Below are 273,982 nucleotides of genomic sequence, written 5' to 3'. Positions count from 1 at the left end.
TTTGTGCTTTTTCCCGACCCCAGCTGGAGCGGGAGAAGGAGACTCGCCCTCCCCGCCGCCGGCGATGCTGGCTGCCAGCAGCCGCTTTGTTCTCTGGAAATCCCCTGACTTCCCCCTGCTCCCGGCCATCCCGGTGCCGAGGGCGGTGGGGGCTTCTCCTGCTCTCCATCCCCACAGACCACGGCCAGCCATGGCCAGCCGGGATGTCCCTGCTTGGGGCCACCAGCCCCTGTGCCAGCCCGGCGGCGTGGCGACGGTGACGTTGCAGGCGGGTTGTGGGTGCGCGGCGAAAAGCCAAGCCGCCATCTGCCCTTGCCGAGGACTTTGCCCCGGTGCAGCAGCCCTGCTGCTTCCCAGCCCCATCCAGCTCAGGCTTTTCTGCCGTCCCTCCCTCCCGGCAGGGCTCCCGAGGGGACTCTCGGGGCTGATGGCCAGCGTGTCCTCGCAGGAGCGGGTGGTAAAGCCTGGCCTGGCCGCGGTGCTCGCTGCCTGCAGCCTCTCACGCCAAAACCCTCCCGAGGCGCGTGGGGCAAAGCTCTCCGGCCAGAGGCTGCTTTGCTCCAGGGAGGCTCTCGGCGATGGGTGCTGAGCCCGGGTGCTCCCCGCCTGGCACCGCGGTGGCGGGTGACGTGTGCGGTTTGTCACAGGGGTGAGGTGGCAGAGGGGATGGGTGCTCGGACCCGCACCCTCCCTCCTGGGGCTGCTTCCCAGCAGCAGCCAGCACAGGCGAGGGCAGGAGGCAAAATTAACCTTTGGCGTTGCCCCCCACCCCCAGCCCCATCCCAGAAGCAGTGGCACTGGAAGGGGACCGCTGGGCTGTGCCGGCACCGAGCCGGGCGCAGGAGGAGGCTGTGCCTGCGCTGGAGCCGGGATGCCTTAGCACGGGGGGGGCGAGGGGGGGGCTGCGCTGCCTCCTGGCCCCCAGCCCTGATGGACGCGGTGCCGGAAACGCTTGCTCAGCTGGATGGCGGGGCCGGGATTAGGACGGGGATGAGGTTATGGAGGAGAAGCGGCTGCCGGTCCCTGCTGTGCTGGGAGCAGCGGGAGCCGGGCAGCTGGCAGCACCGCGGGGACGGGCCAGAGGGAAACCTCAGCCTGCGGCTCCGCACCGAGGGCTGGTTTTCAAGTGCCCACAAGCCGCCTTCTTCCCAAAGGCTGATCTTGCCGCAAATCCGGCAGGCGCTGGGATTTCCAGGGCTGCTGGTTGGCTCTGACGAGCCCGTGGCGGTGCCTGGCCGGGCACGGGGAGGGGGTGGGGGGTTTCTTGCACCTCTCCATCCCGCCTTTGCCTCTCTCTCCTCTTCCCCTGCAACCTTTTCAACTTTCGCTGCCCTCTCCCAGGGCTGGCACGTAACTCTTCCAAGTCCAGGGCAATTTGGAAATGCTGAGCAGCGTTTTCCCACCGGGTTGCGGCCCGGGCTTTTGGCGGGGGCCGGAGCTGGCAGAGGATGCCCTATGGCCAGCTCAGCCCTGCCGAGGGCGTGGGGAGCGTGCAGGGATAGCTTTTATTTTTTCCTGCTTGAGTCATCCAACGGGGGCTGAAGTAGCTGCAGCGATGGAGCAGCCCAGGGCCTCGCTCGGCAGAGAGCCGGAGCTGGGGACGGCCCCGCACGGAGACGCTGGAGCAGCTGAGCTGCTGGCGCTCGTTCCCCTGGCTCTAGCGACTCCGCCAGACCCGCTCGTGCTGCGCCTGCAGAATTTAATTTAATTTATTTTTTATTTCATTTTTATTTTTTTTCCCCCTATTGCATCTCAAGCACGCGCTGCGCCAGCCCCGCGGGGCAGAGACGAGTCCCCTGCACCCCCACCCTGAGCGGGACGGCCCCCGGGGGGGCGCAGGGTCCAGTTTATTAGTGCATTATAATGGGTTTGCTCCTGCCCCTTGCGAGACAGGACTGGGCAGTTTGCTCATCCCAGGGTGGATTTTCTCTGCCAGCCCCGGCGCGGGGGCCATGGGGGTCAGGGTGACCCCGCATCCCTTCCCGTGGGTGCTGAGCGCTGCAGTTAACCGGGAGAGAAGGGTTTTCACGGGCTGTGGTCGGAGGAGAGGGAATGTGGCTCAGGAGGAGGGGGAGAGGTGAAGAAAGGGCTAGAAAAACAGAGGAAGGAAGCCAATGCGCAGGGCGTGTTTGGCCAGTGGCCACGCAAGCCCCTTGCTCGGGAGCTGCCTGGATGCTCGCCCCAAGAACACGGGTAAAACCTCCAGACGAAGGGTTTTCATTATCGCTTGGGAGGGGGGTTGCAGGCAGCTTTGGCCGCTTGCCTCTCCTTCCTCCTCCTCCTCCTCCTCCTCCTCCTGCTGCCGCGGTCCCGGGGTGGCAGAGCCCAGCAGCCGCCGTGGCAGCCCCTCCATCCCAACCGAGCCCCCCAAGGGTCAGGGCGATGGGGGCGGCGAGGCGCCAGCCGGAGCTGAAAAATTTGGGTTGGGACGTGGGAGGACAAGGCGGTTGGATGCCGCGGCCAGGGCAGGGCCGGTGGGGCCGGGGTGGTGGGGGCTCCCTGTAGCCCCCCCTGCCCGGCCATTCTGCCCTGGATTTAGGGCTTGGCAGGCTCGGGTGCCTGGGCGTCGAGCCTGCGCCCCCCCCCCCTCCTCCCGCCGCCGCCATATAACAGCCAGCAGCCCCGATGCCCTGGGGAGGGCCGCGGCGCGGGAATGGTTCCCATTAGCTGACATCTGCCGCACGCCGGGGGGTTTTGGGGGCTGCATCCAGCCAGACGAGCTGGGCTCACTGTCTGCTGTTGGAGAGGACCCCACTGTGCGCCCCACAGCAGCCCTCAGAAGGCTTTTCCATCCCTTCTAGTGCATCCCACCCCACATCCGACAAGGAGAGGGTAAGAAGGGGTCCCTATGCAGCCGGACGGGAATCCTGTCCGGCAGAGCACGGCTAGCATCACCCACTGATGCTTTGCCCCACGGCAAGCGGTGCTGGGGGCTCGCAGCTCCCCACACCCACTCCCTTCGGCACCCTGGGTACACCAAGCCCCGGCGTGGGCTGGTGCCGGGAAATCGCTCCCTCCTGTCACCATTTCACCTGCTTCTTCCCAGCTGGGGCGGCGTTAACTCTCTCACACCCTCAGCTGCAGCCGGAGCGACTATAAAGCATCCCACCCTCCTGCCTGCTGTGGCTCTGGCATGGCTGGTAGCACCCTGCTTGTGTCCTGGGGTGATGTGGGGGGTGGCACCCACCTTTCTGTGGGGGTCCTTGGGTTTTGCCACGCTTTGTGGTTTGCAAAAGCTGGAAATCTGTGACCTTCATGGGTTGTGGAAGGGCAGGGGGGGAGCCAGGAGGGTTTTCCTCCTGCTCTCAACAAACTTCAGCTTTGGGGAAGAAAAGCAGCATTGAGGGAAAGTCATTCTTCAGTTATTGCTTTTATTCCCTTCTTTTGCTCCTTACCTTTATGAAAAAGCAAGAGGAGGTTCAGAGGGCTTTTTCTTTGATGTTTACCCCGAGGAAAAGCACCGGCTCTTCTCCCCCGCGGTTCTCCTGGGAGGTCGGGGGGAGCCCCCTGCCCCCGAGCTGCTCTTGGGAGCTCTGAAGCGTGTCCGCTCAGTGGGCCGCGGAGGATGCCGCGTTCCTGCCCACCCCCGGGATACTAATGACTGTGAAATAGCCCAGCTGGTGCAGGGAGAAGGGCGCCAGCTCTGTGCTGGCGAAGCCGTGGTTGAACTCGGGTGCAAGGCTCCCTGAGCCCTGGAAACCCCCCGGTGCTACTGAACTGGGGTGATGGGGGGGTGACACCCCCATATTGGGAGGGATGGTGCTTCCAGCGCAGCCACGGGCAGACTCTGTGGCTCCTACCTGCAGCATTGGGCACATCCAGGAGCCGCCTTTCCTGCTCCTGCCACACCATCCCCTGGGGCTGCTGTCCCCAAAAGGGGCCACAGCTTCAGTCGGTGGCTCCCCTGCCTCCATGGCCACCGTGCCACTGGGTGAGCATCGGCTTTGGAGGGCTGGCACGCACCCACGGGCCGTTGGGGGACCTTGACCCCGGCTGCTTCGCTGCGGAGGGCGGCGGGGATTGAGGAGCGGGTGAGTCGCTGCCGCGGGGACATGGGGACAGCCAGCACTGGTGGGTTTGCCAGCGGTGTGGGCTGTGGTGGGCAGGTTTCTCCGTGCACGCGTGTCTCACCCTGTGGCTGGTAGCCAGCAGTGTGGCCAGAGGAGAGCAGCAGTGGCATCATTCAGCTCCTCCGTGCCCAGGGTGCTCTAAAGGGATGGATTTAGGTGTCTGGAAGGGGTGATGCCGCTGCGTTGGCACGTCCTCTGCCCATGCTGGGGGGTTGTGGTTGCCGTCCCTGGCTCTCCTCACCACCCTCCTGGCAGGGACCAGCCGAGGAGAAGCGGGAGCATCCCTGAGCCGGGCGCTGGTGCCGACCCAGCTCGCCCCAGGCTCAGCGACTGGCATAGCTGTAACGTCAGGGCACTGGGGTTTTGGGAGGAGCAGCTGAATGATGCAATGGCCGGGAGAGGTGGCGTCCCGAGGTGGTCCCGGGGTGCCGGCGGAGCGGGGACGCAGCGTGATGGAGGCCAGCTGGCTTTCTGTGCTCCGCTTCCTTCTTTGGAAGGTTTCTTTGAAATGTCAGCGCTGCCTTCCCTCCCTCCCGAGGCATTATCATAACAGTCCGGCTGTGTTTGCGTTCGCTTTCCAAAGTGCCGTGCCCAGCAAACCCCAAATCCTGCTCCCAGGGCTCCCCACTCTTAACCTGATGGGGTGCAAAAGGCTCCCCGGATTTTTGGGGGTGCTGCAGCCCCGGTGCTGGATGCCCTGTCCCCCCTCCTGCAGCTGCTGGGTTGTTCGGTGGTCGCTGCTTGTCCCCATCCCACTCCCCGGGATTCTCTCCTGGTGTGACCTGGGGAAGGGATGACGGTGCCGGGGACGGGGCGGGGGGGGGTGGGGGGGAGCGGGGACGGTTTGGGGACAAAAGCAGGGGGAAGGGATGCAGCCAGTGAATCCAGGGCAGCGGCAGAGCTCATCTCGGCGCGGCTGCCTCCCTCTCCGCGACACCCCCCCGCTTCCCGGCCAGCAGCCCCCCCCTACTTGCACGGCTGCCTCGCCGGGGTGGGGGGCCCGGCAGCCCCCCCATCCTTCCCCTCTCGCCCTTCGCCTGCCGCTCCCCGACACCGCACCTGGGCTGGGGGAGGCGGCGTGTGCGGCGCTGCCCTTCGCCTCTCCTCTGCGCGGGGACGCGAGCGGGAGCTGTTTGTCCCCGTCGTCGCCTGGCTGCCGCACACCGGGGCTCGCCAACCCCGGCTGCACCGGAGCCCACGGGGAGCTCCGCCACCACCGCCACCGGCGACGCCAATGCCACCGGCGCAGGGTTCGGGGGACTGGGACATCTGGAAGAGGACAGCGAGACCCTTCTCCTGCCACCGGCATCCCCCTGCCCGCGTGCCCCACTGTCCCCATGGCACGTGCCACCGCCTTGTAGCGTGGCGGCACGGGGCTGGCCGTGCCCACCGCTGCCATGGTGGGAGCCGGGAGCCGGCGTTGAGCTGGGAGGGCCCCCGGCATCATGCTGAAGTTTCGGGCGGACCGGAGGGTGAGGTAGGACGCCGGCGGGGGGCCGTGGGCAGGCAGTGGCGGGGGACCCTTAGCCCGGGCAGTGGCTGCTGCATTGCAGTGCCTGGGAGGCGATGTGAACTCGGGAGTTTCTGGAGCGGGGTCAGCCGAGGGAGCCGCTGCTGGGGGTGGTTAAGGAGGTTTTGTGGCTGTTCTCGGGGTCTTGCCACATTTGGGGATGGGGACAGAATTTTTTTTCTTGGGGGGGAGGCACCGGGGTGGGTGTCAGGAGGAGCCATGGGGGTTGCAAAGCAGAGTGGGTGTGGGGGCTTGGTGGTGGGGTTGGCGGGGAGAGTCCAGCCTGCGGGAAGAGAAACCTGCTGCGGTGCTGGGGGGGACGGGGATGTCCGCAGCTGGGGTTCGGGCACGCTGGTGGGTCAGGGCAGCCCCCGCTTTCCAGGGCTTGGGTGGTCAGGGTGCTGCTCGCTCGGAGTTTGCACCCTCCTTGTATGTCAGCATCACGGGGGGGGGCCTGGGCACCTGCTGGGGACCCCCTCCAAAGTCACCTGCTGGGGGCAAAGGGTCCGGGCGCAGCTCCAGCCCCGGGTGACAGAATCCCCCTTTGCTGCTGTCAGAGTGTGGGCCGGGCAGGCTGTTCCCTGCGGATAACTCCTATCGGTCGTGGCCCAGAAAAGCCCGGTGCTGGGGGGTTTTGGGGAGCGAGTGCTCCCCACTCCTTGTTACGGGGTGCGCACCCATTGCCCAGGTTTTTAAGGTGACCCTACGCGAGGGGGGGGCGCTGGCGGAGGATGGCAGATCTGTGGCAGGGTGCAGGGTGGGACCTGCAAGGGGGAGCAGCTCTCAGCGAGGGTTTTTTGGGCAGAAAGCAGTTAATATCTTCAGAGCCTGGCTGGAGCCCAGGTTGGGGGTGAAGCGTGCGTGGATGGGATGGTCTTGGCAGCGGCGTTTTCTTGCTCAAACTTCCCCTGTTCTGCTGACACGCAGAAGTTCGGCAGCGTGCCGGGCTGGTGGCACCGTTTGGCTTCGCCTGTGGTTGGGGGCACCCGTGTCCGGCGGCTTTGGGAAGGAGGGGTGTCATGGGGGATGATGTCCAATGCAAACTTCCCAGGATGGAGCCTTGTGGTTGCACCTCGTCCTTTCCTCCTGAGGCAGCGCCAGCGGCGATGGCCCCCGGGAAGCAGCGTGCGAGCAGGTTCCCCAGCCGGAGCAGCGAGGTGCCGGGGTGCCCGGCAATACCAGCTCTGCGGGATGGGGCAGGGACATGGCAAATGCTGCCAGCCCTGCCTCGCTCCTCCCGGCGCTGCCAGGGAGCCCTGCACCGCCCGTGGCGGCCGCCTTTGCCAAAACATCACCAGGGCTGGGGCCAATCTGGGTCTGATCCAGCTGCAACGGCTTGTGCTGGTGGGTCCTGGGCTGGCGGCCGGGGTCTGCGTGGGGCACAGCCCCACGTCGCCAGGTGGCCCTGCTCTTAGCCTGACTCGAGGTGCTTTGAGAAATGGCTCTGAAAGCAGCGAGCCGAAGGGGAGGAGATGACGCTGGGGATGTCGCTGCAGCCACAGCCCAGGATGGGCCATTGCTGCTGCAGGGACTTCTTCTGAGTGGGGCTTGTGGTAACGTCTGGGATGTGTCCAGCAGAAGTGACGAGGGCTCGGCCACCAGACACCTCGTTTCTGCTCCCAGCAAGGCAAACGCTTTCTGGGAAACACCGATGAAATGCGCTGAGCAGATCTGCAGCGCGGGGTTAGTGGGGGGGTGTGTGTGGGGGACGATGCTCGGGGCAGGGCACAGGGAGCCAGCGCTGGTGCAGGTGTGGGACAACGGAACACCGGGCTGGGGGCAGCAAATGTGGTAAAGGCAAAGGGTTTCTGGGGGGGTGACGGGGACAGATGCTAACCACCGCCCTGCTGCTGTCTCTCGCAGCCACAATGAAAGGCGGAACACATTCCTGCACCCAGTGACGGGACAGGTCCCCGAGGACAACTCAAGACTTGACTTGCAAAAGTAGGTTGGCTCCCGACTCCTCTGGTTTTGGGGCCCGGGAGTGGGTTGTGATGGGGGACCAATGTGAGCTGGAGTGTGGGGGGCCGGTGCCCGGGGTGGGGATGCCCGGGGACAGCATCTGCGGGGTGGAAAACGCAGCTCTGCTGACTCAGCTCTCCTCCTGTGCCGCAGACCAACCTTGGACATGTCAAGCAAAACGGGTGGCAAGCGACCGGCGACCATCACCAGCGAGCCCTCCAACCACGCCATGGTGTCGGAGGTGCCCCTGGAGCGCCCTGGAGGCCGGGTGGGTGCCCGGAGCCAGGCGGCACGGCAGGCGGCAGCGGAGACGGGATGCCGGGGACCCCCCCGGGGACTGAGCGGCTCCTCTCCCCCTCTGCAGGCTTCGCGCTCCTCCCGCAAGGGCATCGCCTTCGGGAAGCGCTCCAATTCCATGAAGAGGAACCCCAACGCCGCCGTCACCAAAAGCGGCTGGCTCTACAAGCAGGTATCCGAGTCCCTGCCATGCCGGGTGCCCCCCCTGGGACTGTGCCATCCCCTTCCCGGCCGCCTGCGGCAGCCCCCCCCTCCCCGGGTGGGTGCTGCTCTCACGGCCCCTCTCTCGCAGGCCAGCTCGGGGGTGAAGCAGTGGAACAAGCGCTGGTTCGTGCTGGTGGATCGCTGCCTCTTCTACTACAAAGGTACGGCAGCCAGTACCTGCGCTGGGTGCCCCCCCCACGGCTCGTGGCCCCCCAGCAGGACCCAGTGGCCACCAGCTGGCCACCTGCAAGCAAACCCCGGGCCGTTAGCAGGCTCGGAGCAGGTTTTGCCAGCGTGGGTAAAAGGGCCCAGAGGTGACAGCCCAGCAGGGAGGGGCGGCCATGCACAGCATCCCTTTGTGTGGGCGTTTGCCATGCCGGGGACTCCAGGACTAATGCAGGCGCCTTCCCTCCCCGGCGGCTCGCTGGGCTCAGCCCTGGCAGCCCAGCCGGGGCGGGCATGAATAATTGAGCAGGCTGTTGTTTGAGCCGCGCAGAGCTGCCGGGGAGCAACAGGCTGGCAGCGGTTTCCCACAGGTGGGAAATGCAGGAGCGATGGGACCGTGTCCCCACGGCACCTCGGGGGTCTTTGCTGGGGGGCAGCCGGGGCTCCCGGCCCCTCCCTGCGTGTAACCCCTGCATTTGCCCACCAGACGAGAAGGAGGAGAGCATCCTGGGCAGCATCCCCCTCCTCAGCTTCCGCGTGGCGGCCGTGCAGCCCTCCGACAACATCAGCAGGAAGCACACGTTCAAGGTCAGTGCGTGGCCGGGACGGGGCAGCGCTGGGGCAGCGGTGATGCTCGCAGGGTCCCCGCTGCTCCCTCTTCTTGCTTTCTTGGTGACGGGGCGTGGAGCAAGCTGGGGAGAGGGGGGACCGCAGTCACCCCCCGGGGATACGCTGCGCTATGCAGATGCGCTGGGGAAACTGAGGCACGCACGGGGCAAAGCAGCATCTCCAATGTCATCTCCCCCCCCACCACACTTGAGCTGCTCCTGGGCTCTGCCCCGTGGGGTGCCCTGCTGCCGCCTAACCTGGGGAGGTGCTGGGTGTGGGGCAAGCAGCAGTGCTGCCCTCAATGGTGATGCTCTTGTCCCTCTCCCTGCCCCACTTTCCCCTGCGCATCGCTGCTCCCAGCCATCCTCTCCCTGCCGGCTGCTGCAGCCCTCCTCGGAGCCAGACGTAGAGGGGTGTCCCCAGCTCTAATTTATTTTTTTTAGCCTGCTTTGACTGGCGTGCAAAAGAAAGGGAAATATAATTGCAAGGGGGTAGCCCGTAATGAGTCGCTGCTCGTCAGCCTGCGCTGCCGTGGGCGTTGGAGGAGGCAGAGAGGATGCTGCAGACCTCGGCTCTCCCTCGCTCCGAGCAGGGGCTGAGCTTTCCCGGCACCGCGCGGCACTTGTCGGCATCACCGTGTACTTTTGGCATCGCCGTGCACTTTCACCGGCACAACTGCCCGCGCTGCCCGCGGCCGTGGGTCATGTCAGCACTCGCTTGGTGCTGGGCCGGCGCGCAGGCTGGCTTCCACTCCTGCGCCCTTGTGCAAAACCCCGGCGTGCACCTTCCTGCCCGTGAGCGCGGCAGGAGCCGGCACCTGGGTCCCTGCAGGGCTCTGCGGAGGAGTTTTCCCGATCTAAGGGATGGATTTTTGTAGCTGCCACCCTTAAATCTGCGTTTAAGCTGCAGCTGAGCCCGGTTTTGGGGCAAGTGGCAGCGTGGGCTCTCCCGCATGCCTGTGATGATGCTGGCAGCCAGCGAGGTGTCTTTTGGCCTGTGGCTTCCGCGGGTCAGAGCAGAGAAGTGACCCGGGGGGTGTCGAAAAGTCTCTTGGCTTTTGGGGTGGGGATGGAGACTTGCAAAGGCGCTGCCCACGAACTGAGCTCTGCAGGCGCCTGCCTGCGGTTCCTTCCGCACGCCAGGGTTTTGGGGGAATGGTTGTGTTCAGAGAAGGGTAGAAAGGGTCCCGACGGCCGGGGGAGGTCTGTGCTGCAGCACCCGCGCTCCTGCCACGCTGCGGCTTGACCCTTGTCTGTGTTTCCTCCTCTCTCCGCGGGCGAGGATCCCCGGACAGGAGGTCTCTCTTCGCGCCCGTCCACCGCGCCAGCACCCAGCCACCACCTAGGTAGTACCTTCTTGTGTTTCTGATGCATGCAGAAGGGCGAGGGACCCGCAGGCTTGCCGGCATGCTCCGCTCACCCCGCTCACACTAACTCGGGGGACGAATCGGTTTGGTTCGGTTTTTTGCTCTGGCTGCAGAGCTTTCAGAGGCAGGAGTGCGTGGGGGCTGCAGGAGGTGACCCCGTGGCGGGGCACGGTGGCTGCATGCTCTGGGGAGGGGGAGGATGGAAACCCAAGGGAGGGTTTTAATCAGACCCCTAATATATTTTACTTTTTTTTTAATTTTATTTTTTTAAGAGATCGAGCCCTGAAAGTCACTCGGGGGGGAAAACCTCCTGCTTTCTCCCTTTTCTTCCTCCTCGCTGCCTCCCGTCCCTTCCCACAGAGGGGGAAGGTGGAAGCTTCGAAAAGGCCCTAAATAGCCGGACCAGGTGGAGAGTGGGCACTGACATCTGGGACCAAAAGTGAACCTTTTTCCCCCAAAAATGTTTTCTGGGCCAAAAAGCCACCTTCCTCCTAACCCTGCATGAATGATAATGCTCCATCTGATGCTGCTGCTCTCGCTGGGAAGCGGACCCTTCACCAGCCCCATGTGCCCCACGGGGACCCGCTCGATGCTGGGGTGCAGCATCCTCCGTGCAGGGGTGCGGAGCCCTGGGGAGGGTGGTCCCGAGCATCCCACAGGGGGTCCCGTGCAAGGGGACGAAGGCTGGCGCTGGCTCTGCCTGCAGAGCCTTCCATCCCGAGGAATCACGCATGGCAGGGCGGGAAGGACCGCGCCTGTCTTCTCCTGCGGCGGCAGGACCTCGTGCCGGGGTGGAAATGGAGCTCTCACCCTCCTGTCTGTCTCTCTCCCCACTTCTCTGCCTCCCTGCAGGTGACGGTGTGCTGGGTGGAGGAGATGCCGGCGAGTAACGAGCAGTCCCTGTCTCCCCAGGCGGAGCACGCCGGCATCCGGACGTACTTCTTCAGCGCCGAGAACACGGAGGAGCAGGAGTCCTGGATCCAAGCCATGGGCGAAGCCGCCCGGGTGCAGATCCCCCCGACCCAGAGGTCAGCACCCACCGTCTCCCTGTGCCACCCCTCTCCCCTCCTCTCTTGGAGATGGAGCAGAGGGACCGTGCATCGCGACCGGCGACCTCTTGGGAGCATGAGGGTCCCTCTGGAGAGCGGAGCCGGGGCAGCATTGGCCCCCCAAGGCTGAGGGAGGGACAGAACATTACCGGCCACCCCAGCGGCATTGCAAAGGGAGGGTAATGTGCTCTCGTGTTTCGGCACCCTGCAGGCACGAGAAGCCAGACTCTGAAAACATCCCCCCCAGCAAACACCACCACCACCGCAACACCGCCCACCGCGAGCACCCCAAAGCTGACCCCGACGCCAAGACCCGGGGGGAAGGCGACGGCCGTGGCTCGGAGAAGATCGAGAGGAAGCCGGAGAGGACGGAGAGCAAGAAAGAGCCCTTGGCCAAAGTCAACGGCATCGCTGGGCAGGAGATGCCCTCGGAGCCCGGCAGTCCTTACCCTGAGGCACCCCGGGTACCGGCGAGTGCGGAGCGGCCGCCCCAGCCCAACGGCTGGGCATACTCGTCACCCAGCCGGCCCGGCAGCACCGCGTACCCCCCGCCCGACGGGGAGAGCGTGGTCCACCGCCGGGGCTTTGCCCCCCGCACCAACCCCGAGAAGATCGCCCAGCGCAAGAGCTCCATGACGCAGCTGCAGCAGTGGGTGAACTCGCGCCGGGGGGCCGTGCCCCCCGAGGAGCTGCGGAGGTGAGGGCTGATGGGGGGCAGAGATGGGGGTCTTGCTCCTTTTCTCCAGGGCTGCCCTTCAGGTGATGCCCTGAGAATGATTTTCCCCTCCCCAACTGCTTTATCCCCTCCTGGGGTCAGAAAATCTCCTTTCTGGGCTGTCCCCACGTGCCAGCTCCGAGCTGGGCGTGGGTCAGGGTGGGTTTTGGAAGGGAGGCCCCCGTGGGGTCCCTGGGAGGAGGGATGCCAGGCAGTCCAGCTTTGTGGATGCTGGCGTTGGAGCTGCCCGCTCGAAGGCTGTCCTCACTCACCAGGACCCCTGGCTGCGGAGTGATGGGCCGGGCTCTCACATCTCTCTTCCCCCCTCCAGCCCCACCAGGTTTTACCCCGTGTCTCGCCGGGTGCCCGACTACTATTCCCCCTACTCGCCCCAGTACCCCGAGGACTACCAGTACTACCCGCCGGGGGTGCGCCCCGACAGCATCTGCTCCATGCCCGCCTACGAGCGGGTGAGCCCGCCCTGGGCGCTGGAGGACAAGCGTCATTCCTTCCGCAATGGGGGCACCTACCAGCTCCGCGACTGGAAGGAACACCCCGGGTTCGGCCGGCAAGACGTCCCGCTCTGGCTACCCGCTCCCGGGAGGCAGCCGACTTACTTGGATGAGGTGGATGCGGCCTCGGGCTCCCTGCGACGGATGTCGCTGCAGCCCCGCTCCCGCTCCGTGCCCCGCTCGCCCAGCCAGGGCTCCTACAGCCGGGCGCGGGTGTACTCCCCGGTCCGCTCGCCCAGCGCCCGCTTCGAGCGGCTGCCGCCCCGGGGAGAGGAGATTTACGCCGACCCCACCACCTTCATGATGAGGCGATCCATCAGTTCTCCCAAGGTAAATGTCCCTCGGTGCTCGGGGGGGGCACAGGGTTGGAGGGGGACCCTCGCTGGGGACGGCAGGGCAGGAATGCTGCAGCACAGCCTGTCCCCTCTGCCACCGAGTCCATCCCTTGCAGCAGCTGATGGCTTTAGGTCCCCTCTTGTCATCCTGCAAAGCTGCCCAGGTTGTGCTTGTTCCTTTCTGGCTGCTCCTTCGCTACTGTGAGCCCAGAGGGATGGGGATGGAGATGGGGATGGTGTGCTCGGGGCCACCACGGGTGATGCGCTCCCGAGCAGGGACCGCTGATGTCCCTGTCTCGCTGCTGTGCACCCCAGAGCAGGGCCTGACCCTGCTGCGGGGCTGGTGGCTGCCCTTGCACGCGCTTTCTGGCCTCTCGCCCACCTCTCATGTGTCTCCGGTTTTGGGGTGCGGGGTCTCCTCTCTTTTCAGTACGACTATCTGGGAGACAGACGGCCCGTCCCTGCGGGAATGTATCCGTACCACTACCCGGCATCCCCCACCGTCCATGACAAAATGGTACGTATGCTGCTGGCGCTGGGGGGGTGAGCCCCCAGCGGACCAGGGTGCTCAGAGCCCGCCGGGGAGGTGGGCCAGCTCAGGGGCTCCTTGCTCAGACAGCCGAGGAGGAACCGCTCCGCTCCTGTGGGTCAGAGCTGGGCTGCTCTGGGGCAGGTTGGGGCCACAGGTCCCTTTACTGGTGTCTCCGGTCCCTCCCGGCTATGCCCAAAGGAAAACGTGATGGAAAGGCCCCCAGTTCCTGCCCTGCAGCCCCCAGGTCATGGGGGCAGTGGGACACCCTTGGACCCCTGTACGCCCTGCGATGGTGGCCCGGGCTCGTCACACCCAGGGTGGTCCCTGGCTGAGGCTGGCACGCATCCTGCACCTCTCCCCTTCTTGCTTCCTCACTTCTGGCTACAGCTGCTGCTTTTTCCCTGCATTGCGTTTCCCCTCGGAGCGCTGGGGGGTTGGAGCTGGCGGAGTGAGACCGGGGTCCCGGTATCCCGGAGGTCCCCCCGCCGAGCACGGTCCCGAAGCCACGGGGCAGGACCGGCCGTTGGAGGAGGGAGAAGCACAAGTTACCATAAGCTACCCATGCTGCCATCCATCCTCGCGAGCTGGAGAGGCAGGGAAAGGGCCGTGCCTCTTCCGAGGCACCGTTAGCCGGGAGGGAGAGCCGGGAGCTCCCGCAGGACACATCCACGGCAGCTCTCCCGGCTCTGTGCCAGGGCGGTGCCTCGCTTCCCTGGCCGAGAGGTCTCCGCATTTCCGTAGCCTTCACCTAACCGCTTTGCTTCTTCTTTTATATGTTTTGTGTGTTCGTTTCTTGCCGCATGCCTGCTGGCTCCTGGTAGGATGAACTTTTAGACCTTCAGTTGCAAAGAAACCTAGAGTATTTGGACCAGCAGGTAGGCAGAGCTGGCTGCAAGCCTCACCCTGCTTACGTCCCTGCGTGCCCTGTCCCCAGTGGCGTCCCCTTCCCTCCCAGCGCAGCATCTCTTCCCCTAACATCCATCCGCACCCTTCTTGGCATTAAAGCAGCACGAGTTGTCTTTGGTTTGCTTCTTCCATCCTTCCCGTCTGTAGGGTCGCTCATTGCTTGGCAGAAAAATTCCCCCAACAGTGCCTTCTGTGTGGTGTGCTGGAGCTGGTGGGGGGGTTTTGGGGGGAGCCGGGGCAGCTTCCCACGTGCCCAGGGCCTTGGGGAGCCGATCCAGGGGTGCAGGGGAGGCAGCCGGCTCTGGAACCCTCCCCAGGTCGTGCTGGCTCGGCATGGTGCGGGACACCGATGCGCGGTGCCAGCGTGGCCGTGCTGGATGGCACGTCCCCACACCCAGCAGTGCCACCAGCGGCGGTGCAAGCCGGGCTGCTGCGGGGGTCCTGGGGCTGGTGCCCCCATGCTGGGGGTGGCCAGGCAAGCCGTGGGGAGCCGGACGGGTGTGAGGTGGTTTCGGTGACGTGCTGGCCCTGTTCCTCCTCGAAGGCGAGAGGTTTGATGCAGGGCTGGGACCGATACCAAAGCAGCAGTAGGTTTTTGCATGGCAGGGGGTGTTCGGAGGAAAGCTGTGAACTGGCTTCATCCCAGGAGCCGGGGTGGGGGCGATCCGGCTGGGAGAGACCCCCCCCAGGACTGGTGGGGTGGAAACCGCAGGCACTGGCTGATGTCAGAGCCAGGGACAGGAGCTGGCGGCCAGTGCTGCAGCCCAGGCGCTTGCCCGCCAAAGCCAGGCTTGCACTAAGGGAGCTGCTCCAGAGACAATCTCATTAGTCTGCAAATCTCCATTGGTGCAGTAATCGCCAAGATCTGTGTCTGCCTTGGAGCAGAGCCAGGGACAGGCAGGAGCACTCGCTGCAATAAAAGCTCTCTGGATTATTTCACAGCCATGGGCAGCGATGCTCGCTCTCCGAGGCTCTTTAAAACACTCCCTAAAAAGGCTTTGCATCTCCTCCTCCTCTCCTGCTGACCTCTGGAGAGACTAATTCGGAGTGACGCCGTCAAGTGTCTCTTTTCAAACGGCTCGCTGCTTTATTTTCTCTCTCCTTGCTTCTCCGGTCGTGGGGACGGCTCCCTCGGCTGGAGCCCACTTTCCTGACCCGCCCCGAGTCGGGGTTTGGTCCCTGGTTCGTGATTAAACTGGTGTCACCCCTTGGACCCTGAGGGTCCTGGTTGTGGGGTGTGAGGGGTTTCCCTTGCTCGTCTGCCCGGGCCTGTGGGCTCCTGCGGTGTTTCTGCTGGCAAAGGCAGCGGTGAAGCTCCGGTGCCGCTGATGTGAGCGGCTCCACCACACGTTGCGGGCTGTGTGCCCCGGCAGCAGTGCCCTGAGAGCAGCAAAACCCCCGCCAGGCTGCAGGGCTGAGACCGCGACCCGGGGCCGGGGTCTGCCTTGCCGGGGTGGGCTTGTGTCCAGGTGGGCTTGGCACAGCCCGGGACAGAGCTGCCAGCTCCGGGCTCTGGGGAGGTACAGCCGTGCCAAGCGCCGTCACATCCTTGTCCTGCCCGGCAGCGTGGCTGCGATGTGCCATCTCCATGGGAGCACCCTGTTCCCACCCGGCTCCGCTGCTCGAGGCTGCCACGCTGGAGAGGGGGACGCTGCTGTCCCCAGCCCTTTGGTCACCTTCCCCTGTGCCCAGAGCTCGTCTGCGCCTTCAGCAGGTCCATCCCAGCCCCGGCTCCTCCGCGAGGGCCAGGGCACCGAGCCGTTTGTCAGCACGAGGAGTCTGTCTGTCTGCTGGGACCGTGCTGTGCCTTGCAGCCGTGGGCGTCTCTGTGCAAGCTTGTTGTCTGTATGTGCAGTTTGCTGCCACCCAGCTCCGAGCTGGCTCCGTTTTATCTGTGTTTTCCCCTCAACAAAGTTTTCAGGGCATGCAAGCAGCCCAGGATGCTCTTCAGTGCACAAAGCAGAGCAGCAGCAGCCCCGGGCAGCCGTCCCCAGGTGGCTCAAGCCTCTGGGACATCTCTTGGAGGTGGCATCTTGCAGCCCGATGCCCCGCAGGCTCGTGGACCGAGCCGCCCCGCTGCTCCGACGGCACCCAAGCACGTCTCCGCTGACCTCTCAACTTTCCTTCCCTGTCTGCCGCAGATGAGCGAGAGCGAAACCCTGATCAGTATGGTGAACAGGATGGTGGAGACCTCCTCCCCTAGGGCTCAGCTCTACATGCAAGTAAGCCCCTGGCCGCCGGGCCACGCATGGCTCGTGCATGGCAGCCACGCCAGCCACCCCGTGCTCCATCCCCGAGGTCACCTCCTGCCATTTCCACTCACGCCGACTCCAGCATCCATGCGGCTCCGGCACATCACGCTCTCGGGGGACCTGCTAGTCCATCACAGGCTTTGCTAATCCATCCATGAGCCATTAAAACTCGGCAAATCCTTGTGCTGAGAGCATAAGGTGGGGACACAGCCGTCCTGAACTCTCATCCTCCTCTGGGCTGGACTCGGGTGCTCTGCTCACCCTCTGCTTGCTGTCGTGTGTTGATGAGGCAAGGAAAAGGTGTGGGATGATTTAAAGACAGGAATCCAGCCCAAGGCTCTTAAACCAAAGCAATAACTCCCATAACGGGGAGAGGAAACAGCTTTTGATCACCTGAGGATCTGTCTCGTTCTGTTTCCCGGCCTGGAGAGGGCTGCAGAAGCATCGGGATGTCCCTGCTGATGTTGGGCTGCAGCTCCAAGCGTGGGCAGGTCCCATCGCCTGGGAATGTGTCTCTGGGTCACTGTGACCCGCAGCCCATCGCGCTGCCAGCCCCTGGCATGGAGGTCCTGGGGCCTCACTGTTCTGCCCAGGGCATCACCTGGCTGCGTGAGCAAGTGGAGACTGGGCGATCGCTGGGGTTTTCCGATGAAGGGAAGGTGCCTGTTCCCATCTGCTGTGCGCTGGGAGCCGGGACATGCTGGAGGGCAAAGCTGGAGCTGCCGAGATGCTCTCGCTGGCCGGGCTCCCTTCCCGGAGGCAGCAGCATCCCCATCTGCCGGCTCTGCCTCCAGCCGCGTTGGGCATTTCCCAGGTTTGGGTCTATTTGCATTGTCCGATGGTTTTAAATGGCTCTAAAGTAGCGTCTTGCTTTCTAGCAATAATGATCCCCTTCTTCCTATCTTACGCCTTTCATCTCGAGATCTTGGAGGCATTTAATTGGTGAGGTCCCATTAGTAATTTAGATTTCCAGGAAAGGAAAATGACTCACAGAGAAGCCGGATGGTAAACAGGCCCTGATGCTGCTGCTGATTTATAGGTGTTTCCACTCTGCTAAGTGGGATTACAGCTTAATCTTTCTGCCTTTGTTTCCCTGCCTGTGAAATGGTGGCAGTTATACACCAGGCAGTTAATGATTCACGAGGCAGCTCTTTAACTCAGCTCTTGGCGTCCTGCGGAGAGGTTGTCTCCGGATAATTCCCGTGGCTTTCCCAGCTGATGGGGAATGGGGAGGGAGGTTGTGCCTTCATCCCAGCCACCGGGCAGGGCTGGGGCGAGAGCTCCAAGCGCCAACATCCCGCAATGCTTCCCGATGGATGCTGGTGCCTGCCTGGCCGTGCCAGCTGCTGGGAGCCCCCGCCACCTCCGGAGACTCGGCTGTCGCTTCTTTCCCCACTCACAGGGATGGGGAAGAGGGGCTGGGAGCTGCCTCACCTTCCCCAGGGGCTCCCGGAGCCGTGCTCACCCCACGCTCTGCTTGCAGGTGACACCCTTCCCGGAGGCCTACAGGGAGACGCTGCATGCCTACAAGATAAGCGAGCAAGACACCGATGTAAGAGCAAACGTCCATCCTGCGTGTCCCCCCCTCTGGCTCATGCTGTTGTCCCCGTCCCCTGCAGCAGGTCTGCTGTCCCCATAGAGAGAGGCTCCCGCGCAGCCGGGGTGGGACCTGGTGATGCCCCAAGTGTGGTATCTGCTGCCCGGGGACTAAATCCTTGGCTGAGTTTAGCTGCTTGGTCTTCCCCCGTGTCCAGATTTGGCTCATGTCACCCTGGCTGGGGCTGAGGTCCCTGCAATGGGAGCAGCAGGCTGGAAACCCTCCCCAGGACCACGCAGTTGTCCCATCAAAACAACCCCTGGGCCATGTCCTGCCTGTATCCCATCTCTCCCGGCTGAACACGGAGCCATTCATATGGGTGGTCTCATCTTCTTCCTTTTTCTTTCCCTCCCGGGGACAGAAGCTGCTGGGGAAGCTCTGCGAGCAGAACAAGGTGCTGCGGGAGCAGGAGAGGCTGGTGCAGCAGCTCCGAGCAGAGAAGGTACGTGGTGGGCAGCTCAGGTGGCCGTCTGGGGACAAACCTGGCTGCACAGCAATGGCCGTGCCCAGGCAGCACCTTTGTGGTGAGGAAGCGACGTGTCCTGCTCTCTTGGGGACAGCACAGCGGGGATGTTTCTGAGCTGGAGGACATGCCCTGGCCATGCTGTTGTCCTGGGAATCCCCAGTGTTAATGGCCTGTTAAGGAGAGGGACTGTAGCTCCTGCACCAGCTGGGCTCTCATGGCCGAATCTCCCTCCCAGGAGAGCCTGGAGAGTGCCCTGATGGGGACGCACCAGGAGCTGGAGATGTTCGGGAGCCAGCCCGCATACCCGGAGAAGCTGCTGCACAAGAAGGAATCGCTCCAGAACCAGCTCATCAACATCCGCGTGGAGCTGTCGCAGGCCAGCACGGTAACGGGCTGCCCCTCCGCCGCGGGACTGTCTCCCCCACCCGCCGAGACCTCTTTTCTCCCTTCCTGTAAAAAAAAAAAAACAGGGAAAGGGAAATTCCCTCGGCTGGCTGGGGAGCCAAACAAGCCAAAGTCCATCACTGGGGACAAGGCAGATTAACCCTCATGGTGCTGAGCTGGCACATGTTCCCGGAGCCGTCTCGGCTCCTCCTTCTGCCTCCGGCTTTCCCGCCTGATCTGCCATCGGCACTGGGAGCTCCCATGGGCACAGCAGAGCTTGTACCCCACTGCTGCCACCCCTGCCCCAGCCTGGGGGAGCTGTGTTGGGTGCAGCATCCCCATGCTTTCCTGGGTGCCCCCACGCTGTGCTGTGCTGGAGGAACCTGGCAAAGACCCCCTGACCCCCCCACCTTTCCCCCCTCCCCAGGCCTTGGCGAATAGCACCGCCGAGTACGAGAGCCTGGAGAGCGAGGTGTCCGCCCTGCACGACGACCTCTGGGAGCAGCTGAACCTGGACATCCAGGTGAGCGGGACCCCGCCGGCCCCAGGGTCCCTCCGCCATCCTCGGGGTCCCCCCACCAGCCTCATGGAGGTGGAAGCCCCCTGATTCCTTCAGCCCCAAGGAGACGGTTTGCAAGTGGCTGCTCCATTCTCAGCCCTCGGTGTCCTGCTTTGGCCACGGGCAAGGGCAGAGGGGCTGAGGGACCCTGTGCGCCATCGAGGGGCTGCAGCCCAGTGCTTCCCGTGCTGCTGGGCCTCCGTCAGCTCCCCCCGGCCCACGGGGGGCGCCTGGGGGAGCAGAATGATGGCTCCTGGCAGGAGACGAGTCGTGGGCGTGATGGCTCAGACCCCCCTGGGCTGTGTGTGCCTCAGCTGAACGCCCACGGGTCCCACGGCTCGGCGTGGGGCTGGGGCGCAGCGGGGCTGGCAGCGGTGGGAGCCGCTCTGACCGCTGCCTTCTCCCCCCTCCTCCAGAACGAAGTGGTCAACCGGCAGATCCAGAAGGAGATCTGGCGGATCCAGGACGTGATGGAGGGGCTGAGGAAGAACAACCCGTCCCGCGGCACGGACACTGCCAAGCACAGAGGTGGGCAAGGTCCATCCCTGCCCTCGCCCAGCACAAACCCCAGCGTGCCACGGCCTGGGGCATCCCCGGTGCCTTGTGCTGCCACGAGGCAGACGGCAGCACCCACTCGGGGACGTGGACGCCCCGGTGCACCCACTTATTTCTGCTTTTCTCCGCAGTGGCCATCGGCCCCTCGGGGACGTACAGCTCCAACAGCCCCGCCAGCCCCCTGAGCTCGGCCAGTCTCACCAGCCCCCTCAGCCCCTTCTCCCTCATCTCCGGCTCCCAGGGCTCTCCCACCAAGCCAGCACCCGGCGAGGTGAGTGAACCAGGGCGTCCCCAGGGAGCCCTTTGCCACCATCGGGTCCCCAGCCCAGCTCGCGGGCTGGCCCAAGCCCTCGCTCTCGGGGGCCGGGCGGGCACCAGACACAGAGGATGGCTGGGTTTCCTTATGGCTCTGCCTGGGGGCACCATTTTGGCCACGTGCATGGGCTGCGGTGTCCCCTGGTGACATCTGGGTCTGTGGTCCTTGCAGCTGGGCTTTGCAGCCTTTGGGCTCCTGCATCAAGCAGCCCTGAAGGCTGAGAGTTGCTCAGCTCCAGCCTTCGGCTTCGGGACCAGCTCCTGCTGCCAGCACAGTCCCCTCTCGGGGTTCTCACCTTCATCCACGTCAAGTTTAGGGTGGAATCTGGGGACTCCCCAACCCCTCCTGGCAGCACAGAGGCGATGCCAAGGTCTCCTGGGGGCTGCCAGCCCCAAGCTGGGGCACCCCTCGCTCAGGCAGCCCCCGAGCCCTGCCTGCCCCGCTGGGGGCATGCAGCAGCAAGGGTGACACACCAGAGGTGGCAAGCACTGTCCTCCTCTGCGTGGGGACACGGAGACCGCGGGGCCATGGCAGCGCCGTCCGGCTGCTCTCCCTCCTCCTTTCCTTGGCTCGACGCTTCCGCTGTGTGTTGTCTCGATCTTTTTTCTAACTCTCTCTTCCTTCCTGGCTCTCAGTGTCTCTGCTCTCACGCCTCACGCTCCTCTCCACCCCAGGAACCGGGCCCGCCTCGACCTCCCCTCCCCAAGTCCTACGTACCCCTGGAGTCTCCTCCGACTGTTCCTCCGCTCCCCGGCGAGAGCCGCCTCTGGCCGTACCCCACCTCCCCTTCCTGGCAGCAAGGCGGCGAGGCGAAGAGGGGACAGGTACCGAAACCTCTCCAGAGCAGCCCCGCAGCAGCGGCCCCGTCCTCTTCCTCCCCGAAACGTCGGCTGGAAGGGGCTGGGTTGAGACGGGCCATGGGGCTGCCCACCCTCTGCGCTGGCAAGGTGGGGACAGGGACCGCGCGGAGGTGGCACTTGGCGAAGGGACAGCAGCATGTGGCTGGTACCTGCCCTCTCCAAGGGGAGCAATGTCCCCCCAGCAGCCTCGCCGTGGCCCTCCTGTCCCCGCCAGGTCCCCTGCGCCCACACGCAGCACCCGCTGCACTCGCTCAGGATAGGGACAGGCTCCTGGCCAGCCCCCAAAGATCCCACAGGCCCCGGTACCAGCCCCTCTGCTTTCCTCTGCCCTCGCCTCTCTCGCTGTCCTTCTGCAGCGCCGCTCCCCGCCGTGCAGCACCGGCAAGCTCTGCCCACGGGGGTGACCTCCCCCCTCCAGCTCCTGCCCCGAACCCCAATTTGGGAATTCCTGGTAATGCCTCAGCTGCGCTCCCACCAGGGAAAGGGGCCAGCTTTGGGCACCAGGAGACAGAAGCGTCCTTGCGGCCGGGGGGGGCAGGATGCGTGCAGGCCGGGGCTGGCACCGCAAAGCCGTGGCCGTGCTGAGTTGGGGAAGGGTGACGGACCCCACTGCGAGCGCAGGTGGCATCTCCAGCAGCCGTGCGGCTGCAGGGTGGCACGGTCATGGCTGCAGGCCGATCCACGGGGTGTAAGGAGGGGTCGGGATGTGTCATCTCCGTGCGGAGCACAGGGTGGTCAAGAACAGCATGGTGGGCTCCTTGGCTTGTTGCTGTACCCCTCTGTTGTACCAGCACCATTGCACAGGTGCCGGGGCCCTGGGCAGGGTGTGCCCCGGGGAGGTAGGGGGGAAGGACCCCAAAAATGGCCTTCTGCTCGCTTTCCACTGCTGCACAGGGTCTGCCCTGACTTCTGCCCCCGTGGGACCCCATCCTCTCCTGCGGGCATGGGATCTCCCTGGAGCTCAGCACAGGGCCAGGGTGTCCCCATCCCGGGGCTCCTGGGTGCCACCCCCGAGCCGTGGCAGGACTGTCACCCCTGCAGGAAGCTTTTCCCACGCAGGAGCCTGTGCTATGGGGACAGTGATCCGTGCCCAGACTGAATGGGATGGGGCATAGCAGGGGCAAGAGCTGCAGAGCCCTGCGAACCCCTCTCCCCACACGTTTGGGGTGTACTGGTACCGCCTGGTCCGTGTCTGTGTGTCCATCCGCTCCCGGGAGTGCGTCTGCAGGCCGCGTGTCACCCCATGGCTCCGGAGAGCAGTGGGTCTACCCCCAGGCAGAGCACGGTCCCCAGGCAGGACGGGGTCTCACCGGGGTCCTGCTTTCCCCTACAGCCCAAGACGAGCTTCGAGCAGAGCAAGAAAGAGGTGCAGCGAGCAGCCCCCCCTGGACCCACGGCCGAGGGGCTCCTGCAGAGCCGGCAGGAGCAGGACGCGGAGAAGCAGGCGGCTCTCAACAAGGGTACGGCACCGGGGACAGCAGGTCCCACTCCAGTGGGCTCCTCCATGCCTGCCAGGAGCACCCAGCATCTTGCTGGGACCCTGCTCTTGGTCCCCGGGGGATTCAGCCTGGCGTTCCCGTTTGCTCCGCAGTGGGCATCGTCCCCCCCAGGACCAAGTCTCCAGCGGAGGAGGAGGCGGTGCCAGCTGCCGGCGTGCCAAGGAGGAGCGTGGGTGGCATGGCCAACGGGCTCAGCTCCCGGGTAGGGCTCACATCAAGGGGCTGGGGGCCAGGATGGTGGGGCTGGGGGCTGGGTTAGCAAAGTGGGGGCTGTATCACAGCCTGCGGGGCTGGGGCAGCGCACAGGGGAGCCCGTCCCTGCGTGGCTCCGCATCTCGGCATCCAACTCCTCGGGATCCCCCCCCGGGTTATTTTGGTGCCTTCCCCCCACCCCAGGAGCGGGCTGAGCAGCCCCATTCCAGAGTGTTGGGGCGCTGGGAGGATGGGGCCGGACCGTGCATGATCGTGGGGTTGGGCTCTCCCCAGGAGAGACCAAAGAGTGCTGTGTTCGCCAATGAAACGAAGGTGAAGATGAGCGTGGAGGAGCAGATCGACCGCATGAAGCGCCACCAGAGCGGCTCCATGAAGGAGAAGCGGCGCAGCCTGCAGCTCCCCAGCAGCCATCAGCCCGAGACCCCCGGCACAAAGGCACCCGCCTCCTACAAGGTGGTGAGTCCCCGCACTGGCCATGGGGCTGGGGCAAACCGGCCTGTGTTTTGCAGAGTGCCCGAGGTCCCTGATGGAGCAGAGGGGACACTGGGGGCTGGGGAAGGGGGTGGGTGCTGGGGAAGGGGACTGTGCCATCCTGGCGGGGCTCAGCGGGGCTGGGGTCCCTCGCAGGTGCGCCGGCACCGCAGCATCCACGAGGTTGATATCTCCGACCTGGAGGCAGCGCTGCGTTCCGACGACCCCGGCAAGGTCTACGAGACACCCCAGGAGGAGATCGCCCGGCTGCGCAAGATGGAGCTGGAGCCGCAGCACTACGACGTGGACATCAACAAGGAGGTGAGGACGGGCCGGCATGGGGGCTTGGGCACCGGGCATCCCTCCCTCCATGCCCTGCACCAGGGGGTCCATCCATCCTCCTGCATCGGTCAGGATCCTGGAGCCACTGGCCATACCCGGCCAGAGGTTGCCCTTGCCCAGGCAGGTGCTGGTGGCGAGTGGGGCAGGTGGGTGCTGGAGTGCGGATGGGTCCCCGGTGGCCAGCACACGGCTCAGCCCTTCCCACTGCCCCCAGCTCTCCACGCCGGATAAAGTCCTCATCCCTGAGCGGTACGTCGAACTGGAGCCCGACACGCCGCTCAGCCCCGAGGAGATGAAGGAGAAGCAGAAGAAAGTGGAAAGGATCAAGACCCTCATTGCCAAATCCAGGTGAGGCTGCTGTGCCTGTGCCCACGCCGGCCATCCCGGGGTGCGCCCCACCGCCCCCCGCACCCCTTCCCCATCCATCCCCGTGGGGTCTGTCCCCTCGAGGCCAGGCGTGGGTGCTGATGCCGGGTGCTCTGCCCAGCCTGCAGAACGTCATCCCCCTGGGCGAGGGGGAGGTGGACGCCCCCCAGGACCCCGAGACCCAGCTGCAGGAGCAGGAGAAGAGGATAGAGATCTCGTGTGCTCTGGCTGCTGAAGCCTCCCGCCGGGGCCGCATGCTCTCGGGTAAGGCACGGGGGGACACGGAGGGTCGGAGCCTGCCAGCCCCATGGGAGAGCGGACCACGAGTAGTGTTACGTGCCGAAGGAGAAGGAGGGGTGAGGCAGGATTTATGGGCTGGACAGGCAGCAAGGGGTAAATACAGGCAGGAGAGCGGGTTGCATCGGTCCTGGGGCAGGGCATCCCTGCGCAGTGGGACAACCAGCCTGGTGATGCTGGCGGATGCCGGGACCGTGCCCACGGTGCCTGGGGCTGCGGCAGCTCTGAGTGTCGTGGGATGGAGCAGCCGCTTCAGCCAGGCACAGGTTCCGCCACCTCATCAGAAGCATTGGAGATGCTGCAGGATGGGAATGCCCGGCCATGCAGCGCGCGGTGGCACACCCTGCCCGAGCCACCATGGTGACACACCATGCCTTGTCCATGAGGAGCCCTGCGGGGAGCTCACGTGTGCGTGCCGCGGCCGGGCGCCGCTGTGGCTGTTTGTCCTGACCGCGCTTGCTTCCCCCCTTTCCTTCCTCTCCCTTTCCTCCCCTCCGCTAACCTCTCGCTGGGTCCTTCCTTCCCCTCGCCGCTGCCGGCAGCTTGTGTTCTTCATGCCCTTCTCCCATTTCTTGTTTCCAGCTCAATGCGCTACCCCAAGCCCTCCCACCTCCCCAGCCTCCCCGACTCCACCGACCAACCCCCTCTCGTCTGAAACATCCCGGGCCGCCGACAACAGCCATTTTATGCGTGTCTGAGCCATGAAGTAAGCACTTCTTCTCTCGTACTTCATCCCATCTTCTCTCCATCCCAGGGGGCCGGGCAGGGGGGGCGCCTCTTCTGCGCCCATCCATCGCTGCTTGCTCCAGCTAACATCTCCCGAGCCACGTCAGCCCCGTCTCCTCCATGGACCAAGCGCAAGTGTCCTCCAAGGCGAAGGCAGGGACCCCAGCGTGGGCAGGGGGACACCTGCAGGGACCAAAAAAGGGGGGGTCTCAAGGCCAGGCTCTGGGGGATACCTGCCTTGGCACATCTGCGTTGGTGGCTGCAAAGTGGGGGGACATGGCATCCCCCTGCTCGGTTGGAGGTTCCCCTCAGAGAGCTGGGGGCACAGAGCCGAATCTGCGCTAGGTTTTCCTCCAAGCAGGGCAGGAGGGGTCTGTGGGGTGGGCACAGGGGCTGCCCCCCAGCCCCACGCGTAGCTCGGCCCCGCTCTCCTCTCCCTCCAGCTCAAGCCCTGTCTGCTGCTGGCGCCGTCAAGTTCCACGGGGCCACGTTTTAACGTCCCGACACGACAGTGAACCTCTCGCCATCGTTTTCGGTTCTCCCGGACCCCCTTCCCTCCCGCCGACGGCGAGACCACCCGGCACAGCCCAGCGGGGAGACGTGTCGCCGACACCCCCAGCTGCTCTGCCCCGTCCCCGAGGAGACGCGCGGCTGCTGGCAGGTTGTCCACTGGAGCGTGGTCCCCGAGGAGCCCCCCTGGGACAGATCGGCGGTGTCCTGGGTGTCAGGCTTGCATGGACAAGGCGTCAGGCAGGGGCATCTGCAGCGGTGGCCGCCGGCACAGTGGCCATCTCCTTGCTGGGGTAGCCCTGGGGGAGCATTGGACTCCCCAGGCTGGATGCGTTGGTCTCCCAAAGGTCTGCGAAGGGGTTCTGGGTGGCCAGTCCCCACCATGGATGGTGCTTCCACCTTACACTGGACCTGGATGCTCCATCTCGGCTCCTTGGGTGCCTCTTCCCCTCCCTGTGCCCTGAACCTGCTTTTAGCATCCGTCTGGCTGGGGGTGGCCACCGGCAGAGCCTGGCCTGTCCCACCGCCCCTCACGGTGGTGGCTCAGCAGGAGGAAGAAGGAGCTGTGACGGGGACAGGAGGGATGGAGATGGGACTGAGGGGAGGACAGGGAGGTGCCCAGGGGAGCGGTGCACCCAGGATGGCGTGAGGGCTGCCCGGGGCACTGGTGCGCCGCTGGCACGGAGCAGGAGGTCTGGGCAGGGCTGGGGACGTGTCACGGGAGCAGAGATGGAGCGGTGGTGGGGAGCTGGGGGGGGGGCGAGGTGGGACGGCAAAGCCGCGGGCTCGGCAGGGATCCCTCTGCGCTGGATGGGGATGGCGACCAGGAGGAGAAGGGGCTTGGGGCCAGGCGGCAGCAGTGGGACTCGTCCTCAGCGTGGGGAGCAGCGCTGTAGCTGCCCCCCCCCGTCCTTCTGTCACCTCTGTCTCAGCCCCTCTGAAAATCCAGCACCGCGTCTCGCCCCAAGACCTTACCGTTGCACTCCAGACCCTCAAATCTGTTTGGTTTTCCTGTAGCGAGTTTACCCTTTTCTGTAGCTTTCTGGAGGGAGGGGGGGAAAAAAAGAAGCTGGTTCTGCCTAGAAAAGTGGAACCTCCCCCGCGAGGTTGTGCAGGGCTGCCGCAATGGGGCCGGAGGGGGCAGAGGGAGTGAGGAGCTGGGTACCATCCATCCTGCAGCTATTTCCCTCCCGGCCTGATCCTGACACCCACCAGGACCCCCACCCTGTGCTACGCCCCCCCCCTCCCCCCGCATCCCCATCGCCCCCTGCGCACCCCATCTTAGCAATACCGGTAGGATCCCAGGAGCCCCGAGTCCCGCAGCCCTCTTAGCTCATAAAGCTGGCCCTTTATTTTGCTATTACATGCCTTAATATATGTTTTATGGAAATTATACATTTATAATATATATCTATATTTGGTTTTCTCTTCTTTTCTGGGAGGTACGGTTTTGTGCTAATCTCTCTCTCCACAGGGCTGTTGGCATCGGCCCTGCCAATGAGTTGCAAAAGCAGATTCTTTGCCAATCTATCAGAGGGGGGGGGGGGGGGGGGGAAAGAAAATTTAAAAAAAAAAAAAAGGAGAAAAAAAATACCTATTTAAAATATATATATTTTTTCTGCTTTTATTAAAAGCAAATTTATTTAAAATAAAATATAAAAGAGACTGTAAGTTTTAAGAGATGATGCGTTTATTTCCCTGTCCCCGAGTGCAGTGGCGGGGTGGCCGGGGCGGGCTCCCCAGCCCGTGTAACCGGGGTGGACCCCACTTACACCGGCTGCGGGGACACCGCCGGGACGTGCCGGCTGTGGCCCACGCCGGGGCTGGGAGCTGCCCGGTGGGGAGCCGACGGGGCACCCAGACCCACGGGCAGCAGTTCCTCCTGGCTCTGGGGGCCGGAAGGGACGAGGAGCATCCCCGTGCTCCGGTTCCCGGAGCCACCGGTGAGCTCCGTGCCACGGTGGCCAGGTCTGAGCATTCCCCAAACCGTGAGCGCAGCCCAGTGCACCACCACCCCACGGCTGCCCTGTTGTGGAACCTGGTAGTCCTTATTTTGTGGTTTTTTTTTTTTTTTAAAAAAAAAACAAACTTAATTTTATTTTGGTTATTATTTTTCATAACACTTCATATACCAGTGACTTGTAACCGAGAAAGGATTTGCATCGGGAGGAAATCTATTTATGCACTGGGGAGGGTGGGGAGGGAGGCATTTGTTTTCTGGGTTTTTTTTGCTAGTGTTAGAGAAATAAAAGTATCTAAGAAACGACAAGGTGTCGGTGTCTTTTGTGGAGAGGTGACCTTGGATAACGCTTCCATACGAGCGCGAAGAGGCAGGGGATGCGTGGCTACAGCATTTCAACCGTTGAGGAAGGGTCTCGCCTTGCCCATAGCTCGCTCCAGGGCTGGTGGCACCTCCTCCTCCCTCTCCCTGGTTTGCGGGGGGTCATTTTTCCCGTGGAGTTTATTCTAGCTCAATAGCCAGCCCTCTTGGAGGAATAAAAGAGATGCATTTCTACCCGGCAAATTCGCGTAAAGCCAAGGAATAAAAGCGACGGGGTTGTGAATGTGTGGAGCTGCAGGCTCTCCTGAGGGACGTGGGTGTAGAGGTCCCTGGGGGGTGGCAGGGAAGGCAGGATCAGGCAGGGACCCGTGGCCACCGGCCCCTCTGTATGTCACCCTGTGGCGATGCCTGGCCCCCGTGTCCCCCCTGCAGGAGGTGCTGCGGGCGCGGGGCAGGTGCTGCCGGGGCGTTAATGATTTGCAGGATGACGTGGGGACTAAAGGGCTTTCCAAGGGTCGCTGCCGGGGAGGCACGTGGAAGGGCGGCAGCCCTCGCCCAGCCCCATCGCCGGCAAGATGGTGTCTCTGACCGACTTCCAGCGTAAGCGGGCGGGCTGGGGTGGCCGTGTCCCCGTGGCGATGCCCATCAGCAGGGCACAGCATGGGGATGCTCCACAGCTGGGGCTGGAGGCTGCTGACGGGGGGTCGCCAGGGCAGGGAGAGGGTGCAGTGCCCCATCCTGGGGTGGGGGGACACGGCAGGAGCCCTGCTGGGGTGTGGGGACACACCAGGAGCTCCCTCGGGGGTGGCGAGCACCGTGGGCGCTGCAGGGCCGGGGTTACCCTCACCCTCTGCCCCAGGTCTGCACCAGGAACAGCAGCTGGGAACGTGCCTGGCTTGTCCGGGGAGCATCTCCAGCCTCCCCCACCAGCTGCCTGCACCAGCACCCTTCATGCAACCGCCTAGAAAAATGCTGGAGGCGACCTTCCCGTTTATTTTTTCTTTATCTATCAGCCCAGAGGAGCTCCCCAAGGCTTGAGCAGGTGGAAAAGCTGTTTCTAAGCTTTGGAGACAAATCCAAAGCACATTTGTGGGAGGGAACGGGCCAGGGATATGCCAAGGAGAGCGACCGCAGCCTGAGGTTCTCTCCCATTGTCCGCAGGGATTGGCGTGGGACTGGTCGGCTTCGGCCTCTTCTTCCTCCTTTTTGGGATGCTCTTGTACTTCGACTCGGTGCTCCTGGCCTTTGGGAACGTGAGTACAGGGCTGCCGGGGCTCCCCACAGCGGGCACTGATGCCCAGGATGGAGCCAAGGGTCCGTCTGGGCAGGACTTCTCTGATCTGCTCCCCTTCATCCTCCCAGATCCTCTTCCTCTCTGGCTTGGTCTTCATCATCGGCTTCAAGAGGACCTTCACCTTCTTCTTCCAGCGGCCAAAGATGAAGGGCACCAGCTTCTTTCTTGGGGGGGTCGTCGTTGTCCTCATGCGGTGGCCCCTCCTGGGCATGTTGCTGGAGGCTTATGGCTTCATCAACCTCTTCAGGTCCGTCCCACAGCACCCAGTGGCCCAGGCTGGAGAGCAGAAGCCGTCAAGCCTCGTGGCCTGAAGCCCTGGACAGAACCCCACTGCTCCCATCCCGGCAAAATCCTGGCACGGATCTTAACCAAGACTTTTGTTTCAATGCAGGAGTTTTTTCCCGGTGGCTTTTGGGTTTTTGGGCTCGCTGGCAAACATCCCCGTGCTGAGCAAGGTGAGGGGGGCGCTGGGCATGGTTCTCCCGGGTGGATGTGACCCTTGGGGTTCTCAGTCCTTGGGTGATAACCATCCTGATCGCAATGGTTGGGACCAGTCAGGGGAGGTCACTGCGGGGCCTCTCCATGGTCGCCTGAAGATGCACTGGAGGATTTTCCTGCTAATCAGGATCTGTCCCTGTCGCAGCTCTTGCAGAAGGTGGGAGACAGCAGCTCCATGGTGTGACCTGCGAGACGGGCCGCATCGCTGGAGATGGGACGGCGCAAGGAAGCCCTGGATCCGGCTGTCCCGTGGTGAGCTGCCACCTCTCTCATCCCCAGGACCCTCAGCACTGGTCGGAGCCACCCCCGCTGTGGGGACGGTGCCTTGCTGCCCCACGGGGATCCTGTGAGCAGCTCCTGAGCGAGGCTCCGGGGACCAAACGCTGTGCCAGGCAGGCTTCTGGAATTATTAGCGTTATTTTATTCTTTTTGTCTTCCCCTGTTGAGAGATTAAATTAAAAAATGTGTCTGAGACTGAACTCAGGCTGTGCTCCTTTCCTCTGGCTCAAGGCTTGCTCCAGCTCTGGCTCCTCTTAGTGTTCACCAAGGGGCACCATGGCCATGGCTGGAGACGGCATGGGGATCTTCCCATGGCCATGGCTGGAGAAGGCATGGGGTTCTTCCCATGGCTACGGCTGCAGATGGCATGGGGATCTTCCCATGGCTGTGGCTGGAGGTGGCGTGGGGACCTTCCCATGGCCACAGCTGGAGGTGGCACAGGGACCTTCCCATGGCCACAGCTGGAGATGATATGGGGACCTTCCTATGGCTGTGGCTGGAGGTGCCATGGGGACCTTCCCATGGTCATGGCTGGAGAGGTGGCACAGGGACCTTCCAGTGGCCATGGCCCCAACTGCCCTGGCCACGAGCCCTGGCCAGCGCGGGTAGGCCTGGCTCGCCGGCAGTGGCCATGGCACTGCCTTCCCACGCGTCCCACGGGGATGTGGGCTGCGGAGAGCAGAGCCCGGGGAGCCGCGGGAGAGGGTAGGGGAGGTTAGGAAAACACCCATTAAACCACATTAACATTTCATGACCTGATCGGAGGAGAGTAAATTACCCTGTTCAAATTCAGCCACCATGAAAAAGCAAATGACATCTGGGGTTATTAATTAATTGAGAGATGCTGGGGTGGGGTGGGGGGGCTGGAGCAAATCCATAGAGTTACAGTGCTGCTGTCTCTGAGCGTTACGGGCCAGGACCCGCATTTCCCATAGACCTGCTTCCTGCGGGACGCGGCCAGGAAGGAGCAGAGCTGGATCCGCTGGCTGCTGCCTGGCAGGATGGAGCCGGTGGGACCTACGGCGGTGGCGAGCATCGGGAGAGTTCTGCCAGGGTTTGAGCCAGGAGAACATCTCCAGCGCCCTGTGCCCACCCCAACACCAGTGTGGGTGCTGGGGGAGCCTGGCTGCCCACCCGCGACCCAGACGTCTGCACCGCTCCTGCTGAGATGTGTGGCTTACACCCCGGAGAGGGATCCGGCCCCATCGGCTGGCATTCAAAGCACCTTTTCATCCGCCGCGCATCCTCACAGCCCCAGCACACCTTCTGAGAGGGCGATGGGAACCTGCCGCTTTCCAGCCTGTGTCTGGAGGGACGGAAAGTGGCTGGTTTGGCCGGCTGCTGGGGGCCCCGTCACATCGCGTCACCCACCACGTCCCCTCTGCGTCCTCTCTGCAGCCGATTTGGCCTCAAGAACCCTTCAGGCCCAGGTGCATCAAGTGCTTTTAGACCCTGCTTGAGGCAGGACCTGCACTGCTGGATGCTCCGGAGGATGAGCATCCCCCAGTGTGAGGGGCCGGCTGCTCGCTGGGAGACCTTTGCTGCAGGCAGGAATCTGAGGACAGTGCGGAGCCCTCTGAGCTTAACCTCGGATGATTATAAAGGAGCTGTTTTGTTCGGGCTGCAGAAACTCCTCTCCCCAGGAGCGCAGCCAGCATGGCCGGAGAACTGGTCGGATAACTCAACGGGTCCGCGCGATCAGAGACACAAGCTAAACGGATGCGAGCCAGGTTTCTATGAGCGCTTGGGAAGCTGGGTGCAAGCAGGAGCTTAATTAAACCAAGGCAATCACATCAAAGCTGGTCCCTGTGCAGATACCCTTCTTAACTTGCAAGAATTAATTAATGAGTTTGAGTTAAACCTGTTCCCTCTTGATTGAAGCGCAGCCTGATGGAGCTGGTGGCACTTTGCAGGTACTGCCCCCGTGCCCGGGTTCGCGGTGGGTTGGCACCAGGTGAGAGCAGAGCTCTGAAGGCTCAGCTGATGGCGGGTCACTCATTTGGGTACCCAAAGCCCAGGCCCAGCAGCCTGCCTGAGCCCTGGGGAGCAGAGGATGAGCTCCACAGCAGGTATAAATGAGGGCAGCATCCCTCAGATGCTCATCCACAGAATGCTCCTGAGAAGGGGGAAAAGAAAACGGAGCAGTTTCCCAGCACCAGCTTGGCTGTGGGCAGGAGGAAGGTAGAGGTGGGTCCAGCTCTGCTGGTGTCAGGGCCAGCTTTGATGATAAAGCGGAGGGGTTTGGAGCAGAGCGAGAGCCGGGCAGCTGCCTGGGGAGGAGGGATGGGAGGGGAAGAGCGGGATGGACGTCACGCGGATAAGCGAGGGCCGCAGCCTCCCTGGTGCCTAGCTGCAATTCCCATCTTTGCTTCACCCCGGCTGAAAACTTGGGCTGCAGAGCAACTTTTCCTGGTGAAGCTTCATCTTCGGAGCTTCCCCAGAAGGAAGAGGAGCGCTCCTAGAGACATCGCGTGCAGGATAACGTGATTCCCTCTGTTTAATGCCCCATCCCTGTGGCAGCAAGCATGGGTCACCTGGGCGTGTGTCCCCAGGACTTCACCCTGCTGGGAAAAATGAAGCCAGGCTTCACCCAGCATCATCCCTGGGTGGCAGCGGGGGATGCTTCCCGGCTGGCTCCAGAGTGACCCGGGGAAAGGCTGGGATGGAGCAGGCAGCAGCGAGCGGGAGCTGGCGCTGCTCTCCCCAGCCTGCCTTTCTGGGGCTTATTGCAGGGAAATGTTTTCCCTCTGGTTCAGTAAACTGCGATTTCGATGTGCCCTGCCAGAGAAGTTTTGGTTTTAAGGAAACACTTTGGGTGAAGCCCTGGCTCTGCTGACGTCAATGGCCGAATTCCCCCGGTGTCGGTGCCGTCCGGAGCCAAAGTCCTTTCCAAAAGTTGCTTTGGTGCTTGAGCTTTTTGGTCATGCGGAACAAGGATCCTCACGAGCCTCGTGTGTTTTTTACGAGCAACAAACTCACGGATTAGAAATGCGCGTAAAATGTGTGGGAAGGACAGAAATGTGCCTACCTTTTTGTACCGTTTTAAAAATCCCTTAAGAAATAAGGCTATTCAGTAAAACTTCCTAATGATTCCATTTAGAGAGGGAAGTACTTAATATTTCAAATTTTATTGTAAGAAATGCGCTTGTTCAGCCTGACACTAGAGAGGGAAGCATTTGTTTCTCTCTGGAAAGCATTTTTCCTTGAATTCACTCTGCGCTCAGTCGTCTGACTCCTTGAAAGCAGGCAGGGAAAATAACTTAAGAGCGTTCCCCTGCTGTTTCCAGATGAGCTGCCCTTTACAGGATAGGCAATTTTATGGAGCCCCAGCCCTTTGCAGCGAAGTGCGGCAGGTTTCCCGCAGCAGCGCAGGCACCGAGCGGGGAGGCTGCAGCCTCGCCTGCCGGCCTGTTACCTTCAGTCCTGGCAAATTCAGGTTAAGCGATGCTTTGCTTAGAGCTGCCGGGTGCTTCGGGGCTGCGTGGGAAACGTTAAGCATCTTCCCGGCGGGTCTGGGGCTCCTGAAGGGCTGGGGATAAAATCGGTGCGGTCCCGGAGCTGGTTGATGTCCCTGTTGCTGCCCGGCAGAGCCTGGCCCTCGGAACGGCTCCTGCTCCAGCCCTTCGAGCCGGAGGGCGATGCCCCGTCCCCCTCCCCTGGTTCCTATAACCCCGTGCACAAACGTACCCTTTGTAGGTTATTTAAAGCCCCATGTCAGGACTTTCCAACGCTTCTCCCATGCACCAGCTGCTCATCCCTGCTTGCTGCTGGCAGAGGTAAGTGAAAAACGCCTTCTGGGGATTTTCCTTGTGTGGGGAAGGTGTCCTGTACCGAGGGCGTCCTCCAGCCCTGGTGCTGCCAGCAAGGCAGGTCAGGCTCAGGGCTACCACTGGCCACTGCAAGGCAACTGCCCTCAGTTCTCTGATGGGCTTGGGTAAGTTGTTTTTGCCTGTTTATGCCTTGGGTTCCCATCAAAAGGGCTGTGGTGCCCAGCCCCTTGGCAGGGAAGGGCTGTCTCCCTTGGGGATCGCAGCGGACTGGTGCTGCCTCTTCCCTGGTACCCGCAGCCCTCCACCATTCCCAGCTGCATCCCGCTCCAGCTGCCCCACGGGAGAGGAGTCCATCCATCCTTCCCAGGGAAAAGCCGTGCCCAGAGCATCTAACGCTCCTCGGGGCTCCTGCAGACGTGTCTCCCCTTGGCCATGGGTCAAAGGGGAGCTGGAAACGCCGGAGCCCCATGGCTCCTGGGACCACCTTCCCTGGGCTGACGTGGTCCCTTTCCTTTGAAGTCACGCTGCAGCCCCGGCCTCTCCTTTGGGGAACGGGGCTCGGCAAAACAGGCAGGGCCCGCGGGATGCCCGGGAAGGGGATTTATGTCCGGTGGCTCCCTGCCAGGCTCTCTCTCTCGCATCGCTGTGGTTCCTGGGCTGGGCTGCTGCCTCCTGACCTCTGCACCTCGCCGCAACCTGCGCGGGGGCACAAGCTCCCCCGAGTGACGCAGCACCGGGGCTTGGCGTGGGAAAAGACGTCAGGGCTGGGGGGAACGGGGCTGCGACCCACGGGGCAGAGCCTCGGTGCCCGCCGAGGTCAGCCTTCCCCTGGCTCCAAAGGCTACAGCCAAAATCCCCCAGGGGAAGGAGTTTTTGAAGTCCTGGTTTTGGGGGGAAGCTGTCTGTAGCTTGTGGGGTGTCCTCCTCACCCCCCTCAGCAATGGTGTCCCCTGGGCAAGGGTGACAGCAGTGCCCCAAACAAACAAACCCCATCCGCAACAGGGGCACATCGGCATCATTGCGGAGCCGGGGTTTCGAGGCAGGGGCAAGTGTGTCATCAGGTTTCTTCCAAGAACAATTTTATTGCCTTTGCAGTCATTTCCCACCAAGATTCCCTGAGCTCAAGCACTGGGCTTGGAGCCACGGGGCCTGATCCGGCACCCACCACCCTGGCCTAGGCGCTACTCAGGGAAACAGAGCTGTGTGTGAGCTGGGGACCAATGATGCACCTTGTCTGCAGGAGTCCTCCGCAGCCCACCCTGGCGTTTTCGAGCAGCATCTCCCTTCCAAAGCACAGGGCAGAGCGGGCAATGCAGCTCAGCCACCCAGAGCCACGCTGGGCTCCTCTGCACCCTGCTTTTACAGGGCAGAGAACACACCGCTCCTCCCGACCGCGGTGTGCCTGGCCAGGCTGTGGATGCTCGTACCTGGATCTTATGTCATATGCAACCCCTGCAGTGAGTTCAGCTGTTCTCTGCCCCTGGCTCTGCTCCCTCGCTGGTGTAATGGAGCCGGGGGGGGAGGTTCCCCCTCATTGTGCTCAGAGCAGCCCCCATAAGGGCAATGGGGTCTGGTGGGTTTGCAATTGGTGTCTACGTGGTTGGAGGGGCTGTGGCTGAGTTCCTCTTACTGTTCCCAACCCTGGGCCTTCAGGGACAACCCCATTCCTCTGCAGCATGGAGCTCAGGGACATCTCCTTGGCCAGACTGCTTTCTAGACCTGAGCCACCTGTGTCAGCATCGCCCGTCAGCTCTCCTGATTGACACCAGCAGGCATTTGGCCCATGCCCTGCACACGCTGCGTTAGCGATGGCTGGGTGCTGACATGTAGCAATGCCATTAACCACAAGGAGCGTGGGCTTGCGGCTCCCAGCTATTCACAGCTCCCTTTGCCAGCCATACTTGTCAGCTGTGCCCACCTGCAGCCGGGCGCGGGGCTCTCCTGGCCATGCCACCCTCCGCAGGGGCTGTCACTATCTAGCCACCTGCCCACGGTGCTGCCCGTGGGATTCCCCAGCCCTCCCCCGGCCAGCGGGGAGGAGAAACCCACACGGATGCAGAAACCCAGGCTATAAAAGCATCCTCCCCTTTGGGATGCAACGAAGCTGCTGGCAAAGGAGGCGGCTGCCCGGGGAGAGCGCGATGCCGGCAGGACGCAGCAGGAGGGTGCAGCAGTATCTGATGGTCTTGGCTGTGACCTGGGGCGCCAGCTTCTTCCCCTTGCCAGCCCAGGCTTTGCAGAGGTCAGCAGGCATGCGCGTTGCAGGTGGCCCACAATGTCATGGGTCTTGCTGTCTCCAGCTTGTTTTTTGGGTGCTTGGGCTGGTGCTGAGGACCGAGGGACTCTCCTCCTGCTGCAGCCATGCTGGGGAACCCTTCTCCCCTTCCTCCTCCTTTTCTGTTCTGCGCTACCACACCTTGCTCCTCTTCCTCTCTCCCCTTGAGCACCCCACGGCTCGGCACCACCCCTGTCTCCCAAATAGCCCAGGAGGCCAAGGCGAAACGCTTCACTTGCAGACAGATGCGTGGGGCTGGGCTCCCCCCGTGGGTGGCTGCCCGGCATCGGTGGGTGCCTCCTGCAGCAACCAGCCCCCGTGGGGGGTCCCTGCCCCGCGGGGGTCGTGGTGCATCCCACCTGCTGCATCCCCCCACCCCACGCCCCGGGGCCGGTGAGGGGCTCGGGGATGCCGTGGCAGCGGGACCCACCGGGGCTCGGTTGGCAGCCCCACGGCGCGGGGAGCTGCTGCCATCTAGAGCCACCCGGCTGGATTTCCCAAGGCAGGAGTGCTGCGGGGGGGTGGTGGCAGGGATCGGGGGGGGGGGGTGGTGTGTGTGTGTGTGTCTCCTGCGGGTACCCCGGTGCTCGCCGGCCCCCCAGCCCTGCCCTCGCCCCCCCACCCCCGGCAGGATCGCGCTGCGGAGGATGCCCTCCATCCGCCAGACGCTGCAGGAGATGGGTGTGAAGGTGTCCGACGTCTTCCCCGAGCTGAGGCAGAGCAGAGGCAGCGGCGCGGTCGGCCCCAGGAACGGGACGGCTCCCACCCTCCTCACCAACTACCTGGACGTGAGTCTCTCCCTGCGGGGGGGGCCTGTCACCCCGGCACGGCCCTGCACCCCCCCGGGTCCTGCCCGCTGCACCCCCACGGTGCAGGTGCTGCCGGGGGCTGGGGTCTGCGTGAGCCCCCTCCGCTATCTGAGCTGTGACCCCAGTGATGCTCCCCGTGCCGTGTCTCTTCCAGACCCAGTATTTCGGCGAGATCAGCATCGGTACCCCCGCCCAGACCTTCAAGGTGGTCTTCGACACGGGCTCGGCCAATCTATGGGTGCCGTCCTACAAGTGCTCCCCCCTCTACAGCGCCTGCGGTGGGTATGGGGACATGTCCCTCCATCTCGAGGATGTAAAAGTGGGCTGGGGTGGGTTTACCTTTGCACAGGGGGGTCTCTCTGCTGCTGTCCTGGCACTGGGGCAGGAGGGGTTCATCATCCCACGGAGACTGGGGGAGCACAGACGCTCAGCCGGTCCTGCCATTGCCACCTCCCTCGCTTTCTTTGATGCACCTTCTCCCTCTCCCCAGTTTCCCACAGCCGCTACGATTCCTCCAAGTCGCGGACGTACATAGCCAACGGCACGGGCTTCGCTATCCGCTACGGGACGGGAAGCGTCAAAGGCTTCCTCAGCCAAGACATCGTCATGGTGAGTGCGTGCCCTGAATTCACAGACCTGGAGCCGCTGGCTCAGCAGGGAGATGCCCACCTGTGGCTCTGCTGCCCAACAAGAGCATCCCCAGTTATCCAAGAGCAGGGGGGGTCTGGTGGGGATTTAGCTCCCCAGCTCCCTGCAAGGACACTTGTGCCCTTCTCCAGGTGTCAGACATCCCCATCATCCAGGTCTTCGCCGAGGCGACGGCACTGCCTGCCTTCCCCTTCATCTTTGCCAGGTTTGATGGGGTGCTGGGGATGGGCTACCCCAGCCAGGCCATCGACGGCATCACCCCCGTCTTCGACCGCATCCTCTCCCAGCAGATCCTCAAGGAGGACGTGTTTTCTGTCTACTACAGCCGGTGGGTTTCCTGAATGGCAGGCACTGGGGCTGGAGAGGTGCTTGTTTTACAGGGGATGGGCATTGGAACGGTGGGATGCTGGGTTTGCATCTCGGGACTGGGAAAGCCCCATGTCTGGGGCTGTAGGGCTCTGGCTGGGATGGAGGGGACGGGCATGCGGGGGGTGTCTGGAGGAGCTGGGGTGGAACGATGCAGCACAAGAGGCAGACCCAGGTGGATGCTTATCTGGAGCTGCTGGGCAGGGAGTGCTGAGAGTGGGAGAGGCTGCTCCACGCTCGTTTATCATTGTCAGATTGCGGAGTCGCCAGCTCTGCTAATGGGGCTGGAGCAATCACAGACAGCAGTGGATTTAGTGTTTCCTCTAAAGGCAAAATTAAAAAAAGAAATAATCTATTGAAGAAAAACCTGCACCATCAGCCAAACCCCTTTCATTTCTTGCACCAAAATGTTGTGCACCAGCATCCCTCCTCCCAGCAGCACCAAAACCCATGGGAGCAGCGGGAGGACCCGTTCTGGCAGAGCAGGAATGCTGTCCCCCCCCAGCACTCCCCACAGCCCCTGGCAATGTGCAGTGACAGACCCACAAACGCAGGCTTAAAGCAAGCATGGTAGCCCTTTACCTCAACTAAAGGTGGATCCATCAATAACGAACAAAGCCTAACGATGCTGGCTGTAACCACAGCCTTGTCTGGGTGCTGCACGGGTCCCCTCGGCACCCAGGGGACACAGCCGCTCTGGGACCACAGGCTTATGGAGCATCTCTCTCTTTGCAGAGCTTCGAAGTAAGAAGATGAAAAGCATGAGCGCTTCGAGGCAGCACCCACTAACAGTCACCCGCGCTCCCCGGGGAGGGGCAGCAGACCCCGCTCACGCTGCTGGCCCCGGGCGAGCCCTGGTCCCTGGGAGCTCACACCGCCCCGGGCACTGCCCGCACGCCTGCCCGGCACAGCAGCCAGCACCCACCTGCTCGGAGACCTCAGCATGTGGCACCCCCTCTCCTGCCAGCTCTCGCACCCCTCTGAACTAACTCGGGGTTTCTTCTGCCCCACCTTGCTCCCTGCAGAGCCCCGTGCCCGGGGCTGCTCCCTTCTCCCTGTTTATTCGGGGACAGCAGCCGGGGGTGGGGATCACTCCGCTGTGTTTTGCACCCTAGGAATGCTCCTCTGAAACCCGGGGGGGAAATAATCCTCGGAGGCAGCGACCCAGCCTACTACATGGGGGATTTCCACTACCTGAACGTCAGCAAGAGCGGCTACTGGCAGATCAGCATGAAGGGGTGGGTGAGGGCAGGGATGCCCCTGCGCCGGCCGCATCCTGCAAAGCTCCCTGGGTGTGCAAGGGGGGGCCTGGGGAAAGCTTGCTGGGTGCTGGGGAAGGTGGTCCGTGGGGGCACGTGTTCATTCAGCGTTGCTGGCGGATGCTTTCCCCTCTGGCGCGGAGCTGGGTTGGTTCCTCCAGCAGGGAGCTGCCTCCCCAGGCTCAGAAAGGAGCTGGGGAGCGACAGAGGGGGTGGCACCGTGGGCTGATCCGACTTGGAAGCCGCAGTGGAAGAGTTTAACCCTCTTTAGTCCTGCCGAAGGAGTGTGAGGCACTGAAACAATTCCGCTTTGTTTGATTCAAAAAAAAAAAAAAAAAAAAAAAAAAACCACTACTAAAACCCACACATGATGAAGCTTAGCATTCGCATTTGAGAAGCTTGAAGGAGGGTTCCAAGTGCCCCTGGGAGAGTCTGTACTCTGGAGGCACCGGGAGCAGCACATGCTCTGCTTGGCCAGCGTGCCCTGGCCAAAGATGTGGCACGCTTGCCCGTGGGTGTGTACAGCCCTGGGAGCCAAAAGGCAACCACTCTCCCCTCCTGCTCCAGGGTGTCCATAGGGGCCGAAATCCTCTTCTGCAAGGAAGGCTGTTCAGTGGCCATTGACACTGGAGCATCCTACATCACCGGCCCCGCCGGCCCCGTCTCCGTGCTGATGAAAGCCATCGGGGCAGCAGAAATGGCCGAAGGAGAGGTGAGCAACCCCCCCTTGCCCTGCTCTGCGTCCCTGCCCCCTTGCCGCCTGTACCCCAGCCCATCCCTCCCCCAGCGGACGGGCTCAGCGCTGTCTCCCCCTCCCGCAGTACGTGGTGGACTGTGACCGAGTCCCTCAGCTGCCCAACATCTCCTTCCACCTGGGGGGGAAGGCGTACGTGCTCAGCGGCTCAGCCTACATCCTGCGGGTAAGCGGCATCCCTCCGCGCGGGGCGGGAGGGGGGCTCTCCCTGGGGTGGGTGCGTCGGCCAGGGAGAGCAGTGCATCTTGGGGTGCAGCTCTCCTGCAGCATCCCGCACCCTCCTGGCTCCCCTAAAGCAGCTGGGATGAGCCCCGGAATGACGTTTCTTGTTTTTCCCCAAACCCTCCCGTTCGGCAGAGGTTTCCAGGTGAGTCGGACCGACCTGTCGCTGCTTCCTTGGGTGGTTTCGGGGAGATTTGGGGTGAGCAGCAAAGAGCAGAGACAGGCAGGGATACTCCTTCCTGGAGGAAGGAACGTCGAGGCCAAGGGAAGGGTGTTGAGCGGGGGATCACAGCCCTTCCTTGGGCACGCTGCGGTAGAGGTCTCCCTCCTGGTCCCTCCATCACCACCTGGGTCTCCTCTTTGCAGCAATCCCAGTACGGGGAGGACGTCTGCGTGGTGGCTTTCTCAGGGCTGGACATCCCACCCCCGGCTGGTCCCCTCTGGATCCTGGGCGCCAGCTTCATTGGGCACTACTACACCAAATTCGACCGGCGCAACAACCGCATCGGCTTCGCCACAGCCCGCTGACGGCCGGGGGCGCTGGGGAGAGGGACGGGGCAACCAGCCTGGAGGCAAGAGTACCACCGAGAAGGAAGGATTTGAAGTGCAAACGAGAACGGCGTTTCCTTACTGCTCAGCCACCTCCTCTCTGTACTGAAGCAACTGCAAAACCTCTCCTTCTCCCACTCCAAAACCCCCGCTCTGCTTCCCGAGAGTCTCTGCTGCCGGGGAGAACTGAGCCTTAAATGCGTCTTCTGGCGAGGGCGTTCGGTCTGGAAATCCTAACGGGATCTTGGGTCCGGAATCGCACCTCCAGGGACTTTTAGGGCGATGTGCAATAGCGCACCTGGCACGCAGGGGATCGCTGCTGGCGGGTTGAGACCGAGCAGGGATGATCTGGTGGTTTCTGTTATTTTCTGAATGGGAGAAAAATTAACTGGCTGTGTGTAATGATTGTTGTAGCTGGTGTTAACCCTACCCCTCTTTATGACTTTAATATTAAACAAACTCAGAGCAACAGGACACTGAGTGGATGCTTATTCTTGCAGAGGGGGAGGGATCAGGCACTTTTATGAAGAGAACTGGACAACAAGTGCTCCTCTGTGACCCACCACTGCATTTATGTCCTTCCCCATTTCCTAGGAGTGAACACGCTCCCGGTTAGTGCCGGAACATCTACCTGTAGGCAAATCGGGGTCTTTCCAAACAGCAAACAAGCTCTTTCTGCAGCAGATGAGGTGCTGTGTGGGCGACCCATGCCTCGACCTGCCTTCCCAAGGGGGACCCGGGACCGCTGGTCGCACCCCTGGGGACAAAGGGACCGGGCTGTACGTCTGCTCTGCTGCTCCTGGGGGAAGGGAAGGTTAAGGTGGTTAAGGGGTAACCTGCTGTGGTTAAGGGTGGCTGACTTTGCTCCAGCAGGAAGGCAGGATCTGTTGCTGGATCTGTTTTCCTTGCCACGTTGGCTCCAGCTAACAACTGGAGGCCGGGCTCTGTCCCGGCCATGTGCGGAGACGATGCTCAGCGGGAGCTGGAGCTGCGAGCCCCGCGCCGGCTGCCCTGGCAAGAGAGGACAGACCAGGGCTCCCAGATGGAGGCTGACATTTCCAGTTCTGCGGGAGAGCTGCAGCGCTTCCAGTTACAGCCCAGCAGCTGCGAATCCAAGCGCTTCCCCAATGCCAAGCGGTTTGCGACACACTCTCTCGTCTCCAGTTCGACCAGCTCAGGTCTGTGACTCGGTCCGCAGCCGAGCCCTGGAAATGTGCCTGTACAGCAGAGCACAACGTTTGGGCTTCTGGAGCAGAGCCTGGAGCAAGCCACCATCTGAGTGCAACCGCTCGCAGAAGCTTCTCATCCTCATTTCTGCCACCGGCGATGACTGCTGATGAATTCCCTGTTGCTGACACGAGCTGCTTCAGGCTGCAGGGATGTTCGGGAGAGGGATGCTCCTGCCAGCACTGAAACGGCAGCTGCTGCGTGGCCTTTCCAGCCAGGTAGGCAGCAGCCTCTGCTTGCCAGCCCTCCCATCCCTCCCAGCACCGCACCTCATCCCCTGCCCCGTCCCACCGAGCAGCAGCAGAGCCTTACAGCAGAGAGGATGTGGCTGAGCGGATGTTTGTCCCTCCTGGGAGGCTCCCTGCAGCCACGTTGCATTTAAACCCCTTAACACTGGGATGCACAACCCTGAGTCTCCAAGGAGGGGAAATTCCAGGCACCCAACGACGTTACTGGTTTCTTGCCGTCGCCTTCTGCAGCACTGATCCATCACCTCCAACATAGGGGCGAGGAGAGCAGTGGCAGCAGCTCTTTGTGGGCCGGGGGTGGAGGGAAGGGGCCCCAGCCACCAGCGTATCTCGTGTTCATCCAGCATTTCCTGAGCACTCCCGGCCGCTCCAGGCAGCTTCCCAGGGGCTGAGAAGCAGCGGCAGCACGGGAGGGAGGGCAGAGCTGCCACGAGACGCCCAGCATGGGGACATCTGCACAGATCAGCGCTGCAGCTACAGCCCGGCCTCTCCACAACCTTCTGGCCGTACAGCGATGCTGGCAGGCTTCTCCCCTTCCTTCCTACCGCAGGGAAACTCTCCAGTTGGAAATAACTAAGCCTTCTCTGTCCTATTCTACACCGCAAAGGCTCGAGTGGATGTGAGCTTGGAAAAGCACCAGGTGACTTAAGCCCCCATGATGGCTTCTGCCTATAGCCCTCAGCTGGAAAATGGTCAGGCTGGCCTAAAATAAGGATGTTTTTTGTGGATCCAGTTCTGTCCCTATTCAACAGAGTTGTTCTGAGCAGTGGGAGGGTAAAAATGCCCGGGCTGCTGGCGGTGGTGCTCCTGGGCCCCTTAAGCCATCCTATTAACACCTCTAATCGCCTGTGCCAGGGCAATTTCCTGGTGGCTGCTGGCTGCGAGGCACCGCTCACCCGCAACTGCCCCGTATTAACACTTGTGATTGTTATGGGCGAGCAATTAGGCCACCCTCAGCCCAGCAAAGCGGCGGGAGCAATTATGACCATCCTATTAAAACTGACAGAGCTCGCTCTATATTTAGAAACACGGGGAGCTGGATGCTTTATTTTTTTTCCCCTTCCTTAAACGATTTTCCCCAAGTCTCCATGGTCCATTTAGCTGGTTTCAGCCGCAGCCAGCTGTAAACTTTGGAGGGGGCATTCTCCGCTCCGAGCCATGTGCAATTGTTATTTCCTTCGATAATGAAGCCGGAGCTGGAGCGGTATCAGCGGCTGCGGGGGGGCTGTGCCAACGGGCCAGTTGTGCTCTGTCTTTAAATATCAAACCTCTCTCCAGCCCAACTGTAAATCCCCTGTGGGGGTGGGCGCTTGGTGGGTGAGATGGGAGAGGGTGGTCCGGAGAGGATGTGTCCCTCCTGGAGCCCAGGATGCTGCCAGCACATCCTGGGGTGCGTCCCGTGCCTCCCCATCCTTTTTATCCCAGACCCCAAAGGGATGGGGGAAGCTGTGCGGAGCCTCCCCTGGGATGGCTGAGGGGGTCTGGGGATAGGGGGGATGGAGGGCACCGGCAGCAGATGTGATGGGTGGGGGGAGGTCCTGAGGGATGTCCTGGGGGGGAGCGTCCCGATGTGGAGTCACAGTGCAGGTCCTGGGGGGAATCTTTGGTGCGGGGTCCTGGTGCAGGTCCCGGGGGGTTGGTGTTCCCGGTATGGGGTCCAGGGGGGCTTCCCGGTGTGGTTCCCGAGGTGGGGTCCCAGTGCGCGTCCTAGGGGTGTTCCCGATGCGGGGTCCTGATGCGGTTTTGGTGCGGGTTCCGGGGGAGGTTCCCGGTTCTGTTGCCGGGTGGGGGGGTCCCAGTGCGGGTCCCGGGGGCATTCCCGATGAGGAGTCCCGGTGATGATCCTGTGAGGGGGTCCCGGAGGGGGTTTCCCGGTGCGGGTCCCAGAGAGGTTCCCGGAGGTGAAACCCGGTGCGGGTCCCGTTGTGGGTCCCGGGGGTGGTTCCCGGTGCGGGTCCTAGAGGGGTTCCCAGGCGAGGATCCCCGTGCGGATCGCGGGGAGGTTTCCGGGGGGTGATCCCGTTTCGGGTCCCGGAGGGGTTTCCGGGGGAGGATTCCGGTGCGGGTCCCAGGGAGGTTCCCGGGGGAGGATCCCGGTGCGGATCGCGGGGAGGTTCCCGGGGGGGCATCCCGTTGCGGGTCCCGGGGCGGATCGCGGGGGTGGTTCCCAAGCGAGGATCCCGGTGCGGATCCCGGTGCCGTTCCCGGGGGATGATCCCGTTTCGGGTCCCGGAGGGGTTCCCGGGGGAGGATCCCGATGCGGGTCCCAGGGAGGTTCCCGGGGGAGGATCCCGGTGCGGGTCCCGGAGGGGGGTCCCGGTGCGGGTCCGGTGCGGGTCCCGCTGACCTCACGATGCGGGCGGGCGCTGCCGCGGGAGGCGGGCGGGAGGCGGGCCGGTGACTCATGGCTTCCCAACGGCGGGCGGCTCCTCCCCGCGGCCGCCGGCCCCGCGGCAGCCCCCGGCACATGGGCCGCGGCTCCGGCGGCGCGGAGCTGGGCATGGCCGTGCCGCCCGGCCGCTGCCCCGACTGCCCGGGGCCGGAGCCGGGGGGCGGCGGCGGGGAGAGCCCCGCCGTGCCCCACCTCGGCATTGCGGTGGACGAGGGGGACGTGCTGCCCGGAGCGCTGCGGCTCATGCGGGAGCTGAGACCCGGCTGGGAGCCGGCCAGGGTGAAGACCAAGGTACGCCCCGCCGCGGGGGTGGGGGGGGAGCCTGCGCGGAGCCCCCCGGGGACCCGCCGCCGCAGCCCCGTCAGAGCCCACCCTGGGGGGCCGTAGGGTCCACCCGAGGGGGGCTGTGGGGCTCACCCCGAGGTGCCATAGGGCCCACCCTGAGGCAGCTATAGAGCTCACTCTGGGGGGGCTACAAGGGCCGCCTGAGGGGGACTGTAGGACCCACCGTGGGGGGCCATAGGACCTGCCAAGGAGGGTGCAGCATCCCGTCCCCCCACCCGCAGTTCTCCCCTCCCCTCCCACACCGTAACCGTAACTGGGGCCCATCAGGTGCGTGAAGGTGTGACACCCCCACCCCCACAGGCTTTGGGGACCCCTCGGGCAGTCATGGAGCAGTGACAGTGAATGCCAATGTGTCCCCAGGGTCCCTCGAGGCTGCCAAGGTGGGTGAAGGCTGGGGGGCTACCAGGGTGGCTGGTCCCCCCCGGACTCTCCTCTGCAGGTGCTGCACCCGGTGCTGTGCAACAGTGCTGATCCTGAGAGCAGGATTTGGGTTATTTGGGGGCTTCCACCTTTGCCAGGTCGCGGGGGCTGAGCACAGGTTCGGATGGGAGCTGGGATGCAGCGCTGAGCTCCTGCACGGGACAGGGCTCGGCTGTCCCGAGCTGGCAGGGCTTTTGCTGGGAGCAAAACAGGGCTGGCAGCGGCCTGGCATGGATGTCCCTTTCCCCCTCCTCGCTTCTGCCCAGGGGGTGCCGGGTCTGGGGTGGAAACGCGAGGCTGGTGGTGTCTGTGCCCTTAACGGGCTCCTGGTGATGGGCACGGGCGTGTGGAGGTGGCGGAGCTGGGCGCGCTTAAGCGTATGTACGTGTGCATGCATGTCCTCTGAAGGCACACACTTCCCGTGTGCCTGGAGTGTCATTAAAAATGTATTAATAGCCAAGTGTAATTAAATACAAGAAGCTGCAGGAAAATACATATGAAAGGGCAGATGGCAAAAGGCAGGAAGCTGGGAGTTCGAGTTCCTCGGAGCAAATAGTTGTAGGGGCAGGAAATGTCTCGGGCTCCATGCAGCACCGAGCGCAGACCGCGGTGGCGATGGCTGTTTGAGAAGGACCCCAGCTCTCTGGTATCCAGGCTCTCTCCAGGCATCGGAGGGGGTCAGTGTTCAACAGCAGCTTGTGTGCGCGTGCATGTGTTTTTAATTAAAAAAAAAAAAAAGCAACAAACCAGCCACCAAAAAAAAACCCTTAGGAGTTGTGGGGGGAAAGCCTCCAGTTGCGTTTCTCGTAGCTGCTATTGCAAGAGCTGTTCGGGAGGGGATTGGAGCGGTGCGCCGGTCCTCAGCTGGTTCCTATTAGCGTTCCTGTTCGCTTTCCTCCGCGCGCTGGAGCCGTGCCCGCTTCGCACCACCTCGTTGCACGGTGTCAGTGCACAGCTGCTTGCAGGGGCTGTACCAGGCTGCGCCGGTGACACGGGGGAAAAAAAGAAATAATCTCCCGGCGCTTTGGGGCAGGGTCTGGGCGCTCAGTCTCCCCTGCCCACCCTCTGCTTGCTGGGGGCTTCAGCTCCCTGTGCTCCAGGTTGTGCCCGCTTTCCAGGGCTCCGGCTCCTCATCCTTTAAGCTCTGTCCCTGGGCAGAAGCATCTCCGTACCGAGAAGGCACAGGCGGTATCGGTGAGTCAGCCAGCCGCGCTATCAGGGAAGCACGCACTCCTCCATCCCTCATCCGGCGATAAGAAGAGCAACAGCGACGTGGAGCCAAACCCCTGTGAGGACTCTGGCATGGTTGGACTTTTGTTAGCCCGACTTTGGCAACGAGGTGCCCTGCTGCAGCCTGGCCCTGGGCTGCTGGAGCTGGGGGTGCCAGCGCTGCGGGGTCTCACGGCAGACGCAGCACCGGGGTGTCCGCTGGAGCTGCTTCGCTTCAGCATCTTTGCACAGGGCTTGGGTCTTGCTTTGCATTTAATCGCCGCAAGGCTCCAGGTGTGGAGTCACATTCGCTTTCCCCATCTCCCTGCTGTCACACAACCACAGCGGGGAAGGATTCGGGCTGGTAGCAGCGCCGTGGCCCCGTTGATAGCTGACTGCACTTTGGATCCACAGGGAACGGCATCAGGCGTCTGCCAAGCAGCCGCGGTTGTTCCTCGGGAGCTGGGGGAGCTGCCGCCTCCAAAGCAGGCGAGCCCCTGCGTGCGTGTGTGCAGGTTGCTGGCGAACCACGTGTGAGTCTCCAAAGTTAGTGGTCTGGAATTCAGGGGGGGATAAGGCTCAGTAATCCCATTAAACCCTCTGGAAAGGGCTGACGGGGCTGTGGAGCAGCAAAACAAAGCAGCGCCAGGACTTTGCCAGGACTGAGCATCTCAATGTGGAGCCGTTCACCTGCGGCCGACGTGCGGGTGGCTGATGGGGGGCACCGGCCCCGAGTGCAACGTCTTCAGCGTGGATGGGCCATGGCACCTTTCGCTTGCTGAATTTCTGGCCTCTGGGGCCTGGCAGAAGAAGGAGAGGAGAGAGCCGAGCGTGGCACCATGTGGAAACACAGATTATCTGCCCTGGGAAAAGCAGCTCAGTTGCTTGAGAAGCGTCAGCCCACCCCAGCTGCAGCCGAGGGGCAGCAGCCTGCTGGGACATGGTGGCCCACTCACCGCCTGCCATGCTCGCCCCGAATCCAACACCAGCCAGCTGTGAAAAGAGGGGTGTTAGCACCGTCTAACTCCGGGTGTCTCATTCCAGTGCTTTGAGTTTCCCTCGGGAGGCTGCATGGGGAGCCCTATATATAGGCACCCTATATAGGAGCGTGAGTTGCTGAGTGGGATGTCTAAAATTAGCTCTCCCACCCCCGAACACCGCTGCTGCCATAGCACGCGCCCTCGCCCCCCTCCTGCTCCACCAGCATCACACCTGCTCCGGCTCCCCCAGCCCGAAGGGGATAAAGAAATGGCTATCGTGGGGAGCAGCGGCTCCTCGGCACACTCAGCCTCGGTGCCGAGCATCCCGCCTGCGTGGGGGCCGAGCGAGCATCCCCGCCTGCGTGGGGGCCGAGCGAGCATCCCCGCCTGCGTGGGGGCCGAGCATCCCGCCTGCGTGGGGGCCGAGCATCCCGCCTGCGTGGGGCTGAGCATCCTGCCTGCGTGGGTGATGATGGGGCAGGGGTTCTCCTGTGGGGTGACCCAAAGCCCTGGGTGCACCGGAGGCCACTGAAATCTCCGCGGGATGGGGAGTGGAGCCCGGTGCGGGCGGCGGCGGCAGCCCCTGCATGTGCGCGGGCAGGCGGCCAAGCCGGGGCGGCGGGAGAACAAAACTCTCTTTCCATCTGTGAGGAGCCATCAGAGCGATGACACGAGATGTCCCCAGCAGAGACGTCCCTGCCTATCAGCGACCCAGCCCCGCGGGGAGGGTCGGGAGGAGGAGATGGGGGTGGTGGTGTTTGCTCCGTGTTGTTTGCTCATTCAGGGTTTGGGGTTTTTTTGGGTGGTTTGTTTGGTTGTTTTTTTTTTCATTTTGTGCCAAAAGACTTACACTGATTTTTTTCGGGAGTGATTCCCAGGGCCGCTCGGGTGCCAAGCGTGCTGGCGGCACATCTGACCTGAGCTGTTCCTGAGCTTCCAGGTGAAAAATGGCAGGATTTCCACCCAAACCGCTAGCTTGTGGCTCCATGCAGAGCCCCAGTACACTCATGAGCCTCGAGGCCTTGCAAACTCATGTCATCTGCTGCGGGAGCTTTCCTGGCTGCCGTGGGCGCTGCTGCTTCGTGCTCTCTTTTGCCTGTTATTGCCTTTGCCGTGTTGCTTTCTCCCTGCTGGTGGGGAAGGGGTTTCCCCCGTGCCCGGCTGGCATGGTGGGCATGTACGAGCGTCGTCTCTGCCGCCCCTCTTCCCCTCCAGCTCTTCACCGACGGCATCACCAACAAGCTCGTGGCCTGCTACACGGACGAGGGCATGGCGGACGCGGTGCTGGTCCGCGTCTACGGCAGGAAGACGGAGCTGTTTGTGGACCGGGAGACGGAGCTGAGGAACTTCCAGGTGCTGCGTGCCCACGGCTGCGCCCCCGACCTCTACTGCGCCTTCCAGAATGGGCTCTGCTACCAGTTCCTGCCGGGCATCGCGCTGGGGCCCCACCACGTGCGGGACCCCCACATCTTCAGGTGCGCGGGTCCGGAGAGGAAAGAAACGCAGGATGGGGAAAGCAGCAAGGGGTTTGCTCCGTGTTTCCAGCTCTCCCCCTCGCCGCCTTTGCTCCAGATGGGTGCTCGGGCATCGCGGGTGGGCACAGACCTGGTGCTGGGGGATAAATGGGCCAAGCTGCAGCCAGGTTTATCACCATGCTTTTAAAGCATCAGCTTTCGGTGAATAAAGAGCACTGCATGAGAACCGCAGCTTTTACCTGGCAAGGTGAATGCTGCCCTGGACCCGGACGGGGTCTGGAAATGCCGCAGAGGCTCACAGCTGAGGTGGGGGGGAGTTTCAGCTGTGCTGACCCTGCGTTTTTAAACACAGCCTTTGAGAAACCCCCCTTGAGGCTGGTTTTGAGGAATCCTAGAATAGTTTGGCTTAGAACGGACCTTAAAGCCCACCCAGTGCCACCCCTGCCCTGGGCAGGGACACCTCCCACCAGCCCAGGTTGCTCCAAGCCCCGTCCAACCTGGCCTTGAACCCCTCCAGGGATGGGGCAGCCACAGCTTCTCTGGGCAACCTGGGCCAGGGGCTCACCACCCTCACAGCAAAGAATTTCTTCCTCAGATCTCATCTAAATTAGGAGCACTCCTCTCGGGAATGCTGCTGCGCGGCCACCTCCCACCCGCGCATCCCTGTTCCCTTCCAGGCTGGTGGCCCAGGAGATGGCCCGGGTACACGCCATCCACGCCAACGGGAGCCTCCCCAAGCCCATCCTCTGGCAGAAGCTGCACAAATACCTCACCCTCGTGAAGACGGATCTCAGCCCAAAGGTATCCAATCCCAGGTAAAGGCAGAGGGATCCCAAAGAGCCAGGCTCTGGCTTGGGCATCCACTGCCCACCCATCTCTAAGTCTTCCTTGTATGGGACCGGGGGGAAGAGCCCCGGTTCCCAGGTAAAGCCTCTGTGGGTATCTGGGGCTGGTGAGTGGTGATGATGGATCCGGCCACGTGGTCACTTCGGGATCACCATCCCTCCATGAGCAAAGTTGTGGCCAAGCTCCCCCAAGAGCAGGCGGGATGGAGGCATCTCCGTGCACCCTTCAGCATCTTTCCTGCCGGTCCAGCAGCAGGGTTAGGGCAGAGACAGCTCTGGGGGGTGTCTGTACAGCACCCAGGCAGGATCCAGCCTGAGCCAGAGACTCCCACCCACTGTAATAATCCGCCTCCTCCTCCCTGCAAACCTAGCCAGCATTTTAAGCCCTCCTTAGAATAAGCTGAAGCTCAAGCCCTTCTTACAGGGCTTCTTACAGCCCGCCTACAGCGCAGCTAACGCTGGTGGAGGGGACGCTAGAAACCCAGTGTAGATTTCAGCAGCCAGTCCCTACTTCAAACCCGTTCATCCCATTTCTGGGAGCCTGAGTTCACGGCAGGTGAGTGCCGGGCTGTCAGAGAAGGATGCGGGCAGCCCCAAGAGGTGGTGGAGGTGAATGAACCCCAAGGCAAGCGAATAATTAACCTGTTCCTTGAGCGGCGGTGGCAGGACAGGGCTTTTCTCAGCCCTCGCCCCGCCACAGGCTGACTTTACCCGAGCCTCCGCCTCCAGTGCAGCCAATTAGGTAATCATTAACTGGCTCTCTTCTTGGAATTGAAACTTCTGAGGTTACAGAGAGGGTACGTGCCCTGGCAGCATCCAAAACAAATTTCCCGTTGCCTGGGGCTTAGTCAGGCGCTTTGGGAGCGAGTGCTGGGGGGCTCAGTGGCTGGTTGGGTGAATTTGGGGGAGGGATGGCAAGAAGGGAAGGGCTTGAGGCTGCACCATGGCATCTGCTGGGTGCCCTGGGTACCACATAGAATAGAATCATAGAATGTGTTGGGTTGGAAGGGACCTCTAAATGCCATCCAGTCCAACCCCCCTGCAGTGAGCAGGGACATCGTGAACTAGATCAGGTCGCTCAGAGCCTCATCCAGCCTGGCTTTGAATGTCTCCAGGGATGGGGCCTCCAACCCCTCTCTGGGCAACCTGGGCCAGAGTCTCACCACCCTCAGTGGGAAGAACTTCTTCCTTAATGTCTCATCTAAACCTCCCTGCTCTGGTTTAAAACCATTGCCCCTCGTCCTGTCACTACATGCCCTTGCAAACAGCCCCTCCCCAGCTTTTCTGGAGCCCCTTTAGGGACTGGAAGGGGCTGGAAGGTCTCCCCGGAGCCTTCTCTTCTCCAGGCTGAACCCCCCCAGCTCTCTCAGCCTGTCCTCACAGCAGAGGGGCTCCAGCCCTTGGATCATCTTTGTGGCCCTCCTCTGGACCCTCTCCAACAGCTCCATGTCCTTCTTGTGCTGAGGGCTCCAGAGCTGGACGCAGTACTCCAGGTGGGGTCTCACGAGAGCAGAGTAGAGGGGACCACGCAGTACACCGGGCAATGTCCCCCCCAAACCTGACCTTCCCCCCCACAAAAGCAGCCTCGTTACCTTTGTGTCACTGATGAGTTCGTTTATAAAATGCGCGGAGGGAAGCAAGGGGCAACGCTGTCCCCCTGCCCCCGCGGGAGGTTCCCCGTGAGCAGAAGTGATTCCACCCCGTCCCCTTCCCCAGCCTCCAGCAGGACGTGCCCAGCCTGGAGATGCTCGAACACGAGCTGGCCTGGATGAAGGAAACGCTCTCTCAGCTGGGGTCCCCCATCGTCCTTTGCCACAATGACCTGCTCTGCAAGAACATCATCTACGACGGGACGCGAGGTTCGTGGCAGCAGCTTCGCCTGCGCGGCGGAGGGCTCTGTCCCTCGCCCACCTCCCGAGGGCTGGCGGCTCCATCTCCAGCCCCTCTCACAGCCCCTGCCTTTGCCTCCGCAGAGCACGTGCGCTTCATAGACTACGAGTACACCGGCTACAACTACCAGGCTTTCGACATCGGAAACCACTTTAACGAGTTTGCGGGTGAGTTGGGCACCTTTCCATGGCACCGAAGCCCCCCCTGCCCCCCACCCCACCATCAGTTGCAGTGGTTGCGCCGAGGTGTCCCGGTCCCTGGGGGTGGAGGAGGCAGTTGCATCCCCAGTTCCGTGGTGGGAAATGGGGCAGCTCCTGGGCTGCCCGGGGTTCGAGCGATGTGCGAGGGATGTCTCTGCTGGCGGTGGGTGCCGTGCCGGTGGTGAGCAGCCTGCTGGGATGCAATGCCTGCACGAACCCAGCTCTTAACCACGCTGGGTGCGTGCCTCGAATCAGCGGGTTGATCCCCGCCTCGTGCACGCCTGGAGCTTGCAGGGGTTTCGCTCAGCCGCTGCTGCCCTGTGGCCACGTCGCTTTGCCCTGGATAAGCTCTTCCTTTCGCCCTTCTCGCCCCTCGGGCATCGCTGACCCTGGCTCCCCTCGCAGGCGTGAAGGAGGTGGATTACCGCCTCTACCCCAGCAAGGAGACCCAGCTGCAGTGGCTGCGCTCCTACCTGCAGGCCTACAAGCAGCTCACCCAGGGGGACGGCGGAGGCACGGGGGTGTCCGAGGAGGAGCTGGAGGCTCTCTACGTGCAAGTGAACAAGTTTTCTTTGGTGAGTGGCGGAGGTGGGAAGGAGCCAGCCTCTCTCGAGGGCTTCTCGGGGGACGGGTTTCCCTCTGCTCTGAGCTGGGGCTTCGTGCTGGCGAGGATGGGGGTGCAGGTACCAGCCGGGGGGGTTTGGGGGCACCTGGGGCTGCCCCAAAGAGCCTGGCTGCACCTCAAACACACTGAGCCCTCGGGCAAGGTCAAAGATAGCGCTGGCTACCTGCCATCCCACTGACACATGCCAAGGGACAGCATGTCTCTGACAGCTTGTGGCCTTGGGCATCCCTTCAGAGAGGCCAGGCGGACCCTGGGCGCAGCCGAACATGAGGAAATCCTCTTTGGTGAACACCGTGGACAGGCAGAGCTGGTTTTCTGGTAACTTAGGGCAAAATCTCAGCTGGTTTCCTGGCTGGAGCTGCCAGGAGGGACATCCCGGCTGCCAACGCAGAAGCTGCTACCCTGAGCACGTTGTGCGGCTGTTCAGCATCCTTCCTGCAGGCATCCCTCGCCCGGGCTGGGACCAGCCTCCGGAGCGTATAACAACACCCGTGTGGGCCAGCCCCAGCTGGCTGCCACCCCGCGTCCTGTCGTCACAGCCACGGGACTTCTGGGACCCGGCCAGGAGAGGCACGAGCGACTCATCCCACGGGCAGGGATGCTCCGTGCCCATTTCTGATCCTTGCTTTGTCTGTTGCAGGCATCCCATTTCCTCTGGGCATGCTGGGGCCTGATCCAGGATAAATACTCTACCATAGACTTTAACTTCTTAAGGTGAGTCCACCGGGGCTGGGGGGCACTTGCTCCCAGTGCAATTCAGTGTTAGATGATTGGAGCAAGAGGATCCCAATGATCCCTCCGTGCCGGAGGGATCCTCCAAGGCAAGGGGACAAGGGGCTGGGACACGGTTGTCTCACGTCTGTCCTTCTTGCCTCTCTCGGCAGATATGCAAAGCTAAGGTTTAAACAGTACTTCAAGATGAAGCCGGTGGTCACAGCCCTGCAGATTTCTAAATAGCATCTCCGGCCCGAGCGACCCTAAGCTATTTTGTCCTTGCTGCGTCCACAGCCCTCGCATCCCCCTCGCCCCTTCCCCGCCCCAGCCGGGGGCGAGGGCAGGTCCTGATGGTGGGAAGGGGGAGAGGAGATCCGTCCCAGCCACCGGCCAAAGGAGACCCTGGACATACCTGAGACTGGACCATGAGATGCTCGAGAGGACCACGGCCTCGGAGAGGCCCCTGCCGACGCGAGGAAGCCTCACCATCGCCTTAACGCCGAGTCCCGGCTCGGCCCCGGTGCCCAGCAGGTCGGTGCCTTGCTGGCACTGCTGCTGCTCGGCCTGGCACCCGGATTGCTCCCTCTGTGCTGTCCCTGAGGGGGAAAACGGGTGCCACCATCTGCCCAGGAGCCCCCAGAGCTGCCCAGCTGCTTTACCTGCCCAGTGCACACGCTGTGCCCGTTGCCTTTGCTGCTCCCTCCCTCCCCTCTTGCCTTGCCCGCTGGGGCTCCCACCCCCAAACCAGCACCTTTCGTGGGTCAGTATCGATGCCGGGCTTGGGGCTGTGTCTGAGCATGGGACCCTTTTCCACGAGGCGTGGGTGCTGCTGTGCTCCACCTTGCATGGTGCAAAGCATCAAGGGGAGGCAATAGCCATGAGCCATGTGGGCTTGGGATTAGCGAGCTTTTGCCGATGGGCACTGGGTGCCTGCACCTCCTGCTCAGCCCACAGCTGGCTCTGCTTTTCCCCACGGACACGGTCTCCCAGACTCCCATTAGCTCCCTGCTCCCGTCATGGCTTCCCTCGTAGCATCCCACGCTGCCAGAGCACGGGGGTCCCAGCTCTGTCTCCCCCATGGCCAGGGGGTCGGTCCTGTCCCCAACATGGGCACCATCCCTGTGCTCCTCTCGTGGCTCTGTCCCTGTGTGGGACCCCCTGACAGGAGGCTGAACGGAGCCAACCTGCTCCATGACCTGGGCACAGCTTCATCCCCTCTCAGCACTCGGCTGCTCCCCCACAACAGGCTCTGCGAGGGTGAGCCTGGCCCGCTGAGCACTGGCCAGCTCATGACAGCGGTTGTGGGGGTGGAATCGGACCCCTCTGCCCCTGCCTTGGCTGCTTGGCGAGGGGTATGGGGACAAGGCGGCTGTCCCTGTCCCCTCCGCAGGGGCACAGGAACCTGCCCCAGCAAGAACCGGGACTCGTTGCATCTGGTGTTCGTTTTGGTGCAAAATAAAAGCCGCTGGTAGCTGGAAATGCGGGATGGCGGATCTGTGGGCACTGGCGCAGGATGTGTGCCGGAGCAGGGGCAGCACCCCTGGGACCTGGGGGTGCGCTCAGCCCTTCTCCCGCAGCTGGGGAGGGCCAGAGCAGGAGCAGAGATGCTGGCGGAGGCTTTTCCTGACAGGGTGGGCTTGCTGATGTCCCCCCCTCCATGCTCCTGAGCTCCCTTCAGGCGTTTGCATGCAGCGCTCGCTGCCCCTTCCCTGCTGGCAGCATCTGCTGGGGATTGTCCTTGTCCCAGAGCAGTGCCCTGTGGTTTGAAACAGCCTTCTGCAGAGACGAAGGCTGATCCCACATCTTCATCATGCCACCCCCACCCCTCCCCTCAGGCCCTGCTGGGCTCCGGCTCTGGCAAGGGCAGGTGGGGCCACTTGGCTGCAGCAGGCACCGGGCAGAGGAGGCTGAACCCCAACCCCCCTGCCAATGTGGGGCAAGCCCTCGAGGAAAACACAGGTAAGAGGTGGGAAGGAGAAGGGAAACAGCCCGGGAGCCACCACGGGCAGACAGGGCAGGAGAAAGAGCTGGGAAACAGCACGAGTGACAACATTGCAGGGAGCAAGAGCCTTGGGAGGGGGCTGTGCTGGGAGAAGGGCACGGAGCACCCTCCGTCTGTGCTCCGACTGCCGGGGGTGAGAGCTCCACATCCAGCCCCCAGCCCCAGGCTGGCAAAGCCCAGACCCAGATCTCTGCTCCAAAAAGTCATCTTTATTGTGCCAAGGGGTTGGGGGGCTGGGGGTGGGAAACGGGACAATTGTAAACAAGTATGTGAAATATACAGGTTAAGTTACTCATCATCTTATTAACAAAATAAAGCTCTATCTATATTTACAGTCTTTAAAAAAAAAAAAAAAAAAGAGAGAGAGAAAGAGGGGAAGAGCTGCATCTTTGTCGGGCACATCTTCTCCCAGCCCCCTCTGCAGCCCAGCCCAGCCCAGCCCACCCTGGGAGCCGGCACCCCTTCCCCAGGGACCCCAGCCAGAGCAGCACAGGGAGGGGGAATAAATAATGCACTGACAAAAGGAAAGAGAGAGGCATTTGCTGGGTGGGCGAGGAGGCAGGACCCTCCCTTGGATAAACACCATCCTGACGCAGCCCCGCGGGGAGCGGGAGAGCTCCGGAGCCCCCAATCTGGGGCTGAGGACATGGCTCTGCTGCAAAGTCCCCGCTGCAGGGCTCGTCGTGTCCCCCTCCTCCCCGCTGCAGCCTGGAGCGTGGGCAGCCGCGGCCCCTTCTGCACCCCCGGCAAGGTCCCCGCGGTGCCAGGCTGTGGCTGCAGCCGGGGCTGCGGTGCCTGTTTCTGGCTGTTGCCACAGGGCGGTGCACGGACTCTGCGCGCAGCCGGACACCGTGCACGCACAGCCGGACACCCTGTAGGTACAGCCGGACACCGAGCACGCACACCCGGACACCGTGCATGCCCAGCCACCCTGCACCCCACAGCCCTGGGCCAGGCTCTGACCGGAGCAAGGTATTTTTTTTTTTTAAATTATTTCCTTTTTTTTTTTTTAAATTGCTGTTATTTTTTTGCTCCCTCTGTGCTTTTCGCACTGCAGGTCACGGGTGGAGGCCGCAACTCGCAGAGCCGGGGTGCGGGAGGGAGAGGTGCCCAGGGATGGACGGGGCACAAAGGGGGCACGTACCCACCGCAGCCGGGGCTGGTGCCCGGGGCAGGGGCCGGCGGGGGGGGCCGGGGTAACAGCGCAGCCATAGAACAGGCACCCGCTTTATTTACAAAGTGGGCCAGAGCTGTCAGGAGCACAAAGGGCTCCTCGGAGCCTTTGGCTGGTACTGGGGCCAGGCGAGAGCTAAAAATGGCTCCATGGGAATTTGCTGGCAGGCTCTAAAGACCGAGTGGGAAATGTGGCGGGGAGGTCAGGCCGGGCTGAACGAGGGACAAACGTGTCTCCATCCCATGTCGCCCGCAGCGGGGGCTGGCAGCCACCGCAGGTGAGGCTCTCTGCAAGGGACCGGTGGGTGCTGCAGGGCTGGGAGATGCTCAGGAGGTTTTCCCGCACCCCGATACCCTCGGATCCCTCCCAGGGGGCTGCGAGCGGGTAACAGCTCAGCAGCCCTGACACCCGCAACCCTGGGCTAGGTGACTTCACCTCCCCATGTCCCTGTCACCAGAGCAGGACCAAGCTGCAGAGCCACGTTCCCGGCAGCCGGAGCCCTTGCCAAGTTGCCCAGCGGGGTCAGCATGTCCCAGCCACGGCCCCACGCAACCGGCAGCGCACGTCATGGCTCATCCCACCCAAAACGCTGGTTGCCCACCATGGGATATGCCGGGAGCATCCACGTGCAGGCAGCAGCGACTCCTGCCTCCTGGGGTAGCAGCTCTCATCTGCTCCCAGCGCAGCCCTTTGTCCGGATCCTGTCCCATGGGGGGATGCTCTGCCCTCCTTTTTGGTGGCAGCCAGCCCTGCCACCCCCACCCACCGCCCCCCTGAGCCCCCCCCCCCTCAGTCTGTCAGCACCACCAGCTCGCCGTCGCTCTTGTCCTCGCCCTCCGAGTCCTCCTCCTCGCTGTAGCGGTACATCTCGCCGTCGGCCACCGAGTGCCCGTCGTCAGCGCCGTCACCCTCCTTGAGGCTGCGGGTGTTGACGATGACGGGCATGCTGGGGTCCATGCCGCGGGGCAGGTAGTGCTCCATCAGGGGGGGCGTCAGCTGCATCCCCACCGGCCGCTGGTACAGCACGTCCGAGGAGGCGGGGGGCATCTGGCTGCCCTGGGGCCTGCGGGACAGGGGAATGCAATCACCGGCCGGGGGGTCAGGGCACTCTCCTTGCCTCCCCCCCCCCGTGGGCCCCCTCAGACGGGAGGAAAGGGCGCGTTACCCTATCAAGTAGCCCTGCCTGGCGTCCTGCCGCCGGTTCCTCATCAGCGCCTTGTACTCGCCCACACGCAGCCGCTTCCCCTCCACGATGCAGGTGCGTTTGGGTCGGGGCTTGTACTTATAGTCGGGGTATTTCTCCAGGTGCTGCCGGCTCAGCCGGGCTTGCTCCTCGTAGTAGGGCTGCTTCTCCTGGTTCGTCATGGATTTCCACCGGGAGCCTGCGCAGAGAGGAGCCATGGGACGTGCTTACACCCCACCTGCTGTGATGAAACCCACACTGGCTCCCGGCTGGGGTAGCCATCGCAGGAGTTAATTAATGCTCGTATCATCCCCTGTGCAAACGGCACCTGAATTTGCGCAGAGCTGGTGAGAGCGGCTGCTCCGATGGGAGCCCTGCGCTGCAGAGGGCTGCCAGCCCTCCCGGCACACCGGGAACAGGTCCCCAGCCCTGACCTTCCCCGGGCACCTCTCGTGCCAGGGCTTTCGATCCTCTCCAAGGTATGGCGAGCAGGTGCTGCAGCTAAAATAGGCTGTGCCGGCGTGTGACTCGCGTTCCCCCACTGGCTGACCTTTATTGTCATCGCTGCCAGCACCCCGGGCAGGAGGGTAATGCAGGGCACAGCACAAAGGCTGCTGGGCTGGGAGAGGGGCTCGGGCTGGCGGAGAGAAGGGATTAATCCCCTCAGCTCAGCAACTGGGAGGCTGCAGCTGGCCCAGCATCCAGTTTGGGAGAGAGAAGGACAAGAGAGATGCTTGGAGATCCTCAGCATCCTTGGAGATGCTCAACAGGACACAGCCCTGAGCATCGTGATGGGACTATGGAGTTAGACAGGCTCTGAGCAGGGCTTTGGGCTGGCCACCTCCGGAGACACCCCCCCATCACCGAAATGCTCCCGTTGAGTCCTCACGTGCCCTTTTCCTGGGTGTCCTGTACCCACTAGCACAGCCCAGCTCCCCCAGGGAACTCCCACACCCACACCATGAGCCAGGTGGCCCAGGTAAACTGAGGCATGGAGGCGTGCAAGCCCCTTGCCCATGGTGTCCTCCACTGGCTCCTTCCCCACATGCTCGGCCCCTCGCCTCAGACCTACATTTCCAGGAGCAGGAGAGAACACAGGAACCGAACCCCCCCGGCCTGGGTGCACACCGCCTCCGGACCACTCGTCCATCTGCTAAATTGGGACCCCTCGAGCAGCGCGCGGCTCCGGCTCCCCGGGCAGAACCGCACCAGCTATTTAAAGCCACGGACATCTACTGTGACAGCAAGCGGCTCGCCGCAGAACGCCCGCTCCCAGACCCCCCCCCCCGGTCCCCGCGGTCGTGAGAGGTAAGCGGAGCAGATCCTGCCCACGCGCTCTTTCAAAGGGAAAAGCTTGGCGGTTGTTTCATTTTTGTTTTGTTTTGTTTTGTGTTGGTTTTTTTTTTCCTTTTCTTTAACGAGCAGAGCTGCTAAAACGAGTTCCGTGGCAGAGCGAGGGGTGCGTGTCGGAGGTAACCTGCGGCGCACGCTCGCTCGCTCCCGGCCCTTCCCACGGGCTCGCTGCCGACCACACCGCTCGCTTTTAATAGCTTTTAATGGCCGTGGCGAAGGGCTGGTGTGACCGAGAGCTGCAGCGGGACCGCTGCTGTCAGGGGGATGCGAGACGTTGCCCGCATGAGGCTCCTGCTGCTGCAGGCACCTCCAAGAGTGATGCTGCTACAACCAGGAGAGCATCATCCTGGTGGGCATCACCCGTACGTGGGTGGCCGAGGATGAGCGGAGAGAGCAGCCGGGCCCTCCGCGGGGATGCAGAAGTGGGGTCCTGCCCCAGACCCACCCCACCCCCCCATCCCTGGCACTCACCCAGGATCTTGCTGATGCTGGAGTTGTGCATGTCTGGGAAGGCCTGCAAAATCTTCCTCCTCTCGTCCTTCGCCCACACCATGAAGGCATTCATGGGCCGCTTGATGTGGTTGTTGTTCCTGGATTCCGGGAAGTGCCGTGAGCCTGCGAGGGAAATCCCAGCCGAGGTCAGGAGCCAGAGGATGGAGCAAACTGGGGGTGACACCACAGTGGCCTTGGACCTCCTTACCGTCCATCTCACAGCTCAACAGAGCCTCGTCCAGCCGGTGGGCAGGGGTCTCCTCCATCCGCTCCTTCACTGGGGAAGAATCAATCCCAACGTGGTCCTGCAGGAGAGCGGAGACTCAGGAACCAGCTCCAGGGACTCGGCACGGATGGAGACCCAGCTCTGGCTGCCAACGGTGGGGTCAGAGAAGGGGACGGTGACCACCCTGTGGGCTTTTCTCACCTTGCGATAGGCGTTGGTCAGTGACCCCTCCATGGCTCCGCTGTGGCCATGCAGCAGCTGCCGCGCGTCCTGGATGGCTTTGGTGATGGCGTCGCCTTCGCCCAGGAATCCTGGCAGGACAACGGCACGGGCACCCATCAGGGCCAGTGCCCACTCCTCCGACACCCCATCCCAACCCCAGCAATCACAACTGCGTGCCCCGAGGGGGTGGCACAGAGCAGCAGGTGCCCACCCAGGCCACCCCAGGGAGGAGGGACCCCAGGGACCAGAGATGCCCCCTGTCATGGATGGGCATGGGACCATCCACCAGTGAAGGCGCTTCGAACCCACCCAGAGGCAGGTTGGACGGGCTGGTCTGCAGGTCCCTGGTGGCCCCGTGATTCGGCGTGAGGGACTGGCAGCCGCTCATCTTCAAACTGGGCGAGCTGGAGGCACTGGGGAGGTCGGAACCTTTGGGTTTGGCCGTCAGGTTCAGCGGCTGCGAGGTCTCCTGCGGCGGAGGGGAGGCAGGGGGATGAAGCGCAGCCCCCCCACAGCACCCCAGCCCGGGGGGATGGAGGTGCTTTGGGGCTGTACCTGCATCTGGAGGTGGCCCGAGCCGGCGGGTCTCTTCAGCGTGGGAGGAGGGGGGCTGTGAAGCAGCTGCACTGGGTAATCCACTGCGGGGAGCAGAGGGAGAGGGGTTGGGGGGACAAGGCCACCCCGCGGGGCTGGGGCAGTCCCGGGGGACCCCGCTCACCTGGTTTGCAGGGGATGGGCTGGATGGGCAGCGCTAACTGGGAGTCGGGAGTGACGGGGAGAGGCTGGTGGCTGGGGGTGAAGGCGGGAATCATGACGTAGGGCATGTTGACCTGCTGGAGGGGAGAGGGGGAGAGAAGCAGAGAGACCAGATAACCGCTGCGGGACACTGCAGGAGGGTGCCATCCCCTTGCCCGGCCCTGGGAGGGGACACGAGGGGGCTGCAATCACCTAGCATGGGAAAGGGGGGAGCCCCGGGAGGTGTCCCCCCGGCATTTACCTGGATCTGTTGCTGCAGGAGGTTGATTTTGTGCTGCTGCTGGATGAGCTGCTGCTGCTGCTTGGCGATCTGGCGGAGGGGAGACAGCAGGGCTCAGCGGCACCAACGGCAGCGCCCAGCTGGCCCCGGTGGGGTTATGGCCCGGCACGAGCTGCCCAACACCGGCAAAACGGAGGCAAGGGGTCTGCGGAGGGTCCCGGGGGCCGTGGGGAGGGCAGGCAGGGGGGGCTGAGCTGCCCCTGAGCCACCTCCTGGGACATGGGGAGAGAAATGGGCTGGGAGGGACGGTGTCACCCCCACCCCGGGGTGTGCCGGGAGTGTCATCCCTGCCCTTAGCATCGTATGGGCCACCAGAGAGGGAAAAATAGGTGTGCAAAGAGCAAAGAGAGCACAGTCACAAGGATTCAGCGTGGTTTCATTATTTTGAGGAGTGCAATTCCCATCTCCTTTGACTTTCATCCTCCTGGGACCAGGGAACAAGACAGGGCATCTTTGGGATGGGCACAGAAGATGGGAGGGTTTCCAGGCAGAAAGCAAAGTCCTGCTGCCCCCAAAGCCAAAAGCCACCTCCCCCAGGAGGACCACTCCCAGGAGGACCCTGTCCTGGTCCTGCACCCACGGCCAGCAGATCCCAAAGGGATCCCCGAAGGGATGGATGGTCCGTGGCAAACGCTGCCCCCGAGCAGGCTGCCCCCGGTGACCTGAGCTCACCTGCTCTTGCTGCTGCCGCGCCAGCTCCATCTGCTGCTGCTGCTTCTCGAAGAGCATCGCGGCCATGTTCTTCTGCTCCGAGTGGGCCGTCAGGAGCTGGTCCCGCAGCGTGGACAGCTGGTTGATCATGACAAGTAACTGGAGCTCCTTCTCTGCCAGGCTCTCCTGGGTTCCTGCAAAAAAACAAGTGGCTGTGGGTCAGGGGTTTGGGGAGGGTGAAGAGCATCATCATCGGCACCACCAGTTGGGTGCTGGTGGGCAATGCACGGCCAGGGAACGGCTAATGCTTGGGGTGGGGCATAAAGATCCCCGTGGGCTGAACCATCCCCTCTGTGCAGTCAAAAGGCAAGCTTTCATCAGGGATGCTCCCCCACAAAAAAAAAAAAAATCAAATTAATGTTTTGGTTAAACAAAAATACAAATCCCAATTAAATACGGGCACTTGCAGGCACATCTTCCCTCCGGCTAAGGTGGGAAATGCCATGTTTCCAGCCCAGGCGGCACTGGGTGCAGGAGGGAGGACGGTGGAGGTGGGTGGCCGGGGGGAGACCTCACCTTTCACTTCCTTGGAGTCGGCGGTGTTTCGGCCCAGCAGCCGCTCCTTCCAGTCGCTGGACAGTAATTTCTCGATGGTTGGCATCACTGTCCGCGCCGGCCGGCACCGGAGTCGGGAGAGCAGGGAGAGGGAGAGGACAGCCCAGGTGAGCATCCCATCCCACGGCTTTGCAAAAGCAACGAGAGGCTCAAAGGGAGCGAGGGGGAAGACCCAGAGGCCACGCGGAAACCTTCCTTACCCTCCTTCAAGTTCCTGTTGAAGTCCAGCTTCTCCTGGCTGCCGACAGCCGGCTCGAAGGCAGAGCGCCTGGGCTCCGGCGCGTCGCTGGCGGGCGAGCGGGACTCCTGTGACACACACAGCGGGACTCGGCACCCGCTCCCATGGACCGGGACATCGCCGGGTCTCTGACAGGGACATTCCCAGGTCTCCGGGCAGGAGACGCTTGGCTGGTGGGATGCTCGGAGCCGGCCCTGCCCAGCTGACTTCTGGACCATGCTCTGCCAGGCACATTCCCCCAGCCCAGCTTGAGAGCATCTCTGCTCTTCGTGCTGCAAAGACTTATTTGCAAGAGGTTTCTATTATTTATTTAGACTGCCTGGCTCCTCTGAGCCCCGTCCCCCCCCGGGAGGCAGCACAGGGACTGGGAGAGCTGAGGCTGCTGGGCACGGGGAAAGAAAACCCAAGAGTAATTAACAAGGGAGGCTGAAGGGACGGAGCACGTCTGGAGGTGGCTCCACACCGAAGGCAAAGCACTCAGACCCCACGGCTGACCCGAGAGCACCAACACCGGCCAGAAGACCTTGGGGGAGCCTCAGGTTTCACCTTTGTTTCCTCGGGATGAGGAATAACCACCCGGAGAAACAACCACCCTCTCCGCCAGGGACGGAGCCCAGGTCTGGAGTGGGGATGGCCAGCAGGACCCCAGCCAGGACCAGTGTTTGTCACAGCCATGGGACACCCACCTGCGGCAGGGCCTGGGGGTCGGTGCCCTCCCTCGGCGGTGGCCCCGGTGGGTCGCTGGGACGGGGCTCAGTGCTGGGGGCAGCCCCCGGCGGGGACTCGTAGCCGCCCTCCTTCTTCTCCTCCGTCTTGATGGTGCAGTTCACCATGCTGCCCGCTCCATCGAGCTCCAGGTGGGGAGAAACGGGGCTCCTCATGGACATCCTACGGGGCAGCAGGGCTTTCAGCGGAGCCACAGGGCATCCCCCGGCCACAGGCACCCCCCTCCAGCCACAGGTACCCCTTTTCCCAGCCTGGCCCCATACTGGAGTGCCCTGTGCTGCTGGTTTTTCAGGGGCACTGGTTTTGCTTCTTGGCTTGGCAAAGCTGAGCTCTTCATCCTGGCTTCCTGAGCTCAGGTTTTTTGCAGATTTGGGGCTCGGTGGCCAGAAGCCCCCAGGGAAACAAGCCCATCACACTTTGGGCTGTGAAGGGAATGGAGCAACAAAGCAAAGCCCTAAAGAAAGCGAGGTAAAGGCATGGGATTTAGGGCCAATACGAGCACGTGCCTTCGCGTTTCGTCCAGCAGCCTGGCAGAGAGCAACCCAAGGCTCACCGCGAGAGACCCGTGCCAGACCCGAGCCAGCACCCCAGGGGTCCCCGGCTCTCGGCTCACGTGTGCCCCCCCCCCGCGCTGCCCCAGGAGCCGTGCCTAGAAAGCCAGCAAAGCCGGTTTCCCGCTCCGACGGGAAATGGAAATCCTGGTCCCGCCGAACAATGGCTGGGATGGCCACCAGAATCGCTCCTGCGGGAGTCCCCGGCTCGGCGCGGAGCTGGGACTGGCCAAGCCCTGGCCATGGCAAGGGGCTGGCCCCGGGGAACGCTTTCCCTGACTTCACCAGCGCGGCTGTGGGTGCCGGTGCAGCTCCCGGTGCTGCCAACCGCTCAGCCGGGCGCCGGAGAAGGGACCACGAGCCATTATGGGGCACAAGCTGTATAACCCCAGGGGACCCCAAGCACAGCCAGAGCCAGTATTTTCAATGGGAACTGCCCCAAAAAGTGTGTCACAGCCATGTCCCTTGCAAAGCCCCCAGCAGTGCCAGGGCTGTGGGTGCCGTACCCCGGCACGGGTGCCGGGCACGCCGGGATCTCACCATCCCTTCGCCGCAAAGGGCAACCTGCAGCCATGCTCGGTGGCCTTCTTGGGGCCACCAACCCTCACGCTGCACAGCAAGAAATGGGAGCAAGTATTACCCTCCCCAGGCTCGCTTTTCAGGGTGGAATAATGGGAAAAGGAGGCTGTTAAGGAAGGGATTTGCACCGGCCGCTGCCAGGAGTCAGGATCCTGCGGGACCACAGGGGCTGCCAAGGTGGGAAGGGGTCGCGGTGGGATGGGGAGAACATCCTCCCTGGGGGCTGGCACCCCCCAGCCAGGACCCCCGCACTCTGCTCCCTCTCGCCGCCCCACACCCCGACGGCTCCTCGGGACCCCCCCCAAAATCAGGGCTGGGGCGTGCGGGATGGGGTGATGGTTGGGGGGGGGGGCGGGGGGGGGGGGGGGGGGGGCCGAGCCGGGGCAGCAATGACATAACAAACAAAGCCCAGCTCAAGCTGCGAATTAATCAAACCGCTGAAAATAAAACCTTCCTCTCAGGAACTTCAAACAAAAGAAACGAAAACAACAAGGCCGGCTGGGTAATGAAAAGCCAGGGCTGTGAATAGGGGACAAAAGGAAGTGGAACAATAGGGTGTTGGACAAAAGCAATAAAGTAAAGGGAAGTGTGACAGCTCCACAATAGGGCACTGTGCGCGCCAGCCTTTCTGATCTTAGCGGGGCTTTTTTTAATCTCAGTTCCCTTGCCCTCCGCTGAACAAACCATCGCACTCGCCGGGCCGGCGGGCTTCCTCCCGGCATCGGCGGCGGCATCGCCCGGTGTCCGCCGCATCCTGCGGCACCGCCTGTGTCACAACCCCCCCCCCCGCCCGCCCCGTCCTGCCCCGGCTCACCTTGGCCAGCCCAGTGGCCAAGAGGGCCACCTTGGGCACGGGCCAGCGCAACCCCAAAGCCCATCGCCTACCTTCGACACGCCTCGGCCGGGGAGGGACCGGCCGCGCTTGGCAGCGGCATGGAGGTGGCGGGCAGCCATGCCCACAGCTCCGCCGGCTGCATCCGTCCGCGCAGGCAGGACTTGTGGCTCCAGAGCCCACGCTCTCCATGTGCTACAGGTGGGGAAACTGAGGCACGACTGCACGGTGGCTGCAGCACCTTGCACTGGGCACATCCCTAACTCAGGACCTGCAGGTGTGGGTGCACAGCTGCTCCCCCCTTCCAGCCTTTTTGACTTTTTAAAGGCAACAAGCCCCCCCTTGCCCTCCCTCCCTGCAGCTGGGATGCTGCCCGGGTGCCCAGGCAATGGGGTGGCAGCATTGACGCTGCAGCACAGAGCGATGCTTTTGGTTTGAGACAGGCACAAAAGCAACGTCCCGCTCCTCCGGCAGGTCACATTTCTATTGTACTCAACCTCCCGGTGCCACTGGAAGTTTACTCTTAAAAATAGGGCCAGTACTTTAATAGGGGTCTGTTTGAAAGGGGCCTCATTGTGGGTTTATTATACCGTTTGCTGAACAAAAAATAAAAAAGAGAGAAGAAAAAGGAGAAAACGGCACCGTTATCTTGTTACGGGGCTGGTTCCTCGGCAGCCCTGTGCTGCAGGCTCAGGTGCTGGGCTCCGGGGCTGCCTGTGGCAGACAATAGGGACGGGAACAATTGCCTTGGCACCAGGAGTGTAACAGATCTTCGCCTTTAATGTTTCCCATTTAACGAAGGGCGGAGGGGAAGGGAAGGAATGGCGTTGGGATGTGAAGTGCCAGCCTTGAGGACCAAAACCTGGACCCATCAGGGAGCCACGAGTCCTCGGTGAGGGACCAGGGACCCCCGGGGCTGCTTCCTCCGGGCACGGCGCTTTGGGGAGCACGAGGGGGGCTCATCTCACAAGCGTGGAAGCCCTAAAGCTCTGCAGGCATCACTGCGCTCACCTTGCCTCCGAAACCCCACCCAGCAAGTTCCAAGGGCTGAGATTTTTGGGATGGCGACAGCCAGCTGCCGGGCAGCTTTTCTTTCTCCATTCGTACCCCGGAACGGCACGTCCTGCAATTCTCCCGGTGGCCGTGCCACCCTTCCTGCCTGCCAGCCGATCCTATCGGCCCCGGTTGTGTCACGGCACAACAGCTCGAAAGGCCGGGGGATGCCAAGGTGCCAGTGAACCCCCACCCTGCCCGGCACCGCAGCAGCTCGGGGAGCACCGGGGGGATGCTGAGACCCCCACCCCTGGGCACCAGAGTCCCCTCTCGGCGCTTGTGCGGGCTCTGGCTTTGCCGAGAAGGGAGCTGCCAGCATCGCCCCACCGGCACAAAGCAGCAAGGGGAAGAAAAGGTGGCCGGCAAAGGTGTGGTGCCGGCTGGACCAGGCTTTGTCCCCGCAGCAGAACCTGCCTGTGGCCATAAGGAAAGGGTTTCTGCTCGCGGGGCGGTTGGAGGAGGAGGACGATGGCAGGCGAGTCTTCCCAAAGGCATGGGGGGGGGCGTCTGCCCCTGGCTTGGGCAGGGATGAAGCAGGTTCCGTGAAACCCAAGCTCTTTGCGAAAATACCGGAGAGTGCAAGAGGCCAGAAAGCCACAAACACATGAAGTTTCCCGCGCTGCCAGGGTCTGAGGAAGAGCCGCAGGGATGCTCGGCTCGGGGCAGCGGCACCGCGGCACGGCCGCATCCCGGGAGAGAGGAGGGGAGTGCGGGAATGGTCCAGCATCCCTGCCCCATTCCAGAGCATCCCTGCCCCACGCCGCAGCACGTCTGCCTTGGGGCTGATTCTGCCCCTCGACTCGGGGCTGATCCCGCCCCCGGGGACTGGGGGGGCAAAGGGATCCCACAGAAGTGGGACTGGGGAGAGCGGCTGGCAGATGGCTGGGGGACCTGGGCTGCCCAGATTTTTGGGCTGGCCTTGCCCCCACCTGCCGCCAGGCTGACTGGAGCAGCAGGAGAGGCTCTTGGGTTTTTATTTTCCTCTTTCTCTCCAATTACAGCAGAAAGCTATTGGTTTTCACGGGTTATGGCAGACTCCTCCCTTCAGGAGCAGAGCGTGGTACCCAGTCAACCCAAAAGAAACTCACCCATCCCGAGCGGCACGAAGATGCTCGCCCCGCGGCCGCGTCCTGCCTCCACGGCCCAGGTAACCCACCCAGAAACACGCAGGGCAAAATCCCGAGGGGGAAAACACCACAGGAGTAAAAACCAGCAACGCCAACAAGAGCCGGGGTGGCGCAACACCGCCGCCGAGCACGCACCAGCCACGTGCAGCGCTCGCAGCCCCCGGCGCCCCCTCGAGAAAGGGCAGAGGAAAAAATAAGACACACACAGACGTTTTCTTCTTCCAAGCAGGGCCCGAGGAATCCCGGCCGGCCACCGGGACAGACAATAGCCCATCTCCTGCCAGACAAGCGGGCCGCTTTCCTGCCAGACTTGGAATGTCCTTTCGGGGCCGTTTCCGCCCGGCGTGCCTTCACACATAAAAGAATGGATGGCTTCCTCCGCCGTGCCCGGGCAGGGATGGCCAGGGACGGCCGAGGGAAGTTCACGGGGCTGCCATCATCCCCCGGGGATGCGGAGCATCCCGTGACAGCAGGTTATTCTCCAGGAAGGCCAAAGCAGGCGGCAGCGGGGGATGCGGGCTCTGCCACCCCCAGCTGTGCATGGAGGAGGATGCCAACAGGTTTTCTACACGCTGTCGGTGAAACAGGGCAGAAAGTGTAAGACCTTGGGGTTTGCTGCTTCTGAAAAAGCAGGTTTTAAACCCAGAAGGCATCTGGATGCCGAACACATTCAGCCCCGGCGATGCTGTCCCCCCGGGTGAGAGCCACGGCTCCACGTGTCCCTGCCGGCGGTCGGACCAGCGGTGCTCGCAGGACACGTGTGTCCCCCCGCTGTGGGGCTGCGTCACAGGCACGCACCCGCCCGTGCTGCCCCGCGGAGCGGGGTGCTGCAGCAACGGAAACACACGGTGTTTGGGGGAGCGCGAGCCAACGCTTCCGCGCACCCTCAAACGCTCGTGTTTTTAACATCTTACCTGTCGGCGGCGCTCCCACGGAAAGCCGCAACCTCCATCTGCTGCCGAGAGCTCAGGTTGCCGGAAAAGCTGCAAAATCAACGCCGAGAAGGGAGATCTTTGGCAGGCGGAGGGGGGTGGGGGGCATTTTGGGAGCGTAATGCCCCAGGGGACAGAGGGGCAGCAATAAGCGCCCAGCAAGCGCAGGACGGGGCAGCCAGCTGGTCCCCGTGTGCTCAGCCCTGCCACGGGCAGGATGATGCCCACGTGAGCTGCCAGGTATGCCCTGCCCAGCGGCAACTTCACCAGCCCAGAGAGATCCCCCCCCCAGACCCCAACTGCCCCTCTCCATCCTGGCCAGACGCGGGGTCCCATGGGAAAAGCTCTGGCGTCAGCAGGAGCTGGGATTTCCCACTGTCCACACAAAACAGATTGGTCTTTGTCCAACCTCCATCCACCGTCAGCTCCCTGAAGACAATTTCTCTCCCCGACCGAAGGGTAACGGCCTCCAGAAACGTCTCTACAGAGTCAGAGCAAAGCGGTGACGCAACGGCGAGAGCATCAGCATCACGGAAACTCCCGGGAATGGCCGGCGCAGGAAGCAGCAAGGGGTCACACTCCACATGTGCCACCCCGAGCACCCCACCACCCACCCCAGCCCCCTCTGTCCCCTCCCCGACCGGGCCTGGGACCCCCGTCCCGGTGCCCCTGGGATCTCCCCCTTCGCCCTCGGAAGGGTTCCTGCAGCCGCAGCCTCGGCGCTGCCACATTACCGCTCTTTGGGGGTGGGGAACATCAATTCTCCATCTACCAAGATGAAAAGCAGCAACGCAGGTCTCCTATTACTGCACGGCACTTGGAAGATTTAACCCTAAAGCAATTACAACCAGCTAGCATAGCGTTTACTAATTCTATCCAAAAAAAAACCCCAACCTGCCTTCTTCAAAGGCCTCCAGGCCATCGCCGGGACCGCTAATGAAATGCATATCTCTCTGATGCATGCCAGCAGAGAAGCCCTTCAGAGGTTCAGGGGGAAATCGAATCAATCCTGCTATTCAAAACTTGAGGAGAGAGAGAGAAAATAACCCGTATTAATCACTAAATTCACTTAAGCCGAACACTTGCAAGCCAAGGAGAAAAAAAAGATGTGTTCTCAGGCTGTGGTGGGGGGAAGCAGAGGATCTGGGTTGCTTAATCAGGGTCCTCCATCGCCTCCGTACACCAGCAGATCCCAGCTCCGTGCTGGGTGTCTCGGGGCACCGGCTGACGGCTCGTGTGAGCACTAAGCTGCAGCAGATCGAGCCCTGAGAGGGCAGCTCTGTCCTCAGAGGGTACACGGGTCCACTGGATCCATCCCGGCGCACGTTTTCACCGGGCCACATCCCAGCCTCCCGTTTCCCCCCCCCTTTATTAACAATTTCCAGCTCACTGCTGGTTTCACAGCGCTTCTGAGACGGGTTTGCTCACCTTCCTCCGGTTTCTTATGAGATGGCAGAGGGACACATCACCGCAAAATGCCTTCCTGTCTTGGCGTAAAGGATTACTCACCCTGCCCGCATTGCCCCCCAGCACCAGGGCTTTGCTGGGACCCCCCCCGCCTCCACCGCCCAGCCGTGCCTCCGCGACCCAAAATCCGGGGATGCCAGCTCACGTGAACCCGCCTGCATTAGGATGCGGACAAAAAACCAGCCAGTAGTTTTATAACCATCCAAACAATAAAATCAAATGCAAGGAGGCAGTCGGATCCTTCCGCCCGGGTGTAAACTGGGCACAGGTCCACCGCCTTCACAGCCACGACCCAAACACATTTTTCCTTTAGCGGGATGAGCGATAGGACGGTTTTAAGTAGGTGAAAAATTAAACTGAACCTCAGGTGGAACTTCCTGGCCGCGAGATTTATTAGACGGGGAATGATCTCATCAGGGAAGCGGAGGAAACTCCGTCGCGCTGGAATTATTTAAAACCGTGCAAAGCCCGGAGGAAGAAGGCGCGGGAACAATCCCAGCGACGGCCCACGTGATGGCCGGGGACCGCGCTGGTCATTCCCGTTTCCTGGCCTCAAGACTAGACAGTCTGCAGGATGTTTTATTTTTTTTTTTCTTCCACCCAAGAAGACGTATTGATAAGGAAAAAAAAAAAATCTCCTCCCACCGTCCCCGGCTTTGCAGGCAGATGGGTTTCTTGTCCGGGGAAGGTTACGTGGTTTAAAGCATCTTTAAGCATCTGGCAGCCCCGGGGGTGCGCGGCAGAGAAGGGGATGCTCAGCAGAGGCCAGCGCTTTGCTCCGAGGGGGAGACGGGCTGAAAGAAGAAACTCCCCTTCCCTGCAGGTCTAAACGCTCCAGGGAAAAGCGCAAACCCCACATTTTTAATATTTTCCAAAAGGCCCTTCCTATTGCCTCCCTGGCCTCTGCCGTTCCTGCCTTCCCCTGCGTTACACGTCAGCGACAGAAATGCCCCAGCGTCTTCGCAAGGGCAGATGCAGGGGAAGCGTGAGGAGGGAGGAACTCTGAAGAAAAGGCATTTACTCTTTCTTTCCTTCTTTCTGCATCAGAAAACAATTTGTAAAACGAGTTCCCCCCCTTCACATGAGGCTTTGCCTGGATGCAAAAGAAACGGGCAGCGAAACCTGCCCAGCTCATGGATGCTGAGCCTTTACACCCAGCACCGGGGTGGCTGGATGAGCCCCACGGTCCCACCGATGCCACCAGCGGCCGACCCCCCCCAGGGGGTGTTGGGGGAGCTGCCAGGTCCCTGGGACCCCGCGCAGGCCCTGGGGGCTGCTCCCAAACCCCCTCCCACCACCCCAACACAGGCATTGGCGCGTTCCATCACCCCGCTCCCCAATTTAACCAGCCTCCATCAATCAATCGAGCAATTATGGGAAAGAAATTTAAAAAAAACCCAGCAAACTCAGAGCAAATAACGAATCCCCCCCGCCCCCGCAACTCCATAGCGGGAGGCAAAGGATGGGGACGACTCACCCAGCCCCGGTGGGACGGCGCGGTGATGTTGGCAGGGCACGGGTGCAGCAAGGGACCGCAGTTAGCGTGTCTCCCTCCTTTTCTTCGCAGTTTCTGTCCTCCCCTCACCCAAAAGCGGCCCTCAGGCTTATCGGGGAGGCCAATCTCGGTGTCGTTTTTTGTGTAATTTCACTCACTCAGCGTTTCCAGGCAGAGCGGAGGGCACGTTTGACTCGGCTGCTTCGTAAACAATACTTTCCTATCGCATGACGGAGGGGCAAAGACATCTGACCCTTTTCCTCTCCTGCTTAGAAAAGAAAAAAAAAAAAAAAAAAAGGACACAGGGCTCACCCGCCTCGAGTGTGATCTGCCCTGCACCTCCCGGGCTGGGCCTGGGCTTTCCGAAACCTTTTTCCATGCACCGTGACACAGGGGACACGGTGAGCCTTGTGGCACGCAGGACATGGTGCCATTTCGGCACAGCCCCACGGTCCACCCCATGGCATCGGCCAGTGTGCGTCACCCCCTCCCCTCGCTGAGCTTCTCGTGGCATTTTAACACCTTCCAATAATGTTATTATTTTTCCAGCCGACGCCAGGCTCTGCTGGGGGGGTTTCTTTTTTTGGGAGGGGGCCATCCCATCTTTTTTGCACTCGTGTTCCCCCTGGGTGAGCCGTGCACACATGTGCGCACCGAAAGGATGCTCGGAGCCGGCCCCGACCCCTCTCACACCCAGCACCCCAGCCCAGGGTAGTATCCGAAAATCACGGGGCCGCTCTTCCGCCCGCAGCACCCCACACCCTGCAACCAGTAGCGCCCCGGAAACCCCCGGGGTCCCTTTGCACGGGGATCCTGAGCTGCAGCAAACAGGTCCGCGCGCCCAGGCTCGGACACGAAGGGACAAAAGCTCCACGGATCCCCTTCGCCCTCCCCAGCTGCTGCCCAAACTGGGGGTAGGGGGGTGGGAGCGGGGGAAGCTCCAGCTGCTGGGGCCGCTTGACATTTCAGCAACAGATTTATTATTTTTTTTCTGCTGGCACGACGGGAGCTGCCCCACAAGCTGCCGGGGCCACCGTCAACCTCCCTCTGAAAGAAAAGGCAGCCTGAAGGACGGGTGCTCGGTGCCTGTATCTGTCCATCACCGTCCCCAAACCATCGCACCCCTTTCTAACGGCAACCCCGACCCCGCTCCTGCAGCTCAGAGCGCCATGCCTGGCTGAGCCTGGGTGAAGACACCCCACTCCCCTACCCCCACCAAAGGAAAACGCTTTCGGCCTGACTTCTCCCCCTTATTAGTTTAAGCCGCTTTCACTTTGATGGCGTTACCCCTAATTCAGGGCGTGGGTTCAGGCTCCCGTGGTCACGGCCCGGGAGGTAGATCACCCCCCCTGTTGCTCTCCGCCCCATGGCTGAGAAAGAGCATCCTCCAGCAGCCGCAACGGGGCTCGCACCCGGCATCGCCTCGGTCGTGTCAACGGGGCAGGTCTCACTTTGCGAGAGAGAAATCGCGGGGGGGGGCAGGGGTCTGGTTCATGCCATTTTTATCGCTACCATTATTTCGGCTCAGGGAGAGACCCCGGGCTCTGGGGGACCCCTCACCACCCCGTCCGGCTGCAGCACCCCAGGGATCCAGCGGCTGCGACCCTCCAAACCGCAACCCTCCTGCAGGGCTGGGTTTGCACCTCACCCCTCCGCTCCCCTCTCGCTTCGGAGAAACTTAAAGCCCACGAAATCCTGGTCATGCAGCAGCTCCCAGCCGGGCTCCTCTCCTCCCGGGGAGCAGAGAGATTTGGGAACAAGCTTTTACTGGCCTGCCAGGATCGTTTTCATTGCACAACAAAACCCCAGCACAGACGAGGGCAGAGGCACTCAGAGCTGCCGGCCCTCCCCGTTTGCAAGGGGGTGTCCAATTGCCCCCAGCCAGACGGGGCTGCCGCAGCACACCCCAGCGCACAAGGGGCTCTTTGTGCCCGATGCCACCTGTCCCCCCGCCCCGTATCCCCATTTCCCCTGGGGTCCCCGAGCCTGCTCCCTCCAGCGAGGGGCTTTGGCAGCTCCTGCCACCACGTGCCGCATCCCGGCGCGTCCCCCTGTGCGGCTTCAGTGGGGCCGTGGGCAGGCACAGTTGTGCTCTGCCTGTGCAGGCAGGAACACGCACCCCGCTGCCACTTGTGTGCCGTGGGGGGGGGGTGTCTCGGGCACACAGGGAGGACAAGAGGGACCCAGAGGCGTTTCATGGCCTCCCCAGCTGCCGGAGCCACGTGGCTGCTGGGCTGATGGTGCCGGGAGCCCCATGGGGATGGGTCAGCCTTGCTTTGCCCCCACTAAATGAAGGACAGGGAGGGCTGTAAGGGATGGCAGAGCTGGGGTTTGCAGCCCGAGATGCTCCCAGCCAGCGCTGGCTTCAAGCTGTGTGCTCCCCTGGGCTGTTGCACCAAGAGCTGCGTCCAGTGTCTGGCCCCAACTACCAGCTTTGCTTGAAAACACACATATTTCCTGCAAAAATGAGTGTTCCTCCAGCCAGTTCCCAGGACGGACCCACAGACCCGAGGCAATGCAGCAGGAAGGACAGGGCAGGGGGAGCCCAAAGGCCAGCGTTTGCACGTGGAGACCCGAATCACAGACCGAGAGCCTCCAAGGAAGGAAATATTTCCCTGCCTCTGCCCCATGCTGCAGCCTTCGCAGGTAGGGAGGGTCCCCTCCAGCCTGGGGACCTCCCCCAGATTAACCCTCCAGCTCCTGAAATCCTTGTGTCACGGCATGGAAAACGAGCAGGAAAGGTCCCGAGCTGCCGTCTCTCCCGCTCCTGGGGAATTCACCTGCAGGGCTGCCCCCGGGCAGAAGCACAGACTGGCGAGGATGGCCCTGCCAGCCCTGCCCGTCCCTGCCAGCCCTGCCCGTCCCTGCCAGCCCTGCCTGTCCCTGCCAGCCCTGCCCATAAGCCCCCTCCTGCACACACAGGCATGCTGGTGTGCAAGCCCCTGCCCCAGGGGACTGGTTTTCCGCCGGGGCGTGCAAGGTAAGAACAATAGGGCCAAGCCCTCTATTGTTCCAGACAAAAGATAAGCCGGGCTCTGGCATTCCCCTACGCCCTGGTGGGCAGGCAGCCGGCAGGCAGCAGGCAGGGCTGCCAGCCTGGGCCAGGGCAGAGGCTTTTCGAAGCGGGTTTTCTAAACCCTTCCCACACCAGCTCGCTTTTGGCAGGTGAACCATTGGGTGACCCTCCTGCCCAGCTCGGAGCTCGCCCACCCGTGCACGCGCACACACACACACCCCCCTCAGCCCCGCAGCCGCGCTCGCCCTGCCCTAGGCTTTGTCCCAGCTCTGCGTGGTCCCCAGTTTCTGCTGCAGTGGCCTCAGGCATCCACGTGTCCCCAGTGACAGGCCACCGGGGACGAGAGGCACCCACATGTCCCCAGTGACAGGACACCGGGGACGAGCTGCGCGCTCAGCGCCTGCCCAGTCTCTTTAACCTCGGTCCTTTCCTCTCCCCACCCCGATCTGCTTCTCCTCTCTTCATCCTGCAGGGACACAGTGGGGACAAAGCCAGCCATGGGGTGGTGGCAAGGGGGGCTGTGGGCTGCCCAGCACGGGGGACTGGCTCCCCGGTGGCCCGGCCAGCCGACGTGGGGAGCAGAGCAGCCATCTCTGCGCAGCCCAGCACATCCGCTGCAGTCCAAACCCTCACCACCATCACCCAGCTCCGCTTCTTCAAAACAAGTGGTTTTCCAGGCTCTGAACAAGGCGACAACCGGGAGCCGCGCTGTGTTACCAACGCCCAGCCAGAACAAGGGAGGAAGACTACGGGGGATGATGAGGGCCGCTCACTGCAAACCCACACCCATCCCAGGCAAGAGCGGCGGTGACAACGCCGGGGGGGGGGACTAGCACTGCAATGGGTGATGTGAGAAGCCTCCTCTCTGCTGGGGAATGCCCCCGCCATGTCGCCTGGCCGTGCTCGGCCCCGCTGACTTTCCCAGGTTGACTTTTACATCCCAAGAGTTTCCATTTCTGGCTCTCACCAGGTACCGCCATGGAGCCCAGCGGCAGGGCAAGGCAGCAGCCCCGCGGCGGCGGCAGAAGCTGCTGCGTGGTGCTGGCAACGCCGTGGGGTATTTCTATCTACCTGCTTCTCCATCTTCTCTTCCTTCTCCTGACAGACTCTGGCTCAGCCCAGCTCGCCACAAGCCCATTTCGCATGGGCAAAGAGGATCAAATACCCTCACCGGCCTCACTGCTGCCCCACCTTCTTTTAATTCTCTTCGCTATATTTAATTTATAATCTTATCCTCTTTCCTCCCCGCCACACAATGAACTGCCACGAGCTGCCTCCACCAAGCAGAATTAAAAAATAATAACTCGGGCCAGCAGATCTTGGCCGGGGCTAGTGGGTGCTGGCAAGGGTCTTGCAGGCAGCTTTAATGATGAGCCGCGTTATCTCCTTCCTCTCTGATAAGACACCCGGGGGGTCCGTGGGGGGAGGCCGCCCGGCCTCTGCAGCCACCAGACTGCATCTTTTATAACGGTCACATGCCTGCAGCAGGCCTGGGCGGTAATGGAGCATTAAATTATGGAGAAGCAGAATTTCAAATATTTCAGATCCATCTCCCCGTTTGCATTCTTCAGCCGAAGGGCTGCAAGCGGGAGCGGGGCAAGAAGGCAGGGAAGGGAGCTTCCCTCCCGTACAACGTGCGCAGAAGTGGCTTCCCCCTCGAAAAACGACACATTTGAGCAAAAAGCAGAGCCGTTCGGGGAGCAGGGTGCTGGGGGGTGCTGCTTGGAGGCGAGGGGGACGAGGCTGTTTCAGCTAAGGCGACCCTCCACCTCCACCATGCGCTCCAGCGCGCTCGCCTAAACGCTTTGTTGAGGCAGATTCAGCCGCTGCATCCCCTACTCCTATTTTTACCGACCCATCCAAGCGGCCGGGATGTTTCTGGTGCGAGCTGGGCCCCCCCCCCCCCCCCGCCCCAGCACCTCCCCAGCCGTCCTCCCCGCCGAGTTGGTGGGACTGGGCAGACCAAGGGCCCTTGTTCAGGGCTGGAGCGGTTCCAGCTTGGGACATGTGGTCCTGGAGCAGGTGGAGACGGAGTGGGAGGGCTTCCAAGCAGCAGAAAATTTTCCAAAAGTCGATGCCTTTGGAGGCTGCCAACTTTCCTCGTGCCGGAGGAGCCCACGCACTTCTCAGCCGTCCACAAGCAGCACCCAGCCATGAGGAGCTCCCCGGGGGGGGGGGGGCACAGCCAGCACCAGCTCGACCCGAGGGAGCGGATTTCACCCCTGAAATTACTCCCCAAAAGGCGCAGGATGGGGGTAAAAGCACCGAGATATTTTCCAGCAGAAATGTCACGAGCCGCGCTAATTTATTTCCCTTTCGCCTCTTCTTAACTGGGTTAAAACGGGGTGGAAATGAGCGACGCATGGTGCAAAACTTTTGAGCGGCCCGAATCTTCCTCCCACCCGCAGTGCAATGAAACCGAAAACTCTGCAAAGTTTGGGAAAAATAAAGCAGCGGAGCCGAGGGTAGCCCAGCCCTGGCTCTGGTCAGGGGTGGCCGCGACGCTGCCAGGGACCCCCCAGCCAGGGAACGCCCGACCTGGGGGGCTGCCCGTCTGTCTGGGCTCTCCCCGCCACCCCCGGCCAAGCACAACCTCCTCCATCGGCCCCACCGCCAGATGCACAAAAAGCTTTGACCCATCGGGATTTTCTAACCGAGGGGGGGAAAAAAAGGAAAAAAAAAAAATAAAAAATTTCATGATGGGTCCCCGGTTGGTAGCGATGCTGCTGTTCAGCGGCACGGCCGCAGGAGAGAACAAAAGAGGCCAGCCCGCTTTCTCCACGGCATCGCGGGCTGGAGGTAGCCACTGCCCTGCCGGCTAGTGGATTTACTTTTTCATTATAATAAATGTATATCTTGAGGAAAACAAGCAGCACGCGGATTATTGGCGGGGCTGGCAACTCGTAGGGCATAAAAGCAGAGCGGAGCCGTACTGACAAGCGCGTCCCGACAATCGGTCGCAGCCGTCTGTTTAAAGGTTGTCACTTCGCTCATAAAAGCTTTTCTGATTTCTGCAATTACACGTGCAGGCACAAAGCCGGCCCCACACAAACCCGCCTTGAGTGTTTACAATGGGATAAAGCTGGAGCAAGCAGGAACGCGGCTTCGCGGCCGGCTGACAAAGCGGGGCTCCCCGCGCTCCACGTGCGGGATGGGATGGCTAGCAGCCACGGGCCGTGGGCTCACAGGGCTGTCCCTGCCGCTCTGCTGGCCCCGAGGGTCCCCGACCTGCAGCAAGGGACCCCCACAAGCAGAGCCACCAGCGCTGCTGTGACACCAGCCTGCCAAAATCCACCAAAGTTTGTTTGGTTTTGCCGTTCGGAGGAGGATAGACGGGATCCCTGAGCAGCCATGGCCGTGCTGAGGGCTGGGGACAGCAGAGGTGACCCGGCTCCCCCGTCAGCGAGCAAAGTGTCCCCGCACAGCCCAGCGTATCCCACAGGGATTCGCTCCATCACCCTACCCACTCGCCAGCAAACTCCCAATTCCCTGCATCCCTAAGAATGCTCCGTCCGGGGGACACAGCCTGGACCGAGGGGACACAGCCTGGACCCGTGTCCCAGCCTGCCGACGGCATGCTGCCACCCCGGGGGCAGCAGGCACGCAGCCCCCCCGCCATCCCCCTCAAACCAGCCCTGAGCACTCACCTGGGGAGCACAAAACACGCTGCTGCCGGGTCCCAGAGCCACCCTTCGCCCCGACCCGCTCGCAGGGCGCGCAGCGGGCGCTCGGCCCCGCTGAATATCGGTTCCAGTAAGGCGAGGGGCAGCGAGAGCGGCCGGCTGGGGCGAGCGCCCGGGGAGCCCACCAGCAAGTCACGAATGTAAAAATAAACCCAGTGAAAGACTAGATTTACTGTGCTGCTGCGTTCCCCCTGCACGGAGAGAAAAAAAAAAAAACCCTCTTCCTCTGCATCCCATGAACAAAAATAAAACCCCTCCGGCGCATAACAAGTTTACGATCTGCTCCATCTTCCCTCTGGCCCCGCGTGCCAGGGCACAGCTCCCCTGGCCCCCCCCCCGGAAAATGGACATTTCGGCAGGGAGACAAAAAGTCCAGCTATTCCCCCCTGGGACATCTTGCACCCTGGCTGGAACAAACTTTGCTTATCAGAAGGACTTGTTTTTGGGGGGGGGGGCGCAGAGGGTGGTTTGGGTGCTCCAATTTGGTACAGGTGAAAAAAGCAAACGTGGGCACACCGGAGGAGGGGAACTGCCCGACGGCACGAAGCGCTTCGCATCGGAGCGGAAAAATGGGGGTTTTTTTTCCAAATTTGGGATCTCTGCTCCTACCTATTACACCTCTGTCCTAAAGGGATTTCACCCAACGGCACAAAGAGCTTCCCATCGGAGAGGAAAAATGGATTTTTTTCCAAATCTGGGATCTCTGCTTCTACCTGTCCTAAAGGGATTTCGCCTCCTGCGCGAGATGCCAGCCCAGATGCCAAAGGCAAACCCCCAGCCCCGTTGGGAGGGCACCACCACCCCCCCCGGCCAGCGGCTCCTCCAGTCGTGAGTGAAACAAATAAACGGCACGAAGGGAGACGCTGGTAAAAATGTGTCACTCGCAAATGATTTAGAAAACTGTCTTCAGCCTGCCCACGTTTGTCAAAGGACAGCAGCTATTTTTAACACAAAGCCTCTGAAATCGCAGGCTTTCAAAAGAAAAAAAAAAAAAAGGAAAAAAAAAGTACTGTATCAGTGTCAACAGAATGGATTCTGTACAAAATTAAATTGAACTAAAAGGAAATTGCATGAATTACAAACACGAGTTATTGGTTCAATAGGAGAGTAACTGAGTGATATTATCTGGTCTGTGCTATGGAGAAAATCACATTAGCTGAGCTAATGGTCCTTTTTCACTCCTAAAATCTATTACTCCAGATTTGCTTTGGAAGTCAAGTGTTTTCCATGCTGAAGGTACCTCACAAGATGTAACTGAGACTTGAACAATATGCGGCCACGGTCTGTAATTTTTCCTGGGCAGCATCCCTCACTGGCACCGAACCCCCTGCACAAAACACTGGAAATCATTAGGCGGAGGTGGAAAGAAGCACAGCTTTGTATTTATTTGCACATTTCGCATGAAAAACCTCTCCTTTACAGCTCCCTGGGTGATGCGTCTCTCGCTTTCTCTCTCTTCCGCCACTAACTTTGTCGGGGTTTAACTGCGGGGGTCCCCAGGGGCGAGCGCCCAGCTGCGCTCCATCACCCAGGGGGTGAAATCCCCCCACACACCCCCTCCCCACGGCTGCACCCACAGCCCCACTGTGGGACCCCACGAATTGAGCCTCCGCTGTGCAGCAGCTTCGGCCCCCAGAGACCCAAATCTGCCCAGGACGGGTCGCCCGCGCAGGACACGCCATGGCTGCCGGGCAAGACGTAATCTCAGTGACAAGGTTCATCCGCTCTTAGGTCCCAGCGAGCGACAGAGTTCAGTGCCGACCCCGGTCCCAAACCCCCTCTCTGACCGTGCGCTATCGCGATGCTGTCGCTGGGGTTTGTTAGAACAACCCCAGCCCCTCTCGGAGGACAGACAAACACCCACGCGTGGCACCCACGGCAAGTGTTCCTGCCCCGACCCCATGCCCGCTTCCCGGCAGTGTTGCGGGGCTGGCCGCAGCGATGGTGGCACAGGGGACAGAAGTCGCCTCTCCCTGTCCAAAAGGCAGTGGGAGTTGGGTGACGGGACAGGAGCGTCCCATCCGTCCCACGGCGGGGGACAAGGGATGGGGACCCTGCCAACCCCTGAGCGCCGTGGAGTCATGAATGCCCACAAACAGCCCCGAGCCCCGTGGACACACGCGTGTGCCGGGCACGGCAGCCGGGCCCTGTGCTGGCCCGTGGGGTCCGTCTGTGCCAGCACGGCATGTCCGTCTGTCCCTGCACGGTGTCTGTACTGGGACCCCCAATGCCGTGTCTGGGGGAGCTGCCAGCCTACACCCTGCAGCCCCCCCGTATCCCCGACCCAGACACCCGGTGGGGGCCGGAGCTGTGTGCCCGGGATGGGGGGACAAGTCCCACCGGCAGCCCCGGTGACCAGCGGGAAGGGGCGAGAAACCTTCCCGGACTGGGTGGGACAGGGGTCCCGAGGAGGGGGCTTCAGCGGGCCAACCCTTGGTAGCCAGGTCAAGGGTCTAGGGGGGGAGGATGTCATTCAATGATTAACCCCTTGTCTGCCGGCCCTGTACCCTCCCGGGGAGGGGGGGTGTGTGCCCGTGGCTTAACCCCTTGCCTGCCGGGCTATCGGTCGCCCCGGCACGGCTACCGGCGCGGGGGGGCTCTCGGAGGAGAGTTTGCAGCCCCTGAACTTTGCAGCGGGGACGGGGCTGGGGGATGAACGGGCCCTGCACTCCCCCCCCTTCCCCTTTTTCCTTCTCCTGTTTAAGCAAAGGGGCTTTGGCGGTGGGGGTGGTCCTGTCAGACGGCCCCCGCCATCCCTGCTAAGCCCAGCCGGAGTCGGGGACCGCGACCCGGGAGGATGCTCGCCGCGCCGGGGGCCGTGTCGGTGCCCCCCCGGGCAATGCCTCTGTGTGTCCCCCCCCGCGCCCCGGGCCGTGCCCCCGACCGCACTCACGGCTCCGCCGCGCTGCAGCGCTGCTGCCCGGTCCCCGCCGCCGCTGTCGGTGACGCCGCCGGTGCCGGTGCGGGCTCCGCCGCCGCCGCCGCGCCCGGCTCAGGTCCGCTCCATGTCCCCAGCGCCTCCGGTGGGAGCTGCCCCGGCGCCGGGCGGAGAGAGGGAGCGAGGAGGAGGAGGAGGAGAAGGAGGAGGAGGAGGGGAGGAGGAGGAGGAGGAGGGACACCGGTCCAGCCAGCCAGCAGCCGGCTCCGGGGCGGCCCCTCTGCCCCGTCCCCTCCCCTCAGGACCCCCTGCCCCGACGGGGGACCCACGCGTGACACCGCCGGGAGCCCCCGGGCCGCTCCCATCCTCTGCTCTAGAGTCCTGTGGAAGGGCCGAGACACCCCCAAAGACTGAGGCACGGCTCGGAGGAGTCCTGGGGAACACCCCGGGACCCCCCGGCACTCCCCGGGACCCCCGTCCGTGCAGGGACCGGCACTACCCGCTCCCAGCGAGGGACTGGAACGGCGCCTGGCTGGCAGAGAGCACAGCCCGCAGCTCCGGGGGGAGTCCCAAAACCATGGGACACCGAGTGACAGACCCCAAAGCCCAGCTTCCAGCCTCTCCTGCCCACACCACCTCCAATTTTTGCTCCTTCGCCCAAGACCACCACAACCAGCCCACAAAAAAACAAGGGAAAAGGGGCCCTGGCAGGGCTTTTGCTGCCCTCGGTCGCTGAGGAGCTCACCCCGGGCCCCGCATCCCGCACTCCACACCCCACATCCCACCAAGGGCTCCGCTGGGAATGCCATCACCCGCCTTCCTGAGGGAAAAAAACGCTTCCTACAGAGCAAACCGGTGCTCCAGCTGGAGAGCGAGGGGGTTGGTTTGGACAAACAAATGTTGACAAACAGTCTTTTTTGTATAAAGAACTCTTTAAAATGTTATGTCAACATTGAAGGAGAACTGTTTACGTTTTACCAACAGGGAAAATTCCCATTGACTCGAATCCATTTCCTCCCCCACACCATCATTTTCTTCCATGGGAATTTCTTTTTTTCCAAACATTGTTTTCACCCAGTCCCAGGAGCAGAAGACACGAGCTCAAGCTCCCGGGACTCCCAGCTCCCCCAGCCACCACGCACTAACTGGGAACATGGGGTTTCTGGAGGGGTTTGGGCACCCACACCCTATATCCACCCTGACACGTGGCCTCCCCTCGCTCTGTGCCCATCACACAGGAATGCATGGGGCTGGGCAGAGCCAGGCAAGAAGTTATCTGGGAGAGTTTCCCATCTGGCATCTTCACCCAGAGCACTAAACACGAGGCACAGCAGTGTTTGGAAGCCAAAGGCAGCGAGTGGGCTGCAACCACAGACCCCAAAACATAAAGGAGCTCAGTGATAGACGTTCCCATTTCACAGATGGAGAAACTGAGGCCCTGAGGGGAAACGGCATTTCCCGGGACTGTGCAGCAAGTACCAAACACGCAGCAGGGCAGGATGCAAAGGCAGCTCCTCCTGTGCCAGCAGGTCTCCCCCCAGCCCTTCTGAAGCCCCCTCCCCAGCTAGGGGACACTGGTGAACCCAGTGCCATCCCATGCATGGGCAGCGCAGGCAGCCTCATGCGCCCACCAAAGCCACTGGCCCCTCTCTGCCGGCACTGCCGGCTGCCGACGCTCTCGTCCCCCCGGCTCGGGAGAAGACCCCGAGGTCACGTGAGGGAGATGGTTGCCAGCGGCCAAGCGAGCGCCAAGCGCGCAGGCAAACCCACAGCGACCTCCACGCACTCCTGGGGCTGGGGCTGCCCCAGCAAGGCCCCCCGAGCCGCTCCGGGGGCAGGAGGAGGCGGGAGGCGCAGCCCCCAAACTGGACAGGGAAACAATTAACAAAGGGGCCGAGGACCTGCACAACGGAGCCAAAAAAGAGGGCGCGGGAGCTTTGTTCGGGTCGTCATAGCAACAGCCAGGCCGGAGCAGCAGTCAGGGACTTTCACTTTCCTTTCCTTCCTCGTGGTCCCCAGTGGCCGTGGTGGCCATGGTAGCCTTCCTTGCCTGGTCCCTGGCAGGTCCCCCCAGGTGCTAGCCACACTGCGGTCCCCTGAGTCCAGCATCACCTCCCAGATGGGTGCCAGGAGGTGGTGGCCCAGCTGCCCATCCCCAAGTGTCACCACCCACGCATCCATGGGTCCTGTCCCCATCCTGGCTCTGCTCCTCCCCGGGTCCTCCTTTGAGCCACACTAGCTCCACCTGCATCTCCTTCTCTCCACCTGGGGCGTCCCCAGGATGCGCAGGGCATCCCCAGGACCTGCTGAGCATCCCCACGACCACGGGCACGAGGTGTCAGGATGGACATGATGGTACAGAGACAGTCATTGCCTTTTCAGACAGGGTCACACGGGGACCACCCAGCTCCTGCTCCATCTCTCCCTACCTGTCTGAGCCCAGGAGAGCAACCAGGGCTGCTCCCACCCTGTAATCCCTCCCCCGGCTTTCTGCTTCCCTCAGCAGAAGGAAGCCGGGACAATGGGTGGAGGGACCAGGAAAGCTGGTGGGGGCAAAGATCCCAGTGCCGCCAGCGCAAGGGGCACGGAGGGGAAAGGCACGGCCAGCGCTCGCCTTCCTTTTCCCAAGCCCCCCACCCTGCTGCGGAGCCTGCGGTGCTGCTGGCCGCAGGAGCCGTGCCTCCTGCTTTGTGCTGGCTGCGAATCCCAGCCTCCCGATCGCAGGATACTGGTGACTGAGTCATGGAAATGGTTCAGACAATGGCTTGGCCCCTTTATAACTGGCCGGAGGGGGCAAAGCAGGGAGAACAAATCCGACCTTGCTTCCTGTGCGGAAGCGGACCCATTGTTTGGAAATGGGCATGTGCTTTGCTCCTCACCAGCCTGGGAAAGCTGCAAAGCGATTGCTAACAGTGAGCAAGCTGCGTGGGTCCTGCCAGCCGCCCCCGTGGCCCCCCAGACTTATAAAATCTAGGGAAGATGCGGATGAAGGGGCTGCTGTTGCCCACCGGGTCGCTGCCACCCACCCCCCTGGGGGGTTGTTCAGCTGGCGAGTTGCTCAGCTGGCCCGGGCTGGTGTGGTGGCATCGCCCAGGCTGGCGTGGCGGCATCACCCAGGCTGGCGTGGTGGCAGCATCCCGCTGAGCCATGTGCCAGCTCAGCTCCTCGCTGTACTGGAGAGATCAGGCTCATCGGGCCCCTCTCCCACCTCCCTTCCCTGCTCCCATCCGAGCCCTCCTTCGCAGCACACAGTGGAAGAAGAGGTACCGTGAAGCATCTCACAAACCTCGCCAAAAAAACCCAATCACGGTGTCATCCTTGCGCTGGCCCTGGGGATGCGGAGCACCCCGAGCAGCAGCACAAGCAGGGCCAAGGGAAGGAGAGGAGCCAGGGAGCAGCTCGGGAGCCTTGGGACTGGGGAGATGATGGGGTCCAAACCTTCCCCAGCTTCTGCCTCCAGACCTGCCTCATGCATCCCGCAACAACCCATGTGTGCGGGATGAGGGTGTCCCTGCAGTGTCCCCGTCTGCAAACTGAGTCCCATGGTGGCCATGCCGCTCTTCTTAGAAAGGAGGAGCTGTGCCACACTGGCGGAGCAAGCAGAGGGACCCAAAAGGGTCTAGACCCAGTGACAAGCCCCCGACCAAGGGACTCCAAGGCTGGACGTGCCCTGGTGAGGCCAGCACGGTGTCCCCGGCCACGCCACGCAGTGAGAACCAGCTCTCAGGGAGCCGTACCAGGCGCATGCACTGTGGTCTCGCACGGGCAGACAGACAGACAGACATCTGCAGCCCATTAAACCCAAGCTGATATGACAATGCTAACAGAGAAGCTCAAACCCTCTGGAACCGCGGTGGCTCTGGGGCTGTCCTCAGTTCACCCCACTGTATCCGGCTCTCGTGGTCCGTAGGGCTGAGGGACGCGTACGCCAAGGGCCGGCGGCAAGGCTTCACCTGTCTCCCCCAGCCCTCTGCACCCCCAGGCGACGGGCAGCTTCTCGTGATGGTCTTAAACCCGCTTTGTGCCTCCCAGGTGCTGCCTTTCCCTGCGTCTGCCTCCCCGGCACAGCTCCTACGGTCCCTGCCTGCCCAGCCCCCTTGGTTTTGGGGCTCAGGGTGGGAACACGGCCAGGCCACACACACTGGGGGACGACGGCTGTGAAAACAGCACATCCCAAACCCTCCCAGAGCTGTCAGCGTCATCGCCCTGCTCCCCGTCCGGCGCCTGCCCTCCTGGGCTCCTAGCAGGGTGGTGGGTGAGCTCCAGGAATTAACTTACCAATTATTGCCACCCGAACACCACAATTTATCCTGGCCACTTCAGAAGCGTTTCCAGAGGCTGGGCGCTCCGTGCTGCCTTCCTCCCCGGCGCTGGCAGTGCCCGGCTACTGCAGGGAGCCGGGGCTGTGCGAGCGAGTCCGCCCGCAGCGTAACAGGCTCTAATCTGGGCATAATAAAACCAAGATGTTCCAGGATTGCTCTATGGGGAGCGCACTCGGAGCAGCTCAGTTCTTAGCCAATGCTCAGAGAGAGCTTGTCCGAAAAGCGAAGTAAAATTGAGCAAATAACGACTCCGCAGGGAAGCAGAGCTGGGGTGGCGCGGGCTGAAATCGCAGGTGGGCTCCGGCTGGTGCATGAGCAGAAATACCTGGGCAGAACATTTAGAAATGACTGAGACGCTCCCTGTGGCAGGCACAGCACGCGATGATGTGCCTGCAAGTGTTTGGACACGGCGCTAAAATCCTGCATCCCACTGCCCCAGCCCCCAGCCCCCGCCGAGGAGGGTGGCTTTGCCAGCACTGTCTACAGGCGGGACACGGAGGAGATGCCACCGCTCGCCGCGGGGAAGATGTGCAGCTAGGGCAGGTGATGGAGAACAGACCCAGGACCGGGGACACATTTTGGGTCTGGAAAGGGGACTTTCAGAAAGCCCCCGGCTCTCGCTGCGTGGTTCTCCGGCTGCCCGAGAGCCTGTCAGATTGGCATCTCCAAAAGACACTGAAATCACCCGCCGCTTCCAAAACCATCGCAGCAACAAGCAGCCAAAGCACCCTGGGAGGGTGCCAGCATCCCGGCTCCATCGGGGTTCCCGTCCACTGTCACCATCACCATCCTCACCCCGCGCCGGCTGCCTGACCCTGGGGGTACCCGCCGCATCCCCCCGCAAGGCGGCACGCGTAACACAGCCGGACCCGTGCGTGCCAACAACCCTGCCGGGGACTTCCAGCTCCAAACAGGGATTCGACGGGGAGAGGAAACAAAGCGGCGTGGCCTCTCTGTAACTCTCTATTCCCAACCTGAATGCCGCTGTTGTTTTTAGTCCAGACGATGCGAATCGTCCTCCCCGGAGCGCAGCCCAGGCTAGCCACACACAGAGCGCTGACCGATAGCTCCTCTCCGAAGGGAAAGCCACGGGGTGGGGAGGACGCAGCCAGCCTGGCAGCATCCCCAGAGCATCCCCAGCCGTCCCCACGCCGCGGGGCTTTGGGGACAAGAGGGGGCAGGGGGCTGCGGCAGAGGGGAGCGGAGGGAGGGGAGCGGGGTGATGCCGAGCAGGCTGAGCCCCAGAGACGCGTGGGGAGGGAGGGGATGGCCGGACCACACAGCGGGACGGGAGGGGACGGCGGCCGGAGGGCAGCGCAGGAGCAAAGCCACGTCCCCCAGGCTGCTGCCGACCTCCACCACGCAGCACCCGAGACGGCGTGGCACTGGGGTGGGGGGGGGCGAGCCCATCGCCTCCGATTCTTTAAAGGTCCCTTCCAACCCAAACTATTCTATGATTCAAAGGCGAAACTGGGCTCCCGGGGCCTCGGCTCCCAGGCTCCGGCGGCCTCCGCCAGCCCGGCTCCAGCGGGGACCCGCAGCACCGCCCGTGCCACCCACCTCCCGCCGGGCCGGGACCCTCCAGCTCAGCCCCGACAGAGGGGCTTTTCTTGTCCCCTGCCTTTGTTTTCTATTTAGTGCTTTTGTTCTCCCCTCTTTGGTCCTTTGTTCCAGCTTGTCCTTTGTTCCGACGCCTTTGGTTTCTCTTCCCTTTGATGCTTTGTCACTCCCTTCATCTTGGTGCTTTTCTTTCCCCGGGTTTTTAAGCTGGCGGTTGTTTTCTCTCCCGGCTCTGTGCTTGGCATTTTTATCCTTTCTCCTGCCTGGTCCACTCCTCGGGTCACATGGACCCGGCCCGGATTGTCTTCAAATCCCCATTTGTCTTGTTTTGGTGCCTGGATTTCCCTGCCTTTATGTCCTTTCTTAAGAGACTCTTAGTGATTTCTTCTCCTCAGTGAGGAAAGTAGAGGGGGGGAGGTCGGGGTTTAATTAATTAGCGAGTGTAATCTTTAGATGCGTGGCACTGCAGGACGTGTGGTGCATCATTATTATTGTCATTAGGATGTTAAGGGTTAGCGAGGGTTTAAATACCAGCTAATTGCAGCGAAGAGCTCCAACTTCGCAAAATTATATCAGAAAGAGCCAGATTCGTTTTCACCCACCAGGCTTGGGAGAAGAGAGAAATTCCCAACACGGACAGGCAGGCAGAGGATGAGCAGAGGCAACGCGTCCCAGCCCCAGCCCCGAGGGCTGTGTGATGGTCGGAAAGGGCTGCCCGGAGCAAGGAGGAGAGGGCTGCTGCCGCGCTCGCCTCTCCCAAGAAGACCAAAGAGCATCATCCTGCCTCCGAGGATTTAAAACACAGAGATCGGTGACTCGCAGGCATGGCAGAGCCCGGGGGAAGCACGAGGGTGCGAGGGCAGAGCTGCTGCCCCAACTGAGCAGGTTAAAGTCCCCGGGGTTGGCAAATTTGCTGGTGGCCATCGCACAGCGGGGCCAGTGCGCCCTTTGGAAACGGGGGCTTATCGTAGAAACATAGAATGGCCTGGGCTGGAAGGGACCTTTCCGATCATCGAATCCAACCATCAACCCAACTCTGACAAAACCATCACTAAACCGTATCTCTAAGCACTGTGTCTACCCGTCTTTTAAATTCCTCCAGGGACGGTGCCTCAACCGCTTCCCCGGGCAGCCTGTTCCAATTCTTAATAACCCTTCCAGCGTACAAATTTTGCCAAAAACTTGCAAAAGGTTTGGCCTTGCCGAGCTCCTGCCACGGGCAGGGCAGGACACAGACCAGGAGGCTGCTCCTCCGGCAAGTCAGAGGGGACAAGGGCTTTAACCTGGGGGAACGACTGTTCCTGCGCCGGCTTTGCACCTCGAGACACAGCTCAGAGCATGTGGACAAACACAACCGCAAATTCAGATACCAGGCGGTCAGGATTAGGGAACCGTTTGCCTGAGAACAACTTCAATGTCAGACGCTGCCGCTTTGCTTTGATTTAGTGCCCCAAGTATCGTCCCGCCCCCCCCAGCACCGTGTCCTCAGCATCTGGTCATGGCACGATCCACCGGCCGGGCAAGAAAGGGCAGGAGGAAACGCTGCTCACCACAGCACCTCCGAGATGTTGCATGGCTCTTGCTTACCACGGTCAAACGAAACCTGGGATCCATTTTTACGAGCACCAAACACCCCCCCCCGCCAGCCCCGTGCAACACACGCCGTCCTCGCCACGCAGGTTTAAAGCAGCTGTAGCTGCGCAACAGCTGTTGAACGGAGGAAGCAGCCAAAGTTAGCAACAGGATGTACCCTCAGATAAGGTGATCGATATCAGAAAACGCAGCTTTTCAAGTGAGAGCTGAACCCATCTGCTAAAAAACTGGGTGTCTCAGGAGATCGGCACCGATACAGGGCGTCTCTGACTCCGTCTTCGCAACACCCTAATTTCTCCTCTCCCAAGTCACTTACGGTAACTGGGTGACGTCCCCACGGTTTGTGGCAGCGTAGGAGGGAAGGATTTCCGAGTGCGGGTCCAGAGGAGAAAAGGGTACGAGGATGCCGGGAGCGCCAGGGAGGGACGGGTGCCTTGGGGGAACATCCCTCCCTTGTGGGAACATCCCTCCCTGCCCAAACGGACGGGTCCAGCGGGATCAGAAAGTGCCCGGGCGCTGCAGACGGGGTGCTTTGATAACATGCCCTGCAATAACAACCTCACACCGTGGTAAACGCGCCCGTGTGTAGCCGCATCAGCGTGACCCAGGGCTCACAACGCAGCCAGCCCATCGCCAGGCAGGGACAGACACTGGCAGACAACTGGGAAGGCCCCGAGGGAGGGTTTTCCAGGCAAAAGCTGGAAAAAAATACACCTACATCAGGCAAAACCCAGGCAAAAATCCTACACCAGCTCCTCCGAAGCCCATGAACGATGGCAGGCACAGCAAGTGAGCTGGGACAGGCTGTCATGGGAGCAGCCACGCACCGGCTCCTCTGGCACATCCCAAGGGGCTGACCCTGATTTACGCCAGCCGAGGATGAGGGATGCTGAGGACAGCAATGGACCAGCACCCTGCACAAGCAGGAGGCAAGACAAAGAGGGCGCAGAGCAGAGCCCCGTCCTGCCCCAGCCCCGTTAGCCATGGCAGCGCCTGCACAGCTTCTGCCAGCCCCGGGATTACACGAGAAAAGCCTGCACACCCTTTCCTGCGGGTCCAGATTGCGCAAAAAACTGAGCTTGGTGGTCGGCAGGAAGAGACTGGATCCGTCGGGGAATCTTCACCCAGGGCGGACAGGCTCTGCTCTGGCAGATTGAGGTGTCTGAGCATGGCAGAGCTGGGACCTGCAGATTAACTCCTCCAAACTGTGCCGTCGCCTCTCCTCATCGGGGCTGGGTGACTCACTGGTGGCCGTGGAGCAGAGGACCGGGGTGGAGGGATGCCAGGGAGCCATGCCTGGCAGCTCTGCCAGCACTGGGGGGGTTCCCAGCCCAGTGGGCACCCCCTGTCCCTGCCCGCCCGCTCCAGGGGTTAAAAACTTAAGTGCTTGAAACAAAAGCAGCCAGGAAAAGCCATCTTTCTGGTCTGCCCGGTTCTGGTTTCAGGCCTGCAAGTGCAGCTGGCCAAACGCAAAGCTCAGGGCTGATAAGCCCTGGACATGAGTCATAAAACACACCACCCCAGAGCCCTGGGTTCCGTCTCGCACCGGGGTGCCAGCCCTGCCACCGTGCCCAGCCGTGCTGGGGGCCCAGCCTGGCCCTTGCAGGAGGCGGCATCGACCGATGCTCATCCTCCAGCGGAGCCGCACCATCCCTGGCACCGGCGGGTCGGGCTCCGCCAGCTCTGCCCACCCACCCCCTCGCTCTGCCCCGCTCTCCGAAGGGCTGAACCTGTTTTTATTACAGAGCTGGCACCGGGAAGGCAAAAAAAAAAAAAAAAAAAAAAAAAAAAAAGAACCAAGCCCCCCTCATCGCTCTATCTGCAGCCATGCAAGGAATATTGTTCAGCGCAGCACAAAAGCATCCCTGAAAATAGAAGCGCCAGGGCCAGGCCTGCCAGTGGCTGTGTGAGATAACGTCTACTTGCAAACAGTGTGCCTTTGTGCCGCTGTCACTGTCCCCATTGTTCAGGAGCCTATTGCCTCGGGGATATTGTTCCCTTCTTTTGTCTCAGCCCGGCTCCTTTTTGTTTGACTTTACTTACCATTTCATTCCTCTCCTTTGTGCTGGGGTTCTTTCTTTTGTCTCTCTCTCTCTCCCTTTTCTCTGTGTGATTTGTATTTAGCAATTGTTCCCGGCCCGTTGGAAACACAATGTACTCCGGGCTCTTTTCTCTCCTCCATTCATTACCTATTCAGGTGGGTTTGTCTGCCCAAAGGTAACCGGGAGGACCAGGGGCCTCCGGGAGCTCCCAGGGGCACAGGAGTGGCAGTGGCCTTTGGGGACACCCATGTCACCAAGCCCGGCACTGGGTTCCCCTCTCCGTCTGTGACAAATGAGCGCTGGGAAAAGGACAAATTGGATCCCAACTCGTTGCTGCCCCACTCTCAGCAGATGACCTGAGGACGGTGACACCGTCACGATGGAGACGGTGTGGTACCGCCACCGGCTCAGCCGGGGAAGCAGACGCACCCAGAGGTGCCCAGGTCCCGCGTGCCGCCTGCTCTGGCTCCCAGAGCCAGGACGGGGATCTGAGCCCTCATCCACACCGGATCCGGATGCGGCCAAGCAGTCCCGGCCCTGGCCTTGGAGGACCCTGGTTAACACACCTTGGCTCTTCCCCATCCCTGCTTTTTGGGAGCCAGTGAAGGGACAAGGAGCGCGTTCAATGGCAGGAAACACCAAGGCTGCCTTGCAGCAGCGTTTCCACTGCCCAGATCCCTCCCAGCGCCTCCCCCATGCTGCACAGCGACTGGGTGCCCTCCAAGAGGGACCCTTGGGGCTGCAGGGTGGGCACCCACCCACCGCGCTGCCAGCCAGCAGTGCCCGGAGCTGCTGCAGCCCATCGGGCAAAGCGGGGAGGGGATTCACCCCTCTGCTCCAAGACAGCCCCCAGCAGCTTCTGGGGACCACAGGGATGCAAAGAGCTGCTTGATCCTCGGGGATGTCTGGATGCGGTCAGGAAAGAGAGAAGAGGCATCTGGAAAGTAGCTCAAAGGCTCCCGAGGTGCCCCAGGGTGGTGGGGACCCCTTGCACCCCATCCCCTCCTGCCTCCTCCCCAGGCCCACGCTGCTTCTGCAGAGCATTTGGGGGTGTCTGCAGTGAGCAGGGTGGGCAGAGCCGCAGGGGTTGTTTCTGACCCCAGGAGGAGGAGGATACACCAGGAAAACCTTCAGGGAGCGCCGTGCCGGCGAGAGCTGACAAGTGGCCATCCCCGGAGACAACAAAGCCCCGCTGTTCTCCGGGGCACCGACCGCGTGACCTAACGGGACTTTTCCATCCCTCCCGCTGATGAAACCCCGAGGATCAAAGCCCGCAAGAAGCCACCTCCTCCTCCTCCTCTGAGGCACAACCCACGCTGACGGGGAGCCAAGGGGACCCCCGAGACTCACCCCGCGAGCGAGGGATGGGAGCCGAGCGAGCGGGACGGGGGGACAGCGAGCAGCAGCGGCGGGTCCTCGGGGACGGCGTGAGCCCCCGAACGCAGACGGCCCCGGGGCCGCAGGACGGGGCTGCGGGGGGGGCGTTCCTGGGAATAAAGGGAGCAGACTGTGGTCTATTGTTTCATTGTTATGGCTTCAAAGGACAATGGGGCATTGTTGTCTCTGGGGATCCCATTGTTTGCTTTCGCTGCAGATCCCAGCCGCGCAGTGGATGGAGGTTTCCCGAGGGCCAGGCAGGCTCCGTGTGTGGGACACTAAATAACGAGGCAGGCATGTTTCCTTCCCCACCACCCTTCCTAAAACGGCACGGCACACTGCAGCCCGCCTCTGCCCGCCCAGGCCAGGGCACGGCCCCACACAGCACGGGCAGAGGCACCGGGACCACCCATCCGAGCGGGGAGCACGGAGAGAAAGCCCCACCGAGATGGGGACGAGGGCAGGGGGGGTTCACCCCGCAGGGGCTGAGGTCGTTCTCTCCATCCCCGCGGACTCCAGCAAACCTGGGCCAGGGGAAAAAACCCACCCGGTATTTACGGTGGGAACCAAAGCCCCGTCTGCTGCCAGGAGCCACCCACCTCTGTAGCAGAGCGGGACGGAGCTGCTGCGCTGCTGCTGGCCGGCAGCCCGGGGAGGTGGCCATGCTCCAGCCGCGCTGGACGGGGCTGTGGCCCCACTCCCTTCCCAGTGGCATTTACTGGTGTCCCCTCTCCGTACCCGCAGGAGGTGCGCCCTGGCCGCCTTGCAACATCCCTATGTTTTTGGTGCCTCCTCTCATCACACAGCATCCCCCAAAGACCGACATCCCCCAGGCACGCAGAGCAAGGGGCGTTTGCTCTTTTCCACTGCAAAGCCCGGCTTCTCCATCAGTACCAAGGAAAAGGTACTTGGTACCGTCAAAGGGACTTGGGAAAGGACGACGCAGCCCCTGGGTCCTCCCTTCACTGTTTGTGCAGCACCCAAAGCCCAGGACTTATTTGCATAGCTCCTTCCTATGTCAAAATAAACCTGGGTGCTATGCAAAAGCTGGGGGAAGGGGAAGGAGCAGGGAGCTGGCTCCAGCCCACAGCTGAGCCCTCCAGAGCCTGCCGCTGCCCCGGCACATCAGGCGGTGCCGGAGGTGGGCTGGGAGACTGATGGAGCAGGAAAGAGATATGCTCTCCCCAGAGACCTCCGTTCAGCATGAGGCCGCTCACAACAGCTGGGAAGGGAGGAACTCATCCAGGGAGCCCAGGCTGAGCCCCAGGAGGGGTCCGGGGCCGGGCAAAGCAGCGCCGGGAAGCTCAGCCGGGGAAAGGGGACGCCCACCCTGCAGAAACTCAATCAAGCCTGGAACAGTTTCGCTACCATGCCCCGCCACCAGGCAGGGAGCTGGGCTCAGACCCAGCGGAGCCCCCCCGCTCCCCAGGGGTCCGACCACCCTCCCGGATAACCCGCAGAGAGGTCTCAGACGAGCTGGAAGAGCTGGCTCGCACAGCATGGCCCCCCATCGCTCCCCCCCTGCTCCCTGGACCGCGGCCCTCTCGCCGGAGGGCTGAGAGGCTGCGCAAGGTCTGGGCTCAGATCAGCTGCTGCGGAGCATCTTTCACTGCCCAAATGCACCTTGAGGCCGCCTGGCCGCCAGCCGACCCCCCCCCCCCCGGGGTCTTGTCACCTTCCGAGTGACAAAAGCCCAGGCCAGGCCATCGGTAGCCCCTGACCAAGCTCGGTTTCACAAGAACAAATAACAGGGTTCGGGTTTTTCAAAGGGAGGGAAGAAACTGCAGCTAATAAAGGTATAAATTCAACCCGGGTTGGTTGGTTTATGTTTTAATCCTGGGAATTCCCACTGCTTCTAGTCAGAAGATGAGGGTGGACCTTGCCTCTCAAATGCCTCTAAGATTAATTTCTGGAGAAAAGCACCATGGGATTTGTTCGGGGATCAATAGAAGCTATTTGGGAAAAACAGGTAAGGTGTGATAAGAGATGCTGGATCTTGGCAGCGCGGCACTGCCTGCATCCAACCGAATTCCTCTGCTCCCCCGGACCTCGCACCTCCGCCGCGGAGCAAGAGGATGTTTCCTCCCTCGAGGAGCCCGGCTGCAGCCCGCAGAGGCCAAGCCCGTTGGGTACCAAGGGCACCCATCCCCTGGGGACTGCACCCCGCGGCTCTGCGAGCTCCGACGCCGCTCTGTCTGCTTCTGCCGTGATCCATGGGTCTCCTGGGGACTCGCTCTCATCCTCTCAAGCCACCAGCCCAGGGAGATGGCAGCCACCGGCTCCCCGTGGGGGCCGGACCGACCCCAGCCTGGGTGCACACGGATCAGCGTTTGCAACGTGCCAACCCAAGCCCAGGTGCTGGCACCAAGCCTGTCCTACTCCGGGGGCTCTTTCATGCTCCTGGCAAGTTATTTACACAAATGTGCACGCACACACACACACACACACAGAGGCGCACACGCTCTCTCTCCCCCTCGAATAGTGCAATTTCCTCTCAGATAAAGAGCTCCTACCGCAGCCCCCCTTTCCCTCTCCCCCCAAACTTGTGCATGTCTCGTGCACCCATTTCGGAGCCCACCTTGGGCTCTGATATTATCTCACTTCCTCGATATGAATATTAGCTCTTGTTGTTGATTTACGATAAAGGGACGGGCTCCAAAACACTGTACTTTGGAGAGGAGGCAGTGGTGCAACACGGGCTGCCGTGCCCCAGCTGAGAACAAAGCCTTTTCAAGAGCGGATGCCGGTACCTGCCGTACTGCTAACTCGACAGCCCATCTCCACCAAAGCGCGGCTCCCGTTGGCGCTGCCCTTCTGTACCCCCCCCCCCGCCTCCCAACACCTGCACATGGCACGGCGGAGGGGGCCCCGAGAGCAGCTTGGGGGTGCCCGTGCTCCGCAGGGTGACAAGCGCTCGCGGGGCAGGCAGCGGCTCCGCAGGTGCCACCGACACACACCACGGGTGTCCCTGCGCAGTGGGGGATCCTGGCGTCTGGCGCGAACGCTCAGGGCGCGGCGGCTGGTCCAACTTCCCCTCTGTTTTGTAGCATCCTAATGTACAAAACGCAACCAAGCGTCCTCTAAAACCCCTCACCAGCCGGACCTGGCCCACTTCGAGCTCAGTTTACAAGGTGAAAAAACAACCGACCACCTGAAAACTCTCCTTAACTCTGAACCCGCCCAACAGGGAGCACAGGGAAGGAGAAAAGCATCCCCGGAAAACTCAGATTTATTTACGAACCAGATTGCCTGGCAGCAGGAGAGCCGCCGAGACAGCAGGTCGGTGCGCAGCGCTGTTCCACTCAGCTGAGGACATCGCACCACTCCATCAGCCGTCACCCCCCCAGGGGACTATTAGATATTGCTCCTGTTTCGCAGACAAGAGGCTGAAGGATAGCAGACACGGGAAAATTCTGAAAAGCAGCAGCCAGAATCAGGGCTGGACCCGCAGGAAAGCTCACTCTGCTTTTGAAGCTCTGGTCCCTGCAACAAGGCAAGCCCCTCTGCAAATCCGATCCCATACGATTTTTCTGGTAGACGGGCAAAACCTGGAACGGGACATGAGCGTCCTGGGTCTTAATAAATACTCACATATGAGTAAAATAAAGTGCCCAAACGTACAGCTGTCTCGTGGCTTTGTTTTACCACCACTTCTATAGCCCAAATCCTGCAGTTAGATGAGAGCCTGCCCTGTGGAGCAGAGCTGTAAATAACAATATCGCTCTCTCTGCTGCAGACAAACCGGCATCGTTGCGGGAGAAGCCCGGGAAACATCGCCCACCGTGACGCTGTGCCGAGTAGGAGCACGGCCCAAAGACAAGTGCGGGAAAATTGGGCTTAAATATTGCAAATCGAGGCACGGGAGGGAAAAAGACCTGCGTGAACAGGGTTGCCTTTCGGGCGACAGAGTTTGCGACGCTACCTTGGGCTGAACTCCGTCCAGGCTTTTTGTGCGTGGGGAAAACAGGGAACAACACCCTGCCCAAAGCCCAGGTTACCGCTGGCAAGAAAAGCGGCAATAATCGACCAACTCCAGCGAAGCAAGTCCGGCTCCTCGCACGAAGGGGCCCGCTGGTATGCGAGGCAGCGGCGCGGGGGGGCGGGCGTTGCTGCTGCTAATGTGGCAGAGTTTCCCTGCTGAGGGCAGGCAAAATGCCCATGACTCATTTTTCCAAGAGATGTTACAAACAATAGTAATGATGCCCCTGGTGGGTATGAATGTGAAAAGGCACGACGGGGGGGCAGCCATGCTGGGCACCTTGTGTGTGGGCTGCCAACGGAGGGTACTGCCACGAACAAAACCTGCTGGAGCCAGTTTTTTGGCATTGTGTGCGACGAGAGCCCTTCTGCAAGGGCTTTGGGGGAAGGAGGGCAAAATGGCTGCCCGGCAAACTCCTCTCCCCATGGCATCCCATCTGCTCGGGATGGGTACCCATCCCTGTCTTCAGCCAAAGAGGGGATCAGTTTTATTGCCCCCGGAGAGAAAAAAAAAAAAAATAAAAAGGCAAAAACAATCCCAAACAGCTCCATCCCCACGTGGGACTAGAACAAGAACAGGCAGGGAATTTAGGAAAGCATTACAGTGCTTTAACGCTGCTCCCCCCCAGCTCCTGCCTCTACCCTCCACACAAGTTTTCCATATTCAGATGCTGCCCTAAGGGGACAGCTTCTAAGCCATTTGAGTCCTTGACCTTCCACTGTTGTCTGTTTGATACTATTATTTTTAGGCACGCAATCCTTAAAACATACCAGCACTTGAAATAAGTTCCCAGATAATGCGCGCTAAAAGCACGAGGTGGCGAGGCTTCGGGAGAAGGGAGCTCTGGGGGATCAAGGGCGGTGGCAGAGCGCGATGGAGGGAAAGGTGATTTTCCCCTTGGTACAGCCCACCCAGCTACGCGCCCCATCTCCCCTGTATTTATTTTAGACGCTCAGAAGGTTACCGGCCTGAAAAGACGGTAAAGGGTGAAGGTAGCCCAAGTCAGCAAGCAGCCGCGGGCTACGCAAGGTGTCTGCTCCCATTCGCGGTGCTCCTGCCAACACAGCCTCACGTCCTGCCCCGGGATGGAGCCCGCTGCATCCCCCGCAGCCCGAGCAAAAGACGCCAGGAAGGGCACCAAGCTGCAGGCGGCGGGCCGGCTCAGAGGTTTAGGTTCAAGCATATATAAAATTGTCCTAGAAATCACTGCAGCCGGCCAAAGAACCACGGAGAAACTGCTCCCCCTTGGAAAGGCAGGACCACTCTGCCTCCCTCCTCGGGGGGCTCTTTCACAAGCACGGAGAGTCTCATCCCGCAAAAGGACTGGGCTGGGCCAGGACAAGCAATTCCCAAGTGCAAAAGGGAAGAAATGCAGCCTTTTTCCCAGAACCACGAAACCACAGGCAGAGGAAAGGGACAAATATTTACCCAAAAGCACCTTCCAGTGCTGTTAAAAGGTGCTAACACTTTTAAGAAAGGAAGAAAAATAAATACTCAAACACTGCAGAGCCCCACCTGGATGCGAGCGGGCTCTCGCCTGTCCGCCACGATCAGCGCGATGGTCTCAAACCGAAATACCGCGTGGAGAGGGCTCTGCTTTAGGTAACCTGTGCCGTCCTTAGTGCAGAAGCAGGTCTCAATCACCAGCTTTTTGAGAAAGAACAAACTCTATTGCTACAAAACAGGCACTGGCGTAGGGCGAGATGGTATCTAAAACTGCCGTCAGCTCGATTTTTGGCTGTGACAGATATCTGAGCGCTGGTAGCGGTACAAAAACTTTCCCTGGCAAACCCCCCCATAGGCACTTTGTTTCCTAGAGATGCGTGAAGGCTGCAGCGTGGTATTTGCACCACGACACGACATCCCACTGCAATAATAAAGCATGCCGGGGCGCTCCTCATAGTGCCACCTCAAGGCATCTTCTTCAAAAAGGAGCCTTTACTCATACACCACACACCGCCCCCCGCTCCGACCCAGCCCACCCCCGCATGGAGGGAAAGGAATTTGCACGTTATGGAAAAGTACAATTTGCAAAAGCAAACACGACAGGCTTCAAGGCAGCAGAAAGCCAAGCGACACGGGAGTTTTCTAACCACAGAGCCCAATTGTAAGCGTTCAACTCTACCTTGCTCCTCCTCAATTGCTCAGCCAAAACCAGAACCTTCTACTCCTCATCCCCTCCTGGAGCAAGGACACCCCAGGGTGCGGACGAGCCGGGGAAGGGGCCGGTGCCCAGCAGATCCAGGCACCCCGTCCGGCTGCCACACCGCCCGAGAGCAGCCCCGCACCAGACAGCCCAGTTTTGCTTTCTTCCAGGTTGTTTGGGAGCCAATAAAGCTGCTTGGGGAACTCTGTGTTCCTGCGGAGGCTTATGACACTTTGCTGGAGGGGCAGGAGGAGCTGGCCGGGCCCGCAGCACCCCCTTCTGTCTACCGCACTCTTTTGCAGCCAGTTTGAGTCTCTTCCTGGCACTGCCCGCTTCCAGAGACTCATGAGATGTCACCTTCTCGCTGCCTGCAGCTTGGAAAGGCTCAGGAAGCTGGAAGGACTCGGGGTTAAAAAAAAAAAATCAGCAAGCATTTAGATGAGTCAGTCCTGTGGTTTTGATGAGGACAGACAAGTGCTTCTTGGGAAGCCGGTTCGGCAAAGCCAGAATTGTTTTTGCGCACCATCTATGTGCTGGTAATGCCTAGAAGCTCTGTTCTTGGACCACAAGGCTCCATTGCCAGGCGCTCCTTAAACAATGGGGCTGTGTTTCCTCCTGGACATCCACACACGCCTGGACTCTCCTTGCAGGCTTTCTGCAGTTTTCACGGCTTCCTGCTCGGGAGCTTCTCCTTTTCTTCTGCAACTCCCCCACGCACATAATTACTGCCTATTTCGGTACCTTATCATGAGATGCTTTGGAGCTGATTAGCCTGGACTTCCTTCCTCCCATCATCAACCTACTCCAATATTGACGTTCACTCGCGCTAATTTGATAATATCAAAGAGCAGAGGAGCTTTAGGAGGCATTATGGTGTCTTGAAGTGCACAATTTGGAGTCGGCGGCAGCGCTGCTGATAAGAAAGAGCTATTTCTCCTCATGTCCGGCTCTTCTCAAAAAGCAGCCGCTTGCCAGCCACGTGCAGAGCGGAAGGAGGACAGACCCTTGTAGGCTCCGAGCCAGTTTTATTTCAGTGGCCCTGGATAAACTGTGATGCAAGCACATCCCATCAAATAACTTTTTTGTAAACGCACACTATCTGTTAGTAAAAAGTCACACACGCTTAGAAAGAGAAACGATTACTTCAAAGTAACTTCAAAATTACTTCGAAAAGAGTCTGCGTGTTTACTGAGGCTCAAGGCCACCATCCGCCTGTAACCATGAAGAGACGTGGGCTGGTAAACTTTGCAGCACTGAATCATGAACACCCCTTACTGCGACACCTGAACCATTGACCAAGACAATTCCTTCCTGCCTTCCCTGAAAGCCTCACATGGTACAGCAAGGATAAAATGCAAAGCAAATGCAGGTGACCCCTTTAAATACTATTTTATTCCATACATACTACTTCCTGGTGATGACTTCTGTTACTAAACTCTGTGTGAAAAGGACTTTGCAGCTTGTGAACACAAACATAAGACTACTGACTCCATTAGCGGGCTGTACAGCTGGAGCTGCCTCACCCACTGCAGTATGTCAGGCTGCCTCTCAAAAGCTTCTTCCCACGAATATCTGCTCCCATACTCATGTACGACTCCTTGGAATGGGAGGAGCGTGCTTGATGATCTCTGCCAGAAGACTCATAATATATTTCTATCCTTTGAACCAAGAAATCTTCCAGCTCGAGTTTATGAATTTTCACACTTAAGATGATACACGAATTTAAATTCTGAAATACTGAAAGCTTATTAAATTATTGCAGTGCAGCCTGTGTATCAAGATTTCCTTCTCTCCATCCAGGTAATCTATATCTCTGAGTTACTATTACAGCCAAAACCTTTATTTTTTTCCTCTTTACATCAGAAAAGCAACAGTGGGGACTGACAGTCCCAAGTAAGATAGGGAACGTCTCTTTTGTTGATGCGATAAGCAATTCAGCTCTCCTGTGGAAACTTAGAACAGCCAGATCCTCAAACAGATAATAAAAACAACCAACATGATAAAAACCCAGCTGATATATCTGATATCCCGACTTATTTAACAGTGACACGGTTTGATCTGGAGACTGCCCAAAGAAGCAAAACATTGTAGAGATTTAATCCAACCCCACTGCCCTCTCTGCTTCTCTGATCTGAAGATAAAAGTTATTTTACAAGTATGCCTACCGGTCAAGTTTGTAAATGCTGGATTACTATGCCACAACCCCACGTCCCTCACTAGAGCCATGCAAGCTCAAGGACCGCGGGTCGCTCAGATATCCCGAACGAGCCCACCTTGTCCACCTAACGCAGATGTAACATGCCAGACGCACAGATACTTATCAGACAGTGCATAGACCCACAGTGAAAGTCACTGCAAATATGTTTCCCCCCCTTTTCTACTCACAGAAGGGCACGAGACTGAAAGCAAGCAGATTTGCGTTTATAGTTAATATGTGAAAAATGTTTATTTGTGAAATACATTGTGCATCGTTTCAAACTACAAAAACCCAAAGGAACTACAAACTACTTGCACAAAGGAACGTGCAGCTTTCAACTCGCATGTGACCCCAGTTACGCATAACTTCCTCTCTACTCCTGCTCCCACTAGCACCTTATTCACTCTGAAGCACGCCAATCATCGTTCTAAGTGAAGAACAACAAATCCTAGTTAGAAACACTTTGTAGAAGAGTGATATTGTCCCCTTTTAACATGATGCGACCTGCAACATAGAGAAAGGAAAGGGGGGATTAGAGAGATCCCAGACTGACGATAACATTGCGTTTTCAAAAAACATTTCACAACGTCAAAGGTGTTTGCAAGAAGACACCCACACAATAAATGACCAGGTTTTCATCAGTAACAAAGAGTCCCTCCCCATTTGGCCACACCACAAGACTGTAAGCACGGTCGTACAGGGCTCGTGTTCACAATTCACACTACAACGTATCAGACGCAAACTCCACTCCAGTGCTGTGTTTGAACAGCACTCTGTCCCCACTGGCAGCCTGAACATGTCACTTATCACAGACTGCTGTTCATCCTCATTGGCAGGTGGTAAATATTAAATACCACCACTTTGGCAATTCCCTGCTTCGACTCGGAGATGACACAAGCAAGTGGCAGAACTGCCCAGGGCCACCTGCATTAGCTGCAGCTGGGAGGAGTATGACTGGCCCTCCCCCGGCCACCCTGGCTGCAGGACAAGTGCAGCGCCGTCTATACTGTGTTACACACATTCGAAAAGCAAAAACCACTCTCAGGCACAGGCAGATTCTCCTGCACATTCAACAAAACCACCAGCTCAAGAAACAGTTGAGACCTAGCCAGCAGCTGCTCACTGTACTTCAAACCCAACACTCGTCACGTCTTTTGTACTTTAGATTGTTGCTATTTGTCAGGCTTATACAACCAGATTTCACACATCATTCAGGTTACGCGGATGTACTGACATACCCAGCTGTTTCCTTGATTTTGTTTTGGAGTGAATTTCCTCTGCGTCGTCCAGCACCAAGTTCATATATTCATCAAAGCCCTAAAAACCAGCACCAAAAGCAGTTAGTGAGCTAAGTCCCCAGGTATAAACATCAGCAACAATGATACAAATTATCATTAGCTGTGCTGACATGGGCTGGACTTAAAATTGAGACTATTGAAGAGGCATAAAGCATTTCCACACCCCCCCCGGCTAGTTTTTCTTGGCAGGAAAAAATAGTCTTATGAATCTAAAAAACCCAACCAAACAAAACCCACACAATCAGAAGAATAACAACAGGACATTCTGATACTCACGATAATGCAGCCTTCTATCCGCATGTTCACTTGCTCATAGAGCCACACCTGGATCCTGGACCTCTGCAAATCGAGGGAAGAGGAGAGCAAAACAGGAACATAAACACTCTAAGCGATTCGGTTCTCTCCCATGCATTAAGGAATCCCTGCTATCCATAGCCCAGTAATACTCAAAGCAGCAACTCTCACACATGCTTTCAGTTGTGTCCTCAGATGTTTTGAAGATGTTATAAGGTGTTATACTACGGTGTAAATACTGTTTGTTCAAAGCTAGGTTGGACGGGGCTTTGAGCAACCTGGTCTAGTGGGAAGTGGCCCTGCCCACGGCAGGGGGTTGGAACTGGATGATCTTTAAGGTTCCTCCCAACCCAAACCATTCTGTGATTCAATGTGTTCACTGACGAACGTGTAACAATGTAGGTTTTAAAGGAAAGCATCCCTGCACACCGGATCGCAAGATCAGACGCCCGTTACAAAGGTAATTGATTCCTTAACGTTAGAAAGAAAGGCTGAACTCGGAACTAGCCGTTCTTCTCACATATCTGAACGACAGCAAGTTCTTCAGTTCAACAGAAACCGCCCTGAAAAACCGGATTATCACCTCGGAAATACCAATGCTGTGCGGCGCCCCTCTCCCCGCCCGAGCCCCGCACCCGGACATTCCCCTCACCCAGGGCGGCAGCCCCGACCCTCCCTCCCCGCCCGGGTACTCACGTTCTGCAGGTAGCGGAAAATGAGGTTCTGGAGCGGAGCGTTAAGGACGCAGCACGGCAACAAATCCTCGGGGCCTCCGGTGCCTCACGGCCCTCAGGGCCTTCCCCCGCCCCGCAGCCCCCCCACTCCGCCACCAGGCCCCGCCCAACCTCCCCGCGATCCCTCCCCGCCACAGGAAGGATACGATGGGCTGCACCATCACCTTCTGCACCTTCTGGCCCTGCCCGCGGTACGCCATGGTTGCTGTTACCGCCTCTGCCCGGCACGCGTTCCCGCCGCCCCCTCCGCCGGAAGCCGCTAAACGCGGCTTCCGGCGGAGGGGGCGGCGGGAACGCGCAAGGAGCTGTGGGATGTTGGCGGACCCGGCCGCTCTAGGAAGCTGGGAGGACCGCCTTCTCTACTGCTCCGCACCCCCCCACCGCAAGGACAGAGCAGGCACCCACACCTCACCTAGGGCAGTTTTATTTAAAAACAACTGTTAACTGCTGTCAGGTGGAACAGTTCAACTACCGGCGGAGGAGGCCAGACTACGTTTAATACAATACCTTAAATAGAATACAAATATAAAACAGAAGGATAAAATATTTACAGAAACAAAAGCCCGTCTTCAACCTTTTCCTCTAGGAACTAAGACATCACAGTGGATGATCCAAGCACGCAAAAAGTGTTTTCTTCCAAAAAAGAACATATTTACAATCAACTCAAACTACTGATTTATTTCCTCTGCCAGCAGCAAACGCCTGAGGGCTCCTACAGCTTCACGAGTTGTAGCAGAAAGAGACTAAAGTTCTTAAAAAAAAATTTAAGAAAATAATTCAAAATATATCTGCAAGGGAAAACGATCACTGGTGGCAGGGTACACAATACATCCCCGTCTCGGCTGTTTTCTGCAGGGTAACAAATTCAGAGTGCATGCAGACACCCATCGCCTCCAGCCACAGCGGTGGGAAAGGCGAGAATCTCTGGGAAATGCCCCCATAAAAGGGCAGGGCGGTTGGTCCTGGGCAGTACCGGGTTCCAAGGTCTCCAGACCGGGCACACACTCCCTCCCTGGGTCGGTGCCAACAGGACAAAGACGAGCCCGAGCAGCTGCCACTTCCCAGCAGCAGAAGAGCCAGCAGCTTGGGAGAGCAATTCTCGGAACCAAGAGGCACTTAAACCAGTTCTTAGTTTCCCAATTTACTGCAGACTAGGAGAGGAATCCTGAGTACCCCCACCAGAATCCCGGTCAGAGCAGCGAAAAGCACCAACCCCCCGCCCCCCCCCAAACTTTGGGAGGGGGGATTCCACCTATTTCAGCTGTGCTGTCGAGCTGCTGCTTTTCGCACCGATACCGGATCGTCCCTGATAATTCAAAATAAGGCTGGATGGACCGAGCCCCACCACCACCCTTGGCAGCACGTTTGGTCCAAGATACTTGAGTAACTATTCCGCTCCCTCCCACCCCAACATTTTCATTAAGTTGATTAAAAGTCAAAAGAATAGCATACATAAATAAAACTCAAGAGTTGACATAGTAACTCCAGGCTTTAGATATCAACTGTCCAAGAAATCGGAATACCAAAGGTCTGAAACGCGCTGAATGTTGAGTTTTGCCAAGGGGGGAGGAAGGCAGAAGCTTTAAGTTTAAGCCGTCAGAGCATCACTGAATCAGTAGATCAGTTCACAACCACCGCAGTTTGCAGATGGGCACGTCTCTGTCCCAAAATAAACAAGTGCTTTGTCCTCTTAATGCCGAAGGTAGCGACAGGTACAGAATGGATGCACAGGACCTTGACTCTGACCAGCAGGGAAATTTAGGACAACCAAGTGCAGATATCGCCAACTCCTACCAGTTCAACTGTGCTTTAAAACTCATTGCAAAGCCTCAGCTAGAAAAAGGATCGCCTCCAGGTATCCAACAAGAGACAGTTTTAATTTTTTTTTTTTTTTTTTTTTTTTTTAAGACCTTAAGACTGTGCAGTTCAGCTGTCAATCATTTCCGAAAGTTCCAGGAGGAGGTCATCCTCATCCTTCCCTGGGTCCAGGTCAATTTCTGCTTCCAGTTTGCCTCCTGAGATTTCCCAAATAAGCTTCTCAAAGTCATCTTCTACAGACAAGGGTGCTTTCCCAGCCCCTGTGGAGCTCAGCCGACGCGTCTTTGCCGCTACTGAAGAAGCTGAAGTTGAGCTTGAGACCTCTGACTGCGCCACAGAGTCTGCCTGGCTTCCAATATGCAGTTCAGGACTTAGAAGAACAAGAAAGAGAGCAAATCAGTGTATGCCATTCCTTCAGAGAAACATGTGCTGCAAAGCAGCTCTTAAAACTGTAGAGTTAATCCCTCCTACACCTCAACCTTCCACAGGGATTGTTACTCAATTGACCTGGGGCTACTTTTGGAGAGCAACATATTAAACAGGTGCATTTTTTCAGTTTGGGGATTTATCCATGAAGTCAGAGCATCTGGGGGTTGGCAAAGAAGGCGCGGTTTTTGTAGCCAGAATTACTAACTTGACTGTAGAAAGGTTACAAAGCCAACCTCTGCAAACACCTATTTGCTAATTTAGTTATTTTTCCCACAACACACTCAGCAGTTTGCTCCCACGTACGGGAAGCTGATCTTCATCTACCACCTCCCTGTGCTCTTCCAACGGTCTTGCCAAGGTTTATATTTGGTCCTCGGGAATGCCATCACAACAGAAGGCGTGGGACGCTACTCCTCATTTGCCATTTCACAAGGAACAAAAAGAAAGAGGCTGTTCTCCATCCTGACCTGTCTCCAACTTCACCCCATCTTTCACTCAAGGCATTCAGAAAACCCAAGAAGTCACTGAAAAGCTGCACCAAACTTGCAGCGTTTTAAGAAAAGAATCTAAATAAGCATTCCTGCGAGCTGCTGGAAAATTACTTCAGATGAATTGTTCCTTTGTTCAACTTTGGCATTAATCATCTCAAAACTCTCATTCTTCCACACGTGAAAAAGTTTACATTTCACATGGAAGACACGTTGATCAAGAAAAAGAACAAGTTGTGGCTGTTACCTGGTTTGGGGTTTTTCTCTCCCGGGTATGGAGACCAGGCTGTCCTCTGGCAAAGCAGGAACAACAGCCTAGGAAGAAGCAAGATGTTTTTTACGATACACAGGTAAAAAAAACTTTGTAGATTCTTCTTCTACTGCTTCTCCTCTGGCATTGCTGAGCCTTAACCAACACAGAACCAGGGCACTCCTGAAGAAGAGTTAGTATTCGCTTGACCGTGTCTTTTTTAAGAGCACAGCATTAACGGACAAAATCCTTCACACCACAGAGAAATCACAGCAGAGTATTACGCCATTATGCCTTTCACATAATAGAAACCATCCTGCAGACTGCTTCTGGATTTAAAAGGGAACAAAGACCTGTGGAACGCTTCGGTTTTCCATCTTTTCTCCAAGAGGAGGGTAAAACTTGGGCATAAATTTTACGTGGGACCCACCACTCCCTCAGCCACTGTCCTTACCACAGCTGCTTTTTTAGCTGAAGGCTCCTTCGTGTCACCACCAGTGGCACTCAATGGTTTCACAGCCGCCACAGCAGAGGGATGGCTCTCAGTTGCCTTACGCTTCAGTGTCTGCTTTGTGGGGGAGGTAGCTTTCCCTTCCGAAGGCTTCAGGCACACCTTAGATTTGGCTAGAGTAAAAGGAAGAGAGAAAAAAAATACAGCCTTGCTCTGCCTCAGGAAAAAAACATCGCAGGTGCTCTTAGCAGTCCCATAATCCTTCTAGTTAAATATATCTGGGCAGCACAACCGCACTGCCTTTTCCCAGATTCACAGCCGCATTTTCCACATAGAAAACTGTTTACCAACAAGCCATAAACAGAGCAAAGTTGTTACAAAAAGAAGCCAGTTACAACGTGAAAATTGTCATCTTCTGCCTTTCTTTCAAAACAAGACCTAAAGTAACTCTTAAACATACAGTCACCACTTACTTTCAGCTTTCCGTTCCAGATGTTGAGCTGCCTGTTTCCCTGGTGATACAGCAGCATCCTTTCCTGGGCTTTCAAGCCCATCTTCCGGAGATTTCACCAATATCCTCTTCGCAAGTTGATAAGCTGACCCTGAAACCACGGTGGCTTCAGGACTCCCTGATGCTGGAGTTTTATCCTTGATTGCTTTTTCAACCGGAGATGGCACAGCAGCTGCTTCCTTCTGAAGCTTCTCTTCTTGGCGCCGTTTCAGCTGCCGCTTCTCCCTCATTATTCCTTCAAGGTTCTTCACTTGAACTTTAGAATTAGCTGCACTCTGATCCGAGGGCTAGGAAGAAACAAAAGATGAGGACTAATAGGACAAAAATCTATGGAGATTTCATTATGAAAATCTGAGCAGCAATCCCTCCAAAATAACTCCATGTGGAACAGAGCACATTAATACCATTCAGATCTGACATTTTTTCCATAAAATGTTGCCTGTAACAACAACCACACTTTGCTATGGAAACACCGTTTCAAAAGCCGGCAATTCCCAACACAGCAAGCTTCTTTAATAGAGCAGAAGACTCTAGCCGTAATCTATTACATTCTTTTCAAGCAACAGAAAGTCATACAAGCTCCCCAGTACAGCATTCGCTGACAGACTGATTTCCTCTAATACAAAGCTCTAGCCTTTTCTGTTAAAATACTTACCTCAGCATTTTAAGATATCCTTCAAGTCTGACAGATAAAGTCACTGAGAACAAAAACATTCCCTCCGCATTAACCTCGCAGATTTTATCTGGTGCTAAAAGGCCTTCTTATTCGTTGCCAGGTATAATCAGATTAATTCAATCTTACTTGAGGATTACAATGCTGCCTGGAAACGCTATTGAAAATGACAGGACTTAGGACTTCTCTGCGGCGCTTACCAAAAGCGGAAAGGTAGGAACACACTCAAACTGGGAGCATGCAGCAAGTTACAAACAAAACATAACGAAGTTTATCAAAAATTGTATGAATACATGTCTTTACAAAGGACTCACCTCAGCAGGTGCAGAGACAGCTTTGGGAGAGGACTTGCTCAAGTCCACTACCTTCTTTTCTTCTCTTCCAGGTGCTTTAAAACAAGCAAAAAAATAAATAAATATCATTTTGTCAACAGCAGAAATAAAGAAACCTAGTCACCTCTGTTTCCTTGATTGTGTTTATTTCCTCATATCTAATAATGGGACAGAAGGAAAGGCTACAATAAAGCAATCCATGCAGCCTTCGAGCTCTCTTCCCCTCAATCACATTTTCTCTTTTTACATGGCTTATACAATCTTAGCGACAAGATCTTTAATGCTCTGTCATTTTTGACAAAAACTAACCCTCACACTAAGAAGCTGATATATGCTTTGCAAACACATATACATCAATAACTAAGTTCAACAACACCTGTGCCAAAGAGGAAGGTAAACCTGGATTCAGCACAGGGAAGATCTCAATACCACAAACATACGTCAGAAAAAATAGAAGAGAGAAATTAGACTACGAAGCTCCTCAATGAATGAATTTTTTGGTGGGAAATACAAAAAACTACCACGTAATTCATAGAAAATAATATACTTGCACATTCTGGCACTTTCTTGTGTTTTGACTTTGTAGCCTTAAACTCTTATCCTCTAGTATACATAGAAGGAAAAAGCAAAGCAACCCCTGAGCAAACTGAATTTGCTTGATAGGGGAAGCACTTCACCAGGGCAGGTACCAAATCACCTATTACCTGTCAGCTTTGTGATCCGTAACAATCTCCTCCCTGTCGGGGCAGGTTCTGGTTGTGCTGGTGGAGCTGGCACATTTTCTCCGCTCCGCTGCATCCGCAGAGCTTTCTCCTGCTTGATTTCTTCCAAGGTTTTAATACGCACTTCTGCTGGCTTGGCTTTTCCTGCCGGCTCTGCCAGCTGCACTTTGCCAGGCACAGATGGAGCAAGTATGCTCTGCTTCTTGGGCTCACTCTCAACTTTTGTCTTGGAAGGAACCTCTTCTGTTTTTTGCTTCTCTTCTTCCAATCGCTTGTGTTTTTTTCCAGCCAGGACTCCTGAGAAAGTTTTGATGCGAACCACAGGGGAAGGTCTTGCCCCCGAGCTGGGATCTTCTGTTTTACAACGTCCTTCAGTCTGGGGTTTAGCTTGGGTGTCTCCTCGTCTCTGATTAGCTCTCTCAAGGCGAATTTCCTCCAGTGTTTTCACATGGATCTCTCCCGATGGCTTGGCAGCCTTCTCTGTCATCATCAAAAAAAGAGAAGCATCAACGTTTAAGGAGAGTCCAACAATACATAAAGTCTCCAAAATCTATCACAGTGCTAAGGAAAACTAGGTTTGAGTGTTCCCAAGAATGCATCTTAGGACAGTATCATTCTACATAACATTCTCCTCCTCCTTTAAGCCACCTGCATTTTGAAGACCAGTGCTATCCAGAGAGAGTTGCTACACAAAAAAAACCCATTAGTCTATTTTTTTATTTTCAAACTGCGTCTCTCTTTTAGCATCTCAAACTCCTGCTCCTGGCAGTGGTTCTATTCTACTTCTGCCTTAGCATGCTGCAGCGTCTGACAGTTCACAGCAGGAGCATGAAGCCTTGATGAGGCACAAGTGGAAAACACACACACACCTAGAGCCAGATTTCTGACAGCAGCCATCAGGACAGCCTCAGCACTTGAGCAAGATGAATCAGGCAGATTTTTTCATTTAACTTTCAGGGCTATATGGAATTTCATGGAAAGCAAAGAGGGGAAGGCATATTTAATATCCCGTTATTACCTGTCTCTGTACTGGTCTGTTCAGAGGGCAATCCCAGCCTCTCCTTCAGAGACTTGGGGACTTGAACTACGAGACAGAACAGAAAAAGTTAGGAAGACTGCATAAATCTCAATTTTGCATTCACTTTTCAAAATGAGACATGAGGTTCTTGACTGGAATTCAAAGTCAACTTGAGCCCTCAACCAACATGCAAAAAGAGCCATTAGAATAAAGGACAAACAGAAAAACTAAACAGAAAATCTCTGTATCCAGACATCTCTTTAGCGGCTGTACCTTTCTTTGGCGCTTTGTCAGCATTCTCCAGGATCTCTATCTTCTTCCCCAGCCTTTCAGCAAGGTTGCGCTTTAGTGGAAGGATGCTTTTACCAGCTTTAGAGAGAAAACAAGAAATACTTTAAGAACATTCAGCCACAAACTTCAATTCTTCCAGGTATATTTTCTTATATCTGCCTTTTAGCTGCTACCAAATTTCTGCAGTCAATACAGATCTTCACCAAAAAACATTTTCCTCCTGCATACAGCAAAACCACCCTTAAACATAGTCATGTTTAGAAGAGGGCACCCAAACAGCTCACAAAAAGCTTTTACCTATGGAGGTCTGCCGTTTTCCCAGTCTCTCAGCAAGATTCAGTTGAATCACAGGCTCCTCCCCTAAAATAAAGAATAACGTCTTCAGTGCACAGAAATCAGTAGCAATAAAAGCATTGTCCTTCTAAGCCCATGTCCCAAAACAAGACACTCTTTTGGTGTAGGAAGTAGTTCTACATGTTTTTTGCCTTTAAAAGGAATTTGTGTAGATCTAAACACCACCATTTATACACAGACTTATATCACACTACTCTCTGCAACTGCCACCGTCAGCCTCTTCCACGCTTCAAAGATTGGCTTCTTGTGCAATACCATCTTCTAGAGGTCTTCCCTTTCATTGCCCCCGTTTTTCAGTTATCCCTTATTTGCATACCGACACTTGTTTTGACATTAGCCTCTCTCTCTGCTGCTACCGCACTTAACCCAAACGCTAATTCTACCACACACTGTCAACACATGAGCTCATTCACAAATCTCACTCAACTTCAGGAGCACGGAAGTCAAATTAAGCACATTTGAGAGTCTGTAGGATGGTGATAATATATGATTAGCTATGGCTTAACGTCAGGCTGATAAAAAACACTCCTCGATCTTTTATTGCAATACAACAAACTCAGAACCTACAAGTGACAACTCTTTCCAATACAGTCAGCGACTTTGGGCATAAAAGCATGGTCTTCATTAGAAAAGGCAGCACCATCAGACTAGCATGTCTGAATTATCTTAATTATTACTTAACCTTTAGGTCTAGGAGCCCTGAAATGGAAACAACAGTATTCCCTATTACCTTGCTTTGTAGACAGAGTCACAGTTCTCACTACGGTCCGTACATTTTCCTTTTCTGGCACAGGAACGGTCCGGGATTGGAGCGGATGAACAGAAACTCCTGAAGGACCTTCTAATAAGAGGAAGCAAAACATAAGGATGTTTAGGAAAAAAAACCCAACCAACCAAACCAAAAAGCTATCACAAAGACCACAACCACTAGGTATTCATTACTGTCAAACATACAATGACCAGTGCATGTAAATAAGAGAGATAAGCAATATTCCCCTGATTTGCCCTTGGAATTCCAATCTAGAATACCAGCTGTTTGAGTTTAAGAAAACAGGTTGCATGCCAAAGTAGCTCAAGGCTCCCAGCTAAATATGGAAGTCTGTCCCTCAAGCAGCAAGAGCTGAGGAAGCTTCTGAGAAGCTGCAATCATTTCCCAGTCTGAACCCAACAGTGCAAAAAAACCAACTTCCTTTCATTTGCAAATAATTCTATTCACCAACACACAGCCAGCTACCCAGGTAAAGCAGAAAGATAAAAAAAAACAAACACAAAAAAACAACAAAAGGACAAAGGTGAACAGAAGGCACAAGGGTAAGAGAGTAGGGGATATTAACTCACCACCTTGTTTTTTTGTTTTTTCCTTTAGTTTCTTCAATTTGATTTCCTCAAGTGTTTTTATTCCGAAATTTAAATTGTCATCTGAAAAGACAAAACAGTTAATGAAGCTGAGGCTTAAAGGCACATGTCAAAGAGCACAGACCCTCAAGCCTATTACAGCTCAGAATGTTGCCAAAGTATTTTGAATAAACCCTGTCAACACTCCCCACAAGTAAAAAAAAGCCACAGAATGGATGGTATTTTGGTAAGCAACTGGCACCTTTCTTCACCCCTCCTCCCATCCTACAGGGTAAAACCTACAGTTTTAAGCATTTTAATCTATCTACATGATATTTAATTCCCTATCATTAGACATGGCTTTCCACAAAGTTTGAAAGGACACCTCTGCAGGCACTTAAAGTGCACTCTGTGGCTCTATTTTGCTCTAGAAAAGTAAACAAAGAGGAGTTTACCTGTCTGATCCGAACGACATGTGACATTATTAGATAGGAATGAGCTCATGGAAATAACTGACTCCATCCAGCAACCCTGTGTTCGACCGTATTTTTAGAACATACTGCTTTTAAGTTAATTGTTAAATTCTCCTTCCGATCCACCCTACTACAGCTGTTAGAATACCTTGCTTTGTATTAGCATTGGATTTCCTAGTGGATATTATCCGCAATCCATTATGGGCTTCTGTCGCTGGTTGCTGGACAGGTGTTTTAGTTTCATCTCCTTCTTCAGAAAGCTGGTCTGAAAGGAAAAAATAAACCTATTCAGTTTTCAGTTATTCAGTAGGGATTAGGGAAGACTTTTCATGTTTACATAGCTCATACAGTGACCTTTCAGTCCATGGTTCCTATTCTGTTCGCATTCTTAACTACAAACACAAACAATTATTTATAGAAGGATTTATTTTTTTTAACAGTTATATTGACTTGACAAACTCGTATAAGAGCTACACTGGGGAAAAAATATTTAGGACTCAAGACTCTTGTCTTTATAGCTTTAACCATTACACAATTCAGGTATTCTGTGATTTATACCTTCACTTACGGTAGAAATGCCTTCAATAAATAAAGAATGCTCACCATCATCATCTTCATCATCATCTGCAGCATTGATTACAACAGGAGGATGTGTAGGACTTGGAACATTTTCAGAGTTTTCCACTTTCATCACCCCCCTCAGCTGTGGAGAGGGATTTGACTGGACGGAAAGTTTGTTTTGCTGCAGTGACATCTGAGCCATTTTCACATCATCTTCTGCAGACTCGGGTGGACTCGGAAGAGTAGCTAGAGGAAGAGGAGGATCATCTGTGATTTGGCCATTTAAAAGTTTGACCCCAATGTTGTACTCACTGGGTAGATAAGGTAGATAACCCACCTGGCTACTGAATTTAGAGTTTCCCATTCCCCACCCCTCGTTGCACTATGAACAACGGCTTCCCTTCACGCACAAATCTCACTGCCCTACCACCCAGAAAGGATAAAATGAGGGGAAAGCAACCAGAAAGGCACAAATCACACAAAGCAAAGAGAAGCTTAGTGTGGAAAAAAAAGAAAATTAAATACCAGAATTACATTCAGTTTAGCTGAGAGCCTATGACTGCAGGCAGGCTTCTCCCTGCGCTCATAAACGAACAGCTACTTGATGTCTTCTATGGTACTGTACCCACTCATAAGTAACATTCAAAATTAATTCTTTGATACTCAAAGAAAAAGGACCTAAGAAACTCACTTTTGCTTGGCGGTAAGAAGAGTCCATCAACATAACGTCCTTTTGTGTGATGAAAAGCGCAGTTGGATTTTTGACAGCCTACTGGCTGATTCTCCCAGTAGCAAGGAATCTCACTGCGTTTTTTCTGAAGGCAGAAAGAAGTAAAAGCTCATGGCAACTCTCAGATTTGCAAAGAGACATAGTTCCACATCATGCCAGAGACCGGACTATTGCAGTACAGTGCTGAAACATTGTTCCAAAGGTCAATTTATCACTGAAATAAAGTATTTCACGGCACTTACACAAAGTTTGCGTAAGCTGCAATAACTATGTATTATCTATCTTTCCTATCATTCAGATTGAGAAGACAGGCACTCTCACACATCAATTCAACGTGTGTTAAACTAATAAAACTTAGTATTCAGAAGGAACAAATGTTTTTAATTGCCTAGGTTAAATTTATCTGAACTTAGTTTTCAGAGCCTTCGCTCCTTCCCAGCTTTTCTCTCCCCACCCTATACTGCCCCAAGAGGAAAAACATTATCTGAAGAAATACAGGATGGAAGAGACCCAACTGTCCGTTATCAAGCCCTCAAGAGGCTAGTGCAGGCTGTTCACTACCACCCTGCTCCAGCATGTTTAAGCAGTCTCATCAACGTGGTTGCTTTTTCCTCTGTTAAGAAAACAGTGACAGCACCTAATAGAAAAATTTCTTGCCGAGATATATCCAGGACATTGATTTTTCCCTCCCTCAACTTCCTCCTATTGCCCTCTCAGTAACAGAAACCGGTATCATTTTACAGCAAGTAAATCTATCATGTAAAAGCATATTCAGTCCACCTACAGAAATGAAAAATGCTTTCAGTGATTTAGTTTGAGGACACATCTTTAGGCAAACACTCACATCGATTTCCATGTGTCTGAATCTGCAGATATTCCTGAAACAGCGACCCTCCTGCCACAGCGTGCAGACTGTTTCATTCCCCAGAGCGGCTTCACAGTGGCGGAAGGAACAGCTGTCTCCCTGTGAGCGTAAGGAAATCAACAAAAAGGAAAATAAAATAGTACAGCCTAAAAAAAAGTCCATGTTAATAGAGCTGGAAGCAGAATCTAACTGCTTATTAAGTTACCAGAAATCTGTATGTCTCCTCCCACTCTTCCCCCTCCTGTCTTAAAAACTAAAAAGAAAAATAAAAGGCAACAGAAACCCAAACATACCTTGTTACATGTGGAATAGAAATAGAAGTAGCAATCATCTCCTTGGTTAGACATAATGGATAAATTCTTTGAACAAGCTCAGGTTCTAAGGGTTTGCTCAACAGGGACTTCCTCCACTCTTGGCAAGAGCTGGCTTCACTCTTTCTTGCACTGAAAGTCTTCTACTGGCTTGATCAGTGAAATCTTCTTTTTAAAAGCAACCCTGAAGAAAGGTATTGATAAGTGAAAAGTAATTAAGTAATAAGGATTTTCACAGCTGCCTTCTGTTAATCACATTAGTCTCTTGAGCAGGGCAATGTCTTGCAACCAGCCGGTCACAAAAACTGTCCCAATACTAAATCAAACTTTTGTAAAGCTGCATAGGTTTTGTCAGCAAGTGTTCCTTCTGTGTCCTTAGTAACACTTACATGGCTTGGAGCACAGAAAAAACTACTGCGTGTGGCTTTAAGGCCAATTTTTTCTCAAATAATTGGTCATACGTTTGAGTTATCAGTCAATGATTAAGAGTGGGTACTAGTAATTTCTATAAAATACAACACACATATTAAACATTATTTTCCAGTCACTATGGTTCTTCACGTTCACATACCTGGGCAACTTCAGCAAAGATATTGATCTTCAAAGACTTCCAGTTAACTTCTCCTGTAGGCCGAACCAACACTGAATCCGTGAATTAATAATAAAGGGGTAGAAAGAATTTTCCTCCTCACATTGCCAAGGGAACCTCTCATCCACAATTCAAACATAGGATGTGCTTTTAAACATCTTACAACTAATGGAGGAAGCAAGTCCATTTGAATACTGTCAGACTGGAGACAGCCAGGGTTAGTTAGCTCTTCAAAAAAAAAAAAACCACCAAAAAAACCAACAAAAAAACCCAGTGCATTTAAAGATGAACTTGTGATTCAAAATGGCTGCAAAAATGAGGATCCATCTTCCACAGCCGGACAATTTTAATTTTTTTTTTTTTTTTAATTTAAAATTCAGTAAGTTGCAATTTCTGGTCTTCAAGATTTCTTCACCTATTAAGAAAACAGAAAAACCTTCCCCCATCTTTATTACCTGTACAACAAAAACATACTTGTGCGTATAAATACACAAATATGTATATACATACACATATGTGTTTATACACACACCAAGAGTGAGTGATAATAAAGTCAGCAAGAGTGGTAGTAAAAATTAGAATTTTTGGCTATTTGCCACGTAGGGCTGCATAAAAAGTCTCTAATTTTGAGGGAACTGGCAAAAATGAAAGATCTACGTAACATTTTGATGAATATGCCTTTGAGGCTGATGCTTTATAACATGAGTGATTTTGGGGCCAGCACACAAATATGCATACATATGTACATGCATACAGTATAAACATATCTATACACACAAGCGTGCACAGTATATGTTGTACGAATCCGTATCGAGAACAAATTTTAGCCCCGATCAGACACGTAGAGTTGCAATCAATTAACAGCAGGAAGACAGCAGATCAAGGATACAGCAAGCTTTGAGAGGCAGGGAAATGCTCACTTTGCAAGTGGCATGGCTGCATGATACCAATCATTTTGAATTATTTTGATTTTAGGATAGAATTTGTTTTCTTTTTACATCAGAGCAACTACTACAAGCGTGTGTTCCCTAATCCATATATCCGTCATTATCCATTGCTGCAAGATCACAGAAAGTTTGAAAAGATGGCTTAGGTCCAATTCAACAGCTGAGGATTCTTTGGTGCCACCAGAGCTGAAACTGATTTTATTGAGCCACAATCAGGGTTGGTTTTGGTTTTGTTTTTGTTTTTTAAAATGTGAAGTCAGACACTTTGATTCTTATTTTTTTAAAAGATACTAAATGCCATAAAACCTGCAACCAGACCAGGTAAAGTTCAAATTAAAGTGATTCTGACCCCCTTCATTAAAATGCTACACGTTTCTGTGTTAAGTATTTCTGACTCTTTTGGACAAAACTGAATGAAATATTTCTTACAAATTAATAATAAAAGGTTGGAACCTTTTACTCACACAAACACTAGTGAATTTTCCAGGATATTTTTTTTTGGCAGGGAATTTTCCCAAATCTAAAATAAAAAGAGGAGAAGTTGGGTTCTCATATTAGTTATTGCTTTTTGACTGCTTGACAAAGGGAATAAAAACAGTAGTTAAGTGCAAGGTTTTCTTCCCTTCTTCAGTGTCAATGGGACTATTCACTTTTGACCTTTAGCACCTTCAAAACGCAGATTCCTATGCATCTACTTCTAAAAATCACCGGTGCTCCTTCATGTAGAAGTTTGACAAGAAAAATTTTTCCAAATGTGTCACCAATACCATTGATAGTTAAATTTCAAGTACATTTCTTCAGTTTGTACAATCCAACACTTAAATAGATGGCAATTAAGGACGGCTGCTTTGCTGAGCAGAGGCATTCAAATACAAATCAGCAGGAATTCATGGTCTAGAAGGCGGCGTTTCTTTTCCCTAGGAAGCGAGGGACCCCTGTATAATGCAACATTACTATATCCACCACCATGGGGGGAAAAAAAGAAAAGCCCTCAGATGTGGCTCTTTTGAACGCCCAAGCAGCTCAGCATTTTGCTTGTTGCCTTCCATATTCCTGAGCAGACTTCAAGAGCTGTTCAGAATTTGAATGGATCTTGGGGGAAAAAAAGCAAAACTTTACAACAAACAAACAAACAAAAAAAACAACAACAAAAAAACCCAAAAACCCCCGAGTTGTAAACTACATAAAAGCCATTTAATTTTAAAAAAAGATTAACTCAAAAAATGTCTTTCTTTTTTTTTTTTAAACGGTATCAGTTAATATGGCAATCTGAGTGCTAAACAGACATCAACTGAACTAACCCCTGAAAGTCTGAATAAAAATGAGTAACTCTGGTGCACTCAGCAGGTTTCTAATGGAAGTTGATGAGAATTTTAAACGCTTCTTTTCTTCTCAAGAACTCTAGTAAAGATTTTGTATTAAGAGATTTTGAATTCATTTTGTAAAAAAAAAAAAAAAAAAAAAAAAAAAAATTTAAAGATGCAGGAGCTAGGACTCAGGAAAAACTAGCCAACAAGCGCCACAAACTTCACCTTTGCTAAGGGAAAATAAATAGTACAATGAAAGCATCTAGTTTGTTTTACAAGCTTGTCTTTCTTGGTACTGAAGAAACAGTCCTGTTCCCTGGTCCACCTTTCCAGCTTCCTGACCTGCCTTTGTCCACTAACAAAGAGCAAAAAGGGAACAAAATTTCTTTTTGCACCCCAACAAATGCACGAGAAAAGTATTATTGCACCTACCTATGGGTACTTGCTGGTCTACTTTGTGCCGTTTCTTACAAAAATATTGAAGATGCTTTACACCCCTGTTTATTAGGACAGATGACAAGGAAGGAAAAGCACCAGGAGCTACATATTCTAACCCCTCGTTTCAATCAGTCAGTATTACCCCAGATGTAAAACAGCCACTGCCCATTTACCTACTTGTTGCCACACTCCACAGGCGGAAAGCACCGTGTGCGCTACGTGTCACAAACAGACATTGTAGACACGTGTCACTCATGTCTACAGAAGCACGGAACCATCTCTTGCTAACACATCTCATTCTCTATCTGAAAATCTAAAGCTAAATTGTCTAAAGCTGAAGCAGAATAGTCACAATTTCTACCCTTCGCATTTGTTTAGTCAATTCTAGCTGTTAAATACTGCTTAAACGTGGACTGGGGGCAAGTTCTGCGATTGAGTGTTACAGAAACCAAGACTCTCAGAGTAAAGACTACAAGGTTGCTGGCTAAGAAGACAAAGGTTAAAGCAGATGATCGTCTCAGCTTCCTCTGCCGTTGAGTCAGGGTCACATTTCATGGTGATCTCTGAAGGGCAGAGCTGTGAGCTACCGCAACCATCAGGCACAGCTGCCGCTTGCCGGCTGGATCAACTCTATTTGAAGATGTGCCACTTCACAGACCTGAATTAGGATATTTCCTTAAAATAAGAAGCAAATCAATCTGTTCCTGAACGGGCTGATCAGCTGGTGTTTCTACAGCTGTCAAAGAATAACCCCGAGCTGAAGCACTCATCAGATCAGACACTGCTTCAGTACAGATCTGTCTTTAGCCTGACAGGTCAAGAGGCAGGAGAAGGAATTCTTCAAAGCAACCTTTACAGCAGGGACCTAGCAAAGTGGCCAAGACAAAGCGTTCATATCTGAGCACTCCACTCCACAGAAAACAGTTTCAAGCCTAGGATACTTCACCCAACTCTCAGTCCAAGAGTGACAGTGACACCTTTGATTTCAAAGTCTTTCACTCTGTAAAGACAGACCGATGTGACCCAAGGCAGCACTTCACTAAGAGCTGCAGTTCCCCACTGGCGTCCATCTGCAAGCCAACAATCTTGCACCCATCACACATCTGGGACTACTGGAATGAGCCGAGAATAGCCCCATTCTCCTTCCCAGGAGGATGCCACTCCACCTTCTGCTGTTTTAAAGTCACTTTAACATATAAAAGGTAGAGAGAGGTTCACTGAGCAGCTATTTCCTGCTTCAAGTGATCCTGTGAAAGATGGTTTGAAAGCTGTTTGAGTTCCTGAAATTTTATGGGCCTCAGCAGTATGAGTAAGAAAGTCTCTTAAGCAATTGCTAACCTGTTCTCAATGCTCCTGTGCTCAAAGTCCTGAATCATTAATTTTAAAACATAAGTAAAACACGACAGCTGGCACCTAGCACTGTGCACACAGCATCAGCACTGCTGTCAGAAGCTGGAAAGCCAGGGGTGAAGGGATTAAGGGAAAGCCACACATCGCTTTGGTAACTTGGTTCCCGTGGTTCAGGGTCCATATGTCAACAGTTAAATGCATATTTTTGTGTTGTGCTTTCTCCAAAGCCATGAAAAATGTTTCTTCTACAATGCTGTACAGTCACATCCTGCAGATGGAAACTGACTGTCTCACGCTCTGTATGAACTTCTAGTAAGTTAGCCTTGAAAAAAAGCGTCTTCAGTAATTGATTTTATAATAGATACGTTTATCTGTTATTTAAGTGCATTCTCGTATCTGAGTTCCTTCACTGTAGTACGTAGTTAAGAGTCTGAGTTCCATGGTTAAGATTCACGTCCTTTCTCCTACCAAGCACCTGCACAGTAGGCAAAGATGGAACAGGAACACCCAAGCCCAGAGATGTTAAACTGGCTCTAAGCCTACCTGTTGAGAAAAAAAAAAAAAGCTCAATACGTCAACTTCATGGGGCAAAAATTCACGTGGAACAGTAGAAAAATCCAGAAGTGCTTCCCAAGCTTCAGGTTACCAACAGCACCATCCCATTTAGGTCCTGGCCCAGTGTGCAGGGCGTGCGGTCTGCAAGCGTTGCTGCAACGTGGAAGTGCCAAGATGAGTCCCTGCCTTGCCTGACTCACTTTTTAGGCACTGCAAGGAGTGTACCAAGTATACTCCGGGTCAACTGAGAAGTTCCAGGCGACAGAAGTGTGTGTCCTCATTTCTGGCATCAAAAGGCTTTTGATAGTATTGCTTCCATGAAGGAGACTCCGTTTTCTCCAGATGCTCCACAATTGCTGCAGCTGCACCAGCTGCACCGGTACAACCCACATCTACAGCAAATCTCTTTGACAGTTCTCGTTTACCTGCGCACATTTGCAGTCCACTCCTCCTCCTCCTCTTCCAGTTGAAAACCAGCCCGCTGGGTCTGCCACACCATCACTGCCGAAACGAGAGCTGGGAACATACGCCAAACTCCCGCTGCTAAAACCACTGTCTGGGGAGATGGCTGACACAGACCCGTCACAGGCAAGTTCACCCTCCCCACAGCGCTTACAGCTGTAACCTCTGGCTGTCAGCCACAGCCCAACACACACAACGCTCTGCTTGGAGATGTCACCAAAAGGTCAGTGTCCCCAGATGAGCAGCTGGCTTGACACAGCTCATTTTTTAATTTTTTTTTTATTCTGGATATGGCACACCAGGTGAACCATAGATCCAAAGTTCCATACGATGGAAGTCTTTGCTCTTCTTCCAGGCAACGGCTCATGCTTTAACATACTGCGTTCAGAAGGGAAGCTCTCTCCATCTTGCTCAGTGGCAACAGGCATGACTGCGGCACATGCAAGTGTACCAGGTCCCAAATCCTTAACAAATTTTTAGATAGCACCAATTTTTAATGTAGTGGCTTTCCCTTAATGCATAATCCCTTCTTTCCTATATTTTTAGTGGATGGCTGTCCTCTATCATTCTCTCTGCCCACCAGCTTTTCCTCCTGGGTGCCCGAATGGGCATTGGCAATCAATTCCAAACTACGGGGACTGCTAAAGCTGCTACATCTACTCTTGGGTAAGACAGGTATCCTTAAGAAAAAAGACACTCATTCTTTTTCTATTTCTGAACTCAACATCGGGGCCTGGCAACAATTTACTATGACGAGTCATCTTCCTCACTGAAATGTTTTATTAAATCTCAAAAAGAGTCAATTTCCCCTGGAAGCAGCCATTTGGAAGAGTGCCATTTTAGATGAGAAGCAACAGCAAGAGGAAGTTCTCTCTAGGCTAGCCTTCCTCCTGAAACACTTGCCCATCCACCAACAAATTCAGCCTATCTGTTCAGCCTGATCAGTTTAACATGTGTCCAATTCAATCAGGTGCCACAGTAGTGGTTCTGATATCATTTCAAAATCCCCTATCCCCAGGAGATCTCCTTTTTTACAATCAAATAATACAGTGTCTTATTTTGAAAGCATGGCCCAGAGCTCAATCTCTAAAGTGCAGCGTGCACCCCAAAGCACCAGCTCTGGGAACAATCTGTAGGCTCCAATACTGATCCCTGCAACAGTAAAAAAATCACTTTTGCATTTCCATTATAAACATCAATGTAAGAAAACAGAAATCCCTGAGATCCAATTCTTAAAAAAAAAAAAACAAAAAAAATTAAACATCACCCAATTGGATTGTTTCAAACAACCTAAAGGAGAAATTAAGATGACAGCCAGGTGCATCCAGAGTTAGTCAGATCCTGAAGGCAGTTCCTTTGGGGAACGGAGGAGCAATTTGTCAGATGACTACATTACAGCACACCCCTTATACGCATTGCTACAAAAGGAAGGCACAAGGTTTTAACTGAAAATAACATATAAGGCACCTGCATAGGGATATTCAATTTGCCCAACCGAACCTCTCCAGAGCCTGCCCCAGGGCTGTTTCCTCGGAAGACCACTGGGATGGGGGGGCTGCAGCCAAGGCCTATAAAAGGCTAACGGCCGAGGGAGGGCAGAGGTGGGGAGCAGGAGAGCTGCGGCCCCATAACCGGGGGGAGAGGGGACCTTGGGCCTACCTCGGGCGGTGGGGAAGCAGCTGCCCCTCTCTAAAGTCCCGGGGAGAACACCTCACCCCCAACACCATACCCGGACGGCCCGCACTGCCCCAGGGGCCCCAGCGGTCTCCCCACCCCCGTCCCAGCGGCTACAGACACCCCGGTGGGGAGGGCTCGGGGACGCGGCCTGGGCCGCCCGCCCCGCCGGGTGCGGGGGACGCGGCCTGCTTCCCCTCAGGGGAGCGGAAGGGACCCGGGCCCGGCGAGAGGCCATTCCCCAGCCCCTGCGGTCCACGAACGGCTCTAGTTACCGGCGAGCAGGGACTTTACCGAACCCCAGGGGACCGCCGCTGCCGTCACCGGGTCGCCTCGATCCGCCAGGGCCGCCGCTCAGGCCGTCGACTTCCCCGCTGCCAGCCTCAAAGATGGCGCCTAACATACGGGCAACCTCAGCTAGCCCGTTGCCAACATGGCGGGCGGAACGGCTTCACTGTTGCCCACTTCCGCCCGTTGGAACCGGCGGGGGCGGGGCTCCGCGCGGGCGGCACCGCCCACCGGGGGAGACAGAAGCGGGGCGGGCGGCGCCCGTAAACAAAGCGGGCGGGCGACTTTTCTGCCTGTTCCGACTCCGAGGGGTCCCGCCAGCGCTTCTAAACCCAAAGCCCTTCGCTTTGGGGCGAACAGGAGAGTGTCCCCCTTCCCCTCCACCTCCGCCCCGGCTGCGGTGCCCCACACCCACCTCCTGGTCAGGGTGTGCGTCTCTGCCCGCCATGGTGCCAGGCTTCAGCCCCTGAGGTGGCTGTGCCAGGCACTGCCTCAGGGTTATGCTTTCCAAACTGGAAGCTATTTTACCTTTTCAATATGGTTTCCCGGGCCAGCAGGCGCTTGCCCTTGGGCCACCTCAGGCTGTGCTGTGCCCCAGGGAGGGAGGCCTGGGCCTGGCTGGCAGCCATTTTTCTGTCAGGGCAGCACGGGCCTGCTCAGACTTCATGGCAGATCATAGGCCTAAACCTGCCTCCTGCTGCTTTCCTCCTCTCCGTCCCAGTGTGCCAGTGTCCTGCTTACCTCAGTTTGGCCCTGCGGCAGCAGTAAGCAGCTAGCCCGGCAGCAGGAGCGGTATCTGTCCTCAGGGGAGGCTGCCTGGGGCAGCCCCCCTACTGCACAGGCACAGCGGGTACAGCCATTTTCCCCACTAAATGACTGAAAGTCCTGTGATTTGTTTCTTTCTCTGTATCCAGCCTGGGATATGTTTGAAAAAAGAAGCAATTGTGGCTGTTCTGTTTAATTAAGAGCTGGAGAACGCCGTCGGCACAAGACACCTCCCCAAGAAAGCAGCACAGAACGCGACGCTGCACAGTAAAGCTTTTACGCCCTGTTGATATCACTTGTCGTCAGCTCCAAGGGGCAGACGCTCAGCTGAGAAGTTTTAGATTGAACGTTGTCACTGACAGCCTCGCCCAGCTTGATCTTCTCATCACGGCTTGGCCCCACAGCTATTAAAGACACAGAGAAACAACACTCCCACCACCAAAGCCAGGGAGTTTATCAGCTCCAGTGCAATCAACCTGCTTGGGAATGAGAGTATTTCAGAGGCCAGTTGCTTTTATTTCCCGTTGTCTTTCTGGTCTGGGAAAAGTGCCTCTATGGAGGCAAAATAGTCTCGGTACAGAGGCGGGACATAGCTTGAAGCCAGTCCCCGGGAGATGGAGATCACAACCTCCACCATGGATCACCTTAGAGGCACCGCGGACACGGCACCAGGCATGGGGACAGGGGAGGATCTTTGCTCAAGGACAGCTCGACGCATAGCCCAGGAGCACTGGTTTGGATGGCATTTAACAGCCAGTTCTGGACGTTGCTCAGAGATGGAAGAAGCCATGCTTGAGACAAAGCGCTGGGTGCAACCAGCCAGCCCCTGCCCCTAGATAGCAAGGCTTACGCAGAGAGAAAACCCACGCTAAGGGGTGCTTTTGTAGCAGCAGGGTTGCTTTTGATCCCCATCCCTCTTTCCACCCCTCAGGCCCCACCTTCACACTCCAGCTTGCTCTGAGGGGAAGCCCAGCCATTCATCCAGCGCTAGGAAAGGATGCGGAATTGATTTCACAAGCTGGTGGACACACTGAGGACGTCACAGTTACATGTGGGCACATTTTATTCTCTGGATGCACTTGCGCATTGTTTCTGCTCAACAGCCAAAGCTTTATTGATTCAAAACCATTACCCTTCTCCCCCACCCCCAGCACGCTTTAATTTTTTGCTATGTACCCCCTTTCCCGCCCCTCAACCACTCGTCCGCTTCCACTTTGAGTATTATCTCTGCTTGGAGTCTGTTTTCTCAGAAGAAGCCAACTGACAATTCATTCAAAATTTTTTTCTCCCAAGAACCATATAAATTACATGCAAAACATTGTACATAGAGATTAATATCAAAATGCAATACAGATCAGGTGCACTTTAAGCTGGACTCTAGGATATGGCAAACACACCAGGGTACATATTGCTTTGAAACCACCATTTTTTTTTTTAATGTCATGCATACCACATAATATTCAGTCTTTTGTTTTGTATTTTTCTGTTTTTATACAAAAATACCAGTGCTTATTATACTTAGTTACTGGAAAAGAAAAACTCAGATCTGCGTGCCCTCCTCAAAAGAAAGTTTTGTTGTGAGAGCATTGGATAAATATATATACACACACAAATGTTGGTTTAATACTGTATATATATATATTTATTTAAAGGGAGGAAATAAACTAAAGGCAGTTTTAGCCATGGGCTTTGCTGAATGAGAATTGTATTTATTTTTTTTTTGTTGAGCAGGAGGATATCAGAGGCAGAGGACAGCCAGAGATCAGCCAGTCTTGGTGGCAGGGGACAGCCTTGGCAGAGAGATGCTGGAGAGGAACAGCCAGGTGCCAAGAAACACGCCGGTGTTGCCCCCCAGCCTCGCTGGTTGGGGCAGGACCAGGAGAGCGGCACCCCCCTGGCACAGAGAGCGGGGCTCGCAGGAGTTTTATGGGTTGCGTGCTCCACGGGTTGAAGAACTTGTAGGAGATGGACCAGCGATAAGGAGCAATGGCAGACAGGTACATGCGTCCTCCCCCCGCCCCCCGGAGAGGTACGAAAACCTGCAGGGACTCTCTTTGAGGTGCTTGGTCCCTGCAGTCATGGAGGGCAACAGGAGCTGGCAACGGCATCTTGGAGATGCCCTCGCTGCATCTGGGATGGGGCTTTTCACCCCGAGAAGCATTTCTAAAGGGGCTGAGCACTACAGGACATCTACTCCGAAGGCTGCCCATGCTAAAATTTGGTTTAGTTTTTTTCCTTCTTGAGATTGTTTCAAAATTTTCCTCAAAGCTTATTGCACAAAACCTTTGAAAATTAAGTATAACCCCTGTGCAAATCAAAGGAAACCTTATCACATAATGCAAATGCCTAAAAATGCCTGTTCAGCAATGCACACAGGACATGGTGTAATGTCTTTGGTACGAATCCGCCAATTTATTTAACAGAAAACCACCACCACCACCAGAGACCCTACTGTTATTAAGAACTGGATGCAAAATTATGTTCAGAGTGTTTTAATAACAAAGCATTCCAAGGCAAGTTAACACGTATCACAGGGTATGACTTCGATTCCTGTCTGGCATGGCATTCTCCCCCGTGCACACTCGTGGCAGTTCAAACCAAGCAAAAAAAAAAAAAAAAAAAAAAAATCTCCCCCTATTTCAAGGCATGTTGCAGAGAGTCCCCAGAAAAGTTCGTGCCGCCAACCATGCCTTTCAGCGTAGAGCACCAATCTCCCCCAACTCTTTTGTAATGTCCTCAATAACTTAACCCAATAGTCATCTGCCGCCAGTATATCACTGAAACTAAATAGAAAAAAAAAAAAAGAAATATTTTACAGAAAAGATGTATGCACAATAAACGTTTACGCTTTAAGCAACCAGCCATACCAACATAATTTATATATATATATAAAAAAAAAAACAACAACAAAACACATTTGTGTCATCCAACTAATGTCTAGTATAAAGATGGCTGCTCAGAGAAAAGGAAGCTGACTGGCATCCGATCGCTGATACACGGAATTAATTACCTGTCACTTTGAACTGCTGTCACACAGTCACGCGCCCCTGCAGACGCGGGACTCAAGATTTCTTTATTTATTTTTTTTCTTTAAACAAAATACATATGGCTGACGTAAAAATATCAGTTTCTGATCTAAAGAAAACTATATACTTTTTTTTTTTTGCATAATATTTATATATAATTATTTCTCCCCCTCCTAATATGGAAACTAGAACAACAACAACAACAACAAAAAGTATCAACTAAAGAACAACCAGACCCTTGTGGCAACCTGCCAGTCACAGATTTCTGGGAGTGACTTTGAGAGCCTCCAAAGTCGGCTTGTTGTTGGTTTGAGTCTTTTTTTTTTTTTTTAAAACAGGTCTGAGGTAATAAAAAAATATCAAAAGAAAAAAACAAAAAACGGTGTGTTCCCCCCCCGAAGTATTTAATAAATATTTATGTAAGTTGTAAGAACACCATATTTTCATCTTTTTTTTTTTTTTTGCAAGTATTTAAAATAGAAAAAGTGATCTTTTAAGCAATGTCACCTTTAGTACAGAACCAAACCCCACAGACACCCCCCCTTTTTGTCTTTCCTGTCACCGCTTGTCTATAACCCAAAAAAACACCCCCCGCCCTACCCCCCCTGTCCTGCCCAAGGTATTTTTTCAGCTCGTGGGAAGAAGGAATGGGGAGGGCAGCGATGGGTTTGTCTGGGCGGGCAGGGGGCTCGATATTGAATTTTTAATTGAGATGGGCAGTGGTGGCAATTTCTTCTTGCTGTTGGCAGTGTACGGAGCCCAGCCTTCACCCCAGCACCGAGGCAGGAGAGCCGGGAGAAGGACCTTTCCTCAGCTATTTAGGGCAGGAATGGGGTGACCTCGTCCTTCCCTCCTCCCACCCCAAGGAAGGGACAAGTCGGTGCTGGGCTGGAAACAAAACAAAGACACTTGGTTTGCGTTGTCATTTAAGGAACACTTATATCTTGGCAAAGTACTGGGCCCTCGCGTGGCAGGCTGTGCTGCAGGCAGTGCTCGGAGAAGGCACGGGAGATTCTGCTGTGCGTTCTTAAAGGAAAGAAAAGAAGAAACGAGCCAGCCCCACCTCTCCTCTCACTAAAACCTCTCTGCTTCCAGGGATGGAGGCCGGGCAAAGACGAGGGTGTTGTACAGCCAGTTACAACCAGGTTCTCTCCGCTTCCAACCACGCCAAAGGGGACAAAGAAGAGAAGGCAGCAGAGCTTCCTCCAGTCCTGCCTGGGGCCAGTAACCAGGGGTGCACCAGCAAGAGTCCACAGGGAAGAAACTAAGCCCAAGGCAAAGCAAACTCCTGCCTCCTGCTCTGTCCCATGGCTTCCCAAGAGGGTCAGTTCAGAGTCCCGGGCACGTTGACAACCGGGGCCTCTGCTCCAAAACATGAGGACTCTCACCGAATGGTTACAAGAGACTGAGGTGAGGCAGGATGCAAGGTGAAGGGAGGACCTTCAAAAAAGCAGCAAGTGAGACAAAGCCTCCACGCAGCACCTTCTTCAGAAGACCTGCGGCCAACCAACCAACCTGCCACCTCTGTGAGGAAATGCCTCCACTGGCAAACTAGCTACAGAATTGCTATGGAAATCAAGGGTCCTTCCATCGGCCCTGGAGCTTCCTCTCCCTTCCACCGGCTAAAGAGACAACCCAACTTATCCCTTCCATGATCTAGGAGTCGACCCGCTGCACTGCCAATAACCCGATGCTTGTTCTCCATTCAGCCTGTTAACGCTTTGGCAGCGAAGTGCAGAGCTGGTGGGCACAGCTGGAGCATCCTCTGGGGTTCCTCAGCAGTTAACCAGAGCTCGTACTCCAAGGCTGAAAGAATATTTAACCCAACAGTACAGAGAAGCCAGAACAGGCAAAAGTCCCTCTGCAGGAGCCATTAAACCTTTGCAAGGCTCTCACCAAAAATTTCACAAAGCTGTTCAAGAGCAGATGAGGCGCATCTCTTAAGATGCCCCAGGAAGGAGCCCCATTTCTTACAACCATGGGTTTTTTCTTCACCACCTTTCCACTGACAGTTCACCTCCACCTTGCTTTGGAGAAAAAAAAAAAAAAAAACAAACCCAGAATCTTTTACATCCAGCAAGGTTCCAGCCAAGTCACCTTCGTTCCTTGTCTACCAATTACTGCTTTGGAAACAGAGAGAGAAAAGTGTGCGCGCACACACAGAGGAGGAACTTTAAAGGCTAGGTACCATTTTTCAAGGTGGAAGACTGGTGTACATCCCTGTATCTATCAACCTGTGAGTAAACACCTTCCCCCTGGCTGGGTTATGTTTATTTATTTTTAATTTTTCACACTAGAGTGCTAACTCCCCCACTTCCCACTGTGAAGTCACGGGGGGCAAACCCCACAAGCAAAGAACAAACCCCACCATTAGAAGAAAACCCTAAAAACCACAAGTGGAAAAAAAAAATAAAATAAAGTCACAAGTGCACCCCAGCCCTTGGGCTGAGAGCGTGCATGTAAGACTACAACAATTTGAACTTTCTTTGAACATGCATTTTTCAAAGTGAAAACCCCCTACAGACACATGGAGCCCAACTCTCGGAGAGGAAATAATCTGGCTGCTTCGCTTGGGTGAGTACCACTGAAAATTGGGGATGGAGATGCACAAGTTTGGCTTAGCCTCTCTCCCAACGCCCGGCATTCGTGGTACTCTGGTTCCCACTGCTAAATAATGGTAAAAGAAAAGAAAAACAACTAAAAAAAACCCCAAAAAAACCCCAAAAAACAAAACACCAAAATGATATACGTATGAGCAGTTTGACACGAAGTGACCGCAGTGTGTGATCAGTTACTGGTGCCAATATCACACAGGGCGAGGGACGAAGGTGGAGGAGGAGGAGGAGGAGAGGGGGGTTCGAAGTTCTAAGGTCAAACCGATGTCTCCAAGCTGTGTAAGGGGCTTTCGGGCTCCGGGACGGTGACCTCAGCTTGATCGCTGTCCACTGCATTGTTATTTCTGTTGAGGGATGTAGATCCACCCAGGCTACCCCCACCTCGCTTTTTGAGTCCGTCAGTCTCGGGGTCGTCTTCAGCGCTGTCAAGGAATGGTGTTCGAGGCTCGTCTTCCTCCAGGATGAACTCTGGGTGAGTCATGAAGTTATGGATGGAGCTTCTGGATTCGGGTTTCTCGAGGCCTTCGTACAAGGAGCTACGGAACGCATTCACCACTTTGATCTGCCGGGAGGCGAGGAGCGTGGGGGGATAAACAAAAGAGGGGTTAGTAGCGGCTACGAGAGGCCAGAGCTCCCAGGAGAAAGTAAAAATAAATAATAAAGACACAATAAAACAAAAAGCACAACAACAACAACAACAGTCACCACCACTGAACAGACAGCTAAGTCAAAATGAGAGATCTATGGTGAACTAGGAGGGCCAACATGGATCAGACTCAGGCACTAGGTGTGTGATGGGGAATCAACCGACTATGGGGCGACTTCAGAAGCTGCAAGAAAAGACATAAGAAAACCTCAAAAAACCAAGATCACTTTGAATGAATGGAAGCCAAAATGCATTAGTTGTCATTACATGTGCGCACGCATATCTGTGTTTATAAACAAGGACAAAAAAGTGGAACTACAACTCAAAAAAAGAGGTGGGTTAGACAAACAGTGGGTTCATTTCAAGGCAAAAAAACACTCTACTGTGGGAGCGATGTGCGTGTTTGTTCTATTTCATTTTTAGACCTATAGAAAGGAACGGGCTTGAAAAAGGCGCCACAAACTTTTCAAGCCCATGTGAAGCAGTAGGTCCAAGTGGATGCCATGACCAGTAAAACCAGATCTGGCTAAACATGCAAAAAGGAAGCCAGATCTGTGTGAGTCTCCCTACATGGCTACCACCTGGATCCCGGGATGGAGCTCTGGATCCTTCCCTACATCCCCATGCTGAAGAAGACCCAGTGATTTCCAAAGGCAACTATTCTTTTGGATGCTCTGCATGAAAAACAATCTCAAACTTTGCTAGAAAGCCTGGCCACGCACCGCTCCTGTGAAACCCACAGGCTGCCAGCACAAAAGCCAGGATCAATGTGTTATAAGCAGGAGATCCAGAGCCCAGTTTGGACAACCAGGGCATGGCTCTGTCACCTCCATTGCACCGGAAAGGAGAGGTCTGGAAACAAGCCCGGACGGTGGCTAGCAGTGGATTCACTGCTCCCTCTAGTTCCTCTGGAAATCCAGCCTTGAACTCATCCAGCTCTCACCCTCCCTTGCAATGAAGTCACAGCTGTTCAGTCGGATGGGTGACAAGTGTCAGATCCAGAAAACAAAGGGGCAGGAGGCGGCAGCGCTGCGGGGCTGCAGCAGAACCTCTCCACCCCCCTGCAGACGCTGGCATGCGTGAGACAACCAACATGTGCACCTCGGTCTCCTCCAGCTCTCCTGGATGACTCAGGGCTATAATTGCTCAAAAGATGTCAGAAGGCATAAACTGAAGGAGAGCGATACAATCAATATGTGGGCTTCTGAAGCAAAGCCAACAAACCGAGCAGCTGAAGGTCTCCCAGGCTTTGGAGGACCTGGCGAAATCACACACGTGGCTTTGCCTTTTACTGCAAAGCCAAGAGCAAACCCACCACGCAGTACCCTCCAAAGCATCCCTCAGGTTGCTGTTGGGTCTTACACCGATGTTCTCCCTGCGCTGACTCTTTCAGGCCAGAGCCAGCACGTGACCTCTCTCCAGAGTCCCCCATCCTGCCACAACAGGTCACACCAGGACCTTCCTGGCTTGTGGCACCTTCCCAATCAGCTGGGAACAGGGCTGTCTCCTCCCTTTATGGAGGAAGCTACTGGCAAAAGTTGTCATCAGGGACCAAGTGTCTTGCACAAGCTCTTGCGTGTTTTATGGAAGCAATAAAAGCCTTTGCTCTGTTAAACAGAGTCCATCTGGGACCAGGAGATCTGTTCAACCCCTGCTCTTGGAAGGAGCTGCCCCCAGACCACTGTAAGACTTTGTTCAGCAACGCTGGGCACAGCGGAGAAGTCGGTAACATCTCCTCGTAGCAGTGCCAGCCATTCTGCTCTGCCTCCCGCCTGTGGAAGCAGCGTGAGCCACCTCAACCTGCTCCCAGCGTCCAAGGAACCCAGTCCCCACCCATGTCCCCTGCCTGCTGTCATGGTGTCACTGCGGACTGAAGCTAGGGCACAAAAGGGAGGAGAGCCACAGATCCCACAAAAGGGGTGCTCCTCCCCAGCACCCCTGTGCTACACCCTGGAGAGCCTCCTCGTCACTCAGCCGGTGGCTGAGGGAGCAGAGCGAGCTGTTGGAGGGAGAACAATTCAGATATCCCCTTGCAGGCTGATGAGGCAGATAAAGCTGTGTATGTTCTGCCACTTCTTTGCGAACGGGCTGCAGATCTGGTGGGTAAACAGAGACGACAGCCCTCTTCCTGGTGAGATGAGCCGGGTGAAACTGTCCACCTTGGTCTGGTACGCGGGCAGGCTAGGAGGGAAGTCACCAACCAGCAGACCCAGCGAGAACCTCCTAGGGATCTTTGGTCTCAGCACAAACAGCACTCAAAAAACCAGACCAGAGAAGTTACTCAAAGAGGAGTCTTGTGCCTGGAACCCTGGAGATTTTACCTGCAGGATGTCCCAGGGATCCCCTCGCATAAGGGATGCCCTTCTGAGGCCGCTCTCCATCTGGCTCAGAAAGATGGTGCTGCACCACACGGGGCAGCAACACGGCATCCCCCTGGCACAGGCTCAGCACATCCTGGCTAGAAACAAACAGGGCAGCTCTTGCACGCACACAGGGACCGTCACGCACACGCGGGCAGGATGACAGACACCCATGAGGAGATGAGCATGGGCCAGGCACCCCCCATGATGCTGGAGCACCAGCTGGCCTGTGAAAATGGAAAGTTTGTGTAGCCGGGAACAGAAATTCAGAGCTGTGTTTGCTGAGCTAACGACCACAGTAAGATCCTGGATGAATTCAGCGCTTAGTGTGAACACACAGGACAAGGGAGACCACCAAGCAGGCCACCTTCTACCAAGACTGATCATCTGTCACATCATCAGTGTCTTGAAAACAACAACTCCAAGCACTGACCCCTAAAATGCAGTGTGCAAAACCAATCAAACCAAGTATAACCAACTCGAAGAAGCTAACAAGAGCTTAGGTGACTGTCAAAGCAACTAGGTGGTCAATCTAGTACAAGCGCAGAGGAAGGAGTAGCTTCACAGAAGTCCTCCTTGCCCCACCACCTCAAGCAATGGTGAGTCCAGACCTTATCTACCACATCACTGCCTTCGGCTCCACCAATAACTTCTGCTCCAGTTTTCCTCACATTTTCTTACTTTGACTTAACCATCTCTGTCAGCAACTGCTGTGAAATGAATCCCTTGTCAAGGAACTTAACAGCAAGGAATGTGTTTTCAACGAGCCAGGCAGTGCAAACAACGACATTCTCCCCAGCCAAGCTGGGATCCCACCTCCCTCCCTGCCTGTGGTCAGGCTCACGTCTCCTCTCCATCCAAACCCTTCACAACCTGCAAGTTTGGAATTTATTCTCATTTCACACCATCACTGCAGCACCGCAGTGTGCCAGGCAAACCCCACTGCTCCCATGGAGATGGAAATTGCATCTTCTGCACGGAGCCAGCATCAGCTCCACCACTGACCCCTGGTTCGCTTTGCCCAGCTCCCTCAGACCAGGGCAAAACCCCCAGAGGAGGCCAGCTCAGCTCTGCAAACCATCTCCTGCGGGTCCTTCCCGAGACCTCCCTCTCCTCCACGGCCCCGACAGGGACACAGCAGGCAGAGCTGCCGAGGTCCAGCCCTGGAGAACTCATCCCACCAAGTGAAGTGGAAGACAGAGGGACACCATTAATCTGTATGGAGGGAACTGGAGCTTCGAGAGAGAGGGAAGGGATGCAGCAGAGGGAAACAGAGAAGTCTAGGCAGAAAACAGAGGGAAGACTTAGCGACCTGGGTTAGCTTCTGGTCAAGTTGTTTGCTGCCTGGAAGGGCACAAGCTATCCAAGTTATCTATTCCCTTGCCAAATCGGGGAGGACATTAATCCATAGACTGCAAAAAAACCTGCATTTTGGTCTTGCCCACCCAAGCCCCCTACCCTGAGACCCCTCTAAGCAGGTTTTCTTCCGATTAGAAAGTCTTGGTGGTGCACAGATGCAGTCGGGAACAGAAGGCAGCTGCGCTGCTTCAGAAACACTGGGGTTAAACAAAATAAAATTCGAGCATCAGTGTCGGCTAAATAGAGAGAAAACAAAATTATCAGAAATTCTCTCTTCTCTCCCACAGTGCGTAAACAGTGGAAACTGAAAGCTATGCAAAAAGTCACCAAGGATATTTCTTTAATAAGTGGAGAACACTGAAAATGACTGTGCAATAAAAAAAGCCAATTATCCTGGAAAGATACACTACCTACTCATAGCCTGGCACAGCTCTGCAGAGAGAATTCACGCTCACGTGCTCACAAGCCCGAATATGTAGCTCACAATGAACACGGAGAGGGGCACTGCACCAGAAAGGGCTTTTCTTTGGTCTGGAAGCCCCCAGCTAGATCCAGGATCCAGCTTTGCCACTGACGTTCGTCAGAGCCACGTTTTCCATCTCTGTTCATGTGCAGCGAGTCGCGTGTCTCCGCATACACTGAGAACCAGCGTGCGCAGAACAAGCCGGGCATCGATGAGCCGCTGCAATGGGGCAGCGATGCTCTGTCAACACCAGGGGACCAGCGGAGCCCCGTGCTGTCCCCGCAGAGATGCGGGGCAGCAAAGGGCACGCTTCCGTGCACGGGGGCTCACTCAGCTCTGCCTCGCACGGCATGCAAGTTCACAGGCGGGACAGAGGAGGCTGCTTGCTTACAAGCCAGCTCCGAACCAGCAGGCTGCGAGCAGCTCCAATGTGTCACCACTGGCCAGTTGAGCCACGGTAACCTGCTGCTGTCACGCACCGTCCAGCCTCCCAAGCAAGGCAGGAGCAAAGACCCCTTCTCAGACGCGTGCGGGAGGCAGAGAGCACACAGGCAGCCCCTCACCGGGGCTCAGCCGACCCCCGTAGCACACTACCTGCTGTGGGAAGGTCCATGCGGCCAACTCTGCCTCCAAACAGCTTGGGTAAAGCAACACCTCTGCCCATCCCTGCCCTCCTTGGGGCATCCCGGGGCTGGGCAGAGCCACATTGGAAAGAAACGGCAGCTTTTGGGCGCAGCGTGCCCTTTTCACAGCAATGCTTTTTTAGTTGCTCATGAACACAGGGTTCTTTTAACAAGAACAGCCAATTTTTGCACCCTTCAGGAGGGGGGACTCATACATCAGTCCTGCAAAGGAGGAAGAGGTAAAAATGGAGGAAGCAACAAGGAATGGGGTGGGGGGAAAAGGACCAAGAAGTATTGTAAACTTGTCAAAGATGCAACAGCATAAAAACTTTTTTTTTTTTTTTTATAAAAACACTCTCCCGCCCCATCCTTCACTTTGGAAATCAGTGTGCGAGTCAAGGGTTAGAGGGAGAGAGAACAGGCTGGGTTAGGTTGGTGCAGGTGCTCTCTGTGGTTATTAGAAGTCATGCATTGTAATAGACTATCACTCACTGCCCGCAGGAGGAGATGCAGCAGCAGCAGCAACAGCAGAAGTGGTGGGAGTGGAATTGACGGAGGAAAGAGCTACATGGGTTGGGCTAGAAACATTTTTTACATCGTGGTGCTGGCTCACGATGGAAGGCTGTCTCCTGAGGGCTCCCTGCAAAGAGGAGGCGCCGGTCTGGAATGTGTAAACTACGTCCATCTGCAAAGAACCAGAGAGTGAGATAGCGTCGCCCCGGCCAGAGATAGGGAGAGAGGGGTCAGGGATGGAGGGGAGCAGGGAGGTCGGGCAGACACACACGGACAGGAAGGAAGAAGGAGGACGGAGAGGTGGGGAGGAGGGAGGAGAGAACCCCCCCCACCCCCCTAAACCCGCACCGGGTTCAGCTGGTGTTTCTGGGAGCAGAGGAGAGGTCAGCTTCCAGCCTCTGCCCAGCTCTCGCAGGGGTGAGAGGGGCAGGGTTTATCCCACCACCAAGAAAGAGACCGCGGTGGGAGGGTGCGACAGAGGAAACACCTTGGGTTATCCCGACAATCTGCAGGAGGAGCGGAGAAAGAGAGAGGGTGGGCAGAGATGCGAGCTGGCAGCTGGTGGTCCAGAAAACTGCTCTGGGAAAGGGTTTCTGGTGCCTCAGTCCCCATGGGATGTACGCTTGAGGGGCTGAATCCTGGGACACACCACGGGCCCGCAGCTCCCACGGCGGCCGGCCATGCTGGGAGACATTTCACCCTCTCCCAAGCTCACAGCTCCATACAGGGCTCGGAAGCGGAGCTGGGAGCGGCGGGCAGGGATGCAGCAAGGAGCATCCTTGATTGTGGGCCACGGTTGCTCTGTGGATGCACACCGAGGCCAGAGGAACCAAGCAGCAGCTGGGTGCCACCGTGGCTTCCCAGACGTTTCACAGCCAGACTGTCCCCAGCCCTGTGCCGCTGGCAGAGCACACGGCCCTTGCCCGCACAGCTCCTTGGGAAGGGACACCTCCTCCAGACCCCCGTGCAGCTCTAGTTGTTCTAGGTATTTCACACACTGCTTCGCTCCTTCCCATTTGATCTCCCTCCACAGAGGGACCCTCTTTTCCCCCCAGCACCAGGCTGGCCCACGGGGAAGAGCCCCGTGCTCTCGCTTAAGACACACTGACTCGGGACAGAAGCCCCGAGACGCTGAGGACGGACCTGCCGGCCGCTCTGCTCAAGGCACAGGGCACCACCAACGGGAAAGGAGTTGCTAAAGATGCTCCAGGACGTGCCAGCGTCCAGGAGCATTTTTCATGGTGCAAGAGCTTGTTTCAGCCCAGGTCCACCACGGCTTCATGGAGATACCTCCTGCAAGGAGGCTCCAGGCTCGTCCCTGGCGGCTGGTACTGCAGCCATTCGTACCTAACCAGACCTCCAACGCACCTGGACCGTTTCTGAAATGGCCCCAGTGCTCCCAGCACGTCTTTCACATGAATGAACCAGACCAAGCTGGCAGCTCAGCCCTCCGCAGCACCCTGGGCCCTCAGAAGAGCCCGGCCACCCCTCGCAATGGGATGAACCTCACCTTGAAACCATCAAGGCAACACCTCACAGAGGAGAAGCAAAGTTAGCATGGCAAACACAGCTGCTGCGATTCCTCCAGTCCCCGTGTCTGGGCCATTTTGGTTATCTCCATTTGTCAGGGGGCCAGAGGAGGAGGAATAAAAGGTAACACAGCAGCCCTGCATGCCAGGGGCCACTGGGGACCTACAGCTTTCCTCCATAGGGCAGCTCTGCCCAGGCCTAGAGGAAAGATGGGGGCAGCGACCTCGCTGCAGGGAGCTCGCCCTGCCCTGCCCAGCCAGCAGGCTGGGGGAAAACACATCCTTTCAGGAAAAACTGAGTCAGGGAGAAACAGCTGATGTAAAAAACCATATTAACAGACAGATTCTCCTCCCCTTCTGTGCTGTGGGGCCAAGAGCTCCAGGCGAGGAGCCTGGAGAGCTGGCAGGGAGGGGTGGCAAGAGCCCTTGGCCAAAAGGCCATCAGGAAGGATGGAGAGCAGCAGATGAGCAAGATCAGAGAGGGTCTTGTGCAGGCAGACCACTCCTGGGCACATTCCCCACCGGGAACAGGGTCCCAGCGGTGACCAAGCGCAGCTTCAATGTTGACCTGCTCGCTGTGCAGCTTGCTAAGAGCCCGGGTGGCTCCGTGGCCCCCCCTACAGCTTCCGAGCCCCCTCCTCTGCCATGTGAGGTATCCATCAGCAGCACGTCCAGCCCCTGTGGACCAGGCTGCCGGACACCAAGCTCTGCATCAGAACAGACTCAGTGCCTTCCCCCACCCCGAGCTGTCCCCAAAAGCCAGGCTGTCCTGGTTCCCCAACCAGGGCAGACCCAAGAAAGGCACAGGTGGTGGGAGAAGTCTCGCCCAGGAGGCAATGGCATCCTCCGAGCAGCAGCCGGCGCCTCTTTCCAGACAGAGCCCCTGGAGAGAAAGAGAGAGAAAGAGAGAGAGAGAGAAGGAAGAGCCCCACGGTACCCGCTGCCCCACGGTACCTGCGTCTGTATCCTGTTGAGACCCCTGAACCACAGGATCTGCCCGCGCCGCAGCTCCATCTCAGCGTGGTCGATCTCATCCACATCTTCAGGCAGCTCCTCCTCTGGGATCTCCTCCTTGGTGATGCCGTGCCCAGCTTCCTTCAGGAACTTCAGGTGGCTGGTTGGGACAGTGCAGATCAGCTGGGGAGAGGCAGGGAGAGAGCAGCTCCTTAGCCTGCAGGCTATGGCAGCCCGGAGCCCATGGGGGAGCATTCCTGCAACGAGCTGCCAGGGATTCAGCTGAGAGATGCCGGGATACAGCCGAGATATGCCACCGCTGGAGGTGTGCAAGCAGGGTGGGAAGGAGGAGTAGATTAGCAACCTCCTCTCCTCACGTGGTACTGGGATGGGGCATCACCCCCTTCCAAAGCTGCTTTGCATAAATACTGGGAAGAGCAAGGGCAGTGGGGCAGCGGGCAGGGAGAGGCAGGCTGCGAGCACGCCGTGGCAGGGAGGGATGTTTTTCAGACTGGCCCTTACCTGTCCCCAGAGGAGCTCTCCCACTCCGATAAAAATACACCAGAACCACTGGCTCAGGGTGAGCCCGGAGCAGCTGAACGGCTTCCCACCAAACTCCACAATGATGATCTACAGCACAGGAGAGAACAAGTCACACACCAGGGAGCTCCAAGGGCTGTGTGGCACGGCCATGGGATGAAACGGTCCCCATGGGCCACATCTTTTCTCCCTTCCATGGGATCATGAGGATCAAGGACCTCACATCTAGGCTAGAAACTTTACAGGACACCAGAGGCACGCTGGCTGGCCGGCCCTGGCATCTCCCAACACACTCTAGACCCCAATATTCAGGGTTTGTGTCACCAAGAAGCTGCTGGAGAAGAATAAGGGGACAGGACAGAGCTGTGGGCAGTGACTGCAGCAGACACAGGTCCTGCCTGCATCACAGTCCTCTCCCAGCCCCACCATCTTATTGCCAGAGCTTCACCTGAGCTGCAAATGTCCCCAGCACCACTGTGCAGAAGATGGGGTTGCGGTAGATGGCTTCAAAGACGTTCCTCTCCCCGTGGATCTTGCGCGCGTTGATCTCGTTGAACAACTGCATCATGACAAAGGTGTTGAAGACGATGGTGTAGTGCTCGGTGGGTGGGGAGTGGAGCGGGGCGTTTCGGCCACTGTCGATGTCAAAAAACTTCTCCCCTAAGCAGACAAGGGGTTTTGGGGAGGGGATGGGGAAGGGCAGGGAAGAGAGGAGAAGATGAGAACCTGCTCCTTACTTCTGCTCTGCGCTGGTGGAGGTGGAATTAGGATCCCAGGCTCTTGCTGAAGATCCCTTGATCCATCTCAAGTCTCCCACGCGAGCCTCACTGAACCATTAGTTCCTTAAAAATATTGAAAACCTGCTGCCCTGCCTAAAAATGTGTCTGCACGCAGCGAGGTCTTGAGCAGACCCACGTCCCCAGTGTAAACCCTCTCCTTTAACACCCCTCTGCTTCCCATCCATTATCAAATAAGCTCTGTCCTGGCCAACGTGGGGTCACTGAGTGACAGCTGAGAACAAGGGTCCCCAACACAGGTGAGGAAAGGTGGCTCATGAGGCAGTGCTGGGACTCTGCCCCCTTTTCCTTCCCCCCTGCCATTTCTTGGGGCCTCACAGCTCACCTGCAAAAAGCAGCGTGAAAATGATAGTTAGCTGGTACACCGCGTGGCCCAGGATGTTCTTCATCATGGTGCGGGAGATGAGCGGCTTGTTGCGGCCGTACGGCTTGCGCAGCAGCAGCGACTCGGACGGGGGCTCCGTGGCCAGGGCCAAGGAGGCGAAGGTGTCCATGATGAGGTTCACCCACAGCATCTGCACAGCCTTCAGGGGAGAGTCCTGCAGAGAGAAAGGAGAGAACGTGTCACACCACCACCAAAACCACCCTCTCTTCACTCCCCATTCCGCAGGAGCCCCCGCTCTCCTCCTGCCGAGCCCAGCAGCCCTGTACCTGTGTGATGCAGGCACCCGTGAAGGCCACGATGACGGCCACGACGTTAACGGTCAGCTGGAACTGCAAGAACTTGGAGATGCTGTCGTAGACGTTGCGTCCCCACATCACCGCCTTGACGATGCTGGTGAAATTATCATCCGTTAGGATGATGTCCGAAGCCTCCTTTGCCACATCCGTGCCTGCGATGCCCTTGAGGACCAGGGAGAAAGCGATGGGGTGAGTCACAGAGCAAGCTCACCATCTGCCCGGCTCCGCTGCTTCCCAGAAACAGCCCCGAGAGAAAAATCCGCCAGAGCCAGCGGAGCCGGTGTCAGTCCTGTGTTTGATAGCGAGTCCTGCTGTGGCTGCACCAACGCACCCGAGAGAGTGGAGGCTCTAAAGCAGTGAAGCCTTCAAGGACAGACACTGGCTCGGCTCCGGAGTGGGGCTCTGAGTCAGCACAGCTTTACAGCCCCCAGACAGGGGCCACAGCGCAGCAAAGCTGGAGAACAGCTTGTAAGGATGGCTTCCTCCTGTGCCAGGGACCACCGGCATCCCTGGCTGGGCATCCCTGCTGCAAGCAAGGGCTGGGACACCCCAACGAGGAAGAGCTTCGGCACCTTCCTGGTGCCTTCTGTCCCATCTGAGGGAGATGGCAGCCCCAGGGCTGCCTGTGGCCTCCTCAAAGTCACCCACAGCAGCTCAGAAGGGCTCAGTTTGCTCTGCAGGAGCTGGGCTCGCTGCGTTTCTCACCGCCGGCACACAGAGGCGCTCGCTTTGCAGTAATTAAACGCACCGAAGCGATGCCCGTAACCAGCCCGTTCCCTGGTGCTTTCCCGGAGAAGCTCTTTTGATTTGCAAGACCCATCTCAGACAGAAACCCCCCGGCTGTTGCAGGGCATGAGCTCTGGAGGAAGCTGGACAAACCAGCTGAAGGTTCCCCACGTGCCATTTGATCCCCGCTCTCCGGAGACCCAAGGGCGGCGCGGCCCCGGTGCTGAGCCCCTAGCAAAGCCCAGTGCCTGGCCAGGGTCTGAGCCTGCACGTGGGGCAGGGAGTCCCGCTGTATGGTCCCCAAGAGAAGACAGAACTATCTTCGGCTCTTTATCCTAAAAGGCTGCAGAATTGCACTTGGATATTTAACACCTTCTTAAAAACCTCTACTCCCCCAAAATTTCTCGCTCAAAGCTCCCTACATTCGCTCATAAGGCTCCACCCAGCAGCTGGCTCCTGCTCACCTACCTAAACTTCAACAATTCACAGGATACCCATTAAAACTGACAGGTTTGTTTTCTTGCTTCTTTCGGACAGGGCAAAGAAAAGCAGCAAACCAGGAGATCAGAGTTTTTCCCTGTAAATAAACTCCCCAAGTCCGTGACAGCACCACGCTTAGAGCCTGGGCTGCCCATTACAAGCCTGGGTGAAGAACTGCAGGGATAAACCAAGTCTCGCTGAGTTACTGGTTTCCCACGGCTCTCCCGGACCCCACAGACCCCGGGGCCAGGCAGGTCCCTGCTCTGGGTGCTCCATGTCACCTTCAGCTCAACACAGTCCCTCCGGGTGGGACTTGGGAGCCCTAAGCCAGGCTCTCGGAGGATTGCTTCCCATCAGTCTTTTGCTAACAGTCCTACAAAGTTCATGAGAATTAAATCAAACCTCCAAAGAAGGTTTCTTTTTTTCTTTTTAAGCCATCCTGTAGATTTGGAGAAGAGCTTTACCGGTCCAGAAATAATTTCAGTGTTGAGAATAACCGAACGCGCCATTAGTTTCTCTCCCCAGAGAGCGACGGCCGCCGCCGGGGAAAACCCACCGCCCGTCCGTACCATGGCAAAGCCAACGTCGGCTTTCTTCAAAGCTGGGCCATCATTGGTCCCGTCCCCGGTCACGGCCACCACCTGCCTCTGGTCACCAATGGTGCTGTCGATAATTCCTGAAACGGAGACAAGCAGTTCAGAGAAAAGAAGCCCCAAGGGACGGCTCCCAGCACGGATTGTGCTGCAAAAGCACCCGGGCAGAGCAGGATGAGACATTTTGAGAGGCAGCAGCCGGGGGCCCTGGCAGGCGCTCACCTTTCACGAGCGTGTGCTTATCTGTCGGGGAGGAACGGGCCAGCACACGCAGCTTGGGCCAGATCTTATCCAGCTGCTCCTGCTCTACCTGCAGGACAAGGAACATGTGAGAAAAGTAAGGGACGCCCCAGAAACCTTCTGCCCCACCGGAGAGCAAACCCCAGCTGGGACAGGGCAGCGCCTTCGCCTCCAGACACCCCTGCGGCTGCGCTGGCTGAGGATCCCGGCAAGCGGAGGGACCAGCTGCGTTTATCCAAGGAGAGGAGGAACACCCAGTGGGATTCAGCGCCTCACGTTGCCGGGGCTGTCTGAGAGGCCACCCACACCCACTGCAGAGCAGGATCCGGGGGTGCTCTCTCACCTCTCCCTTCTCGTTGCGGATGAGCCGGTTGAACTCCTTCCCCTCCAGGCACAAGAAGTCCTCCCCTGGCAGCAGGATGCCACACTTGGTGGCGATGGCACGGGCGGTGTTGATGTTGTCCCCCGTCACCATGCGGACGGTGATCCCTGCACGCTGGCACTTCAGGATGGCATCTGGCACCTGGGGGACAAGGACAGAGTCAGGGGGGCAGACACGCAGGGCAGCGTGATCAAGGGTTTGGCACTGTGTATCCCCAGAGGTTTGGCACTGGGTATCCCGGGAGCCAGGCAGCTCCTCTCCCACCTTCCCTAAGAGTCTGGAAAGCACCCCGGGCTCAGCTCATCGCTCATGGGAATGAGATGTTGAACTGAAAATTTCCCCCTCCAGAACCAGCTCGACCATTTATCCCCGGGGTACGAGGGATGCCACCAGGGAGCGGAGAGGACGCCTGTCCCTGCTCGCCTCCGGCTGCTCCTGCCCCGCAGCCTGCTGCCCTCGCTGTGGCTCCAGCCAGACTCCTGTGCGTGTCCGGAGCAGCTCCTCTGGCACAGAGAGCGCGAGATCTTCCAGCCCCTGCCCCAAGGGGAAGGCAACCTCACTGCCTCCTCCCCGTCACGCCGCGGTGCCGGGCGCCAAGGCACAGACAGCCCTATGATCCATCACAACGGGGGGCATTTCGTCCGCCCCCCCTGCACCGCTCCAGCAGCACGTTGCTGAGCTAATGGGTTTATCTATTACGGAGCAGTGGGGGAAGAGGATATTAGTGAGAAATTAGCAAATTGAATCAATGGCCTCCAGACCCGGTGCAGACGGGGCATCTGTAATGCAATTCCCAGACCCAGATACGCAAACATCTAATCAGGAAAGATGCAAGCAAGGCAGGAGCACAGGGGCAAGCTCCAAAATGTAATCAAGAGGCAGGTATCGGAGAGCTTATTGCATTAGCCCAGCTGCCTGCCAGGAACCAGCTAGATCAGCCCTGTCCCTCTCCAACACCCCTCTGCCACCCCTACACGGTGTCTCTGTGCACCTTCAACCGCATGTGGAACCAGTCGGGCTTGTGCACAAAGGCCTGGTAGCAGTTGGGGGGGAAACTTTGGGTGGAAACAGGTCATTTTGTCCAGATATGGGAGAGAAATGCCATCAGCAGGGAACCGGTAGCGTGGGGCACTTCAGGGATGGATTCAGAGGAGCTGCTTGTGCTTTCATAAGGGGCTTGTTGTCCTGAGCAGCAGGGAAAGGGGCTCCTGGCCCAGGAATGGGGTGGAGGACAGCCAGGGCAGAGCTGGGATTCAGTACCTCTGGCCGCACAGGGTCCTCTATCCCGACCACAGCGATGCAGGTCAGGTCAGACAGGATCTCATTCTCGCTGTCCCAGTCTGGCTCAGCATCAGCAGGGAAGTCACGGAACGCCAGGCAGATGGTCCGCAGCCCATGGCAGGCCATGGGCTCTATCACCTTCTTCACCATCTCATCCCGGTCCTTCACCTTGAACACCCGGGGGTCACCGTTCTTGTCCAGGATCCTGGTGCACCTAACGCAGGACCAGGACGGAGGGTGAGGGAGAGCAATGGTGGCATGCGCTGCCGGCTCCCCATCACCCAGCTTTCCCATCTGCAAAATGGGGACATCCCCCTTCCCCACAGCTCCCTACAGCTTTACCAAAGCCACCCTAAGAGAGTTAAACACTTTGCATGGCAGCACCTCCCAATAGTCATCTCCATGCTCCACAGCAGCTGAGCCCCCTTCACCCCACAGCCCCCCAAAATAGCTCCGTGGTGCATCGAGAGCCTAAAGCCCACAGGACGGGGAGAGGACTGGGGTAGTGAGGGAGGACGGTTACTTGCGGAGGATGATCTCGGAGGCTCCCTTGCTGTACATGCGGAAGCCGCCATTGCTGTTCTTCAGCACCGTGCTCATGGATTTGCGCACCGAGTTGAAGGTGTAGACCTTGTAGAGCTTCTCCTCTGGCACCTCGTTCCGCACAGCCTGGTAATCCTGCTTCAGGTCCAGCACGAAACCCAGCAGGGCGCACTCGGTCTTGTTCCCCACTTGCCGGGGTAGCCCCGCTTGCTTCTCAGGTGGCTGGAGGGGACGAAGGGAAAGGAAAAGCAATGCCAGACCTCAGCACGGCAGGATGGGAGCTGCAGGGATGGCCAGTGGTGGGAAGGCCATAGGACACAAGGTTGTGCTTCTCCAACTCACCAGGATCTTGGATGTGTAGGCGGAGTTGATGGCGACACCGTTGACTATGAGGTCCAGGATCTTGGGCAGGATGGCGTCGGGGTCGGGGATCTGGCGGTAGTGGGTGTCCCCCATGTAGGCCTGCACCACGGTCATGCGGTTCATGGTGAGTGTGCCCGTCTTGTCCGAGCAGATGGCGGTGGCATTGCCCATGGTCTCGCATGCATCCAAGTGTCTCACAAGGTTGTTGTCCTTCATCATTTTCTGCAACAGGCACCACAAGCCAGAAGGTTAGAGCCTGAATTTCCCCACCATGCCCCCAGCAACCCCGCTGCATCGTGGTCTCACCTTCACGGAGTAAGCCAGGGAGATGGTGACCGCCAGCGGGAGCCCTTCAGGCACAGCCACCACCAACACGGTGACACCGATGATGAAGAACTTGACGAAGTACTGGATGTAAATGGGGGTGCATTCTGCCAGCCAGGGACGCCCCTGCACCCCAAACGTGTCAATCACAAAGTACAGCACCAAGATGATGACCGTGATGGCCGACATGATCAGCCCTGGAGGAAGAAGAGGCAGAGCATCAGGTGAGGGGACGCAGGGGAAGGGGACAGCCTTCTAGGAGAGCTCTGGGATGATGGCTCACGCTGGGCCACCACCACTCACCTGCCTTCCCGATCTGGACTGCCAGTCGCGTGAGCTTCCCTTGCAGCACAGACTTCTCCTTCTTGGGCACCTTTACCTTCTTCTTCTCCTTCTCCTCATTTTCCACCCCTTCCTGGCTCTTCAGGGGCTGGATCTCTAAGGCCACACCATCCTGAGTTTTAGCTACAGCCCAGGGCAAAATAAGACACCACGTGTGAATAGGAGAGAGACCACGAAAACCTGTAGGACACCACTGAGAAAGATGGTGGTGGGAGAGAGAGAAGACCCAGAACAAGAACCATTCCCGACGACACACGCATCCGAGCACACGGAAACCTCGTGTCCCGGGGCCCTGCCACCTCTCTACAGGGCAGTTTTCTGCCATCTACCCCAGTCCCACGGATAAAAGATCCTCAGAGCTGGCACTGGCGAAGTGACCCCTGCGCTGGTCACACCTCTAAGGCAGCGCTGCAAGAAACCCTCCAGCCAGGCTCTGGGGTGGAGGCAGGTCTCTCCGCGCCTCGCCCGAGGGCTGCTTTACACCCTGCAGCAGATGGGGAGCACTTAGGGCTGACCCCAAAGAAGCTCCGGTGTCGTCCCCCCCCATCCCCTGAGGAGCATCCCTGCTCTGTGTCCCACTCCCAATGCTACCTCTGCAGTGCCCTGGGGGCAGCTCAGCAGGAATCGCTTGCCAGGGGAGCGACCGAGGGGGTGAGATGGAGGGGGACGGTTAGAAATTTGGATGAAGATTGAAGAGGAGGGAGCCGGCTCGTTAAACCCCAGCCCTGAGCCATCCATCACGCTTTTAGAACCCGAGACAGCCAGGCTTTCAGCTGCTATAACTGGTCTAGTCCAGCTGAAGGTCTGCACCAGGGAGACCCAGGTTGGCTGGACGATGGGGAGAGGGATGGGGAGAGGGATGGACTTGTCCCCTCCTGGCTGCCACCGCTCAATGGCTTCAGACACCCCGGAGCTCGTGGCTGCTCCACATCGGACACCTCCACGATTACGACAGACCCGACACGGACAAAACAAGCACCCGGACACAGTCTGACGGGAAGGAGGGAAACTCAAACTGCTGAGAAGAGAGAGAAAGAAAGAGAGAGGTGGAGAGAGAGGTGCAGAAATGGGCTTCTTCCACAGCCTGCAAAGAACAGTGTGAGAAACACTGGCGAGGAGACGCTCACGGAGTCGAGGCCATGGGAGGAGGGGGTGCAACCATCGCGTTGGCCAGGCCCCATGGGACATTTCATCCCGGGAATGGCATGAGGGGACCCATGTCTCTCTCTGAGCTGTGCCCAAACACAAGCCCCGCAGAGGGATGGCTTCTGGGGAGGGGCACAAGGGCTTCAGAGCCACCAGGTCACAGCTGCAGCTCACGTCAACATGGATAAAGTTGGCTCCGAGAAAGGGATGCTCTGTCAATGGTCGGGGCTGCTGGAAGAGCCCTGTCCTCCCTGCATAAGGCTTTGTCCCAAGCAGGGGCAAGGTAGCCACAGAGAAAGCTGGCCAGCCCCATTCCAGCTATGGACAGCCCCATAGTGGGCTGCTGGAGGGCACCGTGATGCTGTGCCGGGGCCACTGGCTACGGGACCATTGCACCCTCTCCCAGGACAACGAGGCGAGAGTCCCGCCGGAGCAGCAAAGAGCACAGACTGATGAGAAGAAGGAAGGAAGGAAGGAGGAATGCTCGGTAGTTAGTGTGGTGCTGGTTCAAAGGATGGAGAGGCTGGTTACCTTTGTTGCGATTTTCGGGGGCTCCGGTTTTTTTACCTGTTCAAAGAGAAAAAGGGTGGAGGGCTGAGCACATGGACCCACGTTCACCATCCAGCTGGAGGGGACAGCCTGGGGCTGGCCCTGCTCCCAGGGGCCATGCACTGCTCCAGTGACATCCACGCGCAGGGCTCAGCACCCTGCGGGCACCCTCTGGACACCACGCGTGCCTTGGTCCACAGCTTGCGGCACCGGGGAGGCTCTGGAGCTCCCCGACTCCCCCAGGTACCCTGTCCCCAAGGCTTCAGACTTCCCCACCTGCAGAGCACCCGCTACGACCCCTGTCAGTGCTTCAAAGGGTGACAGTGGCGTCTTGGACCCTTGAGGAGGAGAAACCATAAGGGGAGCTCAATTTCGGTGCAGCACATGCCGAGCACCAGCGCTCCCTGCCTCCCAGTGCCATCGGATCCACCCAGGAGGCGCAGACTCCGTGCCCCCCACCACGGGCAGCACTACACCCATAGCAGGGATTTCTGCCCCCCATGTCTGCGGTGGGCAAGGTCTGCACATGGGGGTCCCCAGTGCGCCTCCACAACACGGGGAGCACAGGGCTGCTGCAATCTCAACAAACCTTGGGCGATAAGGGGTTTATACACATTCCCTCCGTCGCCACGGCGGGGGGATGAGCCGGTGAAGCCCCCTGACCCACTTTGCTCCCAAATCGAGGGCTGCAAGGCACGGAGCTGGGTTTCCTGTGGGGCTGGGAAAACACCGAGCGCCGTGCCTGGGCTCCTGGCAAGCCGCTGCTCAGCTCCAACAGCAGCGCCATTCCCACATCTCACCCCGTCCTGCCACCCCCAAGTTGGCAGCTAAACCCCAAGAGCTCCACAGACGCCGAACCCCAGCGATACGAGCCAGCCGCCTGCCCCGGGCGAGCGGAGATGGAGAGAAACCCGGTGCCGAAACGGCTGCCAGGAGAGGCCCGGGAAACCTCTCCTGCGATGCCAGCCGGCAGCTCCCTCTGCCAGCTCCTCGCACCTCGCAGCTGCTCCCAGTGAGCCCAGACCTGCTGAACAGGGGCCCGGGGAGACGGGGGAGAGCAGGAGCTTCCCCCAAGCCTGGCTTGTGCTGATGCTGGCTTTAAAGCTGGTATCGGAGCTGGCACAGAGCGTCAAGATGCAAGAGCCGAGGCAGGAAAGCATTTGAGTCCCAGCATGATGGGGAACACCTCAGCCCGCCTGGCTGCTCTCCTACCCTCCACCCCCCCAGCATAAAACCCCTCCTCTCCCTCTTGCCGTCCTCTGCGCCTCGCCTCCTTCCCCAGGGAGACACCAGCAGAGATCTTCAGTAAAGTCCTCAATGTTCTGGGTGGGCTACTAAATCCTGCGGATAACCAGGACTCACCTTCCCACCACGGGGCGGGCAATGAGCACCGTGGGGCATCGCTATCGGCCACCTTTCCCTCCGAGCCTCGACCCCCCACCCCAACCCTGCAACTCCAGGCTGCAGCCGGCTGGAGAAGAGAGAGTTGGAGCCGTGTCTGAAAGAGCTGGTGAGCAGAGGTCTGGGCTTTCCTCAGGCAGCACGATCCCCACGCTGTGGATCCCCCCCAATGCCTGGAGAGCTCACCGTAGCTGCCTGGATCACCGGCACTAACGCACAACTGCGTCCCACGGATGTGGGCGTAGCTTGTTGCACACCGGTGGATGCTTCCCAGCCCAGGAAAGGGAGAAAGGCAAAAGGAGGGAAAAAGTGGGTTCAGTGGATCTCCTCACCTTTCTTCACCTTCTTTTCCTCGTCTCCTTCTCCCGCACCCAAGAGAGTGAAGATGATTCCCGTCTGGGAGTTGATACCCACGGCCGTCACCACCATCCTGCCAGAGCCCTCCATCACGTGGGTACCTGGCACAGCAGGGAGGCCACAGTGAGACAGGACACTGGCACGCCATTCCCATCTCCTCTCCAACAGCGGGACACGGGGTTCGGGAGCAGTCACTGCTCCATCACGGCACAAACCCAGCCCGGCACCGACCACGCAAGAGCCGCCCGGGATCCTGACCTGACAGCAGCATGGGGTCTTTATCCAGCGATTTCTTGACTTGGTCTGACTCCCCAGTCAGCGAACTCTCATCTATTTTCAGGTCATTGCCTTGGATCAGGATCCCGTCTGCTGGCAAGAGATCACCTAGGAGAGGAGCAAAGAGGGGGGTCAGCCCCAGCCCGGGCAGCCGCAGCTCAGCCCTGCCTGCCTCGTCCCAGGAGAAGGCTTCACGTGTCAGCAAAAGGACTCAAAACTCGGTCTCAGACCAAATCCAGAGGGAGGAGAAGCAACAGATGGGCATTACAAGATGATATCCAATAGCACCAAAATCTTCACCGATGTAGGAAAGCATTCGTTGTAAGGACGTTTTCTCAGTCGGTGCTTCCCCATTTGGTTTTACCGAATCAACGCCACATCCTTCCCAAAGCCTCCTGATACATCCAAACCGTGACACGATCCCATCATCCACCCGCCGAGGAAGGAAAAAGCCCTATGTGAAAAGGAACACCATCTTGTACCAGCCTCCTTCCTAAGAGGACTTGAACGGGCTGAGCATACCATTACCCCCTGGTAAACAAGGAGCAGGGCCTAGTTTAGCCCAAGGGCTACATCTCCTTGGAGATGTTCACCACCAAGGACACGGTTGTGAAAATAAATCATTTTTGAGACCAGCAGGTGGCTAAAACAACCCAAAGCTGTGCGCAGAGCCTGGCTTAGCTCTGCCAGCCCAGCTCCAGGCTGGCAAGCGGCAAGGTGAGGGAGCTCCATCACCTGTATGGGAGCATCTCCCATCGCTCCCGGCCATGGCATGCTGCCATAGAGTAACTGGAGGAGTCAACGCTTTCCCTCCAGGCTAAAAGGCTGGAATAGCAGAGAGGAGGCACCGGCCCCAGCCACTGCCGCCTCCACTCACCGTACTTGATCTGCGCGATGTCTCCCACCACGATCTCGGCCACCGGGATCTGAATCACCTGCCCTTTGCGGATGACCGTGAACTTCTGCTCCTGCTCAATGCGGCTCTGGAGGCCCCGGAATTGCTTCTCCTTGCTCCAGTCATTGAAGGCGGTCACCAGCACCACGATGATGACCGAAAACAAGATAGCCGCCCCCTCGATCCAGCCGGCCTGCGACTCGCCCTCGTCCTCCACACCGCCCGCCGACTGGCCGCACACTGCAGTTGGAGGAGAAGACTTGTTTGCACAAGGAGACACCCGCTTTCCCCTGAGTAACATGCTCAGAGCAGAGCCTGGAAGACAATTACTCCTCCCTCCTCCTCCCTGATCTGCTCCAAGGGCTTCCCCTGCTCTCCGGAGAGGGTTTTTACATCCCTGGAGGCATTTGGGTTTGGTTAGGGTTTTTTTTTGTTGGGTTTCTTTTTTTTTTTTTAACCTCCTCTTTTTTTTTTCACTTTTCATTTTTGGCAGAGGTTGGGCTGAGAGAGTCGGGACAACTGGCTTCTATTTCCAGTTGCAGCACCCAGCCCTCCCTCCTCTGCGTGACCCTCCAGTGAGTCACCGTCTCCTCGCATCTCCGGATCCTTGCCCCGGCTCGACTCCTCCGACGATACAGAGATCCAGGGCTGGAGAGGAGAAACGCACCCAACGCTGTCGCTCAGCCACACGTGGGGTGTCACGGCTGGAAGGAGCACTCCCTCCTTGGGGGGAGGTACCAGGGAACAGACAGCCTTCTCCCTCCGTGCCCAAACCAAAAGAGAAGCCCCACGGGACCTGGGAAGCCACCAGACCAGATGGACCCTTTGGCCTTTCAGCATCTTTAAGGGAGCAGCAAGGAGCAGCTCTGAGCCATGCCATGGTGCCAGCTGTGCCCAGACACATCCATCAGTGCAGGTCCCTGGATGGGACCACGCCAAGGACCCCAAGGATGGGGAGAAGCCACCACCTAAAGGGTGAGCAGAAGTAGCTCCCAGCTCCATCTGCACCAGGGTGGAGGGACCCACGGGGTGACCTTCCAGAGACAGCACCTACCCCAAAGTCCCGCTCCTGCATGGCTGGGCTCACATGGGCACCCCACCGGGCACCCCACCACACCGCCGGGACCCCAGAGACTCACGTTCATTGTCACCGCCCGGAGGGTGGTAGAAGGACAGGCCCAAGGAGATTATGGCTGCGATTTCCAAGATGATCAGCGTGACGTCCTGGAGTGCCTCCCACACTAACTGCAGGAACGTCTTGGCCTTTTTGGGAGGAATGAAGTTCTGGCCGAAGACCTGCCGCCTCTTCTCCAGGTCAGTCGGGTTCCCGGACAGGCCTGGAGAAGGGAGAGACGGAGATGAGGGCAAACCCCACCGCTGCCCCACAGCCCCCCACCAGCACCAGTGGGACCCCCGCAAGGAGCAGCTCCCTGCCTGCAGAGGGGAAGCCAAGGCAGGGCTTGGCTCCGGTCACCCATGGGGCAGGGGACATCCAACCGGTGGGGCAGGGGACATCCAACCGGTGGGGCAGGATGCTGCCGGAGCCGCAGGCAGGAGAGCAAACGGGGTCTGGGGCGAGCACGCTGAGACGCCTCTCCCCGGCACAGCAGCCTCCAAGCGCCCGAGTGCCAGTTAATGCCAGTTGGCACTGGCCGGCTTGTTTACATGCTGCATCAAATTAGCCGTAAATCTGGCACCGCGAGCGGCGCTCGGAGCTGACGGAGCCACCTGATCCCTCTCTCCTGCCAGCTCAGAGGAGCAGCCGCTGCGGAGAGCGACTCGGCGCAGCAGGAACGTCTCCGAGCTCGGCTGAGCCCCAGGGACCTGCCACAACCGCAGGAGATGGGGCAGCGCGGCCGAGCCAGCTCCTGGGGGGAGCTGGTGGAGGAGACACGGGGCTGCCGCTGGAAAAGGGGTGGTGGGAGCGAAGAAAGGAGCAGGAGAGCCCCGAGCTGGGCTGCTGGTCCCTCTGTTGCACGCAGCAACCCCAGAGAGTGGGGAGCAAAAGGGGGAGCCTGAGCTCCTGCCCCCAGGTAGCCGGGACTGGGGACTCACAGCCCTCCCATCCTGGGACAGGGGCCAGCAGCGGGAGACGGCAGTTCCTCCCCGGTCATCCCTTGCATTAAAGCCATTAAAAAGCTGATGGGGTCCAAGGTGAGAGCAGCTTCCCCTGCCCAGCACCACCTTAACGAGCCCCGCGCTGAGCTCCCCCTGCTCTCCACCTTAAGATGGTCCATGGGGCTGCTGCCAGCTCCCGAGATGCACCAGCCCCGGACATGTCCTGGTGCCTGGAGCAGCCTGGCAGCGATGCCCTCCTGGGGGGACCCAGCCCTCCCACGCAGGGGACACCTCCCCATTGCATCCCAGCTCGGAGGAAGCAGCAGGATGGATCCCATTTCTCCCCCCCTCCGCACCCCCCCCCCTTTCTCCTGTGGCTACACCCCGCCACTGGCTGCAGGGAGGGGACACGCTGGCAGAGTGTCCCCACCCAGCCGTGACGGGGCAGCAGGATCCTGGGATCTCCCGGCCCCGACGGCCTCCCCGAGCCCAACCCATGCGGGAACGCTTCCCGCCCAACATCTCCGGCGGGACGGATGGAAAATATGGCTAACTGCCGCAGCTTGACTCATGCCGGCGCCGGGGCCGGGGAGGCACGGCGTGTGCCGTGGGGCAGGAGGGACGGGCACGCACACGCTCCTGGACGAGGACGTGGGATGCTGCCACAGGGCATGGGAGGTGGCACACGTGGCTCTTCCAAAGCCCACATCCCACCCACGGGCATGGCCCCAGAGCTGCCCCCCACCTTCCTGGAGCAACTGGGGAAGAAAGGGGCTTTCAATTTATCTGTGCTGACACGGGGAAGAGGGTTCTGCTCTTTCTGCAAAGAGCAGAAGCCGTGGGCACGTACCCCGGGCATGCACCACGGGTCCAGATTGCCAGCAAATCCCTCCTGGCTGGGGCCACTGTGGGGCTTGGGGGGCACTGATTAGTGGGGGTTGGATTAGAAATTTTGGATGGAGGCCACAAGTGGCAGCAGGAGAACAAACCCCCTGTGCAGTCACCGGTCCCCGATTAGAAGGGAGGCACTGCAGGCCGGGAAAGCTGCTTTTGGGGAGCAAAACCTTCAGGCAAAGAGCCCCCAAAGCAAGGTCCTCGCCCCGGCTCGGGAGGGAGGTGGCAACCCCGGGAGCCGCTACCGCCAGCGGGTGAGTCAGGACGGTGTTTGCTGACACTCGTCACCCAGGGGACACCAGGAAGGGAGAGCTTTAATCGGTGAGTCACCAAAGCCGCCTGTGCTTTGCCGCTGCCGCCACCACCCAGCTCCCCTTCCCACCCTGCCAGACCCACCTCGGGGACCGGGCTGATGGAGGAGGTGGAAAGTCAGCACCCAGAGAGTCCCCCCATCACCAAGCCCCTTTGGGAGGAGCCCTAAGGGGTTGGGGTCCACCGACAGCTTTTAGGGCAAGAGCCAGAGCAGCAGGTCCCTGTGGACCCCCGCCCCAATGCTGGAGAGACCCTCCCTGAACAAACACTAGCGCAGAGAGATCCCACCCCACAAGGACAAATCACCCAAAGGACTCCTCGGGGTGAAGGCAGCCACTGGGGGGGACTGCGGTGAGCATCTGGATGCTCATCCCTTGCAGTGGTCAAGTGTTGGATGGGTCTTTGAGCAACCTCGTCTAGTGGAAGGTGTCTCTGCCCCTGGCAGGTGGTTGGAACAGGGATCTCTGAGGTCCCTCCTGACCCAAACCACTCTATGATTCTATTCTCTGCCCCATGGGGACAGTGCCAGGCTCGACCGAGGACAGCCAACGCTGCAGCATGGAAAGAGGAGCAGCAGCACCGAGAGGCAGGAACCGCATGCACCAGGATGGGATCAAACCGCTCCAGACACTGCCCACAATAGGCTGACGTACTTTATGGTGGGGCAGAAGGTCTGGGGGACATGCCGGGGAGGCTCCGCTGTGCCAGCAGCCGTGAGGCCCAAGAGCGGCACACGGCCACGTTCTCCCTGCCCGTATGGGGCAGGAGTCACACACCATCCCAGCGGGATAACGAGCGGAGGGATAATGAGCACGGGGCCGGGCACAGACATCTTGCACAGGGCTGCCTATTGCTGCGACGTGCACCCAGTGCCCGCACATCCAGCGGTGCCCCGTCTCATTCCCAGTGAAGCTCCCGGGCTTTACCGGGCAGTGCCAGCTCGGGAGGGGTTTGCAGACAGAGGGGGGCTCGGGGCCAAGTCTGAGTCAGCCCCAGCTCTCCGCATCGGGCTTCCCAGAGGGAAACAGCCCCACACCACACTTTGCCAGGACATAGCTGGCATTCCTCACATTGCATCTCTCTCACCAAACCCCGGCTGGGGCACCCCACCCACAGACACAACCTGAGCTCACCTGCGCTGCACTCCCCGGGGCGAGCAGCCGCCTGGGCACCCCGCTCCCCATTTCCCAGGCTTTACCCATGGATGCGGAGAGACAGGGAACATGCTCCCGGCTGGCAGCTTCCCGACCTGCCAGGGTTTCCCTCATCGTGGCACCGTGGCGGTGTCACACCATGCATTGGGCTCTCGGGTAGGTACCTCTGGAGAGGCAGCCCCAGCACAGCAGGATCCAAATGCCCGGTTCCAATGGGATCGGATGGAGGTGCCACGGGCTGCCTTGGGCTTTCGCTCTTCCTAAAAATCCCAACTTGTTGGAAATAACCTTTCTTTGCTCTCTGTGCTCAACAAGACAGGGTTTTGGACAGGCAACAAAGCTCACCCCCAGAGCAAGAGGGTGAGGCAGGGACATACTGGGCACACGGGATACAGCGATGCCAACCAGTGCCTGGAAGCAGCGCCTCCAGGATCGAAGGGCAGCCCGTCACCTCGCCCTCAGCAAGAGCCGTCAGGCCAAGGCAGAGCCTTTCGGGTTCGCTTCCCCCCCTCCCCTCTCCTCCCACCCCCAAAGGAGCTCGCTCCCAGTTTGGCAGGGCCAAACACATTGTTTTACGACCTGGACTTGGTATTTCCACCGGGAGTCCCCCCCCTTCTCTAATGACATCCCGATATTGTCTCCCCTTCCCGGTCCCACTCACAGCTGGGAAACACGCTAATCCCCAGCTTACGGCACTAATAATAACCCGCAAGTTTTCAGAGCCGAGGCGCAGCCATGTCCCCCATCCCACACAGCTGCCGCGGGGCCGCATCCTGCCAGTGCTCTTCCCAGCCCCTGGGAAACCCTCGGTGCTGTGAGCAGGGGGGTCTGTCCCCCCTGTACCCCTTTTAATGCCAAGGAAGGGGTGCGTCGCCGTGCCAAGGCACCCGCAGCCGGGAGTCCCAGTGCCCACCCCTCGACACGGGGGTGTGGAAAGGCCAGCCGGGACCGCGGGGAGGAGAGGTGACATCCTTCCACCAAAGCCTCCCAAAAGCGACCTGGCACCCGCAGGCAAGCATCACTGCCACCGCTCCAACCCGAGATGCTCAGAAGCACCCAACCAAGTTTTACGCTCCCACAGCCGCTCAAGCATCCCGACAGATCCGGGGGATGCCACGTGCATCTCCCTGTCCCCAGCAGCGACCCCCTTTGGGGACGTGCCGCCCGTCCCTTGGCTGAGAGGCTGACACCCTGCAAACAGCTCCGAGTAGCCCAGCAACCTCCAGCCTTTACACTCCCCTGCACCCGCACCCCACGCAGCCCTGCCGTTACTGCTGTAAATTATTAAACGGGGCGGGAAAAGGCTGGCGCCGACCTGGGGGGCAGCGGCTGGGCTGTGGACATGAGCCCCCCCCCCGCACCCCTCATGTCCCGTCAGCTCCTCACCCTTGCCTGCATCCCGCCTCCGCTCCATCCTCCCCGGGGATGCGGGGCTCCGGACTACACCTCGGGGGAACCCCCAGAGAAGATGCTTCTCTTTTTCTTCCTTTGTTCCTCCTTCTCTACCCTAAACGATCATTTTATTAAGACGCAGGGAGCCATCTCCCACCAGGCTTGCGATGGAAGCAACGGGACGATGCTCGGAGCTCAGCCATGAGAGCTATTTGAGCCACCACCCTCCAGCCACCGCCTTGAACCTTGCATGGCCCCAACCCCAAGGCACCGGTCCGACGCGAGCGGGTGGTCCCACCTTGCTGACCACAGGACGGCCACTTACCTTCAACTGGCGACGTCTTCAACCTCTTGCAGACATTCTGCACGCCACCGTAGGAGTCATTGAGCCGGGCAACTGCCTCAGCGCTCCTCAGCTCCATGAGGTTCCTGAGCTCCAGCACGGAGCAACCAAAGTCCCCTTCATGGTTGCCTTCGGCAACCGAGTTCCCGGGGTGGTGGTCGGCCACGTTGTTCGTCATCTTGCCGGCGCAGTGGCGGTGACGCCGGCTCGCGGCTCCTGTAGCACGCTCCCTGGCGGGTCCGGCGGGGGGATGCTTGGGGCGGCCCCTTCCCTGGGGGCTGCCCGGGTGAAGCGGGTGCCTCTAACCGAGCCCAACTTCTCCAGATAAAGGTGTAAACAGGATGTGCATGTTACCGCGGAGGCGACCTTAGCAACGACCAGCGTGCATCTCCCGCAGAAGGAGGAGGGCTCCCTGGATACCACAGCAACTGGAGCTGCAAAAACAAGGATGGGAAACAAAAATACCGGCATTAGAAGGTCTGCTAATAAATGCACGTGCCCCACAGGATGGGCGAGGGGGAGCAACAGCACCCAAGGGTGGGCACCCACCAGAAATAACATGGTTTGGAGGTGCCGGCTTGTTCACCCAGCACAAGGGGTCAGCATGATTTGACTAAAAAAAAACCTGAACAAGCAGAAGTTGACCCTGCAGGGGGCTCAGATGGGCTCAGCAGGGGGCATTTCATGGGTGCTCGGCCATGCCGCAGGGAAAAACCGGCGGCGGCAGCAGCTCCGGCAGCGCGCGGGGCAGGGCAGGAAGGGCGCCCAGGTGGTTCTTCGCTCAACCCCCATCTGCCCGGCCCAGAAAAACACTCCCATTCAGTTTGGTTTAAAAATACATCTCGGCAGTGGAAAACAGCTGCTTCCTCTGCAGGCTGCCGTCCCAGGGCGGGAGCGTCGGCTTTACCGTGCTGCCAACAGGTAAGCAGAAGCATCCCTCCGAGCGAGCCGGCACCGGACGGCAGACTTTAAAAGCTGACTTTTAATCAGCGGAGAGACTCAGCAGGAACCAGAGAAGCTACTAAAACCTGCGCGCTCCTCTAAAATGAAGAGGCTTTTGCATTAATGACCCTTTCGGGCCGTGTCGCAGGAAGCCCTCTGTATTCTGCTCGCAAGTTCTGGCGCCATCCCGTTGAAGGCAGCAAGCAGGGCTCAGCCTCGGCTCTCAGCGCCCCAAAACCGCTTCAACCAGCGAGACCAGAGCAGTGTGGCCAGGCAGAGACCACGAGCATCCCACAGCCCCCCTTCCCCAGGGGTTTGGGATCCCCCGCTAGCATCCCGGGCAGAGAGGACGGGCGCCAGGGACATGGAGGGAGCAGGGGGGGTGGCATGGGCTGGAGAGGGAAAGGGCTTTCTCTCGCCCAAAGTGGTCTCCAGCTCCGCTCCCGGGCTCAGGTGCCAGCAGCGATGCTGCCAGACACCTCTCCAGCACTACAGAGGTGAAGAGCCTGCAAGAGAGGCTCTTTACGGAGAGAAAATAAAGCCTTTGCAGAAGCAATATAAATGAATAGGGGAATGGCCACATAGGCAGCATCAGCACCGAGACAGAGGTCCAGAGGTGGCAGAGCAAGTGGCCAGAGATGCCAAGCAGCCAGATGAGAACAGGAGGAAGGAGGGAAGGCACCCAACGATGCACCAGCCCTCGCAAACCCAACAACAGACGGGCTCCAGACCATCATGGGGCTGTCCTAGCATCACCCCACAGCAAACGATCCTGATTCCAGCCCCGGTCACACCGGCTTTGCAACCCCTGGGGCAGCAAGCCCCCCCAAAAGCATATCATCCCTCCCCACACGCCCAACGCACACCCTGGCCCCTGCGAGCAGCTCCCCTCCCTGCCAGCAACGCCCAGGGCAGCTCCTGGCGTTATCAGGAGGTAACAGGCACCAACTGAACCTCAGGAACACCAGGGATGACGCCACCACGGGAGGGCTCCATCCATGGGCAGCAAAGGGATGGGGAGCACAGGAACATGTTCCCCCCCCAAAGCATCGCTGCAGCTTCAGGGGCAGCCAAACTCACACCCTGGGGACAGAACTTTGCCGCTGCCCCTTCAAGCGGAGACCACCAGCAGCAGCTGGGGCACCAGCACCATGTCCATGCCCAGTCCGGTCACCCCGCTGCTCCTCGGGGAGCCGAGCTCATCTATCATTTAAAGGCACGAAAGCTGCTGGCAGCGGGAGGGAGGAGACGGCAGCTCCAATTAAATAGACTCCTGCTGATCAAGAGGAAAAACAGATAATTCCCCCCACCTCAACATGCTAATTTTTTTTCCCCTTTCATAGCAACTAGCATCTTCTGAGGAGAGCTCAGAGGTTAAGAGAAAGACAGTTAATTAATACTGTAACGGCCTAGTCCGTAATTACCCCTGAAGGAGCCCATGGGGCACCGATCATCACCAGCCTGTGCCCAGCCACAAGGCACCTTCCCTCCGGCAGCGTCAGCTCCAGGGACTCGCTCCGCCGGTCACGAAGAAAGGAGGGACCGTGGCGGGGAAAAGCTCTTGACATCTGCTTTGAGCATCCTCTTTCAGCCCCACTTTGGGGTCAGAGACCCGTTCCTCCCCCATCTCTGCCCCATCCCACCGGCACAGGACAGGCTCCCGCGCTCCTTGGCCAGGCTGGGAAGGATCCATTAGGCTCCCCCAACAGCTAACGCTCTAACGAGCTCCTAATGACTCCAGCAGCATCCAGCAGGCTGTCCCTAACTCTAATAATTCATTTCCAGAGCCCCCAGGTGCTGAAGAGGAAGAAGTGCTCCCCGAGGGTCCCCCTGGCACGTAGGGCAAGAAAACAGATCACAAATGGGAGAGCCTGACCGGGAGCACCAACACCCTGCCCTGCGCGGGAACCGGCTGCACGGGACCCCCCCGAGGCACCGGCGGTGCTGCGTCACCTCCCAGAGAGCATCCCCGAGCCGGACAAGGGGAGCTGCAGACGAGGAGGAGTTTGGGGGGTGGCAGTGGCGAAGGACACGGACCCTCTCGACCCGGGGGAAGGAACGTGCACGCTCCGGGAAGGAGGGAGCGGCTGGCGAGGAGCGGTGAAGCCGATGTGGTGCTGCAGACAAACCTGCCCAGAATAATAAACGGCTGCGTTACACCTCCGTCCTGGCTGGGGAGAGCGGCCGCAGGCCAGCGCCGGGGCTGGAGCAGCCCTCTGGGCGCTGCTGGCACAAGGAAAGGCACCCTCTGGCTTTTAAGCATAGGGGGAGAAGAAATTGGGTTGCTCAGAGACGGATGAGGGGGAAAAAAAAAAAATTAAAAAAAATAAAAATCAACTGGACATGCCACACGTGACACCTTCAGCCAAGCCATGAGCGGCGTGGCTGCGACGCCAGCGGCACAGCCCACGGCACCAGCAGCCGGCACACGAGCAGCTATTGCTGGGCCACCGGGCAAGAGCACGGATCCTCCCTGCCCAGCTCCGCGCCCTCCGACCAAATCCCAGCAGGCAGACATGAGCACCACCCCGGCAGATGAGCAGAGACGGAGCAAGCCCTGACCAAGCTCAAGAGGTTGTTTTTTTGTTTTTTTTTTTTGGGTTTTTTTGGTTTTTTTTTTTTTAAATCCCCCACAAAGGAGGGTGAAATCCACACCTCGGCTCAGCTCCCGCTGCATCTCGCTCCAGCCTGGGCAACTCCCACCACCCAGCATCGTGCCGAGGAAGAGCAACATCAGCCATCGCCTCCCCTACCCAGAGCCACAAACCCCACCAGGACGGCAGGGCAGGATCAGGCCCATCGAGCAAACCTCAGGCCATTTGGATCAAAGTTTGTCACGTTCCCTAAGCATCTGTCTGCCCGCATCCCAGCCCCGCGCGCTCGGGGACCATCCTCCCCTCGGGCAGCACCCACCGGGGTCCGTCTCCTCCTCCCGCTTCGGGGCTGGGGTATTGCAAACCCTCGGCTGCTGTAGGTTGCCATGGCAAACTCAATGTAAAGCTGTCAGGGATGCTGTTTATGTTGCCAAGTGGGGAGAGAAGAAAATTAAAAAAAAAAAAAAAAAGGCAAAAAAAAAAGCAACCACTAACCAACCAACCCCCAAGATTACCCTTCCTGGCCTGGGTTTAAGATTTTTCTCTTTGGAAATTAAAAGCTGAGCTCCGTGCCCAGTGGAGAGGCTGCGCCGAGCCCCGCAGCACAGCCGCACGGACAGACCGACTCTCCGGACGGACACACGGGCTCCAAAAGCCCAACTAATTAATTAAAGCAGAAAAATGGGCCTGAAGCACCTTTCAGTGCCTGCTCACTGGGAAACGTCCCGGGAGAGACCACGCAGCTCTCCCAGCTCTCCTTCCCTCCGCGCGGATCCCACCACCACGCAGCACCCGCCGCTGGCTGCTGCGGTCCCATGTGGGAGCGATGCTCTAACGGGACAGGGAGCCGAAAAGCTGTTGGAATGGCTACATCTGGTGAGAAAAATCACCAGGAGAGACATGTTAAGTGCTGCCACTGACGGAGGGTGTTTTGGGAGGGGAAGGGACCCCACCAGGCAGCCATCGCAGCGGGGAAGGAGCAAGCGCGCAGGGAGATGCCAGGGAGCGCGCAGGGCTCCCTGCACCAGGACCTTTGGACAACACACCCTGCCCAATTCCGACAGAGACGAGAGCCTTGGGCAGACGCTGCTCTTGGCAAGGGTGGGGGGCATGGGGAGGGTGCAACTCCCCACCCCAGTGTCTGCCGGGGCTGAGCTGGGTCCGTCTCCCACGGTGGAGGCACAACCAAGACGAAGTGACGTGCCCAGGGCAATGTGGAACAAGAAGTGGTCCCCAGGCCACAGCAACGCCGATGCCTGGTGGATTTTGAGCAGCAACAGAGCTTCCCCCCCCACCCCGGAACTCCTCCGCCTCCCACCCTGTGCGGCAGGGGAGCCACCCCCCCTCTCCCCATGAAGCAGGGGGCACCCGGGGGATCGGGCCCCTCCCCTGCACACTCACCAAATCGCAATGTGCAGATGGCAGGACGCAGGCACGCTCCCTTGTTCTCAGCAACACCCATGGCAAGCTCCCCGCTCGCTGGCCGCGCGCTTAACCCCTCCCGCGCCAAACAGCCGGAGCACCCCAGGGAGGGCACCCCGAGGGGACACCCGGCGAGCTGCCGGCCATTATCACCCCCTCGGGAGAGAGACGGGTTTGGAAGGAGCCGAGACGGTGACTCCGAGCGGCAAACCGCACGCTCCGGAGGGCTAGGGCTGGTTCCCGAGGGGCAGGGGTGCAGCCCGCAGCCCCCTGGTGCCCCCCAGGGAAGATTTTCACTCTCGGGACCAAGCGCTCACTCGCGGCCAAAAAGGGAGGAGGCGCAGGATCACAGCCGTTAGAGCGAGCGGCAACGGTCACCGCGCGGGAACCTGCGTCCTCCACCCCGACATCACGCAGAGGGTCCGTGCCCCGAGCAGGGGAGGGTGGGAGAGGCCAGGGGGAAGACCACCAGCCTGAAATACCCCGGACAGACTTCTCCAGCCACGTGCTCCACTCACGGCACCCTGCGGCAGCAGCGAGGGAGCAGGATCTGTCCCTCTTCCCCCAGTATCGCCAGCACCCACCTCTCCTCGCTCCTTCCCCCAGCCCTGGGTGCCCAGACCAGACATGGTCCCCCGCCGGGGCTCCCCCGGGCAGGCACCTGCGTCACCCACGGGACGTTACCTCCTCGCTGGCACCTCCTCCCACCACGGCATCCGCTTCCTTTGCTCGGGGCGGGCTGCGTGGCACCCCAGGGGAGGGGACGGTGGCATTTCCCTCCCCGGTGGGGCCACCCCAGCGGGAAACACGCAGCAACACCCACCCCACAGCCGCCGCACCCCAGGGTGCTGCACGCAGGGACGGGTAAACGCAAGAGCCAAAATCCTGGGATGGGGAAAACCCCAACAACTGTGAGACCCTCTCATTTCCCTTGCACTATGGAGGGAGAAGAAGCTCCCGGCCTTCATCTTGCGAGAGTTGGGGGGACTAAATGTGTCCCCCCGGGGGCACTGCAGCTGGAAAAGGAGCCAGCAAAACGCCCAGGAAACGCTGGGGCCTTGCACAGCCCCGGCAGAGCTCAGCAGCAGCGACACCGTGCCAGGGGAAACCGAGTCACGGTGCAGAAGTGACCTGGTTGCCAGTGCAGGGATGGAGGTTGCCAGCGCAGGGAACAGCGGCTCCAGTGGAAATTTGCCACGGGGTCAGGAGGAGCTCGGGGCTTCTCCTACGCTAACCCACCCCCGCGGCAGCCCCCCGGGAAAAGGCAGCATCTTCTCCTCCCGCATCCCCGCGGGGAGAACCGCCGGCCCCGCAGGCGCAGCGGCAGCTCCGCAACGCGGCGAGTTAAAATTCCCCCAACTCCCACGCGGTGCCGACTCCTACGCACCTCACCGTCTGCGAGCTGGGACGCTGGAGGGGACGCGAGGGTGGGGACACACACACACACACACAAAAAGCACCCAGTTACCGTAGGCAACGTGTAACGCTGTCACGCGTGGTCGCTGGCTCGGAGTGACACGCGTTGTCAGAGGCGCGGGAAGGAGCTGCTGGCCCCGAGATGTCACCGCCACCAGCTCCCCGCCCGCCCCTGCCGCCAGAGCATGAATTGCAGCAGCCCACGGACGGCAGAGCCCGTAGTATTTCTCCCACACATCTCCGCCGAGGCACACGCTTCCCCGCTGACAGGAGCGGGGCAAGCGCTCGCTCGGGTGCCAAGAGGGCAGTGACCGCGCGTGGCGCGCTCCCGGTGCACGGCGACCGCCAGCGCGCGCACCCAGGGCTGCCACGTGCAAGGGTACAGGTCAGGGCTGTTGTCCCCAAACAAGCGGTGACCCCCCCCCCGGGCCGGGTTTGCACACTCGTCCCCACGCAGGGGGACGACACACGGACACCGGCACTGAAGCGACGGTGGGATGGGGAAGGGACCGGAGCATCACCCCACCCCGGGCAGCGTTTCACCGTGGCACCATCCTCCTCCTCTCCTGCCTCCCAGCAGGCTGTGGGGACCAAAAGGAAGGATGGCAGCTCTGAGCCACGCGCCAGGGGCCAAGGTTACGTGAAAGGCAGGCAGAGGTGACCTTCTCCGAAAGTACATCTCCCTTTGCAGGCCACTCCATAGGGAATGCGAGCGCCTGCCGTCAGCCCACTAATTACAGCTGCCGTGGCTTGGTTTTTCGCTAGCAGTTCGCCTCCCGTTAACGAAGGTAGGAAAACTGTTGGCTTTTTTTTTTTTGGGTTTTTTTTTTTTTTTTTTGCATGCCCAAGGCAGCAATTAGCTCTTGCGAAAGGCAGGGAAGAGGCTGGAGGCAGGAGAGCACCGGGCGCGCTGCGGAGGCGTGGAACAAGCGTGGATGCAGCGATCCGTGACGTGGCTCCCCAAAACCTGCTGCCCTGAGCCCGCTGCTAGCCCAGGGGCCAGGGCAGCCCCCGGCTCCCGCTGCCTGAGCCCTGGCATAACACATGCATGTGCAAAAGCCTAAAAACCACCGGCAGCTGAAGCCTTGGTGCCGGGGGCTCAGGAATCTGCCCGCGCCCCCGGGTTTCCCCTTGCCGCAGGGTGCAGCGGCCCAGGAATTTCAGGGGGGGGGTGGGAAAAAAAAAAAAAGAAAAAGAAAAAGGAGGGAGTCTCCAGGCGAGCTGTCAAGGGGAATGTTTCCATCTAAGGCCTTGGTATTTCTCTCCCGGCGCCTGCACTAAATCACCCCAGCTCCTCTCATTATTCTTTTGTGCTTTACAAGGTAGCACAGCCGGCGCAGGAATGCTGGAGCAGGCAGAGGGCAAACCCCAGGCTCCTCTGCACCAGCAAATACCTGTTGCCTTCAGCTTTCGGAAGGAAGGGCACGGCATCCCCTCCTGCCACCCCTTCACCAGCGCCGGGCACCTCCCCGATGGCACAGGCGGCCAGTGACCAGGCACATTGCAGAGCCCCGGGGCGCCCGGTGCTGCCAGACCCGGGGGGGGCTGTGCTGGACCCCAGCGTGAGGCTTCATCCACCCCTTCTCCCTCGCACTGGGAAACGGGTTCCTCCCGGAGCACAGGCACCCGCCACCGGGCAATAAGGCATCAGCTGGCACTTATTGGGCAATTCTTTACTCCAGCTCTTTTTTTTTTTTTTTTACCCCCTCCAGTTGAATCTGTTTTGCAATGCCCCAGCGGGGAGGGGTCTGGGGCAGGCAGCTCCCACCACGCTGCCCCCCCACTGCCTCTCTGCTCACCGCTCCTCCCGTGCTTCAGCCCCACCACGAACTTCATGCTGGTTTACAGCCGAAAGCAAACGAGCGAGTCCAAAGCGGCGGAGGGAAAGGTTTGGGATTCGACTGACTCGAAAGCGGGGAGCAGGAGGAGATGGTAGAAATCAGGCAGCAAACGAGGGGCTCCATCTCCCAAGCTCCCAAGCACCACCACTCCCAGGATGGACGCCGAGCAGCGGTCGCATCCCAATACCCTGCGCTCAGACCAACCTGGATCCTCCCAGTTCGCGGCACGCCTGGCTGCCCACGGGTCTTGGCGCCCTATTGCAGAAGGCAGATGACCCCGACGACCCCGTGGGAGGGGGTGAGGACCTGGAGGTCCCATTCCCAGGCAGACGCTCCATCCCGCACAGTTTGCCCACCTCCCGCATGGCACGTGGATGCTGGGAGGCCGGGGCTTTCCCAGCTGGTCCCTGGGGAGTGGAAGGGTTGATGCGCGGAGCGTGGCTGGGAGCAGCCATCTGTGGCAGCCAGGCGGCCGGAGGAGAGGGTCCGGACCACGAGGGCAGGATTAAAACCCAAGATTCCCGCAGAAGACGGTGGGGGCTAGTGGGGGGGAACCAAGAGCCCTGCCTCGAGGGATGGGCGCTCTCTGCTCCACAGAGCTCAGGAGCGGTTCCCGGGGCAGAGGCACGGCCAGAGGACGCTGGCGCTTTGGCAGGAGCTCAGGCAGAGCCGAGCCTGACCCAGCTCACCCGCAGCCCTCGCTGCCAGCCCAGCATCCTGCTGGGGGAGCAAAGGGAGAGGCAGGGATGCTCCGGGGGGTGGTGGTGGTGGTGGGGGCTCAGCCCCAGTGCATTCAGCCATCCCCATCACTCCTGCGCCTGCCCACGGGACGGGGCAGCCCATGAGTGCCGGGCACAGATGCTTTCCAGTGGGAGCAGGAATCAGTTCCCTGCACATCCCTCCGCCTGGGGAGATGGGGAAACTGAGGCAGCAACGCACCTGAGCACGGCGTCATCCCTTTCCCAGCCCGGCAGTCCCGACTCCCACCTTTCTACATCTTATTCAGGCGGTGAATGAACAGCTTCGCTTAAAACAAAGTAAAAACCAGCAGGCAAGAACCGACCTACAGAACACGAGGGAGTCTCGCAAGCAAAACAACACCCAGAGAACAAGAGAGCTATCGGCCGGGACGCATGGGTACAGCCGCGATATTTTTAGCAGTATTACACAGGGACAGGGGATTCCTACCCTGAAGATCCCCGGGGGCTTAAAATAGGTCCCGTCACTTCCTCCCAGCAGCAGCTGGGAGAGGCATCTGCTGCTCCTGGAAGCCAGGAGGAGAGGTTAAGCCCTTGGGTCTCGGGGGGCTGCGGGGCACCCCGGGCAGCGGATGCTGCCCGGGGTGCCCCGCAGCACCCCGAGACCCAAAGAAGCATCTGGGTGAACGCAGCACTAACCTTTTCTGCCAGAGCACCGCGATAAGCCGCTTCCTCCTGCCCCCCTCGGTGCAGAGAAAAAGCCCGTGCAAAAAGCAAAATAGCAGCAATAATAAAAAAAAAACAAAAAAAACCCACAAAACACAACAACAACAACAACAAAAAAAACCAAACCCAAACCAACCAACCCAAGCCCTCTCGTTCACAGCGAGGGAAACTGAGGCAGGGGAAGTGGAGCTTGTTTGACACCATGGGGGAAAAAAAATAAAAATAAATCGGTCGTTTGCTCGGTTGCATGACCCACCTGGTGAACGGGGGGTCCCCCAAAGTGGGGAGGAAGAAAGGGAACCCCAGAAAGTCCAGCCACCCCCGGAGTGGGCTGGGACAGCAGGAGGGATGACCCAATGCTCAGATCCTGACCCCGAGGCTGGCAGCAGCCCTGGGGACACGGTGAAGGGCTGGGGACAGAAATGTCCCTCCTGCCACCCTTCACCCCGCGAGCAAGGGGGACGCGATGGGTGCTCCCAGCTCCGGCACCCGCAGCTCCTGACCGTCTCGGCTCCGAGGGCTCCCACGCAGTCCCGCTCCGGATCACATCCCAGACAGACGGCGTGCCGGGCACCGGATAACTTCTCCCATCCCAGTTAGCAGGTATCCTCCGCGCCGGACCACACCGGCGCCAAATCCATATTTTTCCATTTAGAAGTCCAAGCGGAGAGGGGATTTTCCAGGTAAAGAAGAATAAGCAGCAACCAGGGGGCCTGCGTGCCCCCTCCCCACCCCAAAGGGTTAAAAAATAAAGCCGGCAAAAGCGTGTCTGCGATAGGAAAAACACACGCGCTCCCAGGGAGAGCGCGCCGGCTGCTTGCCGTTTCCCTTCCCGACATGCCCCGCTCCTGGGAAAGTGTAGGCTGTTTTCCATATATAACTGCAAACTGTTCCATGCAGTAAGAAGTCTAATTAAAGGGAGGGAGGGAGAGCGGGAGAGACGCAGAAGACCGAAAGGCAATATTTATACGAGGGAAGAAAGCCTGCATCCCGGGCACCAAATTAGACCCTTGCAGAGCAAAGTCCGTGATATCATCGGGAGATCAAATCTGGGCAGAGCGGCAGCTTTGCCGAAGAGGCAAATCAGAGCCTGGAAAATATGTACCAATAAATAAGAGGGGAGAGCCAGATGGGCCAGGAGAGCACGGGGAGGGGCACAGGAAGGAAAAGCTAATCGGAGCCAGCTGCTGGGATAAGGCAGAATGCCACGGGAGGGTGCATGTAACACCCCCGGCCCCCCACGAGCCTCCTGGGGTCCCCCGGCCCCCACTGCCCCATGCATCCCGCGGCTGGAGAACCGGTTATTGAAGTAAATAGCAGCAATCTTCTGGGAAAAAAATAAAAAATAGTAAAGTAAAGCTGCACACGCAGAGAGGAACAGGGCTGGGGGATGTGAAATGCCAGGGAGGAGAGCGGCACGCCGGCACGGTGCAGGAGCCAGCAGCCGTGGTGGTGGGGAGAGGCTGCGGGCGAAGGGACACCCATCTCGGGCACCCACCCCACGCGAGGGGTGACCCACACAGCACCCGGTCCTCACCCCGCTCCGACACAGCAGCCCCGGCTCTCCCACCCACACGTGGCTGCATCCCGCTGCCTCGGGGGCATCCCCTTCCCCAGCATCCCCAGCCCGGCCAGGGCAGGAGGGGTGCGGGAGCGGGGGTAAAACACGCACCCGATCTGCTCTTCAAAGCCTCTTAGTTAGAGCTGCGCTTCCCACAAGCGCCAGCCACAGCCCCAAGGTAATCCACAGCCAGCGAACACATTCCCGGCGTTATTCGGTCCTCAGCCTACACTAGGTGTCAATGCATTTTAAAATGGTTAACGTGCTTAAATTAAGCACCAGCACATATAAAAGTCGCCCTACCTAGGCTGAGCCCTTTGGGAGAGGCTGGCTTACCCCCCCGCCGCGGGGTTTGCTGCATCGCTCGGTGCCGCCATCACCATCACCGACATCCTCGCGGGCGCCGCATGCTCCGCTCCCAACGCCGGCTGGGGACCATCCCCTCCGCACCCCAAAATCGGACCGGACCTGCTGCTACGCCGCTGCCAGCCCCATCCGGTCGGTGGCGGAGGCCCGGTGTGCTGGGCACCGCCGTTCCCGGCGCTGCCCCGTCCCCACCTCCACGCACACACACACCTTTGTGCCCCGGGCGCCCGGCACCGTCCTGACCTGCCATCCTGTTTATGCAGCGTCTCAAACCCCACGCGCTCCCTCCCTCCGCGCTTCGGGCAACGCCCCAGAGGCTCCCAGCTGCACCAGTAACCCAGAGAAACTGGGATGTCCCTTTCCTCAAGTGCCAGCACGAAGCCACTGGCGAGGCTCCCACCTCCTGCATCCCGCCAGGTGGGACGCTGCCTTCCAGCCCCTCCGGTGTTGACCCACATCCTGGGATTTGCCACCGCACGTGTCCTTTGTGCCCATAAATGGCACCTTATGGCGCTGGGGGAGGGCAGCCTGCAGGTCCCCCCTCCCAAAACCAAAAAGCCTGCTGTCGAACCTCCAACGATGCCCTGAGTCCCAAGCTTGGGTTGAACTCAGAGACACTCACTGCAGAGCTGGGACAAGATGCAACGGGGACAAGGACACCCCAGCGCATGGAGCCGGGGGGACTCACACCACCTGGTACCCCCCCACCCCAGCAAGAGATGCCCCCAGCTAGCGCAGAGCCAGCCCTGAAACCCTGCAGCCTTTGCCCAGCCTCCAAGCGAGAGGAACAAACCCGCCCCGCATGGCACAGCCGAGGCCGGCACGGCCCCGGGGTCACCCGAGGTGACCGCCGGACACCAGCCACTTTGTACTGGCTGGACCTGGAGGCGCAGGAGCTGTGGGAGGCCTTATAACAGCCCCTGCCTATCACCGGCATTTATACAGGTGGGTATCTAAGCACCAGCGCTAATCTGGGGATAATAGCAGCTTTAGCAGCGATAGGGCAGAGATTACTGCCGCAATCCGGGTGTTAGGGGCGTTTCGTTGGCAGTAAGCAGCGCGGCAGGCAGGCAGACGGAGCAAGGCAATCCATGGGGAATAAAGCGAGCGGCCAGCGTCCGGACCCAGCTCCCAGCAACTCCCCAGTGACACCCGAGCCCGGCACCGGGATGATACCGGGGTACGGGAGGCAGACGTGCTTGCCCATGGCTGGGGAACGCGCTGCCTGCGGTGAGCCTGCTCGTTACCCAGCCGGAAAAATGCAAAACCCACGTAGTGCCTGGGGTTTTGCATGGACAGGATTCCCCCTCCTCCTCCTGCCCTGGGCACCATACCCAGGATCGCTTGGCATGCTGTAATCCCCTCTGCTCCCACGGCTCTGGGCCCTTTCCTCTGCCCCCACGTTTTCCCCGGCAGCCCGCAGTAGCAGGGTCCTTCATCGTCCTCTCCATCAGCCTCCTCTCACCCCAAGCTGGGTCAGGGCAGGCGTTTCTGCTCTCTGCGTAACAAAGACAGTGGGAATGCAAAAAGTCTCACTGCCAGGATAACCTGCTTGGTTTGGGGTCCCCCCAGCACCGTTTGGGGTCCCGCAGCACCACGTGGGCTTGTCCTGCCCGGGGACCACTCTGCTCCCACGCAGCCCCTCGAGGGGAGGCAGCCAGACAAGGGGCCAGGATGAGGAGGGGGAGATCTGGGGAGGCCCCTTTCCCTCTCTGCCTGCGTTTCTGGGTCCCTTCCTGGCGATGGCTCTGCCCAAACCCATGACCGCAAGCAGGGATGGAGCGCAGCGAGGTCTCAGAGGCTGAGAAACAGCGAGGCCGGTCTGCGCAGGCAGCTGCGTCCGGGGGAGCGGGAGGAGGAAGGGAGGATCCCTCATTGTCCTTTCCAAAGGGAAAAGGGACAGTCCCCTGAACGGAGTGCCAGGCAGGGCAGGAAACACCTCCAGCCTCCTCACTCCAGGCTGCATCTGCCCATGGAGAGCGGGGGGGACACCTGCACACAGCACAAATACCCCCCTGTGCTGCACAAGCCCGATCTGCAACATCTTGCAAGGATTTGATGCGTTTCACGTTCAACTGCAGGAGCGAGAGGATCCCCCGGCTGCTGCCCTGTGGAGAAACATCCAGATGCTGCGGGGAAAGGAAGGGAAGGAGGAAGAAGGGCCATTCCTGCACCGAGCCCCGGGTAAAGGGGGTGTGGGACGCCCGAGCTGGTGCCCGGCGAGGTGAGACCAGGCACAGAGAAGACGAGCGTGTCCACAGATGGCAGGCACGGATGGGGAGAGACGGAAAGAGTGGGAAAGCAAGATCAAGAAGGGAAGCAACAAAGGGAAAGAGATGAAAGGCAGCGGGGTCAGGAGTTAGCACAACAGAATTTAGCAGCGGATACGGAGCCGGACCACATTGTGGAAGGATTTTGGCTCACCAGAGCCTGGCCCGTGGGCTGCACCCAGGGGACCAGCTGCACCCAGCCCTTGAGCATCCGCTGGGTACCAGGGCAGCCACCTCTCCATCACCTCTGGACGAGTGCCCCCCCAAAACAGGCAGCACCTACAGAGCAACACCTCAGCACCCTGACTCATGGCTCCAGCCTCCTCCTCCTCCAGCCGGCAAAGCTGCCGTCTCCTCCCGGAGCCGCCATCGGCTGCGCTTGGCACCCAGCACCCGCCGAGTAATTCAAGCTGCCCCTGGGAAGAGCCGCCCGCGGATTTAATACTCCGTGGAGCAGCCGGGCGTTCGCAAGGCCGGCTCCCGGGGGCACAGCGTATCCTCGGGGATGCCGAAGCAGGTAGTGGGATGAGGTTATACAGCTGGGTGTTGTTTTTTTTCCCCACGGGGAGGTGAGCGGGTCTTGGCTGCTTGCTTTCCTCCTCCTCCCAGGAGATCGCCTGCTCGCTCGGGAAACACCTCCGGGTGCCCGGCAGCTCTCCGGGGAGGAAACGCTGCCCAAACACACAGTCAGCTGCTTTGGTCCTTCCCTTCTTTTTTAGACAGTCCATTCAGGGTCAGATGTAAGAGCAATTCGTCACTTGGGAAATAACACCACTTCAGGCCTCCTCCCTCAAATAAACCTCAAAAGACATCATTTAGGCGAGCTTAATTTGGACAACTAAAAATAGCCAGCACTAGTCACACTGGAAAATGCAGGCTGAGGAGCTTCACACTTTCACAGCTCCAGCCGGGACACGGGGGTTTCTGGCTACGGGAAGGGTCCCCCCCGGCTCCAGACGCATCCTCGGGCGATGAGCACAGCCCTGCTCCCACGGGGGAACGGGGTGGGCACAGCGGGACCCATCCCTGGGGCCACCGGCGCCCTGCACAGCTGCTGCGACGCAAGTTTTGGGTCCCCCCGCACTTTCCCCAAGCAGGATGTGGTGACTCACGGCCACGTCCGCACCAGGACACCCAGGAAAGATGAGCCCTGCTCCCAGCTTCTCCACAGCCAAGCCAAGTCTCTGCTCCCGGCTCCCTGCGGCTGATTCACCCCCCGCTTCCCCCAGCGTCCCCAGGCAAACGCAGTCAGGCTTCTCTGCCAGCTCTGCCCGCACACGGGATAAATCCCCTGCACTGAGTAATGCCTAAGAGGTGGCTTGTTCCAGCTTTCCTCGCGTTCTCTAGCAGCGGGACTGTCGCAAGCGATGCGGCCCTGGCGAGGTACAATTCAAGCCCAGCAGCCCATCCCACCGGCGGCTCGGGCATCGTCAGCCTGGCTTTACCCACCACCGGCATCGCCAAGCCGCAAATCCAGCCTGCCCTCCTTTCCCTGCAATCCCCCTCTTTGCACCAATCCCCTCCCTCCTTGCACCAGCCTCCCTGCTCCGGAGGCAGGAATAATATTTAACTCGGGTTCACGCTGGAGCACGAGCTCCCTCCCAGCCCGGGTCACCCCCCCAGGCTGTCCCCATCACGGATGCCATGCCAGATCTGTGTTCCCGGCACAGCCACGTGCCCACGGGAGAGCCCGGCGCCGGCAGAAAGGCCCTCTGGAGCTGGGAAGCCCGGGGAAGCTCAGCACAGCTGCAGCGATGTGTCACGGAATGGTTTTGTACGCAGCCGGCACCGAGGCGGCTCTGCCGGCACACGGGACCGGCAAGCAGGCTGTAGAGGTGCCACGCTGAGCCGGGAGCCTCACGCAGCAAAGGAGACACCCTGCCCTGAATTTCGTGGCCAGCAGATCACGCCTGGAGCCATCCTTCCTCCTACCCCCAGGGTACAGCCCGGCTCAGCCCGCAGAGCCAACGATGAAGCTGGGGGACGTAACGGGGATGAGATGGGAAGATGCTCGAGGACCGAGCCATCTTCTCACTCGTCCTCATGTCCCTTCGCTGCCCGCGACAGCCTGCGAGATGGCACGAGCGAGGAAATAGCTTCCCCCATCTCCAGTTAAAAAGCAGCTTGAGATCTGCCAAGTGCTCCGGCAACCCGGGGTTGCTTTGAAGTAGCTGGTGAGAAGGTGGGAAGAGAGATGAAGAGCCGGAGCGCGGCGATGCCGTGCCACAAAGCCTCCGGGAGGGCTGAAGCAGGGAGAGACAAAGCATCAGCATTTCCAAGCAGGAAAAAAGAAGGCAAGAAAAGGCGAGGGCATGCCATGGGGCTGGCTGGGGCCATCGGCACCTCCCGGGGAAAGCGAGGGGTGGAGAAGGGACAGTAAAGCTCTAGCTGCCGCAGCAGGGTCCTTAATTAGCATCCTGGGAAAGCGGGTTGAAAAATCAGACACCTTCTGTCCGAAATCTGAGCCCGGACCTTGCAAATCTGATCACTGGATCCGATGCTCAAAGAGCAAAGGTCACGTCACCTCCCGGGCAGGCCCTGCCACCGCAGCGCGGGGCTGAGCTCCCCCTGGTCCCCTGCAGCCCCCCACCCACCCCCGGCCCCCCCGGCAGGAGCAGCGGCAGCACCGTGAGGGCTGGAGGCTTATTTTTAGCCTGGGGAAGGCAGGAGCCCGCGAGCAGCCCTGCCGGCTCTTGCCCTTGGCACGGGGCGTGCCGCTTTTACCACTGCCACTGCTGAAGCGAGTGCCTCAGGCCTCAGCCCACCCCACCGCCCCCCAGGCTCTGCGGCACTGGATTCAGCCCCCAGCTGGCATCACCGACCAGCCCAATCCATTCCCTGGCACCAATCCTTCCTCTGCCCAGGGAGGAGGAGGATGCTGGGATCAGCCCAGGAGCTGGCGGCTGCCGTGGCCTCGGCATATTTACGGCTGCTTAACGGACCGCGGGGAGTTCGGCAGGGCTGACCTTTCTGTGCCTGAGACAAAGAGGAGATGTCAGCGGCCGTGGAGGAGTCGCAGGATGGGTGGCGTGGTCCCCTCCTCTGCCAGCCGGGACGGAGCGGGAGGCCAGACCCACGCAGGGGGCTCGGGAGCCAGCCGGGGGCCACGGGAAGCGAAGCGCGCTGGGATCCCAGCCTGGGAAAAGGAGGGATCGGATTCCTCCCTCCCCGTCCCCGCCGGACAAACTCTTCCGGGTAGGGACTCCTACGCGCCGCACTCTGCCCAGGCACACCAGCAGCTCGCTGCTCCCCGCAGACCCCGGCTGCTCTAACGGGGGGGAAATACAGCGGTACCACATAAAATAAAAGAAAAAAAAGGGGGGGAAAAGAAGACTTGTCCCCAACAATCCCAGCAGCGCTCAGCTCCTTTTGGCTGTGGGCGCCTCGGCTCAGCCCAGCTGCCGACTCATCCCTGCCATGGAAGCGTAGAAGGAAAAGTTTCCCCGTCAGCATAAAACACGGACAACTGGCCAAGCCTTCGACTTGGCTTCTGCCGCCCTGGCGAGGATTCCCCACGCCGGAGACCCGGCATGTCCCAGCTTGGGTCCCCGCGGTGGGTGGGGGGGACAGGGGACTGCCCCACTCCCTGCATTAGGGGACCGGTGTGTCCCCATGGGCTCACCACAGCCCCTCGTGCTGTGGGGAGGGACAGGTTTGCTGAGATTTTGAGCTCTCCTGAGCCAGCCCTTGGCACTGCCCGACGGGATGAGCCTTCCCATGCCCTTTCCCTTGCTCCGGAGCCAGTTAGCCGCAGGATTTTGGCTGAGAACCGTATGCAGGGCTGGTGTCACAGCTGCGCAGTGCCCCTTCCCCAGCCTGGCCCCTCCCGGTCCGTACGGCGTTTAGGACTCGATGCCACGATGCAGAAGCACAGGCGGCCCTGGAAGCCAGCACAGGAGCACTCGGCATCCCACTCCATGCCCGCACCACGGTCCCCACGTTCCTCTCCATCTCCCAGGGCAGCGGTGGCCTGTCCATGCTTGCAAGAGCAGGACCAGCCCCTCGCTGTGCCACCAAGGAGATGTGGGCAGAGGGATGCTCCTGGTCCGGACCCCCCCCCATCCCCGATTCCTGACCTCCACCCAGGGGCACGTGACTGCACACCAGCTTCCCACGTTTCAACCCAAGACCCCTCCCAGAAGCTCACAGACGCAGGAGGACACCAAACTCATCTGTTACTCACAGAGAGCTCTCCGAGGATCTAAGTTGCTTAATTAGTGCTTTAAAAGAGTCACCATCTAGGTGGGTGACACACCAGCAGGTTGTCATGTGCTCCGCATGTCTCAAGCATTTGCTTTCTTCCTTTCTCTACCCAGGGTTAGCCTGACTTTTTTTTTTTCCCCCCCCTTTCCTTTTTCTAATGAACAAATAGAGGGGCAGGTTTTATAAGTCCGTGGAAACTCTATTATCCCTCTGCATTAAAGCCAAAAGCAACTAATTAAAACATCAAAGTCAGACGTTTCATTAGTTCGGCCTCAGAAAGCGCTGGCAGGAGGTGGCAGGGAACGTGGCTCCGGCTGCACTGAGGGACCCCAAGGCTGGACCCGCACCCCAAAACATGACCCGCAATCCCAGTGTTACTGGGAAACCCAGCAGGGAGCTCTGGGCTGGCCACCGCTGGGCAGAGAGGGGCAGGGTACTGTCACCTGCCTGTCCCCCTCCTCTAGCCGGTCACTGCTCATTGCAGGAGGCCTTTGATACCCTGATTTTGAGAGCAGGGAGGTCGGGGAGAGGTGCACCACCCTCTCCCCAGCAAAGCTGCTTCCCCCTAAGAGCATCTCCATCACCAGCACCACAGGACGGGTCCTTACTCCCACCCGGACCCAGCACGAGGGCGAGAGGGATGGGTTCAAATTCCCAGCTCACCCAGACCAATTTATTTCCTCTTTCACACACTGGTTCTCCACCTGTACAATAGAAAGGACATCGCTGCCTCCATCCATCCCACCCAGGAAGGCTCCAGGTAGCCAACAGGCATCGGCCAGCATCCCTCACCCTGCCTGGATCCACTCCCAAAAGTCCCCAACGAGACGCAGGAGTTGGGGAACACCAGAGGAGGTGGCACCTCTTTGCGCTGCGGTGGCCGCCACCCCCCCCATCTAAAGATCTGCATCCCATTGCCATGGTCACACCGAGCACCACCGCTGCATCCCTCCCCGGGCTCCCGCTCCCAGAGCCTGGTCCCTGCTGCAGCCAGCGCATCTCTGGCACAGCAGCACCCGGAGCAAAGCGGTGTCCCCACCCCACACCTCGCCGGGGGCTTAACCCAGGCTTTTCCTCCGGCACCCAGAGAGCAGCGGTGATTTGCCAAGCGCGGTGCAGCGTTCCCCGGCAGGGAGGGGCCCCGGGCGAGGAGGAAGCCAGAGCAGCGGCCAGCCCTTCCCCGGGCTCTGCTGCGGGGAGCAGCGGATACGGGGAGCAGCAGCAGCACAGAGGCATCGGCAGCAGGTCCCTGCTGCAGAGCTGCAGCTCAGCGCCGGGCTCCTCATGTCCCCCCGCAAAGCCCCCACCGGCTCCTGCCAGCACCGCTGCAACAGGCGTACGCGACCACTGCGGGCAAACTCCGCTCGTGGCCTAGCAGAAAGGAAAAAAAAACAAACAAAACAACAAAAAAAACCCCAAAAAAACCAAACGGAAAGATGGGAAAAAACCACAACCCAAGAGAGAAGCAGTGAGCGTGAAGAGCACACGCAGCCCCTGCGAGGTGCGGGTGGGGAAGAAGCAGGCTCATCTCCCAGCGCAGGCAGCCGGGGAAGGCCTCGGGGAAGAGGGGGAACTCCAGGCACAGCTCCACCCCGGCGCTTTCTACTGCAAAACAATAGCGGAGAAGAGCAGCAGTCCCTCCCTGCTCTTACTCACCCTGCCCCAGGACCTGTGCCACCCGACGGCTCACCCCTCCCTGCCCCGTCCTCTGCCCCGGGGGGCTCCAGCACGGCGGGTCCCAGCTTTTCGAGGTCTCAGCTCCTCGGGTGCAAGGCTCGGTGATGCTCCAGCCGGCAGCGACACACGGCAAGAGATCGTCCGCACGCAGAGCGCTGCGAGAGCCGGACCCACGGCACACGAGAGCCAGCAGCGCAGGGAATTCCCTCCGTCACCATCTCAACCGGAAAAAAAAAAAAAAAAAAAAACAACAACCCAACCAACCAACCACCCACCCAACACCACCCTTCTTCACCCTCTCAAGCCTCTACCTGCAGCGCTTGCACCACCTCCCCAGCGCCAGCCAGCTCCTCTCCTTTCCTGCGGGGAAGGAGCCAAGGCTCTGCAGACGTCCCCGCACGTCCCCTTGCACGAGGGCAGCACCCACGGCCCCACCACCGGCCAGGGCGGGACGGGGATGGAGACTGCACCCCGAGGGGCCGGGAAGCAGGAGGTATGGGGAAGCTCTGCCCTGCTGCCCTGGGTGTTTCCCAGCTCCATTTGCACCCTCCCAGCACGGGCACCCCCTTGGCATGGGGCAGAAAACCCGCATATCCGAGTCAACTGCTTTGGGGGATCACAGGGCACGTAGCTTTTGGGAGACCTCCAAGACCACCCAGCCCCCTCCATTCAGCCTAGGACAACTCTCCACCTGCAGCCAGCCCTGACCCCACCGCCCAGCCCACGCCATCCCCAGGGGACAGGTGGCATTTCCTAGGGAGGGTGATCCGAGGGGACAGCCCGCAGGACACCGGTGGAGCCAGGACAGGAACCCCACGCTGCTGCGGGGTGGGGTTGGCGGAACGCGGGGGCGTCAGCTTCTCTCGCTCATGATTAAATAATTTAGGTGCATTTCAGCGCTCAAGGAAGCGAAAGATTGAGGGCACTGTCTGGAGCCAGGCAGAGGCGCAGACCCTGCCTGCCGGAGCAGCCAACAGCAGAAACATGGTGCCCATTTGGGGTGGGGGCGCAGAAGGGTGCCCCCCAACCCCAGGACAGCTCTGCACACCCTCATGGGTAGCTCTGAGCACTCACCTCCAGCCCAGTTCGCTGGGTGCCGGCCGCGCTGCCCGTGGACGGGCAGGAACAGGCTGCACTGGTTTGAGATTCGCAATCCAAACCCCCACCCAACCTCAGGTCTCCAGAGATAAGAGCACAATAACCTATTGTCCCTCCTCCGCTCCCTCCCCTCGCAAGATCTCCACTTGCCTCCGGCCAAACAGGGAGGGACCACCCAGCTCCACATACATACACACCCCCACCCCCCCCCCCACGGCGGGGGGCTCGTCCCGGGCAAGACCCCGGTCCCTGGGTGGATGCTCCGGACGCGGGGTGCGGGCAGGGCTGGGATGCGGGCAGGGCGCTGGAGGCAGAGGCAGGAGGCGGAAGAAGCTCCTGCCTGCTGGCCATGTGGGCCAGAGCCTCTCTGGTTTTCTTCTTCCCTTTTTTTTTTTTTTTTTTTTAATTATTTCCCCCACCACCACCACTCCTGTTTTCCGCTGTGAAATTTGTTCGGCTGGATTGGTGCAGACAGGAAAGGCGGGGGGGGCGGGGGACGGGACGGGGGACGTGCCTGGCCGTGGCGTGGGCAAACCCCGGGCGGCTCTGCCATCCCACCCCTCCATCCCACCCCTGCGTCGGGATCCGGCCCCCACGCCCCGGGTCACCCCACTCCAGTCAGGGAGCAGCACACACACACACATTCCCCCCCCCCCCCCCCCGCCCCACGGATGGGGAAAGCCACCCACGCAGCACCTTCCCCGCTCTGTCCTTGGGCTGCCGCAAGGCGCTCCCCCTCCTTAGCGCCCCCCCCCCCCCCCCCCAGCCTGCGCTGCCTCTGCCCTTCCCTCCGGCACCAGTGCCAAGCTGCAGCGTGGCCTGGGATGGATGGAGGCACCAGAGCCCGACCCACGGCGGCTGCATCCCCCCCCCCCCCCCCAACCCCCCTATCTGCAACGCCACAACACGCTGCCCCCCAATAACACCCCCCCCCCCCCAATCAAGGGCAGGCAACAAGTTGCAGGATACGACCGGAATGGGTGTCGCACCCCCGTCGCACCCCCCAGATGCCGGGAAGTGTGTGTGGGGGGAACTTCACGCCTCGCAGCCCCCAAAAGCAGGGGGACGGCGGGCATCCCACCATCCCGCCCCCGCCAGGGATCCACCCGGCAGCCCTGGGATAGCGGGGGGGGGGGGGGGGGGAGCCGCCACGCCAAGCACCCCCCCCCCCCAAACACACCCACCCCCCATCCCACCTGCTGCACCTGGGTGCAGCCACCCCAGTGCACGCAGGGCTCCATACTGGGAGGGACTGGGGTGGGCGAAAGCACCGCGCCCACCGCCCCACCCGACGCGGGGGGGGCCCCCCCCGCGTCGGGTGGGGCGGTGGGCGCGGTGCTTTCGCCCACCCCCCCCCCCCCAAAAAAAAAAAACAACCACCGAGAAGCACCCACAGGACCCCCACCCTACTCCTGCCCCCCCCAACAAAACACTCACCGGCTCAGCCCCCACGGCGCCCGGCTGGCGACGAAGCCCCTACGGCTGGCCATGGGATGGGGGGGGGGGGGGGGCGGTGGTGGCGGAGGAGCGGTCCCGGAGCTAGCGGGAGAAAATGCTTGTCATGGCAACCCGTGCCGTGGCGAGCCGAGCCGAGGAGGGCTCGCCCCAGCCCGCCGGGGGAGGGGCTCTCTTAAGGTGGCGGCCCGCCCCGTCGGCTGCTTAAGGGGGACGGGAGGCAACGGGCGGGGTCCGTACAACACACCCCCCCCACCCCTCGGGCAGAACCGTGCGAGCACCCCCGGGGAGCGTGGGGACCCCTCGGGAAGGGCAGTGTGTGCACCCCTAGGTGGTGTGGGACCCCCCCACCCCGGGCAGAACCGTGCGTGTATCCCCGGGTAGTGTGGGACCGCTCCCCCCCCACCCCCCCCCCCCCACCCCGGGAAGGGCGGTCTGTGCACCCCCAGGCAGTGTGGGGACCCCCCAGGCAGGGCGGTGTGTGCACCCCCAGGCACTGTGCCGACATCCCCCCCCCCGCCCCCCGGCAGCACCACGTGTGCACCCCTGGGCAGTATGGGGACCCCCCGGGAAGCCCAGGGACCCCCCTGGCAGCACTGTGTGCCCCCCCCCCCCAGGCAGTGTGGGGGACCCCCTGAGCAGGACTTTGTATGCACCCCCAGACAGCATATGGGGACCCCCCCGTGTGGGGACCCCCTGGGCAGGACATGCACCCCTCAGCCAGTGTGGGACCCTCCCCACGGCAGCGAGGTGCTCGCACCCCCAAGCAGCATGGACCCCCAGCCAGGGCAGCATGGGTACCCCAAGAAGTGGGGGTGTCCTACTGCCCAAAGCCAAGAAGTGGGGGTGTCCTCCTGCCCAAAGCCCTCCCCACTCCAGCTGTGGGGAAGGCAGATCTCCGGAGCACTGTGAACTGTGGCAAAATTGGGGTTCCTCACGGGCACTACGGTTTCGGGGTTCCTCACGGGCACTGTGGTTTTGGGGTTCCTCACGGGCACTGTGGTTGATCACCCGTTGGGGTGCGCCCAGCCCTGCAAACGGTGGGGCACAGCCCTCTGGCATCCCCTGAGAGCGACTGTCCCCTGGGGCGACAGCATCGCCTGGGAGGGGGACACGCACACGGCGTAAATAACTGCCCCTTCCCCCGGGCAGAGCCGACCCTTTTCTTTAGAAGCAACCGGGAAAAAAATCTTCATCGAAAGGCGCCGAAGTGTATGAAACACCGCAGTTGTGCTGAAAGCGCAGCGTGGCATCAGCGCAGCGACGCCGGGTGTAGGCAACCTTAAATCAGCGTTAATCCCGTCTGCAGCCCCACGTTTGGGCACGCAACCCAGTTCAAGTTAAACCAGTGGAACATCTGTGCACGCACAAGCCCTAATTAGTGCTCGCAACGTTCCCCCCCTCCGCCTCCTTGAGGGCCTGCACCTCAATAATTTCCCATTCCTGGGCAGTGCCAGGGCAACCGGTGGTGCTGCGGGAGGTGGGTTATGCAGGGAGAGCCCAGCCCTGCAGCGGAGCCCCCAGCAAACATTTTGGGCCCTTTGCCGGGGGAATTCCTCCCCAGGATCGCTCTCCAAAGCTATCCAAAACGTGTGTTGGTAAAATCGCCTCCGTTCGGCTCGCAGGGAGAAGACCTGCCCGCTCGGGTGAGATGTTTGCCGTGCAGTTTTGGTGCGCGGACAGTTATTTGAAGTCAATGGGAATGACTTCAGAGCTGCCGGTGTTGGACGTACTAAAATCTCTGCGTCCTCTCAGTGGTTTGCAGCACAGAAGGCACCAACCTGCTCCTCTGCTTCGCAGCAGAGGGGAGGAAAAGGGCCTGGGGACCGTCACTCCTTGCTCATCTTCAGTGGTGGGGTCCTCTGGCATTTTCATGGGGTTATTCCTTCTTAACCTAAAAGACTCCAGGGCTGGAGACTCTCATGACAAGAGCAAACCTCGTACCTCAGAAAGCCAGCTCGGGCATCTTCCATTGCTTGGCTCGGTCACTACAGAAAGCGGGAATAAACACGCGGCTTTTAGTTGGTGCTCAGCTCTCCCTCCACCAAAATAAAGAGCAGACGGCACTGACCACATCGGGTTTAGGTGACTGCCGAACAGCTTGAAACATAGATGGTGGTGCAGACGGCAGACAGTGCTTTCAGTGGGCTGGGATGCAAAACTGCTATTGAGACATAATGGCCTTTTAAAACAGGTTTTCTGAGCTTGGAAGGAATCTCTGACCATCTGGATTTGGACTCCTGAAAGGAAATCAGCCTTCCTGCCTCGGGGAACCTGGTGTTAACAGGGTAATTCGGTTCTCAGAAATGCCGAGAATTTGCAGCCTCCTTGGAACTTCAGCTGAAATGGGGAAAAGCAGATTTTTACAGCCCGGGCACTTGCAGGTGAAGGAACTAGCCAAAAATCCGTTCGAAAAATGTGCTTCCCATCCAGTGGCAGCCTGCAATTAGAGAGCTGGTACTTAGCAGCTCCTGCCTGGTGTGTTTCCATTACAGCGAGAGCAACCATAAACACTGAGGCTGAAAGCCCCTTCTATTTTACATTTAAGGAAAAGCACATGAAGGAAAAGCCGAAAGCCCGGCTCTGCCGGACCCTGCTCCCATCAACATGGCCCCATGCACCCCAGCAAAGTGGGGCAGGGCAAGGGAAAAGCTCCTTCGTGGAGTATTTTGGGGTGGCTGGCGCTGATCTAAACCTGCCCTGAAGGTGCCTTCAAGTGCCCCCCGCTTCCCAGGATCGTGCCTCTGCTCTGCTTGCCGGTGCCAGTCCTCCTGCTCCATCCCGTTTGTCACAGGGACACCTCCTCTCCCGTCCTGCTGGTGGGAGACGCCAGGTTTTGCCATCCCTGGTGACGGGGGTTGTTCCCAATCTCTTCTGCTGGGGGGGACAGATGATGATGCTCTGATGATGCACCCAGAAGAGAAGGGAGCCTTGAGCCTGCAAAGCTCCCCGCTTGTCTCCCATACTGCCGGCCCCGATCCGCAGGAAGGGACCTCCCAAGGATGAGCCGGGGCTCCGGCTGTGCAGCCGCGGGGGTGGCAGTGGGGACAGGCTGCTTCTCGTTTGGCTCTTGGCAGCCGCTCACAGGCCAGCTCCAAGGGAGACGTTGGATCCCGCTGGCAAGTCTCCGCGGGGCCGCCCTGCTGCTTTGTGCTTGGCCTCCTCGTTCGCCTTGGGTGACGCCTGGATGGTCATTTCTTCCTTTATGTTCGCCCAGAACCAGCTCCGGCCACATGTGCGGGGCCAGCCCCGCGGCTGCAGGGACTGCATCAGCCTTCAGGGCCGGTATGTGGCCAGGAAAGGCCACAGGAGGGACGCACGGACCGGTGCTCCTCACTCATGTCCCCTCTTTGCCAACACTTGTCCCTCGATGTCCCTTACATGCAGGCAGGGCAGTGCCAGGAGAGGTGCAGGAGCCCCATCTGTGCCCAGGGAGCATCTTTCAGCTGGCTTCGGAAAAGAAGCAAAGACTCCCACGGTGAGCAGCAGCATCAGAGCCCACGATCAGGGACCTAAACCCTGTGGGGGCCCCTGCTGTGATGGGACCCTCAGCTGTTATCCATAGTTTGGTACCTCTTTTCTTTTCCAAATGTTTTTCTGCCGCGTGCTCCGTAAGCAAAGCCGACAGCAGTCCCTGGCCGCAGCAGCGTCTGGCCTCAGAGAGACCAGCAGCAACATAAAATAAATAACCCCGAAATAGAAAAAGCTCAGACCACTAAGTTCTTCTGTTAAAATCAGGCTTAACTGATGATTTCCCTTTAAAACCAGTATGAAACTTTGTAATAATTTGCCTTTAATGTCTCCCAGGCTGGGAACTTGTAGGTGGAGTTTAAGCCCAAAATGAATTGAATCAGCCAAGTTGTATCAGCCAAGTTACAAACCCATCAAAACCCAGGGCCAGATCCTGATCTCATCCCCGCGGGTAATAAATCCAGCGTCGCTCCGCTGGAATCAACAGGGAAGGTTTTTGTCATGGTGCTGGAGAGCAGAGAGCAGGATTGGACCCCCAGGGTTTCTAATGGAAACACTGACTGACTCTTAAGCAAAAGGCAGAGTCGGGCGTCTGTAAAATCTCTCTCCATTCAAGGGCTAAATATAGGGAGGGAGAGCGCCAGCGATTCGCCTCTCAGTGCTCGGGGATAAATAAATAAACCCCTGATCGCTGCAGCAGGAGAGGCTTTGTTGGAAAGGCCAGGGGCTAACGGGGGGTCCCGCTGCTCCAAGGTCCCCTCCCGTGGGACAGGGCAGGGGGGACCGCAGGGAGCCGGTGGGGAGGCAGGGCTGGCTGAGATGTCCAGGTGATGCCCACAGCCGTGCGGGGCCGGTGCAAAAGTAGTTTGTGGGGTTATTTTCTCTCTCTTACAGAATGACAGAATGGTTCAGGTTAGAAGGGACCTTAAAGCCCAGCCAGTGCCACCCCTGCCCTGGGCAGGGACACCTCCCACCAGCCCAGGTTGCTCCAAGCCCCGTCCAACCTGGCCTTGAACCCCTCCAGGGATGGGGCAGCCACAGCTTCTCTGGGCAACCTGGGCCAGGGGCTCACCACCCTCACAGCAAACAATTTCTTCCTCAGATCTCATCTCAATCCCCCCTCTTTCAGTGTAAAACCCTTCCCCCTCATCCCATGGCTCCCCTCCCTGATCCCGAGTCCCTCCCCAGCTTTCCTGGAGCCCCTTTAGGGACTGGCAGGGGCTGGAAGGTCTCCCCGGAGCCTTCTCTTCTCCAGGCTGAACCCCCCCAGCTCTCTCAGCCTGTCCCCACAGCAGAGGGGCTCCAGCCCTCCCAGCATCTCCGGGGTCTCCTCTGGCCCCGCTCCAACAGCTCCATGTCTCTCCTGTGCTGAGGACTCTTCTTCCCCTTTTCTCTCTCTGCTCAGCCCTGAGCGCTGCTGGGATTCAGCACCCACAGATTCCAGTTTGCAAGGCTTCTGGAGCAAGGAGAGCAGGTGGGTGCTGCCGGTGGGAAGGGTCCCATCGTGGCCACTCCAGTTCCCCTCTCCCCCTTTCTCCTGCTTTGCCTCACTTGGTTCTGGGCTTTCCCCTTGCTCCGGGGCAGCTCCCCATGGCTTTGCAGCCCCAGAAAGAATCCCTGAGCTGTCCTGCCATGCTATTGCTAATAAACCTAGACCATTCCTGCTCTCAATTACCCTAACAGGCCTGTTAATTTCTAATTAAGCAGCTACTTTATTGAGGGACAGGACCTGGAAATAAAAAGCAAAACAGAACAGGAGGGATTTGGGCCCAGTTTTGCTTTATGAATGTAATTAGGAGACAAAATTGTTCACTCACCTAAGGAATTCGTCACTGAACTGCCTGCGAGCTGACAGACACGCTATGTTTTCCCTGGGAGCCCTGTGAGTGACGGCGCTTTTCCTTTCCCCACCCCTACACGTTCCCATTTAGAGCTGGAGCTCCGACAGGCTCTAAATCTATTAGTGCCTGTTATTAAACCCCTAATATTTGCAAGGGCTGAGGAAGAGCCTCCGAGCTGCTTCTTCCCAAGCAGCCGTGGGCAGGGGGAGGGGGGATGCTGTGCCGCAGGGATGTGATGGAGCCTCACCAGGGCTGCCAGCACAGCCGAGCCCCTTCCTTCTCCATGGAGCACCCCACCAGGGCACCCTGCGGTTAGGGCAATGCAAATGCCCCCCAGCTTGATGTCTGGGGGACCCCCTAGTCCCCTCCTGGGGGACTCAGAGGGAAATAGCTAGCTCCTCAGCTCCATCTCAAAAAGAACATTTTTCCCTTCCAGTTCCGACCTCGTTTCGTTCCTCACATCAAGGAGGAACCTTGTACTCGGTGTTTGCATCACGGTAACACCTCCGGGACCCTAGTGGGACTGAGGAAAGTCCCTGCTGCCGGGAGTGACAACGCAGTGGGTAGTGCTGAAAGAGAGGAGAGAGAAGTGACAGCGCGGGAGAGCCGCTCTCCCATCACTCACAAGCTGTCAGTCCCGGAGCTGGGGAGGCGGAGGAGCACCCAGGCTCACGAGTCCTACTTTGGTGCCTTCTTTCCAGAAACAGGGGAAAAAAGCCAGGCTGGTACCGGAGGCCTCTTCCCCGGGGCCAGAGATGCTGTTGGTCCCAGCTTGGATGCTGTGGTACCCGGCACGGCGATGCTGCAGAGCCAATGTGGGGTACCAGGATGTGACAGGGATGGGGCCAGCACAGCAAAGGCAGGGTTAACCCCAGCTGGTCCCTTCCTGGGGACAAGGACGGGGCATTTCATGCCTTCTTGATGCCCCTCCATAACACTGTGGAGTCAGGAGCAGCCGTCCAAGAGGAAGGTACTTCCTTCCAGCCCAGCTCGCCCTGCTGCTCCCAAAATCCCGCTTTTGGAGACCAAAGCACTGGTGAAAGCCCACGGAGGGCAGCCACAGGTCACTGTGCCGCATGCGGAGCCCAGGCAGGGCTGGCATTGCCTCAGCAAAGCCACCTCCAGCCTGCAGACATTCACCTCCTCCACTCCCATGTGCTTCACTGCACGGAGCCAGGCTCCGGCATACGATTGCCGAAAAGGCTAAGCCTCCCCTAGCCATACCTTAAGGCTGCCTGTTGGGCCCCCAGGCAATATAATTAAGGGGCATCGCCCGTATTTTGCTGGTGTCGATGCCTCAGGGCAAAGCTGGGGTGAGTTCAGCTCCAGCTGAACTCCCACCATGAATAGGAGAAAGGTGGCAGAGGTGGGTTGAAAAAGTAGAAGACGGAAAGGTGACCTCTTCCCGAAATGGAGAAAGTGGGAGAGGAGAAAACCATCAACACTGGCAACTGCGTCCACAGGAAAACAAAAAGAAAGGACTATTTTATTTGAATTACAACCATCAATAATACATTGCTAAGAAGCTGCAGATGACTGCAATTAAAAAAAGCATTGCATTCCCTGAGCAAAATCTAAATTATTCCTCACAGCTTCTCCGCTCGCTGAGTTATATTAAAATGAAGCGGTTCCTGGTGCGGCATGGCTCAGCAGAGCTGGGGAGCCCGGGTGGAAGGCATAAAAGAAGAAAAAAGGCGAGGAGAAAGAAGAAGAGCCCTAATGTAGGGGGTTATAAATATTTTACAGCCGAGGAGGAGTGGGGAGCCACGGATATAGATGCGATTGCGGGCGTCCATGGTGGGAGGGAGGAATTAATCACATAAACGGAGGAGAAACTTTTCTTGAGGAGCACATGCCCACACCCACGGCCGAAATGGCTCTGGAGGGTCCCTGGGTGCTGGGGACGGGCAGGTTTGGGTTTGCAAATGTGACTTGTTGACGATGGCCTACCTCTGCCAGGTGCCCGGTCCGAGACAGGCACCGTCAATTCCTCGGGAAACACAGAGTGCAAATATTTACTGGGAAAACCCCTAAGAAACCCCACAGGTGGGGCTGGAAATGCTCCCTGCCGGCTCCTTGCTGGGGCCGTGCTTCTCATCCCGAGTGTCGTGCGGGGTCCTGCTTCCCCGTGAGCACCCCGTGCTGCGAGTCCTGGTCCAGGGGCTCAGGCACATCCTTGTCTCCATGCTGGGGCTGTAGGAAGCGGGTGACCGGCCGGGACACGCAGGGACATTGCATCCCAGAAACTCTTCTCTTGGCTGCTGGTGGGCAGGATTGTGGTGCAGGAGAGGCTCGGAGCAGGATAACCCCGCCGCCCCTCTCAGCCTGACATTCGCAAAGCCGACACAGAGCAAACACCAGCTGGCAACCTGTCCTATCGCTATCCAAACAGCGGCGCCGCCAGCCACAGAGGAGCAAACAGGCCCAGGTGCTTGGGCTCGCTGCACCTCGTCCCCTCCCTCACCTCCTGCCCATCTGCCCCTCCTCACCCTGCTGGGAATCACAGAATGGTTTAGGTTGGAAAGGACCTGAAGATCACCCCGTGCCACCCCCTGCCCTGGGCAGGGACACCTCCCACCAGCCCAGGTTGCTCCAAGCCCCGTCCAACCTGGCCTTGAACCCCTCCAGGGATGGGGCAGCCACAGCTTCTCTGGGCAACCTGGGCCAGGGGCTCACCACCCTCACAGCAAAGAATTCCTTCCTCAGATCTCATCTAAATCTCCCCTCTTGCAGTGTAGAACCCTTCCCCCTTGTCCCATGGCTCCCCTCCCTGATCCCGAGTCCCTCCCCAGCTTTCCTGGAGCCCCTTTAGGGACTGGCAGGGGCTGGAAGGTCTCCCCGGAGCCTTCTCTTCTCCAGGCTGAACCCCCCCAGCTCTCTCAGCCTGTCCCCACAGCAGAGGGGCTCCAGCCCTCCCAGCATCTCCGGGGCCTCCTCTGGCCCCGCTCCAACAGCTCCGTGTCCTTCTGCTGTTGGTGCCGCAGCGCTGGAGGCAGCACTGCAGGGGGGTCTCCCCAGAGCGGAGCAGAGGGGCAGAACCATCAGCAGAGGGGCAGAATCACCAAGGGAAGGCACCAAGGAACCAGCTCTCCAGCCAACCCGCTGTCTCCCTGGCTCGGAGAGCAAACACTTGCCCTGAGCCAGCTTCACCTCCCCGCCAGGAGGGCATCAGCAGGGCTGGAGCCAAGGGAGGTCAAGGCCGTTGGTGCAGCTGGAGCCATTCCCCACCCTCCGCAAACTGCTCCATCCCTGGAGCTGAGCAAAGCCGGCGTGGGAGGCTGTGGCTTATCAGAAGCCGCAGTGTGTGGTAGGAGCGGGGGAATCCTCCCGAGGCCAAAACGTTTTCTCTTTCCCTTGCAGCTGTCAGCTAGTGCTTCCCAGCCATCCCAGGCATTTTGCAGCAGCGGGGACATCCCCATCCTCTCTGCCTCCGTCCTCCGCGGGCTGTGCAGAGGGACAATCCCGCAGGCAGCATGGGACACCCGTTCCCAACTCCAAGCCTGGTCTCCATCTGCAGTGTATCTGTCCCAGCGTGGTCCTGGGTGCTACTGGAGTGCTGCTCGGGTCACCAGCCCCAGGCATCTCTCCTCCCATGCCCCCACCCACACTGATTGGAAAAGCTCGGTGGCACCTGCCGGGAGCCTCTGCAGGTATTAAAACCTCTGCACCTAAGATCATCTCTTTAAAAATTAAAGCCTCGGTGAGAAAGAAATGAGTCATGACAGGGAGAGATGAAGCTCAACGGCATCTGCAAGTCGCTGAAGAAAGGAGAGGCAGCAGCAGGGCTAGGGCTGGTGAGAGCCATGGCCACCTCTGATGTGCTGGGTGAAAGGATGGAGATTAAATGGAAAGCAGCCAAGGCACGGGACACCCTAAGGGGCGTGCTAGGGGAGCTGGATGGATATTTGGGTGACAGCCACTGTACAGGTGAGGACTCCTTCTCTCACCCTGTCTCACGTGTCCCCACCAAGCTGAGAGCAGAACTTGACGCCGAGCCCTGGCTCGGCATCCAGACGCACCAGACTTGGAGAGGCAGATCCCCACCTCCTTCGGAAGGGTGATGGGGGCCTCCCACCCGCCTGTCATGCAAGGCACTGCCCTCACACACGGCACCGGCGACGGTCAGGCTCCAAACGCCTCCCCTGGATCCTGCCCAGCCGCCCTCACCTGATGCTGAGCTCCATCCCCAGGCACCCGCGTGAGCGAGCAGCGTGGTCGGGGTGGGACCCCAGCTGTAACACCGGGGTCCCCAAAGCCATGAGGATGCCGAAGGCTCTGTTCCCCCCTCCTCAAACCAGACCCAACCTCCTGGCCACCAATGCTTCCCCCTAAGCTCGAGACCCCGCAACGCAGCCGCCTGGGGAGAGAGGCAGTGGAATGGCCTCAAACCCTGGATGCCCACAAACAGCACTGCGGTGCCTGATGCTAACACCCGAGCTGGAATAGCTTGTGCTGCAAATATGGCACAGATGTATCTCTCTGCAAGACGTGCATGTGTCTCACATCAGCGGTGACGCCAGCAACTTATTTCCCGGCTGACTGCTGAGACGGCTGATCCGCTCCTCAGCTGTGACGTGTGAACCTGCCCTTAATTTCCAGTGGCACCAATATGTTTTCTTCCTTCCCTTTTTTCTCTGCCAGCCCCAGTTTGCTCCATGTAGGACATGACAGGCAGTGATAAAGCACCCTGAGTGATGCTGGGAGGCCCAAAGGCTGGCACATCCCAAGCTCCCGAGGAGCAATGAGCTAACGGAGGCCAAGGGCTGGGCTGGCCTCACCAGCCAGCAGTGTCCCTGGCAGCTCATGGCGAACCCGGGTCATGCATGACACATCGCATACATAAAGGATGTGAATGCATTTGCCTAGAGCAGAGCTCCCAGAAAAAAAAAAAAAACAACAAAAAAAATCCCAACAGCTCACACTTTGGGTAGGGAAGCCAACAGGATGTGTAGGCAGGAGGGTGAGTGAGCATCCCTCCCTAAGCCCAAGCACACAGCTGCATATATAAATCCAAGGGGATATTGCAGCAGACAGGACAAGGGATGAAGCTGCATACATCTCTGCAGGCCTGGGATGCTGCGTGTTTATGTTTAAGGGTGCTTATATCCAGGCCAGGTCGTGGCCAGGACGCTCGAGTGCTCGGCTGACTGGTGCAGCAGTTGCCAGGGCTGTGTGCTGTGTGGTCTGGCAGCCGCGGAGCTTTGTACGCGTATTTGTAAATACATTTAGCCCATGGTTTGCAGAGGAAGATGTGAGCCAAGGGCCTGCAATTGTCTGCACGGGAGCGTAGCCTTTGGGGAGCTTAGCCTTTGCGCTCTTTACCGAGCTCCACAGAAATGGTTCTGCTCTGCCGAGCTGGAAATTGGCGTCAGATAACCATCACCCAGGTGTCGGGTCTGAAGAATAGACTCTCCTTTCAGTCATTAGCCATGGGCAACGCCACGAGCAGATGGGGAGGAGGAAAAGGACTGATGCGGTCCCTTGGGTCCACCTGAGCAGCAGGCGTGGGCTCAGCTCTCCCCGTGTAAATCCAGCCGCAGGAGGAAACAAGGCGAGGAGATGTTTGCAGCAGGGAGAGGAGGCAAAAGTGCCTGTGTGCCACCAAGGAGGGTCTGGGAAGGCTTGAGCCCTCCAGCCCTGCTGGACTCATGGCCCCATCACTTATCCTTTGTCCTGGTCCCCCTCCGAGTAATCTCCTCCCATTCGTCCTGCCCTCCTGCTTCCATCCCTGCCCGCAGCCCCAGCTGACCTGCACGGGGATTGGGAACGTGGCTTTCAACCCGAATCCTAGAGCAAACCAAGAGGAGACAAAGCCACCACAGGACCGAGCTGACTCCCTCCGGCAGCTCAGGAGATCAGCGTCCAGCTTTTTGGACAGATCGGATGCTTTTTTGTCATTCGTTATCAGCTGATGAACAGCACAGCAGCAGTTGGGCAACTGGAGCCAGGGGAAGGAGCGTTTTGCCGGTAGCGTAATTCAGGCACTGCCTTTAAAGGGAAAGGGCTCGGCGGCGGCTGGAGGGGCCCGTGGAGGCAGCACCATCTGCCCGCGATGACTAACTCGCTCCCTCACACACCCTCTGCTCCAGGGCCGTGGCAGGAACCGCTATCAGAAAGCAGAAGCTTGTTCCTTCCCTCTTGTTCCCCACTAAGATTTTCCAGTGACCGATCATTCTGCAGCGCTAACGGAAACTTGCCCAGTCTCCGGCTGTTTCTTCTCCAGGGCGTTTGTTTTGGGGTGGTTTTGGTTTTGTGTTTGGCCTTTTTTTTTTTTTTTTTTCTTTTTTCCAGCTGTCTCTGAGCATCATCTGCCCTGAACTGACTGCCCTGGGAGGACGAGCATCACCTCTGGCATCTGTTGCCTCCGAGCAGGGGACTGGCTTGGTTTTGCTCCGAGCACAGGAGACACACAAGGACAAGTGCCCCATTCCCCTGCACCCAGCTTCGACACAGGTCACGGGGGGTCCCCAGCAGAGGGGACCGTCCCTGGGCACCGCACGATACAAAGCACAGCCCACCATAGCGGCTGGGGCTGGCTCCAGCATCACCTCTGCTGAGGGCAGGATCCAGAGCCGCAGCGCGGAGCAGCTGGGGAGCAGGGCGTGAGGTGGATGCAGCAAGCTCCCCCTTCCCTGGGATTTGTTCGGGTGAGCCAGGAGCAGCAGCACGAAGCTGCCACCCGAGGGGACAGGCAGGCCTCCAGCACCCAAACACCCGAAAGGGACAGACCGGTTCGCCCCTGCCCTCTGGGTACCAGTCTGATAACACAGGGGAGAATGCAGACACTCGAGCACATCTGGGCAGTCTGAAAAACAGCTGGCAAAAGCCTCACCCTTGCTCCAGCTCCCCGACAGAGCCTGACCTGCCCAGCCGGGCGCCCCGCAGCCCCCAGCCACCTTCACCCCTCCTCCTCTGGCAGCAAAAGGACTCCCAGCCTGGCTGGACCCAGCCCGACCCCTTGCCCAACATCACCAACGCAAACCACAGCAGCATCGCCAGCTCCACGACTCACCCTCACGGCGAGCCCGCTTCCTCCAGTGCGCTAAATCAACCCCAACCAGCTCCTCAATTATGAATTAAAAAGCCCCACAGACTGTAATCCCCAACCCCTGCTCAACTAGAGGCAGCCAACAGCCAGAGAGCTCTCCTAGTGCTCGTTCCCTAAATCTGTTCCTAATTAGGAGTGGACTTACCCCTGCAATTAATTGCTGGAGTCATTCATTAGATATCACAGATGATCTGTTTGGAAAAGGAGGCAGCAGAGAGGCTAATCAGCTCTTAACGAATGGAGAGAGCGTTAAAACAGTGGTAAAGCCTCTGTACCTGGCTGGGGGACAGCGGAGGCTGGAGGTTTCCAGCAGAAAGTGCCTGGCTTTGGGACAAGTGGGATTTGGGATTTTTTTTTTTTTTCTTTTCTTTGCGTGGCTCTGAGAGTGCTGCAGAGATGATGCTCGTGGGGGCTGTCACTGCAGACCGAGGAGCTGCACCCAGCGTGACGCAGAGCCCGTGTCCCAGCTGACCCCGGCCCCGTGTCCCCGGCCGCCCGCTCCTCCTCACCGCGTCCAAGCCCCGAGGGGAGCTGGGACTGAAACAGCCCTTCCAAAGCAATTACTCTGAACCAGCTCTTTTGACTCGTCTCCAGGTATCAGCAAGCCTTTGGGAGGGCGATTCTGCCCAGGGCCGGTGTTGGGGTGCAGGACCCCCACCTTCTCCTCGCCTTCCCACCAGACACAGGGTTTTCTCTGCAGACCTGGGAAATCAGCGGGGTCACCTCGTGTAACCCGGCATCAGGCAAGGACAGGGAACGTCCCCCTTTGTGTGGCATCGCCAGCCTCACAGGAGGCAGCAGAGTGACAGAGATGGGGGGTAAGGAGAGCGCAAGCCCTTTCCTAACCCCCCGCCTTAAACCAGCTTAAGGTCTTCCATGCCTCAGTTTCCCCAGCTCCCCACCGCCCTGGAGGTGCAGGAAGCCTGTTGGCTGCAGTCACCACCGAAAGCGTTGCATGCTATTATATCAGCCTTAAGGGAAGTGAAAGTGTTTCTGGGTCTCAGCATTTAATTTTCCCTCCTAATACAACCTGCGTGGAAACAAATTAACCCCCCCTACACCCAGACCTGCCCAGGACACCACCAGCCTGCAGGTGAAAAAACTGCAGGGCTATTCCCTGGGCCTGGGGAACAGCAGCTCCAGCCTCCCAGTAGGTCAAGGCTGCAGCGATGACTGGTTTTTAGCAGTTTTACCATAATCAGGCTGTTTCAGTGATGCCCAAGCTCCATGCTCCCTCCACCGCTGCCAGGTCATGGCGAGGGAATAGAGCCCTCGGTATCTTTGCTACCAAAGCAGTTCCGCAGTTTCTCAGATGAAGATGTTTAGCAAAAAAAAAAAAAATAAATAAAATAAATAAAATGTGTTAAGCGACAGAGGAGTCGAGCTGCATTCTGGGCTGGTGAAATTACATTAAAAAAAATGGAGCAAAGCAAACCCTTGAAGGCAGACGACTGTAAACAGGGAGAGAAACTGGGACGCAACTTCTAAGCGGGAATAGCTGTTTATTGCTGGTTGACAGGGGAAGAAGCTCGGGTGACTCACGCTGGGGATGGTTGAGAGGTTCCAGCTCTCCTGGGGACTGGTTCCACTCCAGGCTGAGTGACCGGTGACCAGCGGCCCAGTGATGGGCTCTGTGACAAGGACCCGGTGGCTCTTGGCCCTGCTCTTAGCGGGGACAGATTTCTGCAGAAGGCAGCGGCTCCGGGCTTGGCCAGCCTCGTGAAACCGCGTTTCCCCCAGCAGCTCATCAACATCCAAACGCTTTCCAGCCACCGTGAGCCAGGCCGGGGCTGAGCCGGTCGCCTCGGGGCGGATGGGCTCTGCAGTCCCTCACCGCGTCCTTTGGGGAGCTCCAAAGGAGGGTTATTTGCTGCTTCCGTCTGGCAGCTGAGGAGGCAGCTGGGGACAGAGGGTACCCTGGAGAAAGTGCAGGAGAGCACTCGGCCAGGGAAACAGCGTCCCCTAAACACCCCCTTCGGGGTGGCAGCACGTGGGGCGTGGGAGGTGGAGAAATAGATGCTGCGGGGAAAGCGGTGACTAATGAAGGCGGCTGGGCATAAGACAGAGAGAAGTGGGCAGAGTGCTGGATGCGGAGGGACAGAGAGACGAGAGGGCGGCCGGACAGACGTCTGCAGGGGCAGAAAGGCATTTGGGTGCAGGGTCCGTGGGTGCCCTGCGCATGGAGGGGAGAAGGGTGGGCAGAGGCAGCGTGCGAGGGGCACGCTTTACCCGTGCTGCCTCCGGAGGAGAGAGCCACCTGATGAATAATAATGATGAATTATGATAATGAATAAGCATTCAGGCTCCGCTGGGCATCCATGCCAGGCTCGTAGGGGCTGAGGGAACAAGGTCGGCTGCAGCCCTGCCCGCCCGCTGCCGTCCCTGGCCCCGTGCCTCGGCCAGCCCTGAGGCCACCAGGACATTAACCCGCTTTTCCACCAGCGGCTGCTGGCCACGTCAGCCAGCTTTTAATTAGACCGAGCACTTCCGAGCATCCCCCGTAGCCCTTTTGGGAAGATCCAGGGGCTGGCAGAGTCCAGCCTTATGGCCAGAGCCTGCACCCGAGCAAAGGCAGCCCTCGGGACTCATCGCGGCTCGGTGCCAGGTCTCCAGCAGAGCTCCATGCTCTGCCTTCCCCTCCTGCACCCCCAAACCTGCCCTGTCCCCCTTCTGAGGGCATCCTCTCAACAACCGCTGCCTTCCCAGTGCTTCTCAGCGTTTGCTGCTCCCTCTCCCCGAGCTGGGACGGTGCCACGGCCCGCGGCTGACTGTCGGAGGAGCCAAGCTGCGAGGAAATCTGGTGCATCTCCCAAAGCCTCCGGTCCCAGAGCCCTGTGATTATGGGGAATTTCTCTTTCCTTTTCTTCACTTTAATTCCCCAGCCTCTGCGGTTACCGAGCTCCGCTCCACCCAGGAGCGGCGGCAGGTCCCTGGGAGGGAGGGGAAGGCACCCACCCCACCAAGGCACACACCCCAAGGCAGGGCTCAGCCGACACAGACCATCCATCCCTCAACCCCCCTCTGCAAATGGGACCCCCCCACACACACCCCAGCCACCTATTTTCTGTGCCATGCCCCCCCCCCCCCGCCCCATGCCCAGCCCCACGTGCCTCTCAGGGGAACTTGGCAGCAGGTACCCACTTCTCACCGAGTAATCTTGCTCCCTGCCACCGGCCAAGGGCTGACGGGAATAAACACATCCCCGAGCCCGCTCGCGACATGCCTTTCCATAAGGGGAGCGAACCTGCCGGCCCCGCACGCTGCTGGCGGAGGTGCCGCTCTCTCCCGGCTCGCTTCCAGCCCCGCGGGTCAGCGGGGGCCAGGCGGGGAAGGGGCAGCGGGGGCTCCCGCAGGGACCGAACCCGCAGTGTCTGCTGGGCACCCCTTGCAGGGTGCTGGGGGTGAGAGCCCACCCGTGGCCCCCATCCTCCCAAAGGACCCCCCCCCCCCCCAGCAGCACATCACCTGCGGTGAGTGCAGCCCCATTGCTCAGCACCCCTGAATCCAGCAGCAAAGAGTGACCCACTGGGCACAGCACCACATGAGCTGAATGCAAAGAGGCCATTAAAAAAGCTAATTAACGAGGCTGTTAATTAGAGATGAGAAGGCTCTGGGAGAGCAGGTGGGAGGGAAAGGAGCTGGCTGACCTGTGTGCCCCTGGCAGCAGGGTCTACGGGACCCCCCTCATGGGCCGCTCTTGCTGCGGCAGGGACACAGTGGGGCAGTGGAGGGGACATGGAGGGGACGCAGCAGGGGGCGGCTGGGACCCCAGGGTGCCACAGTGGGTTCCAGGTGCCACCTCACCCTTCAACAGGGATTCCCCTGCAAAGTCAGTGTTCAAAGCATCACTTCCAATATCCGTCTGTTTTCCCACCCTGCCATGGAGACGCCTCCTTATATAAACCCTGTTAAGTAGGACGGCCTTTTATATCTCTTTCTGCCATCGTTGCTGGTGGCTGTGGAGGCTCCAGGCCTCCGAGCTGTCCCCACTGCCTGCTTGGCAGCCGAGGACAAAAGCGATCCCGGTGTGTGCAGCTGGGCTCCCCTCGCACCCAGCCCCAATGCCACGGCCGTGCCAGTGCTGGAAGGGGCTGCACCCAGCCCAGGCACCAGCCACCAGCATCATCTGGGTGCATCCAACACCGTGTTGGGTCCCAGAGATGGTTTTGGGCCGGCAACAAGGGACGAGGAATTAATTGAAGTGGCTGAGCTCATGCAATACCCTCCCTGGGGCAGGGGGTGTTGTAGCAGAGCGGATGGAGGGGGTGAGCATGAGATGGTGGCATCACCACGCTCAGATGCCTTTTGATCCCCCGTACTCACCAAGGAGAACCCCATCACTGGGGCAGCCCCCTGCCCAGGTCCATGGGACCTTGGCATCCCCTAATTCACAATCCTTTATGGCTCTCTCTGGCCAGAGCATCCCCCCCTTGCTGCCCTCTCCGTGCCTTCCCACTGCCTTTCCCCCAGCCCTGTCAGACATCTAAAATGATGGCTTTAACAAGGGTAAATTTTTGATGACCAAGATATTAAATATTTGTGGCTGTTGCTTGAGCTTTCAATTATTCAGCATGAAAGTGCAGGCAAGGTGTAGGCAGCCCCCGCAGCGGTGTCCTGGGCTGCCGCGCTCTCCCTGCGGCAGCGAAGGACGCGGTGGCCGTGTGGGACATGGATGCGCTGGACGCGGCTGGCGAGGCCAGGCAGAGCCAGCTAGAAACCCTCCACCCCGCACTGCGGGGAAAAACCTCCGCGGACAGAGCTGCTTCACTGGCAAAATCATTTTAATTCCCGTGAAAACTCTCCCAGGGAGAGAGAGGCCACTGGAGCTGGGCGAAGCCTCGCTGGGACGGAGGCAATGCTGCGACATCTTGCTGCGAACTTAAATTTGCTGCCTGGTTTCCACGCTCATGTGTTTTCCGCTGCTCCTTGGATTTGCTGCTTGGGCTGTGGAGTCGCTCCCGGCAGTACAGCTCCGGGCTCATGGCGTGTCCTCATCCCCAAGGCTTGCTCTGAGTGGGACCTCTGGGGACAGCGGGAGCTGGGACACCGATCCCCCTCCTCCTGAGTCTGGACAAGGTGAAGATTTCCATTGCCCCCATCTCTGGGCTGGTCTGGCAGAGCTGGCAAGCTGGGCAGGGGTCTGAGCCGCCTGCGAGGAGAGGCCGGACATCCCTGCTCATCTCCTGCCTGGGGGAGGTTTGGGAAAGGCAGGAAAAGCGGCAACGTGACGGACATTCGGAGGATGCTCGTTGTGTGCTCGGGATGCCCAAGGCCACGATTACATGGGCTGCAGCTCATCAGGGCACTGGCCAAAGTTGTCTCTGTTCCTCTGGCACCTTCCTGCCCGGTGGGACAGGGGCCAGCATGTGGCCGGCCAGTGTCACCCACCGGGAGAGCACAGGGCAGTCCCCAAGGGGAGTACGCCGGGCCATCCTCGGGATGCCAACAGCTCTGCTGGGTTCCCAGCTGACGATCAAACCCCGGGCACTGTTTGAATCAAAATCCCATTTTCAAATGCCGTCGTTTCCCACAAAAGAGCGCTGCGGAGCTGTGACCAGCTGGAGCCTGGGAACAGCCCAGCGCCGCATTGTTTGCAGGGACAGGGGCATCCCACCCTGCCCTGGGCACGCTCCAGCCTGCGTGCTTCTTATTTCCCTACCCAAGCTGCTGCTTCCATTTCCTTCCCGTTGGCATGTGAAGGATATTTAACAGCTCCTGGGTCTCACCCCTCCTCTGCCTGCTTCCAGCTTTTGGCAGAAGGATGTCAGCATCCACAGGGAGCACAGGGGAGGTGCAGAGCATCCCAGATCCCCCCCATCCCTCGCTGCAGCCAGCGGTCCTGGGGAGAGCTGCTGGTCCTGCGAACTGGGCTGCGTTATTGGGGGAGCTCATTATCGCACCGGGGCTCCATTGTCAGCCCTCGTGAGCCGACGCTGGGGGCACGGACACCACCCAAACCCGCACCCCGCTGAACTCGGGGCCGCTCCTGCTCAGCGCTTCGCAGTCGATCAGTCCTGGAACGTACCTGGGGGAAGCAGCCAAGAGGCATAAAATCCCTGCTGAGCCTCTGCCAGCCAGAGGAGCGGCAATTAAAACAAAATGATTAATCACAAACAGTGAGTGGCTATAAAACTTTCCAGTAATAGGAGTGAGAGCGGGATAAGCAGCTCAGGAGCCGAAGAGGCTCCCGGCTGTAGCGGGGGAGTGGTGCTGGGTTTCCAGCAGGTTTAGGAGATGAACGCTGCTCCCGCCGAGCGGAGGGATGGCCCCCAGTCGCTCACTAAGTGCCGAGTTCCCTTTTGGCTTCGGAGAGAGCCGAGCTCCTTGGCTGGAGACATCCCCTTGGCCAGGAGACGGCGGTGCTCCCTGGGCTGGATGCTCTTCACCACGGCGCCCATGACATTGCCGTCTGCTCGTGCCGGGGCCGCTCTGGTTCAGCTGGGGCGAGGGGGAAAGCCAAGGGTTTTGGTTTGGAACCTGGGGTTTGGGTTCTATCAGTAGCGGATGCTTGGGGAAGGCATATTCCGGATCACCTTTCCCTGAGCATCACGTCGGCTGCATCCACACCCAAGCTGCATCCCCATCCACGGTCTGCTCGGAGCCCAGGGGAGCATCCCGAGCTTAATTAACCCCAGTGCGGTGCTTGATTGTCCCCTCCACGGGATGGGGAAGGCAGGGATGAGGGCAGGGGTGTAGTGCAAATAGACAACCAGCGACCACAAAGGGCAGGACTGGCCTTGGAATCCCGTGCAGCTGCATCACCCAGCGTCAAGTAGCAATGGAGAGCAGAAGCGAGACTCTCTCCCCCTCCTCGGGACGGATTCAGTTTGCTTTTACTCCAGCATGTGTGTGTGTGTGTGTGTGTATGTGCAGGCGTGGGAGGGCTGGCAGCGCAGAGACCGAGCATCCCGCCGGGCCGCTCCCGCCTGCGGTCAGGTATGCAAACTTTCTTCCCTTTGAAGAAAGGAAACCCAAGGATTAGCCGAGCTCTTTCATTGCCATGACAACCCTAAAACATTTATCAGAGCTAATTGCTGAGAGGCCGGATCCTGATCTACTCCGGGCACAACGCTGCGACAGGTTGCCTTCTGCCCGACTGCTCCTCTTGTCTTTGAAACCTGCATCTCCTGAGCATCGCCATCCCCGCTGCTGCTGGGCTGGAAACTGCAAGCAGGGGCCGAGGACGCGTCCCCGACACCCTCCTGTCCCCAGGAGGTGCTGGCAGGGCTCCGGCAGGGGCTGAGGAGAAGGATGCTCTTTCCATTTGATGGCTGGCTTAATACGAGGGGCACCTGTTCTGCCCGAGAGCCTGCCCACGGCAATCGAGCTGCATCACCGTGGTGGGAAAGAAGAATCCATTTCCAACACTTTATTATTCTTATTAATAATAATTTAAAAAATTGCCTTAAAATGGCGGTGCTGACCTTGGCACAAAACGTGTGCTGGGACTCAGCACTGGTTGGGGTAAATGGGATTTTTGGCTTCATCTCAAGTCATTAACTCCTCCCAGCCAGTCATTAATCCCCAGGAAATGGCCTGTGACTTGGATCGTTGCTGCTTAATTAATACAAGCTCCCATCCCCAGGAGCTCGGGGCCAAATCCTGAAGTCATTCTGTGCAAAGCTTCCCCTCGGCTGCGGGAGCTGCTCTCCAAGGCCATGGTGTCCGTGGTGCCAGCAGGAACCGAGACGATGCTGAGGGATGCGGATGCTGCAGGATGCGGATGCTGCGGGATACGGATGCTGGTGTGGCCAGCACAAAATCACCCACAGACTGGAGCCAAGGACAGCATTTTCTTGTGGGTTTATACAACACCAAGCACCGTGCCACGGCCAGGACAACCTCTCTGAGGCACGAGCACGACCCCGAGCAGTGCAATGTATTATCCTAATAACGGAGTTGTATGGGAAGCCTTCACACACGCTCGTGTTCCCTCCATCCCCAGCAAGGGATACGCAGCAAACGCTTATTTCTTCCCCTCTCTCTTCAAACAGCTCTCGTGCAATTAGCTTTATCCCCCTTAACTTGTCAAAAATAGAAAACACAACACCTCCTGTTCCCCGCTCTTCCTTGCCCTGGTCTTTCACGATCCCTCTTCTTAAAAGAGAAATAAAACCCCATTTATCACAATAATGATTTTTATTTCCAAGCATCGCTGGTGATTTATGGACCTGTTTCCCGAAGCCGCTCTCTCCCACAGCAGAAATAGATGAATGTATTTTAGGGGTGGGCTGGGGGTGCCAGTGGGGGAAACGGGGATGGGTGGGAGGGAGAAGCGGGGATGCCGTGGGTGGGCACGTGCCAGCGAGTCCCATGGCAGCATGAGCTGGAAGAAAGGCTTAAAATAAAAGAGGTGGTCTGATAGGAAAGGGAGGTGCTGCCCATCCAGCAGCCTGAAACAAGCCCCTGGTGCCACATGGATGCTGGGGCACCATGGGATGCAGGAGCATCACGGGGCAGCCCGCACCATCCTGACCGTGCCCATGGCGTGGGCTGGGCAGCATCGCCCGACCCCGCTGGCATTTGAGGCCGTGGCGATAAATGAGCCTGTAAAAACATGGGTGGTAAGGGGCCATAAATCCCCTGCACGAACCCGGGCAGGAGCCGTGCAGGACGCGCTGAGAAAGGTCACGCTGCCTGGCATTTCCCAGCGCGGTCATTACCGGTGGGCAGAGGCGATGCGAGGCTTAAATATCAGCAGGATTTCAGTCGGGGAGCAGTCACAGCGCTGGGCAGCCGGGCAAAATCCCACCGGTCCCATCCCACAGGTAGTGCCACTGCTCGTCCTCAGCCCCCTGGGCCACTGGAAGCCTTTTGAGAAGACTCTTTACCAGCCCCATTGTAGAAGTCTCCAAATCCCAGCTCTTCCCAGAATTACTAGTTGCTTTGCAAATTTAGGCTGCCTGTATATTTATTTTTGCCTGCATTTATTTGCCTGCATCTCTTTTTTTTTTTTTTTTCCCCTGTTTGTCTGAAGTTATGGCTCAATTTCAGGAGTTAAAGAAAACTCAGTTTATAAATAGTTTGCTCAAAGCGCTGCTTTCCAGAAAACGAGAGGAGTCAGCTCCCAGCGAGTGCCGCTTCCCCAGGGGAGGGTCACCGCCAGGGGAGGGGGGATTTTCATCTTTCCCACATCATCTCCGCGAACAACCTCTAACCTTCCTGAGAAAGCTGGCAGGAGGATTTTGGGCGTCCGCTGGTATTGCGGCCACCACTTTTCCCTGCTCCGAGCATGACGGCGAAGCCGCGGTGGCCAGGGATGGGCCGACCAGAACGGCAGCATCCCCTCTCCGCACAGGTCACATCGCCCTGCTTCCAGCAATGGAGATACCCGCGAGCCGGCATGGGATGGTGGTGCTGGGAAAGAGGTGGTGAAAGGAGGAAATCCGTGGGGAATTGTCACTGTTGGAGCGTCTCTGCCTCTCCTCCCAGCGTGGGGCTGCTCCTGAGCCCAAGCCGGTCACGCAAGAGCTGGGCTGCTGCTCTTGTCACCCCTTTTAAGGCTGTCGCTGCTGTCCCCGGAGCCGCCCGCGCCGCAGGGCTGGGACCGGTTCCAGGAGGAGGGCAGTTGCGTGCCCACCGCTCCGGCTGAGCCGGGCAGCCGGCTGATGGCTAACGTGCGAGGCTGTCCCCAACCAGACACCCTCTGTACCCTCGGGCAAAGCCCCCCCTGGCCTCAGAGACACCAAACCCTCCGCAGGAGAGCGGGCTGGGGCAGAGGAGCCCCGTTTGCTGCCTTCTTGCATCCCAAACCCGTCCCTCGCAGAGGGCGAGGAGTGATGCAGCCAGATACGAACCTTCAAAGGAGACGGCTTCTTCCAGGACGAGGTTTTTGGGTAATCTTTGGAAATGAGCATCTCGAGCCAGGGTAGCTTATCACTCCACACGCTGATTCCTGAAGCCATCCCGAAAGATTCGGCACCGGGAGGCTGGGATCCAGCCCGCTGCTGCCGTTGAACACATAGGGAGGGTCCCCTAGGGACAGGCCAGCACAGGCTCAGCTGCTCTTACCCAGTTTTATTCCTTTTCCCCCTTCATAGGCAAAATAGCAAAAGCAGGTACATCATTTAAAAATTACTGGGATGGAGGGGGTTTGCGGAAAAGTCACATAATTTGGATCAGGTTTTAAGGACACGAGCCATCGTGGCTGAGCGGAGTTGATGAGAAACATATAGCGTTTTTGTCAAAGGAGAATTTATGTCAGCGTGACTAATGGGAGCAATAACGAGAGTGCTCGGGATGAATCATGTAGCAGAAGCAGGACGGAGGGCACTGCTAATGGGAGGAACCTATAGCCGAGATTTTGGGAAGAACAGGTTCATCGTGAAAGCCGATTGACGCTGGAGGAAGCCAGGCAGATCCAGGCAGGTCCCGGTGCTCTGCCAGCCTCTCGGCCACTATCCCGCTGTGCCAGGACACCGGCACTACTTGTACGGCCCAATTTTCCTTCTGACCCCTTTTCCCTTGCTCAGACTTACTCAATTTCCAGGGGCCAGGCTGGTGTTTCCCTGGACTGAGGACCCCGCAGGTATTTAGAGAGCAGCAGCAGCAGCAGCAGCAATGGGCGGACGCTGGCGTTGGGCTGTTGGAGCTGGTTTTATATTAACCTGTGAGGTGGCTTCAATTGGACTTTGCTTTTTTTTCCTTTTTTCTTTTTTTTTTTTTGGATGCTGTTAACGGGCACCTCTGCACCAGAAGAGAATTCACCAAAAAGCAAATTCAAGGATACATCCTAAAAAAAAACTTACGGTCAAGAAACCGAGAGCTCTTCGTAGCTCCGTGGGGTGCCCTGGAGCGAGCCCGCTTCCATGGCGTGTGGAGAGCCAGCGCTGCCAGACGGGGACCGTCGCCCCCACGTGCATCCAGAGCCTTACCCCCGTGGGCCGTGATTCCTCGGGACCTCTGGTTCCCACAGCAATGTGGGAAAAAGTGCTGCCGATAGCCAGGACCACCACTTGCAGAGATCACTGGCCGGCATCCTGCGGGGACCCGACTCCCTCCTGAGCCCCTGCCGGGCACCCTGGATTCGAACATCTCTGCCTCCCTCTGCAAAGCTTCAGACCACAGCTCTCAGACCATTTCCCAGTCCAAAAGGCAGCACCTGATACCCGTCTCTCCCGCCCAGTGTTTCACCACAGCCCCGGCTCCTGGCATCCTGAAGTTTCTCAGGGACCTTCAGCTTTTAAACCCCATTTGTGTCTCTCCGGCCCCCGAAGCAGCCAGGAAACTTGCACACAACCGAGCAGTAAAACCCCTTAAACACCCGTATTTCAAGGCACCGGACGCACGAGAGCTGGCTCCCAGCGCCCCTCGCACCACCGTCCCGCACAGCAACTAAAAACACAAATATTTGCTGCAATCTGGTTTCTATCTCCGCATCCCTCCTGGGCTCAGCTCACCCCTCCCGGCCCGAGGAACGCCGGCATCTGCTCCTGCTTAAAACACACTTCTGCAAACTCGCTGCCTTGTTCCAAAAAGGAGGGAGATGGGGGAAAGACAGCACTCGGCTTTGCTGGCTTTTGTGTTTTGTTGGTGTTTTTTTGGTTGGTTTTTTCTTTTTTTTTTTTTTTTTTTTTAAAGGAGGGTTCATACTTCTCCCTCTCTCTTTCTGTTCCTGCTCAGTATGGAAAGTTTTGCTTCAGCTCGCCCTTGTGACTGGAAAAAGAGCCAGTTCATCGCAGCAGAACAAGAGGGCTGTTTCTTCTTTCTTTTTTTAATTCCAGAGCTCTTAGGAAAGCAGTTTCACAGGGAGAAAGGCGGGAGCGAGGTCCCTGGGGAAACCCCTGGCGGTGACCTGGGCTTGAGAAATGCTGAGGACCAAGATGTGGCGGGGATTCAGCCCGGCGGGTTTGCTGGGGTAACGTGGGAGAGAGAAGAGCCTGGGAGAAGGGGAGAGAACCATCGTGGAGGGGAGCAACGTCCCAGCGGCCATGGCAGAACCGTTGCCCTCCCGGGAAAAATCTTTGCTGGCGTTTGGGGCTGGGGCTGGCAGCAGGGTTGCTCTGCCAGGCAGAAATGCCAGGAGGCGATCGCGGGTGTCCCTGGGGTGTTTGCTGATGCAGGGACACACTCATGTGCGAGGGACACGGGAGGGCTCAGCACAGGGAAGGTGACGGGATTTGCCCCTGGCCGCAGCGTGGGCTGTGTCGGAGCTGGAGCAGATGCTCCATCTGTTGAGACCTGGGCTCCAGGGTTTTAACCCCAGGTCCACGCTTCTTCCCCTGGATTTCCCAGGAGGGTTTGGGAAAGGCGACAGGCCCTCCAGATTGCTCCCCCAGATTCCTCCCTTGCCTCCTCCCTGGCAAAACCCGGGGAGAGGCGAGCTTTGCATCAGCACCGAATTTCCGTGCTCTCAGCATCTAACTTCAGGCTGACGAAGGGGTGTCCAAGGGGGAAGGCAGAGCCAGCGTGTCCTCCCCCACCTCCCCTGAGTCCTTCGGGGCCAGGCAGGGATTTCCATCCCCAGGACGTGACCGCAGCCCTTCCCAGGACAGCCGGGCTTCGTGGCCAGCTTCCCGCTGCAGGCACAGATGCTCCTGCCCCAGGTGCCTGCGCTTGTGGAGTCAGAGACTGTCGCGACGGCAGGAGCTGGCACAAGCCGTTATATGGGGACCCCAGGGGACGGTGACACGTCTGCGTCACGGATGACAACACCAAATCGCCTCAGCATCACTGCTCAGACCCTCCCCACTGCTGGAAAACACCCCAGCGGCTACCAGAGGCCACTCGAGCCTTGTCAGGCTGCCAGCGCTTCCCCTCGCCCTGCGAAGGCAGGAGGAGGGGGGAAAACAGGGAGCACAACGGGACGCTTGTAAAGCCCTGGGTTTCGCCCATAATGGACTCTGCTCCTTTTTTCCAACTGCACCCCAAGTGCTGAGCATCCTTGCCCCGCTCCAGGGTTTATCCTCCAGCATCAGAGGATATCTCTATCCCCTCCGTGTCCCTGAGGCCAGGGATGCATCAACCCTCCTCCCCCAGCTGCGGGAGACCCATCTCGCTGTGGGTGCACGGAGCAAGACGGCGCTTTTCCAGCGAGGAGGCAGAAAGCCAGCCGGCTGCGATTCTCAAACCCGCCAGCTATCGCTGAAAAGCGGCAGGAGGACGTGGCGGAGCCTGCCAGGGCTCTGCTCAATGAACCAGCCCCGTCGCTCCGAGCGGGATGCGTTTGTGCCCACTCCTCTTCTTTTCCCCTGCAGCCACTTTAGCATCAAAGGGATTTCCCTGCGCGGGGCAAGGCGACGATCTGCTCTCGTGCTGCGAGCGCCGAGCATCGCTGGCACAGCTCCCCGTAAAGCATTTGTTAGCACTCGAGTTGGAGCAGCAGGAGGCAAGGGGGTGGCACAGGCAGCTGAAATAGCTCCTGGCTCTTCCCTGCATCCCTCCACCCTCCTCAAACCTTCCCTGGCTTGGAACTGGGTATCCCAGCCCATCCCAGACTCTCTAACAGATGCGATTATGGGCTTGTTATAATTGCAGGTTTCTATTTGATTGCAAGGGAGGCATCAGACCCAAAGCCAGCGAATTCCATGCGGACACCAAAACCCAGCCCTAGGTCAGCTATAAATGGCCCAGCGCTGGCCACATGCCCCTTCAGGCTGTGAGTGCCACCAGGCTCAGGAGGAGGTGATGTCCCCTTCCCTGTGCCCTGGGCTCTGCTGCAAATCCCTGCACCACTCCAGGACTTGTCCCAAACACCCCAAAACTGGCCACTGGCTTAGATTCCCTTTTTTTCTTAAAGAAAGGAAAGCTTGGAGCGCACTTTGCAGCCTTAAGAAGTTTGCAAACAATCCACCCGCATTCTCCGAATCCTTTCTAGCTCTACAGAGGCATTGAAACATTCGACTAAAGAGCTGCACGTGATCTACAAGCAGCGATAATAAAGAGAAAAACAGGTCAGATTTTGGCCGCTCACCCACACGGCCACCATTTCGCTAAGCCAAGCTGAGTCATTAATGCAATGGCCAGCGGGAACCCGACACTGTTTGGGGGTTCCCAGACCCACCTCCACCCCATCTTCCCAAACCCAAACCCCTCCTGCGCCTGGAAAAGCTTGTGCAGAAGCTTGTGCAGGGGAGGAGGGGGCTATTTTAGCATCATAGGATCATTTAGGTTGAAAAGGACCTTTAAGACCAGTGAGCCCAACCATAAGCTTGACACTGCCAAGTCCACCACTAAACCACGTCCCCCACATCGTCCCATTTTTTAAATACCTCCAGGGATGGTGACTCAATTACTTCCCTGGGCAGAACTCTTTGAAGGAGTTCTTTGAGTCCAGAACCAGTCCAGAGATTTCTCTGGATCCTCCTGCATCCCTGCGGCTCCGGCTGCATCCCGCTGCGAATTCAGGGAGCCCTCGCTCTGCTCCAGCATCTCCCTCTGCCGGGTGCAGCCCGCGGGCTGGGCTCCCCCCTCCTCGCTGGGAAAGATGAAATCTGGAATTAAGCTATTAGTTTGATTAGTACGTAAGGGGCAGAGAAGGCTGCAAAAATCTACAGAGAGTTGCTCTCGGGACCAGCAAGGTTCCCAAGGAAAATCACCGCGGTGCCCTGGGCTCCCCGCTCCGGAGGCTGCATTTCCAACCCACAATTGCAATAGCTCGGATAAGACACAGACTCATACGGATGGAGGAGGTCCCTATTGGAGATGCCATCCCATGTCCCATTGAAGGGAATTATTGCTGGATCAGTGCGACAACAAGATTTTCCAGCGGTTTGGCCACAAAGCATCACCCGTTGGTACGGGAGAAATACCTGTGGTGGACAAGACCATCCACCAGCATCCTCTCCCTGACCGAGGGCAGGAAAAATGCTGCAGAAGTAGGATAAATCCGAGAAAAACAGCACAAAAATGAGCTATTCTGCCCCCATGTAGGGTCCCCTGCCAGCCCTTAATATTTGGTGCCTGTAGATGAAGCAATTTCCGCACCAGGAAGCAATTGCTGGTATTAACCATCCTGCAGTGGGATGAAAAACCATCATCGAAAAGAAAGGAGAAAGGACGTGGTTTGAAAAATCCACAGCCCAGGCTGGAACGAGTTAATCCCCGTCTGTCGCCGAGGTCCTCCCCAACCATTTCAGAAGGATTTCAGCCCCCTTTCAAAAGGGGATTTTGCAATACATTTACTTACATTGCAAAATGAAAAGTAATTTGGAGCTGAGAAATGGATTATGCTCTGCCGAGAAAGTGTTCAACTGGGGTCTTTTGACAATTTGGAAAGCTTTCCTTTTTCTTCCAAAAAAACATGTTGAAACAGAAATCTGTTGAAACCAATATTTTTCTATAAACACGCCGGGTTTCAACAAACCCTCCATTTTTTAAAGCAAAACCAATTTGTCTAAAAATTACCGACAGGTTCTGCCTGGGACTGCTCTCATTCCCAGGGCACGTGGGTAGATATTGCCCCCAAAATGTGCACAGCCCCATCACTCCGTGCCCCATGGCTGGAGGCATTTCCGTGGCCGTGGGCTTTTCCATGGGCATTTCCAGGGCTTGGCTGGCAGCTTTTTGAGTGTCGGAGGTGGTTTTTGCAGCGGGAGGGGATGAAGCATTGGTCATGGGCAAGGAGCATCGCTCCAACTTCTCGGGGAAATCCCGTCAGGGAGGCAATAGCGTCCCTCCTGCGAAGAGCGTACCCAGCCCCGTGGCTGCTCTGGTCCCCCATCCCAACAGCTGCTACTCTGTTTTGGGTTTATTCAAGGAAAAAAAAAAAAAAAAATCTATAGTTTTCACCTGAAAAGTGCTTGACATCATTTAATACCCCCAGCTGCTGGGACTCTCTCGTCTGCGACGGTGAAAGCTGATCAAAGCGCAGCGGAGACCCGCAGCGGCGGAGCCACGGATCGATGGGGCCACAATTACACATTGATTTGTATATTTTATTTATTTTTTTTTTCCCCTAGGCAGCTACTTTCACGCCAGTGGCATTCCCTTCCCTCCCGGCCCTCGCCACACCCGAGCTCTGCAAGACCAATCAGCAGGATGGGTCGGAGCAGGAATTCCCCCTGCTCGATAATCTCAGTCTTTAAATTTTCTTTAAGCTTTGGGGCAGGATAAGAAATTCCTCCGGCTGCGCCGAGCCCTGGCCTCTCTCCCACGCTGGGGACACCATTACCAAAAAACCCAGTAATTAATGGTGCATAGCCAAGTTTCCAGGCTGGGGCAGGCAAGGCGTTAACGGCAGCCAGAAGCTGGGGCTCTGCCCATGCCGGGGACGGCAAATATCGAGACAACTGTGGTCCCTGCCCCTCGCAGGGAGGATGCTGCGGCTCCAGCTGATGGAAGCAGATTCATGGCATTGCCATATTAGCAGCCCTGCACTCTCTCTCCCCCATTTGTTACCCTAATGGGGATTATTATACTTATTATGGTCTCAGCCGCCAACGTTTATTGATTCTGACACTGCAGCGCCTTTAATCAGGGATCCAAAACACGCTATTATCAGCGCCAAAGGGTCGTCAGCACACAAACAGAGCCACGATGACAAGGACAAAAATAAACCCCTGGCAGAAGGCGATGCTGGGCGGACGGGGAGCTCGCGGGCAGGGGGACAGACGAGTGTCCCCAAAGCAGGGTGCCGGCGGTGACGCCGGGGAGGGCAGCGGAGTTGTGAGGTTCGCTCGGGAGCAAGTTGCAAACCAGGGAGCACCTGAGCGGCTGATTTTCACACCTCACACGCGCGCAGACGCAGCCGGCCGCCTCCGATTCGCCTCTCCCCCCCCCCCCCCAAACCCAGTGAGTCACCGAGAGCTTCTTATGCAATTGGGGGGGGTGTGTGTGAAAAAAAAAGCTCTAATTGCAGAGATAATGCCACGGGAGTGACACATGCCAGCACCGAGAGCTGTGGTGTTTGATTAGAAATTACCCACATGCATATTTACAAAGCCTGCCGCTGATTCAACCCCTTCCAGCACGGAGCCGAGAGCCATCGTCCCTTTCCAGTGTCCCCGCCTTGAAAAAGCGGCAGCCCCCTCCCCGCAGCATACAGGTCCCTTTCTTGGAAATCCCCTGCTTAAAGCAGCTCTGGGAGCGAACGCGAAATAAATACGCTTAAAACACACATAACTAGAGATGCGGAAGGCGCTGCAGCAGTAAGTCGCTGGCCCTTCCCGCGCTCCCACTGCTGGTGTTCATTAGCAATACAGCACGCACGGGGCAGGCGGCATCGATCCGCTCAGCGATCATTAATTCATAAGCACAGCCATCGATTTTTGCGCATGTCCTCATGCAAGTTTTATCAGCGGAGCCACGTGAGCCCCCCGCCAGGTCCGGGCATGGCCACGCGCGGTGCCGGCGGTGGCGTGCGGAGCAGCCGGCCGGGGAATGGCAAACCCAGCTTTGCTGCCCCAGGGATCCTCCCGGCCTAATTAGCCCCTTGGCAAAGCCACCTAATGACCTGCCGGAGACCAGCTCCCTCTGCTTCTACTCTGCCCACTTACCTAAGGGATGCCCCGCTGCAGCCCTGTCCGTCCATCCGAGGAGTCCCTCTGTCCCCAGCCACCGGCACGCACGTCCTCCGTCTCTTCAGCAGACACAAGGCAGTCTGGATGCAGGCAGGAGGTTGGCAGGGAAATGGAATAATTCGTGTTTGAGCAGACAAAAGAGCATTTAAGATACTGAGTGGGACCCTGACCCATGTCACCCCCATCCCTGCTCCGCAGTCCCCACTGCTCCCCTCCCATGGAGGACCCCAAGCCCCCGTGCAGGACTCTCCATCCCCGTGCTGAGCCATGGTTCATTGCGGGTGATTTCCTGGTCGGGGGGAAACTGAAGCCACGGGAGGGTGTGAGGGACTGGTGTCCTCTCCTGCGGCTCACTGAGTCCTTAGGAGATGCCCCTTTCGCTCCGTGCCTCAGTTTCCCTCACCTATTTCACACCCTCTGACATGAGCGCTGAGAGCCGGCGTGAGAGGGACCAGGGCCAGCAGCCGCAGGTTTGGGTGTGTGACCAGCTCATTTCAGAGCCCTTCTAGGATCCAATTCTCCTTTTGCTAACGAGAGGATAAATCAGAACAGTCTGGGGATGGAGCTGCAGGGAAATCCCACGAGAGACAAACCCACCCCCAGGCTGTTCCCCCCCAGGGCTGCCCCACATCCCTGCGGGCAAAGCAATCGCTTTTCCAACTGCTTCTACCTTCCGCGGCTGAACTCGCCGTGCCATCTCCGCCATTACTGCCCTCTCCGCAGACACAGGCTCTGGGAGGCGATGGGGCCCTGGTCCTCTCAGGAGGGACCCTGGTGTCTGGCGTCTCCTGGGCAGCCACTTGAGATGCAGAGCCCATCCCCGCTCTCGCTGGGGTCATTTTTTTTCCTCTCCGCTTGGCTGGCCCGTGCAGACACTTGTCACCCGCTCCAACAGCAGCGCCTGCCTGCTGCGAGTCCCCGGCGGAGGGGGAAAAGGCGAGGGGGTGCAGCCCGACTGCTTCACCTGGATGCGGTGGTCCGGGTCAGGGATGGAGCTGCCCCTGCAGCCCTGAACTGGGGGGAAGCATCTGTGGTGCCCCCCCATCACCTGGGTGACACCGGGAGGGCAGAGCTGGCGTGGTGAAGCCCTGGCCACGCTGGGGAGGGGACATGCAGGGAGGCAGCCGGAGAGCGTGGCGAGGTGGAGGAGAGCGCGCAGGCGATCCATTTGCGATGTGCATCGATTCCTAATGCGGCCGGTAGCCTGCCGGGCTCTTTGGGGAAGCATTACGAGACGATGCTTAGAAAAGCTGTCCACGGCCCACTGCAGTAAAACCCTCGATTACCTCACCGCCACGGCGCCGAGCCCGAGGCGGGGGACGGGGGGAGCGGGCACGGGGCTGGACGTCCCCAGCAGCCAGCATCCCTCTGCCAGCCATCCATCGCAGGGACAGGCACGGGAAAAAAATTCCTGTCTGCATGCAGGGGCTCTCCCCATGGGTCCCCACTACCCAAGAGGGTGCTCGTCCTCTCCACCAGGTCAAGGACATCCTGGGAAGCGGCCATCCAAATCCCCCCCCACACTGGTCCACCACCTCCTCCCTGCCTGGGGGCAAATGTGGCAGCAAGCCCCCACCCAGCAGCCATGGAAAAAGGCAGCTCCTGGGCTGGGGTGGGATGGAAGCGAGCCCCAAAACCCCGCAGGTATGTGCCCCCCCAGCACGCAGGGCTGGCCCAGCTCTTCAGAGAGCCCAGCGGTGCTGCACAACGGCTTTGGCTCTTAAGCGGAGAGGCAAGGGAAAGCAAAACCTCTCCATCCAGCTGAAAGCACCAGGGGAGTGACAGGTAGGTAGAAATAATTACTCAAATTGGAATTTGGGGTAATTATGTTCTGCGTTCCCGCAATTTTCCCTGTGGGGAAGCCTTTTCACAACCCCCCGATAAAACAGATTTATCATCGGCTGAACACCAGGTCCTTTCCCTGTAATCTTCAAACTCAAACATATATTTCTCTGATCATAAATTAGCAATACTCGCACTCGCTCTCTCAAAGCTGTTTCTCTCTTCCCCCTCTCCAGGTTTTCCACATCCTACAGAAACGGAAGATCCAGGCTCCGGCTGGTTATTTTAAAAGACGGCGATCAATCAGGGTTGCCAAGCTCGGCTCTCCTCCTCCCGCTCAGGGTCCACGGCACACCAACACGCCGGCTGCTGCCATGCCGAGGTCTTCCCTAGGGATGCATCACCCCTAAACCAACCTGTGGCCACCCAATCCACGCTTGAAAGAATCTGGTTTCAGGTCAATTAAAAAAAATAAATAAAAATCTAAAGCTAGGAGCGGGGAAACCCTGAGCTGGGGGATGAATCCCCGGTCGGGAGACCCGCATGCCCAGCAGGACACTGGTCCTTGTCCCAGCAGCTCTGGAAAAGCTGGCAGCATGGAAGAACCATGCTTACTGGCATTTTTCTCTGTTTCATCATTTCTCCCCGGTCAGACGGCTTGGCGCGCTCAGCCGATGGATGGGAGCTGGAGCAGGAACAGAGAGTCACCTTGGAAATGATGCTGGAGAAACTCTTCCCTCGGCAGCAACAGGCCAGGGCTGCTGGGGGGCAGGACGCAGTTGCCCCTAGGCTGGGAGCCGCACCAGGGTGGGAATACCCCCGTTTTGGGGAGATGCCAAGCAGCTTTCAACATTCCCCCCCCCCCCCCCCACAAGGAGGTGACACTGTCACTCCTGGCTGCAACAGGGACATCACACGCCAGCGGCTCGAGCATCCTCCAGACCAACCACATCTCCCTGGGAGAGGTGCTTCCAGCAGAGACTCCCCCTGCCTCGGCTCCATCACCCCCAGCATCCCTGCAGCCCCCCCCGCCCCAAACCCAGGCCCTTCCAACCTCTTCCCTCTGCAGGAATTGGGTTAAGCTGGAGGGGGGGGACGACGACCCCTCCCGGAGGACACGCGCCTCCCGTCGCAGAGCCTTTCCCAGGCGTCAGGGCTCCTGTTGACAAGACCTAACGCAACGCTGCTAATAATAGCTGTATCCTGGTCGCGTCTCCCATCCCAGAGCAGCTCATGGCGAGGACTCCCGCTTGCTCCGGAGCCGGATGGAGGAGGAGGAGCACTGGGAAAGCCCCCCGGGGTGCTGCGGGCACCCCCAGCCCTTAGGAGACCCGCAGTCGGCTGCATGGAGGGGGCTGATTTTCCACAGATTATTTTTATGCTAAACATTCACAATTTGAGGGGGGGGGTGCGAAGAGGGAAAGAACGTGTTTTCTTCTTTCTCTTCCTTTTGCTGTGTTTTTCCTCCTCCTTTTTCCAGTGGCGAAGTGGAAAATGGGGAGAGGAAGAGTCCAAGCAGGTTTTTTTTTTCCCCCTCCCCTCCTTTATTTCCATTGTTGAGTTTCCCTGAAGGGGCTCGGGCAGCTGTCTGCACCCCGGTGATAATTCATGAACAGCCCTTTCATCTCCAGAGCCCTTGCAGCTCCCATCTAATGAATCCCAGCACTGGGATCCTTAAAAATATTAAAAAAAAATAAAAATAATAAAAGGGGCAGATCTGAAAACTGGGCAGCAACACAGCTCTCCTGGGTTGGCTGCTACTAATTACTTCATTAGTGTTAGGGTTGTACAACCTCTCAGACCTTAAGGCACCCATCGGGACTTTTCCAGAGGAGCTGCTATGTAAATGTAGGCAGGAAAACGAGTTTCTGGTCAGTTCTGGGGAGCCTGGGTTGGGGACAGGGAGTGGGACACATCGAACCCCAGGCAAAGTCCTGCCCCGTTGGCAGGCGGTGGGAGCTCGCCGAGGGCTTCAGCAAACGCTCCAGCCATGAGCTGCACAAACAGCCGCCCTAAACGATCGCACGCTAAGCACAAATCAGTGCCTTGAGCCAACAGCCAGTTAAGTGCTATAAATAAAGCTGTTATCATCCGTGCCTCACTCGCTGAGCAAGCTGGGCCACAGCATTTCCTCCCCAGCAGCGTTTAAGGGTGATTTCTAGTCCGGAGGAGGCCAGCAGCTTGTCAGCATCCACAGTTCAGTGGCCTTTTTCCATCCTGCCATTGATTTTTGCACTTGGCCAATAAATCCACCTCAGCACAGGTTGGGGACAGGGCTGGAATAGACACGGTCACTGTCCTGGACAAGGAGACCTGTGTTATCTCCTCTTTCCAGCTTACCTGAGTCCCAGGAGGGCTAAGAGCCTCCATCCTCCTCCTCCTCCCACTGCTGATTCCTGTTCCAAGTCCCTAAACTCAGCCACCACCTCTCTGCTCCTGTCCTGGTCCCCCTAAACCCTGCACTAAGCTGCCTGCGTTGCCCTGGCTGAGAAGCTGCAGAAGGACAGAAAAGGAGAGCTCTGTCCCCAGGTGGTGGCCAAGGGACGTGGCCCGGAGTGGCACAGGGAGCCCCTGGTCATGCTGGCGGGAGGAGAGCAGAGAAGAAATCTGGGTGGGGAGCAGGAAGAGGGACGGGCATGGTGATGGGAGAGGAGCTCCTTTCCCCCTGTGGGGACCAGGACCTGCGGGAGGAAGGCTGAGCAGCAGAGGATGGAGGCAGCTCGTGCACACGCCTGGCAGCACGCTGTGTCCCTGCAAGGGTGCCACACGCTGTCCCAGATCCTCCTAAATCATCCAAAGGGAAGGAGCACGCTCACGTGATGCTCCCCAGGAGACAGAGAGGCAGAGGAGGGCGAAGGCTGCTGCTCTCCAAGGCTCAAAGACTTCCCTGTCTCTGTTTTGGTGCCGGTTAATGATGCATGGCCAGGGCTGGGAGGAGAGCGTGGAGGGGGAGGGCAGGATGGAGGAGGAGGGGGGCCCATATGGAGACGCTTCTCCCAGAGAGTGGCAAGATGCTGAGCTGGCATGAGATCGGGAGCTCACCGAGACGTTGGCTGGTAGAGCCAAGCAATCAATATGTGAAAATCCAGCCCAGGCGAGGAAGGTGACCTTGAGCGGCAGAGAAGCGTAGGGAGGAGAGCTGCATGAATTGCACACGGAGAGGATCTCTGGGTGAGGGAGGAGGGAGGGAGGAGAACAAGAGGGGCAGGACAGGAGCCCTCTGCTCGGCTGCTGCAGGGCCTGCCGTGTGCCCGGGGAGAGGGCAGCCGTGGATCCAGCCGGAGGGGATGAGAGGAGGGCGGTTAGTGCCCGGAGTTAGTCTGCTCCTCCCTGTCCATCCCTGCACACCCCATACCGAGTGGGAGGCAGCTCCTTGCACATACAAAACAGTCTGGGAGCATCCGCTTGTCTCAGCCATCCCCTCCGACCGGGGCTGCTCCTGGTGCTTCTCCCCATCCCGCATCATTTAACTGTCTCCATCCACGGGGCTGCCACCGTTTCCCATCACAGAGTACTGTGAAGCCCCGCAGCTCCTGCTGTTACTCAGCAAACGCTCCCAAGATCAGAGCGATGCTTTTGCACAGCTCCAGCTCATGGCTTCTAACACGGGCCCTGCTCTAATTCCTCTCTCGGGCTCCTCTGCTCCCTCCCCTGCTGCTGCCCATCCCTGTGTGCCCGAAGCGGCTCTGGCTTCTCTGCCAGCCCCATTCACTGGGCTCAGGCAGTGCCTGGGGCATGTTGGCAGAAGCAGCACATGTATCTCAGCAGAGATGCACCGTCCCTTCCATGCATATATGCACGGGACAGGCTGAGCAGTCCTATAAAGCCTCCACCACAGAAATGACTTTAAAACGCAGGCGACGACGCTGCCCCTCCGCTGGGTAGAGGTGCGGACACCAGGGCATGGAGAGGAGCCAGGACTCCCAGCTGCCCAGCCACAGCCTAAGGGACAAGGGGCTGTGGGCAGGAGGGGTGACAGAGGGGGTGGCCGGGTCTTGGACACGCTGCCGAGCTGGAGCAGGACTGTCCTGCCGGCAGCGGGGCTCAGCAGAGCCCCTCTAATGCCCACTGACACCTCCAGCCCCGGGGAGGGCTCTGTGCCTCCACGCCAGCTCCAGGGCAGGATCCATCCAGCCCCGCTGGGGTGCTCGGGGAGAGCCTGGGGACATCCCATCCCCACGGAGGGGATGAGGTGCTTCAGCGGGCTGGGAAAGGGCTGCGGGGCCAGCAGCAGAAGGGGGCTGCTTTTCCCTACATGATGCTGCAAAGACAGGCACTGGTTTCTTCCCCCCACCCTGCTACGTGGCAGCAACAAGGACACAAGAGCACAGTTAATAGCTGCATCAGCAGAATGGTGGGGCTGAGCCCCCAGCAGCCCCCTCCCAAAGGTAGCCCCAGCATGGCGCCCTCCAGGGCTTTGGGGAAGACCTGCTGCCGCAGCCCACCCCCTCCTCCCAGGGGTGCGAGGGGACCTGAGAGCCACCCGAGGCAGGAGAGCACTGCTGCACCTCAGCTCTCCCCCAGCAAAGCCCCCCCAGAACCACCCCATCGCTCTTAGAAAAGTTTGGTTTCTGCAAAGCCAGCAGCCCCCTTCGCCCCCAGAGACATCCCTCCACCTACCTCACCCTACTCCCCCACGGAGCAAACCCTCCTCTCCCCTCTGCAGCTCCTTTAAATCCCTCCCCTGCCGACACCGAGCACCTGGGCTATTCCCCAGCTGCGTGGGCATGCCCCTGAGATGCTAAAACCACCCCAGAAGGGAGGTAAAGAGCAGAGAGCTGAGTTTGCAGCCCAAAGCGAAGGTCAGGCATTTCCCACCACTCTGCCTTGCCATCTAGTGGGATGAACGCGAAGGACCGGGGCTCGCCCTTGGGAAAAGTTGGCCAACTCCATCCCGCTGGAGCCCAGCCTGGCTCACGGCCACAGTTCATCCCACGGGAGCGGATGAGATCACCGGCGGTAAAGGACAGTGCGAAGGTGTCAAAAGGATGGATGGCGAAGGAGGAGAGATAGAGGGGTAGACGGACAGGGGATAGATAGATCCAGCTGTTTTGAAGATGACACGACAACAGCACTAATAAATCTTAGCATTTTAGATCTTGCCTGAAAGGAAAGGCTGGAACGCCTCCAAATTCCCATTTACAAAGGGCCCTGGCTTTTGGATGGACATAATCCACATCTGAGTGGGGTTTTGCATGGAAAGGAAAGGCAAGAGGCGGTGCGCACACACATGTGCTCTGTGCCACCGGCTGCCGGCACGCTTGTGCCCGTGCTGTGCCGAGGAGGCAGGCTGGCAGCACCCGCGCCCGGCAGGGATCGTGGCATGCCCCTAGATGAGAAGCTGGATCTTCTCGCTTGGTTTTCTCCAGCTGCCTTAGTTTGCCTCCCCGAGCCTGGAGGATGTGGGCTGAGCTCAGTGGTTTCAGTTCAGGATTCTGGATTCTCCAGGGATGTGTCATCCCTCTCATGGTGTGCGTGTTTGTTACATGTGTATAAAAATATAGAGGGTGAATACATTATATTTAAAATATCTCACCACTGGGCAGCTCTTTTCGGGTGTTGAAAGCTGGGATGATACAAGATATTTTAACTACCTCCGAGTGATTCTTTCCTGCTGGACCTGGGGCCGTTTGGCTGAGCAGGCTCCGGTGCTGGTCCAGCCTTTCTCCGCAGCTTAAGCAGACCCAAACCCAGGGACACCCTCCCTCTGGGCAGAGCTCATGCTGGAGACCCCATTTGGTACCAGGAAAGCTCCCAGCCCCGGTGGGGGTCAGGGTCCCCCCAGAGCAGGGGCCATGGGGCTGCAGCGGGGCTGGGGTGAGGTGACGGAGGACTCCAGTTGCTCTGTGCTGAGGTTTCCTGTTGAATCATCTTTTGGAGCACACGGGGACAGCCTAGCTGTGGCCACAGCTCACACCTGGGTGTCTGACATCCTCAGGAGCCACACAGACCCACCTGATGGACCTGGGGACGGCTGAGGGGACAGTCCGGTCACACAGGTCAAACCTGATGTGGCCAAAGCATCACCTCTCTGGAGCAATGCAGCTCCCGGTCCCTGGCCAGGAAACCCTAAGGAAACCCTGAAAGCAGACACGGAGGGGTCTGCCCAAGGCCCCGGGGGGGAATCGAGAAAGAAATGGGACATGGAGAAGTGTCCGTGTTTGCAAACAAGCACGGTTCACAAGGCAGTGCTGGGCTGGGCGAGGGCTTTCCGCTGCTCTCGCTGTTGAGAATAAGACACCAAATGCATTTTTAAAATCTCCATTTTATTAAAGCTGCCCACCCCCTGCTCCGTTTGGCCCAAAACTGAGTTCACCCCTACACGGAGGCTCAGCTCACACCAGGGTTAAATTTACCTGCCCTAACCCTGCATTTTCCGTGGGGCAGCAGGGTCCGGGGTGGGGGCACGGGGGGTGCGGGGATGCTTGCCCTCAGTTCCCAGCCTTGGGGCCACGGGGCTCAGAAGAATCGGCCCGTGGGCAGGCGGGGCAGGCAGAAATAGGCATTGGGGAAGAGGCTGAGGTTGATGGGGTTGCCATCGAGGCGGATGTCCTCCAGCGCCCGGCGGATCTGGCTGTGGTCTTGGCTGTCGCAGAACGTGTCCTCGTGCATGGTCTGGATGTTGTTGTTCTGGCCAGGGAGGCAACGGGCAAAATCAGATTCAAAGGGATGGGGAGGAGGAGGAGGAGGAGAAGGAGAAGGAGGAGGGGGAGGTGGTGGTGGGCTTTGCTAGACTCAGGTACAGACAAGCCTGGGTCCGGGCTTGTCTCACCTGGAGGTGCAGGGAGCGCAGGCTCTCGGGCAGGGGCGCCGGGATATAGTCCAGCTGGTTATCGGACAGATGGAGAAACTGCAGCTGCTTCAGCTCCTGTGGGAAGAGCAGAGAGATGAACCTCCCTGGTCCCAGCCCCGCTCCAGCCCTCTGCATCAGTCCCACTACCCTTGGCATGGCAGGTTTGGGTTAAAACCAGCCTGGATTTATCCACCGGCAGCCCCAGCACCCACCCGGAAAGCTTCAGGCTGGAGGCCGGTGCTGGGGATCCTGTTGAGACGGGCATCCAGCCGGACGATGCTGCGGGGCAGCTCGGGCAGTGCCGTCAGCCTGTTCTCGGGCAGGATGAGCTCCTGCAGGCTGGGGAGCAGGCGGAAGGCGTCCACGTCCGCCCAGGAGATGAAATTGCTGGTCAGGTCTATTCGCTTCAGCTTCTCTGGTGGGAGAGGAGGGAGGGGATGAAGAGGGACCTACGCAGATCCGCTTATCCCCTCTGTGCCCCATTGCAGAGCCTGGCCCTTCCTTTGCCTGCACGTACTCAGCCCTGTGAAATCGCTGGCCCGGATCGTGCCGATGCGGTTGAAGCGGGCGTAGAGGTAGGTGGTCTCCGGCGGCAGCGGCGGGATGTGCTCCAAGTTGGCGTCGTCGCAGTAGACGGAGGTGCCGATGCACAGGCAGAGCCGGCAGCTGGGCAGGGCTGGGGGTGCAGAGGCAGCCCATGGCTCCCCCGTCCCCCCCCACGAAGCACCCCAGCACACAGGGAGACAGCAGGACATGCCCACCCCTGCCCGTGCTGTGGGTCTTTAGCACCCAGAGCTCTCACCGCCCCACCGCCTTCAGCAGCGAAACCGCCCAGGGCACCTCAGCAAGGGAAGGGCCAGGAACTCCCAGCCAAAAGAGCTGCTAATAAACGAAGCTGCTCAGGGCCAAACGCCTCCCGCGGGAGAGGGGGAGATGCCAAGGTTGCCAAGCACAGCAGCGTTACACCCAGGGCTCGCTTGGCCCCCTTGTTTTTTCCCGCAGAAGGAAACGCTACAAAAGAAAACAGTTTTCCATACAGCAAAACACCCATCTCGGCTGCGAGAGGGTCCCGGCAAGCTGGGAAGGGGCGACAGGAGGGGTAAAGTCATGTCCCCCCCATGCATGTGCTCCCTCTCCTCTCCCCCAGCGCCCGCGAGACTCGGCATCCATTAGTGGGGGAGTTCAAAGCAGCAAGGCAACAATTTCCCTTTGCCTCCTACTTAATTTGTCCCAGTCCAGAGTGACAGAAAATGAATAAAGATATTTATCCCTCGCTACAGGATTTTAATTGTCACTAATCTAATTGCTACTCTGTCCGACTGTCGCAATGCCTCTGCTCATTAAAATGTTGCTGCTTTGCTGGAGCTCTTGTTTCCCAGAAATGTCTCGCTGCAGCCCCCCTGCCTGCTGTGCGATAAGGCGCACCCCCAACAACACCCTGGGCCGAGCAAACAGCTGCTGCTGTCTGCTGGTGGCAAAAGGATTTGCTCCCTTTCCTCCGGAACACCGATCCTGCCACCCCTGGGACGCGTAGCTGCATCCCATGGGGACCAAACCCCACCACTGTGGTGCACCCAGGGGTCCGCACTCACCCTGTGCAGGGACGGGTGCCGGGTGGACGGGGCCGGCGGTGGTCAGAGGCGGCAGCTTCGGGGTTTTGGCTGTGGCGCCCAGGTCTGGGAGAGCCGCGGGGTCCTTGGGACGAGGAGCCAGGGTGCCAACCTCGATCTGCAAACACAGCCTGGGGGTGAGGGCCGGGGCGGCCGAGAGAGTCCTCCCCCCCCGCCCCTCCAGGGCAGAAGGCACTGGCCAAGGGGTCATGGGCACTGGGTAGGTCTTGTTGGAAGTCAGCTCCTCCCTGGAGAGCTCTCCTAGCTCAGGGGCTCAGAAAGTCCCCTCCCTGTTTGCCCAGAGGGATGCGGGAAGCCTCATGGTCCTCAGTCCTGACCATGAGCGGTCCTGCAGCGATGCGCTGGCCAAGGGGGGACAAGGAAGCCAGAGAAGGTCAGGGCCAGGTAAAGCCCTTCCAACCACCAGCAAGAGCGGTGGAAGAGCCACCAGGGCTCGTAGGCTTGTGCAAGAGGCTGGTTCTCCAACTGTGCCCCATCCGTCTCTTGGACCAAGCCCCCTTCTCGGGGTGCACCCAGAGAAGAGCTGCCCCGTGCACCGGGTGCTCTCCTGCATCCCCCTCACCTTCGGACCAAGGTCACCGTAGTCGTAGAGCTCCTCATAGTTGCTCAGGTCAAGGATCTCGCCGTAGTTGTCCAACGTCAGGTCGTAGTTGTCCAGATCCAGGTTTTCATAGAGCACAAGGTCAGCTTTTGGCTTCTCTGCCTTCCTCCTCTCCTCCTTGGCTGGGACAGCCCAAGCTGCCCCCAGACACAGGCTGGTGATGCCCAGCCAGGCCAGGGTCCGCATCCTGCACCCGGCTGGGGTCACCGCTCCGAGGGCAGCACTGGGGACCATGGTCCCGGGGGTCACAGGGATCCAACAGGGCCAGCAACGCAGGGCAGGACGGGGCTGGGTGCCCTGAAATGGTTGCAAAGCGGTGAAAGCGAAGAGGGATGGGAAGGCAGGACCGACACAGCGGCCGCAGCCAGCCCCGCTCTGCAGCCGTGCCGGGGACCACGGCCACTGCGGGGGATGAACAGCCTCCGCCCCCGGCCCCAGGAACATTACACTGTCCCTTTTCTTTTCAGCCCATTTCACGCTCGGCTGGACGGCTGTGCAGGAGAGGCCCCCGCGGCCGTGCCGGGCTGCCCTCGCTTCCCGGCTTTCCCAGCCCCGAGGACGCAGTGAGGGAATTGGGAGGTGATGAGGGGGTTGGGGACCTGCTCCAGCCCCTCAAGGCGGTGGGTGAAGCTGGTGACCAGCCCAAAAAACCCAGCAGCAAAGCAGAAACGACACCAGGAGTCCTAACATTCTCCCCTTCAGTCCCCCTTGCTCCTACACCTGGGTCCAAAGCCCTGAGATGCTGTTCCTCAGCCTCCAGCATCCTGGGCAAACCAGCGCTGGGGGGACTGGAGGACTCGACCCTGAGCACAGGGGATGGTTCTATGGGGACACCCCCGGCTCTGCAGCCCGCCTGGCAGCCCCCCACCCAAACCCGCCTGGGGTCCATTCCCAAAGGGAGCCTGCTCCCACCTGAAGCTGGCCCCTGCACATGGGTCCCCAGCACCCCCTGTGCACCTGGCGCGGCAGCATCGCCCACCCAGCGGGCTGCACACCCACGCGGGCACCCAGCAGCCTCCCACGTATCTCTCCCAAACCAAATGCCAAAGCAATGACCTGGCCCAGTGTTGTTGCACCCCAGACTGAGGATGCTGCTCCCTAATTTCTGCCCGTTTCCCGCAGACCAAACTTTTACGAGCATGATGAGCCCCCTCACACACACCACCGGCCCCCAACCCTCCCTGCCCCGCAGCTCACCCCAGCCCAGCGGGGCTCTGCTCGGCACTGGCGGAGCAGAAAGAAGACGGCATGAACGTACCCCCTTTCCCCTCTTCCTCGGCGTGGGAGAGCCCTGCTCTGCGCCCAGGGGCTGGTGCACTGGCTGGAGAAGAGCTGCCGGGCTTTTAATGCATGGAGAGGAGAGGAGGGGGGGCTGCACAGAGGGGCTTGGCACGGCCACTGCCGAGGGGAGAGGCAGGATGCGGCCAATCCAGCTGGCAGCCCCCCACGGGGACATTATATTGTCCCCAGGGGTGAGCCAGCCCCAGTGGTGGCTGTCCTCCAACAGCCCAGGCTTGCGTCTGGGGCTGTGGGGGACGGGATGGGACGGGATGGGGAGCAGGCTGTGTTCCCTGCCCTGGTGTCCCCATGGATGATGGGGACGCACAGCCCTGGGCAAAGGGGAAAGAGCCAGCTTCATCCCTGCCCCGAACGTCCCAGGTCCTGCCAAGCCATGGAGCAATTTCCAGCTGTGGCCATCCCAAGGATGCAAGAGCAGCACAGCACCAGGCGCAGCCCCCCCTTGCTGATCTGGGTTTCAGTGGGGTGGGACCCCGGGGCCCGGCAAGCACCCCAGCCCTGGGGAGGATGTGGGGGGACCTGCTGCTCCCCAGGGTTTGGGGTCTGCACAGGCCCACCCCAGCAGCCAGATGGCTGGTGGTATTCGGCTCGTCCGCCCCCCTCGCCTCCCGCGGGGCTCAGCGCTGCTCGCCCCTCCGCGCACTGTTGCTTTGGAAACATGGGGGCGGTTTGGGGAGCAGGAGCTGACATGGATGGGGGCGGGGGGCAATGCTGCTCCCCACACCGGGGTAAGATGGGAGATGTCCCCCATCTCCGCCTGTGTGCACCCACACACCCTGGGGCCAGGGGGCTGCTTGATGCCCCCCACAGGGGCTGCTGCCCTGCTTCACCCTCGGGGGAGGGAGGGATGTCACTGCCAGGGAGGTGTCCTGTGGGGCTGGGACACCCCAGGACGGGCAGGGTGTGCACGACAGCCCCACGGGCTCCTGGCGGTGCTGGGCAGCCCCGTGCACACGCAGCCACCCACTGCCGTAAAAATGTTCCTCTCTCCGGCAGGCAGCTCGCAGCCCACACGTTCACCCACCCGAGACGTCGCACCCATCTGCTGGTGCTTGCTGGGCAGGCGGGGACACCCTGACACCCCCCCGCCAACAGTGGGGATGAGCCTTGGTCACCCACCCGCAGCCCCTTCACCCCCAGCCCATGGCGGTCCCCCTGCCAGGGCAGCCCCAGCCCTGCTCAGCGCGGAGCAGAGCAAAGGGCCGCCGCTAATCTTCATTAAGCCCCTCATTAGGCGGCTCGGCGGCCACCGTGATGGAGGCGATGTGGCAGTTGGGGGTGGCATTACGGCTGAGCCGGTGCCTCTGCTCCTTGGAGGGGCTGCGGGTGCTTCTCTGGCGTTGGCTGCTGAGTTGTCCCCTCCCTGGAGAGTGGGGGCTTCGGTCCAGCGCGGCCAGAGGGGACCTGGCTTTCAGATGGCACCTTCTGCTCCCGTCTGGGGGGAAATGGGGGGTCAGCTCCTGCCCAGCAGCCCAGCACAGGGGAAACTGCAAAGCAAAAGCCCGGGCTGGGGCTGGCGAAGGTCCCCGGGGGCAGTGGTGTCTGTGGGGCAGCTGCTTTGCTGCCCTAGAGAAGCAGCCGGTGTCCTTGTGCCCACTTTCCCTTGTCCCCAGAGGCAGTGGCAGAAATATCTGCGTGGATGGCATCGCCCAAAGGGTTGGTACAAACCCTCATGGCAGTGGATGTCCCTGCTCAGGCCCCCATAAACAGGCTGGGGGCATCACCAGCTGCAAGGGGGCTTGATTTGAGACCCCTCATCCTTCTCCAAACTGCCTCTCACCATCTCTACCTGCTCCCCAACAGGCCCATCGCCTTCTCCCCACCGCCAGGAAGATCAGCACGTGTTGTACTGGGGAGCCACCCTTCAATGCCCACCCTGGCAGCCCCACTCACCCCCCATGAACGAGGGGTTTCCAGCCTTCCCCATGGCGGGGTGGGGGCTTCCCGCATCCGTGTGCAGAGAGAAGAAACGAACCCCCCCCGCGCCGCTCTGTTTTTGCGGTGCTCGGCTCCCCCAGGAGACAGGGCTGACTTGCCCGAGGAGGCAGCAAGTGAACGCACACCCGGGAGCGCATGATTCACAGCCCAATCACAAAATACGGAGATTTTCTTCTCCAGCACAAAAACATAAGGGGAACTCGCTGCCTTGTGCATGCTCTGCACACACAGACACACAGTCACACACACACACCGTCACACACACACACACACACCGTCACACACACGCATCCCCTCCTGCCGCCGCGCACGCTCCCGTGAGCGGCCCCACGCCGCAGCCCATGCGTTCGCACCCGCGCCCACGGCCGTCCTCCCTCTCCCCTCATGATTCACGTGGGGAGAGAGCAGCAGCAGCGAGAGGAGAGCTTTTTGAAGCTGCTAGCGATGGGCAGAAGAATCAAGGCGCTGCCTACACCCGTTCTGCTCGTGTGAAAAACAGGCGCGCACCCCGCACAACCGCAGCCCTGGGGATGGATCCAGGCTCATTGCTGGGGCTGGGAGAGATGCTTCCCACCCTGGCTGCCCCCACGCACGACCTGGAGCCCCTCAATGCTGCCCCCCGGGGCAAACTCACCCTGGGGACCTTTGTCCGGTTTCTCTGGGAGCACCAAGGTGATGCGGGGACAGCTGAGCCCGAGTTCACACAACCTGCCCCGACACGTGGCACACGCAGCCATCGGCTTCTCCCAGCCCCTTTGCAGGGATGATAATGCCCATCAGCTGCAGCCACGAACCTGGGAGCTGCAGCCAAAGTTGGCCTCTCTTAATTAGCAGAGATGCTTGTTAAGACAGGGTCTATAACCCTGTTGCTTTGATGTTGGTGCTGCTTGTGGGTCCAACCCAGCGTCAATTTGAGAGAGGGAACACACCACAAACGACCCCCAAGCCTGCCAGCCTCCTGCTGCCAGGACCCCCGGGATCTCCCAAGCTCCCACTGTTGGGAAAGTTGATCCCAACGGAGGAAATCTGGTCCTGAATGAAGCGGTGGCGGCTCCCACGCAGCGAGGAAGATGAGGATGGATGAGAGAGGCAGGTCCGACCGCGGCGCTGGGTCCCTTGTGAATCATTTTATTTTCACTGCTGCGGAGAGTAGGAGTGAAAATACCATTAAGTTGAAATCAGTCGAGAACTACATATGTCTCTAGATATATCTGTACAGTCTACCAGTATATATACACATTATATATAAATATATACATAGGGTCTCCGGGTTTAATGTTGAAACCTGTCGAACCCAATAAAGCCCACTGGAGGACAATTTGGAGAAGAGACTTGTATCATGAGAAAACACGCCGGAATTAGCACAGGGGTTTAATGAACCTTCTAGCGCTGGGAAGCAGGGAGCACCCAGCTCGCAGGGTCGCTGGAGTGTCCCCAGGCTGTGGGGAGCATCCCTGTCCCATTCCCAGGGAGCAGGACATGGTGCCCGTCCATGCCCATCTTGGAGAAGGTTCAGTTTTGGTGGCTGAAGGCAAAGGAGGTAATGGATGGTTTCTTTGGTTTATTGCTTTAATGCTTACTTCAGTTGAATTTTTATTTTTTTTATTTTTTTTTTCCTCTAATGCTCAACCTTAAATCTAAATCCTGAGAATCAGGAAGAATAAAAGAGTATAACCCCGCCTAAACCCGGACACCCTATATATGCAGGTACAGCTATCAAAGAGGGAAGCGATACATGTGAAAACAGGGAGAAGGGGGAATAAAAAACAGCTTTTCCAAAAAGACTAATTCTCTCCTTTTCTTTCCTTTTTTCTAAAAAAAACCAAAAACAACAAAACCAAACGCAAAACCAGTCATGTGTGTTTGGTTCAAGAAAGGAACAGAGAATAAAACTTCCAGGAGACGGGAGTCAAGGCAGGAGGGCAAGAGGGACTGTGAGAGCAGAGTGGAGATTTCACGGGTCAACCCAGCCCTGGGTTTACACCCACGTCAGCATCTGGCCCCTGGTACCTAAGTATGAGAGTGAGCGTCCTGCTGGCATCGCTACAAAGCAGCTGGCTCTGCTCTGCCCCCGGGGGGGTGTCTTATGCCCAGGGCCGGTCGGTGGCATCGCGGTCCCACAGGCTTTTGGTCCTGCGTGGGGGAGGGCAGGGTTTAGCTGGAAGCAGCAGAGTGCGGCCGATGCGCTGAGCCCCGCATCTCCGCAGCACGGGGCGGCGGGAGGATGCAGGATGCGGCACCCTGGACCGATGCTGCCGTGGGGAGCTGGGGAGGGGGGGAAACCTGGCAGGGGTGAGAGCTGGGGAGGGGGCTGGTCTTGCAAAGGAGGGTGCGCGGTGTGAGAGCTGGGGAGGGGGCTGGTCTCGCAAAGGAGGGTGCGCAGTGTCTTGCCGCGGGGAAGGTGCAACCCACCCAGGGCGCAGGAGAGCCCAGCTCCAGCTGCAGGGGCCGGACCCCCTCCCCGCTCCCTCCTGCCAAATTCACACCACCGCGAAGGAACGAGCCCCTCGGCCTCCAGAGCAATGCGGAGCCAAGGCCGAAGCCCCCCGGGAGGGCCCAGGCGGGAGGAGCGTGTCCCTCGCCCGGGGCCCCGGGACGTGGCTCTGGCCACGAGGTGTCGTTGCCGGTCCTGCCGGCCACCCTCCGCCCGCACGGATCCCGCTCCCCCGGCCGGCAGCACCCCGAGCCCCAGCCCGGGGCATCCCCGCTCCACCTCCATCACAGGGCATTTGTCCCCAGGGACATCGTGGACTCTCCCAGGGCAACGATACGACCCGAGTCCCGCAGCGAGGTGGCCCCTTGGGCTCCCTCATCAGCTCCATCCGGAGATGCCTTTGGCTTGGACCAAATCCAACCTCCCAAAACTCTGCCGGGTGGAAGGGGAGAGATGGAGCCGGCTCCAGGGCTGGCCTGGGTGAGGGCAGAGAAGGCAGAGCCCACAGGCAGGGAACAGGGGTGAGCATGGCAGCCACCCTGGGCTGATGCTGCGACCTGGATGGCTGCTGCGACGCGGTGCTGTCCTGCAGAGAGTGGTCCCCAAGGATGCCCATGCCACGCATGTCCACGGCGACCGCAGTGGGGGGAAAGGGGGAAAGGCAAGAGGGATGGAGGCGGGGTGTGAGGAGGGGGGAGAGGGAGGCAAAGAGGGTCCCACGCGTCAAACACTGAACGGGGGTCGAGTCTCTGTGCAAAGCCAAGTCCTGGGAGAGGCGCGTTGCCAGGCAGGGTTAGAAAACCACGGACTGCAGGAGGCGGAAGCACATCATGAGGTCCAAGGGGATGGGGGGTTTCAGGAGGTTCCCGTCCAGACGCAGGTACCGGAGCCGGGGCACGCTGTCCAGGTCGGAGGGGGAGAAGTCCTGGATGGACATCAGCGAGGTGGGGCAGATCTGCGTCCCATTGATTTCTGCAGGGAGGAGAGGAAAAGCGAGATGCAGGTTAGAGGAAAGGGAAGGCAAAGAGGGATGCTAGAGACCCCCCTCCCTGCCTGCCTGTTGAACCCCAAAACGTGATTGCTTTGCCACCAAGGGGGAGAATCCCCAGCCTCTCCCAGGAGATGGCACAGCCCCAGCGAGAGGAAAATCTTGCTTTTGTTCAGAAGTGAAGTAGGTCACGTTCAGCCAAAACACAGTGAGGGATGCAGTGTCATTTGAGAGAGAAGAGGGATTATTTCAAACGTGAAACCTGCCGAGCCAGCCCTAAGCCTTCAGAAAAAAAACATCAAGGAAACATGCTCCGGCACCGTTACGCTGAAGATAACGTCAATAACCGGCTCGTTGCTCGCTTCTGGATTTCCACGTGTTTCCCCCCACCCCAGGGCCTGAGTTACGGAAAATAAACCCAGGGATTCTCAGGGCCCAGGGCTCAGGACCCAACTCCAGGGACTGAAACCTTATAAGAAAGACAAGCTGGGACATGACATGCAGAGCCAGGTGTCCTCTCTCCATGGAAAGCCCTGGCAGGACCCGGGTACCAGTGTACATGAAGCCAGCAGCAGTCACCACCTCCACCCCAAGGTCCCCCTTGGCTCCACTTTGGTGTTGTTTAAATAAAACGTAGATTAACCGGCGTTTGAACCAGACATTCATCACTGCATCATTGTTCCCCGGGAACCAACTCTGGTGACCTCCTGAGAGAAGGGAGGTGGCTTTGTGAGGGTTTTGTCCCCGTCCCTGGCACTGTGTCCCACAACACTATTAGCAATTGCCTGCAAAGAGCATCTTTCTTGCTCGTCCCTTCCTGGCTCCCGTTCAGATTTTACACTAAAGCTGCGCTGTGATTTTACAGCCCCTCTTCGGCAGCAGATCGCTTTTGCGTATAAAGCCACACACTACCACTGCACAATCAACACTGCAGCGTGGAAGTCCTTGTGTTCCACCACTTGTGGGGACCAGCGTCCTGCCCGGCGGCTGCTTTACAGGTGAGTAATGCCCTGGGTGGGTCCTGCAGCCCCCATACGCCCCACCGCAACCAGAAATAGGAGAGCCCAGCGCACTTTTCCCGATGCGCATGGAGGGTCTCCGGCAGGAGCGCTGCCTTCTTGCTCCCGTGCAGGTAGCAAGGGGAGCAGGTTGCTGGACCTCTAATAGCAGAAACATCTGGGGTGTCCAGGAATGGGTCTCTGTCTTCTTCTTGAATGTGCTAGCTACGTTTACACATTTCACGGCCCAGCACCTCTCCCATGACATTGCGGTGCTTTGCCTGGAACGGTGTGAAACTGCCCCGGTTGGTTTGCCAAGGCAACCTCCATCACAGCCTTGTTCTCCCTGTTCCTTCCCCTGTGAGGCTCAGCTCGAGAGCTAAGCTGGGTTATTTCTAACCATCTTGACTGCGGATTTGGCATCTGTTCTTAAAATATGTGCGCAGACTCTCCTTTTTAAATATCCCTATTTCTGAGCCCTGCTGGGGAAGTAACTATTTAGATGGCAGGTGGCCCCAAAGAAGAGCTGCCCATGACAACGCACAAGAAAATCCCTGCAGCGCCAGGGGAAATTTAGCCCTGGCCCTCAGCTGCCACCCTTATCCTTGGGCCATTCTTCCCCTCGTGCAAATCCATCCCCCGTAGGGACTTGTTCACCTACAAAGAGCCCCCAGCTCCTCTCACCACCGCATCCCCCTTTGAAGAGCTCACATCCCACTGGGTGAAAAATGCCCTTTTTCAATGAAACGCTTGCCATCCCCAACCCCAGACCTCACAGCGCAACTCACTTTCGATGGAGTTGTTATTCAGGTAGAGGTGCTCCAGCTTGGGGCTGATGAAAGGGACGTTGGTGAGCTTGTTGTGGGCCAGGTGCAACACCAGCAAGTTGGTGAGGTTGAAGGAGTTCTTGGGCAGCCCCTTGTCAGAGATCTGGTTGTAGTTGAGCCGGATGAACGCCAGGTTGGGGAACTCCTTGAAGTAGTCACTGGGGATGTCTTCAATGTTGTTCCTGTCCAGAAAGAGCTGGTGGATGGCACTGGGCACCCCGGGGGGCATTTTCCTCAGGATGTTGTGGGCGAGGTTGAGTTGCATGAGGTTCTTGAGTCCCTTGAAGGTGTTTTTATTGAAGACCCCATCGCTTAGCTTGTTGTGGTGCAGGTCCAAGAGCACCAGGTTTTCCAGCTTGTTGAAGACCCCAGCAGGGATCTTGGAGATCTGGTTCCTGCTCAGACGCAGCTGCTCCAGGTTGGGTGGCAGGAAGGCAGGCACTTCCTTGAGCTGGTTCTTCTCCATGTAGAGGAAGATGAGGTTTTCCAGCTTCTCCAGGACCCTCCTGTCCACCTTCCGGATGCGATTGTTGTCTAGGTTGACCCATTTCAGCCCCGTGGCATTCCTGAAGGACTCCTCCGGGAGGTCGTCGATGAAGTTGTTCTGGAGGTAGAGGTAGTGGATGCGGGACGGGATGATGGGGACCTTCCGCAGGTTGCGGCTGTCACAGTAGAGGGCGGAGGGGAAGTCTGGGGGGCAGTAGCATTCTCGGGGACAGTCGGGGAAGATGGAAGGGGGGCCCGGTGGCAGGGGTGGGGGCAGCTCCGTGGGCTCGACGGGCTCGATGAACTCGGGAGGCGGGCGGGTGGGTTTCCGAGGAGGTTTCCTCCGCTGCCCGCTCACCTCCGAGATCAGCACAAGAACAAGTGGGAAAAGCAATCTGAAGGCCACCTTCATGGTCCAGATGTTTCCCTGAGGGAGGCAAGGAGGAGAGAATCGTTGGGAAGCGCCTGATTTAGGTACCATATCATCTCCCCCATCACCGCAGTCTCTGACAGGCAGGAATTTACCCCACATCCCTATCAGTAACCTGCTATTTTCTCTCCTTCCCCTTGGAAGTTATCTTTAAATCCAACCCCTCTCTAGAGCATGAGTCACTGAGATCCCCTCTCTCTGGCTCAGCTTTATGCCATGAGGGAGATTGTGTTGTGTTTTTTTTTTTTTAATTTGGCTTGGGGTTTTTTCGCACACCACCCCCAGCACTGCCTGACAGAGCCTGCCCCCCCCCGCCCCGGGTACCCCAATATCCCCGTGGCCTGTCCCCAGAGGACGGATTGCCCCTTCAGAAGCCTTGATGGATTAGGCTTAATTTTGCACTTGAGCCAAAAAATCAATGATTCGGGAGCAAATTGTCTGAGCAACGGTATCAGGAGGCCAGCAGCAGTTAGCGGGGCAGAAAAGATGGATGGTCCTGTGCTTCAGGGACAAGGCTTTAATGCAGGACAGCCCATTTTCAAGGCTGCGTGATAAAAAGGCCATTTGCAAGATTACGCATGGGCAATACCGAAGGCGTTTGGCTATACAGCTCCCTGTGCTGCCCAAATAACCAATCCATCACCTCCAGTCCCACTGGGGGGTGCTGGGCTCGACTGGTTATTTGGGGAGAGTCCCAGTAGAAGTGGGAGATCTGGAGGGATCTGGTGAGGTTTCTGCTGGCCACTAGCCAGTTTTCTCCCGTACGCCAGCCCAACACCTTACACATACCACCTCTGCCTCTTCCCTGGGTCGTTATCAAACCCACGGAGGTTGCCTGTCCCATCTCTGCCCTCTCTGCCTGCTCTCTGGAACAGCACGAATGGTCCCTGCAAGCCTGTTGCTGGTGGCTCTCCAGCTGATGCCTTGGAGGATGGAGGGATCCAGCTTGCTGCAGACGAGCTCCCCAGAAAGCCCCTTGCAGAAGGTGCTTTGGATGCTCCGACACTCCCCGGGGCCAGCTGGAGCAGACCAGGCTGTGGGCTTCCTGGGCAGGCAGCAGATACCTCGGGGTGTTCGCCAGGCTTTTCCCAGCGGCATTTGTCACCCCAGCGGGAACAGAGCTGAGCTGGATGCACGGCGAGGCAGATGGAGGAGCTCGGCAGAGGCAGGGTGGGAAAGAGAATCAAGTGAAATGAGACTGGGAGAACGCTGGGAAGGAAGATGAAGAGACTCAGAGGAAGGTGGATCTCCTGGGGAAAGGCAGCATCTGCCGTGGGAGCCCGTGCAGCCGGGATGGGAGCGTTGGTGATGCTGGAGAGAAATCAGGCTCTCTGGGCTCATTGCTCTCTCCCATGCAACACGACGGAGCTGAGCTGGCTTCTTGCTGGTGCACAGAGCTGCTGTCGTGCCTGGGGGGGTCACTGGCAATGTGGGCACAGCCAGCCCCCCTCAGATGCCCGGTGGGAGCTCCAAACAGGCAGGGCTGTGCCGGGCACATCGCCTTTGCCTTTGGGCAGCAGCAGGGAAACGTCCCCAGCCCTCATGAGACCAGCAAGCAGCAAGGAACAACACTGCTGGGGTAGCCCCTGCCACACCGACCCCCTTTTTGGTTACAGCTTCCCACCGGGTCCGCATCCCACCCAGGGATGCCTTCAGGGCCCCTGGATGGGCCACTGCTCCCAGTCCGCATCCCACCCAGGGATGCCTTTAGAGCCCCTGAATGGGCCACTGCTCCCAGCGCCTCGCCAGCCCGGCTCCCTTTGAAGCGATGCCACGCATTCCTGGGGCTCCGAGTAATTGACTTTCTGCAAGAAAAGATCCTGTTCTCAGCCCCCCCTCTCCAGGCCCAGCCTCTTACTTTCCTTTTTGTCTCGCTCTGCTCCCATCTGGCTCTGTTTAACCCTACAAGCCTCACATGCCTGCTGTTTTCAATCAGAGCTCTGGCATCTCGCTGGGGGGAAGGGAGGAACAGGGGGGGAAGAGCAATGGGGCCCGAATGCTGCCAGATATTCAGCTCAGCAGTGCTGCAGCAAGTCCCCTTTGGGGATGTACGTGCGTGCTTCTGTGCTGCAAGAGCTCAGATTCAACGGCGGGCTGCAGAGGACGGACAAATTCGTGACAGGGAGCTGCTCTACGTGCAGTCCCCTCCCTGGCCCTGCAGCACCCCTCTCCTTTCCCACTTTCCCAGCCACATCCCTCCTTGCACGTGGCTCTCCTCCCCCCACCTTGTCCCAGACCTTTCCACGGGATTTTTGCCTCCGCTCCAAAAACTCAGACCTGGATTTTAACACCCACAATGCCCGGGGGAGCAGCAGGGGCTGAGGTCTGCTTTTGGCCCGTTGTAGAGGGGAGGAGGCAGCTGAGACATGATATTCCAGCCAGTACATGCTGCGATCCGGGCGTTTGGCTCCCTCCGCTTGAAGGGCGATGCTCAGCTCGGGCCACCCAGCAGCCGCCCTGGGCAATGTCACAGGGAGGGTGGAGACCACGGCAGAGCTGCCACCCTGTTGGTCTCAGGAGCTGGCCGAGCTCTCGGCCCTTCCAGGAACACATTGCGCCGTCCCCTCCGCATGAGGCTTTGACGCTGCAGATGTTTAGGGACTCGGCATATAGCAGAAATAGTCAGCGAGCCAGAAATTCAGGCTGGAGGGCGGCAGCATCATGTGGCATTTGTCAGCACAGAAGGAAAGTGTCAGGAGGCAGATGCAGCCCCTTTTATCCGCTGTACCACCTGCAACCCGCTGCCACATCCCCGTGGGGACTGTCACAGCCCCTCTGCCCATCGCAGCCGGGCTGGTGGCGTTGCCACCATCCTTCTTTGCTGCCGGTCCCCCCCAGCCTCTCCCTGCAGCTCTCCAGCCTGCTCGGGGAAAGCAGGACCCGCTTCCAAACAATCTGCAGGAAACCAGCTCACAGCCAGCGGTCCCCCCAACAGCCCTGCGTCCAGAATAAGGGGGATGCAACAACCCTGAGGCCACCGCACGCTTTACGATTGCCTCCAACACGCTGGAAGGTTCAAAGCCAGCTCTGCCTGGACCCGACACAGTCGGCAGTCTGTTCTCCATCCAGTTTCATGCAGTTGAATTTACTGGCGTGAACGCAAGAAGGCAGATTTCAAAACCCCACACCCTCATTCTCCATGAGCCCCGGCTGCCGAATCCGCGGCCAGAGCCTGCTCCGCAAATACTCCACTCGACCTTTCCTACCACTCCCCGACGGAAGGGACAGCTCGGATCCCGGGTACCCACAAAGAATCCATGCAACTGGAATAAAGTTAAATCATGAAGCAACGAATGCATTCAGGAAACCAACTGCCTGGTGTGGAGAAAAGGCTCGATCATGGACAAAAATGGTTCTGACACCTCCTGGGCTGAGCAGCTTGGCCTGGGGGCAAGACCAAGGCACCCAACAGATGCCAGCCCAAGGTTTTTCCCAGAAAGAGGCAGCTGCTCCCTCGGTCATCCCATTACAGTTGACAAAAATTCGGCACAACAGCTGGAAATTCCAGCCCCAAATGCCACTGGTGTTTGATTTCCACATAGTTTATCTACTCTGCGTCTCGCTCGCCCACAGCTCCCAAGCGCTGCTCGCTGCCAGCCCCGCCACTGGTGCCAAGGGCAGGCAAAAATCGCAACCTCCGGGGCAAGAGCGAGCTATGTAAAGGTCACGGGGGGATTTGTCACGGGCAGAAGTCCCAGCCCTCTCCCTTGGGGTGCCTCCTGCCCTCCCCGCCTCCCCTCGCAGCAGTTCGACGTGCAGAGAGCAGCAGCTGGCTCTGGGTAGCTATCACCGATCCATCGGGGACCCCTGCTCCTCCGGAGGGCCTGGGAGGGATAAAGGGAGCTTTTAACTTTGGGAGGAGGGGGGAAAGACTAGACGGCTGGACCAGGGATCCTTTCCAGCCTGTTGCCCGTAACCCTGCTAGCTCCCTTCACGCCTTTCCTGCTGGGACCCACAATTCCCATCATCCCTGCAGCCCCCAGGCTGGAAAAATGCTCCCACCCAGCCTGGGAACCTGCGTGTTGGAGCAGAACAGGGAGGGCAAGCTAAAAATAACCCAAAGGAGCCAGCAAAGCTCCCTCATCGGCTTCCCTCCGCGTCCAACAGCTGGTTCGTGTCTCTGCGAGAGTCTGGGTCTGATCAGCTGTAACCAAAACAGGGAGCTCTTTATCCAGCGGCGCTGGAGAGCTGGGAATGGTGGAAGAGGGCTAAACACAGCGCAAGCCTGTCCTCCGAGGGGAGGGCAGACACGCTGTCACCCAGGCATCCCCAGGATCCCCTGGGGAGCACAGCCCTGATGCAACGACCTGCTCTTCTCGCCCTTTCCCGGCGCTTTCCCAGGGAGAAACGGAGCCGTGGGCAGCCGCAGGGGCTCAGCCCCCCGCCGCGGCTCTTCCTGCGGGGACAGAGCTGTGTCCACCCAGGGGATGGGTGGCTCAGGAGACCCTGCCAGAGAGCAGCTCGGATACGCTCCCGGGCTCTCAAGCAACATTTTTGGGCTCAGCCCTAGGGCTGCAAGACACGGGGATGGCAATGCACGGCTCCCGCGCATCCCTCTGCGTACCAGGAGCGTTTCCTCACTGTACCACAGTCACCAGACTCGTTGCGAAAGGCTCATTGTGTTCTCTGCTCCCTCCAGCAACCTCCTCCCGCAGCAGGGCCCGTGGGAAGACAGCCCTGGCAGAGAACACCTTTCTGCTGCCTTCTCCATGTCAGCAATTCCTCCCTCCTCCTCCTCCTTCCTTGCTGCATGTCCCGACCCTTCCCGGGGCTGCTCCCGGCACAGCCCGCCCGCAGATCCCTCTGCCACACACAGTGGAACTGGCTGGACACAGACAAAAGAAAACCATGGGAGAAAATGTTGCCAAAGCGACCACAGCCTGGCCCCCGAGCCTGCCCCCCACGCACACCCCGCTCCCCTCCAAGTGGATTCCTCGCCCTGGTCCCCCCACCTCTGCTTCCTCCGAGGCTGGGAAACCGCTCTGACGCCTTATCAGCTGCCACTGCCTCATCCTTCCCCTCCAGCCGCTTCCCCAGGGCAGAGGAAACCTCCCACAGCTGCACTTTTATCTCTTCCCAGGTGAAAACACTCAGCCCCTCATCCCCCCCCTTCTCCGGGGGAGCAGGGACACCCAACACCCGGCGTTTCTGGCTCAGCTCGGCGCTGCCTGTCCCGGGCTGGCCGAGGAAAGGGAGCAGCTCACGGGATGCCCTCAGCCAAGCACCACATAAGGCAGGCCCATGGTCACAGGCTCCCAGGAAAGTTTCCAAGCCCTCACATGCGACATGCTTTGCGTTCAGCTGCCAAGGGGATCATTTCCCACTTTCTACCCTGTAGCTGCTTTTTCCTAAAACTCTCAAACAAGTGGGGAAGGGCAGGTTTGGATGAGTCGCTTCCATGCGACAAAACCCTTTCCCCAGGACTTCAGCGAAAATCGCTGCCCTGGTGCTTCCTCCCATCGTCTCCTGCCGCTGCCGGAGCGGAGACAAAGAGCCGGGACCCCCACGGCAGCTCTCCCCATGGCGGGGTGTGGGGAGGGGGCTGCACCTCTCCGCCTGCCTGCAGCAGAACGGGCTCAAATCTCCGCGATCGAGGCAGCAAAAGTGGCGTCACACATTCTGGGAATGGTCTATACGGTCCAGGCAGGCGAGAAGGGTTTTACCACCTACATTTTGGGCGGAAAAGCAGCTTGCTGAAAAGTGCCCCTGAAGCACCGAGGTGCTGTTTGGCTGCTCTCTCCCACCTCGCTCTCAAAGCAGCGCGATGCTGGTCCCCTCCGCAGGGCAGGGAAAATCCCGGTCCCTGCTCTGGCATGGGGGCGAGGGGCTGCGCATAGCCCCCATCCCACGGGAGCAGCCTCCCCCCAGCCCTTTCCCCAGCCCTTCTACGGATCCAGCTGCAAACTGGGAGCCTGTGCTCCGCGCGGGGAAGTCACGGTGACCCGATGCTACCGGAGGCTCCCGGGTAGCAGTCCTGGCTCCGGAGGTGTCGGCTCCCCCCTCAGCCTCCCCCGCTCCTTGCACAATTTCCCTGCTGCTTTCCAAGGCAAGGGACTAGCCTGGGCATGGCTTGGGATGTGCAGCCCCCCCAGGACCCCCAGCTCTGCCTCCCTGGCTGTAGAGCCAGAGCCAAGCATGCGTGGGGTTGTGAGCGTGTGAGAGCACAGATCGGGGAGGGGGGGGACGGACACAAGGGGGTCCTCACTCTCCCCCGCAGAAAGCGCCTGGCAGCAGCTGCAACGCTATCACAGACGAGACTTTCCTCTGAGTTTGCAGCGTCCCCCCCCACTCCAGCCCACCCTGCCCCGTGCCGAGAAAAACTCTTGCAACAAGAGGAAAAGAAAGGAACAAAGACTCCAGCTGCTGAAGAACAGAAAAACCAAGAGGAGAGGCGGGGGGGGAAGAGGAAGGAAGAGCAGATGCTGCTTTGCATGTCAGAGAGGCTGGAGAGGGCAGGAGCATCGTGGACCAGTTCAGCGCCCTGGGTTGGAGGGTCAGGCAAGGCGAGAAGAGCCTGGGGGGAAGCACCTGCCCACAGCTTACCTGTGTGCACCTCTCCCTCCTCCTGCCTCTTATTAATCCCCAAGACAAGTTTCTCTCTGGCTGTCTCCCTCCTCCTCCTCCTCCTCCTCCTCCACCTCCTCCTCCTCCTCTCGGTTTCTCCACGAGCGAGCCTCGGCCGAGCGCGGGGGTTTTGTTCCCGGGAGCCGCTGGCCCAGGGTGGGTGGGAGCGCGGGAGGCGGAGGGCTGGGACGGAGGCACGATGACAACAATAACGTCTTTATCTGGCAGCCAAGCGCTGCGGGCTCCGCCGCGCACACATGGCCTGCCTGCCGGAGGGCTGGCGTTTAATCACAATTCCTTCTGCTGCGGAGGCTGCTCGGAGCCCGTGTTTAAAAACAAGGCTAATTAATAATTTAAATAAGCCCTTCCCTTGCCACGGCCCCTGTTTTCCCGGAGCGCGTGTCTGGGACGGCGCTTTGCAGCGAGATGGCTGAGTCTCAACGGAGGTGCAGAGCACGGGGGCTCGGCGGGTGTCACCTGCCAGCCTGTCCCCAGGGCTGTCCCACCCGGGTCCCCCACCTGCACAGGGTGACTTCCAGCTGTCCCCTGTCCCTGCTGAAGGGAGCCAGCCCTGTGCCGGGGTCTCTGCTCCTGCCTGGCAGATGGCACCCCGCAAAACATGATGCAGGGTTCATTCGCTCCCAGCTGGTGATAAGCTTTAATTTAAATCCTGATGGCACTTACTAAAGAGAAGGGAAGGGAGCCGTGACGGTGCTGTGCAGACATGGGCATGGAGCCTCGGACAGGTCCTGGGCTGGAAAACTGCTGTGTACCGAGGGGACACGGCCCTTGGACCCCTGGGGCACCCCACGTTCGTGGACGCTCAGGGGGGACATTTCTGCTCCAAGGAGCTCAGAGGCAGCCTGGGACCTGTTGCATATTCACAGGTCTCAGACACAGCCCAGGTGTGGGCGAGGAGTCCCTGGGGTCACAGTGGCCATGAGGATCTCCCTCCTACGGACATCCCTGTCCCAGGCATCTCTGGGATGTGGGATTCGGGGGGCAGGGGGTCCTCTCCCTCCCCGTGAGCAGTTCTCTCTCCAACCAAGCCGATCTGCAGCAGGGGGCCAGGAAACCTGAGCTGCTTTGGCTTATTGAAAACCCATTCCAAACCCTACCGGAGGCTGGCAGCCATCCCAGGAGGGTACAATCCTGCACCTCCACACCCAGGTGACGGTGGCTACCAACAGCAGGTTCAAACAGCCAAAATCAGAGCCTTCCCAAAAGTTCCCACCCACTGGACTTCCCCATTTTGACCTGGGCTCCCTGCAACCCTTAAATACATTCATGCCCGACGCAGGCCCCTTCCCCTTACCCCAAAACCAGAGTATTGCTGGTGATTGCTGCTCACTGACTGCCGGGAGCGGGATGGTCCGAGGGCACAGCCCTCGTCCTGCAGCGAGCTGGGGCATCGGATGCCTAAAAACCAGCAGGTAGCTCGAGTGCAAGCCAGGAAAAGGAACGAAGAACAACCACATTGGTATTTCACATCCCTTAAACAAAGGGTTGAGACAGAGACATGTGTTTGCCAGCTGGAGAAGGATCAGAATCAATAAGGAAGGAATATGCTGTTTGGAGATTCATGCCAATTGCTTAAAAAACTAGTCAAAAGTCCCTAAATCCATAGGGACATGTTTCGTGGGTTGTTTTTTTTCTGCTACCTAACAGACACACAGCTGGGCACTGAAAGGGGGAAACTGAGGCACCGAATGGGGCAATTGCTTGCACAAAAGCCACCCTGCAATGCCAGGCAGGGAAAGGTTTCATACCCTAGACCTTATCCACCACGCTTGCCTGACCCATGGAGCTGCTAACACAGCTCCCATTGCAGGGAGGCACGAAAACCTTCAGCGAATCGGGTGAGTATAAATTTTGCTCTCAGCCAAGGGACTTTGTTTGTTGAGTTTTCTTCCTGCAGGAATTTCTTCCAGCGTCCAAGTTTGGAAATCCACCTTCAAAGACGTCCTTTTTAATTTTTAAGACGCAACAGGCTGCAGCCTTGGACGTGGCTCTGGGCACCGCGCACTCGGTTTATTCTACGTCCGGAGCAGAATCTGGCCCCGCTCTTGCAGGTGAAGGGGATGATGGAGGGTGGCCATGGAGCAAAACTGCTCTCAAGGCTCTTGTTGGCTTGGGGAGATCCCAGTTTGAGTGCCCCTGCTGTGGGCTAGCAGCATCCCAGCCATCCCTGGTCCCGCATCCCTTTGGTTTATCCCCTTTCCCAGCCACGGCCCGTTTGTTCTGCAGAGGTTTGTAACAGAAATACCGCTTTGGTCTGGCGGAGGTAGGAGAGGAAATGTTTGAGCGTGAAAGCACCGGGAGACAGCCAGGGCTGCGAGAACGGCCTGTCTCGAGCAAGGGCAACACGAGGGACAGCCGTCGAGTGGGTAAACACGGAGGAATGTGGTCCCCAGCGAGCCTGGCGGCTGCATCCCACCAGCCCATCAGGCACAGTGAGGTTTCGGCACCCGGCCATGCCCCGGTCACTCCAGCCATCCCAGCAAGGAGTCGATGGCAGCTGTGCAGCCACCCCTAATGAGGAAACACAGACAAGAGGCAGCAGAAGTTTTAAGGGGGGGACGCGAGCCAAAAAAACCCCATTATAGCCAGTGGCTCCCTCGTCTCCAGCTGGGAAATGTAATAGCAAGCACCTGCATCCCTCATCCTCTTCATCCTCCCTCATCCATGCCGGCCAGACTCCTCGTGCACCGCATCATGGTGCTCATCCGTGCGAGTGGCTCGTATCAGTTAAAATAAGCATCCCCTTCCCCCCGCAGAAGGTCCCACCCTGAACCTCATCATGTTGATCTCCATCAGCGCAGCCTCCCCGGCCTTTCGCAGCTCAGGCTACCACAGCGTCTCCATTTCCCCCTGGCCGGGGGACAACGCGGAGGGGCCAGCCCTGGGGGACATCACAGCACGCCGAGAGCTGGCGGTCCCAGCCCCAGGGGTTTGAAGAAGGGGAATTTTGCAGAGCAAAGCAGTGCCGGAGGCTTCTCACACACGGCTGAGCAAAGGGCTGTCCTAAACCCGGGCTCGCCTTCCCCACACCACAGCCTGGGCTCCTCAGGAATAGCAGCTTAAAATGTTTATTTGGCCAAAGGGAGATGCTTATTCTCTATGTTATCCCAGCATCAGCCGCCCCGTCCCAAGCCGAGCCTCCGCTGTGCTCGGTGCTGTACAAACACACATGATTTATGGCGCAGCGGTTCTTTCTGACGGCCAGATCTTAAAACTCCCTTTGGAGAGCTAAAAAATTTAATTTCAGAAAGCGGGGGGGGGGCGGGGGCACGGGGGGGGAAAGCAGCAGGAAACCTGAGATGCCCCTGCGGCCACTTGGTCAGAGCAGCGTGTGCTCGATGCAAAACGTCACATCTCAGGCTTTCGGCAGCAAAGCCTCGCAAGCCAGCCGTGCTCTCCATCTTCAGCCATGGGGACACTGAGCAGGGACAAGGGGAGCCCAGAGGTCCCCCCAAGACGGTGGCTGGTGGTTTGGGATGGACCCATTCCCCCGGGACCGTGGTGGGAGGGTGTTGCACTGCCCTTCAGGGGAGCCATGGCTGTCCCCGGGCTCCGCGTGCCTCCCCACCGCAGGGTGTTGCCACTGGTGATGGGTGGCCACCAGCCTGGAAAATTAAACTCAGCTTCCCCCAAACCTCGCCGGGAGCTGGGGACGGGCTCCTTCTTGTCCCGGCCCCGGGCTGCAGCCCCCTCCTCCCCGGGGGGAGCACACAGCAGCCTCCGCACGCAAGAGCCAGGGAGCTGGGAGAGCGTCACCATGAGCCCGGGAGAAACACTTGGCTCCGAGCAAAGCGCTGGAGGGGGAAGTGAGCGAAGGGGAAAAGTATGTTGCTGTGTAATGCATGGATCCCACTCTCATGTTGCTGCGATGCTGCATGATGTGCTTCCTCCCCCCCGAGACAGCGTGTGGGGCAGGGGCAGAGCGTGCCTGCTCCATGCCCACGTTTCCACCTCCAGCAAACATCTGGGAACGTGCTCCCTGAGTGTGGCTGCCGAGGGGACACGAGGAAGGTGCTTGAAGCCCCCCTTGACCAAAGCAGACCCCAGCCCAAAGCACTCCAGAGGCACGAGGACCTGTGGGTTCGGGTCGGTGCTTGGCCGTGGAGGGATTTTGTGTCACTTTTGTCACCCCGGCACAGGGATCCCAGAACACAGCAAGGGAGGGAGGCGAGCGGATGAGGATGAGGTGCCCTGCATCCCTTGACCCTTCTTTCCAAGCGTGGCCTGGCCTCTCCATCCATCCATCCCTGTGCATCTCACGCTGCTTGAACTAGGGACCAAAGCCCCCACAGACCAGGACACGCGGCATCACCAGTGTGGATGGACAGAGACGGAGCCAGGCTGGAAAGAACAAGCTGCGCTCATTTCCAAGTGAGAAAAGCAACCGAAAAGCCCAGCTGACCTCTGCCCCAGCCAGGTGTTTAAAAGAAAAGACAAAAAACAAGAAATAACCCCTGTTTTGAGCACAGTTGCTGCTTTGGTCATTAAACCAACGGGTAAATCTCCCCTGGAGAAGAGCCGCATGTGGCGGGTGCCCGAGCCCAGGCGCTGCAGCAGCCAGGGGAGGGTTAGGGAATGGAAAATGCCCGTGAGCCGCTCGCCCTCGGCGCTGGCTCCCAGTGCAGACACAGCGGAGGAATGCGAACCCCACCGCGGCTTCCCGCCCGCAGCCGTAAACCCCTTTCCGCTCGGGTTTTGCCAGAGACGTGACACTGCGTGAGGAGCCAGCGAGCACCACGAGCCAGCCTAAATCAGGACAGTCCTGGCAGCTCCTGCCCCAGCGCCAGGCATGGCCCGTGGCCGGTCCTGCCCCCCATCACGGTCTGAGACGAAGACGCAGGAGGGGAGAAAGGGGGATCTGCATCCCCCATCATCTGCAGGGGAAACTGAGGCAGAAGGGAGCTCTGTGCTCGCAGGGCCACGGAGCCAGCTACCTTTTCTGTTTAGACAACCCATAGTATTTCCAGAGTCATGCAAAGCTTTTGGGTTTATTCCTTTTCAGCCGTGGCACGGAGGGGCTGACGCACGCACGCACATCCCAGCCCCAAGGTTCATCTGCATCCCCAGCACAAACCACGCTGCCCTCGCCCAAACCGTCCACTGCCCGTCCCGACGGGACCCACTCCATCACCCCCATCCTCCCAGGAATAAGGTCAAACTGGAAGGAATGGTCACCCCATTGGGAAGGAGCAGTCCTTCCAAGAGGGGCTGAGACCCAGCAAACTCATTGCTGGGACAGCCTGGAGGAGCCTTGGTCACTGCCAAGTGAAAGGCAAAGTGGAGGGAGGGGGCTGGGACCAGCCCAGCGGTGGGGAATTGGCATCGTGGCACACAGGGACCTCATCCCCACTGCCCATCACAGACAGGGGGACAGCAGGGCCACCCTGTCCCCAGTGGTGGCCGTAGCATGGCTACCGGCTCCACTCGCTCTGTGCCACAGCCACTGGCCCCCCCAGCCCTCCCTGCATCCCCCCAGCCCCTTCCTACCCCACCTCCCATCTCCTGCGCTGTTCTCGTGGCTGCTTTAAGCGCAGGGAGTGGAGAGAGAATTCATCAAACCTCACATTTCTCAGGGATTAAATCATCCGACTCATTTCTCCGAGGGAGAGAAGTCCAAACCCCCTTTTTTTTTTTTTTTTTTTTTAACTTTTTTGTTGTTTTTTTTTCCCCTGTAAGGCCGAGCAGCCGCTCATTAGCTCTTGGCAGCGGGGCCGAGGGCTGCTGAGCACATCAGCTCACGGCCGCAGCGCCGGGGGCCGAGCGTCACCGCGGGGCCCTGGGAACCGCAGGTGCGGGAACCGGGGGGGGGCTCTCCTTGCCCTGGGGTCCCCCCCCAGCACGGCCCCTGCCATCACTGCAGAACCCCAGTTCAGAGGCAGCAAATCCCAGCACCACCCAGACTGGCCTCTTGCACCACGTACCCCCCCACCCCCAGAGAAGAGCCCCCCCCGTATGCCCCAGCTGGGCAGCTCTGGGCACGGTACGGAGATGCTATGGAAAGTCCTGGCTTTCTGCTCATGTAATATTAGGGCTGACATTTTAAATAAGCGAAGATAAAGTGATCCCAAGCTCCCCGGGGAGGCTCCCAGGGCTTGCGTTTCACTGTGGGGCTGTTCTCTCGGAAGCAGATATTTGCATCCTCCCCCAGGAACGCTGCTCCATCTCAGAGGTCACATCCCATCTGCTGACCCCAAAGCTGCCCCCAGCACCCTGCCACCTACTTCGCAGAAGGGAAAACTGAGGCATACACCCAGGGAACCGATTTGGGAGCGAGAAGGCGGCCTCCTGCACCCACCCTCCCTCAGGGTCTGCAAGAAACACTACAAACTCCAGCACATCCAGCTTCCCCAGCGCCAAGCCGCTTCGCTCCAGCCCTTGGAAAGCAAGGACGTCCTCTCCCCGCTCCTTATTAGCTCCGGCGGTTTGACCTGTCACTGAACCAATTCCTATCGGTGCCGGGCTTAGCAGAACATCACGCCGGGAACGAAACGTTTTGGAGCTGAGTGAAGGAGCTTTCCTGGCTGCTGGTTTCCCTCCCCCCAGCCCAAAGCAGCAGCAGAGCCGCTGCCCCGTCCCCAGCACGGCCAGGAGCTGGGGGAGCCCCTGCCAGCCCCCCGAGGAGCGATCCCGGATGGGACCAGCACATCCATCACCTCCCAGCCAGGGGCTGCAGCTCCAGCAGGGCTGGGATTGCCTTCGCCACCCCTGATTGTTCCAGCCACAGACCCCCTGAAATCCCCAGGGGAGCAATTTAGCCCGGGGGTAAACAGTGCCAATCTGGGGACCTGCTTTGCACCCACTTTGCCCCTCTCATGGACAGGGCACCAAGGGTGACCCCCCCATCCTGCCCCACATGGGGATGGGGCCGACAATTCCAGCCAGCAGCTCCTCGGTGCCCCCCAACATGGGGAAGGGGCCGCCAGCCCCTCAAGCTCCCCCCCCACGGCCCTGCGTGCCCCACAGGGCCGATAGAAGGGGGAAAGAGCACACGCCATACCATGGCCCTGGTCACTTCTTGCAAGGCTTTGCTCACTTCTTGCTCTTGCAGTGCTTTGCAGAGGGCCCCGCGCTGCCACCCCGAGCTCTGCAGCTGGCTGCCCGCCCCCAGCCACAATTTATTTAGCTTTTAAGCAAAAGAGAGGACAGCTTTCCCTTCTCCTGCTCGCTATTCACGCAGGACAAGAGGTAGCTACGTCCCCCTGGCACGTCTCTCACAGGCTCAGCCAGGCACGGAACGCTTCAGACCACGCAGGAGGCAGGGATGGGGGGTACCGCGCTGGCAAGGCTTCCTCCAGCCACGACAGCACTTTCGATGGTGGAAGGTTCGTGGTGTCAGCTCAGCAGCGCGAAGAGCTGCCAGCGTTGGTTAGAACAGGAACAAGGGGGTGATTCAATGAAACTCCAAATGAAGCGCGCTGAAAACCATGAAAGCAAATATTTCGAGCCACACGCACAATTAGCCGGTGGGACCCATCACCACAAGATGCCGCTCAGGCCAAGGGTTTAGTATGGTTTTAAATAAATGCATAATAAAATACGCCAAGGACTGCCCACACGCAGGGAGACTGGGGACATCGGGGTGCCAGCAGTCAATGAGGACAGACTTGGGCAATCCGAAAGGCGCCGGGGACGCAGAAGAAGAAGGGTCACCAAGGTGCCGTGGACATCTGCCCTGCCTTCCTGGGTGACATACATCTGTCAAGGCTGGCTGGGGCTTGCTGTGCCCCTGGGAAGCCCCTGTGGAGGTGGGAGCAGGGGGTGCCCACCCCGCAGGTACCCCCCAAGCACTCGGGCTGCCCAGCCACTGTAGCGGTGCCCCAAGCCGAGGGCCTCCATCACCTCCCTCGCACTGTCTGGGCTTCTCCGCCGAGCTGCTGTTTGCAATGGAAACACCTGAGTCGTGTCTAGTCCTCCCTCGGGTTTGGCCTTCATCCTCGCCGCCTCCTCCTGGTCCAGTATTTTTCCTCTCCGAAGGCAGGAGCCAGCCATACTCTTTCCTCGCATGACATCAGCCACCTCGGGAGCCCGACTGCATCCCCCGGGGAGGGGACACCCACCACCGCGGCTGGGGACAGGGCACAGGCCCAGGGGTCCTGCTCCATGGGGCTGCTCCTCCTTGGAGAAATTAATTGGGGCGCTGTGATTTAGGGCTCATGGACCATTATGGTAAAACCAGCCCTGTCCTGGCCGGCAGCCCCCACTGGAGAAATTACTCCTTGTAATTGCTCTTTTCTATTAATAAATATTCTCCTCCTGCGCAAGAGTGAAACGCCACGGAGCAAATTCTACAGCAAGGTAATATAACAGTGCCTTAGCCTGGTGGAAACCAAACAGTGTCCCTTCAGCCACAGGAGCTCTTACAGCGAGCTTCTTGCCCGCTCAGCTGTCCCCAGGCAAACCCCAGCCCGGAGACAGTAACCTCCAGAAGCATTTCAGCCACAGCAGACAAAAAAAATCTGGGATGTCCCAAGCTGGAGACAGAGCCTTGGGTGGGGAGATCTCCTACATGTGGACTGCACCGAGTACACAGGGCTTGGGCTGCCCCAGCAGCACGGGGCGGTGGCGGGCCCCGAGGTCCCCGCGCCGGTGTCGTCCTCCACGTGTGCACAATAGGGAGGCAAAATGAGAAAGCACAGATGGGCCGGAGGGACTCGGGATGATGGATGCACAGGCCTGATCTGGGGAGTAATCTCCACAGCCCCGTTCTATTATTGCATATTACACCCGGTGCGGATTTGCCTATATTGCTTGGCAGCGTGCGAGGAGAAAACAGGCTCTGTCAAAGCCCCAGAGATATTCAGAAACTGCTCCAAATATTACAGCTATAAATTCAGCTCATTTTTCTAACAGCTAAGAGCTGCCAGGGACTTTGACTTAATCCATCTCTCCCTAACCTTTGTGCCAGACCCCTGCAGGCACCTGTCCCTCCGCAGCTCCTCGCCCGGGTCCTGTGTCATGGACTCTGTCTGCCCACGTCCTGCCCAGCTGGCAGAGCTGTCCCCACCCCGGGCAGCATCCCATCCCATCGAGCTGCCATCCCTGCTTTCCCACACCCGGACACCCTCAGCCCCCAGGACCTGCCCTCTCCCGTCGCCCCTCCTGCTGGGTTACCCCCCTCCCTCCAGAGCCACAGCCGCGTTTGCAGAGGTGTTGGGGCTATTCAGACACACTCGGGCTGCAGCAGCCGGTCCCTCACCCTTTCTGCCTCCCTTCCTCTCGCCACAAAACCAAAAAACCATCTGCTCTGCCCAGCACCCTTTCTCCCGCTTTCCCCTTTGCAAGCAAATGCTCCATTTTCTCCTCGCAGCCTCTTTCAAGGAATAAAGATCCCACGGGAAACAGGTCTCTTCCCTCCCCAGGAAATGCCTGGTGGGGTTTTCCCCCCTTCCCTGAGCTGGGGTATTTCATTCTCACACTTGGCTATGTCCAACCAGGAGCAGGGGCGAATCCATCCCTCTCCTCTCCCCTGCGGCAGGATGCTCAGTGCTTGCAGGGAAGAGTTAACTCTTCCTCACAGGCGCTGCACATGGGTCAGCTCTAGAGCAGGGAAGCATCGGAGGCAGCATCAGATTTCCAAAACCATTCCAGGAGCGGTCCTCCAAGGGCTGTATCCTCACACCCCTCTCCCCATAAACGCTTTCCTTCCACCCTGGGGAAGAGCAGGGCTGTAATTAACCCGGGATCATCCCCAAGCTTGGTAAAGCTGCGAATCATCCAGAACATGGACTCATCACCCAGCCCTTCCCCTGGCTTCGTCTGGCCACTCATCACCCAAATATTTGAGACTCGGTTGTGCAAAGAGCTCATTGTGCAAAGGGATGGAGCAGAAGTCTGTTCAGCCGCTCGCAAGGGGAGGTGGGCACCGAATTCCATCCCGGATGGGGGGGTTCAGCATCCCCTGTGTGGAAGGAGCAGCACCAGGAGTGTTGCCTTTGGGTCTGGGGCTCACGGCTCCGATTTCCCATAGGAAACATCCCTCTGCTCCCTTCCTCCAGCCCCAGCCTTTGTCTCGAAATGGGGCAGCTGCTTCAGGGGGGACAGAGTTTGGCCGAGCACCCTGAGACCCCGCAGCCCCCGGTTCGCATCGCCCCAGGGAAGGGAAACGGCCGCAGGAGCCAAATGCTGCAAAAACTATTAAAAGCAGGTGAAATCGCATCCCTAAAAACATCCCATGGCATCTCAATGTCCCATTAAGGGCTTTACTGAAGGTAAAAATAGGAGTGAAATATTTTCATTGTATTAAAAAAAGAATAAAACAAAAATATGTTTCCTTCAACTCCAAGGGAGACTTTTCCAACAGTCCTGTATTACGGGAAACTTCTTATTTTTGTTTTTGTATTATTTTGGAGTGGAAAAAAAAGCAGAATATGGGGCATTTCCAGTGAAACTGAAACCCCCACTCCTGTCCAGCTGCAGCCGCCGCTCTCTCTTCTTTTAAACTGAGATCAACCAAGGACCAGAAATGGAAAAGGCAACGCACCGGGAGAGGCTGCTGTGACGAGGTTTCTGCCTCTCCTGGCAGCACAGGAAATCTCCTAATGAAAGTTGTCTTGGTGAAAATCTCAGCTTGGTTTAAACAAACTCCAGAGGCCCCGATAGTCAAGATTATCCATCACAGCCCAGGTCAGGCTCCAGGTTTGTTTTGCTCCGGGTCTCTTTCTGCATGGAGCCCGTCCAGTCATTGCACAAGCTTCCAGATAAACTCTTCACAAACCATGATGAAAACTGGAAGAAAAGGAGATGAAGGGAAACAGCAAATAAATCAAGCTCCTCCCGTATTTTCCACCTAGCTGAGCTCCATCCCTTATCTCCCTGTCTCTCCCTGCTTGCTCCCGGCCTGTTTCCAGCCATTCCCTGGCGCAGCTCCATGGGCATAGCCTTTATGTTGCCTCCTGCAGCTGGAATATCTTTCTCCTCTTTCCTTTCCTGTTTTTCCAGGTGATCTGGGGTGAGAGGGAGCAGAAAGTTTCCGACGCTGGTGTTCCTCCAGACCTGCCCTTCCTGCTCTCAGAATAGGGGCGACAGGCTCCGATGCCCATCAGCATCCCGGGCTCTTCCCCGTCTTTTCAGGCCGGGTTCAATGAGGGATGAAGCAGTTCAGACACTCTCCAACCAAGTAGCTCCGCTGCAGGGCAGCCTGCTTCCAATTATTCCCCCAGACGAGTGTAAGGGAACAATGACCCCGAGCCTGGGAGGGTTTAACCCCTTCAAGCAGGGGAGGATGGGGCTGGAGGCTGCATCCGAGCCCTCCATCTCCAGTGGGGCCAGGGATGCGGAAGGTGAAGCTGGGCTAAAACAGGGGGTTTCCAGAGTTTTGCATGGAGAATCTGGGAAGGCAGATCTCCCCATGGTTGCTCGGTCACGCCCAGGACACAGCCAGCTCCAGGTAGCTCCCAAGGCTCTGGGGAGGGAGAAGAGGGGGAAAAACAAGGTGCATTTGCAGAGTCTGGGAGCAGCTGGAAGGGATGGACCTCCTCCCTCCACCTCCATCCTTATCCCTCCACCTCTTCAGTCCTGGGGTCCCCATGCAAACCCACCGTGGCCCCCAAAGCCCCGGGGGGCAGCTGGAGCCTTCCTCATCCCAAAGAGGACAGGGGAATCCTGCCACACTCCCGCATGGACAAGAAACAGGAGCAGCTTCTGCATCCCACCAGTCGTCTGCCAGCACCACCCGAGATCCAGGGGTTAAATCCCCAGGCTGGTGAGTCAGAAAATCTTTGATGCAGCCAGAAGGAGCTGAGTAATTTGTGTCTCTGCAGAGGTCACATTGCCTCCTCTCTTTTTATGTCTGTTACTCATGCTGCTCCTTCCCACTCTCCCTCCGCAGCCTGGACTCTCTTCTTAAACTCACCAGCTCTTTTGACTACCATTGCTGTTAATTGCCGGTATTAGAGGAGCCCCCGGCAGCAGCTGCCCACCCCACTGGGAGCTGGTCCCCATCGCAGGCAGAGCAGCAGTCAGTGCTGGAGCCTTCGCAGTCGGTGCTTGCCCTTCTCCTTTCATCCTTTCATCTCCCTGGCTCCTCCCGGGATGGGACACCCATCGCTCTCTGCTCTGCGGTTGCGGCTCAGGCCCGAACAGCAGCATTTCTATAGGAGAAATCCTGCCATCGGGACTCCGGATCTTATTTTTCACAAAGTCACTTAACCCCTGAGCTACAAGCCTCACAAGACAGAAGCACGGCCCTTCGCAGCTCTAGTTTCGAGCCCGTTGCCTTGGCTGGGCACCGGGGCACACGCCTGGGGCTCTGCTGCGCTCCCACAAGCCAAGCGACAAACAACAACCCCGGCAATTAACCACTGCAAAGTCAGAAACGAGCTGTAGTTAACAAGGCACATCTTCAAGAATGGCATCTCCCAAGTAACAGTTTCAATAATCCCAGGTCGCTACAAAGCACCGGGGCAGCCAGAAAGACTTCCCTGCATTTAATCAAATCACTTCATTAGGTTGTTTAATAAGCAAGGGAGCTCTGGGAACACCGGGGTTTCACCGCTCTCAAACGGCATTTGGAGGAGGAATTTACGGCGGAGCTATTAAGGCCCAATCAATCTGCCTTTAATCCTCCCGCAGCCTCCATGCCGCATAAAGCGCCCCCGCTCCCGCTGCCTGGGGTGAGGTTCGGGACACCCCAGGGGAAGGGATGCTTCCTCGGGAGCTGCCGAAAGCGACGGGGATGGTCCAGGCACATCCTTTAACCATCCCCACCACCGGCGTCGCCCGGCTCTCGCGGACCAGCAGCAGGGACAGGAGTTTCTGCTTGTGAACCGGGGGCTCTGCAGCACACGAGGGATCGGGGAGGAGAAGCACTGAGCCCCGCGGGGTTTGTAGGGCAGTGGAACGGGTCACGCATCAGAAACCGCAGGAGGGGAGCCGTGCGGTGCCTCATCCCACACACCCAAAGCTAATTGGGCTTTTGCCCAGGGGTGCCAGCACCAGAGCAGGTCCCCCCCCGCTCATCCCCACTGCCAAGCGCTGAAATTATTTCCCTGTAGCATTTCACTGCCTGATTATTATTGGTACTCCCTGCCCCCTTGTACTGCCTTCACACTTCGGGACAGTTACGGCAATTTAGCAGAGGGACAGTGATGGATGGGCAGCAATCGCTGCACCCCTGAGGCGCCTTCGTGGCCTCGGGGCTGGGACAGGAGCCCCGGGACGGCACCCCGCAGCCGAAGGGAGTATTCTCGGCCCGGGGATTGCAATCCCAGCTGGCGCCCGTGGGATAAAGCAGCTGCGAGAGCTCGAGGCTGCGGCCAGAGACCCGGGTCAGCTCGACGGGCTCCTGCCAGCCCCCGCTCCTGGGTCTTACGGAGCCAAGACCCTGGCTGCTTGCTCAGTCGGGAGCTGAGCAGTTTGGACAATGTGGCTAGCAGGGATTGAAGCTGATGGAGCCCCTCTGACCTCTGAGATGCACTGGAGCAGGCACCTCCTGAACGCCTTTCCCAGCCCCGCTGCCCCGAGGAGCTCACAGCATCCGCAACACGCTGCTGCCATTCCCTGCTCCCCTCCAGATGGATTTGCTTTGCATTTTCCGAACTGGGCCTTTGCGTTTCCTGCAGATTTTTCTAACCTCTCTGTCCTCTCTGGTATTTGCAAATCCTCCCAGTTCTGCATCCTTGGAGGATTTTGTGCATGTGTTATTTCCTCCCTCCCGAAGCCCAGTAAACATAGCCGGTCCCCGCAGACCACCACCAGACCTGCACTTTCAATCTTCTCTGACTTGCGGAGTCCTGAAAATCCTCAGATGAGGACACAAGCATTTCCACAGCAAACTCAAGCCCATGAACCCCGAACATCTGCCGGCCACGGCTAAAAACCTCTGTGCAAGACACCAAACCCCACCTGATGCGGTTCACCATGGGCCCGAGCATCCACCAGCCTGGCGTGGGAAGCGTGACCTTCGCTGGCTCATCCCCCGATGCCTCCGCAGCTCCCCCAGGCTTGAAAACTGGCTGGAATTACTGGCTGAAGGTGCAAACTTTCATTCCTCCATCCAGAAGTAAGCGAGCTGCTGCCAGCAGCTCGGGGCATTTGATAACTCCCCGGCCAACGCAATCACTTGCACTCAGTAACTACAGCTGCTTCTCACCCCACACCTGGGAGGACCCGAGACGTCGCTCGGAGGTGGGGTGTTTGCAGGCAATACCAGCTCTGGGTATCTCTGTGCCTTTCCTTTGATGTGTCAGACCTCAGCCAGACGTGCTGGCAGCTCACATCGCTTTTTCCAGCCCCTGCTACCCTCCCTGGCCCCCTTCCCCTCTCCCAGCATCGCGCCTGGCCATGGAGAAGCCCCATCCCCAGGGAGAGTTTGTTCCCGTGGCCCTCAGCCTCCAAAGAAAACCTTGGGAAGTTGTCAAAGCAACACGCCCCAGCCTCATCTCATTTCTTCCCTTTCTTTTTTGCCTTTCTTCTTCAGGGACAGTCCCTGCCGTGGCCATCGCAGCCTGCCCCCTCTCCCCGCGGAGCCGGCCACGGGCACTGTGGCTGGCGAGCTGTGGCTGCAGAGCCCTGCCAGGCCTTCCACCACCGACAAGCACCACTATTCCATAATAAATACATAGCTCAGGGCTGGAAAATAAACATCTTTCTGTTTCTCTCTGCCCGGGGAGTTCGGCTCGGATACTTTAATATTGCACATTTATTTTGATTGAAGCAGAAGCGAACGGAAGGCTGAGCCAAGCTGCCAACACTGTAAAATCAGCTGTCAGGAGCCTTCCCAGAAGCGACCGTCCTCCGGCTGTGCCCACCACCGCGTTTGCCATGGAGGGACAGGCTGGAGCTGAGCCGGAGCAAAGCACAGGCAGCTCTGGAGGGCAGAGCAGCCAACCTGGGGGGCATCACCCCCCCCAACATCTTCCTGCTGCGGCAGCACCATCCGGAAAGGCTGCCTTCTGCTCGCCAGGGTAGATGCTAAATTGCAGCACGACCAAAAAAACATTAACCCCAAACTGGTGAAAAATCTGCAGCCCTGAGGGTCTCTGGTGGAGCTGAGCTGCAGCCGATGCAGGGACCAGCAGGGCTGCCCCCATGGAGGCACCGGCCTGGTGTCTTCAGGTTCGGGGAAGGCGGCTGGGCTGGGATCCAGTGCCAGACAGCTCAGCTCTGCCCTCGCAAGGGCCGGCTTATTGCAACAGATCAGCTGCTCGAAGCACTCACCCCTCGCCCAGAGACCTCTCCCACGGGTGACACAGCCCATGGGCACCATCAGAGCCATCGGAAATGAATGCTGAGGACCCACCAACTCAGCGCACCCGTGGAGCCCGTCCCCCAGCAGGCCAGCCACATCCCAGGCTGCAGACAACCCACCCAGGTCTGGTCGGGTGCTGCCGGCCGGGATAAACACCCTGTTCCCCGGACAACAGCTCGGGACGGCTCCTCTCCAAGCTCCCTCCCGGAGCCAGCGCTGCCCCACGCCGCTGCTTCATGCCTTTCAGCAGGATGAGCAGTGTGTGTAATGGCTCCAATTAAAAGTGCCGGAAAGCTCCAGGGAGCTGCGGCTCTGCTTTCCCAAATGTCAGGTGGAGGTGGAGCGGCAGAGGAAGTGTTTTCATCTCGAAGGCATCTGAGCTGCTGCTTCCAGCTGAGGCAGATGCTCTGGTAGCTGCTGCCGTAGCCTCCGAGGATCTGTCTCTCCTGTGGGTGGAGGGTTGCAGATGCCGAGGTCCGAGAGGGCTCCAGGCCCTTTGCTGCGGTCCCCAGCATCTTCCCAACGTGACAAGGGGACACAGCAGCCTGGAAAAGTGTCACTGGTTCCTCCTCCTTTAGCCACCACCAAACCCTGCCTGAAACAAGGCAGGTTCCCGGGAGGGAAGGGGAGGCACAGGGCAGCAAACGGCGCTGGCCCGATGGGTGTCTGCAGCAGACACCGTCCCCCTGCCCCCGGGGCGGGGATTCAACACCTTTGCCCCAAGCCGACCCCAGCAGCGGCAGTGGGGCCCGTGGGGCAGCAGGGGCCGTGGGGCAGCGAGGGCCGTGGGGAGAAGGTGGCTGCATCCCGCACAGCCTGTTTATTTTTCAGCGCAGACTGGGGCTTTGCTGGAGCTGGAGGAATTCATCTCGCTGAAAGAGCCTTGTTTTTCATGGAGGAAATGAGACAGCGTGCTTTTAATAGGAAATAAAAACACATAAAATAAAGAGAAACTGAGACACAGGCCTGGAAAAAAGCGGAGCCATCCAGCTGCGTCTCGCCAGCAGCCCAGCCCCTGCCAGCAACCCCGGCGGCTGCATGGCCATGGCCACCCTGCGCTCGTCCCCCCGGCCCCTTGCTCCCCTCGCCCCCCTCGCCCATCCCCAGCATCCCACAGATCTCCATCATCTACTTGGGGACGACCTCCCTCCCTGCCCTCCCACCCTCCTTCTGCGAACACCGGGTAGCAAGGGTTGCTTGGGGGGTTGACGGATGGATGGATGGATGGGTGGGTGGGTGGATGGATGAACAGATGGGCTCGTGGATGGATGGATGGATGGATGGATGGATGGATGGATGGATGGATGAATAGATGGGCTGGTGGGTGGATGGATGGATGGATGGATGGATGGATGGATGGATGGATGGGTGGATGGATGGATGGGTGGGTGGGTGGATGGGTGGGTGGATGGATGGATGGGTGGATGGATGGATGGATGGATGGATGGATGGATGGATGGATGGGTGGATGGATGGATGGGCTGGTGGATGGATGGATGGATGGACGGATGGATGGATACATGGGTTGGTGGATGGATGGATGGATGGATGGATGGATGGATGGATGGATGGATGGATAGATGGGTTGGTGGATGGGTTGGTGGATGGATGGATGGATGGGTGGATGGGTGGATGGGTGGATGGATAGATGGGCTGGTGGATGGATGGATGGATGGATGGATGGATGGATGGATGGATGGACGGATGGATGGATAGATGGGTTGGTGGGTGGATGGATGGATGGATGGATGGATGGATGGATGGATGGATGGATGGATGGATGGGTTGGTGGGTGGGTGGGTGGATGGATGGATAGATGGGCTGGTGGATGGATGAGTGATTGTATCAACGGATCAATGGATGACAACATCAGTAGATCCAACTGTTGTCCTCCAAGGAAATCGTTGACGTTTCACAACCAACCTCCCTGACATTTGCAACAAGGAACATTTCAGTAAGCCCCCGAAGGGTTGACTCTTGCAAATGTGCCACCAGGGTTCAGTAGGTTTCATGCAGGACTGGAAACTAACATTGATATAGCTCAGCATGTCCGAGCCTGGCCAACCTGCCAAACCTGAGTGGGGGCTGCTTGCAGGACAGAGGCATCACACAGAAATGGGGTTATTAAAAATATGCCCAGCAAGGAGTGCAGGGAACGGACCGTGCAGCTCAGGGCAGGCGTGGAAGTCCAGGACATCAGTGGGGAGGCAGATGAGAGCACATGAAAACAGCACAGAAGGAAAAGCCCTGATGATTTTCCAGCTGACGGGGGCACCCAGTGTCCTGAGTCGTGCCCTCCGATGTCCCCAGGGGAGCTGTGCCAGGCACCCTGGCACAGGGGACATTGTGGGTGGGATTGCCGGCACCCTATGGACAAACAGACACCCCCCCCCCAGCAGGTACAGCCGGTCTCTGGAAGGGGAGCAGCTCTGCTTCAGCAAACACGCAAGGAAAACCAGCCAAAGGCTGGGGAAGAGTTTTTCCAGCTGCACGTTTTACAGGGATTTGCACCGGGATCAGAAACCATTCATGGCTCATAACTCATTTGCATTGATTAAGTGAGGCAATTAAACAGCATGGGAAGGTCTTGGTGGCGGGAGATGGTGGCTGTAGGGGAAGAGGCTGGGGAATAGCCCTGGAAACGCGCCCAAGAGCAGTTCACGGCTTTATGGTCTCACAGTAAATATCTGATTAAATCAGAATGAAATGCACATCTGGAGGCTGCGCTGGGCAGTGTTTGTCCCCCCGTGTCCAGGAGCCTGCGGCCTCGTCCCAACGGCACCGTGCAGCCCCACGTCCCTTGGACCCTGCAACCATGGCCAGGATGGGCAGCCTGACATCCCAGCCCGGTGGCTCCTTGGACCATCTGCCAAGCCGCGGCTGGGGCTGGCACCGTCCTCTGCTCGGCAGCTGGAAATTGTCCCCAGGGCCCAGGAGGGACCATCCTGAGCAGCAGCTTTACAGCCGGCATCTCTCTCATCTCCTCTCTGAGCAGGCAGCCGGTGGCCCGGCCACACCATGAGCCTCACATGCCAAGTCCCAGCTCCCGAATTCAAGGCTGAGCGTTCCCCATCATGCGGGCATTCCTCGCACATCCACCCAGCTGCCGCCCGGTTTCTTTCCATCAGCCACTGTCCTGACGTATGAAATCAAACTCCCAAACTCCTCCTTACAGAGCTGTTGGCTATTGAAGAAAACAGCCGTAGCTACGGATGCAAACAAGAGATGTTTCCATACCGGGCTGGCTCCAGCCCTCTCCTGGTTGTCTGCAGAGAGACGCACCCAGGGCTTGACCCTTGCACGAAGGGCTGGGAGGTTTGGTGACCCTGACCAGCATTTCTTCAAAGCCTGGGGACGGCGGTGCCTCGGGCCGTGCCATCCCCATGCCCAGGTCCCGCTGGCGGCGTGCAACCACCCCAGAGCTACAGCAGCTCCCGGCAGCGGCGCGGAGCCGGTATCAGAGAGCGATGAAAGCCTTTGAAACCGCTCCTCAGAGGCAACCCGCCGGGGCTTTCTGAAGCTGCGGACACTTCAAGACAACCTCGCTCGGAAACATTTAATTGGGAGGGCTGGGAGGGAGAGGGGAGGAGGCCCGGGGCGTGCAGCCGGCAGGGAGCGGGGAGAAAAGCTGGGAAGGAGTTGGGAGTGGAGGCACTTGGGCTCCAGGGGTTCCCCAGCAAAGGGGGATGCTCCCCAAGCCGTGCAGTCTGCAGCCATGGGGCAGAGCTGTAAATCCCACAGGGTCATTTTTGCCGGCCGGGGAAAAGTTGGGAGAAGGAGGCAGGAAGATAAACCCAGAAGTTTTCAAATTATTCGTGCAGCCTTTCGCCCAACAAAAGCCCTCTTCAGTCCCCGGGCGGCCGGCCCCTCGCGTGCAGCCAAGGGTAACATTTGTGCATGCGGAGCTATAAGGAAACGTGTTTATTTTTCAGCACATTCGCTGAAACGCTGCGTTATGGGATGGGGAGAGGTATAGCAAACAGAGGCCGGCTCCTCTGCTGGTGAGAGTAGGCAGAGCTTTCACCATGTCGGTGGGACCGGTGCCAGCTCACAACAGCTCCGAAACCCACCCCGGAGCCCCTGCGTGATCCCGTCCCCTTCCCCATGACACCCACATCCCTTCTCCCAGCGGCGACGGCTGTGCGCGAAACGCTCCATCCTTTCGCAGCCGCACCGGAGTCAGGTGGGAGGAGGGATGGTGGGAGCGTCCCCAGCGCCTGTGCTGACCTGCCGAAAAGCCCAGGGCACATCACCTCCCGGGGAGCACCAGGAGTGGGGACCCGAGTGGGGCGCCTCCGCCCCCCCCGCTCACCCACGGGCCGTGTCCGCTAGAGGGAGAACGTGGCAGCTGGTTTCCATCCCCGGCACAGCACAGCACCCTGGCATGGCCGGCAGAGCCGCGGGGCACAGCTGGGGGTGGGTCCCCCTGCAGCCCCCAAAAGCTGGGGTCCCCCCACATGCGCCCCCCCCCCCCAGCTCCAGCCATGCATACGTCGCCCACCAAACCCCCCGACTTGCACCCGTGGCCCCAGGCAGCCCCATGGCGTGGGGCAGTGGGTGCTTTCCCCCTCGGGCTGCGGGGTGCCGGGTAGGGTGCTGAGCCAGGGGTCTGCCAGGGGGCAGGAGGGGCTCGTCCTCCCCCTCACTATGCACCGGCCACATGAGTCCGCAGCTGCTTCCTGGCCAAGGGTGAGTGTAATCACTACCAGACCTCATTTTGCTTCTCACTAATTAATCCCGGGCTGCTGCGGTTTCTCCTGCAAGACCCCCGGCCCGTTGACTCGGGGAGCAGAGCCAAGGCGGCCGCTGCAGAAGCCCCCCCACCAGCATCCCCAGCGCTTGCGAGGTTAAACGGGGGAGTGAGAGGAGCGAAGCCTGGGAGCAAACAGCACGGCCCCCCCCCGGCGTCAAACTAACGCTCTCCCTGGCACCATCCCCGGGGTCAAAGCTTTTGTTGAGTTTAAAAACAAGCAAACACGTTCCCACCCCTCCCGTGTGGCAGCCGGAGAAAAGGACCCCACTGGGAGCAAGGCCATCTTTGGGGCTGATTCCCGTTTAAATACCTGGGAGTCTCCTGGAGATTGCACCAGCGGTGATGGGTGTTTGCTCATGGTTTCCTGTTAAACACACCTGAATGGAGACATTTACTTAGGATTTCACATTATTAACAGCCACAGCAGGAAAAGGTCGGGGAAAGAAAGAGCCGCTGTTATTTCCCAGAGGAAATGCTCCATGAGAGGATGCTGCAGGGGTTTCCTCCAGCAGCTCCAGAGCAAAGGAGAATTTTCCCTTTTAAAACACTCTGAGAAAGAAACATCCATAGAAATTGCTGGAGGGAAACCCCCTGGGGTGAGCGGGATGTGGCTGCTGGGGCCGGGATGCTCCGGAGCCATCGCCGGGTACCGCTGGCAGCCCAAGCTGTGCGTAACCATTCATCACCAGCCCTCGGGGGCGTTACGTGAGAGGATTAATTAAATTTTACACACAGAGTTTAGCGCAGGGCTGGGTGTGATCATGTATTATTCATGCGTTCAATAACACAGCTGATTTATTAATGAAAAGGTCAGACTCCCTGGAAGTGAAGGCTTGTTGGAAAATTGCTTTTGAGCCGGGATGTTTCGGAGGAGCTGCTGGAGCGGAGCCGGCTCGAGGGCTCGGCATTGCCGGGGTTGCACCCGCTGCCGGCCGGGACAGGGACGGCATGGTGAGAGCTGCCCTGTTCCTCACAGCCCGTTAATCCCCGTGCTGCTTTGGGGACGCACGTTCCTGCTCCGGCACAGGCAGACAGCAGCGGAAATATATATATGCAGGAGCCTGGAGGAGTATAGCGGCGTCTATAGGGGCGGCTTCCTGGCTGCCTCCTCCCGGCAGCCGCTGCTTCAGCCATGGAGGACCTGGGGAGCCAAAGAGACCCAGCGCTTACACATCAGCATCTCGGTCTTGCAGGGAAAAGGGAGAAAGCCGCAGGCAGCCAACCCCTCCCTCCAGCGCCGTGCCGGCCGGGAGAGAGCTGGCTGTCGGCAGGGAGAGCAGGAGCTGGAGCAATCTCCCCCCCCAAAAAAATACTAATAATAAAGGGAGGAAATCCTTACAGCAGGAGCTGTTTTCCCTGAGGTTCGTCCTGGGGACTAATGGCCCACCTGCCTCTCAGCCCCGGATTTAGCTTGGCCCCGCTTCGGGCACCCCCTTTCTTCTCCTCGCCTCCCTCGAGGAGGGCAGTGAACGCCGCGCTTGGGGCCGAGCCGCGAGCAGCCTGGCTCTTCCCAGGGAAATACGGGAACATTCCCAGCGTTTTCACGCCCCCGGGGCTGCCCTGTGTCCCTGAGAGGGCGCGATGCTCCCGCAGGCTGCTTGCATGTGGCGGCCGAGAGGACAGTTGCCTGCAGAGAGCAAATGGGGCACATGGTGGGAGAGCAGAGAGCACCCCCAAAACCGGCCCCGGGGCTCGGCTTCAGCCCTTCCCCTCCATGCCGAGGCACCAGCCGTCCCTTTTCCCTGCTCCCGCTGCACAGTCCTGGCTGTCAGGCTCCGCTCGGCAGCGGTTCCCTTCTCTCTTTGAAGGCAGAGACAAATCTGAGCCCGGGAGGCAGGGAGAGGTCCCGGGGCTCCAGCCACAATGTGCTGCGTTGTGCAATCGCAAAGGGGAAAGGACAGAGAGGAGAAGGGGGGAGAAGGGACGGAGAAGGGAAAAGGGGGGAGAAAAACACCCGAGGGGCTCAGGGGGCCACGCGGGTGTGGGTGCAGCCGAGGTGCAAGCCCTGAGCAAGCGGAGAGGGTTGGGGTGAGGCGGGGAAATTGCTGGGACTGGTTTTGGGGGAGAATTGGGCTTTTCTGGATGCCTCTGCTCAGCGGGCTGAGGCTGGGAGGAAGCCAGGAGCGCTGGGCAGGGGTTTGCCACAGATTCCTGCTTGTTTCTGGGGAGCGGGGCGTGGGGGCATCTCGCACACCCCACTGCAGCCAGCGGGGGAGAGGAGCTGGTCCTGGAAACGGCTTCTCCCAGTGCGAACGGGCACCCCGAGGGCAGGAGGAGCCGCCACTGGTGCCTCCGCTGGGGATGGTGGAGGGGAGGCAGCTGGCAGCCGTCCCCACTCCCATCAGCCCGCACACACTGTCCTCGGAGAGGGCCAGCGGAAATCAAAGGAAAACAAAGCAAGAATTTATCAAACCCCATGTAGCGTGGCCGGGGCACGTCTCATCCAGCCCTCCCGCAGGGTGGGCGCCGCCGAGGGGGGAAATGCAGGCAGGGGCGCGGGAGCAGAGGTCTGCCAGCCTCTGACCGCAGCACAGGGGGTTAGTGACACGGGCAGTGACACACTGGGACAACCCGGGAGTGAGCCTGCGGCAGAGACACGGGTGTCCGGGCTGTGGGGACAGCCCCTCGGGGCCAAATCACGGGGTGGGGTGGCTCGGCAGCTGCACCATTGCTCTTCTCAGCCTGCTCCAGTCCCCGAGGAGCTGCCAGACTCTCCTCCTTATTCGCCTTCACTCCCTCTTCTTGACTTGCAGAGATGCAGCGGAGCCAGGTCTGCCAGGCTGGGAGCGGAGCCCCCCTCATGCCCTGCACACCAGCCCATGGTGACACTCACCCCCAGCCCCCCCAGAATCACCCCACTTGTGCTGGGGGTCCTGGCAGCAGCCCCAGCAGACATCTGCCCGCAGAAGGGACTTGCCCGCAGGCAGGAGCGGGTGTTGTTTTCTCCCTGCCAGCAGCCCCAACGCTCGCCGAGATTTCCAGGCATCCATATTCAGGGCTGTCGGGAAGAAGCCGCTTTGATCATCGCTAATTATTGCTCACGGGCTGACGGCACCCGCGTGAGCTCTGCAGCACCCAGCCCACCCCCAGCTCCGCTGCGTCTGCCCACGGACTCCGGGCAGCCCCTTGCCTGTCCCCGCTCCCCGGGGCTGCAGCACCCTGCCCAGGGGATTATCCCCATCCCGGCGCCCACCCTCCGCAGGAAAAAGGTAGACAGGGCACAAGGGATGTGCCCCGGAGCCCAGGGCACGGCAGAGAGGAGCATCACCACCCCAAAACCCAGGGGATGGTCCTGTCCCTCCAATGCCGCCTCCTTCTAAATGCTCTTTTTATCTCCCTAAATTGCGAAGGCGCTGCCAGGACCACAAGTTTTCCCCCAAACAGCTCAATTCAGTTGAACAGCAGCGAAAGCAGCGAACGCCCACGCCCTGCTTCTTGCTCCTGTTTATCTCCAAAGCTTTTTTTTTTTCTTTCTTCAAAAAAAAAAAGAAAAAGAGAACCATGCCTGCCTTTAATCTGGAGGAGTGCTGGCGGCTCGGAAGAAGGCCCGCGCGCGGCGACAGGAGCCAGGACAGAAGAGGGCAGAGGTTCTCTGCACTGGCCCCAGGCAGGGCTTAGCTCTGCTCTGGGTAAAACCATGCCAGGGCGAAGAGGCTCCGGGCAGAGGGAGGTTTTGATTTGTTTGCTCGCGCGGGAAGCCAGGTGGCAGGAGCAGGCAGGAACGCTAATGGGTTTCCCAGGCAGCTGATGTTTCGCTTCTCTCTCTCTCTTTTTTTTTTTTTCATATTTCAGATGCTTTACAGAGAAAAACAGCCCGCGCACCATTTGGGAGGGGAATTCAGTGCCGTGACCTTCCCCAGGCCGGGGGCATCTGGGAAACCGGAGGGGGAACCACAAGGCGCTGGGGAAGGGCTGAGCACGCCACGGGACAGCAGGGATACACCCAGCTGCTGTGAGACAGGATCGGGCCCTGCTTTTCCCCCTTAACCCCCCAGCTCTGCCACCCCCACCCCAGAGCTGGCTGTATTTCACAAACAGGGGAGTGGATTTGGGAAGCTGTCCGTTTTAAGAGCCTTAGCATCGTTCAACAGCGATGATAGATGTGTGTTTTTAAAGGCATCCCGGCATGGGGGATGTTAGCCCTGCTCCTCCCCGACTGTCCCTGCTGAGCTGGGAGGGACCCCCAGCAGCGCGGCTCTGTGCCCCAGGACATTCTCCCTGTTTGCTGCCTTTTAACTGCTGGTTATAATTTATTAATCTTTACATGGGTTTATATTTGGCTCCCAGTGTGGCTGCAACCCTGTTTGCAGGGTGGTTTGGGTACCAAGCTCACCTTGGCAGAGGAGGAGGTCTGCACCGAGCCCGCAAAGCTGGAGAGGAGAGAGCTGGGTTTGGGGACAGGTTTGGGGACAGGCAGAGACGTGTCTCATGGGCTCAGCGCTTTGCAAAGAGGGCTCCGAGGCTCCCTGCTTGTAGGAAACATGACGTGAGATTTTCCCCATCCAGGAGCCTCTGTCAATGGGCTGGAATGAACCTGTTCCCTCCTGCTGTTTGTTCAGGAGAGCTGCGAGGCTTCAGAGAGGAGCCAAGCGTTCAAAGGGCCTTTGAAAACATGAATCGAAGGCTCTGAGCAAGGAAACGCTGCGTTTTTTCCTTCTGCTCCTTGGACAGCTGTAGCCAGCGCCTGGCAGCCTTCAGAGCTACCCTGGTGATGGGGAGAGGAGGGGGGAGGCAGCCGGGTCCTGCTGGGACACCTTGCTCAGCCTCAAAGCACAGAGCAATCACCGCCGGCAAACGTCCTGGGGCTTCCCGTGCCCCTGTCCCCCTCTGAGGTCCGGCAAGGGGCAGGGAGCTGCTGCCACCTCCCAGCGGAGCTGCTCTGCCCTGCCATGGCCGAGCGCGGGGGCTCTGGGTTTGGACACCCACCACCCTGGGGAGCAGGGGCAGGTCCTGGGCCAGGCTGCAGCAGATCAGGGCACGGTGGTCCCGCAAACGGGGTCAGGAGGATGCCAGCATCCTGCCAGGTCCGGTCCTAACGCCTCAGGATACACACAAGCAGAACCGAGCAATACCCACCCAGCTGTGGGCAAACATCTGCATCACAAGCCCGGGCACGGGCGATAAATCACGGTGGCAGCAGAGCCCGTGACACCTGATGGGACTTTGTGATCTCCGCAGCTGTCCTTCCGAGCGGGGATTTGCACTTGGCTAATCCTGCGCAAACTGCTCCCCTGGCTCCTCTGCAAAACCCAGAGACTCTCAAAGGTATTTCACTGCGTGCTCGTAACCAGCCTCCGTCAGCCATGGAGATGTTCGCAGTGTAAAGCATACGTCCAGGGACAGGCGAGGGAGCGACTGGATGAGGAAACGCTTCATAGTTTCCAGCTCTGTTCCAAATTAAGCACTTAACCTTTTCAAACACGTTTTACAGCGGTTGTAATAAGCTCTGACCCTCTTTGTGCTGAGGCATCCTCTCCCAGCACAGCCCAGGGCACCCGCCACGCTGCGAGGGGAGAGGCACTGGAGCCCGTAGACGGAGATTTAAGAAATCCGGCATCTTGGGCTTGCAGGGAGGGGGATGAGAGCACACACGCTGAGACCATTGGGTATCCAGAGCCACGTCTGTGAGGCTGGGAGCTGTGGGACGGGCTGCGGGGACATTCCTGGGTCTCCAGAGCCACGTCCGTGAGACTGGGAGCTGTGGGACAGGCTGCGGGGACATTCCTGGGTCTGGGTGCTGGGAGGGTTGAGTCCACCCCATAATAACCCGCAGCCCCCGAGAGACCAGGGAGTTATTACATGAGGCTCCAGAGCCCCAAAGGCAGCCTGTAATTACGGTGGGACGGGGCAAAGGCTTCCCCGGCCAAACCAGCATTTCCCAGCGCTGGCAGCCGCGCCAAGCCAGCGGCTGGTGAGGGGAAGGGGCAATTTGGGGTTTTTTAGGGGGGATCTCTCCCCTCCAAGAGATGTGGAGGCAAATTAGGAGCTGCCTGTGGCTACTGCACAGCCCAGCCCTGCTCACTGCTGGACCGTGATGGAATGGTCGAGGGGAGGACAGCAGCTGTGGGGCCGCTTTGCACAGTGCAAAGGTGGTGTCACCTGGCACCAGGTCCCCATGGCATGTCCAGGGGGGACAGCAGCAAGGGGACACGGGTGGGGGCCAGGAGCTGGCAACCCCCTTATCTTTGGTGCCAAGGCACATCACCGGTGCAGGCTCCTTTTTGGAGCCCCACGGCACGGAGCAGCTGGGGCTGGGGCGCGGGATGCGAGGGAGCGAGCGGGGCTGCGGCCACCGATTTCCCAACCCCGGGTGTCCCGCGGGAGGGGAGCAGACGGCGGGTGAGGATTCCCAGCTGAGGGCTGCCTCTCATCCCATTTCAAGCCAGGGAAAGCCTGGCCTGAGCCCTTTGTGCACACAAGAGAAGCTTTGAAGCACTTTCCATGGAAATGGGATGACCTCGGGAGCCCTGGGAGCATCGGTCCGTGCTGACACACGGGAGCCGCGGCGAGAGCATCGCCCCGACGGCCTGCGCCCGAGTCAGAGTTTCCAGCAGAGCCCGGGGCTCGCTCCGCAGTCGCGCCGTCTCCAAGTGACCGACTCCCTTCAGATTGCCTCAAATCTCGATTCAAGAATGTTGTTTGGGCTGAAGAATGTATCGCTAAAAAAGAAAAAAGGGAAAAGGGAGGCCGGGGTGAGAAGGGAGGTCGAGGGAGGGTTCGCCCTGCCCTTCCGCGCTGCCCTTTGCATTTTGGGAGAGGAGGCTGCAGCCGCCTGCTGCAGACATTTGCCAGATGTCGAGCGTGTTCCTTCCACCCAGCTCAAACAAGATTGAGCCCAAAGGGACCCGATGAGCCCTGCTCCCCCCCACCCGCTGCCTGCACCCCCTAAGGGCTCCGTTTCCCTGCCTGCTCATATTGCCGCCATCCTCAGAAATCCAGTGGGGGCTTCCACGTGAGTTTGTTTCCAGCAGGAAACTTTGAAAAGGAGTAGCACAGCCCTGGGGGGGTCATCAGAAATGATAACTGCTCTGAAAGCCACGGGGCTGCTCCCCCAGGCACAGGGGAGCCCAAGCTGCCCCGCAGACACCAGCTCTGGCTCCAGGGCGAGGGGAAGGAGAGGTTTCCCTGCCCGGCACGGCGGGATGGAGGGATGCAGAGGTACCTGGAGAAGGGCACCCGCTGCCAGTGTCCGCACAAGAAGTCTCTCTGTGCTTTAGAAAGGGCTGTGACTAGTGAAGAAAAGGAGGTTTAGGGTGCAAACACCCATGCAAACCTGGGAGCCATGGACCTCTGGGCACTGGCTCCAGGGCCCTCCTGCTCAGGTGTTTGCAGCACGAGCCTTGTCAGGAGGCCTGACGCAAAGAAGGGGCTTCGTGGGCCCCTCCACCACGCAGGCTCTGCAGGCGATGCCCCACGCCTTTCCACCTGCCCCGCCTGAGCAAGGCTGGGGATCCAGAAGGACAAGGTCTCCTTGGCTCCTGATAGGACTCTTGTCACTGGAGTCCCTTAAAAGGGCAGCTGGGACCTTCATCCTTCAGGGATCTGTCTTTAAAGCCAAGGTCTAGGAAAGGACCTGCAGGACCTGCCCCGCAGCCGGGGCAGGGCATGGTGAGATCGTAACACAAGCGGCCCTGTCTGCAAGCACCCTGAGCCCGGCGGGACTCGTAACCCCCTCCCAGGACGGGGAGGGCCATGGAAATTAAAGAAAATAGCATGAGTGGGAGGACGGAGCAGCCAACAGCTCCAGCAGAGCTGAAACTTCTTGGAAACGTGGAAGAGGCAGAAATAACATTTCCATGAGTAAAAAGGGAAGCCGCTCCGAAGTAGCCGTGCTTCTGACAGTCCTTGGTTTTGGATGCCCACGGTAGGTTTCATCGTTCTCCCTTCCTCCAGGTAGAACGAGCTTTAGCCTTAGCAGGAGCATCAGAGAGTTTTGTTTCTCTGTTATGGCGTGAAGCATGCGGTCCCCGTGCCAAAAGCCTCCTGAGAAACCCACGTCCACCCGCGGAGGAGACAGCGCTCCCGGCCCCGAGCGCGGGATTTGCAAATTAAAAGCAAACTCCGGGCCAGATTCGGTGGTTGCAAATACAAAAGCTCAAGAGCATTTGATCAAAACAACTGGAGCAAACCCAACCAAAATAGACGCTGTTCACATCAGTTTGGTTCAGAAAACCAAAGCAAACCAATACAGGCATCTGTCTGACCCTGATGAGATGCAGACCACGATCGCTGGAGTAACTGCTCCGGATGAGATTATGCAGCGATAGGGACCCTTGGCTTCGACCAAGCAGGACAGCATGTTCCCAGCTCCTGTCACCAGTTCAGGGCTGTCTTTGAACTGTCAGCAGTAGGGAAGAGGGGTTTACAGGAGGAGAGGTTGAAAAAGTTTCGTGGAAGTCACTTGGGAACCCAGAGGAGCTGTTTTGCTCTGGCCCCAAATGAGCAGTAGCACCGAGGCTTTATCAACACCCACTTCACGCCAGGCAAACGGACCAAGCAGGAGAGCCCTGCTGGCAGCTCGGGAGATGCTGGACAGCTGGAGCATGAGATTTCAAGGTTGGGTGGAGAAAAAAAGACATACATGACTCTTTAGATGGTAAATTTTCACTTGCCTGAGATAGTCCTAAACCAGTCAGGAGGAGATTCAACAGAAAGTCCTGGTGACTGTGGGGAACATACAAACTGAGCTTAAACATGTCATTATTTTCTGGTTTAGGCTGGGAAAGGGGGATGATGGCACCATTCAGAGGTAGCTCATGTAGAGAGGGCTCCTCAGCATCCCCTGGGGGACCACCAGCCCCAGGCACCCACAGCGGGTGCCCGACCCCAGCAGGGACTGCAGAACGGCCTCCCCCAAAGGATGCCCGTCCTGGGTCATGAATATTTTTAACTTCCAGAAGGCGGAGAGACCACGCTCCTTATCTAACCTAGCTGGGGACAATTTGCTTTTCCAGAAAAACATCCAAGCCCTGCAAAAGCCTCCGAGCTGTTGGCCACCAGGACACCTCGAGCTGCCAGAGATGTGACGTTGGTTGACACCATCCAAGCGCCGAGCAGCAGATGTTACTGGCTGCCACCACCCTCCCCACCATCTTCCCTGGAACAGAGCTCCCTGGCAGCGGGAACAAATCCCTCCAAGCGGGGTCATTCTCTGCATCAGCCCGAAGCCTCGAACCACCCCCCTGCCCAGGGTGAGAGCCCTTCTCCAGCTGCCCCGCGCCACTGCAAGCTGCCATGGCAATGCTCAACGGGGAAGAAGGGATGCTACCAGCTGAATGAAAGCCCCCACCTCGATTTACTGGAGCTCTACCTCCCTTTAGACAGCACAACCCCCCCCGTCTGCCTTTCCCACTCGAAGGCAAGGCTTTCTCTGAATCCTCTCTCCTTGCAGATCCCGGCCCCGCGCTGCGATGCAGCGAGCTGTGCTTTCCAGGCACACTCTTCCTTCCCAAATAGACCGGCTTTCTGGCAAAGTCCCCACTGTACAGCGTGTCCCTCGCAGCCCCGGCCGCCAACCGCCCTGTGCATTCCTCCTCCTTACAACAGGGACCTCGGAGCGATAAAGATCTTTGCAAGGCTCCCCAGGGGGAAGAGGATGTTTTGGCTGGGAAATTTCGATGGAAAGCAAGGAGAAAGCAAGCCCGGAGGGAGTCTGGCACCTGCTGAGCTTCACTAAGTAATTCCAGGCTCCCGGGCGGACCTGGGCGTGCTGCTGGAGCCAGGCAGGGGATGGCGATGGGCGGTCGGGGCTCCTCCTTTCCTTTCCTTGCAGAGGAAATGCTTCGACAGCGCTGGAAGAGCTGACTCCAAAGCTGACGTGCATGGAGAGCCAGGATGGGGACTGGGGGGGCTGTGACAGCACCTGCCGCTCCCCGGCTTTGCAGGACCCCCCCTCCCAGGGCAAGGCTGGCACTGGGAGGCGATGAGCCTTGTGGCAGGGAGAGCTGCGAGCTCTCCCGGCTCTGCCCAACCGTGGGTCACCCTCAGCACATGGTCCCCTGCCCCGTCCCCCCCGCACCCCCATTGAGGGGGGATGGACACCCCCCTCCCAGGTGGATGGGCACAGCCTGCAGAAATGCCAGCTTGGCATCTCCCTCCTGCCAGGCTGAAGACAAATTCCTGCTGTCACAGTGGCCCTTTGGTAGGCAACTTATTTACCTTGGATGCTGCAGCCTTATCGTTCATGGAAATGTTTATCCTAAATATTTAATACCAGGACTGCATAAACCGAGGCTTCCTGGGGAAGAAGCCCAGGCTGCAGCCAGAGCAGGCACTAACGGCTCTTCCCCTCCTACTGCAAAAGTTATAGATACTTTCTCCCTTCTCCCTAAGAATCACATCCTCAGCCCCTCAAAATCAGATATTTTTTAATCTGGCCAGAGGCCTCCTCATCGCTTCCTGATGAGAAACACAGGAGACCTAACAACAGCCCTTTTAAAAACAACATCCCCGATTCCACTAACTCGTTAAACAGAGAAAGCCTGAAAAGTGCCAACACTCCTATGAGAAAAGACGGGAGAGAGAGAGAGAGAGAGAGAAAGAGAGAGAGAGAGGGAGAGAGAGGAAAGAAAAAGCAGGTTATTTATAACGCCAGGCAGCATTAGGGTCTCTTCAGTCTCTCCTGCAAACTGGCTGCTGCTGGGAGGTCACTCCCCAAAAAAAAACCTGCCGAGCCCGTGACCTGCAAGCACAATATTTGATCTGGGATCTAGGGCGGGCACCAGCCTTTGCAAATCGGGAGACACACTCACATGCTGCTTGACACACGGGAGCTCCCGGCGAAGAGCAGCGAGGCTTTGGAAAGGAGGCTCTTAGCTTGGTAAGTCCTTCTCTATATTTATTATGATTTTTTTTTTTTTTTGAAGCCTGATTTCCATACCTTTGCTTCGGCGGGCGGGCGGGCGGCTGCCGCCACATGAAGCACATGCCAGCGACACGGGTGGCACGGCTTGAACGCCAGCGCTCCCGAGCCACGTCTCTTGCCCCTCTAGCACCTCCTTGCCCACTTGGCCGGGAGCTGGGCACCTACAGCCATCGACACCCAGGTGCGGGCAGTGCCCGCTCGCTGCCCCCCCTGCCCAGCACAGCTCTGCCCGTCCCCTCTGCCGGGGTGCAGGGGAAGGGGGAGCTGGTTTCATGCCCGGCGCAGTCCATGGGCCAACTCCATGGATGGCCACAGAGCGTGAAGCCCCTTGCTCCCAAACCTGCTCCCTCTCGGGGTGAGGAGCTGACCCCATCAGCCCAGAACCCTCTGGCACGGGAGTGTGGGGACCAGGAGATGACACCGGCACACTCAGCTCAGATCCCACCCCAAAACCAGGGCTGAAGCCCACCGGGGAGGGGAGAAGCAACCTTCAAATGAGGTGGGGGAGCAGCGGTGCCTGCTGAGGACAGGCTGTGGGGTTACCAGTGTGCTGAAGGGGGGCACTAGGAAAGGTGGAGGGACCCCATGGATGGGTCCTGCCCTGCAGAGGGGCCCCCTGGGAATGGGGTGCCAAGCAGCTCTGCATGGGTGGAGAAGCCCCTGCGTGGAGCAGGGCTGTGGTATTTCAGCAGGCAGAGTGCCCTGGAGCAGGAGGGAGGAGGAGAAGAAACTCCTCTGCCACTGCCAAGCTCCCCCGTTGCATGCAGCATCCCGGAGGACCACGTCTCATCTGCCCCTCGGCTGCAGGAGCACGCGGAGGGGGCAGCAGGGAGAGAAGGAGAAAGCGAGGGAGCCATGCCTGCCCGCCGCCCTCTCAATCCCTCTTTTCTTCCAGCCCGAGCAGCCTGCCAGGGCGCCTCGGTGGCAGGGCAGCCGCTGCCGCGCAGCAAACTGTGCCCTCTTTGTGTGCCGGGCAAGATGTCCCCTCCTCGCTGCAGGGTGGGGACGCAGCGAGGTTTCGTCGGGAGACCCTCCGGCCACCCCCCTGGCACAGCGAGGGGGGAAACTGGCCCGTGCTCGCACTTTGCCCACACGGCGGCTGCCGGAGCGGCGCTGGCAGCCACGCACCGACAGCTCCGCGCTCCCAGCCACGTCTATAGGAGCCAGCAGGCAGAAGCGGCTCCTCTCCCCCTCCAAGCTGCGCGGCCCCGAGTGTTTCCTGGAGGCATTTCAAGCCGCTTCGCTCCAGGCCGCTCTGCCTTTAGCAGCGAGACGAGGAGTCGGGATGAACGGCCGTGGCTGGAGTCCTCTTGCCGCCAGCGCCGAGGTGCACCACACACCGCCCTGGGCATGGCACAGGGCGGCTGCGAAGCCCACGCCAAGCCAAGCAGCTCGGGGACAGGTTTGTCATGCTCCGAGCCCTCAGCCCCACTCTCTTGTGGACATCAGCCCTCGGCAGGCTGAATTTCAGGGTCCAAGCACCATGTCTGGTGGCAGCTCCCTCTCTCCCTGGTCACGCCGGCCTGGAGGGGCCGGCGGATGCTGCCCCTTTTCACGTCGGGGCTGAGCTCGAGAAATCTAAGCTTGAAAGCGGTTTCATTTCGAAAATAAGCCAGAACTTGTTTACCAGGATTTACATCAGTCCCCAGCAGCCTGAGCATCCTGCGCGTTTGTGGGGGAAGGGAGAGCTGGATGAAACCCACAGCGAAATCATGTCGCCAGCGAGCGTAGCATAAATATAGCTCCATCGAAACATGCCTTGAGCTCCATCAACCTGTTCCCGCAGCTACCGCTCTCCTCTGCTTGGCTGGAGAGTGGCCGGGTCCTTTCTCCTCCCCCCCGCCATGCAGGACCAGCACAGGCCAGTCCCAGCACCTCGGGGCAAAGCTGCAGCACCTTACGCAAATTTGGACCACGTGCCCCTATCTCCATCCTCTACTCAGTTATAACAGAAACACCCATAAGTAAAGATTTTGCAAGCAAATATCCACCGGGATGGAGGTTTCCAGCACACATGAGGTGAAAGGGAGGAGATCAGGTAGCTTCAAACAGGGGACATGGCTGCGGCCACATTTTTTGGGGTAGGATTCACTCAGGCCCCCTGGTTCTCCAGCTGCCAGGTGCCACCAGGGCTGTGACCATATCCAGCCCCACTGGATCCCCAGGCCACAGAGTGCAGCTCACCTGCCTCCAGCCCTCACATCAGACTTGACATTGCTGATGGTTTTCCCCCCCCACCATTTCTCCCCCACCCAGGTCCCTCCAGCATCAGCACCATGCATTGGGCCACCATCCTGATCATCGCTGGGCTCTGCGGAGCCTCCCTGGGCCAGTACAATGAAGAAGAAGACATGGCTTGGTTACAGTACTACATGCGACAGTCCCGTATGTCCTCCTATAACTACATGCCCTACTACGAGGACGAGAACACCCCTTACGTGTACTCTTACCTCCCAGCTCCGGACACGGAGGCAGAGCCCGGCCCTGAACCTCAGCAAGCCCCTTCCTGGCAATGTCCCCAAGAGTGTGATTGCCCCCCTAACTTCTCATCAGCCATGTACTGTGACACCCGCAACCTGAGGTACCTGCCCTTCGTGCCTTCCCGGATGAAATATGTCTACTTCCAGAACAACCAGATCACCGCCATCCAAGAAGGGGCTTTTGACAACGCCACAGAGCTGGAGTGGCTCGCACTGCACAACAACCAGATCACCAGTGAGAAGATGGGCAAGAGGGTCTTTGCCAAGCTCAACAGCCTGGAGAGGTTGTACATGAACAACAACAACCTAACCAAGATGCCCAGCCCCTTGCCCCGGTCCCTGAGAGAGCTCCATTTGTCTTACAATCAGATCTCCAAGGTCCCCTCCAATGCTCTGGAGGGTCTCGAGAACCTCACAGCCCTGTACCTCAGCCACAACTACATTTTTGAGATGGGAGCATCCCTCAAAGGGCTCAAGTCCTTGATCCTTGCTGATCTGAGCTACAACCACCTCAGGAAAGTCCCTGATGGACTCCCAATGGCTTTGGAACAACTCTACCTAGAGTACAACTACATCAACACCATCCCTGATGACTATTTCAAGGTCTCTCCCAAGCTGCTCTATGTACGGATGTCCCACAACAGCCTGACAAATCAAGGGCTCTCTACCAACACTTTCAACAGCAGCAGCATCCTCGAGCTGGACCTCTCTTACAACAGGCTCCAGAAGATCCCCCGGGTCAGCACCAACCTTGAGAACCTCTACCTTCAAGGGAACCAAATCAACGGTGAGCGGAAACATGTCAACAAAAGCACGGTGGTGCAATAGAGGGATGGGGAGATGGGGATGCAGAACCCGTGCCGCCCTGTGGGAGACTGCCTGGGGTAATGGTTTGAGCAGGAAGCTGGAATTTGGGAGACTTCTAGGTGGCCCTCAGCAAGGCAGGCATGGGGCCTGTTGTGTCCCAACACACCTGGAGCCAAGAGGCTCCCAGCTCTGAACACTCCTGTGTGATGCACAAAGCCATGGCACTGGTTTTACTGAGCATTTAGCAGAAGCCTCAGCATCCTCTGGTTAGAGATGCCAGAAACCGGCTGCACGTAGAAGCTGATGCACAACCTGGGGAGGGGACTATGGCTTTAGTCTAGCGTTGCACACAGGCTGAAGGGCCACCGACAGAGTGGATAGAAGCGGGGGGTCCCCACTGCCATGGTCATGTGTGGGAGCACACATCACGCTGGTCAGAGTTAATGCAGGGGGCAGGGATGTCCCATGGCGCCCAATGGTGCCAGCACAGCCCCTTTCTCCAGCCCCTTCTGCCCACCTCCCTCCCCACCTCTCAGGGCACCAGCACAGCCCATGGCCCCAAAGCCCCCCAGGGGTCATGGTCTGCAGCTGAGGGGCACATCCTTGCTGGGGCTGGGACAGACGGGAGCTCTTAGATGAGAGCCATCAACGCAGCGTCTTCTGCCAGGACTAAAATTCACTCCACTAAACACACAAATAAATAAAAGGAGCAGCTTGTTCTGGGGCTGCTATTTATAAAAATAAGCTAGAAAAAAGAAACAACCAACCAAGCAATCTCCTGGAAAAATCCAGGCTTGCTCCTCTCACCTGCCAGCCCCCGAGGGCAGGACCCTCTTGGAGCGGTGCCGGAGCCTCTGAGCAAGCCTGGGATGGGGACGGGGACGTGTCAGTGCAGCCATCGGCTGTTGCAGAGGAAACACACAACCCCGCACCGAGGAACCGACAGAAACACAAAAACAAGAACAGATTCGCAAATGTTTGCTTTCAAAATTTTGTAGCTGTTAACGTCTGCCCACAAATGCCATGAAACCACGGCGGAGCCGTTCAGGCTTTACTGCAGTTTCTCCTCCAGCTGCAGGTTTTGCCGCTGACCTTTAAAGCATCCCCAGGAGCGGGGGGCTGCGGGGCCAGGCGTGCAGAACCCACCTCTTTGGGGAGGGGGGCGGGCACATCCCACCCCACAGGGCATCAGGGCCGGGATCGTGCCCCTCCGGTCGCCCCGGGAGTTCCCCGCTTGCCACCCCGCGGCTCGCAGCCCCCCAGGCCCCCCAGCCTGTGGGCACAGGGGTCCCTCAGCACGCCGCTGCCTTCCCCAGCAGCATCCCGGCCTGGAGCTTTGCTGCCACCTAGTCGGTCGCTTCTCTCCCAAATCCCGCACAGAATTTTTTTTGGAGTTTGCTCCATCTTCTCCCTCCAAACCCAGCCCGGGCAGGGCTGGAGTTTCCCTGCCTGGTGCTGGCAGCGGCTGGTGGTGGATGAACAGAGAGGGGACGTCTGTAGGCATGGGATGGGGACAGTGACAGGGATGCCCCCTCTCCCGGACACGCTGCCTGGGTGATCCCACGGCGGGTGGCCAGGGGGAGCCAAGGGCTGGAGGCTGCAGCCTGTGAAGCCTCACAAAAGTGGTTGCAAAGGCAATTCCTGATAAAAAGCAGTGTTTTCCGTCTGACTCCACCCGGCTTTTTCTCTACGGGTGCTCCAGCCAGGCTGGACAAAGGCAGCCAAGGGCAGGCACTGCCACCGCTTCCAAACCCTGGAACAGGCAAACTCACAGGCTCCTTCTGAGTGCAGCCGGGAGCACCAGTTGCCCTTTTAGCTTAAGAGCTGAGGGTGTCAAGTCCAAATTTGCAGGAATAATTGGCGATTTGGGGGTCATAACATAATCCGGCTCTCAGAGGTCAGCACTCTCAGACCCATCTCCAGGGCGGCCCCTCCTTGACGTTTCTCACATCGTTCCCCAAAGATCAGTCACGTCATGAAGGTGAGATAGAGCCGGGGTTGAAGCCAATGCTCAGCTCTGTCTCCTCTCCCCCCGCAGAGTTCTCCATCAGCAGCTTCTGCACCGTGGTGGATGTCATGAACTACTCCAGGCTCCAGGTCCTGCGACTCGATGGGAACGAGATCAAGCGAAACGCGGTGCCCCCCGATGCCCCGCTGTGCCTGCGGCGTGCCACCATCATCGAAATCTAGCCCGGCCTCCCCCCGGCCCCTTCCCCATCCTCAGGACTTGGCTCCCCTGTTCCTGGGGAGACACTCATTCCCATTTTAATGCAGCTTGACAGTTTGACTTGGCTTCGCAATAGTGCAATAAGGGTACTCCAACACCAGCCCACGCGGGTGGGAAAGAGCCATTTGTCCCCAAATGCTCCCACTCGCCGGCTCTCCCGCCACGCAGGGTGGGACAGGTCCCAGCACCGTTCCCCCTCTGACCCCACCGCAGCCACCCCCCAAAGCGCTGCACCCCCATTGACCTTCTCCCCTGGTCCAGGTGGGATGCAGCAGGGATGGGAGAGAGCTCATCCCACCTCCCAGACGTGGCACTGAGCATCCGACCCCAGCGAGGAGCGGTTCAGGTGAGGGTCCTGCACAACCAGCAGATTTAAAGTGACTCACCCTGGGCCAGGTGCCATCAGTCACAGGGAGGAGCATCCGGGAGGTTGGGAGCTGCACGAGTAAAGGGTTAAAGATTTCTTGGCTGCCAACATCCCTCAGTGTAGGATGGGGAAGAGCAAATCCACTCTTCCCCCTCTGTTTTTTCCCCCCTTCCATCAGCCTCTTGCTCCAGAGATAAAGGAGAGAAACCTTTCCTGCTGCTGCCAAGGGGCTGTCAGCTCCTGAGGTTGGAGAGAAACACCCTGAGAAACAGCCTGGTTGTGGCCATACCTTGGGGGGAGACTCACATCTTCCTCCCAGACCAATGGTTGAGGGCAGGACCAGGGGTGAGCCATGGAGCAATTCCCGGTGCTCTCACCCCCGGCTCCCCGGGGAGCCCCCACACCCAGCTCCATCCCACCCACCGGCTTGGCTCCGAGCTCCCTCCCTGCCCAGCAACCGGGGTCTCCCAATTAAAAAAAAAAAAACAACAATAATAATAATAAATCGCAGTGACACATGCATCCGCAGCACATTTGAATTCGCCAAAAGCCAAAAAGACCCGACTTGGTTCCTTGGACGGTTTAGTTTGAGAACCAATGGGGCAGCTGAGCTTTGGAGATGACCTGCAAAGCTGAAGAGGTCATCCGGGCCCTCCGCATTTAAACTGCATGCTAACACTATAGAAACAAAAACCCAAAAAAACCTGTACTATCACTGACGCATGAACTGTAGATATCATACCGACGAATAAAGCCCTTTCTGTAACTGCACGAAACGTGTCCGAGGAATCCCAACCGCAGGGTCTGAGCGTCTGGGCTGCTCCGAGCACCGTAACCTCCCCTCTTGCAGACCAGATCTTTCTCCCAGACATAATCCGGGCTGGATTTGCCGTCTAGCGGTTGTACCAGACACGGCATGTGCGTACACCGCCTTCCCCGCAGCGAGGAGCTGCTGCTCCAGCACATCCCAGATGGGGCCCATGCGAGGACGTTTATAGAAGGAAAAAATACACATGGAAAAACGTCAGTTAAGAGGGAAGGGATGGCGGTGCTACTGGCACAGTTCTTCTGGTCGTTATCTTCCAGATGCTTTCATCTTCTCCAGTCTTCAGCCCTGTTTATTTTTAACAGCTAAGCTGGAGGATGCTTGGGGAAAAAAAATTCACATGGGCAGGATTTTTACAGATCTGGAGTTGCACAGAAAGTGCCATTTCCCAGCCTGCGGCCTCTCCGCTGCATACCGGGGGCTCGCTGGGTTGGGGTTGGTGCCAGCCAGGGAGGCAGGAGGTGGGTTTCCCCATTGCCCGTCCCCAAACAGCCCTGATCCTGGCCAGGGGCAGCCCCCCCAGATCCAGCCAAGGCTCCTGCAGAAGCCAGGCAGGAGGAGAGGCAAGACAGCCCTGCTCCATCCCCTTCCTCGTCCTCTCCTACACCCCAGGGCAGCAAAGGGACACGCGCATCCTCATTGCGACCTCCCACAGCCAAACCCCATTCCCTGCGGAGACACAAATCCCCCTGGAACAAGGATCCCAACCCAGCTGGCCGAGGACCCCAGGGCTGTCACTAGATGTCGGCGTTGCCTGCCACTTGTGTCCCTTTCCAGGCTGGCCCTGGCTTTCCTTCCCCAAATTCATTTCCCCAGAGAGAAGCACCCAGGTCCAAGAGCTGCCCTGCACCCAGGGGTGCCCACCACAGCCGGGACTTGCTTGGGCAAGGCTGGGCTGAGCCATGGGTTGAAACCCAGCTCCATGCAGGGAAAAAAGGGCTCAGAGGGAGGCAAACCTGACCCTGCTCCCAAGATAGCGAGAGGCGAGCGGCGTTTGTGCCAGGCTCCCTCCAAGGCTGGCAGGGAGGGAGCATGGTGGGAGTGGGCTCTGCAGAGAGGAAGGATGCTCCAGACACCCCCCCCACCGCCTCCCCAAGATGTGCGGCCAGTCAGGTCCAACACAGGCGCCTGTTGGCATCTAGAACCAGCTCCCAGCTCTTTGCCAGCAGCCCCCAGGACACGCGCCACAGCCCAGTGTCCTCCTGCTGCCCTGTGGCAGCACCCAGCAGACCAGGCGGGAGGGGGACAGGGACAGAACTGCGAGCACCCAAGCCCATGCCATGTCTCCACGCTCTTCAAAAGCGGCGAGGGGAGGATGTTGGCAGGATCCATCTACAAACCAGCCAAGCACCACCCTCCTCCCGGTGCTCGGGAGCTGCCCTGGCACCAGCACACACTGCTCCTTGTTCCCGGGTGGGGGGTTTTTGCCCCAGAGCATCCACACCCCTTCCCAAATCAACACCAGCCTGCAGGAGCCGAAGGGGCCGGGGTCTCCCTGCAAACGCCCCCCTCCCCCAGCCTCGGTGGGGGGGGATGTGACAGCAGGGTCGGGTGGCAGCAGAGCAAACCCCAAGAGAAACAGCCACCCCATCCTGCTTCCAGCAGCTGCTTTATCCAGGCAGGGCGATTGGGATTGCTGATTTACACCAGCTGGGGCACCGGCCCTGTATCCCACGGGGGTGGAGGTGAGGGGGCGGAGGGTCAGTGCAACCCCCTGCCCTGCTTCTCCACCTCCCCCCCCCCCCCCCCCCCCAAAAAAAAAGGGGGGGGGGGGGAGCCTCCATTGGTCCTGGGAAAGCCCAGGGGCACCCAATCACCGCCTTGTTGTTGTGGTGGGGAGAGAAGGGATGGGGACTTGGCCCCCCTCCTCCTCCCCTTCCTCCTCCTCCTCCTGTTGCTGGGAGGAGATGCGGGTCCGGGGGGCCCCAGCAGCCTGGATCCCACCGGGAAGGAGGAGGAGGAGAAGGAGGAGGGGTGAGTGCAGTGCTTTGTCCAGATCCACAGAGAAGCGTAAAGGAGGGGGTAAACCCCAAACCATCCAAAAAATAGCTTCCCCAGCCCCCTTGGAGATGTGCCCGGAGCAGGGAGGCTTTGTGGGGCTGCTGCAGGAGGTACCAGCAGCTGCAGCACACACACACACCCCCCCGAAAAAAGTGACATTTGGATTGTGGGCTCCTCCCAAGGACTTTCCTTGGGTGGGATGCCAAAGACACCCTGCTGCTCCTGCCAGTCCCGCTGCCCCCCGCCATCCCCCCATGTCCGTAGAGGGGCTTCGGCCACCAGCGCTGGGCACCCGCCTTGGGGCTGTCCCTGCACGAGACCCTACAAACCAGCAGCTCCCATGGGGTAGGCCATGGGGACGGGCAGGATTTCTCCAGAGCTCCCCTGCAAACCCCCAAATTCCATCTCTGCTTCTTTCCAGCCTCTTCCCCCCCACGCTTTTTTTCCCCCTTTGCATCATCCATCAGCTCAAACGCTTCCTGGGCTGTTTGCAAACAACCCTTTTGGAGGGCATCTCCTCAGGAAGTGCAGGATTTGTGTTTAAAAACAACCCCTCAAAATGTTTTCCTTCGGAGAAGTACACCAGAAAGCGGCGAGGCAGCGGGAGGTGGGTTTGACCCAAACGTGGCTGGAGGAGCCCGGGGTGGGCAGAGCCACCTCCCCTCCAAGTCGAGGGACGTGATCTCTGGGCACAGCACCGTCCCTGTGCTTCAAATTCAACGTGTGAGCGTTTGCAGAGCCGACGTGAGTCACGGCCCGGGGTAGTGTAACCCGGCGTCACGTCCTTCGGCGCTTCCCTTTGCTCAATTCTTCTCGGACTTAACCTAAAACCTTTATTGAGTGGAGGAGTTGCGAGGACAAAAGGATCAGTGGCCGAGTCACGGCTGCCACCACCACGCCTGGCCATCTGCAGACGTGCCTGCGATGCGAGGAGCAATAAAAGTTGATTATTAATAAGCTGCTTGGATCCGGCCCGCAGCAGCTGCGACGTTGCTGGGAAGAGATAAGAAAACTGCGGAGGCAGCAGGAAAAGATGCCAGGGAGGGGGCAGGGCACGTCATCGGTGGAGGTCGCCAGGACCCCTCGCCTCCCCGGCATCGATCAGGGATGAGCCGTGGTCCCATTTCACAGAGGAGTAGACTGAGGCTTGGAGG

At 58.6% G+C, this 273,982-nt stretch overlaps 11 protein-coding genes across 46 annotated transcripts in view; 5 read left to right on the top strand and 6 right to left on the bottom strand.

The window, feature by feature from the left end:
• The window catches only part of PLEKHA6 (pleckstrin homology domain containing A6), a 34,611-nt gene extending 7,424 nt beyond the window's left edge, over nucleotides 1–27,187 (top strand). The window contains exons 2-24 of one of the 3 annotated variants that reach the window (XM_054181526.1): nucleotides 7,444–7,524; nucleotides 7,696–8,011; nucleotides 8,132–8,204; nucleotides 8,696–8,796; nucleotides 11,036–11,211; nucleotides 11,444–11,929; nucleotides 12,279–12,789; nucleotides 13,225–13,311; nucleotides 17,968–18,036; nucleotides 18,443–18,523; nucleotides 18,783–18,932; nucleotides 19,359–19,454; nucleotides 19,907–20,018; nucleotides 20,177–20,316; nucleotides 21,036–21,185; nucleotides 22,555–22,681; nucleotides 22,813–22,922; nucleotides 23,207–23,389; nucleotides 23,561–23,725; nucleotides 23,961–24,094; nucleotides 24,234–24,376; nucleotides 24,992–25,115; nucleotides 25,579–27,187. In XM_054181526.1, coding sequence (XP_054037501.1) covers nucleotides 7,444–7,524; nucleotides 7,696–8,011; nucleotides 8,132–8,204; nucleotides 8,696–8,796; nucleotides 11,036–11,211; nucleotides 11,444–11,929; nucleotides 12,279–12,789; nucleotides 13,225–13,311; nucleotides 17,968–18,036; nucleotides 18,443–18,523; nucleotides 18,783–18,932; nucleotides 19,359–19,454; nucleotides 19,907–20,018; nucleotides 20,177–20,316; nucleotides 21,036–21,185; nucleotides 22,555–22,681; nucleotides 22,813–22,922; nucleotides 23,207–23,389; nucleotides 23,561–23,725; nucleotides 23,961–24,094; nucleotides 24,234–24,376; nucleotides 24,992–25,107 — 3,607 coding nt within the window. In that variant the 3' untranslated portion in view covers nucleotides 25,108–25,115; nucleotides 25,579–27,187. The remainder of the gene's footprint in view (nucleotides 1–7,443; nucleotides 7,525–7,695; nucleotides 8,012–8,131; nucleotides 8,205–8,695; nucleotides 8,797–11,035; nucleotides 11,212–11,443; nucleotides 11,930–12,278; nucleotides 12,790–13,224; nucleotides 13,312–17,967; nucleotides 18,037–18,442; nucleotides 18,524–18,782; nucleotides 18,933–19,358; nucleotides 19,455–19,906; nucleotides 20,019–20,176; nucleotides 20,317–21,035; nucleotides 21,186–22,554; nucleotides 22,682–22,812; nucleotides 22,923–23,206; nucleotides 23,390–23,560; nucleotides 23,726–23,960; nucleotides 24,095–24,233; nucleotides 24,377–24,991; nucleotides 25,116–25,578) is intronic. The other 2 variants (XM_054181527.1, XM_054181528.1) reach the window with 2 other exon arrangements.
• Nucleotides 27,188–28,473: 1,286 nt separating this feature from the next.
• Nucleotides 28,474–30,085, top strand: GOLT1A (golgi transport 1A). The gene is made up of 5 exons (XM_054181377.1): nucleotides 28,474–28,526; nucleotides 29,088–29,179; nucleotides 29,289–29,467; nucleotides 29,612–29,675; nucleotides 29,864–30,085. Exons 1-5 carry the CDS (start codon nucleotides 28,502–28,504, stop codon nucleotides 29,900–29,902), a joined length of 399 nt encoding a protein of 132 aa, XP_054037352.1. The 5' UTR covers nucleotides 28,474–28,501; the 3' UTR covers nucleotides 29,903–30,085.
• A 5,796-nt stretch (nucleotides 30,086–35,881) lies between these two features.
• On the top strand, nucleotides 35,882–40,792 carry REN (renin). Its single transcript, XM_054181316.1, has 9 exons — nucleotides 35,882–36,009; nucleotides 36,674–36,830; nucleotides 37,006–37,129; nucleotides 37,342–37,460; nucleotides 37,631–37,827; nucleotides 38,981–39,103; nucleotides 39,692–39,836; nucleotides 39,946–40,044; nucleotides 40,467–40,792. Exons 1-9 carry the CDS (start codon nucleotides 35,909–35,911, stop codon nucleotides 40,626–40,628), a joined length of 1,227 nt encoding a protein of 408 aa, XP_054037291.1. The 5' UTR covers nucleotides 35,882–35,908; the 3' UTR covers nucleotides 40,629–40,792.
• Nucleotides 40,793–44,570: 3,778 nt separating this feature from the next.
• Nucleotides 44,571–55,814, top strand: ETNK2 (ethanolamine kinase 2). 3 transcript variants are annotated; one of them, XM_054181365.1, is made up of 8 exons: nucleotides 44,571–44,807; nucleotides 48,686–48,945; nucleotides 49,623–49,760; nucleotides 51,507–51,649; nucleotides 51,764–51,847; nucleotides 52,360–52,455; nucleotides 53,146–53,219; nucleotides 53,390–55,814. In XM_054181365.1, exons 1-7 carry the CDS (start codon nucleotides 44,592–44,594, stop codon nucleotides 53,187–53,189), a joined length of 981 nt encoding a protein of 326 aa, XP_054037340.1. In that variant the 5' UTR covers nucleotides 44,571–44,591; the 3' UTR covers nucleotides 53,190–53,219; nucleotides 53,390–55,814. The 3 variants fall into 3 exon arrangements, with proteins under 3 accessions (XP_054037340.1, XP_054037339.1, XP_054037341.1); XM_054181364.1 differs by having other exon boundaries at nucleotides 52,286–52,455; XM_054181366.1 differs by lacking the exon at nucleotides 44,571–44,807 and adding an exon at nucleotides 44,945–46,569 and having other exon boundaries at nucleotides 52,286–52,455.
• Nucleotides 55,815–57,178: 1,364 nt separating this feature from the next.
• On the bottom strand, nucleotides 57,179–97,822 carry SOX13 (SRY-box transcription factor 13). 9 transcript variants are annotated; one of them, XM_054181354.1, is made up of 16 exons: nucleotides 80,766–80,912; nucleotides 71,156–71,438; nucleotides 68,194–68,262; nucleotides 63,098–63,299; nucleotides 62,374–62,479; nucleotides 62,135–62,221; nucleotides 61,580–61,752; nucleotides 60,869–60,937; nucleotides 60,590–60,704; nucleotides 60,427–60,509; nucleotides 60,181–60,340; nucleotides 59,851–59,960; nucleotides 59,632–59,728; nucleotides 59,403–59,546; nucleotides 57,561–57,777; nucleotides 57,179–57,458 (listed from the first exon to the last, which is right to left on the bottom strand). In XM_054181354.1, exons 3-16 carry the CDS (start codon nucleotides 68,229–68,231, stop codon nucleotides 57,185–57,187), a joined length of 1,875 nt encoding a protein of 624 aa, XP_054037329.1. In that variant the 5' UTR covers nucleotides 68,232–68,262; nucleotides 71,156–71,438; nucleotides 80,766–80,912; the 3' UTR covers nucleotides 57,179–57,184. The 9 variants fall into 9 exon arrangements, with proteins under 9 accessions (XP_054037329.1, XP_054037333.1, XP_054037332.1 ...); XM_054181358.1 differs by having other exon boundaries at nucleotides 60,590–60,701; XM_054181357.1 differs by lacking the exon at nucleotides 80,766–80,912 and adding an exon at nucleotides 77,837–80,701.
• Nucleotides 97,823–100,183: 2,361 nt separating this feature from the next.
• Nucleotides 100,184–102,555, bottom strand: SNRPE (small nuclear ribonucleoprotein polypeptide E). The gene is made up of 5 exons (XM_054181092.1): nucleotides 102,439–102,555; nucleotides 102,255–102,281; nucleotides 101,541–101,603; nucleotides 101,205–101,283; nucleotides 100,184–100,470 (listed from the first exon to the last, which is right to left on the bottom strand). Exons 1-5 carry the CDS (start codon nucleotides 102,490–102,492, stop codon nucleotides 100,415–100,417), a joined length of 279 nt encoding a protein of 92 aa, XP_054037067.1. The 5' UTR covers nucleotides 102,493–102,555; the 3' UTR covers nucleotides 100,184–100,414.
• Nucleotides 102,556–102,769: 214 nt separating this feature from the next.
• Nucleotides 102,770–121,674, bottom strand: ZC3H11A (zinc finger CCCH-type containing 11A). Of its 10 annotated transcripts, none has more exons than XM_054181084.1 (19): nucleotides 121,502–121,674; nucleotides 115,905–115,960; nucleotides 114,476–114,528; nucleotides 113,887–114,088; nucleotides 113,573–113,692; nucleotides 112,690–112,813; nucleotides 112,041–112,244; nucleotides 111,586–111,702; nucleotides 110,968–111,048; nucleotides 110,360–110,470; nucleotides 109,573–109,635; nucleotides 109,258–109,353; nucleotides 108,985–109,050; nucleotides 107,949–108,446; nucleotides 107,227–107,300; nucleotides 106,202–106,526; nucleotides 105,732–105,901; nucleotides 105,275–105,342; nucleotides 102,770–104,480 (listed from the first exon to the last, which is right to left on the bottom strand). In XM_054181084.1, exons 4-19 carry the CDS (start codon nucleotides 113,938–113,940, stop codon nucleotides 104,219–104,221), a joined length of 2,433 nt encoding a protein of 810 aa, XP_054037059.1. In that variant the 5' UTR covers nucleotides 113,941–114,088; nucleotides 114,476–114,528; nucleotides 115,905–115,960; nucleotides 121,502–121,674; the 3' UTR covers nucleotides 102,770–104,218. The 10 variants fall into 10 exon arrangements, with proteins under 10 accessions (XP_054037059.1, XP_054037062.1, XP_054037057.1 ...); XM_054181087.1 differs by having other exon boundaries at nucleotides 121,521–121,674; XM_054181082.1 differs by having other exon boundaries at nucleotides 114,476–116,532.
• Nucleotides 121,675–124,755: 3,081 nt separating this feature from the next.
• ATP2B4 (ATPase plasma membrane Ca2+ transporting 4) lies at nucleotides 124,756–176,846 on the bottom strand. 15 transcript variants are annotated; one of them, XM_054181212.1, is made up of 22 exons: nucleotides 176,688–176,846; nucleotides 154,419–154,870; nucleotides 149,423–149,620; nucleotides 148,266–148,523; nucleotides 147,371–147,496; nucleotides 147,088–147,213; nucleotides 145,337–145,372; nucleotides 143,621–143,782; nucleotides 143,300–143,514; nucleotides 142,973–143,215; nucleotides 142,611–142,852; nucleotides 142,067–142,301; nucleotides 140,768–140,947; nucleotides 140,407–140,494; nucleotides 140,161–140,267; nucleotides 138,356–138,547; nucleotides 138,030–138,243; nucleotides 137,356–137,567; nucleotides 136,890–136,997; nucleotides 136,368–136,550; nucleotides 133,967–134,056; nucleotides 124,756–128,482 (listed from the first exon to the last, which is right to left on the bottom strand). In XM_054181212.1, exons 2-22 carry the CDS (start codon nucleotides 154,612–154,614, stop codon nucleotides 128,177–128,179), a joined length of 3,717 nt encoding a protein of 1,238 aa, XP_054037187.1. In that variant the 5' UTR covers nucleotides 154,615–154,870; nucleotides 176,688–176,846; the 3' UTR covers nucleotides 124,756–128,176. The 15 variants fall into 15 exon arrangements, with proteins under 15 accessions (XP_054037187.1, XP_054037172.1, XP_054037174.1 ...); XM_054181209.1 differs by having other exon boundaries at nucleotides 128,311–128,482; nucleotides 133,864–134,056; XM_054181197.1 differs by lacking the exon at nucleotides 133,967–134,056.
• A 37,919-nt stretch (nucleotides 176,847–214,765) lies between these two features.
• Nucleotides 214,766–217,775, bottom strand: OPTC (opticin). The gene is made up of 6 exons (XM_054181376.1): nucleotides 217,293–217,775; nucleotides 216,692–216,827; nucleotides 215,617–215,775; nucleotides 215,312–215,514; nucleotides 215,079–215,174; nucleotides 214,766–214,936 (listed from the first exon to the last, which is right to left on the bottom strand). The coding sequence occupies exons 1-6, from the start codon at nucleotides 217,773–217,775 to the stop codon at nucleotides 214,766–214,768; spliced, it is 1,248 nt and encodes a 415-aa protein (XP_054037351.1).
• Nucleotides 217,776–221,662: 3,887 nt separating this feature from the next.
• Nucleotides 221,663–233,581, bottom strand: PRELP (proline and arginine rich end leucine rich repeat protein). Its single transcript, XM_054181584.1, has 3 exons — nucleotides 233,275–233,581; nucleotides 225,777–226,728; nucleotides 221,663–223,974 (listed from the first exon to the last, which is right to left on the bottom strand). The coding sequence occupies exons 2-3, from the start codon at nucleotides 226,711–226,713 to the stop codon at nucleotides 223,796–223,798; spliced, it is 1,116 nt and encodes a 371-aa protein (XP_054037559.1). The 5' UTR covers nucleotides 226,714–226,728; nucleotides 233,275–233,581; the 3' UTR covers nucleotides 221,663–223,795.
• A 30,192-nt stretch (nucleotides 233,582–263,773) lies between these two features.
• On the top strand, nucleotides 263,774–270,762 carry FMOD (fibromodulin). The gene is made up of 3 exons (XM_054181297.1): nucleotides 263,774–264,075; nucleotides 266,377–267,387; nucleotides 269,446–270,762. Exons 2-3 carry the CDS (start codon nucleotides 266,397–266,399, stop codon nucleotides 269,595–269,597), a joined length of 1,143 nt encoding a protein of 380 aa, XP_054037272.1. The 5' UTR covers nucleotides 263,774–264,075; nucleotides 266,377–266,396; the 3' UTR covers nucleotides 269,598–270,762.
• The last annotated feature ends 3,220 nt before the right edge of the window (nucleotides 270,763–273,982 follow it).

Source organism: Rissa tridactyla, chromosome 21, assembly GCF_028500815.1.
Source record: "Rissa tridactyla isolate bRisTri1 chromosome 21, bRisTri1.patW.cur.20221130, whole genome shotgun sequence".
NCBI lineage: Eukaryota > Metazoa > Chordata > Aves > Charadriiformes > Laridae > Rissa > Rissa tridactyla.
This window is presented reverse-complemented; position numbering and strand designations above follow the sequence as displayed.

Excerpts from the sequence above, each read along its gene's own strand:
- GOLT1A (XM_054181377.1), top strand. The coding sequence starts at position 28,502 with ATGGTGTCTCTGACCGACTTCCAGC. Across the intron at positions 29,180-29,288 it reads TGCTCCTGGCCTTTGGGAAC|ATCCTCTTCCTCTCTGGCTT; the intron begins GTGAGTACAGGG and ends TCATCCTCCCAG. Across the intron at positions 29,676-29,863 it reads ACATCCCCGTGCTGAGCAAG|CTCTTGCAGAAGGTGGGAGA; the intron begins GTGAGGGGGGCG and ends TCCCTGTCGCAG.
- REN (XM_054181316.1), top strand. The coding sequence starts at position 35,909 with ATGCCGGCAGGACGCAGCAGGAGGGTGCAGCAGTATCTGATGGTCTTG. Across the intron at positions 36,010-36,673 it reads CCAGCCCAGGCTTTGCAGAG|GATCGCGCTGCGGAGGATGC; the intron begins GTCAGCAGGCAT and ends CACCCCCGGCAG. Across the intron at positions 37,461-37,630 it reads TCAGCCAAGACATCGTCATG|GTGTCAGACATCCCCATCAT; the intron begins GTGAGTGCGTGC and ends GCCCTTCTCCAG.
- ETNK2 (XM_054181364.1), top strand. The coding sequence starts at position 44,592 with ATGGGCCGCGGCTCCGGCGGCGCGGAGCTGGGCATGGCCGTGCCGCCC. Across the intron at positions 51,650-51,763 it reads CATCTACGACGGGACGCGAG|AGCACGTGCGCTTCATAGAC; the intron begins GTTCGTGGCAGC and ends TTGCCTCCGCAG. Across the intron at positions 51,848-52,285 it reads CCACTTTAACGAGTTTGCGG|GCGTGAAGGAGGTGGATTAC; the intron begins GTGAGTTGGGCA and ends CTCCCCTCGCAG.
- SOX13 (XM_054181354.1), bottom strand. The coding sequence starts at position 68,231 with ATGGAGGTTGCGGCTTTCCGTGGGAGCGCCGCCGACAG. Across the intron at positions 62,480-63,097 it reads ACCCCCAGGCCCTGCCGCAG|GAGTCCCGCTCGCCCGCCAG; the intron begins GTGGGTGTCCCA and ends TGTGTGTCACAG. Across the intron at positions 60,938-61,579 it reads CGCGGCAGCAGCAAGAGCAG|ATCGCCAAGCAGCAGCAGCA; the intron begins GTGAGCTCAGGT and ends CCCCTCCGCCAG.
- SNRPE (XM_054181092.1), bottom strand. The coding sequence starts at position 102,492 with ATGGCGTACCGCGGGCAGGGCCAGAAGGTGCAGAAGGTGATGGTGCAG. Across the intron at positions 101,284-101,540 it reads GGATAGAAGGCTGCATTATC|GGCTTTGATGAATATATGAA; the intron begins GTGAGTATCAGA and ends GCTGGTTTTTAG. Across the intron at positions 100,471-101,204 it reads AAAATCAAGGAAACAGCTGG|GTCGCATCATGTTAAAAGGG; the intron begins GTATGTCAGTAC and ends TCTATGTTGCAG.
- ZC3H11A (XM_054181082.1), bottom strand. The coding sequence starts at position 113,940 with ATGTCTAACCAAGGAGATGATTGCTACTTCTATTTCTATTCCACATGT. Across the intron at positions 113,693-113,886 it reads TCTATTCCACATGTAACAAG|GGAGACAGCTGTTCCTTCCG; the intron begins GTATGTTTGGGT and ends TTACGCTCACAG. Across the intron at positions 111,049-111,585 it reads CAATGCTAATACAAAGCAAG|ATGACAATTTAAATTTCGGA; the intron begins GTATTCTAACAG and ends TTGTCTTTTCAG.
- ATP2B4 (XM_054181212.1), bottom strand. The coding sequence starts at position 154,614 with ATGACGAACAACGTGGCCGACCACCACCCCGGGAACTCGGTTGCCGAA. Across the intron at positions 149,621-154,418 it reads GAAGACGTCGCCAGTTGAAG|GCCTGTCCGGGAACCCGACT; the intron begins GTAAGTGGCCGT and ends TCCCTTCTCCAG. Across the intron at positions 140,495-140,767 it reads TCCGCAACGAGAAGGGAGAG|GTAGAGCAGGAGCAGCTGGA; the intron begins GTGAGAGAGCAC and ends CTTGTCCTGCAG.
- OPTC (XM_054181376.1), bottom strand. The coding sequence starts at position 217,775 with ATGTTCCTGGGGCCGGGGGCGGAGGCTGTTCATCCCCCGCAGTGGCCG. Across the intron at positions 215,515-215,616 it reads CAGCGATTTCACAGGGCTGA|AGAAGCTGAAGCGAATAGAC; the intron begins GTACGTGCAGGC and ends CTCTCCCACCAG. Across the intron at positions 215,175-215,311 it reads TCCAGCCTGAAGCTTTCCGG|GAGCTGAAGCAGCTGCAGTT; the intron begins GTGGGTGCTGGG and ends CTCTTCCCACAG.
- PRELP (XM_054181584.1), bottom strand. The coding sequence starts at position 226,713 with ATGAAGGTGGCCTTCAGATTGCTTTTCCCACTTGTTCTTGTGCTGATC. Across the intron at positions 223,975-225,776 it reads GAATAACAACTCCATCGAAA|AAATCAATGGGACGCAGATC; the intron begins GTGAGTTGCGCT and ends TCCTCCCTGCAG.
- FMOD (XM_054181297.1), top strand. The coding sequence starts at position 266,397 with ATGCATTGGGCCACCATCCTGATCATCGCTGGGCTCTGCGGAGCCTCC. Across the intron at positions 267,388-269,445 it reads TCAAGGGAACCAAATCAACG|AGTTCTCCATCAGCAGCTTC; the intron begins GTGAGCGGAAAC and ends CTCCCCCCGCAG.